The sequence below is a fragment of the Fistularia commersonii genome, chromosome 3, assembly GCF_037954325.1.
Source record: "Fistularia commersonii isolate RoL2024-O1a breed Wild chromosome 3, RoL_Fcom_v1.0, whole genome shotgun sequence".
Taxonomy (NCBI): domain Eukaryota; kingdom Metazoa; phylum Chordata; class Actinopteri; order Syngnathiformes; family Fistulariidae; genus Fistularia; species Fistularia commersonii.
Genome location: NC_141286.1, coordinates 21,516,407 through 21,773,078, shown reverse-complemented (window position 1 = coordinate 21,773,078; position 256,672 = coordinate 21,516,407). Strand labels below are relative to the sequence as shown.

Genomic DNA, 256,672 nt, shown 5'->3' with positions numbered 1-256,672 from the left:
TTTGCAACAAAACTAATTTGGCACGGGAACTGGTTCGGCGAGCATCGTCACGCGGCGCTACACGAGGAAGACAGCTTTGTTTACATTACGCCATATTGGATTGCGCTTCATTTGCTTTATTTCGCTTGTGTTGGTTTTTCTGGAAAGTTTTTTTCCTTTCTTTTTACTAAACAATGTTTTATGTCCTAGATTACAATTTTACCACCGTGTTAGCGTAGGTGAGAGTACTTATGAACTGTATGTGAGTTCCGACTTGTGACAATCACATTACGTCACTCCCCAGGGACAGAATTCCGCCGTAAGTCGAGGACCCCCTGTATGAGGTATGAATGAAAGTGAATGGTGGGATAGTGTGAACAGTTGCATGTCTCTAAATGAAGTGTGAAAGATCTGTCGTGTTGGACTTGGTGTTGATATTCCTCGATAGAAGCGTACTTAAGGCACCGATGAGACACTGCGGGGTTCAAGTGAGCGATGGCTTCCTTCGGGTTGTCAAGTGGGCGCCCTCCTTCATGGACGTTTTGCCGATTGGCCCACGACACCTCCAGAGGGTTCAGCAGTGAATCCCAGCGTACCAGATTCAACCCCCTTAGATGCCATCAGCTCACTTGAAGGCCCAAGTTGGATCCTTTCTCTTCATCCACAGCCACTGGCTCCCCTTCTCAACAGCCTTGGAGAGGTCCTTGACTGCCTGTCTGTGGGCGTTACCTCGTACTCCCATCTCCCCGAGATGCTGAAGATGCTATGAACCCTCTGCAGCCTACTTCCACTGGACGAACCTTCGCTTTCCCGCCCTGTTGCTGAGCCTCCGCGGCCAGTTCAGCATATCTCAGCTTCTTCCGCTCATAGGCCTCCTGCTCTGCACCCTCCCAGGGCACCGTGAGCTCTATGATGTAGACGAGCCTCAGTGAGGGTGACCGCAGAACGAGGTCTGGTCACAAGTTGGTGGATGCGATCTCAGCTGGGAAGCAGAGTTTTTTGTCCAGGTCCGCCAGCAGCTTCCAGTCCCGTGCACTGCTCAGTTGCCCAAGGTCAGTGCCCAGGTATCTGTACTCCTTCATCGTTCCTACTGGCTCCCCCTGTGGTGGTAATTGCCTTTGCTTGATAACCATGTCCTTCGTCTTGCTCACATTCTGCTTCAGGCAGGAGGCTTCACACCGAAGTGCAAAGTCCCGGAGGGCTGAGCCGTGGTGGAGTGAGGGACTGGACAATAGGCACAGGAGGAGAGTGTCATCAGCAAAGCTGTTGAATGGACCTGTCGTCACCTGTGTAGAAGACAAAGAGCAGGGGAGACAGGGTGCAGCCTTGATGTGAGCCGGTGGAGGTGAAGAGTGTGTCAGATAGGACATTGTTCACCAGTGCCCTCTGCAATCTGTTGGTGAGGAAGCTGATTATACACTGAATGAGCCTGTGGTTGAGGTCACACGGGTCAACAACTTCTCCGCCAATATGTATGGTTGCAGGGTGTTGAAGGCTGAAGAGAAGTCGGCAAAAAGGATCAAACGGTGTAGAGTTGAATGTCTCTTTCTGACATGAATGAGAGGGTCAATAGTTGTATGTCTGTATGACATGTGAATCAGAGGGTCTAGAGTTGTATGTCTGTCTAACGTGAATGAAAGGGTCAATAGTTGTATGTCTCTTTGCAACATGGCAGTCTGGCTGTCCGGACTTGTATGTCTCTGTCTTACATGAATGAGAGGGTCAATAGTTGTATGTCCCTATCTAACGTGAATCAGAGGATCCATACTTGTATGTCTCGATGACATTTGAATGAGAGGGATGATTAGTGAGAGTCTCTGTGAAGAGTGAATGACAAAGTAACTGGTTGTTTGTCTATATATCACCTGTGATTGAGAGAGTGAACGGTTGCATGTCTTTATATGGTGATAAACAGCAACTGGTCCAGGGTGAACCCCGCCTCTCGCCCAATGACAGCCCGGATAAACGACCCTAAGTGCGTGATAATCAGTGTAGATTTGATAGACTCCTCTCGATGGAAAAATGCAAAAGACCGGATGTGACGAAACAGGCAGTGAGACGAAACAGACTTGTTTAAAGGTGAAATTATTTTACCGCAGTTGCAATACACAAGTAAAGCAGCATTTACTGCGATTCTGTTTGTTTAAAAACGGTCCAGTTGCCAGGTGATGTTTTAGCGGGTCGTACAACTGCGGCCAACCTTTGCAACCTGTCCTTATCTTCGCCACTTGCAAACAAGGACGATTCTTATTCTGCAATGCTGATTTCGATAGAGGGACCATTCACGGGCCGTGACAGAAGTTCCAAGTAAAAACACTTCAGTGTCAAAGCCGGCCCTCAGTCTCAGGGGTGCTTTTTTTTCTTCAGTAGTCGATGGGTGGCAGGGTCACCATGTGCGCAAACTCTTCATAGTTGATGGTACCGTCGGGCTTGACCTTAGCCTCTCGGAACAGCTCATCCACTGGGCGGGAGGGAGAAAAAGAGAGGTGTTAATACACACCTCGGTCGTCCGACACCATCACACTTCTGGATTTTGTCCTGTTGAGAGTTTACGCGAACTTCGCATTGAGCATGTGCGAACATACACTGGAGGTCAAGTAACCTCCAATCAATATTACTGGCTATTTCTTCTCTAAAATAACATCTCAAGTAAACAAGAAAAGAGTTTTGCCATTCTAAGCACGACTTTGCGATATAGAAATTCCCTTGATGCCTGTCTGCTGTATAATATGTGTATGAGTATGATACAAACAACCATCACATCTAATAAACATTCATTTTTGAGCTTGTTTTGGGTGCGTTGAACCCCAATTGGCTCATATTTAAAATGTATACTATCATTAGAAATTTTGATTTGACTGCCAATCATAACTGGAGCCTCCAAATCTGAAAATAAATCCCCCCCCCACCCAAAAAAAAAAATTGGTCTGCCATTTTTGGCGTAACAGCTCCGGCGCCGACAGGCTGGACAAGTATATGTCTGTTTCCATAATAGTGGCTCCACTGTCTCTGCGGCATTTCTCCGCCGCCCCCACTGGCACGCCACTTTGCCTCAGCGAATAGAAAACGGCTGATACGGACCAGAGCAGAGACGGCGCGGTTCCTCATAGGTGAATTTAATCATTAGTTTATGTCCAGGAGGTGAGGGAATGTCCAACGGCCAGAAAAATGAAGGCAAAATGGAGAGAAACTGAAAAAAAAACGTAGTCAAAAAAGGCGAAAAACAGCCAAGCTGTCAAAGATGATGTTGACACCCTTGATAATTCCTTTGAGATGAAAAAGTAGGTCTTAATATGTATAAATCTCCAAATCTTCCACTCTCAATGCCTCTTTCTAACTTCCGTTTTCTTCTTCCCAGCATTGGTGTACCTAAATCACAATACTTTGGTACTGTTTGTACTCACTTCCATGACAGTTGCTCTTTCCCATTTGTTTCTAGAAAAAAAAAATGGATTTTACTTGCAACTGGAGAGTCTTCTTCTTTCCCTTCTCCATCTAACCATATTCTCTGTATCCTCCTCTCTCACACCAACTAACTTCATACCCTCTTTCACTAAATCCATAAATCTTATCTTTGGTCTTTCTCTGGACCTCCTGCCTGGCACCTCCAACCCCAGCATCCATCTACCAATATATTCAATAACCCTCCTCTTTACTTGACCCAACCATCTCAGTCTGGCCTCTCTGACCTTCTCTCCAAAACATCTGACATGTGCTGTCCCTCTGATGGACTCATTCCTGATCCTATCCATCCTCGTCACTCCCAAAGAGAACCTTAGCATCTCCATCTCTGCGACCTCCAGCTCACTGCAAACAAGAAGGGGTTCAGAGCTGATCCCTGATGAAGTCCCACCTCCACCTTGAACTTCTCTGTTACACATACAGCACACCTCACCACTGTCTTACAGCTAGCATACATGTCCTGCTCCAATCCATCATACCTCTTTGCCACTCCAGACTTCCTTATACAATACCAGAGTTCTTCTCTAAGAACCCTGTCGTATGCTTTTTCTAGGTCTACAAAAGTGCAATGCAGCTCCCTCTGACCTTCTCTATACTTCTCAATTAGCATTCTCAAAGCAAATACTGCATCTGTAGTCCTTTTTCTCTGCATGAAGCCATACTGCTGTTAACAAATGCTGACTTCTTTTCTCAGTCTAGTTTCCACCACTCTTTCCCTTGTATGTCTTCATCCTGTCTTTTTGTCATTGTCCCTGTTTCTTGGCCATACAGCATCGCTGGTCTCACCACTGTCTTGTACACCTTTCCTTCTATCTCATAGTACCGCTGACACTTTTCTCCACCCATTCCAACCTGCTTGAACCCGTCTCTTCACCTCTTTTCGACAGTCTCCATTTCTCTGGACTGTTGACCCTAAGTCGTTGAAATCCTCCAACTTCTGGATCTCCACTCCCTGTAGCCTCACCGTTCCACCCAGGCTCCTCTCATTCACACACATATATTCTGTCTTGCTACAACTAACTTTCATTCCTCTCCTTTCCAGAGCATACCTTCACCTCTCTAGATGTTCCTCAACCTGTTCCCTGCTCCCTCTCACAACAGATCACAATGTCATCTGCAAACATCATGGTCCATGGAGATTTCTGTCTAACCTCATCTGTCAGCCCGTCCATCACCTCTGCTTAGGTTCAATTTGCATGTTTGGTTTACAACGGATGCCCTTCCTGACGCAACCCTCTGGATTTAACCAGGCTTGGGACCGGCTCAGGGGAAGACACTGGCCCCGTGCCCCCCTGAGGCTGCATTTTTACTTCCAACTGGTGAGTAAGATTCTGATTTGATCAGCTGAGTTTGTGATTAACACAACATTATATGACATATGTAAGAGGCAGGACGCTACAGTTCAAACGCTACACGTAAAAGTATTTCAGAATGCTACATTAGCATTTGGCTCGCTAACTCCAATAACAAAACCATATGATGAAAACACCTTAAGCTTTTGCCGGGTATTTATACAGGAGGAATTCAACTGAGAAGCACCCCACTGCCACTTCGAAAAGATCAATATTCCCTCGACCCCTGGAGATACCAAACCAACAAGCCCAAACCGATCGATTGAGCGTTGGGGGGATTGCGGGGGGGGGGGGGGGGGGGGTCTCGATTGGCAAATGCTAAAAATAGCCAAGGGATATCAGAGAAGGAAAGTCGTCAGGAATCAAAAAGGGCTTTTAGTCATTTTGACAAGTTCTATGACTTCTGTTTTAAGGAGTCCAGCTGGTGTCAATGAGCGTTTTATTCCAGCACAGAGCCTGACAGTCTGCAGCCCCGGTCGTCAGGCTGACAGTTATTTGGGTCAGATAACGGCGAGCGGCGGACAGAGAGCGTGACTGTTGTGTTCAACACATGTCGCATTCCATGACGGCCATTCATAAAAAAAACGTTCCCTAAAATCATAAGAATGTGTCGATAGATGAGAGTCTTACGATTGACAGGCGAACCCAACCTCGAGCCGAATTAACGAATAAATTTGTTTGGTTTTTTTTTGCTACACCCTTCAGACCGCAGCTTCTGAAGTGATAAGTCATCTGTGTGTGCAATAGCTGTTGGATGTATACTCTCTCCTCCGCTTCTGCTACGTTGGCTGCAAAACTCTGTGCTCTTCACCAAATACCGTGAATATTCGGGCCAGCACAGTTTGGATTTCTGGCCGTGGGAGGACGGGGGCGTCCAGCTGCTCAATTCCCAAACTTCCGTATCTGTCAAGAATCTCAGTCAGCCGGGTTTTTAGTTTCGCCAAGAAAGGTTGAATCGAGGGCAACGCAATTTGTTTTTTTTGGATTGAAAGTGAAAACACCCTTGAGAGTGTTCGCAATTATCGGAGTGAAATGTCATTTTTCTTGACTTTTGTCGCAAATTAACCACATTTCCTAAAGCCCACAAAAACGGCATCCCCAAATAGGAGTGCTTAGAAGGTTATGAAGGTTACTGATTTGATTCAGTCAACGTTCAGCTGAGGTTCATTGGGGTTCCCCGGAGGAGACTAAGCGGAGAGGGGATCCGTCCAAGACCGAATCTGTCCGAATGATCAGCTGGATTTGAGATGGAAAAAGCGGTAGTTGGGGTGGGAGTGGTTTGGTGGAGCGTCCCAGGAGGAATCATCTGCATATACGCTCACATTGCATTTTTTTCGCCTCCGCTGGAGCTACAATCTGGTAGGAGGTGCTAACCTGCCAACATCTTCACTCGCGCCTTCTTCAGCTTGGCTCCAGTTTTCGTGTCCCGGCATCCCTTACCACCGACTTCACCGAGGTTCTGCTTATTCATCTGAAGTATCTCATGCTTGCTCAATCTGCAGATTCATCTTCTCGCTCGACTGTTACCTTCTTTGTTGGTGAGCTTCTCCCCCAACATGGTGAGCTTGGCCCGCAGCTCGGACGCCTGGATGTATCCTTTCTTCTGCTTGTCCGTCATCCTGAAGGCCTCCAGGATTTCGGCCTTCGGATCTTCTTGCTGCATCTGCCTGTGCAACATGGTCAGGAACGTAGAGAAGTCCAGCTCGCTGTTTTTCTCTGGACGGGGGGCGAAATTTCATCAGCTAAAAATGGGATCGACGATCACGTAGTTGTGTTTCAAGCCGCCGCAGTCATTCATAATCGATGCCGACGACTTCAAAAGCGAAAAAAGACCGAAACGTCCGTACCGGTTTTGTGAACCTGTAGGTGTCTGTCGATCTCGCCGTACGTTGGGCTTGTTCCCAAGCAACGCATCACCGTGATTAGGTCCCCCGCGTCAATCTTCCCCTTGCGTTTCTTGTCATACAAGGAGAAGCACTCCTTGAATTCTGCAGGGGACGTTGGAGAAACCTTTGTTTTTCGTACCTTGTAACATCAAACGTCAGCTTGCTAATAAACCGGCATTTACGGCCAGGAAGAATTAAGACCGTGATCCGGATTGTCTCCGAAACTTTTCCTGTATTATTATTCATAAGACACAATCCAATGCTGTGTGAAATATAACTATAACGTCGCTGAGTTTATTTATTCAGTGCTCTTCTAATGTCCGCCGATCACCGAGACAGGCAGTGTTTATCTTACCACTTATTTGAGCTGGTGTGAAGAATTTCGCCTGCGGGAGGACAATCACAGGACACATCGAAATATGTATTTTTATATTTTTGAATGGTGTCTGAAAATAACAATTATCTGTCATTTGTTTGTTGTTCTTACCATTTTGTGGTGCCTTAGATCCCTTCCAGGAAGAACTGACGTCGTCTCCGTCGCCCGAGTCCCCACCTGGGTTTAAAGTCCAAATGTTCCTTCGATGTAATTTGATAGGCGTTGCTATGGCAACGGAGATACCGGATACGCCGTGATACTCTGTCCTTCCCCTTTAACCCCGGCATTTCCCACAAAGTGAGGAAACCGGGACGGTCTCAGGTTAAACCCTTTTTATTAAGACTGGTGACACCATGGAACCAGTTACCAGTAACCAAATGACAGTAAAACACAACTTGATATTCAGTATTTCACAGAAAAAATAAAAAATAAAATGAAAAATAACATGGCTACTCCAAGCTGATATTTGACTCTGAACTTGACATAATTTCAGACTTTTTTTTTTTAATACTGCCGATGGAAGCTCTTCATGTAAATGATAAAAAATTGTGTCTGTAAATGTGAAAGAACCCGACTTATCGCGAGATGTCCAGTCGTCTGTGCGCTGGAATTTCAAACCACGCGGACGGTGACCAAAAAGTACCTGAAAAAGTCGGCATCCTGCCTATTTTTGTTTATTTTATTCTTGTCATTGCTTTGTCGCTCTGTGTTGTCGTTTAGTTTTGGTTGACTATTTTCTCTCCCTTACTGTCTTTTTTTTTTTATTTTCCTTTTTCCCATTCTGTTGTTCTCTCTGCTGTCTGTTTATTTGAGGATCTCTTTTTTTAATTTTTTTTTTTTTTACTAATTGTCCCTCTATTTATATTCATATTTTTTGACACTTATAACTGTTACGCTGCTGTGACCAGAGAATTTCCCCAATGGGGATCAATGAAGTTCAACTAACCTTAATATGACATTGGTGCAGGATGACAACAAATAAAATACTTTTCTTTTTGTTCGCAACAGGAGCTCTGCAGACGACAGTATTCGGATTCAGTTTGTGTAAGTTGCCGTCGCTGTTACCGAGGCGCTGGGAAACAACTCAGTGTTTCGCCTTGATGTGTAAGGTGTAGTAGGACCAAGGCTCGGGCACGTACAGAAACCCTGGGTATTTGTTGCGCAGCACCGGGTCGCTCCATAGAAAGACCACCCACAGAGCGACCAGCAGCGCCGCTACGCCGAAACTCCCCAGCAGGAAAAGCCCGTTGCTGTCTGGACCGAGGCCTTTGTGCCGTTGATGAATCACCATGGCGACCATAGCCAGCAAGGCGAGCAGAAAAATTTCAGTGATTTGTCCCTCGGTGACCAGGTACCTTGTAGGAATAAGTGAAACAGACATGTTAAGCTCTTTTAAAGAAAAGAAATACTTTTTCTTTGCAGAACTTTGCAGAACTCTGAGCGATTTCAGGCAAAACTGTTCTCAGTTCTACTACCTCAGTGGTGGAACAAACTTCCAGAAGCAACAAGACTAGCATCATCTATCTCAACCTTCAAGAAACAGGTAAAAACTGTTCTCTTTCAGGACTTTTCTACTGCGCTGATGCCCCAGATCAGGTTAGGCAGCAAGTTAGGCTATGCAGTGTGTGTGTGTGTACGTTTGTGTATGTCTTGTCAAAAAAAAAAAAAAAAACTCACTAACCCAAGCTTACTGTTCTGTATATTTCCTGTGCATTGTGTATTTGCAAGTGTATTTGCAGTCCCTATGTCCTTTGGATAAAAGCGTCTGCCAAATGTAATGTAATGTAATGTAACTTTTCTCAGAATTTAAGAGTTGCGTTGTATTTGATTCAAATGAATCAGTTTGCAAAGCCACCGATCAGACCAGTTCGGACGGTGACTCACCAGGCGACTCACCAGTAATAGAGTGAACTGGGTCCGAGCAACAACCACCCGGAGATGGGAATTTTCCTCCGGTCCGCGGCCTCGGTGAAGCATCCGGTAAAGTAGATGAGGAGGATGATGAAGAAAGGTATGTACCTGAACAGAGAGGGGAAAGAGCTCTTATTAATTCGGATGGTCCAAGCTGTTTGACATGGGTTGCTTTTCAGAGTGGGATGTTGCAAAATTTCACCGAAGGCCTCGGTGTGGGAATGGGTGTGTGTGTGCGCTGTTAGGCTCGCAAGTTCACCCTCGATATTGAATTAGGCGGCGTGAAAAAGAGCCGTCTCTATTGATATCCAGGCCACACACAAACAACCGCACACTCTTCCGGGGCTTATGCAATATTATTTTAAATCGGAAGACGTTTACCGGGGAATGCTTTGATTTTTTATTCACAAGGTTTAAAGAAAAAGCCCTGAATAATATAGCAAGATGTATTTACACACGTCCAGTGTCAGCCATTACTGGCTACAGTACAGGTTAATAACTTCATGCAGGTATAGAAGTTTATCTTCTATCTTTTTGTTTTTTGGCTTCAGTAAATGTGCAGAAAAAAAATCCATAAAAGCGTCGTCCAAGTCATCCAGGTTAATTGTTGTCAAATCATGTCGTGGCAACTGCACTTGAAGATTTTTCAATTCCCATCCAAGACGTTTCTTCGGTTTGAATATGGTGTTTAACGGTTTGGGTTGGTTGTTGGTCCAAGTTAAGAGGGTTTGTAATGTTGATAAGTGAGCTGTTTTACAGAAAGTACACTACATGGGGTTTTTATGCTAATGTGTCAGTCGTTTGGGTACGAAGATACTTCGTACAGCGGGACGAATTATAGGAAATCACATGAGTTACGATATGAACAGCTAATTGTGAAGCTAATATGAAGATTGCGCTCAACACTTCTATCACTGTTTACTGGTCAATTGCAAAGGAACCACGAGCCACAGACTACACAACAGTACAGGTAGGGTGAGTAGACGGCGTGTCATTCAAAAAAAAAAAAATAAAAATATAGCTGTGAGCTTGTCATCCATCTCCACTTTGACACTTGACTGACATACAGTACAGCTTTTCTGATCCAAATACCGTTCCACCGTGACTGGTGATCATTTGGAAGTCTGTTTGAGGCTGGGCTTTCCGGAATATGCAACAATGGACAACTCTTTTCGGGGAAAGATGTCATCAGGGTGTGGTAATGGGCTAAAAATGTACCGAAATGTATGTTCATGCTGCTGTGCAAAGTCAACAATATATTTAAACATAGAGTACAATTGCCGTTTACTACTTTTTTCCACACGCTTTGAACCTTATGACTTAAAAAATGATGCGGCTGATTTATGGATTTTTTTTGGGGGGGGTGGGGGGCTATCGAGCTTCATGACGCCAAATCATTCAGCCTCGTCACATCGGACCAATGACTTTAACGGTTTTAGTGCGCAGGTGGACGATGAAGATAGCGATCAGCAAGCCGGTGCGGCTTATATTCACGTGCCCGCAATAGTCCGGAAATTACGGAAGATAAAATAATGTTTGTTTAGCATTTTATTGGTGGTGGATCATTTTGACTTGGTCATTTTAAAAATAGCTCAGAAGCCAAAAAAGTGTGGGCGAACCCATTAGTTTGCTTGGAATCGGGTGTTATAGATCTTTTTTTTTCAGTTTGCAGGGTTCAGACGGGTCTGGCATGCGTGTGAGTGTGTGTGTGTGTGTGTGTGTGTGTGTGTGTGTGTGTGTGTGTGTGTGTGTGTGTGTGTGTATGGGTACAGACCTCCGCACGGCGGCGTACGCCATGCTGAGGTACACCGAAAACTCCTCACATTCTATCGGAACTGACGGAGCCTCTGGGAGGTGAAACATTTTCAAGAAAAGACCAAATCCAGTTGCCGTGACCAGATTTAAGGACAAAAATCCATAAAAGTCGATGAAGGTTATCGTGGAAACAACACAACATGGACCAGGGGGGTAACCGTCTGGAAAAAGTCAACACCACTAGATTTATCGAGTCCTAGGAATAACAACTGGGTTACTACAATCATCTTAAGTGTGCAAAACCTCCACTCTGCCTTGTGTTTGTGTATGTGTGTGTGTGCAGAAAATCAACCCCCGCCACCATTACATACCACATCAAATGCCCCAGGTGCTCGTCGTAAAAATAGAGCAGCTCGAAGGAATCGATCTGTGAGGGGAAGAGAGCGGGAAGTTGGAATCGTCGTTTTTGGACGTTAATCTCGTTATTATCAGGTCGGGCTCCACAGTGTGCAGAGCGGGGGTCGAGCGAGCGAGCGGCTCTTCCTGGATCCTTGAGCAACAGTGCCACCTGCTGCTTCTGCGACACCGACTCTAGGCGGCGGCGGCGGAGCCCGACCTTTCAAACCCCCCCAAATGGGGAACGGATGTCACCCAGTGATGGGATGTATCCCGTCCCCATTCAAAAGGGGGTTAGCTAAAAACAAGGACGGCTCCATTCTGATAAACAAGGACAGGTGAAAAAATTATTTTGATTTTCAATTTTATCTATAATGAAATGTAAATTGATTACTTATCTTACAAATTGTGAATACACGAGCATTAGTCTGGGATTCCCAATATTTGTTTTGTAATTGAAAGGAGCTTAAAAGGGCACATCCAGCAGGCGATAAAGGAGTACGACGGACTTCGGTGTTTTTGATTCTGCAAGGCGGCGTGTTTGGGTTTTGGGCCGCCGGGCGTGGAGGGAAAATCGGATCAATGGGGATTTGCGAAAGATCAACACAAGAGCAGTTAAAATTCTGACGGTAAAACTTTAAAAAAATGAAACGGCGAGAACACCGGGTTGACTCCTGTGTAGTTCACGGCTTTAGCGAGACGGATTGTTTTGGCTCCTTTGAAAAGAGGCAAATAACAGAATTCGGCAACGGCTAATATTTGCTTAATTGTAGCTTGTCTAATCATGACGGATTAAATTCTGGAGAGACAGAAACAGTTTGATGTGTTTATTTTCTCCCGCACTCGAGCTCCGAGACGTGCGGTGTTTGAGCTACGGCTCGAGTTTTCAAGCGAAAGTAGTGCGGAAAAAAAAATACATAAATAAAGGATTTCCCTCAGCCGGTGATATCACAGGATTTGATGAAAATGAGGGCAGGGCATGGAACGAAAACAAGACGCCATTGAAACGATGGATTTGGGAAAAGAACGCACTGAACGCCTGATTTGCGAGACGATACGAGATTCTCTCGGGGGTTCGAAGGAAGACGATGAAGGACAACTCCCAGCAGTCCGTCTTGACCTCTTTGTCAAGGCAGCCTGCACCTGTCAGCGAATTGTGCATACTAGAAAATCTGGTTTTGTCTTTTTGGTAAAGAAGGACTGACCGAGACCCGAAGGGATCAACCTTCTGGAGCTCCTTCTCCGTTGGGGGATGTTTCATTCACATGCATCCCTGAGATATCTGACAGAACAGCTGTTTTTAAACAAAAAAAATCCCAAGTCTGACAAAAGGGTGGAGCGGTAACTGAAGCAGCCAGAAACAAAAGAAATGAGGTTCCTACCAGAGAAGCGGGTTGAAGATCTTTGATGATTGGATTCTCTCGCACAGACAGGTGGAGCTGGTAACCGCTCAGGATGAGCCGGTGGTTGATGGAATCTCCCACCAGGTGGATGCTCGCGCCCATGACCAAAGTGATGATGCAGAGGTAGGCTGCCGAGCGGGGCGGCGCCCTGGGACTGCGCTCGATCAGCTGGAGGGAAGCGGTGACAAACACGAACAGACACGCATCCATATGGTCCTTTCAGGTTTCTATAGAATGCGGCGTCGACACGGGATGCGGGAATCCCATCCGGGGTCCCATGGATCTCTCAGCACAGCTGAACAAGCGCCATAGATAGAGTCCTCCTCGATCGCAGTTATCTCCCTCTGGGTATCACATCGGTTGAAATGGAATCTCAAAACTAGGCGTGATTTCTTTTTCTATTTCGAACACAACTTGTCTTGACAAGTGTACAAAGTTCCATCAGTTGGTTTTAATGTGTTTTTACGAGTATGGCATTAGCTTAGAGAGACTGAGTCATTTTCAATGAGCTCGATGATGTGGAATTAACAAATTAAATGGGCTTTAGCCACCCACCTCCCCCGAAGCGGTCTGGCTATAAAACTGTAAAAGCTTTACATTTTTACATTTTTCTATTTGGTACGTGGTTAGATACATCTTTATCAAGTTTTGTTTGTTTTTTTTGTTTTTTTTTGTTGTGCGATGGATAATGGAAAGGCTTGGCTCGGATCAGTGGATCTGAGGAGGTTCATCTTTCAAATGATGCCAGAACATCAGAAGGCCAGAGCATGGAGGACTGTAGAAAAAAATGTTAATTAAATGTGTCTGATCTTAATTCGTCTGTCCATTCTCAATTAGAATATGAATAAAAACTGCCAAGCTGCAGACCAAATATGTTTTGTCTGTTGATCAGGGTACATAAGTCCCCCCCCAATAGATATTAAATAAAAAGTGCCACATTTTGCCGGAGGGACTTCATCCTACATACGGGGATGAAAACGCTGCACCCGCTTACGATTTGATTGGATAGACTGGCTTTACTCTCAATGAAAAATTACACTTTTGCAAATAGGCTCGAGGATCCTATCGTCCGACCTAATTCTGCTACTATAACATCAGGTTACACGATTGGAACAGGAACAAGAAGCAGTAGATTGGAGAAATCTATCACTTGTTTTTTCATCAACTTATGAACAGCGCTGGCTGGAAATGAAGAGGAATTTGCATTTATTCGGCGAATTATTTCTAAATTCAGTTAAATGATTACGTGATTTTACGCATCAGCAATTCTTGTATCAGTCAACCAGAAACACTTTGCACCTTGGTTTGGAAAAAACGGTGCGTTATAAATTGCTCTGTACTTGCAGAGTTTGAATATAGTGGATATGTGTTTCCATGGCTTTGTCATTAATTTAAATGCTTCTGCAGTTCATTCAGAAAGCACTCAAAACACCCAATATCATGAATTCTCCCTTGAAAGCACATCTTCTGGGCTCCACCTTGCTCCCTGCACACAGTCTCTTGTTTACCTCCTTTCCAAAACCACGTGGTTGTCTGTGCAAAAATCACTCACTTGATTGGTCCCCCCAGCAGCCTCCCAGCCAATCAAAATCACCAATGTCCCGCCCCTCCTTCCCAAACAAAGTAATGATTTGTCAATTAGCTGTCAATCAATCAGATGCGCCGCTGTCAACCTTGATTAGTGAGCATTGTGAGATGGGCAGACCAGTGAAACACTAAAAACTTACTATTTTCACAAAAAGGGAAGAAACAGAATTTGGTTTTTCGCGAAAAGAATCGAGAAGTGTGTGTGTGTGTTTGGTAAAAGGTGTTAAGTGCCATTTCACCGAAGGCCACAGCGATTTTTCACTGGACTTTTCTGATCCAAAAAAAACGACAAGACGACGGCCCTGAAAATGACAAAATCACGAGAGCGGAATTAGAAACGGGGCCGTGACCGCTGTGGCAGAAACGTTATTCGTGGACCATAAAAGTTAAGCGACATTTATTTTATTTTTTTTGTTCCGGCAGACGTTCAACTTGACGGTAATACTGCGGCGAGGAGTGTCTGCGCATGCGTTAAAACAGCTGGACCTTGTTTGCGCATGCGTCAAAAACAGCTGGAGTCTGACATGAACAGGTGCAAATTGTTTTCAATCCAGTGTGTCGACTCCAACCAGCAAGCTGTTTTCAGCTTACTTTTACTCAAAAAAAGAATTTTTTGACCTTCCTCTCACTCGAAATTATAACCATGGCAGTTGACACTTCAAATGCTCTGAAGGGTTATTTTGTAGAAATATCACCCCTTTGGAAGAGCTGGTGTCGCACCTGAAGAAGCACAGCCGATGACAGGTTGTCACTGGGGAGAGCCGACCCTGACTTTCCGATATGGTTGAACTGTTTTTTACCACCAGGAAAATGTAGGGGAAAAATTGGAATGTCCTTGTAGTGTTCACAACAGTGCGACATGTCTTACCATTCCTGTGCAAGATGCTGTTGTATTAGCAACTGTGCTCCATGTGCTTTACCTGTCTTATCGTCCAGTCTGTCATCACCTATATTGATGATCTGTGTAAGTGAAGAACATACTAATATACATAAGAAGGAATTATTAACTAGCTGACAAATGTTTACATGTTCTTTCTCTCCTTGTCTCTCTGTAAAAGCTTGCGTTTGGCATAACATGGTGTTGAGTCAGTAAGAAGACTGCACCCTAAAAAGTTTCCAGCTCTGTTTCTGATTGCAGCTGACAGCCGATCATTGTTGGCTATCGCTGGTTGTTCATGTTAATTCGATTGCATCATTTCTGTCAAAAATTTTTGTAACCTCAGAAGATTAATTGTTGTCTTGCTTCCTCACGTTAGGGACTTTTGCCTCTACGCGCAGCGGTTGTGGGATTGCACTATGTCAGTTCCAGTTCGAGCCACGGGAGAGCGACACCGGATGCTCCAGCGGTTCCTGGAGGAATGCACTGCAGAGTATGGGGATCTCGTCCTACACGCTGAGGTCAGATGGTTGAGTCGGGGTAAGATGCTAAAGAGCTTCCTCTCTTTGCTGGGTAAAATCAAGGGGTTTTTTTTTTTTGGAAACAAGGGAGGATGCAAAGCGGCTACTTGAACTTGCTTTCCTGTCAACTGAGAAAATTAACCACCACAAGCGAAAGTTACGAAGCAAAAATAAAAAAGGGTGATATGAGCATTGCTAACAAGGTGTTCACTCCAGAACTGTTGTCTTACATTCTGCAGGTGAACCAAAGATTTCAGCAATTCCCCGCTGTCACAAAGATGTAGGAAAGTCACAAAGGTGCAGACAGTGCTTTTAATAATTCCTAGTGCATTGACCTCTGGTCATGTCTTGCAGACAGATCCAGTGACTTTGAGAAACATTTATGGCCAACCCTTTCATGGATGTTGAGAAAACTGAGACTTCAGACTGACTGCTGAATTTTTTGATGAAGCTATAAAGTCTTCAAAAGCAAAATCTCCAACAGTCAGCTCTGGAAATGTCTGCTTTGTTTGGGTCAACATAACCTCTGTTAGTTGGCCTTTTCTGATCAGAATCAAAGTTCAGTCAGACTAACAGATGAATTTAGTATATGAACTTTAACCTTCTACATGACCTAAGAGGATATACTATAACACACACCTCTTGTTTACTCCACACAGAGCCGGGTATCTCACTAACTTGGAAAGAAAATACTGAATATGTCACACACGCAACTGTCCAAGTGAATGATATGAAAAGTGATATGAAAAAAGGCCAAATGAATAATCTGTACTTCTCATTGAATTATTTTGTTTTGAAAGCATTCGGATTTAAATTTGAATTGTTTGAGATGCACAAGAATGTCTGCATACAGGGAGACAAAATACACATGCAATTGAAATCAATGTTTATGATGTTTTTAAAACAAAATGATGTGGATGCCGACATTTTTTTTTAAATGTTATGGCAAAACAAGCTCGATGAGTTTGTTTGCAATAAGGTAGCAGAATAAATCTCACAGAATATGAGAAGCTGTTGGCTATTTTCCTTTTCGTAAAAGTAGCTCTGAGGAGGGGGGTTAGGGACCCCTGTCCGAAAGTAGTGCGACAAATTGAACATCTCCGCTGCAGGCAGTGTACCGTTCTATTACAGTCATCTAAAATAAGATCACATCAGTTTGTTTGGTGCAAAGAAAGAAAACAACCTTCAAAAGCTGAAAGTTTGAGTCTTTCTGTCTGTGGTCTTCTGTCCATTTTCAAGCAGCAGGTGTAGTTGATAACATTTCTGACTCTAACAAGCCAAAGTCACTGACAGGATTTTATCAATGGAGCAATACACCCGTTTATCCAAACGTGTATAGATGTGCAAAAAAGTAAAAATAAATTTTAATTTCACCGTTGCTTGAAAATATGGGTTTGCTCATGTTCCAGTTTGCTAGTTAACACATTTTGCAGGTCGTCATGTCGACATGAGAGATTTTTTTTTTTTGTCAGTGCTGATGTCCTGGGGGGCTAATCTGAATTGCTATTATGTATTTCGATCAGTGTTTTTTTTTTTCGTTTTTTTTTTTTCTCAAGAATAATAAGACTGGTGAAAGCACTCACCTTGAGCATGAGGAATGGTGTGATCACGTTGTAGGCCATGTGGAAATAGTCTCCAGCACTGGGCTTGTTCAGGGGGAACCATTCCAATGGAAGGACTATCTGAACACATCAGGACAATGGATATATTTTTTTTAATCTTCTTTTCTGCCATTTTTGCAACTATTCAAACTTGAAATTGTGATTTATTTATTTATTTTTACATTTTATTTTATTTCATTTTTTATTTTCCTCCAATGTCTCCTTACCATGACAATGGGCCTGCCAAAATCTAGTATCCAGTTCTGTAGAGTGAGACAAAACCACAAATCCACGTGGAAATACTGCCTTTTCTTCTGTGGTGCAATTTCGTGGAACCCAGGAGTGCTGCTCGACACACATTTTGATGAAAGCACATCAGGCCAAAAAATTAAAATGCATAAAAATATGTACCAATTGACATATGGGTGTAGTTGTAGGGAGGTGTCATACAGTATACTTGATTTGTCATTAAATACTGCTACCTGTTCATTTGCGTTTGGATCCATGTGTGATTTTTGTGCTTTGTGTGTGTGTGAGAGTAAGGCTGATGAATATTAATAAAAAGGAAATTAATGAATATTAATTAGGCAAGGTTTTTTTTTTGTTTTTTCTGACTAAGCTTTGCTACTGTGGGAGGGCAGGGTGGAGTGTTTTGTTTGTTTGCTAATTTGCTGAACTATCCTAAATCAGCAAGTATTATTGGAGTATGGTGTGAAATGACCAACCTTTGTAAGACTTTGCCTGACAAAATAGATAAATACAAAAATTAGTAATTGATTACCTATATACCAGGGAGAAGTTACTGAAATGTTTTTAAAAAATGTATGAAATTAGTAATTCCTCTTCCCTCAGCCGCAGGGAATCTTCTATCTTTGTAGTTACTGCTAACAGCTAAGACGATTTATTTTTCATTATATTTCTTATTCTTCCCCCTTTCCACTATTATCACTGTTATGTTTTTACTTGAAACTCTGGCACAACAATTTCCTTCGGGATTAGTAAAGTTGCTCTCATCTCATAATGGCATGAAAATAAGCAAGATGTGACAAGGAACTCTGATTTTTTTTTTTAATTGCTTAATTGCTTTTTAATTTCTCAGAGGAAAATTTTCCTCTGAAAAACTTAATATTTATATAATATTTCAGAAAAAGGTTGATCCCAAATTTATGGTTGTGCAAGATAAGCTCAAAGATGACGAATAAATGTTTCTATTACAGGTTTATTGGGTTTTTGTTTTCTGCTTGAAACCCAATTCAAACTACTTTCTAAAGTTCCCCTGCAGCTGTGGATCTGCACAGGGAACAGAAAAATCTATTTTGACAAAGTCACGATTCTGCATTTGGAAAAAAAGAAAAAAAAAACCTTGAGGTGTTTCGAAATACCCAAACAATACCTGACAAAGAATCATTCATCTAATCACGACCACTTTTCAAACCCGGTTTCATTTCCAGCCCAGAACTGAAGCTTCCACCACCCAAGCACATCCATTCAGCAATAATAGAAAGTTCAGCTTCTATTTCCATATTTTCATTCAACCAAAGGGCTTTCAATATTCAATAACAGACAATAAACCCTGGGTAACAATAGTAACTTCTGAAGTTTTCAAAACCTCTGAAGTTTTTTAAGAAAAAACTTGAATTCAAGTTTAAATATAAAATTCAAGTCTTGGCGCCATATATTTATATATATTTCCAGAATTTCCGAGGAGGCAATATTTTCTTTTTCTCCCCATAGGACAGCTTCCCTTTTTTTAAATTCAAACACAACGTCGTCAGCCGAATTTGTCAACAAACCTCTCTTCTTCTGCCGGCGGGTCGCCGCCACGTCGTTTTCGAACCGCCTGCATTGTTTTCCGCGGTGTTTGCGACAATCGGTCCCACGGTCAACCGAGCGGAAATATTACCGAAATATAACTTTGACAAACACCGATCCGTCGCGACATTACATCGCGTGTATTCACTTCCGGGTTTTCATGTTGACCCCGCCCATCTGCTAAATCTACCAATCAAAATGCAGCAGATGATGACGAAAGCGTTTTTTTTTCTTTATTGATCAAGCGTGAATGGACAAGAAAGCAAAGTTGCTTCAAATCATAAAGAATCATACAGATGAATAATTGGAAAAACAAAATAAGCATTGAATTCTTCGATGGCTTTTTTTTTTATTTTGACACTCTTTTGCACTGCCAAAATCTGCTGCTAGAGCGTTTATATTTTTTAATTTTTTTGCTACTGTTAAACTAATATTTTTTAAGAACTAACTATCTACTGCGCTACTGAGCAAAGTGAAATTTCCCCATTTTAGGACAATTAAAAGCGCATTATAATCTCTCCTGTATTCATTTACACAGTCTGTTTCTTCTGATTTAAATTCACTATTTTGGCGGGTTGTTTCTCATATCCAGGTTTGAAAATATAAAATAAACCCTGTCCTAAAGTCCACTCATTGCACTTTGTACATACATTCTCATGGACCACAGCATTCTATAAAACTATCCGTCTCTCTGCAGAAAGAAAAATGCACATTGGAGATTTCCTAGACACAACCGGTAGTATTGTGTGTTTATCTTGTGTTCGGTGCAGTTAACTTAGTCATTAATGTCAGTATAAACTAAAAGGGGAATGAGCTAGTGCATAGTGAATCCATTGTTCTGAGATAAACCAGGCCTGCAAATATCATCTAATTATCCTGCAAATATCCTCTAGGAGTCCTCTAGTTATCAGTGGCCTCAACCTTTCGGTCTTACAATTTATTTTTTTTTATGTTTACAGAGTCTTCAAAAATCTCCCTCAATTCACATGAAAAGGCTGTTCACAAGCGTTTCGAAACATCCGGCATTTAATTAGACATTATTTATCGTGGTTGTACTTTCTGTACGCCGTTCGACTTTGCTCTGCAGCGTCTTCATCCTCCCGCCAACCTTGGGAAATTGATTATGTAGATGAGCTCTCTGACGCAGCTGCTTGTTTGCTGCCGCTCAGTGTTTTCATCAAAATGCATAGTGAAGAGGGTCAACCTGATAATAAAGTCACATTAATTTAGTTACTTTTTTTACTTTCAGTAATATGTTGGAGAACTTTCAAGGTCTCAAGAAAATATTGGCGTAATAATAAATAAATAAATAAATAAATAAATAAACGTGCCTCACCTTTTAATGGTTTTATTGTTTAAAATCAGGAGCGACTCATTCCATCTACCTATTAACGTGAAAGTGCCTTTCGGCCGTAAATCTCCATTATTCCTGGCAGGAGCGACGCCTTGGGGTCGCTTTTTACAAATCGAGTTTTTAATAAGCACGGTGATAAATTTACTTTCAGCACACCCGCCAAGCGCAGGAGTCAGACGCGGTTGTCATTCGGTTTGATTCGTCGCCCCCCCTCGCCTGCCGCCAACCCCATCGCCTGCTGATTGGACCTCTTGCAAGATCATAGAAAATTGGTTGAACACCTGCAAAGAAAAGGAACAATTGCATCCTTTGGCAAGAAAAAAGGAGATGTCTTGACTTCCTGACATCCCCCAGGCCCTTTAACATTCAGATGTAGACCACGTATCGGTGGAGGAGGACTACACATCCAATAATGATCTCTCTTGTCAATCACCCCTGGAGCGTAAGAGTATGCTGGACATTTTTCAAGAGAATACCAAAAAGGAAGAATCCCAGCAGGACTCAAGTGGTTAAAGTATTAAAGTATTAAATAAAGTCTTCTGTTTCTGTAGGGGAGGTGAAATCGGACGAAAATTTGATAACCGCCTCATGACTGGTAACGAAAACCCCTATAGGGGTGAATTAACTTTTTGAATTGTCCTCCAGAATTCGGGGTTTGTTTTGTTTTCTCTAAATACTCAAACGCAAGATAATGCCTTGAAACTTACGAAGCAGTTTCTCTTGCCCCCGGGCGCCGCTCTCCTGATTGCTTAAATACGACTTGCGCCGATTTTGCTTAGTTCGTCAAAAAGTTCATATCCTGTGGGGAAAGTTGGTTTTTTGTTTTTAAAGATATGAAATGTTAAAGCTCTTCTTTTGTTAAGTTTATCAACGTTATTCTGTTCTTACCGTCTCCCTTGGTCAATTCGCACAAACCTTCGAAAAGCAACTTTTTGGCTGATTTCGAGATTATTTTTTTAAAAGACTGGATTGTAGAAATCAATTCAAATTCATTGGCGGAGTACAGTTCCTCCCAGTTTTCAATCGATAAATCGACCGATTAGCACGATACCGGCCAATATTTTGATCAATCTCTGTTCGAAACATTTTTTTCCTCAACCTTATTGTGAATATTAGTCATGTAGATGTGATCCAGTTGCATTTTGACCATGATAATGACTTGATAGTCAAAGATGCCTGACTCGTGATACGGTTTTCGTCACACTCCTCCGGGTTTGTTGAAAGCAGGAACCTGAGCTCATGCGATACAACGACCTAATACATGACGTCGATTTTTGGATTTGTTTAAAAAAAAATGGATAGGATGACAGATGAGGGACCGTGATGTTTGCAGATGACACTGTGATCTGTAGTGAGAGCAGAGAAAGGGTGGGACGAAGAAGATGTTTTGCATTGGCAGAGATGCAAGAGGAATTTGCGCGACTGTCCTTAGAGAAACCCTGCAATTACAGTTTTAAATCATTAAAAAAAAAAGCATGTTGTAACAACTTGAAAATTACCAGCTGTTGAAGTGAACACGAATGCAGGATATCTCCATGGTGTCCTCTTACATCTCCAGGAGGAGAAAACACAGAACATGTGTTTTCATTCAACATTCCCATTGCTTGAGAAACAACAAATCAATGTCATTTTGAAAAAGTAACAGTTCCAATGTTACACAAGCGTGTTATTGCTTGATAGTTGTTTTCTATCACTTTCCTGATGTGACACCAAACTCGTTGCATGAGATCTTCACATCTATTTACATTCAAGTGGGTCTATAACCGGATCCGCGGCCAGGGGGGGTTTACATCGGTTCTGTCAGAGACGTTTCTTGTTTTTTTTTTTTTTGTCATTTCCTGAGCAGAAGAAACACACCTAATCAAATGTCATGTTTGGAAACATGGTCGTATCGTCAGAAGAGCCAGATAGAAGTTTGGTACGTGCGCACGGTGCATGGCGGCGGGTCAGACCAGGGTCAGCGAATGCAAATGTCCGGATACGCTTTCTTTCTCTGACAGATATTTAATAAGAAGTGTCTGGAGTCACTCAGTAAGTTGACGGCAGTGACTTGAGCTGAATGCTAGGAAAAGCAAACACAAAGATTCCTGGAATTCCCATTCAGGGATCGCAGGCATCCTTGACGGGGTGGGTTCCCTCACTCCAGGCGGCACATCATGCACCAAGCATACAAGTAAAAACCTGCATATGGATTTGATGTTATTCATATATTTTACTTGAATTGCAATGGTTGGAGGCTGCAGCCAACAAATACAAAAATAGTCGAGAACCAGAGAAACTGTGTTCACCTTAAGTATTTATTGATTTGTTTTCTTGTTTTGTCTTCTCCTTTCAGCTTTTCCCTTCAGGGGTCGCCACAGCGAATCAACCTTCTCCATCTAACCCTATTCTCTGTATCCTCCTCTCTCACAACAACTATCTTTATATCCTCTCTCACGACGTCCATAAATCTTCTCTTTGGTCTTCCCCGAGACCGCTTGCCTGGCAGCTCCAATTCCAGCATCTGTCTACCAATATATTCACTATCCCTCCTCTGTACATGACCGAACCATCTCAGTCTGGCTTCTCTGACCTTCTCTCCAAAACATCTAACATGTGCTGTTCCTCTGATAGACTCATTCCTGATCCTATCCATCCTGGTCACTCCCAAAGAGAACCTCAACATCTTCATCTCTGCAACCTCTAGTTCTGCCTCCTGTCTTTTCGTCATTGTTACAGTTTCTAGTCCATACAGCATCGCTGGTCTCACCACTGTCTTGTACACCTTTCCTTTCATTCCGGCTGAAAGTCCTCTATCTCATAGTACCCCTGACACTTTTCTTCACCCATTCCGACCTGCTTGAGCCTGTCTCGTCGCCTCTTTTCCACACTCTCCGTTGCTCTGGACTGTTGACCCCAAGTACCTGAAATCCCCCAGCTTCTTCATCTCCGCTCCCTGTCGCCTCGCCGTTCCGCCCGAGTTCCTCTCATGCACACACATATTTTCTGTCTTGCTGCGACTAACTTTCATTCCTCTTTTCCAGAGCATACCTTCATCTCTCTAGATTTCCTCAACCTGTCCTCTGCTCTCACTACAGATCGCAATGTCATCTGCAAACATCATGGTCCATGGAGATTCCTGTCTAACCTCATCTGTCAGCTTGTCCATCACCACTGCAAACAAGAAGGGGCTCAGAGCTGATCCCCGATGGAGTCCCACCTCCACCTTGAACTTCTTTGTTCCCCTGCATTACACAGCACCACTGTCTCACAGCTGGCATACATGTCCTGCACCAGTCTAACATACTTCTCTGTCACTCCAGATTTCCTCATACAATATCAGAGCTCCTCTCTTGCCACCCTGTCATATGCTTTTTCTTGGTCTACAAAAACACAATGCAGCTTGCTCTGACCTTCTCTGTACTTCTCTATTAGCATTCTCAACGCAAATACTGCATCAGTAGTACTCTTTCTAGGCATAAAGCCATACAGCTGTTCACAAATGCTGCCTTCTGATCTCAGTCTAGTTTCCACTACTCTTTCCCATAACTTCATTGTTATGGGAAATCAATTTTGTTCATAACTACAGTAGCCCAGTTTCATTTGGTTCCCTGTAGATCATCGGTACCAATGGTGGTCATTGTTAACCCGGGCCTCGACCGATCCTCTATGATCTAGTTATTAGGTTTGATTTGCATGTTTGGTTTTGGCAAAAGTTTTACGCCAGATGCTTGGGACCGGCTCAGGGAGACACCGGCCCGTATTTACTGATTTATTACAACCACTGTTTGCATGGAAATATGGTTTAATTCCACCTTGAATTGTGCTTGTTATTCTACAAGTGCGGTTAGCGACAATGTAACGAAGCACAGTAAGGTGTGGACATGTCGGCAGTTTGTGAAGAAGTCTGTTTTCCTCATCATCAGTACCATATGAGGCACACACACACAGACACACACACTTCTCAGGGAACACGTCCAAGGTCAGCCTCCCACCCTTTACAGGGGTGTGCTTTGACACTGTTGCTCCATAAGCCAGCAGGCACCCAACCTCATTATATTCATCATCCTCCTCCTCGTCGTCAACACCGCTGCTCAAGGATCCGGTCAGTCCAGCAGAAGAGCTCCGTTCGACATGCAGCCGTCCGGCTTCCTGCTGCTGGCCGCAGTCGCCGCCTCCGCCGTGAAAGGTAGGCTGTCACAGAGCGCAACCTTCTGGGTTGAATTGTCAGCAAGGCATCTCTCTCTCTCTTTTTTCGCGGTTTCAAAATATTATTTTTTTTTTACATTTTATTTTTTACTTTTTTAATTTGTTTGTTTAACAAGAGGTTTTACAGTCTTTACTTTCTCCCCCCTTGAACACATCACAAATACGTCGTAACACCCAGGGCGCGCCCCTGACTCCAGTGCCCGATTTAAATCAATAATGAATAAATAAAAATTTTAATTCGGAAGTCAATTTGTTGATGTTATTGATAAGAGTATTTTTTGCTATTTTTTGTACAAGTTTAAAACCAAACCTCTTCGATTTTCCTTTTCCCACTATTTTTCCACTTCCTTGCGGAGCCGCAGTTAATTGCAATTATTAAACAACTGTTATTGTTATTTTTTCATGTATTTTTAAAAGGCAAAGTAAGTCAAAACAATATAGAATAGCATTTTTTTTTGTTTAACCAGGAAATGAATATTATAGGGTAGGTGCAGTAAATCAGTTTAAGTGAAGATTTACAGATATTCACTTTTTCCATTTCCATTTTTTTCCCCCTTCAAAATAAAAGTTTAGAGATTGCACTTATGGTCCAAACCACTTTCATCAGTTCTATTTAGCTCATAAAACTGCCCTGTAGCTCAATTTTTATCATTGAAATTCAAGGTTGAGCACCTGCACATTAATATTACATCTCTCTGTACTTTATCATTTCATTATAATTACTTTTTTTTTTATTTACTATTAGGAGCAACCGTGTGACAGGCTCATATTTCTAAAAGGAAAACAAACGATCACCTGTTATGAAATATCACATGTGCGCCCGAATGATGCATTTAAAAGTGTCATAATACTGTGAGCGCATTAATTAACATTTTGGGTTCAAATATATCCTCACAACAACAGAGCTCTTATTCGTCCCCGTGCATTCCTTTATCAGTTGCACAATGATTTGAGCAACATATTGGCAGAAAATATCCCAGGCTTGGTTGGACAGAGAATCCGGGGACAATGGTATACATTGTGTCCTCTCACACAGAGCCGCGGGAAAATTGAATTATGGCTGAGTTTGGTCGAGAAAGTTCACAGGTCATTCATCCGTGGAAAAAAAAAAAAAAAAAAAAAAATCCCAAAGAGGGCGGTCAGACTTTGCGGTCATTATGGGAAATGCAAGTTCCTCGCATATTTTACATTAATACTTTTGGTTGGAAAAAAAAAATCTTATGAGTCAAAGAAAATTTATTCACACGTCATGGGCAATTAATTTTTATAACGGGCCATATGAGAAACCTGAACTGTGTTTGAAGGCTGATCCAATGATGACATAAACTTATTCAGTTCTATGTTAATCATTTCCCTTTGTAAAAGGCATTATTAAATTATGATTTTGGTTGTCAGATTAATAGAAAAAAAAAAGAAAAAAAAATGTACATCAGCTGCCCAGTAAGGGATTGAGGGATAGATAAATGGATAGAGGTTTGGAAAAAAAAAAAAACACCAAGAGTGCTCCAAAAATAGAGATAATAGAGAAAAATAGAGATAATTAATACTTTTGGTTGGAAAAAAAAAATTTAATGAGTCAAAGGAAATAGTAAATTAAATAGCAAATTCACTTAACATATCATTTAGAGCAGGGATGGGCAATTAATTCTTACAAGGGGCCATATGAGAAACCTGAACTGTGTTTGAAGGCTGATCCAATGATGACATAAACTTATTCAGTTCTATATTAATCATTTCCCTTTGTAAAAGGCATTAAATTATGATTTTAGTTGTCAGATTAATAGAAAAAAAAGAAAGAAAAAAAAAAACGTACATCAGCGGCCCAGTAAGGGATTGAGGGATAGATAAATGGATAGAGGTTTGGAAAAAAACAAACAAAAAAAAAAACACCAAGAGTGCTCCAAAAATAGAGATAATTTTTGACAGAAAATATCTTCTCACATGGCGTTTCGAGTAAATATAGGCTCTTCCTCAGATTCGTACCAGAAATATTTGAAATATTTCAAATATTATAGTTATTATGGTGCCATATTTAAAGGGAATGCTCATGTGACTGACCCCGCCTTTTTTGTGCCTCCTTTTAGATTTATCATGTTATTTTCACATTTTTACATTATCGTCAACTTGTTTCGAGGGAAGGCCCAAGAAAGTAATACTTTGCACATATGTACATGGAACTTAACATTCTCGATCGCAGGGTTTCAGGACACAATATACAGGACTGTCTCAGAAAATTAGAAAATTGTGATAAAGTTCTTTATCTTCTGTCATACAATTGTAAAACAAAAATTACGTTTTCATGATACTCTAATATTATGAGGTAGGATTTTTGAGTTTTCTTAAGATGTAAGCCATCATCAGCAATATTAAAATAATAAAAGATTTTTAGTTGATTTTTAATGAATCCAGAATGTACCACATTTTTGTTTTTGTAATTGCATTACAGAAGATAAAGAACTTTATCACAATATTCTAATTCTCTGAGACAGTATAATATCGACTATGTACAAGGAAGGAAGAACAAACACAATCTTGTCCAACCCAGATGGACAAGAAATGGACACTCCTACAAACAAAATCAAATTCCTCATTTTAACCTTGTGAGGTTGGTTTTGGCAGTATCAAGATCTAGAACAATTCCCTTGTCAACATGATGGAGTTTGGGTGCTGGCCCCTGCAGATTCCGTAAATATTTATCCAAATCATAGTTTCGATCAAATGGGAAAGTACTCTTTTAGAAGTAATAAACAGGAAAAACCAAAACAATCGTTACGTAAGTGTTTTCAGGAGGTTTAACAAACAATAAAAAAGGAGTTTTGCAGTATGTTAAAGATATGCAACTGATCAACTTAGCGCAAAAAGTGCTTTTGATTTTTTTCCTTTTTTTTCCAGTTCTTTTTACTTGTTCAATGAGAGAAATCCAGCCTGACTTGGGCTTGAACAAGTGCGACAAAATCTGGCTGAATGTCTAAAGCGGATTTAGGAAGGGCGGCTGAGAGGGATGAGAGGTTCATCTACGATGGTGGATCTGGATTTGTTAAACTTCATCGCTGAGACTGTTCACATTAGTAAACGTGATTTTAGTCTGCAGTTATCCCTCGTAACAAGATGAGTATCTGGGCAGTGTCGAACATCCCAGCCAGAGAAAATATTCAAAGTTGGGTCCAACAAACACTCCTTGATAAACTCCCCTTCTGAAAACCGATTATTTTTCCTGGCAATTTTTACGGGACATGGCCTAACTTGCCTTGAAAACTAAAAAAGATTGGCTAGCAAAGCATCTTGCATGCTCTTCATGAGACAACTTTTTTGTATCCGCCCCCATGTTTGGCCACGTGGCGACAATCCAATTTGGAATCTGTACTCACCTCTTCTGTGAATAAATATTTAGCGGTCCGTGTCTTGTTGAGGACTTGGCATTCGGCATCAACTATTCTTTTTTTGGGGTGAGCTGACATTTTAAGGGTTAACCAGCTAGCATCCCTCGCATCTCTGTTCACGCATCTCATCATCAGGGATGGATGTACCGTAATTTTTGACTTAAACAACAATGCGGCTAATATATGAACTCTTTTTTTGAGGCGGGGGGAGTTAATACATTTATCCTCATCACATCAGACCGATGAAATGACCGGGAAATTCTGAGTCCGTTCAACTCCGACACCGAAGAAGACGACTTTGACGGTTTTAGTGCGCTGGAAGGAAGCCCAAGATAGCGATCGGCTAGCTGTTGAGGCTTATATTGAGGTGCGCTTAATAGCCCGGAAATTACCGTATGTATGTGCGTGAAAAAAAAAAAAGTAGTTTTTTTAAATGAAAGCAACACACTTGTATAACATTAACGAAATCAATGTTTTTTTTTTCAATCACGTTCCAACTGACCTTACGCGAGTAATGCCCGGGTATGATGTAGAGACATACAACTTTCGCTCCTTCATTCACGTAGCCGGAAACCGTTGAAGCTGGAGGAAACATTGAGACTCCATGCAGAAAGGCTCGCTTGGACCTCCTTGCTGTGCCGCAGAAGCGCTCACAGGCGTCTCGGGTCTTTTTGCAGAGTCTCTTCAGAGCCCCGAGGAGGCCAGACTTTACTCCGACTTGCTGAAAGGGTACAACAAATTTGGAAGACCCGTCCACAATGACAACGATACCGTTACCGTAAAGTTGGGCTTCAGACTCTTCCAGATCATCGACGTGGTGAGAAAAACTTTTTACGCTCGGCGCATTGGTCGGCATACGATAGTTTGGATCGTCGGCGCTTTTAATAAGTTTCTCTCTGACAGGATGAGACCAAGCAGATGCTGACGACCAACGCTTGGCTGGAGATGGTAAGACTTACTTCCAAAAAAGCACACGTTTTTCCCTTACGCAAAGCTCAAAGCTCATCTGGCAGATATTTTTTTTGCAACCGGCCAAACAACTGGTTTTATAAAAGGAAGCTGTGCCTGAACGCCCAAGTGGATTGTCGTGGAATTTGCCCAAACATTGTTATTAATTCCCAACGACTTGGGATTTTTTTTTTTTTTTTTTCCCTTCACAGTCATTTTTATACTCATTCCTGGTTCCGCTGTCAACGCCTGGTTCCCTAAAGAGGTCCTGGAGTTGAATTGCGTTCACAGCCTGTCAGACGTCACGTCTGTGAAGGAAATAAATCAAACTTATTTCCATGTCTCACAGTACTGGAATGATTCTGCACTCAAGTGGGATAAATCCAGTTACGGCGGTGTGAGTAATCTGAGATTACCCGAAAGCTACCTTTGGAAGCCGGACATCATGATGTTGAACAGGTAGATATCAAGGCGCCGGTTTTCTCATTTAGCAAATACATAAGTACTCTGCGTTAGACATATCAATCCAGTGTTCCCATTTAAAATCCCCAATTGGAAGTAATGTTCTGTATCAGATACTTGAGATCGAAGATACTAAAACCACATCGTACCACGCCTTCTTTGAGAACATATTGACCTTCTCAATCACCTTCTGGTTCCATTCCATATCCCAACATGACAAGAACCGCTGGAGCGCACCACCTTGGTCCGCTCCAAAATAATCGGCCAACCCCTTCAGACTTCTTTCCTGCTTCCATGACAGCAACATTTTAAAAACAGCCAAAAAGATCTTCGCAGATCAGGCTCACGTCTTAAACCCAGTCTTCGAGTGACTCGAGTAGCTACAGTTATATATGTATATTCACCCATATATCTGATGCTGGTACTTCATGTGCGCCCAATTGCCCCTTGGGGACAAATAAAGTTTTTTCTGATTCCGATTCCACCCCCGCACACTGATGCGCTTCTGTTTCCGCAGCATTGGTGAAAAGCTGGAAACCGCCGTGCAAGACATCTACTTTGAATCCTCGGGGGAATGTGTCGTCATAACTCCAGGTGAGATCTGTAATCTAAACATCTCGGACAAACGAAAGCGGCCAGGGTCAGAGATAATCGGATCCTCATGTCGATCGGGTCGGGTGACGACGGTTTCACGGTTCACTCGGGCAATTTTGGCAACTGCGACAAAATCCGGTCCACATGACTGGATTTTTTTCTGAATCGATCGATTTCGTCGGCTTTAAAACCGCGCATCAACTCAGTTCCGGATGATCCTTCTTTGAAATCGACTTTCGCTGAATGAATGCCGATAAATACCCGATCCAATGAACTCGGAGCGGCTTCGTCTCGCATTCATTTCAGCGCGCATAGTCCACGATCCTCATCTGTTTTGTTTTTTTTTTCCCTTTGCCTGCTCTGAGAGTGTTTACCACTGATATATCGCTCCCGTCTTATTTACCAAACCGAAGTAGGGCGATGCTTGAGTTTCCTGCAAGATGGCCGCTTCTTATTTTCTTCACGTCGAGGCTAAAAACAAACTCGGTATCTGGTCTGACTAAGACCCTCCCTCCTCCGCCACCTAATGGACCGACGTTTCTCTTATTTTGATCCCCCACCCGCTTTTCTCCAAAAATACTCCCCGAAAGAGCTCGAATCACCGTATTTTTCACCAACTTCGCATAAAGCTGCCTCTCATCCCTCTCGGTCAATTTCAACTTTTTCGCAGACACTTTTACCAAAGCAAAAATAGCTAAATGAATAAATAAAAGAAGAGTGTACCCTCCGGGCACCATTAGACTTTCTGACTATTTAAAGATTCAGCCCCCGTTGCTCTGTTACCTGTTTGGTTGTTACGTGAACCGAGGGCTTTGGGTGTTTTATCATCGCCATTAGCTGTTCTGAAGAGCACCTGTGCGATGGACCTCCGCTGGTTCCCCTTTGACGAACAACGTTGCACGCTCAAGTTCATGTCGTGGACGTACAGCGGCGTGCTGTTGGAGCTGAAGCTGAAGGATCCTGAACTCGATGACACTTTCTTCAACCCCGAGTGGGATGTAGTCGGTAAGAGCATCCGATAAGCGGACGTCAGTGGTGTGCAGAGGTGGCTCACATATAAGGGATGACGTAATGGGAAATATTATAAGAAAGGAAAATACTTAAAATAAATGCTTTATTTCATTTTAATATAAATCAATCAAATTTGTAATGTTATTTTCTCCGAATGGCGCCTCCTGTCAGAAAACACCCGACCTACCTCACTTTTTACATCAGCTTTGAAAAAAGTCGTTTTCGATGCTTATTAAAAGCCGGGTCGGTCAGTCGCTCCCGGCATAAAAGACCTCAGATATGTTTTTATTAATTTAATTTTTGAAAAAAAAAAAAGGGCTTCACAGCTTCCGAAAGCGGGATCGTAAGCAGTTCTCTGTGTGAAATGAATATTTCATTAAATATCACCAAATAAAATATAGTTGCACCCTTTCCAGAGCTATTCGCTGAACTGAGAAGGTCAAAGAACCTGTCGAAATGCCCAAAAAGCCAAAGAAATTAAAATCTAATTTCCTTCTCTGAATGAATGCCCTCATCCGATGGTTATCCGGGACCAATGCACTGTCCCCATGATAATATTTACATTTTTATATCTACGGCATGCGAGACAAGATAACAGTGAATATAATTACAATGGCCCCCTTAAGATACGAATCATTTTATTTAAGAATATCTAAAGGTATGAAGCAATTTGAGCAATTTTTATCCTTGAAAACATTTCATGGTATAAATACGATTGAGAAAATCAAAATATGAAATTAGCGCAGTACACGCCAAGCGAGCTCACACAACTCATCTTCTGAATGTGCATTAATATTTTTGCCTATTTTTTTTTTTTTTTTGTATTATCATGGACACCAACAAAGCAAGTTTACAATAACCATGATTTTTCTTTTTAAGGTCCCTTGCATAACAAATATCCTTCTTTTTCAGAGTTTCTCTCAATTAATATCCTTATTTTGTGAGTTTTAGGGGCGTAAACAAATTAATTTGTTTTCCGTTATTTTAAGTGGGGATAATCCATTGGAGATGTGAAAAAAAATCAACATACAAACCCACTTCTGGAATGAATTAAATTCGTATCTTAAGGGACCACTGTATATATTGGTTTCACTTATTACATATTTGAATTTGTGTGAAAACTCCTATGTTGGATGGACATACATATGGTTCACCTTGGAAAAATAAAGCAAAAACATACCATTATTTCCGGATTATAAGCCGCTACTTTTTTCACATGCTTTGAACACTGCAGCATAATCAACGCTGCGACTAATTTATGGATTTTTGGGGGGCTAATGAAGCCTCGTCACACCGGACCAATGAAATTACCATAAAAGACAAAGATAGCGATGGATAGCTGGAGTAGGACAAAGCAGGGACTTTTCCTTGTCATTTATTATTAATAATATGATAAAATTATACATTTTCATCAGTTATGTTACAGGCACTGTTTGGATGCTACCGGTATGTATTTAATTAAAAGTAAAAAAAAAAAAGTTTCTGTATAACATCTCATGCTGTAACATAGACACTTGCAACTTATAGACAAGTGCGGCCCATATATGTACACATATACACTGCTCAAAAAAATAAAGGAAACACTTAAAAAACACATCCTAGATCTAAATGAATGAAATATTCTTATGAAATACTTTGCTCTTTACACAGTTGAATGTGCTGACAACAAAACCACACAAAAATGATCAATTGAAATCAATTGTATCAACCCATGGAGGTCCGGATTAGGAATCACACTCAAAATTAAAGTGTAAAAACAAACTCCAGGCTGATCCAACTTTGATGTAATGTCCTTAAAACAAGTCAAAATGAATCTGTGTTGCTTCCTGAGTGGACACTATGATTTCACAGAAGTGTGATTGACTTGGAGTTACATTGTGTTGTTCAAGTGTTCCCTTTATTTTTTTGAGCAGTATATACACATATTTTTTATTTTTAACCAGCGCGGCTTATATTCAGGTGCGCCCAATAGTCCGGTAAATTACGGTATGTAACATATAAACACAGTATATGATGTATGTGTGTGTGTGTAGTAATGTCCTTCTTTTGATGAATCGCTGGATAACAGTGCAAGGTCCATTCCTGACTGGTGTGTGTGTTTGTGTGTGTGTGTATTTTACTCACAGAGTTGCAGGGACATTGGGATGAGAAGGTCTACGATTGCTGTCCCGAGGCATACCACGATATCACCTTCACCATCGTGATGCGGAGACGAGCGCTCTTCTACAGCCTCAGTCTGCTCATCCCCTGTGTGGTCATCTCCGCGCTGGCGCTGTTCGTCTTCCTGTTGCCTGTCGAGTCGACGGAGAAAACCTCACTGGGTCGGGCTCATCACACACACACACACACACACACACACGCATTTGTGGTCCGATGTCTGGCTCTTCTTTAATATGGAAGTTGGATAAAAACATCAATATGTACATGAACTGCAGTGCGGTTGTATAAGTCAGAGGAAAATGAGGAAACATTAATACAGTAAAGCTATTTGCAAATTTATTCTGCATCCAGCGAAATGCTAAATATGATCTATCGCAGGGGTCAGGAACCCATATATGGAAGCCATATATGGCTCTTCTGGTGATGCCATATGAATCCCAGATAATTTTGAGTTATAAAAAAAAAAAATCAGTTTGGAACTGATTCTAAAATACTTGTGATATTTCTTCATAATAATTTTGATGGAGAAAGTTGATTCGCTGTGGCAAGCCCTGAGGGGAAAAGTCGAAAGAAGAAGAAGATTTCTTCATAATACCGTGTCATTTTAAAGTAAAAAGAAATTAGTTTTGAAGATAAATTTCACGGGTCACCCGTCGGTCTGGTTGGGAACCATTGGCTTCCGAGCACGTCTGGGTCATTGTAAAGGTGAAGAAATTAATTTTAATTTTACTACTTTATCCGCATCAAATCTCGTAACGGAAATGATGGCGAAAGAGAAAAAAAAGACGATGATTACCGCGCATTCCAGCCTGCGTGGACGGAGGAATTTGCATTTGGATCTGCGGTATGACTAATATGCTATGATAAAATTGAATAGATGAAACGGTCAAATATAAAGCAGCACTTCGAGCAAATCCATGCAGCACCAGAGGTCGCACTAAAAGGAAGACATATTTCATTTTTTGTGCGTTAAAAATACTATATGGCTCTCGATGAACCATATCAAGAAATATTTGGCTTTTATGGCTCTCCCAGTCAAAAAGGTTCCCGACCCCTGATCTATCGGTTAAAACATTTCATCCGCAAGGGAAATTATGCATATAACGTTGATGTTAAACTGATTTATCACGCTCGCCCAGTGTTTACTTTGATGATCCCCCGCCCTTGAGGCGATCGATAAATCGGCGTGCCGTCGGATAGTAATTAATATCCCGTGAGATCTCGATCGAGCTGAAGTTTTCACACGTAACCCGTCCGTCACGTCGACTGTCCGACCATCGCAACCCTGTCGTTTTTTTGTTGTGTTTTTTTTTCTCGCTGCGTTTTCGGTCACGCCCACAAGAAAACAATGGTTCACCGTTAATCCACTGCTTGGGGGGGATTTACGCTGGCACCTGGTAATCAACTCGCTTCAGATTCAAGTCTGACAGTGGATTAGGAAGCTTTTAATCCCATTGTCACGCTTGACTTCAGTGTTTGTGCCAGCGTCATTAAAGGTTTGTGTGTGTGTGTGTGTGTGTGTGTCAACACCCATCTTAATGAGGCCTTATTTACAGTTGAAACCAACCAAATGATGACGGTTTTAACTTTAGCTATAATTAGGCTGGACCTTCTTCTTTAACCCTGCTGTGCAAGGTGCATTTTGTTATTTAGTCTGTTTTTCATTTACCTTGAAGTCTTAAAATGTCCAAAAGGCGGATTTGCAAAGTGCAATCCCTGTTTAAACGCTGACCACGTGAACGTTTAGCATCCGCGATTAGCCGAGCTATTTCCGAAAGGTGAACATTTGACGCTTTGAGTTGTTGTAACTGTACTTCTTGGTCTCCTCTCAGGGGTCACGGTCCTGCTCTCCCTGCTGGTCTTCATGTGCCTTGTTACACAGATCATGCCCATCACGTCGGCGTCCGTGCCGTTATTCGGTAAGTCAAACGGCCAAAGTTGCGCCGTGCGTCACCAGAGCTGTGGCGGGTGATCAAGCAGCATTTCTGTTCATTCACTTATTTATCAAAGGGACGTATGAGAAACCTGAAAGGCATTGGATGGCCATGAGATATAATAATAATTATATCCCATTGTCAAAGGTAGTGAATTATATATTTTGATCAGCTGCTACTGGTTGAGATGAGATATACCTTCATGATCCCATGCTTGGGAAACTGTTTAGCAGCAGCAGCAAGACATATAAGGATAAAACAGTGACAAGCTAGCTAAAAATACAAGTAAAAAAATTAATAAATAAAGAAACTCTGAAGTGTAAAAGTATCAAGTATTGAAAAAGTCTCTCCATATTTAGCATATATATTTATTGAAATATTTATGTAATATAGTTTTCTACTTATACAGTTAATATTTATATAGATATACAAAACTATGTTGTGGATCAAGGGGGAAAATAACTCTTATGGATATAATTAAAAGTTAAAAACAGAAGCAACTTTTTGACCTTCACAAACCCTAAAAAGGTTCTTACCAGACATTTTCAGCACTTTACCCAGGCTGAGCCACCTTAGCTATCGTAGCTTACATCCTGAATTTAAGTCTCATTTATTAATCTCTTGCCCTGATAAATGTAACTACTTCCGCAACAATATCAACAATGTTTTAAACACCGACTTACACAACACCTCCTGATGTATAGTACAATGCAAAAATGTTCATTGTCGTCACTTTATCCTGCATTTTCTTCAAAAGTCTGGCATCTTCCCCCGTCCGATTTGGACAACCGCCTTTTGTCACAAAGCCAGTTCCCCCTGCTTAAGTTTAGTCTTGTCCAAACATGCATTTACCGTGATTTTAAGTTCTGCAATATGGCCACCCATAATGCTGAAAAATTTCACTAAAAAAACAAACAAAAAAAAAAACAAACAGTCAAAACGCAATGCAAATGCAGTTCCGTTGCATTAGCATAGTTAGCCTTTCCTCGCAGTCTCCGATTAATAAAAATGCATCACACTGTCTTTCATAGAAACAGAAATAACTGCAGCATGCACAATTCTACTGGATGGAGAATTTCCAAATTGCAGTAACAGAAACTTCATTACATCACTTACTAATGATGTAATGATGCCCGGAGCGGCTGTCACGGATAATGAGTTTAGAATTAGAGGCTCTGTCGATGTTTGGGGTTGAAGCGGGGGGGCCGTTCAAGTAGATTTGGAATTCAGGAGAGCAGCTAAAGGCCATTCATTGACGACCCGAGGCGTTCGCTCGCATACTTAGTGATCCGGTTGCGATCGGAAGATGCCAACGGACTTGAAGATGCACCGAAAAACACACACTGATATTTCAGGGGTCAAAACAAAGGATTTCTTAATCCCCAGATGGCAGCGGTAATAGCTCGGACGACAAACCCCCCATCTGTTTTTTTTCCAACATGATGAACCGACAACGCAGCGTTTTGCCCTCTTCGCCGTCTCCTTATCCCCCCGTGTCTTGCCGGTTTAAAATAAGATATAATTGGACCTGCAGTCACTCTTCCTCTCTGCATCCAATTAAAGCAGGGTGAAACATTTGGCTGAAAATGACTTGCAGAGTCCGTCTAATTCCATGTTTCATTTTCCCAGTTTATCTGCTTAAATAAATAAGTGGCTTAATGCAGTCTATCGCAGAAAAGTCAAAAACAGAATGGAAAAAAAAAAAACATGGGTGAGAAAAGACGACAAAAAAAACAAACAAGGTTATGAACAGAAACAGAGTGACAACATTATTGTCAATTTTAGAATCAGACTTTATTGAAGCTTTATTTTATTTATCAATATTTATATTTATTTCTTATTTATATATATATTTATACTTATTTATAAACCCAAAGTGAGCATGCGGCTCATTAACAAGTATTAGTGTTTATTCATTTTTTAGCTTATGGCGATCTTAACATTTAAATCAAATGTGTAAAAATATATTTGTCACTCTTAATAAACGATGACCGCAGAGAGAGAGGCATTTTTGGTTTGCTGCCGGTGGATAATTTTAGTTTGGCTTTTTTTTTTTTTCATAAATACAAGAAAGATTCAATTAGACATTGAGTATTTTGCTTAAAAGTAACCTTCAACCCAATTCAGAATGGTTTGTCGCATGCAGAAATGTCAGAAATTGTTCACTGATTTAAAAAAATGCAACACATATTTTGCTGACCCATAGCTGAAAGATAATAAAAAAAAAATTAAAAAAAAAAAGCGTTATATGTCGTCTTATTTTGGTTTAAATTTGAAAAAGGTTGTGTGGCTCCTGGTCCAAATGGAGGCTTCGATACCTTTTGCCTGTTTTCAGGGTAACTGTCTATGTAATATTAAACCTGTGCATTTGTTTCTCCCGCTTCCGTCCTCTCTCCCTCAGCCGTGTATCTGGGCATCATTATGGTTCTCGTTGGTTTCTCCGTAATCGCCACAGTCGTGGTTTCACGATTTTACCACCACAACCCCCGCGGAGGCCCAATGCCGAAATGGGTGAGTGTCTTATCCATTAATCCCTAACCGGATCAACATGGCTTCCGTGTTTTTTCGTCATCTTCACTTGCTGCGATCAAGATTAACCGTATTTTTATCCTGGACTTTAAACGCAGTCGGAACGTGTAATTTTACTGTGCATACGCGTATTATTTTAATTCGTGTGGTATTAAAGGACTTATTTATGATAGTTTTGTCACTGACTGCTCTGTTTATTCCTGAAGATCCGTGTCTTCCTCCTGGATTGGTGCAGCCGGCTCCTGCACATGAAACGCCCGGGAGAGGAGCGAGCGCACAACGGCGTGGAGCTCGGCGCCACCGACCCCAAAAGCGACTTCCCCCGCTCATCTGACCCCGCCGTCTCCGGCGACAAGGAGCTGCTCCCTTCCAAACATCAAGGGGAACCAGAGCTGGCTAACATCTTGGAGGAGGTGCGCTACATCGCCAAAACCTTTCACGACCAACACGAGATGGAGACCGTCCGCAACGAGTGGAGATTCGCCGCCGCTGTAATCGATCGGCTGTGTCTCGTCGCTTTCCTCGTTCTGAATTTCCTCTGCATTGTGTTGATGTTTGCGTCAGCATGAGGCTCTTGACTCATTTAAGAATTTGAGAAACGATTCAGTGAAAACAGTCAAAAGCTTTCACTTTTAATAATGAATAGCTACAGGAAATGTAACAACGGGGGATTTGGAAACTTCCATTTCTATTGAGAAATGCAAAAGCAATTTATTCATAAAGCATAAATGCAAGAAGCAAACTCATTTAAAAACCCTTTTTAACTTTTGTGTGATGCAAAATACACAGTGTAGCATTTGTATTCCCTTGTACTAATTTTGAATAATTCTGCCAAATGTCAAGTATAGATGGTTTACCTTTTATTGTATGGTATAAAATCACATATATTCATAACAACTAACATTTTATCAATTTTTTGTTGAAAAACGAGTGACTAATTTGTGTGATTCTACCTGCAAATCCATATTAACAAAGTTCTGCCAGGATTTTAGTTTTTCTAGTACACTTTAGAAATCTACACAGTCTTTTCAATGTAAGGTGTTTTTATCTTCTGCTCTGACTTTTTACTAATAAAGTTTTTTTTTATATTTGGATGTTACTGCACAAAAAATTGTTGATTTTCATGCTAATTATACCACTCCTTGCGTCAATCTAAATTTTCATATTTAGAATTCAAGTACCTGGTTTGTTTTGGGATATTTGAATCTCCGTCCGATTATATGTACTTATAAGTTGACATAAAGATAAGTTCTCCAGTCAATAAACTAGTGTGATAACTTCTTCTGTAAAACAGAACACAAATGGGTTTATAATAGATATATGAACCCTGTTTGGGAAGAGTAAATACAGAATTAATTCATGAAATAAAGGGCTTCGTAAAACTAGATTTCCAGGTAAATGGAAACGTATTCATAGTATCAGATAAAGCAACTATATCAACAAATTTTATGATAGTTTATAAAACAAAACACTTCAAGGTTATGGGCAACAACACCGATGGTAATTTAAGACTGAGATTATGAAGGATGATACGAAAAAAAAAAAAATGTTATACAAAAAATGTGAATTCAGGTTTTCTGGTTTCATTCATTTGGTAAATCGTTTCACGTCAATAAAATAAACATAACAGGAAATGTAAATACAGGACAAAGTCATGAATTCATGAAAAAAGGCATTGTAAACCAGATTTCTGAGAAAGGGAAACATTCATAGTACCAAATATAGCAACTATAGCAATAAAAATATGTATTCACTTTTTATCTTGTTTCATTCCTATGGTAAATAATTTAATATCAATAAAATAAACCTAACAGACAATGTAAAACAGAACAAATTCATGAATTCATGAAAAAAAAAAGCTTTGTAAGCTACATTTCCAGGTAACACAAGGAAACATTAATTAAATTCACCAAATATAGCACCAAAAAAATGTATTTGCTTTTTTTTTCTTGTTTAATTCGTGTGGTAAATAATCTAATATCAACAAAATAAACCTAATAGGAAATGTAAATACAGAACAAATTCATGAATTCGTGAAAAAAAAGCTTTGTAAACCACATTTCCAGGTAACACAGAGAAACATTTAAAATTAATTAAATTCACCAAATATAGCAACAAAAATATGTACTGGCTTATTGTCTTGGTTCATTCGTATGGTAAATTAAAAATGTAAATTAAATGTAAATTAAAAACTAATAATTAGATAAAGGAACCCGGAAACTGTTTTAGTTTGGGGGAACCAATGTTCCACCGCACCATTTTCATCAGGGTCACATTCACCACCGCCACTTGGCAGTGTGCAACCGTATTATTCCGCCGACTGGAAACACTATCGTGTACGACTTCTAAGAGTGGACACGGTGGCCGGTGTTTTCGGGGTTTATATTCCGGTTAAAGAGTCTCTGCGGGTGAAATGTCGGGCGACTTGTTGCAGTGGTGTTTGGAGCAGCTACAACTCCAGTTTCAGCTGGAGGCGTGCGAAGACATCGTCAAGTAAGGAGCGCTGAATCCCACAGACAGCTATCATGATAACATGCTAATTTGCTAATTCACGCCCCTTTAAAATATAAACCTCGACTCCGAAATACTGTATGAACACCGTTGTGTCACGTATTAAACACGTCCCCGTTTGTTTTATTTATACATTTAGATGTATAGTTGCGTCACAGTTGTCGCTAAATGCTGTCTTAAAAAAAAGTGCGACATAAAACGGCTCAGTTAAAAATGCTAAATATGATGTAGCCCAAGCTAACGTCAATCATTAACAGCCTTGATAGTCACGTGTGCGGAAGTCTGTGTCCCAATACCGTGTGATCCAGCAGAATTAAGGATTTTGCAGATATTATAATCCACAAAAAGGCTTTGACGCTCAGGAACGATGGTAGTTTTCTCAGAGGCACGAACATCGACGTGCCATTAAAGTGCAGTATTCAGAAAAAAAAAATCTTGACGTCATAATGGATATTTTAAGGGCAACTCTTGTCCTTGGCCACAAATACCTGAGTATGGCGTCACAGTCAAGGACAAAGTGGAAGTATTTTCATGTCAACTTGATGCTGAATGTATGATGAGGAGGAGGAAGTAGTGGGTGGCCTTTTCAATGTTTTTTAATGCGATAATAAAAACATCACACTTGAAAGGCAGTTCTTGTTTATGTATATTTGTATGTATCTGAATAGATGTGCGGATGCGTATAAACGTATGTGAGGTAAATCATGCGGTCAGTTGGCACGTTTTCATATCCTATTTTATAAAGCGCTGTTGAAGTCAACTGTCGCCATACTGCCACTCTGTCTAGATATATCCTGTCCATTGAAAAAGCAGAGGAGATTGAAGAGTATGTGGGAGACCTGCTTCAGGGCACGGATGGGAGGAAGAGACAATTCATCGACGAGCTGCTGAGCCGGTGGAGGAGAACGCAGTGGCAGGCTGCAGACGCTTCCGGCCTTTTCCTCCTCAGGGAATCAGTGTCACACACAGGTGGGTCAATAAGTGTGTGATGAGCCACTGGCTAGTAAGGTTCATTGCGCTGGAAGGTTGAAATCAACATAATGTTAATTATTTGCAGCGGCTCTATTTTTAGGGGCTGTCTTTTTCCCGTGATTTTAAAAGCAAGCGTTTGTGAATTTTGAGAGGTAAAACATGATGTGTAACCCAGTCCATACATTTGCCTAATTGGTAACAATTATGTGCAAATTATGATGAAGTCAAATCAGTTATTGCTGCCTAGAATTTGGTTGTCAGAAAACTGTGATCTGACCTTTTTCAGTATTTGGATGTACACATTTATACATTGTAATGTGTAAATATGAAGACTTGCACTCTAACTGTCAGTGGTCTTGTTCAAGCCTGTCTTATGAATTGATTTTTTTTTTTTTGTTCTCAGATATCAATAGAAAATGAGATGAGATATACCTCCCCTAGTATTTGCTAGAGGCAGCTTTCACCCTTTTACTGCTTTTCCCCAGACTCCGCTGACATAAACAAAGATTCCCAGAAGAAGTCCAAACGCAAGGGTCGTAACAAGCAGGACGTGATGACTGTGGGCCGAGTGGACCCCGAGCCGGAGGCTGTCAAAACCCCCATTGATCTGATGAGGGTGAGACGCATCCGTTCAACCATTTGATTTCATGACTCGCAGAATTCCATCTCAAATTGTCCTTTTCCCTTTGAGCCTTCTCCTCATGTCCTCGCTCCCACTCCGTCCATAGGCTCAAGAGTGCAGCGCCACGTCCTCGGTGAAGAGGAAAAGCAAATTCCACAACCTGTATGCCAAAGAGGGCCAGGACAGGCTGACTGTCCTGCTTCCCGGTCGCCATGGCTGTGAGTGCCTGGCTCAGAAGCACAAACTCATCAACAACTGCATCAGCTGTGGCCGTATCGTGTGCGAGCAAGAGGGCTCAGGACCCTGCCTCTTCTGCGGAAACCTGGTGCGTCGCTGCTCCGAATCGACGCCCTCCTCCTTTGTGAACTGGTCTCCTCCGCTGTCCTCACCTCCTCCGTATTCCTCCGGTCAATTCAGGTCTGCACCATGGAGGAGCAAGAGATCCTGCAGCGGGACTCCAACAAAAGCCAGAAACTCAGGAAGAAGCTTATGGGAGGTGAGTGTCAAAATAGAAGGAAAAGAAAAGACAATACGAAGGAAGAAGCATGGAAGAAGTCATCCAATCACGATGTGAATAATGACTTTTGATTTTCTGCAATAGACACCGGAGATAGAGACTATCTGCCCTGTCAAGAGGCCCGGATGAAGGTTGGGCTGGAGAAGGCAGTGCAGCACAAAGAAAAGCTCTTGGAATACGATAGAAATAGGTAAAAAAAAAAAAAAAAAAAAGAACACTTAATTTATTGCTTAAAGAAATGACATGAAGAACAACACTACTCACTAGAAGGCCAGGGTAATAAGTTTCTGCGAGTCAAATTAAGTTTCCTGTCACTTTTCGCATTTGTCAAAGTTTGGAAAAAGCTGGTCTCTGATTATCATAATCATGTTCCGCCGAGCCCCAATTTGCTGTCACTATGTTTTATTTCCAGTGTGAGGAGAACTCAGGTTCTGGACGACGAGTCCGATTACTTTGCCACCGAATCAAATCAGTGGTTGTCACCCGCCGAGCGAGATAAGATGAGGAAAAAGGAAGAGGAGCTGAGAGAGCTTCGCCACGCGTCTCGCAAAGGGAGGAAGATCACGCTTGATTTTGCAGGCAGACAAGTGATCGATGAGGGAAACAACCTGAAGGAGTATTACAACAAGTGAGTAAGACATGTGACTCTATTTGCCTGAAGGGATGAGATGTACGTATTAGTGACGCAGTGAAGGTTAAACCTTTAAAACTTTTAAGAACATCACAAACAAAATAAGATCTGTTTTGGTGAGCAAGTTTAAATAGTCCCAGCTGGGGAATTGGGTCCGACTCTTTGCGTGATTCACCCGGGGACCCAGAGGCTGTAGCCGATCCCAGCTGATAGTAGTCAAAAGGCAGGGTTTAACCTTGACCGGGTCACCTGTCAATCACAGGGCCACTTGCAGTGACATCCAATCAGTCACGGTATCGTTCACACACCTCCGGACATGTTAGTCTTCAGGAAACCCGCTGACTTGTTTCTGGACTGCGGGTGGAAGGACAGAGAACCCATGAAGGTGAACATGCAGAGCACGTGTGCGGCGTTCAGCCTCATTTTTGTTTTTGCTCTTCAAAAACACATAGATTGGACGAGACCCTGATGGCGATGAACAGCGACCCCAAGTCGCCGGAGTATTCTGAGCAGCAGAGAGGCAGGCAGAGCCTCCGAGAGATGGTCAACCCCAACATCATCCAGGACGCCCCACAAGTAGGCCGTCTTTGGATCCGTCACGGGCCACACTCAAATCCCGACATGGAGAAATACAGTACATCTCCTGTTGACTGTTTTTGTGCCTCCTCCCCGTCTTTTCAGTGGGTCGATGTGGGGGGTGGCGAAAACTCAAGGAGGAGGCCAGAGAAGGTGCCGAGCTCGGCCAAAGACCAGGCGGGAGGGGAGCGCTCCCGCCTGCGGCTCCAAGACAGGGAGCTGCAGGAGATGTCGGACGGGGGCTGGTGTCTGAGCATGCACCAACCCTGGGCTTCGCTCTTGGTCAAAGGCATCAAAAGGTGAGGACTTTCCAAGGATATTAGGGGGCGGGGGCACTCGTTCTTGTAGTTGATCTCATATCAGTGTATCGTCCCTTCAAATCACAGCACTGTAACATTTATTAGTCAATACCTACTCCTAAAATTGAAATTAAACGAAAGATTCTTTCAAATAAACAAACACACACATGCATTAAATGCAGTCAGTATGAAGAAGATGTTTTCACAGTATTTGTTTAATAAATCTAAAGTTAGAGGATACTACTACAGCTTTTGCTGCATGAATCGTACGGCTGATAATCTGCATGAACTCTGTTTTTTTATGCCAATAGATGATTATTTGTATATGTGTGTGTGTGTGTGTGTGTGTGTAGAGTAGAGGGACGGACTTGGTATACATCCCACCGAGGTCGACTTTGGATCGCTGCTGCGGCCAAGAAGCCCACCCCTCAAGAGACTGCTGAGGTGGAGGCCATGTACCACAACATATACAAAAGAGGTATGCGAACCGCACACACAGCAGCAACAACAACAAACTTGTAACAATGTTTGCAGCCACCAGTGGTTGAAATCCTCAGGCAAACGGCCTGTCATTTGTATATCCCTTTCACTAGATTACCCAGAAAAACATTGGTTGGATTTGGGCTTGGCCATGTTTTGTGTTTATGAACTATTGGAATATAAAAACAGTTATCCACATTTTTATTGTTTAGTTTTACTGCCACAGTCATGACACAGATTAGTCCCTTTAAAACCTTTTTTTATTTCTGACAATGCTGTTTGACCGATAGTGTCATTCCCCCTCTTCTGTTATGTTTAATTTTCACATTTCTTTCAAAATGATGGGAAAATGCCAGCCGAGAATTGGAGGTCACATTTAAAAACAACCCAAAAACACTCTATATACCGGGCTTTGGTATGTATAAAAGTTTAAAAAGTAAGATTTTAAACTTACTTTGGGGGTATTGCAATTGTTTTATGCGTGTTTTTTGCGATGCTGCTTGTTTGCACTTCTTTTATTATGAAGCTGCAGGATTAAGTGGCTGGATTATGTGTAACGAAAGGGTCTATATTATTAAAAATGGTTGGAATTACAGACCATCCCATTCCTCCACTTTGTGCGGCAGAGGAGTCAATATGGTGGTGCGATTTGAATCGTTGCAACAAAGCTCTGAAGCAAACCGTGCGTTTGCTGATGGCTGGTTCCCGTCGTTTCCCCTTGCAGATGTCCGGTTTCCCAAAGACTACCCTACCGGCTGCCTGCTGGGCTGCGTCAACGTGACCGACTGCCTCTCCCAGGAGCAGTTCAGGGAACAGGTCGGTGTCGGGTTCACTATCGTCACTTTCTCAGAATCGTTTTTGTCTTCAGTGCAAAGTTACAAAGCGTACAAATACGTTCCAGTTCTGCTCTGCAAAGTTTCTTAATTGTGACACTGATTAGCACGGGGCGCTGGTGGTCTGTCTTGTCGCTGCGTCACAACGTGTATCGACCTTTGAGTCCGATTCAGTGGGTTTGGATGATTCCTTTTGCATACGTGTCTCCCTGCTGTCCTCTGAGGCCTCGATCAAGGGGAAGTCGAGTTGACAGGTTATTGCAGTTCAGTGTCAGTTCAGTGAAGCAACACTAGAGGTAGTAAAACCTCACCGTGGAATTATTTTTCACCAGGGAACTCCACCGACCTCTTGCGAAAGCACACTGCCTGTGCTTTTTTATGAGCATCCCAAGGGACATTTTTTAAAGGACCGTACATGAAGGAACACAAACACACACAAATTAAGAAGGTAATGTCCTCAGCATCTCATTATTGATCAGACAACCCCAAGTAATTTCACTGTAAGCAGTCATAAATTAAGACAATGTTATAATCTGCAATGGGAGGGAGTGGTGACATCTTTTCCTTTTAGTTATCCTTAAATTAAAATCCTTACTTTCCCATGAACCCCATTTGTGGGTGTAGTCACACGTGCCCCCGTAATAGTGACACGATGCCGCTAATCGCCAGCAGAGTGCAGCCCGAAACCTCTTCACCGCCACCTTCCTGTCTCCGCTGCTTGCTGCCGATCCCCACCGGAGGCGGTGTGCGCCGCAGGAACGTCTCAAGCTCTCATGATAGGACTTGATAAGACAGAGACATGCACAGATTGCCTTGCGACCCGTGCGCCGCGTGTAAATGTAATCTCCTAGAAACGTCTGGTTTTGTCTCAAACCTGTAAAAGCTAGAAATAACGAAATTCCCCCCCTCCCCCGTGTGATTTCCCAGAGAGTGACGTTGCGCCAGGCTTTTGTTACATCTGAGTGAATTTAACTCGTAAATGCTCCAAACCACTCGAGTTAACACGTTGCAAATTGATGAGAGGCCCTTTGCTCAGAATCGGAATCGGTGACGTTATAAATCACGGCCGCCGCGCCGTTGATGGTGCGGTCACTGTTTCCCTTTCAGTGTTATAAACCCTCTCTTTCAGCTTTCGCGCCCTAATTAGTTTAATTAATTACGGTGTTACCGCGTATTAATGGAAAAGCCCCCCCGCTCCCCATAAGTCACCATCCCGTACTTACAAGGTCAGTTTCTCATTTGTTCCCAGCCGAGCTCCTGTACCCTAAATGACATTGCCATCTCTTCCTCAGCTTGGAAAGGTACTGCTTCCTCTGGGTAAATATTTATCATTCCCTTTTGGAGCCGGTGTACCGTTAAAGAGAAAAATGTGTGAAAAAGGAACATGCTGGACACTCGTGGTGTCACAACTCTTGCGTGCTCATATTTGATCCAATTTAAAAAAAAAAAAAAAAAAAAAAAGAAGACTTTCCATGCCGCTGTGTTTCCATTTAGCAACTCGTGGGTGTGGGTGTGTGTGTGGTTCCTTGTCCATGTATGCCGTGCATGTGTTTACATATCCGTCTCCTTACATAAGGACATTGTTCTTGAAAAGCTTTGTGTTGGTGAAAGGGCGGGGGGGGAAAAATACAATATCTTTGAAAATGCACGCCGCTGTGTGGATTGAATTCTGATTTCCAGGAGTGTACATTTTAAAGGCTCTCCCCCTTTTGTACTCTGTCCTCATTCTCTCCTCCACCACTCATTCCACCCAGGGTTGTAAAATCATGTTTGCAGGCAGTGTGACTGCCCTTTCATCCTGTGAAAGGGTTTGTGTGTGTGTGTGTATGTCCACTTGCACAGAGCAGCCATAAATAACACCTCCACCCCACACAAGGCCCCTCAGAAAAAAAAAAAAGGAAAAGGAGAGAGAGAGGCAGATGTAGGAAAATACAGAGAAGAGCAACAATACCAAAAGTCTAATGACGGTGCCGAACAGTTGGCCCGTCCTTCCATTTGCCATTTAGCAAAGCGCAGAGAATATTATCTGCCGAACGAGCGTACAGCACTCCGAGCTGGCTTTTTTCCAGGAAAGTGGACATGTGTGCATGTAACGATAATGCGTTGTAGTGCATAACTGAGCCTGCTCGGCCGGACGAGTAGGTGAAGTGTAGGATTTACTGGCCCGCGCTGGCAGCTGTGGGTGGTTAAAAGGGGAGGGTGGAGGTGGCGGTGGGGCGGGGGTGAAGGACAGGCAGCCATTATTCTTCAGGCCTTCTAAATCTGCCCCTAGTGATGTATGAAATATTTAGAGAAAGTGGAATGTTGGCAGATCAGAATGGCACGGGAGAACCGACCCCGAGACAGAAAACGCCGCGAATATTGTAAACACCGCGGCGACGCCGGGTCCGCCGTGATGGCGGGCGCTCAGCAAACGCGGTGCCTGATACCTCGCTGACAGAAAGGGCAAAAGGACCACCCCGGGCAGAGTGGGATCTCCATCTGCTTGACTTGGACCAATTCTTTCCCTCATTAGAAACTGACTGGTGTATTGATCCATCCTCCCCATAATCTCTCACTCCTCCCATCTCCCCCGGACCTCCTCACAACTGATAATTGGCCGGCCATTATGATCCGCGCTCTGCCTCTCCACCTCCATCCCTCACTGCTCACTCAGCAATGGGCGGATGCAGAGGGAGCGCTTGTTTTGAGGTTAAAAAGATAGGTATGTCGCAGATTGGAATCGGGAGTGTTTTCACTGGAGGAGTTACATAATTGAAAACAACGAGCGGTGATCTGTGGCCAATCTAAGCAGGTTTATGGATGGCGGGCTGATCCAGACGGTTTACTCCGCACGTCTGAGGCTGCTAATAAAATAAAGTCAAACACGCGGTGCTAAATCTGGAGCGCTTTTAGATACACATGTACATCCCTATCTGTATTCTTCACGCCACAAGAGCAAAGGCACATCACACGCAGCGCACAGCTTAAATCGCGCCTACTTACTCCTGCGGTGGAAAAATTGATTGGATCAATCCGCACTCTTAATAAGGATCTGATTTCTTACTCTCTTCCTGTGACCATATCACCAGCTGCAGAGCTACGTGTCTCGGCGAATACAAGCCAGAGGTCTAATCTTTCGGACAGGCATGCCGAGAGCAAAACCGGCAATTGTTCAATGCGGCATTGATTACGCTGAATGTCTAAAAGGGCAAGCGGGTAAAGTGGGCTTTGCGCATGTGATCTCTACTTACATTATATCATTATCAAATGGGTCCACAAACTCCCAGATGATGAAATATTTACATTTTGATGGAATCTGGAAGTTTCAGCGTTCACAAAGGCTTTTCAGCAGTAAAGCGGTCGGTGGAATTAAGGCTTTGCAGATAAGCATATTTTATTAACCTGGGCTCCATTGAGGGCTGACATGTAGCAGGCACACTTTTACAGAAGATATGCTCATATCTGAGACGTAGCCTGCAGTGGGTGGTTTTATCGCCGTCTTCCCCAACTGGCATTTCTTCCAAGTCAAGATTTCACGGTCCAACGGTCCAACTTAACTTCACAAAACGCTCCTTTAGTCCATCGAATGAAAGGAATAAGTAGTTGAATAAGAAACATGCAATTAGCTTCCAGGAAAAAAAAAAACTGCACACATATATATATATATATATATATAGATTAATTTAAAAAAAAAATTATAATATATATAATAAAGATACATATACATTTTAAACCATTTCTGTTTTTGATTCAGCTGCCTTTCTCAAATGGTTCTGTTAGTGAGACTTAAATGTCTGCTGAGAGAAGGTCTGTCGGGACTTACCAACCAATACTTGTGATACGGCAATTACGATTATTCAGGTTTATACATGTCCGCAAAAAAAAAATAAAGTAAAATAAACTCACTCACACAGCACAACAATATAAAAACTTAGTGGCCTGAAACTAATGAAACAATTTCTCCTGATAATGTCGTCTTGTTCAATCAGAGTTAAGACAACCTAAAACATTCTCATTAAAGAAAAGTAGAAGGAAAATACGCAACTTATGAGTCTAAGAAAACTGCGTTGGGGTTTTAGAATTAATCTGCACATGTGTGCACCCGCGGTAGGAGTTACATTCATGCAGAAAATTACTAAGTGGAAATACTAGAGCAACAATGTGGTCTTGTTACTCCAACTAAAGATCATGGCTTGTTTCATCCTTTTTAATAGTCTTTAAAGTGGGCATAGAATTGTATGCTGATGATACTGTACTGGGATATAATATACAAGCATTTGAAAAATTGAGTACACCATTAAATGTACAACTACTGCATTATAGCCATAGTCCTGCCAATAACCCTTTCACAATGGTTATAATGTTCACTTGCTTTTATAATGGTTTTTTTTTTTTTTTTTTTTTTCTTTTCAGCTTCTCCACAAGACATCTGGTTTACTCTGATTTTGATACTAGACCAAGCTAACTGCTGTGTAGCTAACTTTACCAGCATATATTTGTTATTTAAAAAAAAAAAAAGGGAAAAAAGGAAAAGACTAGGTAAACTAAGCACTGTGCTGCTTCAAAAGTACTGTAACTGTTATTTTTGTTCTTGTTGCGTAGTCGGAGGGAGTGACAGGAGTCAGACAATCCTAACATCTGAAGCGTGTAGGCTGTCATTAGTGCAGAAATGACAGGAAATGAAAAAAAATCTGGTAAAACACGTTGGTTAACATTATTTGACGCATAATAGAAAGCAGTCGCAGGTGTTGTAACCTTGGCTTGGGGTTCGTTTCCGTCTCAAACCCCGTCTGCAAAGCAGGGGGGGTGGGGGGAATGCAGACTGGTTCGAAATGGAACACGACGGCGTTGACTCCCCGGTGATACATTGTGACTCGACCGATACTTATTGAAGTTGTTCAGATAACTTCCGTAAGCCTCCGCGTGAGCATATATTTAATCTTGTTCTAGCACAGTATCCGGACTGCAGCTCAGTGGACCTTGTGTGCACACCAGCGCTGAACCCGTATGCTTACATACCACATCATAGCTGTAAGCCTAGCCACTTATCTGTTAAAAGAAGTGCTGGTTTGTGTGGAATCCCATTTGTGCAAGCTCTCCCTCTGACCTCCAGAGTGGAGCTCCTGTGCTTGTTAGGCCGGCTGGAAGCTCGGACTGATGCCTGTGTTTCCTTGTGTGGTAATGTGATATTTATATGCTGAAAGCCTTCCAGCCAGCATGACACACAAACGCTCGCACGCACACACACACACACACACACTCGCTCTCTTTCTCCCTCATAGGATACATTGGACACATTCCAAAGGAAGGAAAGTCAGGCAGTGCTATTTTGTCTCTTCACCCCCTCCTTTCTCTTTCTCTCTCTCTATGTGAATCCTGAGAAGTGACTGCCTCCTCCTCTTGCTGTTCCCCTCCCACCCCCACGCCATTATTCCATCTTCCATATTTCTCCTATTCTCCCACCTCCCCCACCCCCGCCATCAGTATGTTTTACAGGTCAGGACTGAGACGGCGTACGCAGTCATGGAGAATTCGGTTTATGTTCGGAGAGCAGATGTGCACGCGCAACGTGAAACTGTGAAACGCTCTCCCTCCCCACCCCCACCGCCGTCTATCTCCTCCTGCACAATATCAGTCACACGCTAGCACACTCGCTCACCCTCGCATTCCTCATTTTCCTTGCTGGGCAGTTTGCCATGGCAGGGAGGTTAGACATCATGTGATTCTGCAGTTGTGTGTAGAATGCATTCAACCCCGAGTCCCCAGGCACTGGATGACAACCAAGCAAGCCCCAGTCACAGGTTTTCAACAGCATGAAAAATACATAGAGCCATCTGCCAGATGAAAATGGTCTGCTACACAGCTCAGAATTTCACTGCAGTCCTCGGTCCACTTTATTGAATGTCATAGAATCTCTGCTGTTGGGTAAACCGACAGCAAAGCTCCCTTTATTATCTCCTCTCCCGCATTTTGTTCGGCTCGTTTAATTGAACTTGTTCCTTTCTCCATATGCTGGTCACTGGAGCAATAATGAAGGCAATAAGTACTTTCGGGGACGGGGAGGGGGGGCTACTTCCTTTGAAGGTCTGAAATACAGCAGTGTAGATAAAAGTCAGAATCAGAATGAGGTAACTGAATAAATAGCAGGCTGAAGGATGTGTTTGTCGGAATGCTAAGCAGATTTACATCATTATTCTCTCGGCGCATTTTTGCACATTTTAATTAGACCCCCCTTTCAACCCGTGTTTGTTCCCATTTCTAAGCAGCCAGAGTGTTGGGTTCTCCGCTCCTTCCAACATGGTAAACGATGTGTCAACACTGTTATTGTAAAGCTGTCTCAAATTGAACTGGAAACACGCAGGTGTCTCACAGTATTATAGCCGCGGCCAACTTATGGTGACGATAGACAAATAGAACTGGGGATTAAAAGCTATTTCTATCACGTTGTCACTGTCATTTTTTTCTTAATCCATTTTTAGTATACTTTTTCAGATATTGTTTAGTTGCAACTTGTTAAACAAGCGCTGTTTGTTTAGTTTTAGTTTTTCTATTATTGATTTTCCTGCACCGTCCAGCTTCTGCTGTGAGTGGTTGAAATTTCTCTACTGCGGGACAATTTAAGGAATATTCTATTCTATTCAACCCCTTTTTTCACATGTGCATTAACATTCAGTTATTCCTCATATCCCGCTTCTGCTGCGTCCAATATGGTCATCTAATCGGAACGGAGGAGAGGGAAACCCACAAACTCTAAATATCACTAAATATGCAAAACAGCGATGCAAGATAGTTTTAGAACAAGTCGGTTAAATCAAGTGAAAATGGACGAGTGCCCTACAAGTCCAAACATCAAAAGCGTATAATTATGTGGTCAAAGTGTATTTTCGTTGTTGTTCTTGAGTATGTTGGGTTCCGCCGACCTGTTTGGAGATCTGTCTTCTGGTCGTCGCTTTGCATTTCCCCGTACGATAGGCCGAACGGTGGTTAGGCAGTGTTTGCATAAGAGACCTCTGCAGAATTGAACGTGACGATCTACTCAATGCCTCGCCACGGGCGAACTCTCCCCTCACACAATGAGTTGTAATGAAGCATGGAATCAATATGTTTGACGGTAATCTCACATCTCCACATCTGCTGTTTGTTTTTCATGTCCCAATATGGCCTCCCCACAAAGCCGACGTGCTCTCGCCAGCGTTTTTCGCTTTGGAATGAGGAAATGATTGAAGGTTGTTGGGTGAAGTCAATAAGTGTTTACACAAAGCCAGTGGGTGGGCGCGTTGCCTTGCTATGATGTTACCGGCTATTTGAGCGAGGGGTCGTTTGATCGTCCCTTTAAATGCTTTTTTTTTTTTTTTTAAATCACAAAATGAGCGTTACTTCAGTTGTCGCATGAAGGCACGTGATTTTTTTTTTTTTTTTTCCGCCGTGTCACGAGCTAATTTCAACAAGAGATATTTTCCCCCGGCCAAGCCCGGATGCCGCAAGCGAGGATCTTGCACAAGGGACAGCCTTGGAGATAGAGAGTGCGAGGCTCCCCCGCCACTGCAGGGTCAGAGATTACAAACTCAATTGTACTCCGTTGGCTGGCGTGTCTGCTCAGCAACTTCCTGCGAGCGACATCAGCAGGAGAAAACAGGGAGGAAGAGGGGAAGAGGGAAGGGGAGGGCGCTCATGATTCAAGTAACATTAATCATCCTGGTTTTTTTTTTGTTTTTTTTTGTGCAGCAAACTACAAAAATGTTTTCACTCCCAATCACTTGTTAGTCCAGTAATAGCATGAATAATATATCCCAATTATTAAATAATTATAGGCCGGGCTCTCTACATTGGATGAATGTTACATTAAAAAAAAAAAAAAAAGCGTTTAAAATCATAATGTGATGGGAAATGCGTTTCAGACGGCCCAAAAGAGATAAATGATTGAAGTCTGGCTGCCAGACAAAAGCAATACAAGAAAGACGTGTTTGATAAATGAAATGAAGCGAGCATTGATGAGCCAGATGTGGCCGAGCCCGTGGATCGCTAACCGGAAAACAGGCCGCCACTCTGGAGTCCGAGGAGAACATAAAGGAAGTATATCGATACGGGTTGTTATCATTAAAGATGAATTAGATGGAAGTTCCTCCGAGGTTCTCGGAGACGGACGCTCCGCAGAGAGCGAGCTCTGTGCAAAAAAGCGTCGTTACGTTCCTCATCCCCTCTGTTTGGCTGAGGCTTCAGAGATGACCGGACAGTAACCCCCCCCCCAATGGTTTGCACTTGACTAAAATCGTATTAAGTACTTCTGGGACGTTCTCCAAGAAGACATTAACAGCGAGGGAGCGCAATCCACTGCGAATGCAGCTGGATTGTGAAACGATGAAGAAAATGACAGATTTCCAAACATTACTCAATAATTCTTCTCATCGATGGCAACACAAGGGTTCTCCGTGCTTGGTTGCCCCCTTGAAAACTCTTTTTTTTTTTTTTTTTTTTTTCCCCCCCCTTCTGGTTTGTTTGTTTCCTTTGTTCACCGATGAAGTGGCGCAGCTAATGGATAGACGTATGCTAAGGAGCAACTTCGAATTGTTTGGGGTTGTTTAAATAAAAGCGGGTGGTGGTCTTGAAAAGCACTTTCTTTCAGTGCTCATGTCGGTTATTTCCCCCAACAATGGCCCTGTCATTTTTTTTTTTTTTTTTTTTTTTCGCTGAACGTCTCGCCGAAAACGGCGCCTGTGCTTTTTCATCATAGTCCACTGGGCATATGTGCCGTCAAAAGCTTTTTCAATTCTGAAACGCGGAGTGTTTATCATTCCCTTTCCCCTTATATTCTGATTGCCAGCGGAGCAAAAGTAATAGTCAGCATAACCGCTTGAATAATGTTTGTACTACAAATCGTCTGTGCTCACTGTTTGAAGAAACATTTTTGCGCAGATAAATTGTGTGTTTTTCCTTGCCAGGGCAATACCAATCTTCCATTTAAATGAAGGCTTGAGCATTTTCTGTGGGCTATTTTGTCAGTTATTTCGAGTCCAGCTGTTATTGTAATAAAATGAGTCATCCTCCCGTCTTAGTACTCAAGGCTTTCATAGTACTCGCTGCAACTAGATATATGGACACCCCCCACCACACACACACACACACAGACAAAGTCGACACTGACAGATTGTCTCCCACTCTAGTTTTCAACATCGCAGTGCACTAAGATGTGTGCTCAGCCCCCCCCACCACCACCACCTCTTCACGCCGCACACCATGACAGCAATCCCTGACATGGAGAGAATTCGAAATGTTGAAGACGACACACACCGTCATCAGCCGCATATCAAGAGCTGATGATATTGTTTTGGGGAAAAAAAAAAAAAAAAGAAAAGAAACGCGATGTCGAAGAGCGGCTCACAGTAAAATCCTCTGTGTTTAATGTCAACAAAAACACAGAGCTGGTGCTTGATTTTGATATATATATATATATATATATATGTATATAAAAAAGCCAAGGAAAAACCGCCATCGACATCAAGAACCCGCTTTTTGATTCCCGGGAATCAGTAAAAACAGAGAGGCTGTCATGGTCATCAGACGTCTTCCTAAAAGGAAAAGTCAGAAAGCTCTCTTTATAAAAAAACAAAACAAAAAGCAAAGTTAAAAGAGCAAAAAAAAAAAAAAAAAAACTGTATATAAATTAGGGTTTGAGGAGGTGTCATTTAAAAAGCACCCTGACTATTAAATATATAAAAAAAAAAAAGGATGAGAGGAAGTACTTGGCCAAGGACACAAAAGCAGTACAGAAGGGTAAATAAAACTGTCTACAGCGTCGTGCTGGCGAGGTTCCTGCTCAGAGCCCAAAGCATAAAGACCACAACCACCTATTTACAGCGTGTTCTGGCAAGCCCTGCTGTTGTGCTGACAGACGGCAGGAGGGTCGTCGTGTTCTGAAGGTGAGGCCGCGTAAGCTTACCTGACTTAAATATAAACTCAACATAAGTGGGAGCACTGTTTTTTTTAGCATTAGCTTAGGGGGAAAACAACAACAACAACAACAACCAGCAACCCCCACCTTCTCTGAAGCCCACCTACAGTCACGCGTTCTCAGGTAGCGACCGAAAGAACGAGAGAAACGAATTTCAGGGCGAGAACGAGCGGCTGGTCGAAATCGCCGTTCGCCTCTTGCTGCGGTATGGAATTCATTAAGCGCTCCCCTCCCTCCCCCCATATCATCACAATTTTCCGAGCTACCACGGGGGCGACAAGCTCAAGTGAGCGAATGTTAACTTCATAAGTACAGTCACAACTATCTGGCAAAGCCCCGAGGGGACCCGCAATTACCTGGTAATGAGCCCTGGCGAGAAATCAGAGTAGAACAACAGCTGCCATGTGTAGCCGCCGCTCTCTGTCGCCTCCTCAGGCATAAGGCGGTATTGTGTGAATGCCTCCGCCCACCCTCTGCAACTTACACCAGCGGCAAAGCCAAACAGCGACACACTATTCCCACTTTTTGACCAGTTTCGTAAATATCCCTTACCCCACGCCTATTTTTTTAATTTTTTTGGCGGGGGATTTTTTTTTTTTCTTTTTTGGGGGGGATGACGTAAATCAGACAGCAGAAAAGCGCCCCGTGTCAAAAAAAAAAAAAAAAAAAAAATATATATATATATATGTCTAAGCTCACCTTAAAAAGGAAAAAGCTGCAACTGACGTGCACTCCCAAAAAGCAAATATACAACACCCTCTATTTAACAGTTCCTTGTGTTCTCCCTCTGAGGATATCAGCGGGATCATTTTATCTTTTGTAAGATGTAGTGCTAACCCTTGGGCTTAGGGGAACCTAAAACTCGCCTTTGATAAGAATCAAGGGACAGCCTTCCTTCTGTGCTCCTTTTTTTTTTTCCCCCCTCCCTGAGACCGTGCTCATTGCCAGTCTCAGGAGGGGAGGGAAGAGGCCGTTATTTCCCACAGAGGCTGAGTGAACACAGATGGGACACTTCTAGCCCTGTGTCAGAATATCAAAGCAAATATTCACCTAAAGAGAGCGGGACATGTTCATAAACTCCCCCGGTCCATCTCAATTTCCATGTTATGAAATCAAATGCCTACTGTGAGGCTGTTTGTTGCTTTACTTAACATAAGCGCCTTTTTTTTTTTTTTTTTCTGCGTTAAGGAGAGCCGGATTTGCAGCACTGTTAAAGGAGATTTTTTTTTTTTTTTTTTGTTGGAAAATAAGTTTTAATGCCTCAGATTCCCCTAGATTTTTCTTTTGAAGTCTAGGTTTTCGAAAGCAGACATGTTAATTGTCTCCAGGGGTTCTAGTTGTGTGTTCGAGTACGTGCGCGTCTGGCTATGTGTGCGTGTTGTGAAGGAAACTAATAAGGAGGAGGCTTCGCCGCTGTGGTTTTTTTTTTTTTTTTTTTTTTCTCAGTAAATGCACTGCAGTTGTCTGGTACTTCAGCTCAATTCTAGGAATTTTAATTTGAAATGCTTGCAACCGATAAGTTTTCAACCCCGTTTTCGGAACTCTTTGTATTTCCCTGCAATCTGCATCGAACAGATACCGTCTGTTATGGAGCAAATTGGACCCTCCCCTCCCACCCCCCCCCCATTTGGCCAACTGTGAATTTTCAACTCATGACAAACAGAAGCCGAAGCGCGAGCGCAACAGAGACTTTTCCTTGGAAAGTTCCTGCAGTGAGGTTGTTGAGACTAAAACGCTTAGACTGTTGTGAGGTAGCCTTGTTTTCCTCTCCTCCTCCCCCCGCCCCCCCCCCAACCCTGAGGGCCACTGCAGGTGGTGAAGTCATAAACACGGCTGGGAAAGTCGAACTGCTGCGTGAGGAAGTCTGTGTGAATCTGCTTGTATAAACACATGACTTCACTACACCTGTCAGCACTGGTGCTGGCTAAAAGGCTAATCTGTGTCTCGCTCTTAAGCAACTGTCTTTCTCACAAAGCTGAATACTTTAGCAAACAAGGATGCCAAGACTGGATTTTTAATACCTCTTGCTTTCTGAGCCTTGCAGGGACTTTTTTTTTTTTTTTTATAGTGGGATTGTGGGCTGGTGACAGCTTGAAGTAATTTACAGCAAGACAATGATAAAGCCACAATTGCTGACATGCAGAATGGGTTCAAGTCTGTAAACACAGTACAAATACAACAAGCCCTCCCCCCCTTCCCCCGTCCGCTTTTAAATCATGCCAACAATCCTCATTCGGCGCCTTCATTTACATAGTGAAAGTAGTGTAATTAAAAAAAACAAAAAAAACAAAGCAGATTTCTACTTCCCATTATTTCTAAAGTGAAAAAAAAAATCAGCCGGAAATATCCAACCGTCCCCTCACCTGAAAAGGTGTCGGGAATCCATATAGATCCGAAAGAAAATATAAAGTAAATTGCTGTGAAAGGAATTTAATGACTCTGATAAGCCACAGCTAATGAAAAGCGTCTAATCCCCCAAACGACAAGGATAGAGTTTCCTTTCATATCCCCTAATAATGTTTTTTTTTTTTTTTTTTTTTTCTTTCGGGAAGTGCTGACAATGTTTGGCGCGCAGCTCTTGTCCAAAAGATGCTTGCTAATTGCCATCTAATGACTTTTATGTCGCACCGGCTTTGTTTTAAAATTGAATCGAGAGGACTGCGAGGCAATCCCAAGACCCGTGTGATTAATTATTAATTTTCTGAAAGGAGGAAGTGGCCATGCGACGTCTGAGTTCGGCTTCTACTCCGATACCCGTGATTCCTCGGCGATGCGTTCATCGATCTTTCTTTTTTTTCCGGTTGATTAAAAAAGTTGGGGTAAGTCGCTAACTCGGCAAACTTTTGTTCAATGAAGGTTAAAATGGGATGTAGTCCGGGTGAACCGAGCCAGAACCGATGTTCTTCTCACACCCTGTTCATTTTCCAAGTAATTCACGTCGTCGGAATTTTCAGCGAATGACCAGCCTCTCTGCGATACTCCCACCGGTGTCTGTAAAACATTTCGAGGTCTTTAAAATCTCACACCTATCGCTCTTTGGTTGCAATAAAATCAGTTTTTATGATTGCCCTCTAGTTCTCACCTTGCTTCCAACACACCTTGAACACATCCCCAGGTGATATTAAGGAAGCAGCCCCCGGGACAATGTTAGTTTTACAAAAGCGTGCCGTGGGATTATATTTAGGAAAGAGGTAAACAAGAAGAGAAATAATTGGACTCTGTTATTTGCCCGGACTCCAGAGGCAGTAAACTTAGAATAGCCGAAAAAGCGCTTGGCTTCTTGCCATTCAAGGTCATTCCCAGGCTCTTGTAACTTTACCTGGCAAGTAGCAAAACACTGCTCCCGCTCAGGGCCGTGCACAGTATGTATTGTTTGTTTTGCTTGGGCATTACATAATGCATTGCTTTTTATTCATATATACATGTATTTATGTATATGTCTCCATTATTTAATATCTTTTTTTTTTTATTATTATTTTTCAGCCTGGTGCTTCTTGTATGCATCTCTTATTTAGTCTCCCGGCGCGAAACAAACCCTTTGTTGCGGACTTTATTGTGTTTTACAGTCGGCAGATAATCACGACACGCTAGCATTATCACATTGTCAACACAAAGCACTGCGCTCACTTGACATTATCAAGCAACCGAGTGCTTACTTGCTGTTGGGGGGGGGGGTCAATATTTCTGGTGGCGCCCGCGTGTCCTAACTTTAGCCGTATCCATGTAAAATGTGTCATTTGACCTTTCAGCCGCGCCAAAAGAGGAAGCGTTCTATGCAGCCGAGCACACGGACACGGGAGTCCGACATGGCAGTAATTGGAAAATTGTGGCCCTGGCGCTGAGCATCTAATAACCAGATATGTCTCTCATTGTATCGAGGTTATTAATAATGTAACAATTCAGGAGCCGGTGTTGGAGACTCTTAGATAATTTATGTTCCCTCTCCAACTTGACACCAGTTGATTCTGTAGGTGAAGGACTGTTGAATTTTTAATCAACACTATGCAACTCTGTGCACTTCAGCTCAGGGAAAAGGGGGAGGTGGGGGCTTGCAAATAGCTGCATGTTTGGATTGAGAAAGTTTGACCGATTTTGCACTCATGCCACATAGCGAGAGCACGATTCCAAGGCGGTGTCAAAGCCAGATGAATTAGCTTTCTTGTCCCCCTTTTTAAAAGGACCGCACGTGGAAAGGTTATTGCCAGTTGCAGAGAATAAAGAAGTACTTATAAGGCCACAGTGTTGAACATTATTCCAGTTGATCTATCTGTGGCCAGGACTGAATTATTGATTTCTCTGGTTCAGTTTAGGGTTGTTTTTTTTTTTTTTTTTTTTCTCCCCCCCGTTTTTTTTTTTTTCATGATTTCTCTTTTAACTCCACTCCGGGCACAGAAAAAAGGGATTTATGATAATTTCTTGGGTTAATATGCTGTCGTCGATTGACTTTTTTTTTTTTTATTCATTTTTTTCTTTTTATTACAAAAAACTTTTTCAGATCACCGTCCGACTCAAAGCGTCGTCCTTGTCAACGAACTTATGCATATTGTATTTATTTTATTTTCCACTGTAATACAGCTGTCAGCTACCTGCTGACACAGACACCCGGTAGGGGTCTTCGCACGCAACGCTATTTCGCCAAACTCCCAAAGGAGACCGAGTTTAGTTGCTTACGCTGATCTCAGAAAAATTAAGAGAAGGAACCAGTCCACGGATATTATAATTCATCTAATCCACTCCATCCAAAGATAAATCTGTCATCCTTGAAGCATTCGTTGATGAGTAACCCACTCCCATAGCTGTCTTAATTAAAGCCATCATGCATATTGATAATGTGCAGCACAACAGCGAGCGGAGTGAATAAAACCGATTACAGCTGCACATCGCAACGAAGAGGGTTATGGCAGCCAAACCGTATTTACCCGCTTGTTGTTGCCGATGTTCTGTTCTTAGCAGAAACGCTGTTCTCAATTGCCGATTCTTTCTGATACGCCGAGCTCCGCGGGGCTTTCATGATGTTAAGCTGCTTTTAATGAAACTCAACATTTCCAGCAGATGTTTGACAGTAAATGTGATGTGAAAAGATTATTCCCTCCGAACCGGTGCAAGGCTTTTTAAGGTGGAACAGATGAAGGGACGACTCCGTCGAACGCAATCTAGGTGGAAGTTAAGAAAGGAACAAAGACGCTTCTCCCTAAAAATATATTCAAATGTATTGCGTGAGAATGGTTGCGACCAAACTCGCGATTTGATTCTTAAGTTTGGTTTTTCCGCCTCGTGTTTGTCTGGCAAGCAAATCAAGACACTTAACGTCACTCGAAGTGTGTTCTTCTCAGACCAAGAATAAACTCGGCTCAGGCCGGCTGAGTAAGATAAGGGACTGCGGCGTCTGATGAATACACATTGGGCTCTTTGCACAAACCCGGCAGAAAAAAACGGCATCTTGGAATATAAACCAGAAGTCAAGGTCATTTCTTCACCTTTGGCAAAATATAATGAAAATATCAATTGTGCGTTGTTTACATTGCTGCCGGTGCCAGACCAATATGTCGGTACGTTGATATTAATGGTAATTATGGGGCTAAAGATTTCTCTTTGTGGTGGTGGTGGTGTTTTTTGTTTTGTTTTGTTTTTTTTTAATTATTTCATCACACATTTTTGTGCAGGAGAGCGCGCTCTGATTCGATTGTTTACACTCCGAGCACAGCCCGCAGCATGAGGAGGAGAGGGGCGGGCGAGACGTGCGCCGCTGTTGCTATAATACAACATTATCCTTTTTTTTTTTTTTCCCCGTGACACGTAATTTGTCAGTCGCGTTAGCTGGCGATGTTTGGAAAAAGGCAAGCAGAACCACATCAGAAGATATTTCCTCAGCTCAGCAGATGACCATATGGTGGTAGAGTGAGTCCATTGAGTGTTACCTACTTGGTGACTTCAGCTATTTGGCCTTTGGACAAAATTGATGTTACTCCGGGCACATTGTAAAAAAATTTTTTTTAACGATTATGAAGTTATTTGCTCATGAAAACTCCTTTTGTAGAACCACTGCAAAATCTATGTATAACTTTTTTTTTTTTTTTTAGTCCAGTTTGGAAAAAAAAAAGTGAAATCAGCTGCCATATCATTAAGCCCAACCTCTGAAATTAGTTATAAACAAACAAAACAAAGAACTCCAGGTCGGTCCCTTAACACCATATGTATTTACCCTTATTAAGATAATATCTGGTTTTATTGTAATTGGGAAGCTGCGGTCCGCAATCAATCCCAGAAAAGTGATTTCATGTTGAAACATTGTAAAAGATCAGACATGTGCACATCGTGCATGTGTTTGCCCTTCTGCCTGTGTGTGTGTGCGTGCTCCATTCTCATGTTGTGCAGCTATGGAAAAACAAATAATATACCAGTGCGTGCAAAAAAAGCTGAAAGGCAATTACAGTGAAGTTTCCTGAGGGCAGCTGCATTTGTCTGATGGTTAATGAATGCCAGGAACGGGCTTGTGTTGCTTAGTGAACGCGATAGATTAAAGAACGTTCGGTGAACGATCGCTGTTCCCAGCAACACCCTTTCACCTCCCACATGTAGCCCATAGCTCAGAGACAACCCATCTGTTTCTCCATTCCCAGGGTGAAACCAGCCTTGACAGAACTGGCTAAGCAGTGTTTCTGGATTGTCCTTTCCAGGAGACGCATTTGGCTTTTTGTAGCTCCATATCTATCAAAATCTCTTGCCTTTTTTTTTTTTTTTCTTCCCCTCCCTCTCCCCTCCACGCTCACCTCCCAGTCTTATCTGCCTCTCTCACCAAATAGCGTTCTTCATTTTTACACTCAACCCCCCCCCTCTTCTTCCCCTCTCTTTCTCTTCATCCTCTGCCCCCCCCCCCCCCCCTCTTATTCCACCCTCCTCATTTTTAAAAGCCACATGCTCCCAGCCCGTCTGGCTCAGTTGCTCCCTGCCAATGAAGGGCTTTTTATTGGGCTGAGATTGAGTGCAGCCAAGCAGGGCCTGGCTAGGACTGAGGCTGGGGCCAGCCCCACCACCCCATATACCCCTCCGCCCCCTCCTACCCCCCACCCCCCCACCCCCCTACCCCCTGCCTGCACAGCCCACTCCACATGCCTGGTTTGGTCTGGCCCTGTCGCCCAGAAGGAGATTACTTGTTTCTGCTGCTCTTAATTGCCGACAGCAGCTGAAAAGAGCCAGAGAGAGAGACATTATAGGGAGAGGGGAACAGTGTTGGCTTGTTGAGCTGTTGCTCGACAAGTCGGACCCAAAGTTTTTTTTTTTCGCGTCCCCGCACTCAAACCCCGGCTCCATCTCGGACCTTTTTTTTTTTTTTTTTTTTATTGAGATGCGCGTTTGTTTTCGCAAAACGCAGCTCGTAACTTATGGTATTTTGGAAGCGCGTCAGGGATAAATAGTGCACTATATAGGCGGCGCGGGGCGGCGAGGAAAGCTGACTCATGTGAAGCATAAACCTCGGTGTATGTCGCTCCATTCAAGGGGGGGGGGGGGGTGCTGAGAGCAATGGGGCCACTGTGGCTTCTCCCTGCCCTTTAAGCCAGTGCTATTCTTTATAGCCAAAGGCTTCCCTTCAGCAGCCAGTGCCCCACAATCCCCCCCTTCTCTTTTTCCAAAGAACTTGTGAATTATTACTGTTGGTTATTGTCGAGTCTCCTCCGACTGAATCCCGCTGAATTGAATAATGTGCGGTTTTATTGAATTTGTACCCCCAGCCCATATGAAATTTTCACCCTCTCCTGCGTAGGTCCCCCCCCCCCCCCCCCCGTCTTGTCGAAAGTTTATAGGCGTAGGTATTTACGCTGCTGTGTCACTTCTAGCCCCTCACCCGTCCCACGACGATGTGTCACAGGACGCCTCCTCTACTCATAAAACGATGCTTTGGATTGAATTATTAATGAGTGTACTGATAACCGGGTTATCAGTGTATCCTTGAAGTAGAGCAAACATGCTGCTACCACTTCCCTGCTTTTCAAGCAAGAGGATGAGACCGTGCCCTCCGCTCCCCAGACAAAGCTCGGACTAACGCGCCCCCGCCCCCTTTAAACGACTTTGGAGCTCCAACAATTCATTGATTTGGTCGGAAACAAAACATTTAAGGTTGTAGTGTCTGGGGGAAACGGCGAATCAGTGTTTTGCATCTTTTCCTGTCATTTTAATCGACCGAACAATGAAGCGATTGTCCAGAAAATAAGCATCGGGTTCATCCGAAACGGAAATAACCGTTCGCTCGCATTCCCCGGTTTACTTATTTAGCATCGACGCTGGGTTCTGAGGGGATCACGTTGTTATTTGATTCCACGGACTCTTGACATGTGAGCCGGGACGTTCTTGTGTTGTTGTTTTTTTTTTTTGTTGCTGTCTACTCAAGACTTCAGTTAGTATATCATTAGCAAAAGAAAAAAAAAAAAAGGTCTGTCTTGATGCACTTATTAATTTGCACTGTGGAAAACAAAATATAATCAACAACCAAAAACAAATACTATAACATGAGGACCATTTATGAGTAATTGTAATATTTCTTCATTTGCTCTCCTGGAAACTGCCCTAAAGCCTCCTTGACTGGATTTGCATCAGCCTAATTTTTTTTTCAATAATTTCAATTTTTTTTATTGTCTTGGCTCCAACCGCCACATTCGGCAAACGCTAAATGATAGCGCTCGCGAGGATGCGTTGTCTGCTCAAGCTCATGTCTCTTGTGCTAATTTGAGGCCCGTGCAGGGGCGAAACACAAATGGCCGCGCGCTTGAAAGATCGAGGTGTTTCCGTTTTCCTAAGAGAGAGGCGGGAAAAAAGAAGAAAACATCTGGAAGCCAGAGTCGATATTCAATCCCCTGTACATGTGCCAGTTGTAAGATATTTATGAGCTAGCACAAAAGTCCTTATCTAACAATTGACCGACCGGTAAGACCAAGTAAATTGTCGTGAAGCGAGAGACTAGTAATACCCAATTCACACTGAGGCATTTAAAGCACCTGTCACAAGGACTATACACCCTCAGATCTTTCCTATATCAAACACTCCGCTCCCACCACCCACAATACCCCGGGGCTGCGAGCCCGACCTCGGCGAGGAACTGGCACACTAATGACTTGCATCACCCTTTAACTGAATTCGCCGTGACAGTTATTGTCACCTGGAGTGTTTTCATGTAAATCCACTTAACAATTTCTTATTGCGGGCGACCGTGTTTTCCCAGCGAGCCGAAATTTAATTGCGTTTGTAAAGTCCTGCGCCGCCCGCGTCGGACCTTCTCTGATGAATATGGAGCACTTTGGCGCACCTCCTTGTCACTCAAACACAATATTTAGTGCCCTTTTGATTAACGTGGCATGGAAACAATTAGGTTGGGGGGGGGGGGGGGGTATTCAACAGCTTTAAATGCTAATTAGCTAATGGAGGATGAAAAAGCGGGCGACCGGCAGGGTTTCACATGAGCACACTCGAGCTCCGGCTGCAGTCGCGTCAGTTTCATCTGAATTCAGCAGGACCACCACCACCACCACCACCATTTTGTCTGGTCGCCTACCTTCCCACACCACAGCCATCTTGTGCAACAGGAGACGTCCCGATGACGTCCAACCTGTCTTTTAAAAGAGGCACCCTGTGTTACCACTCTTGCCTTTCAATCCCCTGTAATTTACAGTTATAATCACCTCTTTGTGCGCTTCTCTTATCCTCGCCGCATTTTCCCGCATTACTCCCTTCTCCCCCACCCCTTTCTGTAATTACAGTAATAACGTGCGTACACGTGATTCTCCGCGCTTGCGTGTCACCGGGGCCGAGGTCACGCGCTCAACCAAAACTGACCCATTTACATCCGGTCGCCGTCGCATTTAGTGTCTGGTTATTGCCTCTCGCAACAATGAGCGTGGGGGCTGCAGCCGCAAGCGCGGAGCGACACGATTTGTGCGAAACTATAAACGATATGTATTGACGACGGCACTTTAAGTAATCACTATGCAAAATGCAAAAAAAAAAAAGAAAACAACTGGCGTGCTTGAGAAAATGGATCCCTTTCATTGGATACAGACCACACTGGCTGCACTCCGGGGATATAAATGCTGAGGCGTCTTGCAGAAAAAAAAAAAAAAAGATTTGGCCTCTGCCTGCCTCTGAAAATACATGCATTAAGGAACATTACTACTCTTCTGTCCGCCACATGCAAACCATCTTAGGTTATAATTTAAACGTTGTGTAATTTCCAACTGATGTTGTACGAGTGTGTTCTATGTTGTGACTTATTAACCTTAAAATGTCACCGAACCAAACATTGAACGGAAACCATCACCGCACACCGTTTTTTTTTTTTTTTTTTTTTTTTTTTTTTTTTTTGCTGTTTGTTTTTTCGCCGCCCCGGCATCTCCCTGCTTTAAGAGAACCCTCTTAATTACAAAGCCTCCATCTCAGCCCTCCCTCACACCCTCACATCAGCGCGTTTGTATCAAACACTCGGGTCGTGGTTGACAACAGGATTATGACCGTCACTAATAACAACAATAACAAGCGTCACCGTCGTTCGGCCGACGCCTCAGCCTTCCTCCAATTCTAATTATTGTAAACCTCTGCCTGCCAGCTTTGCCATTACTTTAATTTCTGGCTGCTTACCTTGCAGAGCTATTTTCCGAGGCACCGTTCGGTCATAACACTTTGCGCCATCCATCTGTATATAGCCGTTAACGGCGCTTTCCTCCCCTGGCTAACTGATAAAATGAGCTACTTTCAAATGTAATAGGTAGTAATTACTACGGCGTGACACTAGTTCATCAGTTAATATAGGCCGACACGGTTGAATTAATAGAGATTGCTTTTTATTTTTTTTTGTTCAAATAAACCTAATAATGCACTCAAACGATAGTTACCACTGTGTCGTCCATCTCTGCGTTTTTTTTTCAGACGGAAAGGCACCCGGGTTTCTTGCATTCGTCACAGAATGCGATACCATAAGTTTATTACTTTCAGCTCGTTCTGTATTTAAACAGTTTTTTCGGAACAAAGCGCAGTCGGAGGGGGAAACCCCGCCGGGGCCCCGGTCACATCTGCCTCACTTCTCGCCGGGTTAAACATCGTGCTCTCTCTCCGTCACGGGATCGGTTGACAGTAAAGAGGGGGGAAAAAAAAAAAAAAAGAGACCATCCAATAACATCCTATTTTTAGATTATCAGTCTTCACCTCCAGTCCTTTTTTTTTTTTTTTTTTTGAAGTTAAAGATAATGCGATTGGAGGCTGAGGCCGGGGATTTTCTAACCCGGAGACAGAACACTTCACTGGGAGATTCAAATCTGATTTGGAATTTGCAATAGAGAGGAGGAATCAAAGCGCTTTTGAAAGCCCCTATCAATCTTTAACGACCGAGTGTTTACATATTTTATCACTAGTGTATTGCACTCAGGTCGACACGGGCTGCAATCTGAAATAAACATCTCTATCATCTCTTCCCACTTTGTCACAGACCATACAGACGGGTTCGCCGACTCTGTTGATTTCCCTTAAAAGCCCCAAATTTTTCACAACCTTCAGTGCTCCTTTGAGGGAGATAGAGAAGCTGTGAATAAGTGGGGTGGGGGCTGCAGCGGCGGGAGAGCGAGGAAAAAGCATGCTGTCATGAAAAGAGCCGCTTCCTGGCTGGCTAGATGCAATCATGGGCACTATCTGATAGCGCCGGAGGAAATTGGATGAGCTGAGAGCTGTTGGCTGCCAGTGATGGGAGAGATGACTCCTTTGTCACTGTGTCAGTCAATTCCCCACTCTCACCTGGGAGACCAATCAATAACAGGGGGAATGAGAGGTTTTCTCTTGTCTCCGGGCCTCTGTATGCTAGGGGCCACTGTCAGTTTTAAGCTCTAACGCACCCTGTCCTCACCCCGACCCCCTTGCAAGGAGCAGCGAATACACTTCCATCCTACGCGGGAACTGTTCGGACTTTGTCGGCCCTTATAGGAAAACACTCCGCGCCTTCGATAACGCGGCGTCCCGTTTGCGCGCGGTCAGAGGGCCGCGTCGTTAGCCGCCGAGTAATCGCCCACGACACCCGGGGAGACTCGTAATTACCGCTCCCCGCCAGGCGTCTGGTCGAACATCCGCTGCGGAGGAGCTTTTTCGATGATGTACAAATAGAGGTGCTCTCTGAGTGATTCATGGTGGCGATGGCATGCCGGCAGCCCGAGCTTTACTCTCTCACCAGGCTAGTTTTGCGGAGTGATACGCTTCTTCCTGACTGCCCCCTTTTCTTACTCTCTCTCTCTCTCTCTCTCTCTCTCTTTTCATTTCCCCGGCACAGTTCCCCGACGCCAGCGAGGAGTCGTCCTCCCCGTTCGTCTTCATCTGCACCAACCCCCAGGAGCTGCTGGTGAAATTCCCCATGAAAGGGAAACACAAGATCTGTAAGTCCCGCCTTTTGGTTACGTAAGAAGGGACGGAGGCGAGCGAATCGGCCAGATTTCGAAAGCGCCTTTTTTTTTTCTATATCCGCGTTCACACGGCATACAGTCTATATTATGTGCAAGAGTGAAAGCGTCGGCAAAATTTCATCGTAACCTTCATAAATATAAATATATAAAACAAACAACAAGATGCATCCACAAACACACTGAGCTCTCCCACATTCACATGCACAGTACAGGTCCTCTCCCAGAGACATCTGTAAAGATGGGATTTCGCTGTCAGGTTGCCTCGGGGACAAAACCGAGCCTGGATGCGCGGCGTTGTTGCCGTATTGTGTGATTTATAATAGGTCTCCTGCACATTTTCCTCCCCGCGCTGCCATTGGTGCCGCTGCGAAATGATGTACCTGCAAGCTCTTTTGTTAATATTTCAAAATCCCTCTAAAGACTTGAGAGGATTGTTTATGCAGCTGTGCCTCTTTCAGATCTTCCCAGATCGATGGAGAAGGCCTTTTGAGAAGCTCAAGGTAAAATATAGAAGGAACCGAAACCCCTTTATTTTTTTCACTCAAAGGGATTCGATGACCTTGTCCTTTTTTTTTTTTTTTTTTTTTCTCTTCACAAAATTGAAACGGAACAGTTGAGCTTAACTCGCACTTGGAAAGCGAAGCGAGCGATACAGAGGCTTTTCCAGACATCCGTGAATACTTAAGATCGGAGTTGGCAGCGTCGCCCGCATTTCGTCGCTATTTCCGGTTTCTCGGGATGTTCTAGCGCTCAGTCCAGTTGATTCAAATGAGCCCCAAATCCCAGATCATTACCCTGGTTAACCATGGTAAGTGGTTAACCGGTAATGGACTTCATTATTCAATATTATCTCAAGCCCCCTTTTTTTTTCCCCTTTTCTTTTTCCGTTTCAGTGGTAATAACGCAAACATATCCCAGAGGGGAGACATTAGGGATGTCACTGAACTGTGCAGTCTTGTTGCTTCCAGAATCAAATTGATGAGCGCAGCATGTTACGTGCAAGAGCACGGAGTATTCGCAGCACCTCAGCGGCTGACATGCTACTCCCATAATTCAACACGCGATTCCTCCTCATAAATAAATAAAATAAAAAAATTAAAAAAAAGAGAGGAACTGTCCAAAGTTGCAGTTCCACCCAAAAAAAAAAAAAAAAACATGTCTCCAATATTTTTCCTATTCAGTAATTACAGTTTTATCAGCCAAACCAGCACGAGCACCCTGAGAACAAAAATAAAGAGTTTTCAAATTGATCCACACAAAAAGCAAAAAAAAAAAAAAAACCCGCGGAGATTAGCAGGGGTAGCCTCTTTTTTTTTTTCCACCCTCTTTTCTAAAAGGCTAAAGAATCCATAAATGCCCTCACGTAACTGTAATAGTAATTAATTTCTCTTTAAACGCCGCAATGGTTTTTATCACATGAAACGGGAGGGTGGGGGAGGGAAAAGAAAGATGTCGCAAAGCCACGATTTACCACTGTCCTTGAACGCGCGCACGCCGCGAGGAGCTTCTGTTCTTTTCTCAAAGACCGTTTTTTGGAGTACAGCGACGGACTTAATTTAAAATTAAAAGGCACTCTTGACTGCTCATTGGTTACGACACTCACAACTTTACCTCCATTGTTTACTTTCAAACATCAAATGTAATCCGTCATCTGTCTGTGCAAAGAGGACATAAAGTTAGTCCGTGTGAGAGAAGAGGATACAGAGAATAAGGTCGATCCGTTGCGGCGACCCCTGATGGAAAAAGCCGAAAGGAAAAGGAGATCCGTCAATGCAAAGAAATTGAAAACAGTTACATCCAGTGCGGGATCGCTCATATTTCTTGTGCGGAAGAAATGAAACTATCGCAGCAGGACATCTAAGAGGCCGCAACTCATGAGGTAGAATTTCAGTCTTTTTTTTATTTTTTTTTATTTTGACTGTGTCTGTCGCACGATGAAAGAGAAATAAATTGAAAAAAAAGGAAGCTTTAAACTCTGCCGGTCTTAATTGCCGCATTGATCCCGGCGCAGTTCTGTCTGTAGCGAGAGATTGATGTCGGGCCGATGAACGGACAGCGTCTCCCAACAGTTCTGGCAGTGGAGGGGAAAAAAAAAAAAAAAAAAAGCTCCCCGATACAAGAGAGGGAGAGACTGGCGGCCGCTTCCGTCTGCCCTCTTCCTCATAATGTGAAATTTATCCAATAAATCTGCCGGATTTTCAAGCGTTTCGTTTACGACGTTACCGGAACCGAGGACGGCAGATTTACACCCGCCTGCCATTTTACAATGTATATCAAATTAGCACGGTGTAATTCATGCCCGGTACGAGCATTTGAACGTCGGAGTCAAAAACAGAGGTGTCGGCTCATTGTCAGGTTGTGACTTTTATCGCGTTTTGTCCGTCCCGTTAATATTACATGAATGAATGAACGCTGGAATCCATCCTCTGCAGTGTTTTGTTTTTGGGTAGTTTATTTTACTTGTCTGTGGAGGTTCTCAGTCATCCAGGTCTTGGGGAATTCAGTTCTTTAGATGAACTGAAGAAGCCTCTTGGACGGGGAATGAAATGTCTCCAAGTGAAGTAATTCAAGTCCAGTTGCCACGACAACATTTTTACAACATCCTTAACATTCCTTCAAATAATCTCCTAAATCATTTTTTCAAGTTTTTCAGAAAACACACCAAACAAAACTGAGCCATATGTTGAATAAGGAGTTGATTTAGGCAAAAAAAAAAATTCGAAGGTGATTATACGAAAACGAATTTCCTTGAGCGTCCAAGGCGCTTTGGCCAAAACTCATAATTCTTACATTAGAATCTTGTGAATCGAATTAAACAGAAGCGCGGCCAGACTCTCCCACTGAAGGATTTCATTCCTGATCCGGTAACGCAATTACACTTCTCGTTATTGGATAATGCATTACATGTCCGTCAAATCCTAAAAAAAAAAAAAAAAAAAAAAAATCCCACAGCGGCGCCGCCGTCATGTTTTGCGCCGTCGCCCGCAACACATCGTGTAATTCAACTGTTATTTAGGATGGGTTATCCTGACCCGCCGAGGCCGACGCAGTCCAACCCGTCTCATTCGTGCGACACCAGCTGGCTTTTCACCATCTCGTTTCTCTTGCTCTCTTGCCCCCTCTTCCACCTCAATTCCCAGTGCATCTCACGGGTCAAGGCGTCGCAGCTCATCTTACTCACGGGGGCTTAGAAGGAGTATTTTTTGCTCCCCCAGCAGCTTACATTGACAAGGGCCGCTTGTCACCCACATTGCCTGCCATCTAATGCCTTCTCAGAGGCAGAAAGAAATGGGATTCGACGCCCTCCGCTCTTCATTTCCCTTTTAGCACACTTGTTTTGTTATGTAATGTTAACAATTGTTTTTACATTCGGATATTAAACATTGATGTGGTAGGCAGCATCTTTGACAACACATAAAATTGCTTTTTGTGGCAGCTGAGATTGATGGTTTTTTTTTTTTATATTTTATTTATTTTGTCTACAGTCATTTTGTATGAAATGGAATTGGATGTCTGGATGAACATTAATGGGCAACTCACAAAAAAAACATACTATATTCGACCGACATGGCTTGTACTCGCCTCCTTTGAAAGGTTCACAATTGTTTTATTCTTAACTCTGTTTTTTTTTTTTGTTTGTTTTGTTTATATATTGCTTTTAGCTGTTACCTTGGCAACTCCCTCGACTCGTAAAGCCATTTCCTGCAGCTCCTTTACCTGGGCCTCTTATCATTAGTGCCGGGAAACGTTTTAATTTGTCAGAGTAAGCAAAACAAACAGATGAGATGGAATTTGTATGATGCGGCGGAATGATTGTTGTTTACCGAGGGATCGTCATTAATACCAAACGTATTTCGCTCTTGTCGGTGGAAATGAAATCACTCCGCTCCGGAAGCTTCGAGGTGGAGAAGAAAACAAGCGCGTCGAGATTAAGACCAACATTAGTGAATATCAGCGCCGTTCCGGCCGCCCGTCTCTCCGAGCGGCTTTCCAGTCGGCCTCGCAGATAATACACGAGGTTTATTCTAGATGCAAACTGAGGTTGATCAGTCATTACCCTGTGGAGGAGTCTGTGACATTTAAAATGGCATACAGCCAAGACTTGCCCCCCCCCCCCCCCCCCGACACACACACACACTAATAAGGGATATGCATTATGGTTTATGTTCACATCCTGTGAACATTTGTATCTGTGTGTGCGCTTCTGTGTAACCTGAAGGTCAGTGTGGGTGTTGAAAGCAATTTGGCTCCGGTGAACCCAGTTCTCCTTTCACTGTTCCTTCAAGCTATCCTTCACCTCCCTGATGTTTTCAATAGCGTGACATCTTCTTTCCACCGCTTTCTTGAAATGTGCGCTAATACAACCGCACGGAGGTTACGTCCCACCATATGTATTTAAATTTTAATATGCGGTTTAATCTTTTAAGCTCTTTTTTTTTTTTTTTTTTTTCTTTTCTTGACGATCGTCAGACTGACTTTGCCCCGTTGCCGTCCAATCTGCTCTCATCTTCCCGCCCTTCTCCAGTCATTGTGTTTGCGTGACCCGTTTAGACGGCGCCTAAGCTAATCATGACGCTGCAGGCTCAGGGCAGGATTTAAAACAAGTTACAACCTCAATCTGTCCATTACGCCTCGTATAACAGTTACGGCATCATTTAAAGCACTCATTAGTCCCTTAAAAGTGGGACAGGTCAAGCCTGAGTGTTTCTACATAGAATTACCTTTTTATAATGGTCATCATATAGACGGCCTCTATCAAATATTTCTCCCGTTTTTATTTTACATTTCATGAAATACACACCGAGTGCTAGCTCCTGTTTTTCTTTTTCTTTTTTTTAACAAATCTGCACGCTAACCTCAGAATGCAGGTTCAATATCGTTCTCTATTTGTCCCATGAACCGTCCGCTCGCAAAAAGGCCAGTCTCTCGATAACGTGACCGAAGAGAATCGTGAGAATCAAACGCTGCAGGATGATGTTTTAATGTCCGATTTGCTTGATTCATCCCCGGCACGTGTTTGGTTTGCAACTTCTCTTCGCTTTTTGGCCTCGCCGCGACCTGCTAAGGATAAAAACGCTGGGTCTTAGGACGTTAGAAAAGAAAAACAAAAAAAATTTCACACTGTCCTGGATCCTGCACAGTCCTGTCTGCAATAATCAGTTTAGCATGATTCCTCTTTCCTCAGGGACTTTCTACACTTTTGCTCCACGATCATGTTTATCCTAGCTAGCCAGACACAGCTGTCTCGGTCCTGTGCTGTAGAAGAGGGTATTTTTTTGTGCGATCAACCTTGTACTTCTCGTACAATCTGTCAATTCTTCAAAGTCATTTCTTGCCGGTAACATTTTTGGAGCTCCTCTCCACTGCAACTTTAATCGAAAAAACGCCACGCTGCGACCGCTCTGGCTGAATGAGACTCTCTTCTGCTGTACAGCAGAATAAAGCATTAGGTTTCCCCCCACTCACACACACACACACACACACACACACACACAGCTCACCTTCTTACCCCAGACTTTCTGCGGATCAACCTGCTTCGAGGACATCTCACTCTAAACAGGTGCCGAGCCTCCGGCGGGAACGCCGTAGCATTTCTCCCTGCCAGAAATCAACGCAGCCTATATTCTGAATTGAAACCGGGTGACTTTTTTTACAGAGCAGATTGGACCAGCATCGCGTCGTGTCGGTTTTTTTTTTTCTTTCCCCCCCAAACAAATCGCCCCGGCAGATTGTTTGATTGTTTGCGCCGTCGTCTGATCATAACAAGAGGATCATTGCTGAAGTTGAAAGATACATAGTGGAATTAACTGTAATAAGTCAGTGGGCTCCAGCACAACAAAGCATTTGGCTTCAATAACTTTAATTAATACAGTAAAGAGAAATTATCCTTATATAATCCCAACAACAACAAAAAAAATTCAAGGGGATCTGGAATCCATTTTGTAATACCTTTTTGTTCCTCGAGAGGCAATAAAGAGTCATAGAGTTAAAAAGACCCACGGCTTCACTTGGAGCTCATCGATTGCCCGTATAACGGATGTGATTTTGTCTTCCGCGTTTTTATTTTTCACGCGTATTTCAGAAGCATCACTATTAATCCTTGTGTTGTTTACTTTATGCGATGTTCCCGCCGCAGTTTTTGCCAGGAGACATTAAAACCACACAGCGAGAGAGTCGACCGATCTGGCGAAAAGTATAATACAATTGCGTCGTTTTGGTTGAGTCGTCATCCGCCGGAAGGGATATTTTCTCCCGCCTCTTTTCGAACTTTGACTAGTAACTGCGGGGACCAATCACGTGAAAGCCCGGAAGGGAATGCTCCCGCCACGAAGGAGCATATCGATGGGGGAAAAAAAAAACGCTACGCAGTCACTTGGCATCGTATCACCTCTCAAGCTGGGTTCGCAAAATGACCGGCATCCCATAAACGGAGCTTTGAATGACACCCCTAAACCGGCACGGCCCTGTGGCGATCGATGCCGCGCGGTGTCCTCATGCGGCCCTAAGCGTGTTTGTGCCTTCCTTTCAAAATTAAATGGTCAAAGCTCATGACCGTGGGTGAGCGCCTGAGCGTAAATCCACGACCAAATTGAATTTCACTCCACAGCTCACCCCTAAATTCCTCGTCGGACCGATGATTCAGATTTTCCGAGCCGCCCGTGATACGTCGGCCGACGACAGCGTATCGTTCACAAAAAAACCCGTTTTGCGGGCGACGCCCCTCGTCCGGAGCCAGGAGTTCCGCCCCCAAGTTTCTCTCTGGTAATATGTCACCCTTGTAGATTTTTAGTGAAAAATATGCAGCGTTAGCTTGTTCACCCCACGTTCAAATTGTACCTGTAAATCCTACCCCCTCCAAGCATGAGCGGTCTGTACCCATTGTAATGTTCCGCGAGAGAATCAAATGGATTTAAACCTTGTCCAGGGACTGCTCAACCAGCAAGAAAAGGAAGCGTATATCTCTCGTCCGCATACTTCTATATTCAGCTGACAAAAGCACTGAATTAGTGGAAGCAGTGCAACAGATCAGGGGTGATGCATTAAAAAGAGCTCCCCGTTCAATCTCGGAATGGATTTAAGCCGCGCGGTCGCGCCGAGGCCGGTGCGTAATTATTTACGCGATGAAACGTTTCCGTAATGCGAATAAATACGTTCACATGACATGAGCCGCAATTACCGACAACGCTTAATCAAAGACAGGGCGGAAAGAGCGAAAGTCGTTTTTCCACCCATTTGAGAAACAACGGGGGGAAAACATCTTCTAATCGCTTTTAAAGAAGAAAATCTCATTTCCAGCACTCCGGTTCACTTCTGAGCATCTAACCTTTGTGATGCATATGAATTCAACGAGTGCTTTTCAATGGCTTATCTTTCCCTCTGAAGATTAGTTACACTGATGACTCGCCGGCAGATACAAAAGACCTTCCTTTGGCCCGAGTTTGATCCAAGTACCGCGAAGGAAGTCATGAATATAATTGCTCGGATGAGAAATGTAACTCCGGCGGCCGGTCGTGATGAAATTCGCTCTCGCTAATGATGCATATTATTGACACGCATAATCTCAAAACTCCCGGTGTTACTTCGATGAAGCTCAAGGTCAACAGCCCGAGGCGCCCGCGGCATCAGCTTCCTGCTTAAGCGTAGCAGAACATGCACTTCTTTTGTGATCACTCGTGTGAATTCTGCTTATTTCCTATTTTGCTTTTGCAGTGTTTTATTTTCCACCAGCTCCTAAAGGGTAGAGTATTGATAAGAACCACCGCGCTGGACGCGAAGTTATAAAAAGGTATACACACGGACGTCACAGATCGCTATAGAAATGTAATTTATTCACAGCCAAGGTCTGCTCGGCAGACGGTTCGAGTCTCAATTACCGTGTTAAAAAGTTCATACAACAGAACGCACACAAAACACACTCGGGAGGATTTTTCCTGCGAAGCAATCTATATTTATTTGTTCTTGTTTAACGGGGGACTTGTCAAGGGACTGGTGAATTTATACGACGAATAAATGATTCATTTTATTTGTCTGCCATTCGCTCAAAACAATATCCCATGGACACATTGCTCTTCCTGCTCACTTTATCTGGTTTATGCAATATGTATTGCTTTTATCCCTCAGGTTCCGCCACATATGGGAAGAGCATAATATATTCCCAGTGAAAATATCACGTCTGAATTTTGCTCCACTAACCATCAGCTGCACTGTTACCTTGTGATTACCTCTTTGTTTTATGTGTGAAATCACAGCACCCTGGGACAGCAAAGAGAGAAACCCAATTACCTAACAAATGTCTACCTTCTCTCCCGAGGTGGTCTTGATTTTTTTTTTTTTTTCCTCCCCTCTTCTCCTCTATTTCTCCTCCATGCTCATCCTCTGTCATCTATTGCAGGGAGACAGAAAGAGGTTAGGGTGACGGAAGTCCTTTTTTTTTTTTTTTTTTTTTGTTATTTATTCATGGATTTTCCATTTAATATTCATGTCTTTTCAGGACTATCTGGGTGCAGAGGAGAATTTGCTGCCTTGAAGGCGGCCAGTGCCAAAAAAAAAAAAAAAAAAATCAGGTTTCAGCTCCAATGAGCCCCAGCAGATGAAGGGAAGAGAGAGACATAGATAGAGAGGGAATGTGAGAGCAGGGTTTCATGTGTTCTCTAGTAAATGAGAGGCAGGCCTTGAAGGTGACAGGCTGTGTTTATTACTGATCTGTCAGCCGGTTAATGGGAGAAGAGGCGAGGAAAGAGCTGAGCTGTTCAGCAGAGAGCAGAGCACACAGGCATGGGAGCCCCCAGCAATATACTTTGCCACACTGAATTTTTTTTTTTTTCTTTTTTTTTTCTCGTCCTCACAGAGTGACAACACTCCTATGTGCTTTCACCGGTTAATTTGTATATGCTGCGAGGGAGAGAGATTTCTCTTTCCCGTCAGTAACGTGTTCATTAGAAAGTAACATAAAAAGAAAAAGAAGAAGGAGAAGCATGACGAACACCTCAGATACCACCGGAAAATGTCACCCATGTTACTGTGGCAGGAAAACATAGCATAGTTATCTCATTAGCAAGAAGGAAGGGAGATGTTGCTGCTGTTTCTATCCAGCTTAAAGTCCACAGTCCAAAATAATATCACAGAATCAGTCGTTTTAAAGAAAGCCCATGCATTTCAGGATAGATTGCGTCGAATCTTTTCTGTGATGTACTTTTAATTGACTCGAAAAGGTTCGCTCTCATTATCACTGTTTTTCAGGCGCGGCTTGGCAAAAACAATAAAAACATTCGAGACGTCCAAACGGCTTTTCGGGTTCAAGCGTGTTTTCCAAAAGGTTTCCGCGGCCCCAGTTCACATCCGTTCCGCCTGAGAGATCAGTGGTATTTCCCAGCGCTTGAACTGAGACGTTTAAATGGCTGACCTCGGTGGCGAAACCTCGGTTTTCAGTTTCAGCAAAAGGGTGAAAACACTGCGCAAAGAAATTGCTCTTTGTCGCTCCGGCAATACATTTGTCTTTCCTTATCTCAGCCCCTGCATTGTTTCCTTTATCAGTCACCATTACAAAACCTGTATCAGCCCCCATTTGACATGCCGGTGCTCGCTTGTCACACTATCTGCTCAGAAAAATATGCCTGTTGCCGTACAGTAGGCATTCTAATTTTTGTTTAATCCTCCCTTCATCTTGCGTGTTATTGTCGCAGCCTATAAAATTTTTTTTTTTTTTCTTTTTTTTCAAATTATGCTTCAAGGGTGAAGTCGATCTCGTCGGCCCGTTTCACCGGGGCTATTAGCGCACAGCACGTAAACACAACCAGCATCAGATTTGTTGAATGACGCGTTTAAAACAGCAGATTAAAAGTGTCTGGTCTCAAGGAGGCTATTTGTTCGGCATGAAAATAAGTAGAGTGAGTCAGACCGGGAATCCCAGTTTGCGCAGTCTGTGCGTCTCGTAATAGGACTCTGTGATCATTTGTATGACGGAGGTATCTTTACGTGTCTGGTAGATGCTTTGTTTACACAGCATTGTGTATCTTTGATTGTACAGAGCAGTTCACCCGATGACGCCTGAGGGCTTCATACTACTGGGTAGGAATTCAATATTATGTTGGGAATTAAAACACGAGGAGCTGCTTTTTAACCTAATTATTCCCGTGTTTTTGTTTGATTGGCCCGTTTGTTTGTTTGTTTGTTTTTTTTCTTTAACGTTGAGAAATCAACTACGATCATTCGCTGTCGGCAAAACCCCTCCGAGACCCACGCACGTTGACTCATTCATCGTCATCTGATCCCGCGTTCAAATTCAATTTGCTGTTCCGCTACGATTTACACCGTTTCACTTCACGTAAATAGAGGAAATAAAGGAAATAAAACCCCCAAATATTTAATCATGGGATCCCAATTAGTGTTAATTTGTCTAATCCACAAAACGGACAGATGTTAGCCCAAATGTCTTGAAAGTCAGATCGAAATATCTGCCTTTTTAAAACCCCCGATCTGGCAGCAGTGGTGAGGATTTTCGGGGCGGTCCCTCTGATGGTGGGGGTGCTCCTCCTGGCCAGAGCGCCGGCAGATTAAACCTGCGAGGCAGCTGTATTTGCCAGATCAGGAGACCAAGAGATCTTGCCAGGTTTCCGGTTATCCATTTTCGTGTCCACGCCAATTTTTTTCACCGGGCGGGTCAACGCCCAAAAAGTAAGAAAGAAATCGGACACAACGGCGTCTTTGCTCGATGGAGAAGATATTTTCTCTCGTCCCTTGACCACCCTCCGCTTCCGATTGGCCCGAAAATCACCCCGAGGGTGGAGGTAAGCCCAAGAGGCGGTGATAGACAGGTGGTTCATCCAGTCACAACGGCGTTCCCGTGGGTTCCTCCCCGGACGCTTCGGATGGAAACATACCATCTGGCATGTCAGGTTACAAGCTACTCCGCTGCTGGTAACATTACAAGCGATCCCTCTGCAAGCGGAGGAGGACAGGCTGTTTGTAGAACAGGTTCCCTGGCCTCTCGCCTCAGTCAACCGATACGAACAGTTGATGACTCACACCGGCTGTAACATTTCGAGGGTTCTATAAAAAAAAAAAAAAACCTACATTTTATATTTGGCTTCCATAGATTTTTGTCATCGTTTTTCTCTCTCTCTCTCTCTCTTTGCAGGACCTTTACATTCAATTTGTTTTCCCTTTTTGTTCATCTACTCTTGCTCTCACTTTCTCTTTGTCTCTGTCCCGGTAATCAATCTGGGTCACCACTGAGAAGAGGGACACAGACAGATGCGGTTTGTAGTGTGATCGATGCGCTTGTTTAGTGACAGATCACTTGTGTGTGTGCGTGTGTGTGTGTGTGTGTGTGTGTTGGTGAGGCGAGCAGTGGTCCGATCCTTTGCATAAATGCAGTGTGCCTCGGCTTAAATTTTGTTAATTCATCAACTGGGGATAAGATGATCAATAGCAGGATTATTTTACGGTTAAAGGAGATGGAGGCGGCAAAATTGTTGGCGTTATCTAAATGATCAAGGATTTTAGACTGTGACAAATGCGTAATTTCTTTGTCTGGAACATTGGATCAAGTAAATACACGGGGTTTATGAGCAAGGCCTGCAGTTTTTGGCGAAAAACAATTTTGTGAGACTTGACTGGACTGATACGGGGGTCAGATGATGTTTTTGGCCAGTAACATCAATTGGGATAAAACACAGCGCAAGTTATTTATTTTACGATACGATCCATCTAGTTTTTCATGATTACTGATGAATGTAATTAACGTCAATATTCAGTAGTTTATCTGTAATTTGATCTGATTGCTGGTTGAGCCCTTACACATGGTGAGATTTTAGATGAAAGCAGGTTGTGACTTGGATGCGCAGCCATTTCAGTTTTGTTTATTGTTTATTTTCTTTAGCAACCAACATTCAACATTACCCACAGCTCTTCATTTACATCCAAATGTCTTGTGACTTTTTTTTTTTTCCTTTTTTCCATCTCCAGCCAAAATCTCTCATCTGTCCACCGCGATTATGACATTTAAATTGATGCATTTGCTGCGGGTTGCTACAGATTATTCAACAGCTGGATATTTAAAAAAAAATTAGCTCAAGCGTGACTTTTTAAATGTAGCCCAGATATCCGCTTATTTATCATTATCGGGATCTTTGCCTCTGTTTAATATCTGGAATGCACCGTCTCCGAGGCGCGCCGCTCGACGACAGTCGTTCCACGCCTTAATCTAGAAAAGCGCTACGAAATGAAGATATGTTTAGGGATATTTTGCGTGTGGCGATTGCGCCCTGTAGCGTGCAACATGCTGTATTCAAATCAGACGCGCCAACAACACCGAAGAATAGCAAAAGTTTGTCGATCCAGGGCAGACAGGAAACGACCCCATTGCTGTTTTTGGAAAAGAAATACCAAGGAAAGGGTACAAACACTGACACGCAGTTACCATGAAGCCATCAACATTCCATTCAAAACTTACGTCGACCAATGTTAAGATGTCATCTAACTGCACTCGGAGGAAGATCAATAACGATAATTTTCCCTCTGAGGAGGCTGTCAGCTTTCCTTCAGCTGTCAGTGCTTTTTTTTTGCCTCTTTTCAAAAGAGCGTTTGATTCTTGTCGTGTTTTTTGTTTTGTTTTTGTATTTTTTTTTCCGTCTCCCTCCTGAAAAGGAGCAGACAGATGTAATAGCCATTCGCCTCGGGGGGAGACGGCACAGATGTGTCAACAAGGCTCGACTTTTACAGTCCAAGTGAAGTCTGAGCAAACAGTAGCTGTAAATAGTGCTGTGCGGTGGAGCAGTGATCCAGGGATATGGTCGTGCAGCGTTGCCCCGGGACTCCAAACAGACCATGACTCCAGTTCTCATTACAAGAGTAGGTCAGACCACCCTAATATGGAAAATAAATAATGCAGGGGGAAAACCTGAGAGCTGCCACCTCGCTGACAACTTCCACACAACCTTGTCCTTCACGTATATGTAGTTAAACCTTTATGCACTGCTACTGTTCGCCACTTTAATACCCTCAGTCAACCGGAGGGGCCAGACCTATTGCTTTAATAGGATGATTTTTTTTTTTTTTTGTTTTAGATTCTTCAGCTGTTCGTTTTTTTCCCCCGCCCGTTTCTCTTTCACAGCTTCTCAAAGCTCCAGGTGACATCGATCGTTCCGTCATTCGCATCATTCGATATCGGCTGTTCGCAGAAGTTGTTTGAAGTACAATCGAAATTGTCAATTACTCGATAAACTATATTGTCGCCTGTTATTGTTTTGCGAGATAAGTCATTGTTTCTGCCACAAAGCCGTTTGAAAGATCTAACTTTTATAATCTGAACCCATTCCTTCTTTCTTTCCCCGATGGCTCATAAAAAGGGGGTGGGGGGGTGAGAAAACCCTTGAAAAATCCAATTCTTTATCTTAATTTGATCTCAATTTCTTAGCAGTGGCAATGGAAAGTCCAAGATGAAAGAGTGAAATTCTAATTAAGCTGTAAAGGCAGCAGCAAGTAGATTTGTTCCCCTCTGTGTACATTTTTCCCTAGTCAGCCCTCTCCCTCCTTGTATGTTTAGCTTGATCTTTTCAAATTTATTTCCTACTTTGTAACCAGAGGCAAGAGCCCTTGACTCGCTGCCCCCACAGCCGCAGCCAAGGCAGCCATTTAAGTTGTGATTAAAAATTAATGGTTGAGTGAGAGGCAGCGGAGAGAGAACAAGGGAGGGCAGAGGAGGAAATGGACAACGCTTGAGCGAGAAGATAGTCTTCGGAGTGGGGGGGGGGCTGGGGGAGTGGGGGGGTAAGGGTGGGAGTGGAGAGCAAACAGCAGCTGCTCCCTGATAGAAAGTTGGAAAGTCTGTCCACAATTCTGCTGTGTTTAACTGCACACCCCACCATGAATATTGCATTACTGCACTGCAGGGCTCCTTGTGTAACCCCTGCTGAGTGTTGAACAGAGTAACAGCCACCGCCGAAGCATCCGATACTCCTTTCACACCGGACAAGACCCCATTAACATCTCTCTTATGTCTTTGGTGAGGGGGGAGACAGTGCAAATGTCATTTATTCCAGGGGTCAAATGAACACCGGGATATGTATCAGCCTCTGTGCTCCGGCACCGCCGCCTGATGCTATCACACACATCATATTCCCCACAAACACAAGCCATCAGCTGCCCGGCATGGTGCTGTTAGACAAGAGACACAAGCACTGTTTTTTTTTTTTTGTGGGGTTATTTTGGGCTATTTTTCACAAAGAACACAGCGTGAGCATGTTCGTGATGCACGTCAACAATGAATGTTTTTTTTTTTTTTTTTTTTAATACACCTGGAAGGAGGGAGCACGCTGACGCAAATTTCCGTCGAGGTGAAACCATGGAAGTGCCCATCGATCACGTCGCGCGCACAGGGCCCAAAAGACTTTTCCATACATCTACATTTTAAAAAGAAGCAGCTGGAAAAGGGCGGATGCGTTTTTCCGACGGGGGAAAAAAAAACAAAAAACAACAAAACGACTCGTTTAACTCTCCTGTGTTTTTTTTTTTTATAAAGCGGTTGGCCTGATAACAGTTTGGATGTCAAGAAGATGAAACTGTTTTATTGCAATTTAAGTGGCTAAGAGCAAAATTGGATGCCGGCGTTGGGGAGTCTCCCGTTTCCCGGCCCGAGGTTCTGCGGGTCACACAACACGGAAACCCCGTCCCTGGGAGGCGACCGTTTCCGTACGTGTTTGTGTTTGTTTCATGCACCGCTGCGCAGTTTTAGTCGAAGCGAATGGAGGCTTCACCTGTGACACAGTGTGCGAGTGTGCGGGCTCTTACTGCTAGCCCGCTGCTAGCCACGCAAACTGGCCTCCGCGAGCCGCAGTCAGCTCTCGTTTGCTACCAATGACAGAATAGTCCGAAAAAGCAAACAGCATACAACTCGGGTATGCACCTTCAAAAAGTTGAATCCGCGTTCCGGAAACATACTCCAAAGACTCGCTCAGAAAGGTATCATTATACAGTTATAGTAAACCTTTTCACTTCAGCCTCTCCACAAATGGAGGTCGCCGCCATCATAATTGAAGTATTTGACAAAAAAAAAAAAAAAATCAACCGCCCATTTCACCGCATCTAAGCCCGGAGATGGTACCAGAGCATGCGATTCCCTTGAATTTACTAAAATGCACAATGGCTGACCTTTTGCCTGCTCACTGTATCCTGAGCCTCTTTTCAACGTTTATCATGCGCGCCATCATCTTCTTTTATTACATATTAAGATCAAGTACATTGTGCGTGGCAATAAAACGATAAAATAGTCGCTGCCGTGCCGAACCTCGTAGCTGTTTACAAGCATAGCATATCTGATTGGGGTAGGATTCTTCAAATAGATTTTCCCAGCTTTTATATTAAATTAGTTCCAGTCTCTATGAAAGAAGAGCAAACAGGGATTTTCATAAAAGATCTCCCCCGGACATCTTTGACATAAACAGTCTAGCTATGGAGTAGTATTTTTGTTTTTGTTGTTTTATCTGTGCAAATATATGAATGTGTAAACATCATTTGATATCATAAAATTGTATTCGCTCTTTGTCAGCTCCCCAGCACGTTTGTTAAAAGTGATTTTATTTTAATTTTAACTTTACTTAAAAGTCAAGTCGAAGGAGTTGCGATGTGATAAATTACACTCTAACGAAGTCAGAGTTCAGATTCAGCAGGTGAATAAAAGGGGAACACTTTTACTATCAAATAAGCTTTTACGTTGAAGGTTAAACGTCTCAGGGATTTGAAGTGCGCAAAACGCATTTTGACCATGCCGATCGGAAATGGGTTGTATTTTAATTTATTTTTTTCCGGGTCTCTGTTTCTCCTGACCGCTGAAGGTCAATGGAAAATGTTTGAACCTCGTCCAGCCAATCTGGTGCATCTGCAAGATTCTCCTGCCATTTCTTTAATAGCTTAACAGAAATACCAGCGGGCCACACAAAGTCCCGACCTTGACTTCACCAGATGATGAGCAGCGGCACTTACATCACTTTTCTTCTTTCTGCTCTCTTTCACTGAACTGTTTCATGACTGTTTTTCAAAGTATATTACTCTGTAAAACAGGCACTTATTTCAATACCACCATCGTGGCTGAACAATTGTAGAGTTTAGCCACGTCGCCATCTGGCCATAAAATCTGTGCGAGACCATAGATGGCAACAAATATAATGGTAGAAGTCACGAATAGGAGAGGGCGAGTGCAGCGCAAACTTAGTTTTAAGACACAACTTCATCATGTTCGACGTGGAGGTTTCACAATAAAGTCAGGAAACATTTCAGCCAAATTAGACTTTGATCGAAAATGTCTCCTAAAAAAAGCCCTTTCTTCCAATAAACTAATAATTAGCCAGATGTGCAAGAAAAGTACGAGGAGCTTGTTACCGCCCCCCTCCCCCATCTTCTTTCCATCCTGGTGCTAGAAGCGTTAACATGTAAACAAGTATGGCTGCCATTGGAAATGTTATGTCGCGCTAATTCACTGCTGAAGTCTATAAGAATTAGGACATTGCTAGCATTACATTTTTTTTACATTACATTGCATTTGGCAGACGCTTTTATCCAAAGCGACTTACAATGGAGGACATAGGGACTGCAAATACACTTGCAAATACACGATGCACAGGAAATATACAGAACAGTAAGCTCGGGTTAGTGAGGCTTTTTTTTTAGCAAACAGCACTTTTCTGTGCAAATGGGTAGCACCTCTAAAACAGCGAAAATTTCTCGAGATATGTACAGTATATTTCACGCAGAAATATAAAAAGACCACAGATACAATCATCACGATGAAGAAGTTGCATAAAAGGCCCTCAGTGTTTAAGTGACGGTCATAGATTCACAGTCAATCCTAAATATTCTGTCTCAGTCAAACCAGACCTGTGCAAGGTCTGGTTTTGAAGTAAACACCTTACCTAAGCTACTTAACTCTGTTCAAGTTCCAGGTATAAGGACCAGTGAAGCGGTTGTTTGTTGAAAATTAGCTCAATTGGCCATTGAGCTCAACACAATAGAACAAGGTGATGTCAAAAATAAGGGTGTCGTGAGTCTTCTGAAATGCTAATGTGTGCTTTTGTCACGTCCCCCTCTTTGCCGGGCTAAGCCTACGAGTGGGGGCCAGGTCTCTAACTTACCTCATGCAGAGACCGGTATCTAATGCCTCATCTCATCATAGAGACCCAAGGAAATGAGCAAAAAAGGGTTTAAACCATAAACGGCAGCCGCCAAGGCATCATCACCCACCTGCTTTTCGATGCACACTGGTCTTCATCCATGTGTCTTACATAATTTGTTAATTCTGTCCTACTTCCTCTGCTCCTGCCATCACTGTTCTTGCTTTAGGTGCTATTTGCAATGCTAATGAGGCAAGGCAGCAAGTAATGGTTCAGAGGGTAAAATAAGCTGCCTAGAAATATGGCAGTACGGTTAAAAAATGACTTCCACGGCAATTCCGGTGATGGAATCATTGCACATTCATGCCATATTCTTAATTTAACTGTTTCTCAACTCTCCTAATCAAAGCTTGAATATTTCAGAGGGTTTGTTTTGGCAGCAGCTACCTTGCAAAAACCAGCCCTCTCTTTTTTTTTTTTTTTTTTTTGTGCCTATGGCCGTATGGTCCGTCCTTCCCGGCCTGGTTTGACTGCATGATAATGAGAAACGTGTTTTGACACAGGACTGCAGTGATTGAGCGGCGCTATTCTCTCTGATGGAATCAATTTTAAGTAGGGCCAGGGTAATAACACTCAAGGCAGTGTCACACTTTTGCCAGATTCTCTCGCCTGTTATCCCTGTTGGTCGGGATTTCCCTGCTGTAGACACCATGACTAATTCAACAGAAAATCAATCATCATCTAATAATTTTTTCATGAACAACTATCTTTTTGTCTATCTGTAAATGTTAAGGACCTTATGCCTCCTCATGTAAAAATTATTAGCGAGATAAATGGGCAGTGGGACAAATTGCAGTCATTACATGCCTCTTCATACCATTAGCAAGTTTATGATTCTCTGTCGTCCAGGTTATGGCGCTCGCAGTGATAACGTTCATCAATAAGTTTGGGGAGTCTTGTATTCTCCTCCCGACGCGCACAGAGGGAGATGCGAGGCGTGACTTTGAACCTATAAACCTGCCGTCACCTTGGCTTTTTCCATTACCGCACAGACCTGATTATTACTTTACTAGGCCAACATGCAAGGAGCCATTACTCGATTCCAAGCCGTGTCACCGGCAGGCGGTTTTCGGCAGATAGCGCCCCACGCACTGTATATCTCTTGTCTGTCCGTGTAATTTAAATTATAGTCACGCCAATAGCAAAGGCAAGTAAATGGATTATTGAGCAAATGTAAGTGGCTCACTCTCCGGCGCTGGCTGCGCGTTCTCTCCGGGCTGATAGGAAAACTTTTACAATATCGCTCAATTGCACGATCCTGCTCTTAGATGATTACAAGGGCTGTTGTGTTTTTTTTTTCATTTTGTTTTTATTGTTTTACAAATATAATGTTTGTAGTCGGAGGAAGTTCAAACTTCTGCTGTTTAAGAAATTGCTTGCTTCAATATAGGCTTAATTACACTCTGTGGATCGTCGAGCGTGTTGTCGTCTAATTTTATTTTTAATTTGGGTCTCGTGGCTCATCTTAGTATTTGGAACCTGGTACTTTCTGGAAAGTATAAGTGTTGAGGGTGAGCGCTTCACCATCATTTGTTTTGGGGGGGAGGGGGATAACTAATCTAGGTTAGAGATGATAATTTTAAACTTTTAATTTCCTGGAAGGCTGCGTACCAAGAATAAAAAGCTTCTTGTGTGGGACAGTGTGTGTGTCAGCATTATCCACGAGATATCAGCGTGTTAAGAGTCATGAGCATCGTGCCGCTATTACACGCCGTGGCGCCCGACACGCGTCACATGGGCGACCGGAATGGCGCAGAGAGAGAGACGGGCGTGGAGCCTCCGGCGGAGCCCGGCTCTTTGTAAACAAAACACAAAGCGTCACGACGGTCGGGGTCATTTTCATAGCGGTTGCGCAGATTCTCCGGCTATTAGCATGTTGTCATGTCAACAATGATTAATGCTTTTTTTGAAGTCGACGTGGACATCCAGTCAAAGGCTGGAGAAGGTCAGACGTAGATAAATTGTCTTTTGTGTTTATTGTTTTGAACCGTTTAAAGAGGATGATGTTAATGGCTTTTTTTTTTTTCGGAGTAAATGGGAATTAAGGTTGATTTGCCTGGAAGGAAGCGAGTGAGGCTGCAAAAGAGTTCTCTAACTGTCCCGCTCTGAAGATAAAGCGATCAATATGAGCCACTTAACATGTGTTTTTCTGCTCTTTTAAAAGCATCAATTATCACTTTACTGACGCAGCATCTCGCTCGCGGACGCTGCCTGTCATTTAATCATTTTTAAATGCATTCAAAACGATGCGAGCTCTCCCTTTTTGCATGTCGGACTCGTTCATAAATCTTATCTCGGCCACCGGACTCGCTCAAGTTCACGAAAAGCGTCTTCGAGAAAACGCGTGAGTCCAGTCTCCACGGTAAGAGTTATTACCCACGAGGACCGTGACCTGGGTGGCTGAGAGGTCAGAGGTATTTGCTTTTCTGGAATTTCTTTTTTTTTTTTTAAATATACAGCTATTGCTTTCATGGGCTGATGGAGGGAAAAAGTCCCCTTTGACAGCAAATGTTCTGGTCATCTGACCAAGCACTCCCATTCCACTTAATTCATTTTCCTTTTTTTTTTTTCCCCCTCCCTTTTTGTGGCAGGATAAAGTGACATAATAGAATAAAGTGGTGGGCCTGAATGGTTTGTTTGAGTTGGACAAACTGGAACATTTGAGGGGAGGGGGCTCCGCTGTTGACTTTAGAAATAGCCACTGAGTGTTGAGTGGATTCTTTGCCAATGTGCTGAAATTGTGCAATGCGTGGGGATTTAGCTAACCCTCTGTTTGAAACACAAACTGGAAAAAAAAAAAAACTATTTGCCCAACTGTCGTACCATTATAATTGGGTTTTATGAAGATTTCTCCCGGCTTTATCGAAAACAATTTTAATCCCTTGTTTTTGGAAAAAAAAAAAAAAAAAGCGCTGAGAAGTAGTCTCGGTTTATCCTTCGGAGGACACGACGCGGACTCCCATGGTTTGTTTTTACCTGACGAATCCTTATTTCTCCGTGACAAACGCCTTCGTAATTTGTTTTGGCCGCTCCGGTGGCGGAGCTGCATGGAGCCTTTCTCGGAAATCCCGAACTTCCAGACGATAGTGTCCTCCTTAGTTAAGACGATGGCGGTCGAGCTCAATCTCTGCGTTCCCTTTGCCCTCCGGGGGCACCGCCGCTCGCCCGTGACGGTCCGACTGTCATCCAACTGACCAATCGCGTATGACAGCTTTTATGGCCTTTCTAATTTTATCGATTTGGAATTTGAAGTCCGCATAAATAAATTAACCTCTAGAATAGAAGACGTGCTAGCCGCAGCGCTTCCAGCCGCCACAGTTGGACTAAAGTCACGGCGTCTTCAGCCAGACTGCGTGATAGGAGTACAGAGGGCCACGCCGTCTGAGCCTCATGCACCGAGTAAACACACCGCGGTCCTGGCAGGCATGAAATATTGATTAGTCGAGTGTGGCTCGCCGAGTGTGTGGCTGCGAATACATTTCTCGTCCAAGGCGTAATTTTTCCTGGCTGATTCTCAAAAATATTACAGATGATTAAAAAGCTTCGAATATTGTCGAAGGCAGTAAATTGCAAAGGGAATAAAGGGGGTCTCTCTCTCGAGAAAATCCATCTAATGACTTGTCTTTTTCTACTCCTCTGGAGCTTTTCAGTCCACGGACTTTTTGTTATTGTGTAGCCGTTGGTTAACGCGGCGACTCTGTTAATTCACCGATTATACAGCTGTCCTCCATCATAAACACAAATACCGTCGCCCATCGTTTCGTTTGTAATTTCTCATTTTTGGAGGGCAGAACAGAGAAGACCACGGCTCCCGTTAATCTCATTAGTTACTAATGACACATAGGGTGCTTCATATTTGCGCCTGTAATATTTTTTTTTTAAAAGAAGCCGGTGCCATCGAAATAATTGCTCAGAAGTTGTGGATGAGTGGAACCCAAAGCAGACCAAAGGACATCTGTAAACAGGCATTTTATTGATGAACAGTCTCAAAATCTTGGCCGTTGGGGCTCCAAGTTGATGCAAAATAAATCCAGGGATCCAGCTGTGACCGCTCTGCCAGAAGATCCCCCCCCCCACACACACACACACACACTCCCGAATTCACTCTAAGAAAGCTGATTCATGTGCCAAACGCGGCGTGTTTAATTTCAGTGTATCGTTTTAAATCGTGGTGAAAACAGACGGAATTTATTTAATTTTCAGGGGTTCCGACTTGACGTTTTGTTTTGTTGCCAGCGGCGCGACAGATGCGCAGCGTTTCAAGCACGACATAAAGCACATTAAAGAGGTGGCACTGAGGTCGAACGCTCTTTGGTTCTGTATGTGTCAAACCATAACAAGTCCTAAACAGCTGATCAGACACGGAAAATCTGTCTGACCCTCAGGTCAGGTTCATTAAGCAGGCTTACACAGTTAGCCAGCTGTCAAACATATTTTCTTTTCTAATGCGTGGCAACAAGAGCAGAAAATAGGGAATTGGAATTGACAATTCAAACATAATGAACACAGTCTGGAGCTTCATTTTTTTTTTATATATATTTTTTAATACTCCATTCATCCGACTCTTACTCGTAGGCTCTGGCCACTTAGAACAAGTTTTTTTTTTTTTTTCTTTTCTCCCCCAGTGCAAATTTGAATGTGAAATGAGTGTGTTTGAGCAGCATGCCACTTGAAAAGGCTTTTCACATGAGATTGCCTGTTCCCCTTGGGGATACTAACCGAGCCTCTGCAAACAGACACAGATGAGGAAAAAAGGAAAATATAGAATACCATTAATTCTCTCATGTGCAGTGAAATGCAGGGGATACAAATAGACACATACGGCAGATTAGAAAAAGACAAATTGAAAAGCGCTGCATTACAGGGTATTTAAAATTAGCCACTAGCATCTTTAATAATTTGCAATTGGTATTGGATGTATTTGCATTGTACTTCACAGGACGGGCGATTTATAACGCCTCACACAAACAGACTAATAAAAGGGAACTGGGAACCATCAGAAAGACAAATGCTAAATACATAGTTGGAATTTGGACCAAGTATTTCCAAATATTTCCAAAGCACAAAGGCAAACAAAGATATTGGAGCTGGGAGCACATTCATTTAGCGTGATCACGAAAACAATTTACCAAATGATGTTTGACGGCCAAGTTACAGTATGTTTTTCCTATATTGTGATTATTTGGAATGCTTTTGGCCATACGCACAACTATATTCATATTAAAGTTTAGAGTCGTTTTCTTTAAAAAGAATGACCGAGAGAAAATGCTGTTTCATCAACCCGTCCCCGGGTCCAGAAATGGGTCCGAACGCCAGGGTCTGTCATGGGTCGTGCCGCTGCATTTGGCAAACATGACTTGGACCTCTGCAACAATGCACCATTAATGTCCAGCACATAAAAAAAAAAAAAAAATCGGAGAAAGAATCTCATTTAGGGGTGAGCCGACATATGTCAACCGGACGGCGCAAAAAAAAAAAAAAAACGCACGTTATTCAGTCTCGTATCATAACAAAGACGAGGAAGATCCCCGGTAGGGGCTTAGCGGGAAGCGTGAGGATGAAAATAAAGTCTTAAAACGCCACATTTTGAATTTTGTGGAAACACTCCTCCCGCAATACTTGTATTTTCTTTTGCGATTTCAGTTTGCAAGCGACAACGAGGAGACACACCGAGTCCCAAACACTTGAGCTCACTCCGCAGCCCTTCACTGTATTAGCTCATAAGTCCTTATCTTGGTCTCTCTCTCTCTCCCTACCTCGCTCTGCCTCACATAAACCTCTTCACACATCACCTGAGCTTTTCGGTAAAGGACACATATTCCGTGCAGGCACACACACATACATACACACACACAAAAAAAAAAAAAAAAACACATCAACTCCAGCTGAGCCCCCAGCATTACAGTGGTGTTATGACTGGATGTTCGTCCCTCAGCTGTGTGGAAATAGCCGCGGTTACCGATAGCTGTGGGTGAATAAAGACTCGGCACCTTGAGATTTTCATCCGAAAGAAAAGCCCCGTCCGTGTGCCGCTTGTTAAAACTACCTTTAAATCATTTCCCTCTCTGTCAGTGGCTGTAATTGAGAAAGCCCATACCAGTGTATTCACATTGGGTTACTGTAGGTTTGTACACACAGCTCTCTTGACAACTGTCTTGAATTTTGCCCTCAGCATCTAGCTGTCATTTCGTGATCTGAAATAAACCCTAATTATAGCCATTCATCTTAATTAAGGTCTGGAATTTAAACTTATGTTCTCTACTGCTGGCATTCTTTGACTAAGAGCCAGAAATGAGGGGGGGAATTCTGCCAATGTAGAGCGGCATAAAAGAGCCATTATCAAAGAATATATAAAAAGCATGTCTCTCAAATCCTTTTTCCTCCCCTACTACTTTCAAAACAGCGGCGCTGCCTCGGAAGGAAAAAAAAAAAAAAAAAAGTCTCAAACCAGCTCCGGCGGAAACACTTTGTATCCCCTCATGTCTGTAAAAATCTGCAGCCGTTCGTGTGACAGCCTAATTATTTCAAAACAATTGCGAAACAATATCGTGTCACCGCGGCGGAGTTGCACGGGTCTGCAGAGAAATGACAAAAAAAAAAAAGGAGCAAGAGAAAAGGGAAAAAAAAAAAAAAAAACGCGCGTTTCGAAATGAGTCAAATCCTGTTAGTCCGGCTTCACATCAACACATTCCTCCGTCTGTTCTCCATCTCCTCCTACACCCCCTACTCCCTCAAACATGCCTTCCCTTCGCTCGCTAATTACTAAGTGTGCAGCCTTATTCCTCCAGCAGCTTGTTAAGTTCTCCAGGAGCATAGTTGACCCACTTTACATGCAGATCTGTAGGCTAAACCCTTGCTGATGGCTCCTTTCTCTCTCTCGCTCCCTCTCTTCAGGGAGCCCCATCTCCCTATAATCAGGGTCATAAACCTGCATTAGGGTTACAAAGAGAGGAAGCGCAGACTGCTACCTGTAACCGGGTGACCCTGCCCAGTTTGGACAAAGGGATATTGTTCTGCCCCCAAATCATTATTTTTCTTTTTTTTTTTTTTTTTAAACACACAAAAGGTGACTCCTAATGTAACGTCAGCTTCCTCGGCAAAGATACAAAACTCGCGCAATTTTCATACATTATTCAGGCGGTGCGCAAACACTACACGGCACACATCCTCGAGTGAGCGGAGCCGCGGGCACTTAAATAACACAATCCTTTGCATTTTTTTTTTCCACTCTGCTAAATCTGGTTACAGACCAGCTGGTAATGTGTTTTGTGCATGTGTGTGTGTGTGTGCGCGCATTAAATGTGCAGACGGCTAGCACCTTGTTTCAGGTTTATGCTGTTCTCGAGTAGTTTGACTACAAAGTCCTCACATGATGGAACAGCCATCAAGCGAATGTAAAGATTGACGCACAGTGTAGGGACACGGCGTGAATTCCTGTATCATTTTAACTAAAACATGACGATAAAGATGTTTGCATTTGATAAAGCCAGCATGGAATAGGGTGAAAAGTCGCGTACCGAGTGCCTCCAACCAAAGTTTGGATTTTACGGTGAACAGTGAACTTTCAGGTCCTATAAGGCACAAACCAAATATCATGCCCGGAATCAGGTGTACATTATTTTGTATTTCTCCGGACATTTCAGCTAACTAAATCGCAACTGCAGCTTTTTTTTTTTTTTTTTTTTGTAATTACAGCCACAGCAAGATACACTTCACACTTTATTTGGCAAACCACATGCATCCCTTCTGAGGAGGGACCGGTCTCTTGTATCCCCCTCCCTCGTCACAAAAACTACATCAATATTTACACACGGGAACAAACAGAGACAACAATGCATCCTATTAGCACGGCGAAGTAAATACAAGTGCCCCTGTCGAGTTCAGTTGAGAAACAGACAAGATTAGAATATCCGGCACCAATTATAAAACCTCCCTGTATTTAAGCAGTCGCTGCTTCAAGCCTTGACTCTATCTCCTCCTCTGAAGGTTATGCCGCGGCCGGCGTGGCCATAATTCACCCGACTCTAACCGCCATTAACACAGCTCCCTGTAAAAGCATGGAGCCATTCTGAAAATTTCCATCATTAGCCATACCTTCTCGGAGTCCCCCTCCCCCTACTCTTCAGAAAGAAAGGGGGGGGGGATCAATAGCCTCTGCTGCTATACAGCTAAGCCCACGTCTTTGCTGAAGGAGACAAACAGTGGGTGAGATAAATTGATCAAGTATCAAGTTATTTTTAGAGATGACGATTTACTGGGTGAAAACGGGCGCGTCGGGTTTGAAAATCCGCGCACACGCAGCGCCGATTTCGTCACCATCTGCCCGTGACGGTCAGATAAAAAAATAAATAAAAAAAAACATGATTGCGCAACCCGGTCCCTGCCACAGCTTTTGAAATAATGATGAAGGGGCTCCGGCGCGCCCCGGTGTCTTTTGCAGAAAGCATTTGTCACATGGCAACAGTGCTCAGCGGTAATTAGCGTGTGACACAGAACACTGCTAAGCTAACAAACGATGCATATAGGAGAGCTAATTGCATGTTGTAACATATTTGCCATAATGATCAACCCCATCCAGCTCCACAGCCACCCTTGCTCTATTGAAGTGATACCCTCTTTGAGATTACCATAGCGCACGTGACGCCGAGCGGTCGCTTTCCTCACCCCACACACACAAACACACACACACACACACCCCTCCCGACCCCCCCGGCTTCCTATGTTTATTTGCTCTGCATGTGCTTCAAGTGTTCCTGCGACCCCGGCCGACGGAATAACAACGGTGGAGGAAATGGTTATTCGTGTTGTGTTTGTGTCCAAACACAACCTCCGTTTTTCCCTGAATGCTTGTCAGCCATTGTGACCGTAATATTGATTAATCATACATATGCACGTAGGGCTTTATTTGTCGAGCCCCACATCCGTCGGGGGGAGGCGGGCTGTTTGTGACTTATTTATTTATTTAGGATGAATTAATCTATGTACGGCGTGTCTGCCTCGCGCGCACGCGAGAACAGCACGGCTCAATTTCCATTTTTATGAACAATCCAGTTACCTCTGTCAGGGAGACTGATGGAGAGAGGTCTACTGGATCAATGTCATCATGCCTCTGGCATGCCAAGGATCCTTTCCAGTATGTTAGTGCTTCCCCGACTTGCACTCATCCCTTCCCCAACGCTCACAGTAACAAGCGCGAGAGCATGTACTTTGTCATACATATGCTATTTCTCACCAATTTATTGTCCTCCCTCACCATTTCTCACCTATCAGGAGAAAAGATACTGGCTGACATTTGACAGGTCCATCAGCATTTTTCCTTCTCTCATTTTAACAGACAGCCAGCCTGTAGAGACCCAAACATAACCTTGAGCTAACTTAACCTTGGGCAAAATGAGCTACTTAACCAGACCCACGGGGATTCCACTGATATTTGCCGGTCCCAGTATTAGCCATGGGCACTTAAGCAGGGATCTGAAAACGAGAAGAGGCGCGAGAGCATTTTGTAGTGAAAACACGGTAAACACGGTTGGTCACTTTTGATACCCCAGCTGTTATTACTTTTGTCATAATTGCCAGCCGCCCCCGCACACACAAACACACACACACACACACAGAATCGCATTCACACAGAAACACACCATTTGGCTCAGGCTTTTATCCAAAGTAGAAAGAATTATGAGCAGTGGGAGTGGAAGCACTAACCCTGGCAGTGATCGTACTCTTCTCTCCCAATTGAACTGTGCAGAATAACATGCAGCACGCAGACAGATAAATTCCTGCGCAGCAGAAGATTAATCAGAACTGATGGCAGTAATAGACAATGACGGGCAAATAAGATGTTTCCCCCCCCCCCCCCCTTTTTTTTTTTTTTTTTTTTTTTTGTTGATTGCAGAACGAGAAGGAAGCGCGCCAAATGACTTTGTTGGGATTTTATGACAAACAGGAGGACGGTTCTGGCAAACATCTGTGGTTTGGACTGTCGAGGAAAAAAAAAGAAAAAAAAAGAAATTATCATTACATCTTATTCAATCATGAAGGTGCAGAAGTTCGGTGAATATCTCCTAAAAAATTCCCCCTTACCCCGCCTCCCAGATCCCCCCGCAGATCCCCCAGAGGCTGAAGTTAGGCTCAAAAAAAATAAATAAATCTGGGGTTAGAGTTAAGAATATGCCAAATCCCGCTGGTCGGGTTTAGAGACAGATCAAGTGAGGGTTGAGGTTAGGTGAACGAGCCCAGAATGAAATGCTGATCCGCTCTCGCAGCCATCAGCTAGCACGGCACACCATATAATCACAGGCTCCAAACCCAATCTTTTGTGGGTTATTTTTTTTTTCTTCCCTATGAATATTCATGCGCTGATGTTTGCACTTAATTCAAACAAACCGCTTTTTGGTATTGACGCCGCTACATCTGACTTTTTCATGCCTTTTTCAAAATGTGAGGCACACAGCAAAAACAAAACACATATATGTATCTGTGTCTCCGTGTTTGTGTGTGTGTGTGTGTGTGTGAGCATACTGTATATGAAATATATTTTGAGATTCTCTCCTGCTTCACTGGCTCTTTCCCCCCTGAGATGAGTCTTTTACTTGAGTGCTACTGTACACCACTGTCCAGGAACAAAGCAATGCACAAAGCCTCCCACCCTGACCTTAAGTGTAGTGTGTGTGGTGTGCGTACATCTCAACATGCCCCCCCCCCCCCCCCCCCGGTATGTGTGTGTGTGTGTTTGCGGTTTAGTGAGTGTGTTCCTTGTGTATTGATGTGTGTGTGAGTGAGGATAGAGTGCCTGCAGGGGTGTCAGTGGAGGTTTAAGATATTCAGCTTGCTGTCAGTACCGACACATTTCTCCCTCTGCACCGCTGCACAGATATGCAAATCCAGCCTCCTCAGAATGCAGAGCACCAGATCAGCTTCAATTTATTCCATTCTGCTCTCTCCCTTCTTCTTCACTCGCCCTCCCGCTCTCTCCTCTCTCTGCTCTCCGTTGCTTCCCCCCCCATTCCCCCCTCCCCTCTCCTGCTTGTCTCCATTCTGTCTTGGTTTTTATGTTCGGTCTTAGCGGCTCTGCTCAGGGCACATGCCCCCGGTGAAGAATAGGAGGAGAAGCGGGGGGCACTTTTCACCGAGCGGCTCCCGAGTCGAGGTGCAGTGCAAAGGAGCGGCTCGCGCTTTCAATCTTGCACAAGGTACAAGAGGTACAAGATTGCCCATCTGTGTGCATTTGAGCGCACGTACTCCCGACGTGTGTGTGTGTGTGTGTGTGTGTGCGCGCGCGCGCTCATCCTCTGATGTTGCGGAGTGTCGTTTGTATTGTGCACACGCAACAATGGGCCTCTCCCTTTTCTCTTGTGTTAATTACCAGAGATAGAACAGTAACAACCCACATTGCTTGTGGTGAAACACAATTAGTTGGTTGCCAAGCCGCTCTCAAAAAGGCTATCTCACCAACACACAGTGTCATCAGTAATCTAGTCTCAGCATAATCTAAATGCCAATGTCTATCCTCTGTGATCCATCCCCAGCCCACATTACATTTACATTCTAATTAGATGTGGGCAAGGCCGCTTTATAATGACCCATTTTAATAACACGGCTGTATTCACCTTTTCTGAGTCCCGTCGCGGCTGTAAAAGAAAAAAAAAGAAAAAAAAAAGTGTGGGGGGGAGGGAGAAAAAAAAAACGGGCTACACTTTATATTTTGTCCCTTTGACATTGTGGCTACTGAGGATTTAAGTAGCTTTTTAAAGCCCTCTGCACCCGAGTGTGTGTAGCCCGACAAGAGGATTTCTTGTCTCTGGAGGATGAATTATAAATGGAATTGTAAGAAATAGAGACGCGGTGTGAAAGGAGGAAGAGCACAGAGACACTAAACGTATCACACTTACTCTGACCACATTCAGGCATAAAGGACAATTAAGTGTAGCTTAGTGGGATTATTTTTCCACATTTGTTTGACTAAAGACTTTTTCAAGATTAAAGATTGCTTTGTCGCCGCTCCTCATTGAGTCCGTGGGATCCCGGCCCCGCCGCCTCACCCGCAGCACTAAAATGAACGATGTGCATTTCAATAAACGTCAGTATATAGTGTAATCCAACAGTAATGTAAATAATTTTTCTCTCCATTAAGTGCCGTGTGTCCCGACGCAGTCACAATAAATTTGCGAACGTGAATGTCCTGCGCGCGCTTTGTTATTAGCGCTCGACAGAAAACACACCGTTCGTGGCCGCCACTCGCAAGCCTGGCGGTTTGATGGGAAAATTGTCCCGCTGCCTGCTTGATCGGCACCTCCAGGGCAGCCGCGCTGCTGCTCCACCCGCCCGTGGTTTTCATAATTAGGCAAATGTATCAATCTATTTGCTATAATTGTGACCCCGAATAGTAACGGGAACATCTTTTGGAGAAAAACGCGTATCCAACGATGGATTTTTGCTATTAGCGACTGCAAAATGCTTCTCATCTGAAAGTATTTTACGAGCGTGCCCTTTCCGCCTGTAATTAATAAAATGATCAATCTGCAGGCTCAGCTCGTAACTTTTAGAGAAAAAGGGAAAGAAAAAAAAAACAAAACAAAAAAGATATGTTTCTATTTACGAGCCCGTTCATCCCTCAGTCCCACGCAGTAGAAGTTTCCTTGTTTTTCGCAGGTCAAATTTCCTCTCTGTCAGATTCCATTATGTGTTTGCCGGAGGGTTAATCTGCGGGTTGTCATCTACGATGAAAACATGCAGCTGGCCTGTTTTGGATGTTTTTTTGTGGTAAAATCACCTTGTTGGAAAAGTAGAGTCCGATGACGACCCCTCCGCGGTCACGAACACCCTCACGCCTCGCCATCGGTCTCGATGAGTCGTGATCGAAACCTTTATTTATGTAGAAAATGCCTAGTTATCGGATCGTCTGTGTTATGGTTTTTGGTCGCAAAACATGCGCGCAGCAGATTTCTTTTTTGTTTGCCTTCGCTTCTCGTGCAGTATTTTATACAGATGGACAGCCGCCAGTGATTGACATCTTTTTAATCCTCTTTGAATTTTGCCTCCGCGCCACAATATTAACCCTCGACAACACGATGTCTCCTGTCCGCTTGTCAGAATATTTTACGCTCACGGTTTAACACAGCCGTATTTTTAGCGGGATGTCACGGGAAATGTTGTGTTGTTTATACCACATCCCACCCCCTTCGTGTAAAAAGTTACGACGCACCAAGGAGGTCTCAATCGTAATCCACGGATCGGTAATGTTCTCACTTAAATACGATTAAGTCTAAAACAGAGCGTCGCATATTTGCACCACTCGAGCCTCATCACTCGCGACTCATTGTTTAGCGGCGTCCTCTCGTGCGATCGACTTTATATACTTGCGACAACTCGCAGACTGATCGTCTTCAGAATTCAGACCGACGTGCCTTCGGGGAAAAAAAAAAAACAGTGTACGTTTTAAGTACGTGAGAAAAGTCGAGCTCGGGCTTTTCAGTTTGTGTTTGAGTTCCGCTCGCTTTCAGAGGCAGCGTCAATATTAGCTCTTCTAACTGTAACTGCGTGTTTCATTTTTCTCCCTGCATAACACGACTGTCATCGTGTCTCTGCCGCTCGCTCTGCATTAAGCCAGACGTTTAACATTGATAATATCGATTTTCATCGCGCCGAAATGATATCAGCCAGTGTCGGGCCCACGTCGGTATCCGCGAACAGACCGTTTATTTTGAGTTGTTTTTCGAAAACAAGCGGCGATGGCAGCGCCCCTGCTATCAGCGCTGCAGGTTAAAAACAAAAACAAAAATTGTTAGTCAGCATTACAGAAAGTGCAGGTACATGAGTTCCGTGGAGGAATCTTAATTACATAGGAAGCGTCGACTTCCACCGCACAGTTAAAGTAAGAGCTGATACAGCTCACCGGTTACGTTTTATTTTCAGATGTAAAGCTCATGTTGTCTCCAGATGGCATCTCGGCGTTTCCCATGGCGCGCCGGGACAAGAGAGGAGCAACAAAAGACTTCTTTAATCGAAGCCACGTACGGCCTCGGGCTAACTCCAACCAAACTGCGACGGCAAGTGATGAGAGCTCAATGAAATTTCCCTTTCATTTTCCCAAAACATTTTTTTTGGATGAAACATCTGAGGATTTGTTGACAATTTGAACAAATTTTTTTGATCCTTCCTTTCCTCTTTTTTTTCGCGGCCCCCCTCCCCCCTCCCTCCGAATATCGCCCTCGGAGTAAAAACACCGCTCTCCATTAAGCGGCAGCTCCCAGCGCGAGCCCCGGAAGAAGGGTGATTGATAAGCCGCCGCTTCGTTTTCGGAGAATCACTCGGGGGTGAACGGAGAATCTGTTCTCGGGGAACATGCAACCTCCAGTTACTTGGGAGACGCCGGCGCTCAGTCGTTGCAGATGAATAAGCCCTCGCCAGTGTTTTCCTTTAAACTGGTGATAACTAACAGCGCACTTCAAAAAGAACGGTCAGGCATCAGCCGAGTGATGACAGAGTAGCACATGTAACACATGGCTTCCAGAAGGAACATCCATCTGCTTGTTCTTTTGTATTTAACAGGAACTGGCTTGAGCATAAAAATCAAGGCAGCGCTGTATTTAATCATTTATCTATAAATATTTGATGTTTCCAGTTGCCTGACCACCCCAACCCCCCCTCGACCAAAACGGTGCCCGGATGGAAGGGGCGGCAGTTGCTCGCCGTGTCCTCAAAAAAAGGTTTTCTCGCGAGCCGGTGTGTGTGTGTGTGTGTGAGAGTCACGTCTCTAAAAGAAGTGAACTACCCACCGCTACCCAGGCTGAGGGATGGAGCTTTTTTTTTTTTTTCTTTTTTTTTTTTTCCCTTTTCTTCTGCACGCCATAAGTTTTCACGCCGCAACAGGCTTTCAGACATCTATTCAACCTATTTATACTCCTTGGATATTACCTCAGCGGTTGGCTCGGAGCACAGGCAGGGAAAAATAAAACTTAAATCAATACTACTTGTAAAAGTCATTCAGCGGAGTTCGAGCAGATTTGGAAACCTTTATTCCAGAGGACTTGCCGAGTGGATGCCACGACCGCGCTTTCTTTTTTTTTTTTCGCAGAATGAGTGGAAGCGGCTGCACCTCCCGCCGCCGGTGCCTCAGACGTCCGACGTAAAACACAACATAGTCAGTTAGACGTGCTCTTTAAATGGTTTTTCTAAATAATTTTCCTGTAATTAAGTTGTCCGGGAAAAAGAAAACCTAACGTCGGTGAAATGAAGACTAAATTGTCCGTAGGTGTGATTGAGAGATGGTTGGATGCCTCCATGTCAGATAAGATATTCCTTGATTTGTCCCGCAGTGGGGAAATTTGGCGTTAACAGCAGCAAGGGCAGTAAAGATAGAACGAACAAGTAAGAGCTTAAGCATGTGTTCTTGTGTGCAACATTTTTTTTTTTTTTTTTTTTCCATTCAGCGGCTGCACATTTACGACCGTGATTGTAGAGACCGAGTAGACGGGAAAACAATTACCGTCCGTGAATGTAGAAAAAAACGAACCCCCGTCCGTAAATGTACATTTTTACACCCGTGAATGTGCAGGATATTTACTGTAGTGACGACGGAAATAGAATATTAAACGCCAGAATATAGAAAACACGGACTTTTTATTTACACACGGGCGAGCGGTGATTGCGCAAAACTTATAGCTCAATTGCCATATGTGGGCCTGTGATTGACAGATGACCTGCAGAGATTACTCTGTGCACAGGATGTGCGGCGCAGATGATGAATGAAGTATGTGTTCGATTGCTGTGGCTTTTTGCTGATTGGTTGTGTTCCTTCCTCCCCCTCACTCGTTTCATTTCTCTTTGCTTTCTTAGAAAGTGGCGTCTGCAACCCCCTCCCCGCCTCCCCCGCCCCGGCTGTCTTATCTCCCATTCCCCGCTAGTCGCTTTGTTTACTTTCGCCATTACCAGTCCTGTAAGATTACATGGGCTGAAGATATTAGGGGAGGTATTAAAGACGGGATAAATCCACTTTCGGCCGACTTGTTTACGTCGGCTGCAGATGTAGCCATCGGAAAGAGCAATTACGTCTCGCATCTGCTCGCCAAACGTTTCGACTCGCGTTACGAGCGCAGCATCGGCAGATTGGAGGTCTGTCCCAATTGATATCGGCTGATGTATTTATTTTAGAGCAAAGATTAGCTTGCTTTGAGCGTCTAATCAATATGTATATCCTTTGTGGCAACGTCGCCTTACGTAGCCGTCGCTCATATAAGAACGTCGCCTTCCAGATGCCATCTTTGTTTTTTTTTTAATCTACTTGCTAAAATAATTACTACATTGCCCCGTAGCTCCTTCTTACTTCGTCATTGTGTCTTTTTGGCTCGGCACGCACACGTTGCAGAGTAAGACCCGCGCCAGTTGTACGTCCTCGCGGATCTAAAAATGGAAACGTCCAAGTCACCGTTTGCCTTGAAGCGAAACCTCACCAGAATCGGAGAAGTTTCCACCTCATCCATAAACATTCAGTCCACTCAGGTTCTTCCCGCCGCCTGTCAGTTTCCAGGGGGGGTTTTCACTGCCTCCCCTCAAAGAGTCTATCCGGCCGTCCAAAATCAAGGAAATGTTCAGCGCCTCGATCGGCTGATGTTCATCACCCGGTTTTGTATCCTTGTCGGACTGACTAGCTGACAGGCCGCGATTACTTCCCGAAGCAGTTTGCCAGGTGAGCGTACGAAGGGGAAAACAGGACAGGCTCCAGACGTTTGGCTCTTCTTTGGCTCTTTTTTTTTATTTTTTTTTTATGTCTTCTTCCTTGTTTTCCTCCAAATTCCTCGCTTTGCTATTTTCTGCCACAATTTAGGGGCCGCGCCATTTGTTTTGGCCGGGAATCAGATGAGCTTCCAGAGAAAAGACAAGAGGAGTGAGCCTGAAATTGATTGCCATCAAATTCCAAACCAGGACAGATATCTGGCTATCTACGTTTAATTCCCGTTCTCTCTCGCTCTCTCTTTCTATAGATAGATAGATAGATATGACACAGCCAGGCCGCACTTTCCACTGCTAAATCTACTATTTATGTAACTCAGCAGAAGATACACTGACATTTATGCTACCCGTGATATCATTTTGGCGGTTTAATTCCCGCCTCTTGTTGTTGTCTGCTCGTCAGAGTGAGATCATACATCTACATCACTGATAGAACAAACAATTCTATTTCATGTTCATGAAAAGATCTTAAACTTAACTTCCAAAGCATTGCTTTTTAACAAATGATTTGTTTTCGGGTGACATTAACCTCCTCCGACCCGAGTTCTTGTTTGTTGTTCTCTACAAAATACGGTGAAGGGAACCTAAATGCGGTCTTCGGAGGTGAATTTGTGGAAAGTTTTCCAGCAGTTTTGCTTTGTTTACCCGCCACAGAGTTCGCCGAAAATCAGTTTCACACCATTGGCCACTCATGAAGTCAACTGGCCGCGAGGTAGCGTAAAACTCACAAAAGCCGAGCTTTTAAATCTCAACTCGCGCCGACGATTAAATCCGGTCCCGAACGCGCGTTTGCCTTTTCTGGCGTAAAAAAAAAATGAATTTTTAACGGAAGTTTCAAATGTAATTATTAAATCCTCCCGATTAGCAGTTTTTACACAGGAGGAAAATAATAAACGTGGCGGTTTTATTGGCAAGCGGCGGAAGGGCGGGGGTCGTGTCCGACCGGCTATCTCTGCCCCACACTCGCCCGCCGACCGGCACCACCTTCGCCGTGCCTCGCCACGTCAGACGCCGGCCCTCCGGCCGAGTTGTGACGAACTGTCATGTGCGTGACTAAACCGTCTCAACGGCGCACTTGGTTGTCGGAGAAATCACTCAGCCATCACGGCCCCCTCCGTGTCTGTAAAAACAGCTTCGGGCGGGGAGGTTTCGGACGGGGCCGGAGATGGAGAGAGGTCGCTTTCTCTTCGGGGCGGGGGGATGGGCGGGGGGTTAAGGGGGCACGGTCAGCGCCTCTCCCCAAACGCCATGCAAACAGCATGCCGACACAAGTCTCAAACAGCACCTTCTCTATCCACTTGTAAATTCACTAGCTCGGCAGCACGGGAAGGGAATGTAAATTAGGTGTGACTAACAGCAAGATGGGAATCCAGGCAACCCTCCACCCAACCCCCACCCCCCCCCACTCACTGTTCTCCTCCGGCTACCGGGGCTTTTTATACACATCCAGAATCCTGCATCGCTCAAGGCTGTCAGCTTGCTTTCACGTGCAGAATGGCTGCGGTTGAAGGTGTAGTTAAGCCGAGGGCGAGTGAGGGGAAAAAATGGTGGCAGAAGGCCGGGCGTGTTGGGTTCATTACGACATCCGAGACCCTTTTTCACTTTCGCTCAGATGCCTCCGCGCGGGTTCTTTAAATACACTGCTCAAAAAAATAAAGGCAACACTTAAAAAACACATCCTAGATCTAAATGAATGAAATATTCTTATGAAATACTTTGCTCTTTACACAGTTGAATGTGCTGACAACAAAATCACACAAAAATGATCAATGGAAATCAATTGTATCAACCCATGGAGGTCTGGATTGGGAATCACACTCAAAATTAAAGTGTAAAAACAAACTCCAGGCTGATCCAACTTTGATGTAATGTCCTTAAAACAAGTCAAAATGAATGTGTGTTGCTTCCTGAGTGGACACTATGATTTCACAGAAGTGCGATTGACTTGGAGTTACATTGTGTTGTTCAAGTGTTCCCTTTATTTTTTTGAGCAGTATATTTACGGACTTAAAATTCTTTAGAAAGTGGCCGGTGACCTTTTTTTTTTTTTTTCGTCTTCCTCCTTATGTTTTTAAATCCCGCGAAAAGACCGAGACCAACGAGTTGACCCGGGTCACGAGCGCGGCCTCGCAAACTATTCGAAAAACACATGATTTGCGTCAAGTGGGCCGACCGACGCGTCCCTCGCGAGTGTCCGCGGCCGCCGCGGTTTACGATGAGGAAATTCCCACCGCATCCTCTTATTGGCTTAGAATACTCATTGTCTAAAAATACCGGTTTGATCTCCAGCTGAACCGCTAAATTCACACTTTGCATACTTATCCACTAGCTTTTTCTATTTCATTATTTCTTTAACGGATATTAAAGTTCCCTCCCCACGGGGTAAAATCGTGTTTCTGTAAATCGCTTATCCCAGACCTGCTCGACATGGAAAGGCTCAAGCTACATCTGTGTTGTGATTTGGCGCCGTATCAATAACACTCGACTTGACTAATAGGCCTGCGTAGATAGAGTGCGATTGCTTTGTCGCTTCTGTTGATTCAGACTGTTTCTCCATGGTTTGTTCCATCTCCACCAAGAGTCGCAGTCTGAAGTCTTGCCCGTAATGCGCAGACATCAGTCACCCGGCAGAACGCCAGCGTGTTTTTCCCTTCCAAACGTGACGGCGCTAACGTCCTCGTCAAGAGCGTCTCGGGGGGGCGGCGACCGAGCTCGGATTACCTCAGAGTAACGCGCGGCATTGGAGCCGGAGGAATCAGAAAAATGTCAGAAATGCCCACGATGTTGACAATGGAACCTTAAACCCCTCGACCTGAGCTTAAACCGATGTTTGATGTGCGCGGGAACAAATAGGCTTTGGCCTTCGTGCCGCCGGCAGGTCGGGGAAGGAGGAGGAAGGCAGGCGCGGGCAAACACACCCCCAGCTTTTAGACCGGGATGGTTGAGGGTTGGAAAAAAAGGTACGTAAACATGTTGGCATTGGCTAACATGTTATGGCTAATACATGTTAGCTAACAAGTGTTATGGCTAACATTGGCTAACAAGTGTTATGTCTTTTTTTAGTTTGGGATTCCCGGCAACATTTTACATATAATATTATCATAGTTTACGTATCAATACATACACATATATGGTCTCAAATTATATTTCTGCTTTAAACTATTAGCTTTTTGCCCCATACATCAAGTGGACATTTTTTTTAATAATTTTTTAATATTATTTTTAAATACTCAATCCTACTATTTAGTTTCAGCCCCCCTTATTTATTTTTCTTTCCTTCAGGCGGTGTGCTCGCGTTCGACCACGGATTTCGATATCGGCCGGGCCCGGCGGGAATCGATCCAAGAGTTACTGATGAAGGTGTTCTATTCAATCACAGAGCGGGCGGTGCTCCAATTTAAAGTCTCCGTTTTCCGCGGCGGCGACGGCGTACGCAAAGTAATTTCCCCTCGTCAAAGTGTGTCATAAGACGGCGTATCAGCATGTGGTTTAAGTGTATATGCATAGCTTGTCCTGGGTTTATTATCCTGGTGCATTGGGACCGGATTGTAATGAAAGGATAGAAATCAAAATTCCGCCGCTCCGCTCCTCACGGTGCGTAGGCAGCAGTGTGCTCGCAGGAAACAGTAACTGCGACCGGCCAATTATTCTTGTGATTATTAACATCGATGCTCCCGCGCGTTATTGATGTCACGGCCGACCTCTATTTCAGACCAATAAATACTTCTCGTCCCGCGGCCCCTCGGATTTTTCCCCGGGATTATGTAAGTGCTTTCCATCGGCAATGAGCTTTATTCCCTCCATTAAGTGTAATGGGGATAGCGCGCGCGCGCGGTCATATTTGCGGCCGCGCGGAGGAGAGTATCCGAGTACGAGCGTCCGCACGGCGGCTGGCGTGCTTTACGGTGCCGATGATGGAGAGCCGGCCCTTCTGCAGACAACCTGTGCTTATTTTATGGTCCCCTCCCCGGCTGTAGCATGTGGGTAATAAACCTTTCTCCAGCAATCTCCAAACAGTGCAGCAATCAATGGGAAATTATCTCAGCCAATCGATGGGCCAGCCTTTATATTTCTCCCTCTCTCTCTAGCTCTCCTGCTGTCTTCCCTATCTGTAATCCTTTCTCCCGCCCTCCCTCCCTCTCCTCCTCTCATCCCTTCTGTCTCATTTTTGCTGTCTCTCTGTTTTTTCCACCCACTCCTTCACTCCCTCCCCTCTTTCCCCCTTTCTTTTTTTTCTCTTGCATTCCCTCCAGCTCTCTTGGCTCCGCAGCACCTACTCTGAATAGCGACAGCTCAGCAGCTCCGGAGCCATTAACAAAAGTCGCCTTTGCACGTGGAATATGTAACGCTGCCGGACCGACTTTTCTTTTTTTTTTTTCTCCCCGGGGAACATATACGAGCGCGTCTCGTCCGCGAGAAATACTACAACGGGGCCCTCTTCCCCGCGCAACGCGCCGCTATTGCTTTTGGCGGCGGCCATTTCCATACGTCCTTCTCACGTTTCCCGCCGAAAGGTGCGTTTTAATGCGTTCAGCAAATTGCTCAAAAGGACGCCTCACGCCGGGGCCCCGGCACGCGAAAAAAGGGAAAAAGAGCTTCGGAGCCCAGAGCGAGGGCTGCGGGTTTTCTGCGGTGACACGGCCGTCAATTATTCAAGCCCGGACCCTCGCGAGCGCAGGGGAAATGTTCTATGACTAGTCATAGTTAGAGGGAAAAAGGAAAACGCAAATTAATTGCCGCTCGACACCACACCGGCGCCATAATTCACAGCCACCACATTATCTCCGAGCACCGCGGAAGAAGCCGTCATTCCGCACGCCACAGAAAACTTGTCAGCGTGTTGTGACGGGTTTTAAGCACTCCGAGTAGACGGGTCGCGTCGGCGGGAAAGCGTCGACGTCGCTCACCCGACGGTCGCGTCCAAATCCACGCAACTGCGGCCGCTGTTTTCCTATTTTTCTTCCAAGGACATATGGAATGATCTAAAACCTTCGTTTGGAAACAATGTCGCAAATGTGTTACTATCGATACACGAATTCCTCGCTTTATGGCATCCTCCACCTACGGCTTACATCGCCATCCCCTATAAATGTAAGTCCTGTTCCAGCATTCCAACTGATTTTGCGCTGGAGCTAGTCAGCGAGCGGAGCGGGTGAAGACAGTATGTCGTCGTGCCGGGCTATACAAGGAAGACGGCTTTTTTCAGCATTTGTACTGAGTTTTTCGTTTTTTTGGGGGGGGCTTTCATTATGGTTTCATTATGGCTCCAAAGCATGAGTCAGACCCTTGGAAGAAAAGGAAAGCCGTCTCCATGGAAGTGAAATTAGACGTAAGAAAACACTTGAAAAAGGGCGAATCATCAAGGAACATTGGTCAGTCGTTTGGCCGAAGTCGCACAACCGTCTCGACGATCATCAGCGGTCCACTAGCGTAGACTTGAGCACGTGAAAGAACTAGCAATCGGTGAGTGACATAGCACTGTATGGGAGTTGTGCCGAAAAATCACGTTATGTCACTCTAGGAACAGGATTTCGACATAAGCAGAGGACCTCCTGTGTATATTTTCTAAATTAATATAGACATGTTGACGACTTGAGTTCTCAAGGCTTCAGCGATCCCTCAATGTCTATTTTTGCCTATTTTGTAGGAACATTTTGCAGCTCCAAAAACCGTGTTTTCATGCATTTGGGCAGAGTTGGAACGAAGACCTCAGTTCCTAGAACTGTTGTAGCTTCTTTTTAAGCTTCCATTGGATCTCATGTGACAGTCATGCTTTGTGCTGTTTTTTTTAGGGCACGACATTTGCAGTCGCTGGTTTCATCTCATTTCTTACAACAACATTGGACAGAACCAGTGAGAAATGGGCCGACGGAGAGGTCCAAGCTCTTCCTCTGGCCCGCCACACCAGAGGGGTTTCGCAATTAGAACGCAATTTCGTAAAATCATGCTTTTCAGTCGGATAAAGTCGGGAGGAGATTTTTATATCCAAAAAGGGGAAAAAAAAAACTTCTCCTGCCGTTATTGGCAGAGGCACGCAATCATTTAGCAGTAAAACCACTTCGTGTTTTATTGCGGTGGAAAATAAAATATCCAAGTGATTAACGACAACACCAAAACAGAAAAACACAGTCGTCGCAACAAAAAAAAAAACAAAAAAAAACCTCCCGCCTTTACACGTGTCGTCGCGCCGGGACAAGGGTCGCCGCCCCCCCGCCCCCCCCGCCCCGGGCTTCCGTCGCCCTCCTTCACCGCTGATTCACGACTCGTCACACACAAAATGTCACCGCGCCGAAGACGATTTCCCCAGAATAATGAGTCCAACCCCCCCCACCCCCTCCTCCCGTGCACATATCACTCGAAACAGAAAGCGAGAAGGAGCTGAGCAAGTTGGGGTGGCAGGGGAGGGAGAAGGGAGGGGGGACAGCAGAAGCAGCAGCAGCAGCAGACTTCCCAGAAAAGAAAAGCTTTGCTTATGCTGACACATTTCCCTGACTTATTCTCTCAAGAGTTCATTTGCCATCTCTTTATTTTTATGATGTAGTTAGCGGGCTCTTATCATCTAATATTAACCCCAAGCCTCTTTGCACACACACACACACACACGCACGAAAACGGGGGATGAGTGGTACTGGCTTTCAGACATCAGCTGTGACGCCTTTCCGTCATAGTCTGGCGGTGAACCGACGGCGCCGTTCACCCGGAACACCTCAGACGTTGTTTACGCCCCCCACCCCCCCCAACCCCAGCCCCCGAAAATCCGCCTCTGTCCTCGGCTTCACCCGGCCAGTCTCCGAGGAGCCGCCGTCACCCCGTCTGTTTGTATGAAACGCCTCCAGTCGGGCTGGAAAAACAGACACTTAAAGGTGAGCGGGGTTCTGCTCACGGAGACACCGAAGTAAACGACGGTAGCCAAACTTCGTTTCTCCTTTTTTTTTTTTCTGAAACCCTTCATTGGGGTCTTGAGTATGTTGTTTTTTTTTTTTTTTTTTTGAGATACAAACACACTCGCTAAGGAACGGCGCTCCTGCATTCATTGAAAGATGAGTCCAGGTCCAGCCAGACTTATTCTTACATCTGTCTTTGCGCGTCGGACGGATCCTGCAGGAACGGGACTTGTACGCTATCTGGTCACCCCATCGCTCTACGGTGCGTAAGGACCTAGCGGACGGTGAGTCCCCAAACCGGAGCTCACACACCTGGAGCTCGAGCCGCTCCGGGTCGAGCAGACCGACTCTGACAGGCCTGGAAACGGCGGGCAAACGGCGTTTCTCCCAAAACACCTTGTTTACGCTTCCCATGCCTGCCGAGTCCGTCTGTGAAAAGCTCCGACGTGAAGCGAGAGCGAAAGTGACAACCACAACGCCTGACTGTTACACTTCGATGTGTGTTTGTGTGTGTGTGTGTGTGTGTGTGTCTTCCCCCTTTCCCCCGAAGGAGGATACAGTCAGCACGTTTTATGGTGAACCCCCCCACAGGGGTGGAGCCGCACCTGGAAAAACAGCACGCCATTGTTTGCGCAAATGAGCTCTAATGGAGGGACTTTTTTTTCCCGGATGCGACGGGTCGCAGGGAACGCAGAGGAGCTCGGCTGCCGGGAGTCTCTTTCCCACCTCCGTTTGCGCTCAAGCGTCCGAGGCCTGGTCAAAATCCTCTTCGCGGATCCGAAGATTCCCCCTTGTGTCGGGGAGAGATTTCCCTTGCAAGAACAACAGCCGAGTTTTCGCAGGTGCCGCCAACGAGCTCATCACCCAAAAAGTCAGAATGGACTAACTTCTCATTCTCAACAAAATGACAGTATAAGGTGCGCAGAAAAAGCGCATCATTTCGATACGCTCACACGGTCGTCTCTGCCTGATGAAGGAACGCACACACTGACCTCTCGGGGCACTTCCATCGGTTTCTCCTTTCCCGCCGCCTCGATCTGGCCTCGAGAATCGAGAATCGGCGCCACCGTTTGCCCCCCACGCTCACGCTTGAATATTTCCGCCGCCCCGTCTCGGCACGCCGTCGTCACCTCGGGCTGGCTCTGAATGTACATCTATATAAACCAGCTTAAAGGACACCTTATTTAGTCGTCAACAAAGGCTGTCGTCTAATCTCTCTCAGCCGCCGAATAAAGAGTCTCAGTGGCCTTTTAGCTCTCCCTCGCTTGGACCGTCTCCCTTTCTCTCCCCCGTCTCCTCGAGGCCGCCTCTAATCAGCGGGCCTTGAGCTCTCCGAAAGGTCACTCCGTCCCTTTGATGGTGTTTTGATTCATCCCTTCCTCTCCTCTCCCCTCCCGCTCTTCCCTTTCACCCCCCCCCCCTTTTTTTTTTTTCCTCTCGCAGGGAAGCTGGAGAGCCACTACCACCAGGGCGCCAAGAAGGGGCTGATCCCATCGGCCGCCGAGTGACGTCGAACGAGGGGGGGGAAGACGAGGCTCCACGAAGACCATCGGGGAGGTCTCCCGCGGACTCTTTCTCATTCCCACACACGGCCGATTCAAGCCTAGCCGGTTTTCGCTCCTGTTAGCTGTTCCGCAAATAGAAACCGGGGCTCGGACGTTTACATTTCCACTCTCGGTTTCAAAACAAATAACGTCTCGTCATCCTTGCCCGGCGCTCAAACGACAGCCATCTCGAATAAACTAACGTCACAAAGAAGAAGAGGTGATAACAAGTGACGGCGAGAGGAACCCCGACCCCTCCTCCCGCACTATTCTATGCAGATGTTGCCATTAACCCCCTTGCACCTAAGGCCACGTTTAGGCTAACAATAGTACCGGGGTTCTACTCATTTATTACAATGGGACGATTACCCCGGCACAGCGGGGGGGTGACGACGCACCAGAAAAGACCCTTTCAATGGAAACCGTCAAAGCGGGTTCCCACCGATCGACCGGTCTTTCATCGGGCGAAATTCGGATTGTTGACGATTCAGCTCCTCGCCTGAAATATAATGTTCCCTGGAAGAAGAATAAAGCGGCTCCTGATAAGCTTTTTAACCTCTGCCTCTTGAACGCTATTTTATCTCCTCTCTCCATAACGTGCGACGTGAAAATGAACTCCGGCGGAATTCAAGGCGGACGGACGGGCGACGCACACATATGCGTTCGTTTTATACTCCAAAGTCCGTCGAATTGTTATTATTATAGATCATACCTCAAAAAAGGCACACCCTCCCTTCCCCTGCGGTATCGGTTTCCTCCAGTATTCAGCGGATGAAGTCAGTTAGCGTCGGTGCTGGAGGCGTAGCGCCGCAGCTCAGCAGCTAAAGTGGTTAAGTAACTCTGCCCCCCCCCCCCTTTTTTTTTTTTTTTTTCTCAGAGATGAAAATGAACACAATAAATAGCAGTTTAGGAACGGGGATAATGGGTCGCTACTAGATAAAGTTGGTATCCCTCCCTCTGTATGCTTGTTTATCCCTCTGGCTCAGGAGCCGGCTCTTCAGCGAGTCCTCCCCGATGAGACGGAGTGAATCTGGTGGAAGAGAGCTGACAGATTGCATCACTGCTAGGGAAAAAAAAAAGATAAAAATATATTTATATATATATATATATATACACACTCTGAATCCAATTTTTTCCATTTTCCTCTCAAGGAAGTGAAATATTGTAATATTATGCGCGATAAAGCTGAAGCCAGTTCGGGACACTGACATTAAAAGAGGTGTGTTGCCTCAGGTAAGATTTAGCATGATGGCCTCATTTCTCATTGTGGAATTTGATGCTGATTTAATTAAAAGTGGTGTTCTCCGTGTTGCAGGGCCATTCAGACCAGCTGGATAATGTTGGAAGATCTGCGTTTTGGTTTTTAAGGCGCCGATCTCTGTGAGGCAAGATGAGGGCTTCAGGTTGATTCTCGCGACGACCGACAGCGATTTTACGTTCCGTTGTTTGCGAATAACTGGTTTTAATGCGTTTTAAAGACTCCGTGTGACACCGTCAACCAATCGGAATCCAGGTCGGATGTCTCTTAATTATATTTCGCTGTGCAAACTTTTTTAAACAAACTTTCCCCAGATGCATATTTTTCTTTCCCCCCTGAGAAAATTATTACTATTTTTTTTTTCTAAGGTTAAATTTGGAAGCTAACATTCTGACAACCATTTGCGAAGGATTACAAGGACAGATCCGGAATCAGAGGCCTTTCGGTTTAGATAGAATGTGTCTGTGTGCGAAACGCGGTGCACTCCGCTCTGCTTTTTTACTTTTACATCGCTGGTATTAGTATTTGAAGCGAAGCCGCAGTCGCAGACCAAAGTTTCCCAGAGATAACGAGCTCCCGATAGCTGCAGCTCGACCGAGCCGCGCTCTCGTAGGCTACTAGCTAATGGCTGCGGTTGCGCTAGAAGTATAGCCGGCCTTTTGTTGCTGCAAAGTCAACACGCAAAACTGTGTATGTGACAGCAGCAGCTAATGGAAAAAGACGGGGTTTGGGGGGGGGGGGGGGTCATAATCTCAAAAAAAACCAAACGCCCTACTAGTCGCTCGAATGAAGATAAACATGATCCACCTCCGAGACACGAAAAAGCCAAACGGGGATGACGGGACACAAACGCGATAACGCATCGCTTCATTGAACTTGACGGAAAACAACCGATGTCGCGAGAAAGAAAGAAACATAATCATTGCACGCAGGCAAAATAAGCCCCTCACCCACGCACACGTGTGCACCTCTGTTGTGTACATATGAATTTATGCACATATGCTAGTCCCGGTGATGAATCTTTCAAGGAGGCTTTTTATATGCAGCGGAGCAGAGAGTGTTATGCGATGAGCACAGACTCATTTGTACTCCCGCTGCACTGTGTTTGCTCCCACGGAAAGCGCCGCCGTCTTTACTAAAAAGACAACGTCGTGGGCAAATTCATCCGTTATCCATCCAAGTCGCCGACGAGCCGCTATTTCCTTTTCCCGAAAAGATGTTTTTAATAGTCGCTTTTATTACCCCCCCCCCCCCCCAGATATCACTGAATGATAAGAATCCCTCCCGGATTGATTGTAAAGAATCAAGATCCGGGTCGAAACCTTCCCCGTTTTTTGTTTTGAAGAAGGCGGGTTCATCGGCGCGGCGTCTTCGGCTCCTCTCAACACGCACGGCCTCGTCGTTGACGACGTGCACAGACCGGCGCGCCTAAAAGAATTTATGTACCCTCTTTGGAGAGGGGGAAAAAAAAAAAAAAAATGCCGGGTTTATGAGGACTTTGTTAGGTTTTTTTTTTTTTTTTTTCTCCCTCTCTCTGCTTTCAACACTGAAGTGACAGCTTCTTATTGATATTCTGCCAGAGCTGTGTAATTTGTGTTTCAACATTTTTACCTGTTCTTGCATTGCTGTGTTTATTTCCCTCCCGTTTGCATTCAGTGTTTTTTTTTCTTTTTCTTTGCCTCGGGGGGGGGGAGGGGAGGGGGGTTTGAAAAGCATCGCATGAATCACCGGCATACAAACTCCCATCCCCGGTTATGTTTTTTTTTTTTTTTTTTTTTTTTTGTCCCTGCCTCGCATTGTAACTCACTGTTGATTATCTCAGATTTACTCTTGTTTGAGCAGTAGATTAGCTACAACCGTGTTCCGCGCCATTCAGCATGAGATCACACACCAGCAGCCGCCCTCTCCCTCATCTGAAAGTAAGAGGTCTCTTTTGTAAAGTTTCTCCGTAGAAGGTGGAGCTTTTTTTTCTTTCTGTCTTTCTTTCTCTCTTTCTTTCTTTCTCCCTCCCTCAAAAGAGGCTGCTTAAGAATTTCCTAAATTCAGCCCCCCGGTGAATAAACAATGACAGCTACTTGCCCCGTGGGTGGGCTTTTCTTCTGTCTCGCAGATCAGGGGGCAATTCTCTGGATGAGAAAAGACACCCAAGTTCACATAAACAAGGGCTCGGCGCTGTCATGGCGATCAATTAAACGCACGCAGTTTCACTAAGCCTCTTCAGATAAACACCCAGATCATGTGCTGTTGGTTTTTCGGAAGATTTACTTCACCGAGACAGATTATGTTGAAATCCACGTTAATATTTAATGAGGGGTTTGCCACTCTGGGTCATGTTTACATTCTCGGTGAGTCAGATGATAATAATTATTTGAATAATAATAACTCTAAATTGTTTAGCGATTATCAGAAGTGTCTGAAAGTTCATCGGGCTTGAAATGCGATGTTAAATTATCTTGTAAGTTGTGAAAAATTAAAAATGTGGAGAAAAAAAAAAAAAAGGCATTGAGAAATGATGAGGAAAAAGAAACTAAAGAGGTGTCAGGTGCTTCCCTCAGCCGGGGACCCACTAATGGGTTTTATTCAAATTGTCAATCATGCTTTAGAAAAGTTAAAAGTAAGCATCAATATAAGAAAAACAAAAAAAAAAAATTGAAAATTGCTCACTTTCAGAAGAACACTCTGGACCCAAAATAAATCAGGAAATGAAAAGTGACATTTCGAGAGAGTCTTCTCGTCACAATCTAATATCCAGTAGCGATTTTGACGGTGACAGTAAAGCGGTAATTAATGCACTCTTGACACAAGCGGAGGCCGAGCCGACCAGGAAATGAAAGGCGGCGTCCACTCGTCGCTCGTCCGGATGAATCGACTCCAAGTATTAGAAGCGCATAAATATTCTGCCTTGTTACAGATCCTCCAAAATGTGGGATTACGGTGGTACGCTTGTGCGGAAGCACAGTTATGTTTTAACTTGTTTTTTTTTTTTCTTTTCAGGATAGGTGATTCTCTGCGGTCACCAAGTTTGGCCCGTTGCCGGAAACATTAATTTGCACTTTATGAAAGATAAATCCTGATCTTTTCCAAAAGCTAACAGGCAGTTTTGTTTGCTGAAAAACCCGGCCCCTGGTTCAGAGCTCCAGTTTCAGGAACTGGAACTGTTGTCTCTTGGTCCGCGGAAACACGCTTACAGGGTCGATCCAAGCTATTGTTATTCCAGATGTGCCGACGAAGGTAACCAACTTTGAACATTGAGCATCCAGATGTTGGAGGTGTAATCTGAGAATCTAATTCTCGAACCGGGACGTCGATCGCAAATATGAAAACCCTGCTTTAAAGCGGCCGCGCCTCATTGGTCGATCCGGACAAACGTAATGTTCACATCAAAGAAAACCGCTCTCCAATCGCACCGATAAAACCATCTGTATCTGCGCCCGAGAGATGGATACAGCTCGGCGATCAATCTCGTTCCTGGAGCAGAAACACCAGATAAAACACCCATCGGCCTCCTTTGATCAGCTTCACCGTAGATTTAAATCCCACGGCGGAGCACGTTGGTTCGTAGCATCGGCTCAAATAGATGTCAAGTCGAACGTCCCGACTGAAAATAAATCAAACGCAATTGACTCGGGTCCAACAAAATGCCCGGGCTCTTCGCCGTCAAGCCAAGTTTCCAGTTGTTGAAGCAGCGGGATCATTGTGTGCTTGCTGAGAGACTGATTGGACTGAGGGTTGAGGGTCCCATCCCCCTATTCCCGCCGGCTGAGAGGAGGAATTAGGATCTGGAACACTTCGGGAGGAGGAACTCGAGGAACAAAACCCCCTCCGTCTCAAACGTGCAAAAATGCGAGCCTGGAATGATTATTGTTCCTTTTTTTTTTCGGTTCCCGTGACAAATAGAAGGATTCTGCGCGTTCGCTGAAAAATTCCTCCGTCGCCGGCGGAGGACAGAGACCGAACGTTGGACGTTTCCCGATCGCGCTCGTGTTTCCCGACTGCTGGATGTCAAACAGGCATTTTGACAGAGCAGCCGCCGCCTGCTTTTGTCCACAGGTCTAAGTGGGCCCCTTCTGAGGAGAGAGGACACACACACACACACACACACACACACACACACACACACACATACACAGGGACTTCAGAATGCTTTTGTCCCTCAAGGCAAGTCATCAAAGCCCACTGAGAGCTGTGGAAGTGCATGTCGGTTTGTTTTCCCCCTTCCTGAAGTGCTACCAAACTTGTTTTGAACCCCTGCGGCCGGGGGGGGGGGGGCAGCAGAAAATGGCAATATCTGATCTTTAAGAGCCTCCTTCCCCGAACGACTGCGATCGGAAAATCCGCCTTTGTGTTCTCGGTTCAATTAAAAATAGATTTTCCATTACAACTTGCTTACATTCACAAAAGCATTGTTAAAGATCCGCCGCGGAGGGATCGATTTGCCACGCGACCTTTTGACCTTGCTGAATGGGGTGTGACCTACGACAGCACGAGTGTAGTAAGGGGTCGGGGGACGGGCGGGGTATTAAAAATGATTGCCGGTCAGCGGACAATTTCAACACGTCCGTCAATTGCGTCCGTTATTAATTTCCGTGTAAAACCAATAAGGACGTTCGGGGAGAAAATGAGATGGAAACACGCAATAAATACAGAGAAACGACTCGGAAGTCACATTACGGTTAAAATATGTGTCCGCGACGAGACCTCCGCAAGGGCGTCCGCGCAGCATCGGAGAGCGTTTTAAACGCACACGACGCCACGCAGGAGACCGTTCAGATGACGGTTTGCCTTCAAGGCCTCCCGTCAGGAGGGGTGAATGTCTCCGCGTAGAGATTTGTCAAGCCTTAGTCTTTTAAAAATGTAAAATACTCCCTTCCAGGCGGGTGTTTTCTTAGGAGCAGGCACTGTAACAGATTCATAACGTGATTACCGTGGATTACTAATAGCTTATAGCCACGTGACAGACAATAAATACAAACCCGCTCTCGCCAAAGGCTTTGGAAATGTGGCCCGACACTCGTTAAAATCAAGTCGAACGAAGGATATTTGACACGACTGGTCCGATTTAGTGAAGCAACAAAAGTGAGAAAGGCCAAGGAAGAGATGTCACGAGCGTAAATAATATCTCCACCAAACATCTCATCGCTTTGGTATGTTTTCAGTTTTATTAATTGGGTCCGAATGTAAGCTAGTCCAACATGAGGTTGTTCGGAAACATAATAATACATCTATTACTCTGGTAACTGAGCTTAGTCATTTTAGATGGATTGTGTTGTAAAAAATATGTTAAACAGTCTGGGAGTAGTTCCAATCTTTTCTCTATTTAATCTCAATGCACAGATCAATTTTATGATTTTTTTCTCTGCGTAATACCCTCGGATCCAAAGCGGCGCGTCGGACGTTAGCGAGCGACGGTGTTCCTGGTGGGACTTTGACTTCCCCGCGCACGCCATTCTCACACATTTAATTGCTCTACATGAAAAGTATCTGATTTTCTGTCGGGGCTCTCAGGAGGGCGGGAGGTATTGTTCTGGAAGTCTCGAGTCCCAAGTCGTGCCGGGCGATTCTCAAATAAATCACGCGTTTGTAAACAAGGATGTTTTTGAGACCCAAATGAATCTTCTTTTACAGATGGCAACAATGTGTAATGAACTGACAATGCTTCATAGCTTTTTGTTTCCTTTTTTTTTTTTTTCCCTCCCCACACAGATTTGATGTCATGCGATTTGCTTAAATCATTTCTGGCAAGTATTTCAAGGCCCCTGGCCGCGGCGAGGTCGAGCCATCCAAAACTCTCGTTGTGTCATCCGGTTTGCGACTCCTGTCCACGTGTTTTGCGAAGCGAAAATCTGTTTTGTGAAACCCGAGATATGGCGTTTGTACAAAGCAATTAACGTCACCCGGGAAGCGTTCGCGGATTTCGGTGCCAAATTTGGTACCAATCAGTCCAATGGTCGTCAGTCACAAGCGGGGAAGTGCAAATCTGCCAGTGATGTTACAGATGTCATTAAACTTTAATCCTGTGTTCCAGTGTTTCTATTTTGCCACCCTAAGAAATGTGCTTTAGGAGGGGAAAAAAAAGGAAAAATGTGCAAAGAGCAAGTCAATAAAGGCGAGGAGGAGCGGCGTTTTTTCTTCTTTTTTTTTATTTTTTATACAAGGATCGGAAACAGGACTCAAAACTGTGCGGTTATGTGGAAAGATGTCTGCCTCTATTCGCGAAAAAACAGGGGCCGCGATGTTTCACGCCGATCTTTAATTTAAACGTGTGCTTCAGGAACAAGCCTCCCCTCTCCGAGTCTCAGAGCTTTACAGTGTCTTTTAGAGAGTAATGGAAAGATGATCACACATAAATCAAGCCAGCCCTTCTGAGATTCCACATGGCTGGCTGATTAGGTATTTTTCACTGATGGAAAACACATGCCATCTCCGCGGCTTGTTCATTTCACTCTGTAGTCGGTGTGACGTTCAGCTTAGAGTGCCTGGCTTGGAGCCTCGGCCTCGAGGGGCAGTCATCATCAGAAATGTGTCCTCTCCAGTCCTCACTGGCCACTGAGTGTTATTTAGCTCTCCAATGGAAGCTGGCTGTTCCCTCGGGAAGGCACGAGTGTGGCTGCCAGCAGGAATGCATTTGAGGCAATAGAGGAAGATGGAGGATGGTGAGTAGCTGCTGCTGCTTTCCCCTCTGTGTGAAAATGAGTCCATTAATTCAGCCCCTCCCCTGCCTCTCCCCCAGCCCTCCCCGTGCCTGTTGTCTCTGTTTGTTAGCGAGATGATTCCCTCTGTCATGTCAAAGGCAACATTATCATATTCTTGTTGCCTGGGAAACCGGTGCCGAGAGAGACGACGACTTTAAGCCTTCGTAGCGTTTGAAGCCGGTAAACATGAAAGGTTATCGATGGCGCCGCGAGAATTGGCGTCCTGACATATCTGAAAGAGTCTTTATTGCAGGGTTGTTGTTTTTTTTTTCTCCCCCCACCCCCTCACGATCCGTTTCACCGTTACCGAAGCAACTCGTCTTTTTGTTAATAGATTGACCCGATCCGTCGGGGGCCTGCGATGGGAACGTGGCACGGGTAGCCGCAAGGGTAACACAGGATCGTGTCCTTTGCCATAGATCCTGAAGATCAGGTTTTCAACTTTTTTATTTATTTTTTTCCAAGCTCCGTTTGTAACCAGATGAGGAAGTACCGGTGTATTAGCACAGCAGAGAATATTTCCAACGGCAGCGAAAAGTATCATCTGCAAAGATCACTTCACTTTCCTTCCGACTCAGTATTCACCGACAAGATTATTTTGCTGTCAATCCATATTTTCAGAAATGTATATTTCTAATGTATAACTAAGGACTCTATTAATGTTTAATGTATGAATTATTTTTCTCCTTATTGATCCATTACTTGAACACCTCTTTGGCTGAGGTATCATTAGGTCATTGGGTGTATCTGTTTTTTTTTTTAAGGAACATGAGACACACACTCTCTCACAGCCAGCTGAAGTTGATCAAGCCTCAGCTTGTGCCCGAGCAGCATTCTTCCACGGATACTCTTTTGATTCGCTGCCACCTGGATGCCTTCTCGGGAACCTCGATGTTTTTTCGCTGTGTTTTTTTTTTTTCTCCAAATATGGCCCTCCTCTCCGTTGCTCCCGTGATGCCAAGCATGGTGTAAGCCCTGCACAGGGACTGCCAGGCAGAGTCTCCATGCCCTACTTCCATAAGCGAGTGCCATGTCGTGCAGCGCCTCGCCTGCGGTAGACGCCGACCGGGCTCTCGCGCTCGGCCCTCTCACGCTCCGAGGCCTCCTCCCATCACAGGGTCAACACCGCCGTGACAATGTTTTTACTGTGTCTGAGGACGGTTTTAGGAACGTAAGGGAAATACTGAGAGATACTAAGGTTTTTGCCTTCGGTGCAGCTCTCGGCTTTTTCTCCAGCCCGGGTGAAGCTAATGGTTTGTTTTTCCAGGTCTTGACCTCCAGCAGTTAACGACGGCAGATGTTCTCTGCGTTTGTCCTGAGCAGCGGGTCGTTCACCGGGCGAAGTCCGCGGCCTGCGCGACCCCCCCCTCGCCCCTCGCGGTGTCGGGCCAGTCTGAGGAGTCCAAGGGTCACGCGACAAGACTCTCCGCCGTTCGCTTCCGTCCAGTCCGTGCACTCCGGCTCATCAGCCGCGCTCATCTCTTTCTGGGTCACTTGCTGCCGCTCCTTTTCCTGAGATATGTCATAAAGGGATGTTGCTCTGATTGCTTGCACTTCCATTGTCCATTGTTTCCATTAGGGCTGCCATGACTCTGCCTGCGTAACTGCAGCCTTGACTCACCAGTGTGCGCCCGTCCAGGCTACTACCAGGATCATTTGATTCTTGCTGCCGCAGCAGCGGCGGCGGCTCACATTAATGCAAGACCTTGAACTCCTCAGTCGATGGATTTCAAGGGGATGTGTTTACATCGTGGGCTGTACCACTAAAGATTTCCAGTGGACCTGCCATCTCCTCAGGCAGTGGCCCACAGTCTTTTTTTTTTTTAAAGCCTGAGATGGTGGAGATAAGGCGCCGGTAAAGAAGCACTGGTTACGAGCTCCTAAGAGAGATCCAGTGCAAGAATCATCGTGTCTTCCTGATCTTCCCAAGGCTTCTCGCAGGCTTCTCTCGAGGGTTTGACTGATGTGAGATAGAGGAACATGCCGAATCCACAAGTATGCTTTGCCTCAGAAGCAAAGATCACACTTTCTTTGGCTCTAAGAACATTCCTTCTCTTTACTTTTGGAGGGAGGCTGCAGAAAGTCTGACACTAACCATCATATCTTACCACACGGGCCCAAAACATTAATTATGTATTGACACTAACAAAGCTGTTAGTCACAGTTAATGAATCCTAAGGGGGAAAGTGATAAAATTACTTTTAAAATTCTCCTTTTTACTGAAGCTACTATGAGGTCTCAATGTGTGGTTCCCCTTTTTCAGATATCATATGATTACACTGGTTAAAATCTAAAGAACATTCAATATAGCTATTTTCTACAGATGTACGGCCATAATTCACCACCAATTATGTGAAGATCATTTCATCATTTTCTGATGTGATGCACCGAGACAATCGGGGGGAACAGCCACTGCAATTACTGAGCGTGGAAGGATAAAACACACACACACACACACACACACACATAACCAATTCCAGCCTGCGTGAGCATGTGAAAGCTCGGAAATTCAAAAAACAGTTGTCTCTAGAAAATTGTGTTGCTCTATATCCCTCATGACGATTACTTTAATTATTACTATTATTATCATCATTACTATTAATGATGTTGTCTTTGCTCTGTATCACTGAAGCCAAACGCGAGGCCACAATGACGGTAATCATCAATGATGAAAAATAATAATAATTTCATTTATTCATTCAGATCCCGCACGAAGGGATATCTGTCCATCTATCGAGTTGTCTACATGTTTATTTCAGCTATATTTGTTTGTTTATGTCTATCTGTATGTTAATTTGTTTGTTTACGTCTATCTATCCATATGTTAATTTGTTTGTTTGATTTGTTTTGGTTTGTTAATTTCTGTCTGTCCCAAATGTTTTTTCTGCGCCCCCGGCCCCACCGCCCACCCTGCCCGCCCAAGCAGCTCCGCTCCCTGGAAACAAAAACCCTCGGAGTCCCGCTCCGCTCCGCTCCGGCTCCGGGTCTTGGGGCGCGGTGAGGTGGGACAGTCCGGTCCGGGCGGAGCGACCCCCGCGCCGGGTTTCCGAGCGGCTCTCGCTGCCGCCGCCGCTGGTTGGTTACATTGTATCAGTTCCCACACGAAGAACCACTACGGCGTTCATCCACAAAACGGGCGAATACGGAGGAATTAACCCAAGCGGAGGGCTGTTTCGCGGTGGGATTAATTGGCCGACGGTCCGGAGGAGGAGGTGGAGGTGGTGGAGGCAGGAGGAGAGGAGAAGTCGACCGGGTTACACGCTTTCGCGGCGGCGCGAATAAAATGCCCCCCCGGACAGGGTTGTTTTCGGCGTGGACGGTAACGTTACCTCGAAGTGTGACGGCAGAAGTCCAGTGAGTCGCCGGCCTCCCCGTCGCTCCCGTGCCGGATGTCTGTGGGGGAATCGCGCTGTCGCTCGTCTCCGCCGCTTCGGGTCCTCCAGAGCCATCGCGGCGATTCAAAGCCAGTACTCTGATTTTTGTTGATTTTTTTTAATTTGATTTTAACCGGAGTGACCACCGCCACCATGGACAAACCGAGGTTTGGAATACGAGTGTCTAGCTAAGTCGGTAAGTTTTTTTTTTTTTTTTTTTTTTTTTAAATTATTATTTAATTTTTTCTTTACTGTTGTTAGCGCTACGATAGCCGTTTTAGCCGTGCGAGCCAAGCTGGCTAGCTTTACATGGTAGCCAGCGCAGCATGCAGCAGCGGCTAAGCTAGCCCGTTTGCTCACTACACTCACAGCTCATTGTTTCACTGCCATTTAGCCTACGAGTCAGATTAACGTTAGCTCATTACCCTCGCCGGGTTAGCGTCTTGATATTCGGCGAACACGGCGCCATCCTCGCTCCCGGGTGAAGTTGAAGCGGCGTAGACGCGGTTGCGTTTATAAACAAATAAAAAATAAAAAACTTGAGTAAGTTTGCCGGTTCCCCGCTGAAAGAAAACAAACCCGTCAAAAGAGGAGAGTTGGCTAATAATAGTTCGTAATCAAAGTTAGCTAGCCGTCGAGTGCAGGGTGATTAGCGTGCAACGTTTCCCGGTGTGTTGGAGTGAAAACCTACTGTACCGTGTTTCCCAAACTGGGTACCGGGGACCCCAGGGGGTCCCTGTGGGGAGAAACACAGAAGAAAGTGTTACTTTCTCTCTTTTAATAGTGTCACTTGATGAATTCAATAACTTGGGTGGGGGTGGTGTTGGGAGGGGGGGTCACACTTAATTGAACCCTTGTTCCTCACCAAACTGCTGGTGGAGTTTAAAGAAGTGTGAACATGTGACACTTGTAGCAAGTCTCAACTAGCATTCACCAAAACTACTTCATACCGTTTCAAAGAAATGTCAACTATCCAAAGGCATGTTTGTCTTTTGGGTTGTTTGCATTTTTGACTTTTTATCAGATGGCAGATTGTGTTTTTTTTTTGTTTTTTTTTAAATGGCTTTTATCGTGTGTCAGGCAGTCCACCTCTACCCCGCTTTCTTTGGACTGACTCACTGGGTTGGACAGTTTTAAGAAGACCACTTTGGGCCAACCCTTGCATTTATACAGGCTTAAAAACGCCGTCTTTCTGTTGTGAATTTGCTAATATGTCATTTTTTTCAAATGCACGTGTTATATCAGAAGTTACTGGATGGTGTAATATGTCTTTGACTTTAACCCCGACTTGACAGAAACGTTATGTCACTGTTACTAGCTATCCCACCACCGGATGTCTCTAACAAACCCAGCGGTGTGTGTGTTGTTTTTTCTTTTAACACAGTTAATTTGGCATCTGCAGTGGCAAAATGACAAAAGTGTGACCAAACAATGGCAGACATGACTGAGCATTCACACCATTAGGATTGTCTTTTTTTTTGTTGCAGAGGTATTACCCTGCTTTTCCATCACTTAATCAAATATTATTGTTTGTGTGTATATCATTTGACTCAATATATCAAAATGCAGCATTCAAAAATGAATGTGTTCTTAATCATAGTGGAGGGAAAAAGCTGGCTTTTTTTTTTTTTTTTTTAAATGGCTGGTTTATGTGTTTAGTTTTTTCTGTATATTTTGAAAAAGCCAAAGGAAAACATGTGAGTTATGTAGTACTGTGATAGGGGGTAGAGAAAAAATCAGAGTATTTATACTGTGGTGTTATATGATGAAACCATAGATCTTCTGTCTTAGAAAAACGGGAAAAACTAAACCAAAATTTATATTTTAATTGTTCAGTTGTATTTTAATTACATTGATATTGCCAGCAAAGTCCTTTTTTTTTCCAGCCATATTTACTCTATGTACCGTATAACATGGTACTCTCCATGAGTAAATATTGGACAATCAACAGTAAAAGATTGGAAACCGATATGGCTGATAGCAATTAAAAAAGAAATGGTAGTGTTTTAAAGGTCATATTTGGTAGTGCTTCATTTTTAAAAACCAAGCGATAGGTAGATGTTAGATAAAACACACTGTCTGCAATATATCATATTCACTAAAAAAAACTACAGGTACTTCTGTGTCATTATGTTGATTAGTTCCTGAATCTGTCGTTGTAATGCCCTAGCAGTGTATCAATGTATCTATTGTACTGTAATAAATTGTGGTAACATTTTATTGTGGCCCAGCCTTCACCCAGTCATATTTTAATACATATTAACTGAACCAAAGAACACATGGAGTCACCAATAGCAGAACTCCTTTTTTTAGACAAGCTCCTGCCATTGCCTCAGCACCAGGTGCAAAGCGGAGTTGCCTTTTCAATACATTAACCATACAATAACATTATTGACCCTGTCAAGGCCCATTGTCACCTAAAGGAAGTACTTAGTCTGTTTCATATGGGGGAATGGAACCAGGGTAAAGTCTGAGGACGAACACGACACAAACTTAACTTGCGTTAAAAAAAATAAAGAACAAGGTTCCTCATATCCAGGTTCTATGTGTTGCTAAGAGCTGCTTATTGAACCAAAACTTATACTTGCAAACATGATCTCATGTTGTTTTAAGGCAGAGACAAGATGATATTCAGATCAAATCCTAGCCTATTTTGGAATTTATCAATGATTGATTTATCAAATAAATGTGACCCATCCATAGTTCTTAACATGGTCATGAGTGATTTATCTTTTGTTCCTCTAGTTTGTATGACGTTGTAATAATTTTATTGGTCTTTTTGTGATACTTGTTTTCTTCTGAGTTCACACAAGTAATGTGATGGAAATGTCACTCGTGTGCTGGAAATCCCCCAGACAATGACCTGCTGTTTTCACTCGTGTACACGATTGGACATTACACAGACTTTGCACTCTGCAATTGTAGGGTTTTGTGTAATGTTTAGGGCCAATTGATTTCGATATTTGCGTTCTCACGCACCGTCTCCCTAAATAATGTCCATATAAATTCGGGGTCCCGCTTTACGTGTGGAAAGTTAATGTTCTTACATTGCAGGCAGCATGTTATAGGTTTTTATTTAATCACAGAGTTAACTAAAAGCAGACCTGTGGGTTTGTCGTATTTAACACTGTTACAAAGGTCAGTAGGCAACAGTAATTGGTTTACTTTGTGAGGAGCACATCGCATATGCCTTGGTTCTGCCGTCCTAGCGAAGCCGAGTGGTAGGCAATGGCTTCGGTTGTAAAATAAAATGAAGCCTTCTGGAACGCAGAAAAATATTGTTTGGGATGTTCAAGGTCAATACTTAAGTCAGCAGCTACTTGAGTGCAGGCAGCCATGAGAAGATGATCCTCTGTTATTTGTCAACTGCACCTGACTGACATGGTGAATTAAATCACACCAGTCACTTAGACAGCAAGAATGTTTGGTCGTACGAATGTACCATTTTAGTATTTATTTAATAGGATGTCAAGCGGTTTTGTTGTCAAAATGATTCTGGTCAAGTGCGTTCACAAAGCAATTGTGATCCTGATGATAATTATTAAGCTGTTTAAGAGCGATCTCGTTCCATTTGCCATTTCACGCTGAGAAAGTGATTGTCCTTTTTTGAGGTTGACATAGCATGGGTGTTGGCAGACTTTTGGTACCATGCCATGGGCTCATTTTATTCAGCTTGACAGAGCTGTCAATCACAAGGTTGAAGTTAAATCTTAAGGTTATGCCATAACCTCCAGGCCGTAACAAGAAGTAACGTTATTTTACAGATGACCCTGTTTTTCGAATCGTCCGAGGTGAGCATGAGGAAATTCTCATATGCTTGTTCACAGCTTTGATTTGTGCGATAGCTGAACTGCTGAGACATGACCTTTCCAGCAGAGTGAGCGTGTAAACAGCTCATAGTGAAGTGAACAACTGTGTGATGACATAAGCTTTTATACAAACTGCGCGTGTGTTTCTGTAAGTCGATGCAGATAATTTACTCGGTATCTCAGCGGATGACGTGACAAAAATGTTAAGCCTCGGTGTCCTGTCAGATACCCCACGCAATTGACAAAATCAAGATTGTGGTACGCTATGTTTCGTGATCACTTTGACCGTGCATTCACCTCTTAAATATATGTCCCACACCATGTGGAAGGAGAGTATTAAACAGTGTTTGTGCAGAAGTGCAGGGCATCAGATTAGTCGAGGACACGGGGATTATGTTGGCTTTGTTTGGCTCCTGTCATCTCATGGCTGAACACTAACTGATGACAAACTAAGAAAGGATTTAGCCAATTTCCTTAAAGGTAGCTGGTAATTTGAAGCACTGCGCTTCAAATCGAGTCACCGTACATTCACTCAAAGTTCAATTTGTTTGCAGACATACAAATCAACACTCGTAGATCTGTGCTTTTATTGTAAAAATAAGAGACCGGGTAATAAAGGTCGGAAATGGATTTTTACCTCTGGTTACTCTGAATCTCTATTAAACGCTCACAAAAGAAATAGCTTCTGACAGATAGACATGAAAAGAAGCATCTGCGCTGTTTAAATCATAATGCAATGTTTTCCAAAGGCTGTTTCTTTGTGTTTGAGCTAAACTACAGAGGTTGGGGGCTTGCTTTTGTGCTGACGGGAAGCTCTCGCATTTAAGAGTCTGTTGAAAAGCAGTGTGTTGAATATCTGCCTTTTTTCATATAGCTGTCATTTTGACAAGCGCTGATCTGGATTCTTTTTATTATTAGGTAACTGTCAATAAGGTGTTTGATCCTCCAGTTTTCTTATCTACTTTGAACAGCTGTATGTGGAGCAGTTACTCCGGAGTAACCTTTCGTAATATTTCACATGAGCGTTTATGTTTGGGAATAATATTTACCAAATTCACGGTAGAGCATAAAAAAACCACGTAAAATCCCAGATAGTATCACCGCTGCAGTGTGTTTCAAAATTCCGGTTGATAACCGCAAAGAAAAAAGTCATTCTGAGACCGAGTCTTCGGCGACGTTAAGTGGACGTATTTTTACTTGCACTAGAATCCTGAGTGTAAGCTGATTAAATTTGGTGACCCCGTATGCAAAACATCCTGGAAAAAGTAGCACTTGAAGGAGGGCAGCATGTCCAGTACAAATTAGTAAGCTTTAAGCTTTGTGCCTGATGTAGGGACTCTGGGAATAATGGAATATGTTCTTGTTTGTTTAACTTTCAAATAACATGCCAGATATGGAAAGTGAATCTGCCTGCCAGGGTTGCCTCCTCTTCCAAAAACACTTGGAAAAAATCAAGTTATTGCCATTCTGTTGTTGGGCTAGGCAATTGATTGCAAATTTATACACAACAACATTTAACATAAATAAGGAATTTAACTTGAAGGTCGATGACTTAGCCGTGTGTTTCTGTGGGCGCTGCCATAGCAATACAGGATTGCACTGAAAATTGGCCAAGTTCAAAGATGGATAAGCATTGTGCCATATGAAATGTAAATATCTGCCCTGAAATTTCGATAATGAGGTTATTACTTTGTGTTTAATCAACTTGAGTACTCTTCAACCTCCCGTCTCAACATAATGTGGCCTTTTCATGGACCATTCAGACAGGGGGCAAAAGAATTTGTATCTGCACGGTCTCATTGGCCTCCTTATTGGAATATACGTATTTTGAGCACATCCCCGGCATCTTTTTTTTTTTTTTTTTCTTTTGAGGGGGAAAAATCGACTTCCAAACTGAGTACTGTTGCTGAGTAAGTAAGTCCTTTATGACCCTCTTTATGTCTTTATGACCTGTAGTACCACATCCCTTTACTCACTTCTCAGACTGACTGTTTCTTTATAATTAAAACCATCTGTAGATCATTGGCATCAGACCAGTTGAGTCTTTCGCTGCAGTTTGATGTTGGTCGGATATCAAAGATCAAGTGTAGGTGGTGCTATAATTTCTTTCGCCAGTCGCAGACAACACCTGCACAACCTGCCAGACCGGCGCTATGGTTGATGTTGAAACTTTGGATATTCAGTAATGGACGGGTGGACTGGTTGTGAGGCAGCACATCTGTGGGTTTTGACAACTCCGCGCACTCCTGGAATTTCAACCCTTTTTGTCGGCCCATGTGCAGCTACAACCACCACTGTGGTCTCCAGATGAAATGGAGCCAGGCTTTGACTGGTTTCTCTTTCTTTTCCGCTTTTCATGTGGCCGGCCCTCCATGTGTTCAATGGAAAATAAGCAGGCACTGATTCAAATAATTGATAAGGACGGAGACATGAAAGTCTGATTTCTTGAATCATTAGGACATGATTATTTCCAAGTCTTTACTCTTCAGTTCTCACGGGGCAAGAATCCAAAAATCCTGTTTTAACAGGTTTGCATAAGAGGCAGGTTGCACCTCTCCAAAAACTGAAATATCACGAAAATGCAAATGAAGGCCACATGTTTACCACACAAAGCAGCTCTGCTCACCTTAGCCCAACTGTCAGTTTCATAGTAAATATTAGAAAGGAGAGATCTTTGTGTACTTGCGCGTTCAAAGTGAACGACAGGACTTTCTTTCATAAAACAAGTTGTATTTCTGTCACTAATGCTCATTCTCCATCTGCTTTACAATGCTATTTCAGTGCCAGTTGTAATGATTCCATATCCCCTTTTTATTCCTGTGGTACCTTTTGTTGCCTAACCAAACATGGGCCTCGATTCCCACGGCACTGTATTATTTTCTTAAAAGGTTGACTACGCGTTTTATATTTGAATTGTTACATCGTATCTTGCAGCTATATTGTAGTTTTTATCGCACTGATTGAATTGGTCACCAGCGCTTTGCCAAATACAGCAGAAAAGGACCACAGTTTGAATGCTTGTTGCACAGTTGCTATTTTTCCAGGGGCCGGTGATCCATCTTTTCCTGGGATCCGAGCCCAGGTTACACTCCACTCTCACACACACACACACACACACCAGCTATAAAGATATTGTCAGCTTTTGTGGTGCAGCAGTGTTGACTGCTGCAGAGCTGTTGTCTCATTTTCCTTTCATTCGAGGTGCCCTCTTTGTAGTTCTTCGATAGAAAAGACAGAGGTGATGACAATTATTAACCTTTTCGACCGAGTCAGAATATCTAGATGTTAAGAAAGAAGCTAAGTGAAATCGTACACGAATCTTTGACATGACGATGCTCTCGGTGCATTCATGCAGTCTTAAACAGCAAGACATTTGAAGCGCTCCCGCTATCTCTTGTCTGGCAACGACCGGCATTGTAACCGCCAGTTTTGAGATAAGCTTAATGAGGGGGTAACTGTACGTAGAACATTGCATTTCTTTGAGAGGCCTGGACAGTTTAGCAGAGAAATAGCAAAACATGAAATTGCCGAATGCAGAACTTCCACCTTTCAGTTTGGTATTGTGCTTATTTTTTACCCAATCTGTTGTTGGCCTTAATCCAGATAACAAAACCATTCAATACGAATTCAATTTTTAATGATAAACTACCTTTGATAAATGTGAGCTACCTATCGAAACCGATTAAAAACTCATTGTTTTTTATTTGTTTGTCTCCCCGAGTGAAAGTAATTACAGATTGTAACATCTTATTTTAAACGTTGTTTTTGTTCTTGAAACCAAATCCTTTGTGGGTATTGTAATAGAAGAAAGTCCGACCCTTTTAATACGGCACTTATCAAAAGGGCTCTGACTGCATTTGAAGGGTGCTTTAGATGATTATGACTATAAACAATAGATGAACAAATATTGCATTTCATCACCGCGCCAAACCACTCGCGTTTCGCTGCCAGTGTCAAAAAATATTGTATTGAGTGCAACTAAACACACCACAGATGTGAATTTGATACCAAATTAAAGGATAGTTTTTGAGCTGCACTGTCTCCCCTAATTCAGTCTCCAGCTGAGGAGAAGCAGTAAGTGAAATATGTCTGCAGCCAGGTAGCCTGGATCAGCGCCCAGATGCTCCGAGGAGCTCCATGAATATGATGTTCTCAAACAAGACTTATCTATTGCAAAGCAGTTGGGCGTTTTTTTGTTTTAAAGTACTGTGTTTGGGAAAACGGTTATGCGGTGCTTAGCAGCGTCATAGACACATTAGGTTTCTGGATAAGTGTCCGCTGTAAATTACCCCGAACTGTAATTTGATGGTTTCTGACCATCGTCGTCTGTTTTCTGTACATCTATCTCTTCAAATATGTTGTCATTTTATATGCAGTAATTTCAGTATGCGAATTTATAGTCTCGGCTGTAAACGTGTGCTCAACCGTAGGCCAAATGTAACTCGTAAAAAATATCCATTTGGTCGAACGGCACTCCGGATCCGAAAGGAAACATTTGTGCTATCATAGCAAAATGGGTTGAACAATGGAAAAATCCCGAGTGCTCCAAATGATTCCATGTTTACTGGCTTCGTGAGGTGGATGATGTGTCGGATTTTTGGTCAGCGTCGCTGTCGTGCGTTATTTACACTTAACGTAGTGTGCCACAATCCATTAACAGCGCGCCCTCTTACTGGGCCATGTTGCTAACAGCGGTCACTCCAAGCCTTCCACGTGGAAATTTGCTCCAGCGTTGATCAGATGCCATGTTTTCTACATAATGACTCCACGCGCTGAACCATGGCCTCTGTAGTATGACAGTTTAATACGCCAGTCCAAAATAAATCTTGAAATATTTTTCTCCTCAGCCGTTCAGCAGTTACATAGCTCATCAATAACGCAGTTTATGTACATGAGACTAGAGCCATCCCAGCTGCTGGAAGCGAGGCTTGAAGTGTATCAATGTGTTTTCTAAAAATACAGCTTTGAGCTGAGGTGAATGTCTGTCAAGGATGTGATATGTGGGAAATTCCTCAGAGTACATCAATACTTCAGCCTGGTGGCATTTAGTGGGCGGGTTTGAGATGCTTTTCCCATTGCTCTTATCCCTCTGCACTATCCTCTGTCAGCCGTAGAATCAAACAGAAACCGTTTCCTCTTCGATGGCACATTCTTGTGATCTCAATGTGTAAATGCGAGTGTACGCCGCAGTCAGATGTGAAAACAGATGATCGGCTTCAGCACACATGCCAATTATCTTTGAAATTATGGTAATTTCTTATCATTTTACTCATACTTATAATATCTTGTTCATCTTCTTTCCACAGCACATGGTAGAGTACAATTTCACATCCTTTCAAACATCAAAGTGGCTTCAGTTCATTGCCTACTGAAGTGTTGCACAGCCTCATTGTGATCACGTCCAGTTTCTACTGCGTACGGATAATGAATTAAGTGGGATTACAAGCTTTAGTCATTTGATTCTTCTTGACATAAACATAGCATAAGGCTTCTATACGAGGCAATATTTGCTTTAAGCTGTTGGACTGTGTGTCGTGTCAAAGGAATCCGCACTGAATCTTCAGTGGAATAGTCGAGAGAGACAGCATGTGTGTAGGAGTCGCTGCAGTGAATAGTCAGTGTGAGCTTTAGGAAATAAGCACACTGACAGTGCTGAAACCCAACATTGTGTGCTCAGCCCAGATCTGTAAAGCGCTGTGTCCTGTGCCTTCTCGACACATTTAAGAGTCAAGGGCAGCTGGTGTCACACTGTATAATGTGAACGATCCAACTACTGGATTAGTTATAATCCAAATCATACATATTTGATATTAAAGTGCTGCAATTTTTTTTTATATTATAATCAGTATATTGACGTTTTTTTGTATGTCCTCTGAGGTCAGTATTCCCTGCCTGTACAATAGAACATTGGCTGACTCATTTAAAAGTTCTTCCTAGAACTCGAATTTCGATCAGAGAGAATTACATGACAGAATTAAAACGAGGACCGTTCATGGAGGACGCTAATAATACGAAAACAAAAGCAAGACCTTTACCAATTGCTGGTCAACCGATTGGCGTGGTGTCCGTTGTTCACAGTCGCTGTTAAAAATGAAATCAACTGTTTATGGTGCAGAAGTCACAGCTTGGTTTTGGGTCACCAAATTTTGATATTTAATCATATTTGTTTCTGTCTGGTCCACTTGTCAGTATCAGTTGTTCCACCGATCTGTTTGAAATGTAAAGATAAGAATCCGCCAGTATCCTGTAATACGGCACATGGCAGCTGTAGACCACCTACGAAATTACAAAAAAAAAATGTCCCCGATTCTTCAATATTATAAATTCTCTGTACTCCTCAAGAGCTATGATTTAATAAAAGTGCCCCTGCCATTTTGACATATTAATACTGAAAATAACGCTAACATTTATGATCTCTCAAATTATTTCAGCTCTGACTCTGGTTGCTGGTGCTCTTAATCAAATCATTGCAAGTGACAAACTACAGATCTGATCAAGCTGCAGACTGTAAGTTAATTATCAGTCTCTGTTCATTTTCCCACTGTCTGGCTAGGTAATGAGGCTGGATTCACATATCGGGGCTCAAATTGTTTTTTCATAATCCTGGCACAAGAGTATGTATTTTCCACAATGAATCAAAGCAAATAACAGATAAACATTAGGTAGATTTAAAGATGAGGTAACTGGTGTCAAGGCGGAAGAAGTGTCCTGAGAAAACATAATCACATTAAAGCGATATTTACATTTCTATCATCATATTGGGGAAAAAAAAAACATTAACATCCCTGACGGACGTATGTTTGCTTATTGGTTGCTTATAGCCTCTCGGCTATTTCCGTGATGTATAATGGACAATGGACTAAACATAAGTGGAATGGTCTATCGTTTACGGTCCGCTTTAGTTTATGAGAAATCTATGCCTCCGCCTGGGAACTGCGGTATCTTTATAAAAGGCAGCATCACATAATCTGCGCGGGGACTCCGAGAAGTACGGATGGATATTTTGTTTCTCCTGTCATTTTTATAAGAACAGAAAAGGTTTGCGGGGGGAAAAACCCCCTCTTAGCAAAGCTCAGGGAAACTAATCTATCTTGTGATCTTGCGAAACAACTTTCCTTTATCAGCACAATCAGCACTCACCGTTCATAACAAAGGAATATAAGTGTCCCAGTTACTTTGTTTTTATCATTAAGACACAACATTGGCTGTAAATGCGCAACACCATCTATTTAGGGAGCTGTTCTTTGAAAATCAGTGGATCATATCCAATCACTATCAATTGGTTCCCGTGCCAGCATCAACAGTGAGAAAACACGGCGCCAAGCCGAGGTGCCCAAGTGGACTGCGATCACAGACAAACCGGTGACATGTTTCCATGACAACGGCGCCTTAACAAATTATATGATCGACTCAACACAACTCCTTTTTCCCAATTTAAAGACGGCATCCGGCTGTTACAAATCAGTCTGAAAACCCCGGAGAGAGGGCGTATGGGAGAGTATAGCAAGCGCGAATCGACTTATCCTGCGATATTAGTCTTGCTAATTTTTATTCACCTGACTGACCTTCATCTCAGGACATGGATTTCCATCTACCCGTTTATTTATTGGATGGCCGAGAGCTCTGGTGATAGGAAATCTGTTGGCAAATCAAATGTTAACCTCATCTCGGTAGCAAGATTACTTTATGAGGTGGAACACAGGAAAAGCTCATACAAAATTCCAGTCAAACTTTATTGCTGGACAGCACAAGTAAATCTGGCTTCCATAACAAGACTGTTGGTCTGCAATTCCCGTGGAGCTGAATCTCTAGTACATTTTGTACAGGGTGTCAAAATTAAGGCTGAAGAATCGTGCCGGTGCTACAAATTATAATAAGGTAGGGAAAAACCAACACATTACACAAGGCTAGATTTAAGGATACCCGGTGTAACTAAATGCTTGTAATTTGTCATCGTTGAAGTTGGATGTGTACGCTATTCCTACCCTTCTTCCTACACAAGCAAATCTGTTTTCGCCACAAGCCGATTTCTACCGTTGTTGCATTTTTTTGGCGATAGGCTCCGGTGTAGAGATTAGAACTTGAAAATTCAAATAAGCCAAAGTACGACGAGTTCTGCCGTAATTAATAGAGGCTGTCAAAAGCATGCTGCATTCTGATAAACCAAGAACTGGATCCAAATTGCTTCTAAGTCCTGGCACCCATCAATCTTAAAATGTTTCACTTTGTCCTCTAAAATAGAAATGGATGACTCCTGCATTGATTTTGGAAAGCTACCAGGCCAGAGTGACAATGCCATTTGGAGCCTTGCTTGTTGCTTGTGCTTCTGTTAAGCAGCTGCTGGGAGAGAGTCAGGCAGTTATTTGAGGTTAATGGTTGTCAGTGCCCTCGCTCTAGTTAGACATTCACATGGCAACACATCAACTGTCTATGGTGCAAACAGTGGAGCAGTATATTAGTCACTCAGCAGTGGTCTAGTGTATCCTTGTTAAAAGTCTCATTTCTCCAGAGGAGGTCGTACACCAGTATACGGGCACATGACATTTTTGCTGCATTACAGGCTTTCGCGTATCACTCGCTCCGGTATTAAAGGGCAGTGTTGTCTTTTGGCTTTGCAATAAATTCAGTTAAACAGTTTGAAGGGCGAGATTAAAGTTGTAAAAATTTAGCTATGATCCCATTAGCTTGATTGAATGCAGTTTGTGCAAATGGATATTTCAGGTTTCAAGGATTTATTGGAATGTTGCCTGGCAGACTGTCCATGCAGGAATGCATAAATAATAGACAAAGACGGCACTAAAAAAAATAGTATCTCTATTTTATTCACTCTTACACTGACCGCTAGGCTCTCACCCGCCCAGTATTGTCTCACAGGAAGCCGCCTGTTCTTGAGCCTCAGGGCACGTCCTTTCACAACCACTCGCATTCATTTGTCAGTACAAAAATGCTACTGTGTCCATCTTTTTTGCGCTAACTACAGCATTGATTGATTGGTTAATTGGGGAGAGACACGTCTTACTCCAAGCAAATATGGTTCTCCCAACAAATTACATGTTTAAATTCGCTATACAATAGGTCAATAACAGGATTTTTTTTCCCCCCAGTTCTGCTGTATGAGTGTAAAATTACATGTGTGTTTTCAGGGGAAAAAGAAAGGAAAAAATAGGTCATGCTTCATGAAAGGACCACTATTGCATCTTGTAACGCGTCTTAATAAGGATCTGCTTTTGTTTTTTTGAATTTGGAAGATTTTGTGTTAAGGATTAATGGCTCTGGTGTTATTCTTGAACTCCACCACAGAAGCTTTAGATTAATTTGTGCTCAAAAAAAAAAAAAAAAAAAAAAAAAAAAAAGTCATATTTTTTCCATACATTCCTTTTTTTGCAGTCCATCACTTGATCTATTTGTAAAAAGAGCAAAGTTTAGGCTTTGGAGATCCTGATCCCGGGCAGCCGTCAGTGCACCAAATTTCTCCTGTTCGTTTGCAGCTTTATTTTGAGATCCCGGGATACGTTCGCCACGTTGCCGCACTGTGTTGCTACCGACTGAAGACAAAATTCACCGCGGATGGCAGTTGGTTTGAAGTCAAATGCGGAACCAATCTAATCGTTAAAGATGGTTAACTGTGACTTATCTTCAAGCAGTGCCTTTCTAAAAAAAAAAAAAAAACAACAAAAATACACATCATTGGCTGAGTTTTGTTCTGTCTCCACATCGGTTAATAACGTCAATTTGAAGCCTTACCCCATTTGGCTGGCTGGAGGCAGCCAGGCATCATGGTCGAGCTTATTACCCTCAGCTGAAGAAGAACTGCCTGTCATGTTTATAGACCAAGCGACCCTCCCTCAGTCAGTCAGTGTTATAAAATCAGATCACGGTGGTAAACATACACACAGACTAGATAGTTTATATTGAGCAGGTTAACGACCCGAGCTTTAAACTCAAGATTGGAAATATCGGTTAAAGATGCTGTGCTCAGCTGTAGCCATGTACTGTAGCAAACAGAAAGTAGTGTTATTATTTTAAATGCCAGGACGATACAAACATTACTTGCTCTTAATATCATAAAAATTCAACGCATATATTTTCAACTCTCGTATGCTGTACCATTCATCTTTAAGTAAGAATGATTTGTTTATAGATTTTTGTAGATACCAACTGGAGACATGTCCCAATTTCACCGGGAGCGATTGGTGTTTTGTCGTGCCTAAAACATCGGAAATTGTTATTCCAGAAATTGTGGTTGAGATACTCTTTCTGTCCATGCATAGATTGTGTGACACATTTACAAACATCTTTCCTGTTGTAAATGTTTCAACATTGTAAACCCTCAGTTAAACAAATCTTGACACATGCATAAATAGTAATCCTCAATCTATTATAGTTTCACAATTTGACCATAGCTTTGACCCTAAATTTCGAGTTAATCTATTTACATGTCATGTTATGAAACATGAAATCTCACCATTGACGTTCATCGTCTGCTCAAAGTGAAGGTTAGTCTCAGACCAGTGGAAGGCAGATGTGAAAAGTGTGGATCTAAGCGATGTTTTTACTTTTTAGCTGCAAATGTGACTCCCCAGCACACCAAACCTCTTTAACCATAGAAAACATTGCATGTCATCTTGATGGATATGATATATTTTCAACTGCTAATTTCTCCACCACAAGATTAGACAGAATAGACTACTGCTGATATTACTATACTTACAGCATATCTTTTACAAAATGATAATAGAGAAAATGTTAAGTATTTTGAGAATGGCATGCTTTTTGTAATTCAGAAATCACAGTAGGGTGGAATGGTTGAGCATGTTAATGGAGTTGCTCTTGTTTCTGCCAGGTTCCCCGTTGAGCAGAAGAAAAATCAATCTGGCACCTTGTCAATGTTTTAAGATTAGGTTTTAAGATTCCTGAGCCTGTGTCCAGTGCACAGTGTTCTTTTTGTACTCTGCTGTTGCCCTCACGAGTCATAGTTTGATTTTATTTTTAGTCATTTATTTATTTTTGTTTGCTCCGATGGTTAAGTAACAGTGATAAAATCATTATGGCTGTGGCTTGTCCAATTTGTGTTTAAACACAGTACAAGGAAATATTAAGACAATGGAGAACTCTGCTGAGGTTTTCTTGTAGCTCCACAGTGCAATTTCTAAACACTTCATATGCTGATAGATACAGCAACGTCTTTTTAAGGGGATCCTCACTTATCACTTCTGTTGCGGGTTAGGGAAATAGATTTGGAGCTCTGTTTGGTACAATGAATTACCCTGACTATCTTAACTCCATCACTATGTGTTATGCAGTCGTTCTGTCTTCCAACCCAGATGAGAGGTTTTTCTCTCCTGAAGCTTGGCTTCGAGGGCGGGCAGCTCTCTCTGAGAGAATAATTTTAGTTAACTAAAAAAAAACAGACGTTGCAAATGTTGGTTACTCTGCTGTTGTCCTTGTTGTCTTTTGCTTGTGATGATGAAAGCAGTGGGATCACTCTGTGAGAGTCCAACATATACCGGCAGATGTCGTTTAAAGGGCTTTAAAAACACTATTGTTCTATTTAAGCTACATGTTGTTATCTTCTTAAGAGTGGCACTTTGTGTCTACAGACTAAAGTGAATTATTTTTGGTAGTCTCTTCATAATGGTTTCTTCTACTTTAGTTATCTAACTGTATTAAAACTAAATTGCTCAACTTAAATTTGTTATAACAAATTATTTGTCTTCCAGTACTACAGAGCTATCGGTCTCTGGCTTGCTATATCAAGATCTCTTCCTAAAAGTATCATATCGCCAACAGCAATGTCGACTGAAAATATGATAAAGTCCAAACAGTCAAAATTGGATTTTCTACATGCGGTGCTGCCTGGGCGAGATATGCGTCTCTGCATGAGGCCTGAAATGCGTTTTCAGAAGTGTATGTGAACTTGATTAAGTACAGCTTTTAGCTTGCGTTTTGTATCCCTCCAATTTATTTTCCAGATATGTTTTTTCTTTCTTTATTTATTTATGTGTCTTAATATTCATTTTCTGTAAGCGGTCATTGCTTTCAGCCCCATCAGCGCCCTTTAGACTTTCTTCTGATGTTTGCCTTTTTCGGTTCTGTCTCGGCGCCGTAATATTTACCAGATTGCTCTGTGCTTTTTCAACACGAGGTTTTCAACATACATCGACTCCGCAATTAAGTCGAGTAATCTATAAAAACAACACTTAATTATCTATTTTTATGCTATCGGAAAAAAGGGGTTGTTTTTCACCCTTTAATTAAATTACAAGGTGTCAATCAACAAAACGTGAACATATAAAGAGAACACAAAGCCAATTGCTTTTACGTAATCCGTAAGATCTAACAAACACGTCGCGTGTCCTGTCTGGCCCTGATTAGAGGAACCAATATGGACCTCCTGTAGTTGGACATTAAACCAAAATCAAGTTGGATAGATGCATATCTGAGGACGTCTCAGGCAGAGATTAGCCACACAGTTGGTGTTTATGTTGTCCATTTCCTGCACGGGCTAGGCACATGACCAGAAGCACCTATGACGGCCACTGTCTGAAGAACAGAATTTTCTTCTTGTCAATGCTGTTTGAGAAAATATGACAGTACCTCATTGACATCGAAAAATAAAGCAATAACTACATCATCTTCAATATGTTCAGAAAAAGTATGAAAGGATTGATTCTTTTGATAACCTGATTTATAGCGATGTTATTATCATGCCTTTGGTGAGGGTGAGGCTTTGGCGATTGGAATTACGCTTTGATTTCTAATCCTGCGTCATGCGTTAAATCGGATCTCACCTGAAATCTGGTCTATTCTAAATTGGCCTCTTGAGCTCTATATATTTAAAACAGATTTAACATTTTTCCATTTCATTTGTTAGGATCTACTGGGGAAAAAAAAACTGCTAAATCTCCCGATCAAGCAACTTGTTTCATCCCTCACAGAGTCAAAAATATGTTCTGGGAGTTTTTATTCATACCAGCATAATGTGACTTACTAGTCTCATGTTTCACAATCCACTGACTCATGCAGCGTAGTCATTTGCTGTGTACACAACAATACACGCATTCCTGATTCCCCGAGAAAAGGTGTGTCATGTCAACCTGGCTTTACTAACATTAGCAGTTAGCTGTCTGAGAATTCTGAGGATTATTATTGCAACAGCAAAGAAGGAACATACAGTGTCCTTGTAAAAGTCAAAAACTCCACATGATGTCTGGATAAAAATGGCTATACAGAAGTGTTTTGTTTGTTTTTTTTCCGTTGACCAGCCCATATTAAGGGCTTGTAAAAGTGTTAGTTGAGCAGAGATGGTTGTGATTGAAAGCCTATGTAGGTATTTTCAGCATTAGGGATAACAGCTTGTCATTAATGGATGACATTGTCGGCAGCACATAGAATCACAGATTGAAATTCACACGTTGTTTTAATGTCAGGCTTCTCACTTGCCATGACAGGCTCTCATGCTCGTGTCTCAACTGACCACTTGCGATTTGATCTGACTCCCCAGCTCTCTTTGCAAATAAACGTCTTCATTATTTTGATCATTTTATAATGGGATTCCGCCAGAAAATAAATGAAGAAAACCAAACAATACACTCTGGGCAGTTTTCCAATATCAAACCAAATATGAAGATGTTTGACATACTTGCCGAGAATAATCCCTCTGCAAATTTCCTCTCTTAGTGTAGAAGTCAGCGCACACTTTCCTTTGTCTCTTTACAGCAATCTCTTCATAGGATAAAGTTTTTATTGCTGGAGGATGTTATGTATCGCAACAAAACCATACTTTTGTGAAGTTCAGTCTGAGATTAGCTAAGGCAGCGTCTTACAAGGGTATTTTGAGATTTTTTTTAGACATACCACAGTCAGGAAAATATGAGTGCCTGTGCGCACAGGAGACAATAGCTGATTAAATTTACTGGCTACATGCAATGGGGCCATTTTTATTCCCAGACGACACGTCATTGGGGTCTCGTTGACTGGATACATGCTTTCCAGGGGCATTTTGTATTTCTGTCTCGCCTTATATAACAGAGGACGGTCGGGATGCAAGACAATACAAGGTCTGAATGCGACATCGGATTGTATGGTGTACAAACACGGCTGTGCCAAAATAGTGTCACTTCCTGTTTCGGATAGAATGAAACAGTTTGCACTTCAGCAGACTTGTGTTGAATGTGTGCCTTGTAGTTAATAATCCCCCCTTTACTTTGCGCAACAGTTTTAAGTGCATCCTTGGGTTTCCACCCCGTAGACACTCGAACTCGGCCGAAAGGCTCCGTTAGCATTTCCAGTCAAGCCAGGACTGTTGCCTGTGACTCATCGTTCACATTGTCAAAAGGGGAAACCATGCCAGAGAGAACAGTAGTGTGTGTCACAAAGAGATGTAGCAGCCCAATTCCAAAGCCTTTATTTCAGAAAGCCTGTCACCACTTAATATTAGTGACACGGGTCGTTTAGGGTGTCTGCGGGAATCCTATAAAGACGCTTGAAGGAAAAGAATACTCCCATTAGTACAGTTCTGCTTATACATCATAATTTTATATTACCATTGTGTGGCCAGTTTCTATTTAATATGGACTTAACATGATGAGATTATTCACAAAAGAAAATTGATTTTGTTTGCCATACAAGCATTTTTTTTTATTCTTATTTTGGCACCACAGTAGCAGTCAAACCAAGATGATGCAGACCGATGCTAGAGACCTACATGGTAAATAACATCTGATTTCGTCCATGGCAAACGGAGGGGATTTTTTTTTTTTTTTCTGCCTGTTTTTTCTGCACCTTCAAGGCAGATTCACCCTTATGCGGCCTGAGTGATAGATAACCCACTGAAACTGGATCCATGAAAAAAGGACAAGTACTCTGGGAGTTGAACAGCCTGCATGCCTTTCGCTCAACAGAGCGCTCACTGGGACGTTTCCTCAGTGGGGCTTTGTAAAAAGGGCTTGTCTTGCAGTTCTAGCTAAGGGCGGTACAGTAGGTCAACTGCTGATAGAGTTACAACCTCTCTTTTGTAGAGGTGTTGGACAAATTAGACTTCACAACTGTTTACAAAGTCAAACAGGGACAGCTGCATCTCTCCTCCTCAAAAACCTGCCGTTGACTTCGTTCCATTGGGAAGCCATCTGTAGAGCACAGTCAAGCGTGGTGATTGTTCAACAGTTCCAATTCTGTGCATTGAGTCATTTAAATGTCCTTTTTAGTGTTTTTCATAACAAAATTGAATTAATTTAAAACTGGTTCGCTTTTATTTTAACCACCTGAATTATTAGCTTCTTTTTATCCGATTCAAAATAAGGTATACTTGCAGCCCGTTCCAGCGGCGTCTCGACGCAAAATCTCAACTTTTTACTGCATTAGAATGAAGCCATATGTTTATTTAATTTGCAGACTTACACAGCTACTTATGTTTTCCATTTGCCACAGCCCATGAGTCATTTACTGCAGAGCTGAGGTAGCTACATGCAGGAGATACAATTTCAGTGGAGGTGGATGAGGGGCGGGGGATGGTCAGGAGTATGTTGTTTGTTTACTAGGAAGTTCATGTTTTGTGAGCGGTTATGTGACATGATTAAATACGCTCCAAAGAAGAAAATGTGCAAGACGCCTCAGGAATATGTTCAAGCTAACAATGAACCAGGAAAAAAAAATACAGCTTCTTGAACTGATTTTCTGTTTTGAGATGATGTACAATTTCCAATGAAACCGTTAGTTTCTAGAATAAACAGACATGTGACAATTATAAATTGAGGATTTAAACACAGTAACACAGCTGGCGCACCATTACAGTTGTAGTTTAATAGCCACATTGACAATGGAAAAATTGTCATAGATATACATTTGTGTATAACTTAATGACATAAGCAGCACTTCTCCATGAGGTCATTTATATAGATATCAAAAAATAGAATATGTTTCTAATGTGGAGCTTGTTCTTGTTCTCATTAAACAGGAAAAAACACATTGGAAGAGCCTTTCACTCATGGAATTGAGACGGGTGAATTTTTTTAAGGCTATTTGTGTTCTACTTGATTCAACACAGAAAACGAAAGATCTTGAATATTCATTTCAAGTATTTACTCTGACTGTATGAATGTCTGCAATACATCTAGCGTGTATCGCTGTTAAATGGAATTCAGCAAATTTGTAGCAGGAACTAATTAGTTTTTTGGCTTCCACTGCAGTGAAAGCTTTGTAAATTTTCTACTCTTCTGTTTGCTTGCATGGGAATGGCAAACAGGGGCAATGGAAGACAATTACTGTGTTTGAGATTTTCCACAATGCTTGTGAGAGAACTTAAAGAAAAAATGACCAGCCTCATCGTCACTTGGCTACCATTGAAATTGACCATTGATGACTGGTTCCATTTTTTTTTTTTTTTAATCCAATTATAACACTATACCGCTCAACTGGGCTACTCTGCGTCATCCACCACCGGAATTTGGTACCTTTCCCAACGCAAGAGTGTCGGTTGCCAATGCTGACTGAGGTTTGTCCAACAGTGCTAGATTTGGCTGCAGCTTTTTGAATGGCTGGAAGTGGAACTATTGATTTCGGTACCTGCCACTAGTGTAGACCATGCAGTTATTTTCTTTGACCCAGAAGTGGTTTACATTGTTTCATGCGCCAGTGTTTATTGGTTCTAGTATTGTTTATAACTTTGAAAATTTGGGACTCTTCTAACATTAGTCTTTAAATTATGGTGTGGCGTGTTCTTTTCTTCGTGGCTGCAAAGGTCGTTTATGGGTTCATGTATCAATTTTTGAGGAGTAGTCTTATGTCTATGTAGTCTCTGCAAGGACATTATGGTATTTGTTTTTTTTTTTTTTTTTCTTAACACAGTATTGTCACTGCTGCTTTTTTTGGCAGCTAATTGTCTCCTTCTGAAACCAGTCTCGTCCCACTCACCAACAGAAAGAAGGGCATGCTTATTCAAGTCACCCCTGCTTTTACAAGCTGACTGCATGAGAAGAAACAGGCTATCTATGTGAACTGTGGTCATGCATCCACTGTATCAATAAGTCAGATCATATCACACGCACAAAACTCATAAATGACGTAGTTTGCAATTTTTAACTCAACTAATTATACACATGACGTGCAAGGCTGTCATAGCAGTAAAGTTCTGCAGAACAACACAACAATAGCAACCAAGGACTCAGGTGTCATTTAACTGCCACGGCAGAGTCCTTCAGTAATCAAATACACTGATGACACGACTCCTTTTAATCTGTAAATATTGGAGATGGGCAACATTAACAGACTTTATTATAATATTTGCAAGTATTGTGTAAAAAGTAAAAACACCTTCAACAGAGAATGGGAGTCCACAATCCCTTCCCCACCCTCAACAAATATTTATTTAGCGTTTGTGCCAAAATGTGTGATTGAAGTAGATGTGGATATTTTGATAGTAAGAAAATGCTGCATGTCGCTTATCCATAATTAAGTTTTCGGTATTATAAATGAGTTAATCATTTTAAAACGGATTTATTGTATGAGGAGAATATAGTTTGAAAAAGCGCCTCAATGTTTCAAGTCGGTGAGATAGTTATGAAAAAGACAAAAATAAGGATGCCAAAATAATTTTTATGTGATTCGTTTTGAGGAGAAACGTTGCATTATCTATCCGAATGGATGTAATTACAAACGAAAAATAAACTCTCTGACCCCAAATATTGATTCAGGAGCTACATTGTCGAAAATGGTAGCTATTATTTAGAAAACTGATATTAAGTTGGCTGCTGTACAAAGCAACCATGTGAATTGCTATTAATAATTTTGCTGTGGGGGATCTTTTTAGGGCCCCACTGCGTACTGTTTGATTTTATTTTGTCAGTTGAGTGTCTCTAGCACAAGGAGTGGAATTAGAATTGATTGAGGCAATATTGATCTCATCACCAGTGAGCACCACTCCAGTCTTTTGTGCTCTCGCCTCCTTACCATTCAAAATCTTTATCAGGAGAGATTAGAACTACAGTTCTGAGTGTTAATTATTTACCGCCATGTAGTAAATCACAATGGTTATATTTTCAGAAAATCAAGCCCCCCGGTTTACGGTCTTTAAACTCAGAACTGTGTTTGTCACCATGAGCACCGGTTTCTCACTTCCTGGAGGTTAGAGGTATCAGAGCTAAACAGCAAGCAGCAAGCTTTAGGACGTAAACACATTACGATTGTCTTTCTCCTTTATTTTTCCCAGACAGACAATAGAATATCAAAAATGCCATCTAGCAGATTAGCTGGTGCCTGTTATTTTTGAGTGAATTGAAATGTTTACTTGAATTGGATGTCATTGATGTATCCGTTTAAGATGCAATAAACCAAATGTTGCATTCATAATACGATATACTTGAAGTTTATACCCGAGCTACGCTGCCCAAGAGATTTGCTTGAGAAGCTCTCTTATTTCCCATCCACCAGAAAATTACAGAATATGTTTCCAGTTTCAAATGTCCTCGGCTACAGTATGCAGAAAGGAAATTGGTGAAGCCCAAGTCGGTAGCTGTGCTATAGTGGTTGTGACATTAATTGCAATATACCCTAATCTGGTACATCTCATTTTTATGGGAAACCGACTGTACTTTCATCTCTGTATCTTTCAAATAATCATTCACATAAAGCGATACCTAATAAATGATTGAACAAAAGAGTTTCCAACACGGATACCTGGATATCTTTTGACTCGCGTGCAGTTTTAAAATATTGTTAAGTGACTATTCCAGAATTCACACCCTACGTTTCGTTTAGAGATTTTTTTTTTTCCTGGTGTTGCATGTTTAACCTGCAGAGCCTCTTTAATTAGCAAGGGTGATGAGTGATTTATGGCCCGTTTATTTCAACCACCTCTCTCTTCCAGCAGATGTAGAACCTTGTATCTGTAACGTCCATATGCCTGCTCCCCTAAGGTTTGCTATGTATTCAAAATGTCCACTAACATGACTTGAATTGTGATATAGAGGATTCCATTATTGCAACTTAGCCTAAAATAAAACTCAAGCTCGTCAAAGAATTGCAGTTTATCTATTTATGTATTGCTAGACCTTAACAAGGGGTTAATCTAATGTGACTATGGAATATTGTTAGATAACCCAATGTAAATATGGAATATTACCCTCCCCTCCTCCCCGTTTTCTTTCCAGTGTTCCCTAAAACCGTGATTTTATTTCTCAATCCAGGTGGGCCTGTAAGATGTTAAATCAGCTCTAGTTCATATCTGCACCGGAATGTTGTATCTATTTTCTGAAAGATATGAAACATGCTGACCTTTAGGCTATATTGTGCAAGCAAATACAGCAAAGTGGTGTTCTCCTGAGACATACGTGGCTTCATTCATTTTTAAGCTCCTCTGGTAATGCAAGATTACAATTGTGCTCTTGAGTTGAAAAGGCACAGCTCCATAAACCATGTGGGGGTGTGTGAGGCCAGCGGCTCCTTATTTATCAGCAGTGACACTATCAGCCGTGCCTTGTGAAAAGAGAGCCAGTCATTCAGAACAGTGGGGCCACCTTGGCTGTCAAAGCAGGATTTAGGCTACATTTCCCAGGGTTGCCATGACGACTGTGGGAAGTGATTATGAAGAGAGGGTTTCAGTGAACTGCTGCCATACCAGTGGGTATTATCATAGTGGTTTGCGCAGCGATCGTCTTAGTGTTACTGGCCCATTACCAAACGGTATTTTGTATTGTTTTTCTACCCAATTAATTGCTCTCTTCTGTGTCAATTTGTTTTTATTTTATGCCTGGATTATTAGATTGTTATAACCCCTGTCTTATTTTTTTTTTTTTTTCTTCCTACAGAAAAATGTGGTTAAATGGGACCGGAAGGTGTAGACCGTGAGGATTCTTTAACCCTTGCCCCCGAGTCCCAACCGTCTGAGAGGGTGTCGGACCTCACTGAGGCAATCCTGGGCCGTTGGCACTAAAATGTCCCTAAGTGGTGGCACTGCAGGCGGGAAAGGTGTGGACTCTAATGCGGTGGACACTTACGACAGCGGGGATGAGTGGGATATCGGTGTTGGAAATCTGATTATTGACCTTGACGCTGATTTAGAGAAGGACAAACTTGAGATGTCTGGCACCAAGGACGGCATGGCGGCGCCACCCAGTGCAGTTGCAACATTGCCTGACAACATAAGGTTCGTTAGTCCAGTGTCTGGCTCTCAAGGCAAGGAAAGCAAATCCAAATACAAGCGCAGTAAGAACTCTAAAGACAATAGTAATAAAGCTTCAGCTGGAGATGGGGGTAAAAAAGAAACGACAGGACGGACTCAAGGGGAGCCAACAGGCACAACGGCGAGTGCAGGTGTTGCCGGCACCAATTCCACCTCTGGGAAGAACATAGAGAAAGGGGGCAAAGCCTCCAGAGGTGTTCTAAGTGGTAAAAAAGACAAAGAAGGGGCTAGTGGGAAAAGTAAGAAGGACAAAACCGATGGCTCCCCAGTCGTGGCCATCGCTGCCGTGGAGAAGGACGTGGTGTCTCAAGCCCAAGTTGCTTTAGGGAATAGCCGTAACACGTCTTTTGAGAACTCGCAATCGACAGACTTGGCAGAAGCCAATAAAATGGGGAATATTGCTCTTGAACCTGTCGGGATAGTTCCAGCACTGACGACAAAAACTGAACCCGAGGAAGTCGAAAACGGTAATAATGAATGCAAGACATTGAAGAAAGTGAAAAATGAAAAGGTAAGATTTTCTTTTTTCTTTTTTTTTTTTTGACCTCAGTGTTTTGTCTATATTTGGCGCTGCTGTCACATCACTCCATTCACGTCTCCAGGTTGCGCTTGTTGGGTAAATGTTGAGCAAATGAATCTTACCGTCGTCACCATGTATGACACTGGAAACGTGTTTTAAAGGTCGAGCGGATCATATTTGATAGCTTCAGATGCTCTCTGTCGTAGACAGTGCCTCAAAAGCCATGCTATGAAGGAACTAATGTATAGGGCTTGTGCTAAAAATAAAGATGAAACCGCAAAATGCCAGTGTATGTATGTTATAAACAGATTTATTCCTGTCCTGAGAAGTCCTTGCTATTCCCAGTGTTGATTTGACTATGACCTCAAATTTGTGTTTTGACATCTTTTGCTCTGGGCTCTTGTCAAACTGAAAGACAGGTTTGGCAGCGCTTGGCTCCTGCAGGAAATTTTCAAAAAATAGGGATCATTTTTACAGTAGACGGTAACTCTTAGCTTCGGCATGGTCAGGAAAACACCAAACAGCTGATTATTGAACTCGTACACTTCCATCTGTATCGTTCTGACTTAATCTTCTTTTTACAGCTCCTCAGTCACTATTGCTGCCATGCTTGTCCCTGTTTCCATGCATGCATCATGTTACTGCTGTGTAATTGTTGTCATCCATTTAATTTGCTGGTGTGCTTAACGCAGTAAGCGCACAGAAAGTGCCGATCCCCAGATTGCCGGTTTCGGTCGATGGCGAAACAGAAAACACTGGTTTCAGTTAGATTGTGGTCAGGAGTGAAATGTTGATGTTTTCAACTGCCAGTACTGATAATAAAGTTCAGCGGTTTCATACGGCTGCTCTGAAGATCAAAAGAACTGAAGTTCCTAAGTAACTGTGATATTTCGCTTAGTAGTATTTACTGCAGTCAGAAAAGGGGGGAAAAAAAAATCCTTACCTCATTTTCATCAGATAGCCATATTTTCCTTGAGGTTACATAAATCATACCGAATATAGATATATTTGCAGGTATTGCTTTGAAGTAAAAAAAGAAAAGAAAAAAAAAAAAAAGATCCAGTCATGTAACAACACTTCACATTATGTGGCTTAAAGCAGTCTGGGCAGTTCACTCCTTTCTCTGAGGCTCTCTGACATGTGATGCATAAAAAGACCCACTGCTGTTTTCTTTTTTATTGCCGCATGGTGAATTAGGGCACCCTTGATGAATATGATGCCGAGACCGGCCACAGGAAATGGCCCACACAGTGGTGATTCTTGACATTAAGGGGCTTGACTCGGTCCATATGTGTCTTTTGTATATCACAAATGTATGGCCAGCTAAAAAAAAAGTTCAGTTAATTGCACTGGCCTTATACATATATATATATATATATATATATATATATATATATATATTTTTTTTTTTTTTTTTTTTTTTTTTAAACAGTCAGCCATTAAAACTACCTCTATGTGGGAAAAAAAATCTAATAGAAATTGTCAGCCACATGCAGCAAATTACTCCTCCAAAGTTGACTAAACGTCAAATCATGTTCCCCTTTTATGCCGCACATAATTTCCACTCTGACATTGTCATGCAGGAACAATATAAAGATCTGTGTTGCTATTCACCCGTACTTATCTTGTTCACTAATAGAGTTGATCTATCACTGTGCCTATTGTATGCCTCCTAGCAGCCTTTTCAAGCTCTCGGAGTATAAAAGACAGCAGAGCAGGGAGGTGCTGGGGACTGTTTTTGTCTGTCATCGTGTTCCATTCTTAATCCCACAAGCCCCAGCAATGCCTGGTGGAGCAGTGTGTGTGGGGGAGGGAGCTGGTGCAAGCACGCCTTCCTCATTTTTCCTGCTGCTCTGAAAGTGGCATGGGGGATGGGCTGCGAGGAAGCCTGTTTGATTCTTTAAATCCAGGACACCCAGCCTTGAACACAAGCTTTCTAACTGAACTGCAAGAGGAAATTGCATGAAAGCCACTACAAAGATAATGTCTTTCAAAAGTGATTGTGTAGCATTACTGGTAGGAGGTATATAGCTTGAAATGCTTTGCTCGTGAAATATATCCTCGAAAAATGTGCAGTAAAACTATTACAGCACACTACGGATAGGTTTTGCTGAAAATGTCGGAGAGTGCATACGTTGTATACATTATCGCATGTATATAAAGGCATTCACAGGTTAAAAACTATCATCCCTGTGCACATTGTGTCCATGTAACATTCCCAACGGCCAGGAACATGACACCAGATTAGGGCAAAATAAGGTCAAGCATTGTGAAGGTGGAGCTGGCAGTATGTGTTTTTACATGCACATGCAATTTCAAGGCTGTTGACTGACAAACACGCAAAAGAATTCGGATAAAGTGAGGTTCAGACTTACAACCACTTAATTCCTAAACAAGCCAGAGCGCTCAAATTTTCATTCCGCTAACCTCTTAGCAAAAGCAGGATGATGCCATTAAAAACATTTATAATGTAAAATATGTGATTGTGTGATACTCTTAACCTTTAGGAAGTGCTTTAACTGGTAAAATTGTGTAATCAGAATCAAATTCAGTTCGCTGTTTATGACATAATCACTTACTCAGTTAATATGATAATCAGTGATAAATCATCTGTGAAGCGAAGCTGTTAAATTTGATCTTTAGAATTAAATCCCTTTGACCCAGCTTTTTAAGTATTAGGAAGCAACCAGCACCTCTTGCGCTGATATGAAGGACAAGCTAGATTCCTGCGACGTACCTGCGAGGAGCAGTGGAAAATTTTCGGATGTCGAAACACCAATTGTGTTCTTTGTTACGAACGCAAGAAGCGCCGCTCTTTTTCGCATTCCTCAAAAACTAGATGTGCCGTGACAAATTGGCTCCCTAATGGTGTTTCTTAAATCAATAAGGGAAAAAAAAAACTGCTGAAGAGGACGTGAGCGCTGTTTGCGTACATACTGTTAAAGAGGTCAATGACCCAATTATGATGAAGCTTTTCCTGGGTACATCAAACTAAGCAATATTTACATAACGCCACTCTGGTCTTTGAGTTGATATAGCATTTCAGCATTTTGGAATAGAGCTGTGACTTAGAGACACGGCGCCGTTGGCATGCGGAGTGTGACTGTTCAGTTATGCCTGCAGTCCCTATATAGCCTCATGTACACTGAGATTTTAGGCCATTCCGGATGACGGATCACTCAAAGAGGCAATATGTATTGTTGTGACCGAAACTGGTCCTACGTCGCACAGTTGAAGAGGTTCAGAATATCGCCGTTGTTTATGGTCGCGCAGCGAAATCAAGTTGCAGCGGGTCTCTCCTGGCGAAATTGCGGACATTCATCTCACCATGGACTCTTCTCATATTATCTCCAGTTAACGCAGAGAATATCAAGGCCAGTAATAGACCGGTTTTTCAGACTCGTAGCTCACAGTGGGGGATTTTCTTTGTCCGTCGTAGGGGGGCGGAGTGCTAAGAAGGCAGGACACGACCCGAACGCCGCGCTGCAGAGATCAGCGCGTTCACGCAAAGTGGACCCAAAGATCCGTCTTCTTGTCATTTTTTCCTCTCCGATATATTCGGTATCTTTGCCGCGCCGCGTTGGCGTTTCTTTTATGAATGAAGTTTCTTCTGCCCTGGATTGCTTGTATTGCGTTCCAGTTGCATGATAAACAGTAAGACATTCTTGCTGTGATTCCCCCGGAGAAAGATTTACTGTGGCTCAACAGACAGTCACACGGCTCGAGGAAGAAAGTTGATTAAAGAAGGTTTCATGCCCGATGTAACTTGCCCTGACGTTTGCCTTCACACTTACAATTCACACGGACAAAGCCTTGATCATTTCTGGTTTGCAGTGCATGTGTAAAAAGGGCCTCAGCCAACCAGCCCGCTGAAAAGCCGGAAGAAATTATCCATACCCGTTGTGAGCTAAAAAGGACTTTTATTAATGCGCCTATCCTAGAATTACCTGCGACTTCCTGCTCGATGGGTTCTTTTTGTTTTCCCGGCGATGCCGATGGACGACATGCTTTTTAATGTTTATTGACTTGCCTTGTTGCCGTTAATCGGTACCTTATTACTGTTCAGTTTAATAAGTAGTTCGGTAAACTATAAAGATTTCTTTAATGTAACAGTCTATAGTGGACAATAGGTCGGCCGCAACGCTCTAACTCCATCCGATACTAGCTTCCAGGCAGAAAATTCTCTTCTACATTTTCTCAATTTGTAAATCGCAGGTTTCACCAGCAGCTCGCTATTTCATATGTGAAATAAACATAAGCCAGCGGCGCCAGTACAAAAATGAGATGAGAATGGTTTAAAAAAAAAAAAAAAAAACTGAGGATAAATACAATCAAACGAGAACCTTTTTTCAATGATCGGTGCTCTCAGTTGAAGCGGCACAAATAATTGTTGTCCTTAATTCCTGAATCCATTCCACCGTGAGCGTGTTTTGACATGACAAATAAATGTTTGATGTGATGAAGGGTAAGTGCAGGCATTTCTTGTCAAACGGTATAAATCCGAAATTAGAATTATAAACCGGCAAAGAGCGTAGCCGGAGCACATCTCATCGGTCATGTTTTATGTTTCGTCAAGGATGTGACAGAAAGGACAATCACACTACAAATATAGACGTCCTTATTTCATAAAGCTCTAAATCCCAAATTCTATCATGACTCTGGCATAATCATGACCGTAATCACTGTGTGTCTCACTAGCAATCTTGTTCTCCATGGTTGAGGTGTAATATTGTGGCTACATTGTCTGTGTCCCAAGTTAAATCCCCCCAAAGCATTAGCTCTCAGATGCTGAATAAATCATCTTTACTTCCCTCGCACAAGTGGTAACCACTTCTGAGTGTGTCTCACTCTCCCACCTCTCATTATACACATCTAGAGGAGTAAGGCATTCGTCAGCCGCCTCAATGTGCCACTGGCCTTGATAAATGGAGCGACTCTCATGGAAAATTACATTGGCAATGTTACTTTGAAAAAGGTGGAGAGGAAGGAACGGCTGCACTTTAATGAAAGAGCTCAGCCACCACTCTGCATTGCTGCCGATGCGAAGTTCACCGAGTGGAGGGATTTCTTGCCTGAGTTTCTCTCTCTTTGTCTCTACTCAACTGACTGTTACTATTGTGTTGCAGCTCAGTCCTTTTAAGTAGTGCCAGGGCTTTTAAAGGCTCTGGAATGGAAGAGAGACCGACTTATTCTAAGAATGGGAGCACATTTCATCAAGAAGCTCACTTCAAATGAGGGAGTTACCCAAGGTTTGATAAAAACCCATTAAGACGAAATAAGCCCAAAAAAAAAAAAAAAAAAAAAGAAGCGGGACTACAATAATACGCTCAAATCCTAAAAACCTTAATTGCACCGTTTAAACTATGAAAGAAGCCATCGAGTCTGCACAAACGTGTATCCTGAGTGTTTAGACCTTCACCTTCAAGTTCGCTCGGTTTTCGGGTTCAAATGCATCGCGCGGCTCCACTGAATAGTCGTAAATGCGGTAAAAGCATTAAAAGGTTTTATATCAGCGTATCATCTTACGGCCTATCCCAATATGGCAAGATCATACCGAGACTAAAGAAACTGATGACGGTTATGTGTTGTGAAAACAATGTTGAGGTCTTATTTTTAAGCCACGTGGCCTACTTCCAAATCCAATTGTTTCAATGCTCCTGAGAATGAGAACAGACTCAAAATCCCGACAGATCTTTAAGAGCCAAGGGGTTTCTAGCTCCAGCTTGTTTGTTTCTCTTTTAGTCTAAATCATGATTAATGGTTGTAATAAAACTTGTCAGTCGTATTCAGATTTTTTTCCCCGGTTAGTATCGTCAGTACTTGTGTGTACTCTAAGCTTGACAATTTACAAACATTCCTCTGTAATTTCCACGCCATATTTTCTCCAGGTGATTGCCATTGGCACGTAGATGATTCACTCCAGGACAACATCTTGCAGCAAGAAAAAAAAAAAAAAAAGGGAGAGAGAAAGAAAAACCGAACAGTCGTTACCCCTTGCTCAGCTATATATTGTTGTTACAAGCTTAATTGACGTTTTTCCAATTCTGCAATTGTTGAATTTGGCAGGTCACTTGGAAAAAAAAAAAAAAAAAAAATCCGGCATCTGAAACGAGACACATGTTGAATTTTATTGAAATTATAATCTTATGTTTGGACCTCTACTCATACTAATCACTTAATTCAGAAGGGATATTAAGATTAAGATACGTGGCTCTACAGCAGCTTCCGATTTCATGAAGGTTATTGCGTTTGTATAATGCTGATTTTATTTTGGGTTATTTTAGAGTAGTGATTGTGAGCTGCACTGTGTGGTACAAAGAAGCGTGCTTCATATTCTGTCCATCCAACTTGTGTGAAGAAGAGTCCAATGTTTGTATGTCAAACAATGCAGATGGTCTTATTGAGGCTTGGGGTTATATTGTTAAGATCAATAGTGTATGGTCTCACACACACACACACACACATACCAGGGGTCGAATGTGTCCACTGACATTTTTCCATAGTAAGTGTTGTGACTGTTTGCCACGATGTGATACTGTGCCTTATCAGAAATGTAACACAAATGGATTCACGATGTCCCTTTTTTTTTTAAAAAAAAAAACACAACTTCTTTGCGGTTAATCTCAAAAAAAAATCTCAGGGCTTTACAATATCAGATTAGGTCACATCTGGTGTTTGATAAAAACAAACAACAAAAAAAAAAAAAAAAGATCTAGAATGAACCCTCTTGCTCCACTAGGTTTTGCTTGTTATTTTAAAACCTTAATTGTACCTTTTGAAAAGATAAATTGTTCCCACAGTGCAAACACGAATGTAAAAAAAAAAAAAAAAAAAAGTAGTGAAGTATCCATGTGAATACTTTCCACACAGGCACAAAACATTAGACCACTTTTCCAAAACAAAAGAACAAAACAGCGACAAAAAAACAATCACAGATCTGTCAAACAAAGGCCATGTCATGCATTGTCTCTCCCTCATTCTCTCCTCAGCCTTCCATGAGGTGTGTTGCTGTGTCTGGATCAGCTTGCTATGCGGGAGGCATGTGGGGGGAAGGGAGCAAAGGCTTGTACAACTAATTCAGCTCATGAAAGACTTATGCAGCAAGAGCAGCTGTCTGCCATTGTTAGCCTGCAAATTTCCAGCGCGCCTCATTTCTCCTTTCAAAGCGCGGGTAGCAACAGAGCCGGGGAGGAGAGAACAGAGAGGAAACAAACCAAAATAAGATGAACAAAATAAACCGGGGTAGAAGAGAGTGTAGAATCAAGATCCCCATTGTGTTAACTCTGTAGTCTGTCTGCTGCCTTTTCTGTTTTAAATCCGGTTTTCACATCTCGGCTTATCATCAAGGTAGCCGCGCAGTTTACTCCGGTAAGCAGCATCTTACGCGATGCGCCGTCTTCACTCGCTGCCGCATAAATATTTTAAACACTGTTTTAGCTGGCGATAACAAGAGTCAAGAGTAAGCCTGACGTGCATGCAGTTTACTCACCCCACTTTCTGAGCCGAGGGTCACACACTATTGTGCCCGAATCCCCCCTCCTACCCCCGTTCGTTTTTTTTTTTTTTTCCCCTATTATGCAGTGGAATGTTCACAGAACATAGAAAAGGAGAGCAGTGCTGCGGTATTATCAGGGTGTGGAACAAGAGTACAGTAATGATAGGATTGGACCTCTAAAATGCCGATCCTGAGGATCGGCTCCCGTTTTTTTTTTTTTTTCTAACAGACAGATAAAAGAGCTCTGGGTGCTGAAAGGCGGGGAAGGGGGGGTAGAGACAGAGAGGGCAAGTAAGGGGTAAGAGGTGTGTATGTGCGAGTGTGTATTTGTGGGGGGAAAGAGCTGCCTGAGATTAGAAGGGGAGGTGTGTGTGGGGGGTTGAACAGTGTTATGAATGGATAGACTCTTTAACCCCCAACACACTGAATAGTTTGTCACAGGCTGCTGCGGTTGTATGTGGTATGAGAGGAGCTGGCTGAGAGCTCTTGGATTCCTGAATCCTTGAGGCATGTGGTCTGATTAGCAGAACAAAACCCACACAGTGGGGAGGAGCAGACGTGGCTTTCTCCCCTCAACTGGAATTTTCTACCAGCGAGGCAAGAGGTGGCTCAAAGTTTGCAGCGACTTGCCACGGGTTGCGAAACGGTCGGCCGGGATCTGAGAACATGTCCGCACTGTTCCGAAGGCAGAAATCAGGCCGAGGTTATTGTTATTATTTTTTTTTATTCCTTTATTTTTTTATTTTTTTTTCGAGTTCTTTTCATTAATGAGTCGGTGAAGCCGAACAACCTCTGCTTTTTTGTGACAGTAGCCTGTGAAGGCTGCTCAGTGAAAGCACATTCCCAGTGAGAACAATTATTCATTGATTTGATAATAGCAAACACATTTGTTTATTTTCAACCAGAGTGCCAAGTTCAGTGAAACCAGCATGTTTCCAGTCAGAATAGTTCATGGCTTTCAAATCATGGATTAGTCCTGTAAAGTATGAAAGTCATTCAATTGGTCTTTGAAAAATATTTTCACCGTTTGTCCCCCCGCCCCCCTTTTCTTTTGTTGTAGAAACAATTTAACTAGGCCATTTCTAATCGATTGCAGTAATAATTCTGTGCCCAGTGCAAGGTAATGGTAAACCTTTTTGTAAACCTGTAGTCAACAACAGAAGAATATCTAACTCCAAAAGTAGTTTCTGGTTTTCAGTCAGGCTCAATCACAGAACAGTTCACTTTTCCTTTCATAATACCTGCTTTACAAGCTAATTGTCTGGAAAGAATGTTACTATATAAATAACCTGAATTGGTGCAGAGATAATGTGCTGCGGGACCAGGAGGCAAGGCTAAACGCTAACTGCTACAATAATGAGGCATCTGTTTGTGTGATGATCGTCTTCCATTGGTCTGTGAAATTGTCTATATCAGTCCTGTAAGAACCTATCAGCATAGAGCGAGGGACCGGAGTCAACGTGAAAATTACGAACCGAACAACGTCTTTGATAGCACCACGCACCGGGACACTGACGCCAACTGAGACGCCTTCCCCTTCCAATTGCTCCAATTTTTCCTGTCAATGCTTTTATCCCTTTTTTTTTTTTTTTTTTTAACGTTGGATTTCATAGTATGTGGTTATACATTTCTTCGATTTTAATTTCCACCAGTGGCCCTGGAATAAATCAAAACAGGTTGCTGACATTTTTTCCAATTTAAATGTGTGTACCATTCTAAAGTATCATCTTCTTAAAGAGTTAATAGATGCCCATTCGCAGTACCACTTTCTGTATCATTGACTCTCATACACACCACTACAGTGGGTGATATGTTTTTTTTTTTTTACATGGTGCCCATTCCTGAGTCAAATGAAATTATTTAGGCAGAATTAATTCAACCAGCGATTAAACCTTAAAAATGTGTTTGCCTTTTTTTTCCTTTTTAATTTTTGGATTGAAGTGATGATTAGAGCGCTAAACATGTTCATGATTATTTGCTTTTGCAGCCCAATTCCATTTTTTTTTTTCTTTTCGTAGACGTGATACACCAGGCGCAAGGTCAACGCCGCGCTCATTGTTAAATTACTCTTCAGCGGCGGCTCGTGTGCAATCAACGTTCTCACTTCAGATGCATGAAACAGTATTGAGTAAATGTTGACAGTATGATCAACTTTCATAGCAAGGTTTACAGCTGCAGAGCTTAAGCTGTGAAAATCACTTCTCTACAGATGGCAAAGTGTACAAGCTGCCCACTCCAGCCGGCTGTGGAAAGGAAGCAGCGTGTAGGTGGAACGTGATGCTTTTCATTAATGAAAGATGTTAACAGCCAAGTGAAATCAGGTCTGTGGCAGTGAAATCAAGAAATAGCTTTGAGTTGCATCTGAATCTTGAACGATTTTACAGGAAAATAAGCCAAATACACAGAGGACATGTTTTCATCAACCTAGATTTTATGTCTATTTTGTCAACCGACTTCTTTCACAAGTAGGGATTTGCCAGAAGCCACAGAGTAACTGCGAGCAAACCAGCGGTGCTTGATTTTTAGAATATTAATTTTTTCCTCATATCTATTTTTTTTTTAACACACCGCAGATACATACAAAGCTACATATACTGAATTGCTGGTCTCCGTCTGATTCGAGATGGGTCCGTCCAGTCCGAGCGATAACAGATCGAACATGTAGATGGATGTCCCCGTCCTGAGTTGACCGGCACAGGCCGATGATGGCAAAGATGGCAGCCGACAGTCTTCTCCATCCGTGTTGTCATTGGATGTTTTAAATCTGGACACAGCCAGCGTCACAGGAGATGCTTGTCGGTCTTGAGTGAAGTCGATTCTGTCACAACGCTGGAACCATAAAACTGTGATTTGCCAGCCCAACTGTCTCTTTTTCACAGATGACGCTGTGATAAGGACAATAACATCTCAGCAGCTTTTATGTTATTCGGGTGTTTGTGCACAAACTCCACGACTTGTTTTTATTTTTAGCATCGCTTTTAAACCTGAGGCTGCCTAGTATAGTAATGCTTACGGCCGGGGGATTTCCCTCTTGGTTCGCGTGTGTTCTGTCTATCTTGTTTTAGCCTTATGAAAAGGTTTTTCCCTTTTTTTTTTTTTCTAATCTATGTTCCATCAAAGATCAGCCCTTAAATTTGCTGACCAGTGACCACCATAAAAACACACACGAAAAAAAAAACACGCTTAAACATGAAGCGTTGATAGTAAAAACTGAAGTCCATGAGCATAATTGCCGGTTGAAGGTTTTTAGTGTAACAAAGAGGAAGTTAACAGCAAAGCAGTGTTTGAGCAAGAGTGATTATGCAGAGGATTATGTTTCTTACCCTCCACCCTAATACTTTTCTAAGGGGATTGTTTGCTGCCAGTTTGTTGGAACAGGTTCGATAAATCACTCTCTCTGTTGTGAAATTCCCCCGGCTCTTTGCTCCTTTGCTTGTTTTCAGCTCACTACTTTATGCTGTCCATCCTTTCATACCGAATGAAAGGAAGGGGGGAAAAAAATGAAGCTCTTATGTTCCACAAGGATTCACAGAATGCGTTTTTGCATGGTCTTATTGCCAAAGTGCCATTAGAATGGACCAGCTCAGAATTCTCAATGTTGAAACGTTGTGGGAACCAGATAATGGATTTAAAGCTCAGCTTGTGAATTTCCAAGAGAGGTCCTTCACTTAGTTAATGTAGTTGCTTTAAGAATCGCCACAACACCGCAAACTACATTCTGATTTTTACCCCCTCATAACGGTCTTTGCAACATCCTGGACAAAATGTCAACGTTTTTGAGCCAAAGCCCACCGCTGAAATAAATGCAGTCCCGAAGAGTCAATATACTTAGTCTTAGAAGTATTTTTGTTTATTTGCTGACCACAAGGCAAACTACAAAGAGCAAAGTCAGAGTCTTTTGATTTTGTGAACCAGCTCCCACTGACTGGTCTAAAAATATCACTCGACTGGTTGAGTTGCCTTCAGGGAAAACAAGTTTGCACACATCTGTGTGTGTGGTGTACTTGCGTGAATATGTGTGGGGTATGTTTGAATGTTTTGGGTACTCGCAGCAATGCAATTTCACTTAAGTGTTTGTTTAAGTAGAGACTTATCGAGTGGCGCTTCCACCAAATGGCGTTTCCTGATTTTTGAATTTAGTTTATGATCTCAAGTCAAATGAGCTTTCGACACGGAGGTCGAGCATTCTCTCGCAAATACGTATCGTTTCTCTTTTAGCGGCAATAAAATGAAAAGGATGTTTTGTCTAATCGCAAATATCTAATTCAAAACACCTGTTTTTCTACCAGAATAAACAATGTTTACTCGTTTTAAATGCCACCACTTGTAATCCACAACTGGCCTTGGATGCCATTTTACACTCAGTTAAACTCTCAGTGAGAGAGAGAGAGAGAGAGAGAGAGAGACAACAGAACAAATAGACATAATGGCTAATCCATTTTCTTATCCGTCAGACGGTGCTGTTTGGGGTGTTATGATGTTTTCTGGTCGAGGAGGTTTTCAGGGCTTATCTATTCCTCGTTACATTTTACTGGATGTCAAAAGGCTGCCTGTCAGAAATAAAGCAGCGGTCCACATTTCAGAATGAGAAATTGGAGAAGCGAGTTAAATCATGTGCCTGCACTGCTCTGTCTGTTGCCCGAGAGCCAAACTTTGAGGTCAGCCTGGAGAGCAAAGCTTTTATACAAGCTTTTCTCTAATCCAGCAGTATCCTATCTCAACCATTTGAAACATAATTTAATGACATCAGCTCGAGGATCAAACCTACCTTGTCTGTATCAAAAAAGAATTCTGCAACATCGAGCTTTTTGGCTGTCTTCGGTGAGAAGAATGCATTTAAGGTTCGGTGCATTTCCCCCCCCCCCCCCGCGCATGAGAGTGTGCATACACGTTACTTAGCTCGGAAGAACTGATCTGAGATGAAAGGATTTTCTTTCCTATTCTAATCCACACAGACAGTTAGGTCCTTGTGATTATTCCCGCCCCCTTCTTTCCACTCATCTCTTTGAATGCAGTGCCTTTCTAATTCACCCTAAAAAGGGTTTTGAAAAGTGGATTATACCAGTGATAGAAATTAAAGGGAGAACACGTCCGTCCTCTGGGATCAATGTCAAACATTCATGAGTGGATGGATTTTTTTTTTTTCTTTCTTTCGCTTCATGTGGGATATACGCTGTCTCTTGACCAATTGTACTTGCTGTCTTTTTTTTTGAACAATCAGTATTGAAAAAGCTGACGTTTCAGCTTATACAGAAACATTATTAACAACCTCACATGATTTTTCTTTTTTCAACGGCTTTGGGACCGAAGCACCAAGGCATTTATTTTTAATTTGTGGTTCTGCGAAGCTACAGAGCAGAGGCTCTGACTGTTAGAAAAGTATGACACAAGTCTTCATGAGGGACGTACTGGTGGGAACAGTATTTAAGGAGGTGATATGTCTTGTGGCTGACTGACCTAGGACTCTGTCCAACATCTTAACGCCTCATCAGCACCAAATCCCACTCCAAGTCACCACTCCAATCTAATTCTCTTTAAGAAGGAAGGAAAAAAAAAAACGTATAAAGAATACACACATTAATTTTGGAGAACTATTGGATTGCGTTTTTCCCAAACCTAACTGCATTTTTGCTTTGCTGCCAAGCCCTTTTCAGAGTCACTGACATGGAACACTTGGCCCGCTGCATAAATTTAACATGTCATGTAAACAGTGACCGACTCCTAGATTTGGAAGTCGGAAGCTCTTTGACCAGGGCCAGACTTGGCCCAGGATGGGGTGAAGGCATTAAAATAACAATGAAGATTTATAATGAAGTCATTGTTAGCAGCACACCCATATAAACCAGCACCAGACCGAAGATAACTCAGCCACACATAAAACCCATGTTGAGGTGAGGAAATACTGAATGTGCGACAACAGTCATAATAAACTGAGCTCAACTGAATAGAGTAGACTTTCCACTGTGAAGTCTGTGCAAAATTCCACAGCCATTTGTGGAATAAATGTTAGCGTACACTCCGGTGGACAGCTTACACCTGACTCCATCCTCTCGCTAAAACAGGCATGCAACCCAGACATCTTTTCATCTTTGTGTCTTCAAAATCGCTAACGTGATTTACTGTGATAAAACCATTAAATACCATGTGCGGCGAATGTAGGCCCTCCGCTTACGCCTTCCTCTTTAAAGACTTGTAGGGTGCCGATGACATTTATGGTCTCCGGCATCTGAAATTTTGATTTTCTCATGCTGTTTTCTTCCGTTAAACAGAAGCGCTACATGCATCAAAGTCACCCCGGCCACAGCAGCGTCCTTGTATGAATGCTGATATTCTCAGAGGAGATTTCATCAGTGTCCTGTCGCACAGTCACAGTAATACGGCACAGAAACACTTTACCGTGAAAGACTTCTTTCTCCCGTCTCTCATTCAGGCTTGTTTGGTGGGCATTCCTGCCGGTCACCGCGTTTTGTTTTAATTCTGAGTAATAGTTTTCAATTAACCCTGTGCTAGCACCTGTGTTTTTGGTGTAATGCTAAAACAGTCGGTTTATTTTAGACCTGCATATTTCACGGTGGTGATTTTGCATAGTTTGGATATTATTTGGGTAATCGTGTAGCTCTGTTTTGGTGATATAGTGACCCTAATCATATACAGAAATGACCCTTTTAGGTGGACGTTAATCCAAGTGGACATTATTGTCAGCATTCTCATCCCAGCAGATCTTGTTATTCTCTGAATCAGCACTCCCGTTCATACGGAGTGGCATTTTTCCACAACACACCCAAAATGAAAGTCTTTGGACCCGTAAGAAACCTAAACCCTCTGCTAGGACTCATGCAAACACTGAGGGAAAGTACAAACTCCATAGAGAGTGTCGGCAAGGAGCCAGGGTACATTAAACTACTAGTGTTAAGCTGTAGTCCGCCAGCGGTCTTGTCATTCCTTTAAAACCCACTAAACCTTATGGGGTTTGAAAGGTGTAAGGCTCCTCTAAAAACAATTCCGGTCCCGTCAAAATCAAGGTTTGTCTCGAGCACAGTGTCCCAGTGTATGGTAACAGACCGTCCAGGTCATCTGTCCATCAAATATGTGCGTATAAGTGTTGGTGGTTTACGAAGTAACAGAAACAGAATAACTCATTGTTATATTGTAACATCGAGGGTTGTTTTGTGGCTGATCTGCAAAGTGTCGGGATCCCATAACATGCAGGAGTTGTTGGATGAATTGCATGGAAAAGCATCCACACGACCAATGAGCAAGTGGAAAATTCCGTTGTTGTTTTGTCACCGAGTGATAACGCCACATCGTTAAAAAAAAGAAAAGAAAAAAAAACTAGTTCTGCTTTGCTTCTACACAGCCGATCTGTCCGTTAGATTTATCATACTCGAATATTGTATCAAAAATTTAATAGCTATAATAATTTCATGGACTTTGAAAGCCAAAAATATCCCTGCATCTGTGTCATCTGTCCATGTCAACAAGAATCATAAACTGCAGTGTGTGCAAGCTTCCAGTATGTGCTGACATCCCTCTTTTTTTTTTTTTTTTTTTCTTCTCTAAACATCTGTGTATGCAGACTGAATGTTGTATTAGTAGGCCTTCGGGCATCAACATTCTTTCACTATATCTGGATCCTTATATTTTCTGTTATAACTGAAATGAAATCATGTAGACAGGCTGTAGTAGGTATGTGGATCGGGGAGCAGAAAGGCCGAAGGCTCGATGTTTATCATCCCTCAAATTGCATGTGCAGTGCATTCAACCGGAATTTGTGGTCCGTGTAGCTCCGCTCCTCGGCTTCCACCAACCGAATGAACAATTATATCAGTATGCGCCATTGTTCTCGGCGATAATAGTAACGAGTGTCTGTTCCCACCGCAGTATGCTTTTCAAAAAAGAAAAAAAAAGGGTCCAACCTGCGAGGTGTTCAAGTAGGTACTGTAGCAGTTGATGAGGCCATGCGAGTGGATCAATAAAGGTGAAGTTAGTATGGAAATGAGCTCCTGTTTGTAGAGGAGGCTGGGGAGTTGTTTAGTCCTTGGCAATGAGCTGAGCTCGCACATTCAATTACATTTTGTCAGTGGGGCATCTCTGTCCATCTGGAAAACTAAATTATATTTAATTATATCCATTAAGGCTATGTATGTCTTGAAGAGAGAGATTTAACTTCTTAAACCCATGTCATAATTAATATTGCGCTTTCTGTTTGTTTGTGTCGTCGCTAAACAAATGACTGCAGTTTATCAATGCAGCTGCCGTCAAACGGTTCGTCGTCGTCTCCGTCGCCAGCGATAAACATTCAAGAATTTGTGAAAGAGGGGTCGTATTTAAACTGCGAATGAAAACCGGTTTTATACATGCCACTATCGAAACAAATAAATGAAATGAAGATCTTTGCTCGTAACAGCGGTAATACACGTGTGGTTCCAAAACAGGTATTGCGCTAAGTTTCTCTGTTCATATGTGGAGACTACAGGCTTCACAAACACACCGAAGGTAATTAAGCCATTTTACATAATTCCTTCACAGGCCCATATGGTCGGGCAGACCATAAAGTCTGCTTTGTACACAAAATTGCGACAGCCTAAATAGGCCTCTAATTGTCCAAAGCCTCCGCAGTGCCACCGGCTCCACGGGACACCCATGTCTTGGACTTTGGACGGTTTGACCGTCGGTCACGTGGCAGATACAGACGAAGGTATCATCTGCGGTCGTGGACGGCAGCTGCTGACAGGGAGGACGACAATAACCGCACTGACTGTTTATTTTTTATCAGGGCATTAGCAGATTAGGCACTCAAACTAACAAGGTCATCAAACTCAGAGCACCAGACCTTTGCTAAGCGACTGGCAAGGGGGGAGATTTGAGTGTTATAGTGGGTTTCACTTAACTCCCGCTCCCTTGACAACAGAGCAGCCTGACTTATTAGTGCTTTGAATGATCTGAAGGGCACCGAGGTACAATTTGGTCGGAGATTCTCAAGCAGCGGCTGCAGCGCACCGGCTTACTATATTGCACTGACACACATTGCCTCATGTCCTCTGATTAAGCGAAGCATCTCAGGGACATTTGAGCAATCGGGCTACCTTTGTTGCAATGCCAATTATCATCACTGTGTACATTTTCCAAATGCTTTCGGACTGATTTGATACTCGGCAGATTTATTTCTAGGCCTCCCTGTTACGGCGTGCTTTTCGGGCCAGAAAATATGGTCACATAACCCCTTGCTCAAACTAGTTCCAGGCTATAATAAGCAAAATAAGTAATAGGATAGCTGTGCAGATCAGGAGAAAAAAAAAACCTGTGCTGTAACTCAACCTGCTGTGATCTACTAGTGACCTGCTGTTTCAATTATTTTTCCCTTGTACCCGTAAGAGTGTTGAAATGTCATGTGACACGAGCTAGCATGTGTTCATTGCACCAATGTGTATTAAGGTGTAAAGGTCTACAGGGCTTTTTGAGGCTCTCGAAACGACTGGCAGGCAGTAACAGCACACATCACCGTACATTAAGATAGACACGGTTCAACGGGAGTTATGTGAGATAGCCAGCAGTTCGAGGTCAGCCAGAGTAGAGAGCTCCGGTTAAAGCAGCGGCGAGAAGCAAAGCGCCGGGAGTTGAACTCAAACAGAACACGGCACAGCCCGGTTCTCCACACACCACTGCCACCACGGCCTGACCATTTATTAATTACTTTTCTGTCTGAGCGTCCATTACCTTCAAGCTGACAACAGTAGAGAGGGGTCATGTGTGCGAATTAAGAGAGGTTATCTACTGACTGACGAGTGGGTACGCCGAGCCCGTTATCAATGTATAATTACATTGTTGACAGTTCTGTAGTTAATATATCACACGATTTAGACGATACATTGGCTCCGACACCTACACACTGGAAATGAAAGGGCCTTTGCTCAAAAAAAAATTATCATTATCATTGTTTATCATTCCAAGTAGTGCAACACAAAAGACAGTAATTGGATTCTGTTGAGGTTTTTATGTGTTTGTGAAATAGAACATCTATTAATAGTTTGGGGCGAGGGGCTTTGGGGAATCTCACAGCCTGAATAACAACTTGTTTTGCTTGTTGATTATTTGGGACTCGTAAAATGTGCTTTGTTTCTTCGCCGGTGCGGTTTGTGGACGGTGTGTCAGACAACATTTATCTTTGTTGTACTTAATGTAAGCTGGCTTCGGCTGATGAATTCGGGAAGCCAGGGACCTTCATCTGGACTCCTGGTCAGTTTTGTCCTCCCGAGGGTAAACCGGAAACATTTGCGCCCCCGAGGTAGACCCGATTTTAGCCCGATCTCATCAAACCATCCAAATCTTCCACTTCCGAGGAGTCCAAGAGTCAGTCGTCGTTTTTTCGGTTGGACTCTAGGCAGCGAGCCGTTGATAACAACCTCTCAGTTTGTTGTCAAGTTTCTCTTTGTTGAGAGATAAGATTTATGACTATGAAGAGGGCTGAGGAGAAAGAAATCCTTGTCAGCTCAGAGTAGCTTATCTGGATTTCTGCTCCCTGCACAGCTTCTCTGCCTGTCGGACGAAAGCGAGTGACCTTGACAAGAATGTCGCTTATTGTTGAAATAGATACTGTTGTTGTCAGCTGACCTATGGCCGTAGTGGGAGAAGAGGAATTGACAAAACGGGAGAGGGGACAGAATGGGCACTCGAACCACTTAACACCGCAGGAAGAATTACCCTCCAGATTAGATGAATTTCGTTTGACCGACGCATGTCCAAAAGTGACTTCCGCAATGTCACTCACTGATTTAGCCGGGTGATCATTAAAGCATTTCCCCCTTTGAACATTTCAAAATTGGCCCAGAACAATGACCTCGCCTTAAATCCTTCAACCTTTTAGAAGTGCTTTGTCAAGTGCTTTGGTATTTTGACTTTTCCAAGAACGCCAAGATTAATGATTGAACATTTTAACGCGGTATATGGACACAATTACATGTTTTCTCAACGCATCTTTTGAGCTCCTGGGAATATTCTGAAACAGGCGGAGATTTTGATATTTTGTTTTATTTAAAGATAAAACTGATGACACTTTTCTTTGCCCATTCTGACTTCCACAGGCTTATCTGCTGATTCTGATTTTGGCATGTTTATATTTTGGCTCACTCGAAGAGGTAAATCCTAAACAAGCATAAACACGCGTTGTAATTTTTCATCAATGACAGAGGTTCCAGGCCATCTAAATTTCATTAAAACAAAAACTCATAAAGAAAAGCCCGAGGTTACCAAATACATCAAGCTGAAAAGGAATGTGAATGTCTTTATCCTACATGCTGAACCCTCCCAAAAGAAAACAGGTGCAACAGATTATTAAACATTATTGTTTACTGTAATAACAAATGGTCAGGCAATACTTTTAAAATGTGCAGCAGCATTTAAAAGTTTAGTTTGATATCAACAAAGGCGGCACCAGACCTCCCAGCATGTTTGGGTGATGTCGTTTTCTTGTTGTCATGGTTTTACCTCCGTGTCCCTATGTGTTCTGACAGAGCTATAAAATCTTTTTTTTTTTTTTTTTCTCCGACCGCAAAGAATTTCCACAGGATTTTTCTCCTTTAGCCGATCTGTTGGTGCTTGTGTTGTGGTGTTCATCAGTAAACTGGTTGAACTGGTATGTAGGGATTAGTGTCTCGGTAGGTTTTAATCTGTGTAACATTGTACTGACACATGAGATGAGTATTACTGAAGCTGCCTCACACAGTGGCCAGGCTGATCAAAGTAACAAAGGGACTATAAGGGACATAGTACCCTCTCCATATACCTATATATATATATATATATACTGCTTTAGCTTCCCCAGCACAGTACTAAAGCTGCTCACCACCAACAATTATTAGCCTAAATCTACCTCTTACATGGGAATACCGTGGAATACAAGTAATTACGATGTTACGGTAAGGAACATAATTACAAAAGCAGCCTTGAGTGGTATGCTTGGTGCTCTTCAGTAGCTGCCAGAGCTCACCTTATTAGGAGCTCCGTGGGAGTTTGTGGAGGAAGCAAGAGGATCTGAAGATTTCTGCTTGCCACAATAAGATTTGACAGTGAGGACCGAGCACCTCCACGGATGCACCTTTAAATCATGTTATAATGACATATTAAAGTTAACATACCCTTCGGACTCGTGCGGTCAATAGATCCAGAGCATCAACAATTTTGATAGAGTAGGGTGCACTGTGGTAAATACTTAATTTAAAATGAAGTGGATATGCCAACAACTTTAACATCTCTCCATTTTTCAATGTATGCATAGCATTTAAATATGCAGCACCGCAAAAAAAAAAAAAAAAAAAAAAGGATATAAACTGAAAAATACGTACTTCTCATGTACATATGGTAGAAACGCCTAGCGTATTTAGAACTAGCTATCGTACACATTCTGCCTGGAGACGTCCTGGTCTCTTTGGGTAGTGTAATGTTCACATTAATATTAATGTTCATCAATTAATCTTAATATTGTGTCACTGTTCTCTTTGAGTTTCACTTTTTTTGCTCAGAGCTTCAGAAACACCCGGAATCCTTCAGATTTCGTCTGTAAGCACACAGCCACGAATTGTGAGTGTCCACCATAGCCAGTATGGGCAAATTGGATCCTTAAGTGTGTAGCCAGCCTTAGTTTATCGATCGACGAGAGTATTCCGAATAGTTTGCGCTCCTTGGAAAAGCTGTGATCAGTCTCCCCGCCCCCAAATTCCCCAAAGTCACGTCATTGCTGGTTTTAATTTTAATTTGCATCCTTCCAAACTTGTTTTAATGCTTTAATAGCATTTGGTTACTTTGCATGCTTAGCTCAGCTGATAATTTTTAATTCGGTGGGAATGAAGCCAGAGATGAGATTAGCCCAAATATAATTGCAAGCATTATTAAATAAAATTAGATGCCGTACATGTGAAGTCAATGGCCATTAGTCCATCGATTTGTTTTTATTTATTTTATTGCTGACAGTTGATTTATTAAACCTTTCAAAGTTTCCAAAGTGTTAAGGTGAAACAAGCAGTATTAATGTCACAGACGTAGTTTGCCGGCGGTAAAAGTTTGGGAAATTCCATGTTGCTGTAATATTTTAGTCGTAATGGTTTCCTCCTTAAAGGCATTGCGTGAAAGTGGACATTAAATGAACCCTGTGCAAACCAGCTTTGCCTCACTAACAGTTATTTTGCCCGTCATCGCTACAAGTTGTCAAATTTCACTGGAGTTTCATGGTCTGCTGTGTGTGTGTATACACAAGTCGAGTCATTTTTTATTTGTATAGCCATAAATCATCGACAGCTTACCTCTCAGAGACATTCCAAAGTGTGCAGCGAAAGTAGCTCGCTTCCTTTCAGTGGAGCGCACGGAGAACGGAGTTGGTCCAGAAGCCCTTTTATATGTTTTATCAGCGTTGGAATTCTCAGGTTGCCTGCTTCTTTGTGTAGAACATTTAGTACTAATGATGTCCAACATTCCTCACTAATGTACTTGAAAAGCCAACCCCCACCCCCTTGCTGTCTTTTCGCAAACAGCGCCAGGTGTAGGCTCAAGGCAACAGGCTGAACCACGGAGGGGGAAAGAATTGATTTGAAGGGGTCGTTCTTAACCAATGTTACAGAAAAGCGCGCTAAACAAGGCCGCCAGTTTGGCTGTCAGATCTATGAAGAGCTACGAATGATTTCAGCTCGAGCCTCGACGTGAGCTTCGCCCGAAGGAGTCGATCCACAGACTTTCGCCGGCACTTCCGCACGAAGATGCGCAAAACGGAGCGACCGAGGGGAGTAAAAGAAACACCGACCTATTTTCAGGACGCATCGATACGTCGACTTTGTTATCGAGTGGCTCGTTAACGGCGAACGAGCTGCGTAAAACGTATCAAAAGCGCGTTTCGCTTCAACGGAATCCGAAGCGAACGAATCTGGATGCCGCACCGGGAAAAAGAATCGTCGGGTCCGAAAAAGCCGTAAACCAACGCTTGAGATTCACCAGATGGTTTTCTATCGCGGCGCGATGATCGCAGTATAACAGACGAGTTGTTTCTCCGTGCTACTTAGCTTTAGTGAGCAAATTAGGCCACTGCTTCACAAGTGAGCAAATTGGTAAGCTCCACTTATCTTGATTCAGTCCTCTACCCCGCAGTCCCCCGTGCCTTCTGTCTTTCTGTATCACTCTTACTTCCCGGCACGATGCTGGTAGGTGTAGGAGCCCTCTCTTGACTAGTGTATGTTGTCCTTTCATCAGTGAGTGCAGATGTCTCGACAGGTAAATCCTTTCATGCTCTCTGAAGAGAAATCTCTTTGACAAAGCTTTGTTCGGCTTTTTTTTTTTTTCCTCCACTATAATCAAAGACCTTGGTAGTGTAGTAGCTGTATTCTGTGTCAGCACACAGCTTCAATGTTCCACACTAAAAAGAAATTTAGTGTTAATTTAATCACTGCAGAAATGTATAGCAAGCGTAAAAGGGATTACTTGTGAGAGGTAAGCTGTTATTCAAAGCTGTTCCTCAGATCTGCGAGATAAAAGCTGTATTTTATGACTGCATACGAAGCTGTTGGAATTATACATCTATATTTAATGTTTAATAAAAAAAAAAAAAAAAGCCTTTCACTGTTTTGTGTAAATATTTCAGCCTCAAACACGGGTAAAATTGGTCTTTCCTGGAGATGGTTTTCAGACATTCCGAGTAGAGGGAATTTGACTTTGCATCATTCATTTTCTGAATTCCATGGCATATCTCGGCCCATTAGCTTAAAGCTGTGTTATCCAACCCTCTGCCCCCAATCATTTAGATTTCTACCATTTTTTTTTTTTTTTTTTTTTCGGAATACGAGACCAGTCATGACCGGTTATCTCAGGCAGGGCGGTTATGAGACGTCGATTGGCCAGTGGCTGCCGAGGCAACAGGAGTGCTTGTTGCCACTGAGGCGTTCTCAAGATGGCCGCAGCCAGCGGGATGAAACGACCTAGACTGTATATTTACTTTGGGGGGGGAAAAAAATGAACAAAAAACACAACTGAAAGCTTTCATTGAACAGAGATGTGTTTGCTGTACTTCCAACAGGATTTGCACGCATGTGGCATATAGTCTGTGACTCCCAGGCTCGAGAGAGGAGAGGATTAGAGTGGCTCCCAATCTGCACCTACAATAGCTCTATATGTGTTCCCCTTTTCTTACGTTCTGTCTCCGCGTTGCATTGAAAGGCTGCCGCCGCTGCTATATTTTGTCGCTTCTCATCCTACAGCCATGTGTACTGGCAAATTTATAAAAAATACCATCGGCTGACGTCAAAAGCAGCAAATCAAATAATTCAATTGTCTGTTTCTACAGCTACTTATGGCGTATATTTATTCAGAAGTTAAGCAATTATATGTCTACGGGTCCTTAATTCTGTTTTATAGATATTCGGCCTTCAAAGCTTTCGTCATATCAGCACATTTCACAGAGCCATTACATCTATTTAAAGAAAAAAGGCCACAGGCTGGAGGAATCATTAACAGTAATCTCTTGCGATAGCCGGTCGCTTGCTAGTTATACACTTATATGGTAACTTTAAACCTACATAGCACCTAGTCTTCGAGTAATTATCTTTATGATTTGTTATTTTTATTGTTGCTTTAATATGCAGGAGTTATCATGGCTGGAATTGGTTATGGCAGAAAATCCACATCATCAGCCTCAGTAGTCACAGTTCAGGAAGTGACCGATTTCCTACATGCTTTTCAAGCGAGTACAAAAAAAAAAACAAATGCCTCACAAGCGGTAAAGAGGGGGAAAAAAAAAAGAAAAGCGAAACCTATCAGTCGTCACCAAGGAGGTAAAGAGCGCTGCTGTCTGTCAGTGGGATCCGGTGAGTCGACAAGAAACCCAGAGGAACCGCCATAATGGTTTTGTCGCGGCGTACGGGACCGTGTTACGAACGGCAAAGATGGATCAAACGGTGGCGGACAAAACCTGCAACTGAGTAAAACACCGTACAACAGATGTGGAGCTTGCGAGTAGCAAAACTAATATGATGGCCCATTTAGGAAGAAATCACCGGCACAAAGAGGAAAGACTCAGGTACGGAAGAGCATCTGCTTCATCTAAATGCTCCCTGCAGCATTCAAATAGCATTGCCGTGCACACTCAGTGAGGGCAAACTCCATTTAAAAAGCATTTCTAAAGAGCCGCAGCTCTATAATAGGACAGGATTTCAGCATATGTTTAAAGAACTTGAGCCGGGTTTTTATATCCCCCCCTTGCATTTACTTAAGCTGCACGGTAATTCTGGCACTCTGTTTAACACGACAAGAATTTATTAATGCGAGATGTGAAGGTCTCGGTCTTTTACTTATTTTGCACCGTGCATTAAATGGCCCAGTGTGTAGCAAGGTAATTCTAATACACCGAAGATCATCAGTTTTACATTACTGTAATTAAGACAAACATTTTTTTTTTTTTCTGAGACGCCATCATTTCAATATTTATTTAGTCCAAGAGCACCAAAAGTGCACTTCGAATCACGATACGACTCCAAGTCTGTGAGGCGTCCCACCCCAAGCTCGTACTTTCCCAGCTTTATGTTTCACAAGAGACCTACAAGCCCATAGTTCCGTCTAATATTTTAAGTGGTTGAAATGCGCTGCCTTCGGGCTCACAAGACGGCCGCGTGGCGTTCTTCTCGATAATTCCGCCGCGAAGACAAGCCGCATCGTCACCTGCTGGCTCTCGTGTCAAACTATTATTAGCATCTGAGCGAGGTACGCCGCGTACTCAAGTTTTGTTACCTGCAAACGTCGCTCCCGGTGCTGCATTCAGCCGTTTCTGCACCGTGAGCCGTTCCCTCTTCATCTTCTCCTTTGCTACTCATCCATCTGACCTCTGACTGGCCTTCAACCGGGCTACTTGTTTGTTTGTAATGTCATTGGAAGGTGACAGGTAAGATATCTGTCACTGTCAGTCACATCTTCAGCTCTCCTAAGAACAGCGGGTCAAGGCAGGTGTGCCAGAGCGCTGCGGTCGATTAGTTTGTTTTCTGGTTTATTGTGAGAGGTTCTCTCCTGCTGACGTCGGTCAAGTTGGCTGTTCACATGAGGACAAAGGGACCCTCAAACCGCCGAGGAATGCTTCAGTGAATCCACATTGGCTGTCCGGAGTAATGACAGGCCTGTTTTCACACTTTTCCACTGACCTGCAACACTGTCGCTTTCAGTATGTCAGGCCTCTTCACTGAAAATAATGAATTCTCAAGTGCACCCTTCCGTCTCGTGACGTGCCTCTCAATTGTGAAGGAAACTCCGCGAAATGTTAATTGGAAAAAAAAAACACTCACTGATTAGGAAAATGTGCTTTGGATATTTTATACCCCGACCGACCAAAGGAACAAGGAAAATAGTCAGAAAACGCTCCGTTGTTTTCCGATTTGATCCAGGCCCTCGGGTATAAACGACTTGAAAAGCATTTATTTCGTGGCGAGGTCGAGTAAAACTGTTCAATTTGGCTTTTTTTTTTTTTTTTTTTCCTGGCTAACTGACTTAACTATCTGACAATGTCAAGCTCACCTTGGTAATCTCAATTTCCCAACGCCTTACTTAGACAGATCAAGTCTGACAACACATAGTTTCACTTATCTGTCATCAAGGCAGCTTAATCTACATTCTAACTCAGTTATTCATATTAATATGAACGTCAACCCGGGCTGATGTTATAATGACACTTGTAATTTGAGATTTCAAACGAGGGGAAAGTAAGAGAAGTAGCAATGTTGCTCCTCCTGTCAAACTATGTGGTGCATCCAGTTCGGATGCTGCTGCTCCTTAAGTTTTCAATTAAACGCGCCAAATCTACTCGTGGCAGAAGTGAGTCAGGAGCACGGAGTATCACACCTACTTTATACAATGCACAAGATGAATGGAGCGAGTGACTTTTCTGCTGGTAAACTGGCAGCCGGCATAGTTTATTCAGACAGTGAGGCGTAATAGCTGCTCGGTATTCCTGCCTTGAACCGTCTGAGTAAGAGAGGCTTTTGTTTGTTTCAGCGTAAACAAACTAAGAAATACGACAGTGAACATTTTTATGGCAGAATTACAGATCCGCTGTGAGAGTCTAATCATCATTCAGGGTAAAATTGTAGCTTTCTCATAATGGTTGCAAAGAGAATGTAGGTCAGAGCTTGTGAACTTCATAACAGCTTTGTTTTCACTCTGTATTATTTCTATGTCAGGCTATTTTAAAAGCCAATTACAAGGTAAGTCCTCGCAAAGAATGGTCAGATTTATTTATTTTGTACTGTCACATTTAAAAGTGCCCCAAGCATTTTATTATATTTTGCAAATGTAATACTGTTGAGAGCTGCTAGTTACGTTCAACTCAGAATTCACAAAATTGAGTAAAAATTGTGTGTGTGTGTGTGTTTGTGTGTGTGTGTGTGTGTGCGTGTGTGTGTGTATTTATATAATATGGCTTTAGATTTTTTTTTCCCCCTGTCATTATAAAGTATCTCTGGCGTTTAAAGTAAAATCATTTCCTGCCAACGATGCAATTTTCAGCAACCCATGTTTGGTCATTTGTCATTGGAGTGGCATTTCTGAATCTTAGGATTCTGTCAAGCAAAAAGGACCAAACCTCTGAGATACACACACACACACACACACACACACACACACACACACACACACACACACACACACACACATATATATATATACCTAGTGAATTTTAAGTGAAACCCTTGGGAGCTCAGGCTGCTGCAAGGGGAGAGACTTCCCTTTGGCCTGGTGGCAAAACTGAGCCGCAGCCATGTCCTGTTGACTGTAGGCACACCGCTTAAAATACTGGGTAAAATACTAAATTCAAAATACTGGCTTAAACTACTACATTTGGAATCCAAGTTACAAGCGGATGTTTGCCTTGCAATTTTTTTTTTTTTTTGCGTGTTTTTGTAACCTTCGTCGTCCTTTTGATGTTTATCAGTGAACCTGAATGTTTTGTCACCGATAAACCTGAACTTTTGTCAACGGGTGGCTTGGAAGCTTGTTTTTGAGATGATTGTTCGAAAACATTAGTCATTATTTCGCCCTACTCTCCTGTAATATTTCGCGGTGAAGCCTAGATGCCTGTGTGCTGAGATGCAGGGCTCGATATTATCAACACAATCTCCACCTGCTTGGCTCATAGCCGCAGCTGCTCTTTTTCTCCGTCTATTTTCCGCAGTGGTTTGTGTAACTAACTGCCAACTTAGTCAATCAGATAAGTCAAGAGCGTACACATTTGCACAATGCCATTTTTGGATAAACCTGCCATTGAATGTTATTCAACCAGTCACTCTTCAGGAAGTACTGTGCGTTTCCTCTTTTAGTTTCTGCTTATTCTGTGCATCGAAGAGGATGACAGCAGTAAAGGAACCGGGCTTTTGCTCATTTGCTCACTCATTTGCTCTGAAATCCAGTCATTTGTTGTTGTTGTTGTTTTTTTTTCCTCTGTCCCTCAGCTGATGTTAACATTTTAATAATGAAACTAGACTAGGCCTGTGTATTTTTTTTTTTTTTTTTTTTCCAATTTCAGCCTAATGCCAATAACAGTATTATCTCAATGCTCTCTCTATAACACAACTCCCTTCAGGACACTTCCCAATAATTTGATGGTATGTTGCCCTGCATTTGATTGGATTTTCAAAGCTGCAGTTTATAAATTCATTAAGTGCATTCAACAACATTTTACAGATTACACCCCCCCCCCCCCCACGACTGGCTAATAAAATGCCTTGGATCCCAAACCCCCTCCCCCGATCCATATGTTTTTACTTGGTGTCTGTGTGTGACGCTTTAAGAACCTTCCAACCAGATCCAGCAAGAAGTATAATCTCCTCTGGCCTTTCAACCTCAGTTACTCACCAAAGACGCTCACAGCCGTTGCCCCTGGAGCCAAAAGAATCAGATAATCAGAGCAGGAACGGCCGAGGAATTGCATCTCAGCACGGACTTTCTTGTTGCCTCTTTGTTAAAAACGCTGAAATTTGCCCACGTTTTAGTCGACTGCTCAATAGCTAAAAAGTCGACAAGGGTATATTTACCCTGATTGGCCCTTTCAGTAAAAGGAAAAGAACTCTGGCTTTTGCTTTTTCCCCAATTAAATTAAATTGATAAAAATTATACTTATCGTTGCTCTGTTCACAATGGCATTCTTATTCATTATGGAAATGTCACATGACACATGGTAAATGGCTCCTCTCTGGATAATTCATCAAGCATCGGAGGCATGCTAACAAGCATGTTGAGTTAATAACATGCCTGAGCGCTTGTTCCACCAAGAATGCTTGATATTGTTGTCCATTATTTAAATGTTACATACTTTAATATTAATCGTCCCCATGTTTAATTAGCTTAAGTCTTTGCACTCTGCAACTGTACTCCTAAATTTAATATGCTTAATTTTTACTCGACCCCGTATACCGTCGTGCATTTATACTTAAATCACAAAACCGATAGAATGGAATTTTAAGCACGAGGGAAAAATTATTTCATCTTTTTCATCCAATTAGGCTAATCAGGGCTTCAGTTGAGAGATACAGAATAAACTGACAGTTTATCACTGTATTTTTTTTTGAACTTCAGGAGAACTGAAGGCAGGCTTCAGGTTTTTTTTGTATCGTTCTCAAAAGAATTTCAGTCACTTTAGGTTTCTGATAAGACGTCGGTATCCGCTAAGTATTTGCAACCCTGTGAAAACAAGTGTTTTTTTTTTTTCCAAGCCACATCTAAGAGAGAAGTGTGACTGTGTACGCAAGAGGCAGTAAGCAGGTGAGAGAGATAATCCGCTGATGACACTTTTTTTTTTTTTTTTTTTCGCTCTCACAAAGAACAGCGAAAGCGCAGCAAAGAAAATGCTGCGGTTTGGCAGTAAAGTGTGTGACTACAGTTACAGACACGAGTCTCCGTGACCTGTGACAGCAGTCCCGTGTGAATGTACAAACCCCGACAAGAATAGTCCTTCATTATTTACCGCCCAATGTGGGGTTTGTGTCAGAAAGGGATATTAGACGCCCGGAGCTAAGCCCGAATCTTGGCTGCCTACCCTGATGTATTTGGTTAACAATATCTGTATGTCGAGGCTGCACCTCTTAAATGTGAAGGAATTGCAGTTTTTGAAACCTGAATGAAGTCATTATACATTTTTACTGGCGTGAAGCAAATTAATCATCGCTCTGTATTTGCCGTGCCTGCAGGCTTTTTTTTTTTTTTCACACAGACGTCATTGCGGAACGGAGCAAAGAAGTCCAATGATAAAATAATAAAAGTCATCACTTAGCTATTTGTTTGTGATATGATTTTCAATGTCATTTTCGCAGGCTGTACTGCTAGCTGTTCAAGCAAGTCCAACCACGACCTCTTTGCTGAATTGTGTCCGGAAAGTAACGCTCAAAACATAATTTGGTCAACTGTATTATACCCCCGCGCACCCATATTTAGTACAGCCAAGACAGGTGTCTCGGTATGACACTGCTATGTAATCCTTTCGTAATCCCTGGGCGAACTCAGTGCTCAGTTTCTTAATCCCAATTCTAATAAACAAGTTAAAGCTGAAGTTAATGTGTCCAGTAAAAAGTGCATCTGTCTGCCCCGGGCAAGTTATTGTGTGATCGCTGGCCGAGTTTCCCCCCCTGTAAGCACTATGAGGTCCACTCAGCACTAGTCCAAGATTCACAGGATTGTTTCGAGTCACTTAAGCATTATTTTTGTCGGTGTGGTTTTCACAAGGAGTTGGCACGGTGTTTCAGTTTGAAATAAAACTTAAAAAAAAAAAAAAAAAAGAAAGGGAAAAAAGTTTGCGTGACACTCGAGCATTGTGGTTTTGGAGAACATTTCAAAGAGGACCAAAATCTTGGAATTTGGCTTTGGCTGAGGGTTAAGCACAGCCTTGTGTAATCTGACAAGTTGTATAGTTCAGTTGCATGTGGTTTTCTGAAACCCTGCACAAGACGTCAGGCATTTTACTGTGTGGGTTTACATTCTGCAGCCCCACAATGAAAGTCATTTTGTTCACTCACCCATTGACAAAGCTTGGAAATAGTGCACTATTGTTGGGGCCCGTTGTACACTGTTCCCGTTTCCGTTGCCATTCTAATTATTTTGTCCTGTTACATAGCCAGTGGTTCCTCCGTTGCGCACGGCTATTTACCCGACGTTTCTCCTCTATTTTTGTCAATGACAATAAAATATGTCTCCTTTTTAGCACATGACTGCTAACATGATGTCAGCGGTTTAAAATCGAAAAAATGTTATAACAGCCGATTTTCTTTTCATTCGAAGGACGATAATCTGTTGGACATCCAAAGTCAAGCTGCGGAAGCATTTTGTGTTTCTAAAGTGAAACTTCATTTGTTTGGATGAACAAAAAGCAACTGTCAGAAGGGGTTGGATTTGATGTTAAACAGTCTCAAATGTTACTGCTGAATAAGCCCACTTGTGACACCTCAGTGCTTTCTGCGGTTGGTTCACAGCAAGACTGTGTGTTGATTTTATCAACTGGAATTAAAAGAAACACTCACTGCATATTAGGTGTCCTACAAAAACCAGAGCGGCCTACATGCTAAAACATCCAACCGTTGAAACAATGCCACATCGTCACTCTGCCCATCTTCAAAATTGGGCTACGTTATGAAATTTAGACACAAATACTCCTCGGATACCAGGAAAATACAGTACCCGGAATATGTCGAATCTTACGCAGAAGCCTCAGTAGAATAAAGTATAATTGTCTGCGTTAGCCTCTCGTAAGCCAAAATAAATCCAACAAATGGAAACTGCGTTGATTTAGGTCTAATCTGCTGAAATGCTTGCTTTTTTTTTCGCCGTGTTTGCGCACTTGCCGTCCACGAAACCAAAACCTATTTACGTTCACTCAAGGCTGTTTTTCCTCGGAATACAATACACAATGAAAGTGAAGTTGCTGATTAGACTACATTAAGATCCCACATATATCCCTGCGCGTGGGTGAATCTGAAAACAATTATATCTTTGCATTGTGTTCAAGAGAAACACAGCAAAGAAGGCTCTCATTTGCTGTCACGTATTTCTTGCAGCTGCCTTCCTTAAGACTCCGGCCATTTATTTCAGAAGGCAGTGTAGTTTTCACACAGGCTTGGAAGTAATGATCTGTACCACTGCCTGTGTCACACAGGCTCATCTTGACTGTCTCTCTGCGGACTGTTTGACTTTGCAGTTCACGTAGCATCATGACAAAGTGCTGGCAGGTCAATAGTGTGGTCTGCTATTTTTACCATTTGAAACATGTCTAGCCGTTATGTGTTGACTTGATGAATATGTTGTCGTACTCCGGTCGCAGCAACAGCCGATCGTAACGCCGAGAAAACATCAAGAGATTTGGAAGGAACACGGACAACATGCTGATGTTTTAAATTCATCCCATCTCTTAGCAGCTCCGAATATGCCTCTCCAAAATGTTTCGGCAAGGCGGGGGTGAACCGCGTTCAAGGTTAAGTTCAGTAGAACCGGGAAGGAGCCGCTCGGCCCCCACATCCTTACCGAAAATCAACAGACACCGGCAGGATTGTAAATAAGACCGAAGCGCAAACATGAATTTGTTGTCTGGGAACAATAAATGAGTCAACAACATACTCTGTTGACGTACACCGAACACAACAGAATCCTATGGTTCTTGAGCGTGCTTCTTTTTCCCTATTCTTTAGTCATTATATCCAAAGTTCAGTTCGGATTTTAAGTAGATGAGCTCAAGGGGGATACACTACACGAAGCCGTGTGTACTTTTCACCCCGTGCAGTCATTCCGGATGAGGATTCATTGTTTGGTCCTCGTGCACAGCTCTCCATAAGGCCCTGGGACTGTGTGTGGTGACAGCTTGCGGGATTACCTGTCCTGTCTCATCGACTCAAGCAACCTGCGGCGTGGCAACATCATGCATCCGAATCTGATACACAATGATTAGGATGTTGTTAGGCCTCACTCTCTCCGTCGCTCTCATTCCAGACAAATTAATTTAGCCTTCCTTCGAGCCGGGGGAAAATGGGCTATCCGCTCTCATTCCAGCCAACAAATATGACACTTTAATGATGCCAGCGTTTTTCCTGAAATGGTTCTGTTTAATCTGGGACCGAAGTTTGGTTTTCAAAGCTGTCTCTTAACCGCAAATTCAGAGTCCATATTGAGTCATAGTTCTGAAACAGCTAACACAGACTGCTGGCCTGCTTTCCGTTGATGACTCTTGGAAATTCCAATCACCCACAATAATACGATCTCAAATACGCAGATGAAGTGGAAATCCTCTATTCGCCAGCTATCCTCTCTTTCGTGAAGACATCTATTTTTCGAAATAATGGCAAAAACAGCCCGTCTTGAATGGACAGATATGCGTCGTAGTCACGATGTGCCTTTTTGCTTGCACTCTATATGCTTTCACGCCGTACTGTTGCCCTTCGCTTGCGTTTCATGCAGGACGTACTGCAGCGTGTTATTGTCCGTCGAAATGCCGGAGGGCCCGGTGGTTGCCCAGAAGGATGAGCAGTCGAAAAGTATTTGGAGAGAAGTGTCATTCAGCGCTCCGCTGTAAAAGCTCGCCCTGACGTCGCGAACACGCCGACGTTAGGACATTGTCTCATTGGTCGTTACCGCAAAGTCGGGGCGACGCGCCAGATAAAGTACTTCTTTGAAAATAAAACCAACGTACCCACGATTAACACATTTCCAGAGAGTGGAGATGAAGTGTAGCGGTAGTGAGTGAAGTGCGTCGATGAGTGAAGAATCTGTTAGTGTTGGGGGTAAGGAAAAAAAAAAAAAAGCAAAAGGATAACCAGAAGTCAGAATAGATTTTGTAAACCAAAGTACAAGGTCAGGTTTCTGGCACCACCACTTTACCTTAAACAAAATGGAGAACAGATAATAATGGTATACTGCTGCTCCGTTTGGTCACAGAAAGCAATCACTGCATTAGAAGTACAACGCCTCTCCAGGGAGCTTGGAATATCTTCAGTAAAATGTTGTGCTACTTCTTAGATTATGTCGTAAGTTGTATTACACACGGTCAATTTAAGTCTTTGACCTGAAGGTCCTGTTAAATTTTTATTAGGATTCACCATGACGGTCTGTAAAAATATTACTGCCACTCCATTCGGTCGTGAAAAAAAAAACAAAAAAAAAACGCCAGCCTCGACCAAAGCGGTCCGAGAAACAGGCAGTATCGCCCTCCCGAACGCCGTGCAACCGGCGTCTCTAGAAATTGAGCCGTATCTCTGTTATCTCCCATGATAAGTAGCTGATTTAGTTCTCCACACCATTCTGCACAGCATCCTGCAGTTCAGTGCTAATGATTTGGAGCACTTTAATGTTGACGGCTTTGAAAAAAGAGCACTAAGCCCGGTGTCACTGTGGACCTTAAATCACCATCACCATCAGTCTTCCTCTCTCTCTCTTTCTCTCTCGCTCCCTCTCTGCCGCCTACACACTTTTATATTTCCAGTGCTTTCTCACACCTTCCATCAGTTGCTCCCCGATGACTCCCTCCTCCCCTCCTGTCCTTTTCATTTTCGTTTTCCATATAGGCACGCTGTCACAGTGTGTCAGAACAGGTGGAATCAATTACTGACTCTCAGCAGCCAGCTTTCCTAGCGCAACTCGCTCTTAAGTAATGCTCGGCGCACTCCGGAGAATTTACCAATTTCAAATGTTTAAAAAAAAAAAATTATTAATGAAAAAAACCTGCGCAGGTCACAGATCTCACAGAAACTTGCGCGATCGTGACTTCACAGGAAAAACAAAGAGCGGAGGATCAAGTCTGTATCTTGTAGTTTAAAAAAAAAAAAGGGAAAGGTTGAAAGTGTTATTGGAGAAAATCGGGAAGGCTCGGCGTAGCGACCGTCGCCGCTGCGGCCGCGTTTACTCAAGAATCCATTTGGTGATGATTCCTCGTTGATTTTAGGTCGCCGATACGAAGCATTTTACAATTTAAAACCGGAGAGGACGATAATATCGCGTCAGGATCATTTCGATCCAACGCAATTCGTCAGCGGTCGTCTCGGACCCGTTATCCGTTGGGGCCACCGTTAGAGAACCGGCTGTCGGACGGTTACGAGATGATTTGGTTGCACGAATCGCGCTCGGCTGCGTTCGAGGGAGGAACGCTGAGAGAGCGGGAGAGATCGTCAGACCGAATCCTGCATAACTAAATCCTGCCTTTCCACAGAGGCGGTAAGAGTGGTTCCCGTGTTCCTCTCTGCCTTCCCATCCCGCTAATCATGTCTAAGGTTGAGGAAAGACAGGGCAGCGCGTTACAACACTAATGTCTGCCTCACCCTCTCACTGATGATCGCCTCGAGGGCAACAGACATACCACGATGTCTTCCATGCGCTCAGCTTTGTGTTCACTTGTGCTCACTGTGGCATTCACTCGCTGTATCATAACATCAGCTCTGTATGTGTTTACACTGTGGCTCAGAAGTGTCTCATGTGTTTCTCTCTCTCTTTCTCTCTCTCGACCCCCATTTCTTTCTCGCAGATGGAATCTCCAGTCTCCACACCAGCCGCTCCCCCCCTCCACCTCCTGGCCACTGTAGGCAACAGTGAGATCGCCTCGCCATGTGAGCAGATAATGGTGCGCACACGCTCCGTGGCGGTGAACACATCCGATGTGGCCCTGGCTACCGAACCTGAGTGCTTGGGGCCCTGCGAGCCCGGTACCAGTGTCAACCTCGAAGGCATCGTCTGGCAGGAAACCGAAGACGGTAAGTGCTGCGGTTTAATCGTCTCTTTAGGAAGTCTTCTGCCCGTAGAGAGAAAGCGGTCTCGGGTTATGGTATCAGTAAGCCGCAACAGCGCGAGATGTATTTACGCTGTTAATTCATTTGCATGAGAGAGTCAATCTTTGTCACTTAGATTGAAGTGTTTGAAAAAGGCGCCGCCATTACCATTAAAATGCCTTTGGCTGCTCTCTGACTGCCCCAGGAACTCTGGATGAGAGATTAACGTGTGCTCGTGACACCACCCGTGGCATGTAAAAAAAAAAAAAAAAAAACGTTAAAAAAAAGATAGTCGGCAACCGTTTCCCAGAGTGGCCTTGATTTTGTTTTTGGTGCGGCGGTATGGAGGCAGGAGTTAGTTGCACAGAGATATCAACAAAATGTTTAATAAAGAAAATCACTTTGTAGCGAGCCTTCCACTTGAAAATAAAGTTGGCTCCCTCCCTCCGGTGCAGTCCCAGTGAAATCCTAGACACCCTTTTCCCCTCTTTGATCAAAAACACTTTCAGCTCAGTTAATTTTAAGACGTCTAAGTAACCGGTGTCCTTTTCTGCCACGCACGTGAAATAACGCGGACGCCCCTCCTCAAAGCAGCTCACAGCTCTGTCGATGTGCGAGTACAAATGGCGGACACGTCCACAATGTTGTTCGTAGGTCCGCTTTCGCGCTCTGCGCCGAAAAATGTCCTCGCCTCATCAACAATTCTGAAACACAGTCCCATCTATTGAGTGACCCCACCCTCCCCCCTTTTTTTGATTTTTGTTCCAGCCCTGGGCTCTGTCTGATTCACCCTTGTTCTTTTCTGTTACCAAGCCTCCAGCCAGTCACCCCTTGACTCTTGTTTCCAAGCAAGCTGAGAGAGAGTGAGTGCAAGGCAGGGGGCTGGGGCAAGAGGGAAGATAGACAAGGCTACTTCTGTTAGTGACACAAACATGGCTCCAAGCCAACACCAGCACTATGTTTGTGCACCCTCATTCTCTGGCTCCCACAGAGTGATTGACCCTCCCCCACTCTCCCACCACCACCACCGCCACCCTCCCCTTGCCTTTCCCATCCAAGTCTGTCCTTTGCCTGCACTCACTCACTCGAAGCTGCTATTTTGCTTGAAAGACGTAGTGGTTTGGCCCGGTGGTGCTGTGTTTTCCTGTGATTCCACACAATCTGGCCCAGCAGGGAGGAGGCTGTTGAGATCTTTGAGTGTTTTTTAAAAGTGTTATGATGGGGAAGTACAGTAGAGGTGTGTGTGTGTGTGTGTTGAAAGGAGAAGAAATAGGGCACTCTGCAGGTGTAACTCACAAGTTGTCATGGCCATCAGAGCTGCAGAGACTAATAGGATTTCCACAATCCAACCTGCCCCGTCTCTCTTTGAAGCCTGTTTAGTTTAATATCAAAAGCCCAAATGATGAAGACAACAAAAAAAAAATGAACACCGTGTTAAAAAGAGCAAAGATATATTGGATACAAGCAAATGTGCAGTAGCCCCAAATTTGTAGGTTGTTTATGCGTGTTGAGATGTTCTGTTGCCTTTGGGATTCTATGCTGTTTGAAGACCAACACAGCTCATTTATTTTGTAAAAAAGGAATAGATCTTGTTATGTATTTATAGCAGCCTTGAAACCTTGTGTAGTGTATCTCTTCTACTGCTAGATTACATATATATATATATATATATATATAGTAATGTTGCTCCTTGTAGATATGAAAAAGGTATTGCAATACCCTGATGGAAAAAAGAAATGTATTAGATCTGGTACTCTTAGGATCATAGGGTCTTATTTGAGCTGAATTGAGCTGTGCACTGAAGCATTCTTGCTTCCAGTCCTCCCACTGCATCTTTCATGACAAGAGGGGGGGAAAAAAAAAAAGAAAGAGTTGGCTGAAAATACAAGTGTTCTTGCTGACTGTCCGTGGATTGTTGTTAAGCTGATGCACAAAGTGAAATATAGCAGCCGACAGTCCGAGCAAGCACACTGACACTACAAAGTCCATCTGTAAATCATGTTTTAAACCTATTAGTGAAGTGCCTGTTGCGATGGGTATGGAATGAATATTGCTTGCAGCTAATACAGATCTAGTCGTTGCTCAAACAGCAAATGGCAACCAAACATTTTTTCCACTTCTGGCTTCGAAGAAGCCTCGTCCGTGGTGGCGTTGTCAAGTTTGCCGTATTACTGCCGCCCAGTGCATATGGCAGTACAATTTGAAACTGACATAACGATTTGTTTTGCAATTAAAGGGCAAAGATTCCCCAGTGATTTGAGATCCATTGTACTTAGTATGAGAGATGTGTGCCGCCATTCATTCGACCTGCAACGGAAGCAAAGGAAGGATAAACCCGCTCAGCATTGTGCCCAGTCACGCACCTCGATTTCAACCGCGTGTACTGTATTTCATTGTTTGCGTGTCAAATCTTCATGTTTGAGCAAATGTTTAATGGGATTGAAATCGACAGCCGCGTACCTGCAGTGTTCCTGTTCGTTTGAAAACTGGCAGCATGGAGATCTAGACAAAACAGAAATGGCTGCTGCTGACAATTGTGGTATCTGCTAGTGTAACATTAATTAATATTCTAGTAGTCGAATACTCTTTACTCAGTCAGAATCACTGACATTCCAGAAGAATAACACTAACCTAATCTGCTGGATGAATGAATGCAGGCTTTTTGATGGTATATCACGGTGCACCACCACATCTGTAATACCTTACAGGCTTCCTTCTGGTCACGGTTTACCATTGGGTATGATGATACTTGGGGGGTTTTGGGCTGCCATTGACCTCTGTGTCTTGCTGTGCAACACACTTCTCCCATTTAGGAGGAGCCTCCGGTTGAGTTGCCGGATTTAGTTGTCAGAAAGCAGTTAGTTGCAACAGACAATCGAAACCTCACAAGAAGGCAGTGGTACATTTCGGTACATTTGATCCCCACTGATGACCGTTGCATTTTCCCCAACAAGTTCATTGTTATTGTTTGCGTATTTGCAAGATTGTCCAGTGTCCAGAGGAGCTGATGAGCCAGATGACGGGCAGGGGGATGACTAATTTTAGGGTGCGGCGCTGCAAGTTTTCATTTTTGAACACTTGAGTCATTTGAATCGTACATTTGAAGGGTTAAACGTATCCAACATTGAACGCAGCTCCCTCCGTTTTCATTTCTGGACCGCATATCCTCAGTTCTATAAAGACCAAGTATATAACATAATAATTAACGCCAAGCCTTCTCTTAATACGCGCATCTCAGACTCCGATCGCCCCACACCACTTAACTCAGAGACACATACCGTACATACTGTCCATTTGCACCCAGTGGAGACCATTCCATAGACGGTTGTACTGTATATATTTTCAGGGGATGAAACCGAAGTCCTTCTCATGTCCTCTTATCACCTCCCAAAAAAGGATAGCCATGACGGAAGGCTACTTTTTACTCTACATCGTGATAGTTTTTGACAATAACCATGACAAACGCTTAATCTGAATGAACACTTTATGTACTTATGGTGCCAAAAAAAATGTTGAAGTAGTGCAATTCCTTTCGGTTGATGCTTGGAATCGCAGCGCATCTGTCTTGCGTCAAAGAATATGATTATTGATCGAGGCTTGTGGAGCGTTCTCGTGGAAACAACGTGAACCGCTCAGACTTCATGGATATTCCAAAGTACAGGGACATGCTGACATACCTGGTGGTCCCAAAAACATCCAGCAGGTGTTCACCTGGCAACAAAAGTGTTGAGTGAGGGGGCCAAAAGAGACCAGGCCTGTTTTTAGTTCCCACAGACTGCGAGCACAAACGACCATGTAGGTATTAAGACAGTTTAGGCAGGTATCATATTTAAGTCTTAATTACGGTAGAGGAGCAGAACTTGTAAAGACTTGTTGAAATGTCTTGCGCTATCACTTTGCATTTCGACCGTCGAAGAGGTCATTTCTTATTAGCCTTCACTGTATTGCATTTTGCACACCGCATTAAACAACACGGAGATTCCCTCTGTCATTAAACTAGCCACTAACAACCCACAGGCAAGTTTTTAAATGGAGAGACACAGATGCCGCTTCCATCAAGACGCGGTAGCACTCCGCTGTTTTCCCTCGGAGACCTATGGAAGCAGACTTTGCTCACTGTGGGGCAACTGAACAGAATAGAACCAAATGAGGAAACCAAGCAAACCCAGGCAGAGAACCAGAGAGGCAACAAAGGCCCCAAAGACGGAGTAGAGACGTCCTGATTAGCAACGAAGCACAACAGTTCCCCACTTCTTTGCATGACAAGTCTCACACGGAGTTGTTTAGGCATGCACTGTGTGTGCACACATGCGAGTGCGCATGTGTGCCTTTCATTTAGCATGCCAACCAACAGCTGCTTCATCACCTCTGCCTCTCAGCCTTGTGGGAGTAAATGAACAACAGGCTCTTAGTAATTGTCCGCGCTTCACCCGAGTCACCCAGTGCCAGAGAAAGAAATGGATGAGGAGGAAGCGAGTGACTTCAACTACAAAGAAAATGTGACCGCAGAAGCCGGACCTTTGGACACGGCTGACAAGAATCTCTTGGCCGATGAGTCTAAAGAAATCATTCACTCTGTGTAATTTGGAATCAGACATAGCAGCCCTTTCAGCTGGAAGTGGATAATAAGCCGGTTACAAATAGCAGCCGTTTGTTAGAGGGGGGGAAAAAAAAAAAATGCTTATCCAACCTAAAAATGCAACAGTGATTAATGAATCCAGGGCTGTATATTTGGGGGGGGAAAAAGGTCATTACAGGTGTGGAGGAGTTAGTATTTGTTGTATTGTCAGTCAAGCGCGCAAACATGGGGACGGAGGGTATTTCGAGGCTCAGAACTGACACAAATCCTATCCGCAAAGGCGAGGCGGTGGCGGCTCCCGGGGTCGTGTCGGCATAGCAATGGGCCAACCCCTCCTGGGCTTAGCATGCTGATACCTCCAAATGTCATCTCTAAAACGTTGGAGAAGTTTATTGCTCTTGAAACACAGCCCAGAATGTTTTGGCTTCTGCTCCGGGGTAGAGGGAACACAGAGGGGGCCCCTTCGGCCAAACACTGCCGCTCAATGCCAGTGTATCCCCACCCCCAAAGACACACACACACACACACACACACACACACACACGGAACAGCACTCTTAACCTGCACGACGCAGCAGGCTATTCCCCAAGCAGGCCCCACATCTCCATAAGCTCCCTAATAGATAAATAATACAGGCTGTTTGTGATGAATGTTTGTCCCATGGATTATTTATGCGTCACACATTACATTACATCATTGCAACGTCGTGTGCACTGACTGAAGTGTTGAAGCCGAGCGCCGTATGGCATCCGAATAGCGAAGGGGTCAACGCACAACGGATATTCCTATGTAAACATTTCTGTGATGTCTTTTTTTTTTTTTTTCCCCCCTTTTGCTCTATTTCCCCCCTATTCTGTCAGAGAATTGAGAGGAGGAATATTGTACGAAAAGGGCACATAGCAGTGAAGTTGACTTGCCAGCTATACTTCCTTGCTCTTTTGAAGACCAGCTGTCACTGGCCTCATTGAATTTTTTTTTTTTTTCCCCACAAAGGCACAAGCGGTGACTGCTTGCTGTGCACTCACCGTATTAACTGTCCTTGAAATTGGAGTTAGCATTGTCGGGAGACCCGTGGATCTCGGCGGAATAATCAAGAGGACGAATTATGGAGAAATAAACCGGGAGAGACCGTTCTTAGGAAGATGGCATGTTGAAAAGGAATCGAAGTAAAATGCCGCGCCTCTTCTCTTTTTCTAGCCTGCAGTCTGTGGATTTTCATTTGGCAGTTTTTAGCTGCAGCCTTTACTTTCCACCTCACCAAGCCAATCTTTACCCTCATCAGTGTGTACTATGCAAGAGTGGACATGGCCGCTTTCCAAGGGGGGGGGGGGGCGGACACACCACGTTGAAAGGAATTCTCCAAGGCTCCTAAACATGTTTTGGAAATGACATGGTAAAGAAACCCAAGATATAGATGACTCACCGATCTTTTGAGGGCGGACGTTTTGTCAAGCCGGTCATATTTAGTACTCGGATGGTTTTGCAAGATGGCGCCCGAGCGAAGTCAATCCCCAAAGAGTGAGACTCTTTCTGCTCTTAATTGGCTGGGAACATTTTTTTTTTTTTTTTTTTTCCAAGCATGTCACAAGGCTTGAAACATAAATCATATGCCTGCAGGAATTGTAGTCTTTGCCAGTGGTTGTCATAAGATATCATGTTTGCTATATACATGTCAACGAGAGCTTGAGTAATGTGCTTTTGGCAGACCTGTCTCTTAATCTCGGCACCACCTCCTTTCAGGAAAAACACCAGAGGGTTTGCTTTAACAGAGAGATTGTAGATTAACCCCGATGACATTTAAGAAGACTGCCGCTCACCCCGCCACAAATTCTTTACGGTAATAAACGCAAGCCGAGAGAGATGTCACATATTTACATTTCAGTTGTTCCATCCGTGGCCGTTGTGTTTTTGATGCACCGTTCCTGTCAGAATAAACATGCTCTGATGTTTTTTTTTTTTGAGAAACTACTGCGTGAGGCCGATAATGCCGTGACGGTGTGGGAAGCATACTAATGCACTCTTCTTTTGCCTCTCAGTGGTATGAGAGAATTGACCTTCTCACAGGCTGTTATTCTTGTCAGCGAGAGAGACTTCACACTTTTACCTCTCATGAGCCAGATTGCGGCATGAAAAACGACAAGGCAAAGCGAGTCCCGTCCGTCGCTGTGAAATCCAAAATAACATCCACTGTATCGCCGTTCGTGCACTGCTCCTTCCTGCATATTTTTGAATCCTAGGATCTGTTCCTCAATCCATATTGCTTTTTTTTTTTTTTTGCCGTCAACGAAACGAGACGTAAATTTGCAGCAGCCGCGAGTCCGATTTTACACGACTCCGTTTCAATTGTTTCTCCCATTTGCCACAGATCACAAATGTATCACCGCGTCAACAAGAGGGTAGAATATTGGATTGCATCCCCTCAAATCCATTTAAGGCCTCATTTATATTTAGAAATCCACAAGTCCTACGATAATGTCGTTGAGCCATATAATCCAGATATTGCCCGTCATCACGACTTGCATGTAATTTGAAATGTGACAATCACGTGTTTTAATCACTTTGAAGGAAGAAAAGGACGGCGTTTCACGCAGCTCTTCAGTTTGTGTTGCACTAAGAGCGCTCCTCTGTCAACCAAGATTTTATTTAACTCTAAATATGCGTCAGGAAGCAATACCCTTATATAACGTCTTTGCTCAAGGATATTGAAATGTAATCTATTGACTTATAATAACTAACTCGTCACTTTAGCCCTTGTGGGCATCTTCAATGAGTAGTTACATGTCAAAGTGCCACATTCCACAGTATTACCGCTATCCTTTGTGTTAAGCGATTCATGCCATTTTTTCCCACATTTTGATCCACCCGGCTTTTTATATTTGTTCTGTCGTTCAACTGTATTCCGACACTTACGTAAGAAGACACGCTCAGCTTCATTTTATGTCCAATGAGTATAGAAGCGCTCTTAAAATGGACTGCCGGAAACAGGCTCAGGCACTTGAATGCTCAAATGCTTCATTTATCAGTGTAACAGTCATTGCTGATGGCAGCACCCGGTTATCTCTTATCTTCTTTATAATGAATGCAGACTCTCTCTTTTTTTTTTTTCTTCACATTGTTCTCACTCTCTCCTTTCCATGCCTCCTTCATTAGTTGTGCTTATTGCAGCGAGTGTGTTTGTGAAAGCTAAGAGCTGTTTATAGCAGGATACAAAACCGTCAATATTGACATGATTATCTTTGTGGTATTTGTTATAGTCGTGTCTGCTTAATGTAATCATTTGAAGTGTTTTGTTAACCGAAGTCCTTTTTGTTCGGGAGTCGCTCATATTCACCACACATTGCAGGGCAGGCGGGAGGCTTTGCTTTGACATTTGCGAGAACAGACATATAATGTCAAACCCTATCATTACGCAAAAGTGATCTCCTATTCTCGGAGATAACAAAGGCCTTTTGACAAGGTCAGTCAGTAAAAATGCCATTAACCCCACCGAGCTCCTGTTGAGTCGGAGCAAAGGCGAGGTTAGCCGGCGAACTTGCGGCCGACGCAGACTTTACCGAGGGAAGGACGGCGGGGACCCGGTATTTGGCCCCGACGCAACCCAATGAAATGCATTAAGGAGGGCGAAGGGGAGGTGGGGACGGGAGTGAGCAGTCACCCATACATTGTGCACCGTGCGCTATAGACTTAATTTCTCCCTTTTGTTCAAGTAACCCAATACAAGTACAGTTTGGTGCCTAAGGAGACCTGACATTTGTCGTTGGATGGCACCGAAAGACAACGCGCGGTGAAATTACGGGCCAGTTCCTCTCATTAACGTGGGCTTCACTCAGCTGTCCTGAGTGACCCTAATAAGCCTGTCACAAAGGCGGGCGCGGGGGGGGGGGGAGGGGTGGCCCACATCATTCAGGCCTCTTTCCTTCAACCCATAGCAACCTTCCCCTCGAGAGCAAATCCCAAAAGAGCCGCCGCTCCGGCGATCAACTTTTATTTTCCGATCTTTGAACTTCAGTGTGTTTGGTCTCGAGGAACCACTCCAGAGGGAGTGAAGAGGGAACCTGGCTCAAACCGGCCCTGTTGCGTTGTGTGTGTGTGTGTGTGTGCTGTGCATATTTGTGCGAGTGTATTAACAAAGAATCTGGCCCCGGAATATCATTTCAGTTTCTTTATGCCACAGGGACGTTTGTTTAGGGTGATTCGTCAACGGATTTTCAGTGTTTAGAAAGACTCGACACACACGTTTGCCCCGACGGGATCAGGAGCGTTCCTAAAATGTAACAGAAATACGGCAATAACACTGGATATTCTGCTATTTCCGCCCACTCAGACGTATACTTGGAATGACATCATTTGTTGACCTCCAAGCTGTCAAAACTCCATCAAGCAGTCACCGTATTTCACCTCACGGTACCTGCGACTGAGGAGTACATTGTGATCAGACTGAATACTCTCCTCATTCAACATCTGATGTCTGTAATAAGAGCTTTGTGAAATTTTTGAAATGGGAATTACTTTTCTTGTTAACTGTGGTTAGTGGATTTGGAAGTCTACCAGCTGCTTCCCAGTTTCAACAGTGGGAGTTTCAGCATTATTTCGGTGAATACCCTGTGGTGTTTCTTTGGCTGATTAGCCACGCTACAAGATTGAAAATACATGTGTATAGAAATGATAATCGAGTTTAAACGGGAGTCCGGTAAAAAGGGTGAAAATGCACAGGCAGCGAGCAAACGTATCAGGCTAGATTTGTTTGCATTCGAACAGATTGTAATGCCAGTAAATCTGTCGGACCCCATGTCTTCATTCCATTGTGTGGCACCGCGAGACGCTTGGCCGTCTATGAAAAAGGAGAAAAATGTAAATGATAAACAAGATCTTGCATCCGATCGCCGTTAACCGTCGTCCTCATGTGGCAATGTTAATGTTTCCTTTCATCATGCACGGCTGTGCACCCGCCGTATGACTGCGAGCATTGAACCAGAAAGGTTGGTGACAAATAACACACCATTATACCCCGAGGACAGATACACAGTAAATTAGCAACCATAAGATGGCGGTGGGGAGGGCGAGCGGGGCTCAGTCTTGCTTTTACAGAGGAGCTCTCTCACACACGTTGCAGAAAAAAACAGACATCACAACAGGGCTTTTTACCCATCGGTCACGAGCTCCTATCATGTCAGAGCGGCCGCCGTAACCCTGCGCGTCAAAGTCAAACAACTGCACGCTGTAATCCGTCCGTATGTGAGATATAAGAAGCCCCCCCCCCCGTTACAATCGTACATTAGCTCCCAACCGTAGGTCGCGTTAGCAATCGCATTAATCGGCATTGCACTTATAAGCACGGCTTGTAAGGTTTTCACGATTCCGTTCTCAAAATAACACCGCGTCATCCACCAAAAGTCAGTTTCTTTCCAGGTATGTGTGCGATCTGTCTGTAAATGTAGCGTTCGATCCTCAAGCGCCAGGAATATGATGCTTGTTTTGGGAAGAGTCACTTCTCTTTAAATGTTATATTTTCATTCCTGGGGATTCAGACGCGCAGCGCTTCTTTTTTCTTTTCTTCTCGGGAGATAATTGCCTCTAAGCAGAGCAAACAATTAGTGAAAAGAAGTAGACCGCATTTCAAACAGGAGGTAAAAATATTTTCAAATATGGTCCCTCTTATTCTAGCTTTGAATAATTCAGGCAGTGTTTACTTCAAACGCCGTGGCCTAGAAATGGAATAGAATATCCCAATTATGATGCTACTTGATAAGTGCCTTTAATGAAAATCACTTTCACTTATGAAAGAGTGAGTTTTATTAGATCTAATGATGGCATCCATCCACAGACGAGGACTTAAATTAGATCATCGGCTCTTTTTTTTTTTCTTCTTTTTTTTCCCCCCCCCAACAAGACTTCCTGCTTAAAAACACTGAAATATTTAAAGGAGACTTTGATAGTCCTTTGTAGCACTACAAGGTATGAGTGGTTTATGGAAATTAACTCTTTAGTCTCTGACCATAGCCACCTGTGTCTTTTATTTGAGTACAAATTAAAAGTGGAACTGTAGAGCAATATTAAGTAACGGACACTTGAGTTTTACAGTCCCAAGTGCAAGTCAATAAGCCCGGCGCGTTCTGTGTGATCTTTGGGTTATGTTGTTTTTTTTTTTTTTTATATTTCTCAGGGAGGGTGGCACCGATTCCACTTTTCCGCGCTGCGCCGACTGTGGAGTTTTATCGAAGGACCCATCTTTCCAGCAGTGAAATACTTATCTAAACTGCAGCCTTTTCTAAACATCTTGAATAAACTTCCTGCAATTTTTGAGTCAGTAATCATTTTTAGCACCATTCCCATCTGAGCTAACATGTAGCCCAATTTTCTTCAGCGTCCTTGGGAAGCCCCGCTTAATGTCCCAGCAACTGTGTTATTAGTATTCGGAGAAAGTATGGCAGGGTTCTGTGGTGACCCAGAAGCCAAGGACCCCTCTGACAGGATTACGGAGTTGCACGGGCGCAGCGGTAGCGGGTGGCCGGAGGGAAGGAACTCCAAAGGTGGCGCTACAGGAGAGAAAGTCTACCAAAAGGCATTTAAAGAACGATGCGGAAAAAAAAAAAAAAGCGCCGAAGTGTTTGTTGAAGGCTATGTGACCCGTCATGTTGAGTGTTAAAAGGGTTTGTGTAGCATTTTTGGCGCCGGTGTTTATGGCACGTCATCGGCGGCTCGCGCTTCGACACGCATTCCCAGTGATAGGCCAGTCCATGTGTAACAGCTTTATCGATTGATTGATTACAAAGGTTTTAATTAGTTTCTGCCAGTGTGGACACACAAAAAAAAAAAGCGTCGAGTTAATGCGCAGTTAATTACAACGCCTCTGTGTCTGGCACGTTTATGAAGCTCCACAAAGTTTTAGCGCACCGCTGTGTTTATTTTCTTTCGTCGATGTCCGCGATCTAAGTGACGGAGGTATGCAGTCGTCGGCGCAGCTGTTTTTGGCCGCCGCATTATTTTTGGTGGCCGGCTTCTCGAACACCCAGTGCAAAGTGCACGATGTTTTCGCTCCGTAAAACTCACGAGAGCCAACGTGCTTGTGAACCCGGTCACGGAGATTCCCGAAGTTGTTGCTTTTTGGTCAAGCAGGTGCGACATTTCGTGAATTAACTTATTGGCGAGGGTCAAAGAGTATTAATCCCCCTGTCTTACTCTCAGCAAGGACTATACTCCCCCCCCACCCCACCCCCCAAAAAAAAAAATCTCGAAGTATTCCTTTCAAGCCCTTTTAATTAGCGTAGGAACCCTAAAATCCAATTCATGCTCTCTCGCTTTCTCATCCAGCGCCTCAGCCAGGGGAAAGTCGTGAGTACATTCCAGCCGTCATGAAAGGCCAGTCAGTTTGCCCTTTCTTGTTTTAAATCCTGCCACAACCAGCTGCCAGAGCCATTACATGCTGGAGTGTTTGGAGAGCCTACGTGGCGGGCTGTTGAAGGTGTTTTAAAAAAAGGTCTGGGTTCTTTTAATGTGACAGAAGTCTGAACTTGAGGAGCTCTCCACTAACCTGCACACTCACAAATGACATTTGCAGTTGGATCCGGCGCCGGCGTTTTCAGGTCATAGCGTGAAGGAAGAGACTTGCAGCCAAGTGTCACCAGGTTCCTGTAAACATACTTGTCTCTTTTTGCCCACAGCAGGAAGAGAAACATAAAGTCCACACTGTGACTATGAAATGTGTGGGAGGCCAAAAAAAAAAAAAAAGATCGTAAGCCAGGAATTGTTGTACCATAGAAAAAAAAAAAAAGGAAATGAAGGTGAGGGTGAAGGAGAGAGGGGAAAAAGAGGTGAGCAAGAGAGGTTTCCTAAGCTAATAAAATGCTTGGAGGGATGGAAGTTGCCAGCCAGCATTCCTGTGCCATTAGATAAGTTAGCTCACCGCAGCGTCCAGTTTCTCTGCAGTGCTGAAGTGGCATGCTGAGGTCACCATCACACAGTGAAGAGGGATGGAGGGGGTGATAAATTCCTTTGGACTGTAGTTGCTCCTAATCCTCCAAAGCTGTTTGGCCCATGATTTACTTTTACATGATTCTGCAGCCTGACATCCTACTGTTGCTAGGCTGTTCATTTTAACTGACCTTCAATGGGATTTTTTTTTTTTTTCTTTCCTCCTGCCTTTTTTTTTTTTGTTACTTCAAGCTATCGAAGTGGCATCCGCCTCGGTGTTCAGTTCAGCGCGCACAGAACCCTATACTGGACTGTGACATTTCCATGACTCGCTGCGACATTGTTGCCAGACGAGCAGTGTTTAGTTACTCCAAGTGAAAACACAGGAGAAAGTTGCGGGCCCGAACCCGGGACTATGTTTAGATTTTAAATGCAAGGTCAGGTGTCGCGTTCGGAATAGGCCAGATTGTGCAGCGCAGACAGAGCGCTGCTGAATTCACGCCAACTCAGATGTGTCTTAGTCAGGCAGATTAAAACAGGAGCTGGTCCTGTGCTGTCATTTGTCAGCTTAACCTCTAAAAATAAATTGGTTAATCGTTTCTCGCTTTACTTTTTAAGAATGCGGTATAAATAGTAAATAGTCGAGCGCATGCTCCCCTTTGTGTCGGCAATATCTGGGCTGCACGGTAAAGGAGCTGCTTCTACAAAACAACGAATTACTATTAAAAGTTAGATCATCCTTCGCAGTATAACCTATGTTTTTTGAATCCGTATATGTTTGGAAAATCTATAACACCGCACCCAGCAACTCACATCGCTTAGAATATCAAAGAATGCGTGACCAAAAAATGGGTCATTTGCTGTTAGCTTTTGTCGGTAGGGAATCACAAATCTAATCATTTTCAACTTTTCTCACAGGTATGCTAGTGGTCAATGTCACGTGGAGAAACAAGACATACGTGGGAACCCTTTTGGACTGTACGCGGCACGACTGGGCCCCACCTCGGTAAGTTATTATCCTGTTATGATCCATTTCTCGGCGTTTGTTACATCAGCGGACACGTGTTCAACAAGAGGCCGCCTTGTTTGAATGTTTCTTTCTGTAGTACAATAAAGCTCCGCTTCGTGACAGGACGGGCATGTAAGAAAGCAAAGGCCAGATACAGCGTTGAAATAAAAGCCGTATCACGTCACAGAAAAGCAAACAAAATTCGGTGAACGACTGGCATTTAACAGCTGGATGATAAATAAAATAAAATTGGTTCATACATGTTCCTGTTGTTTCTGAAGATTGTGTATTTCACAACTCCTCACACACTCCACACACCGGAGGAATTTATCCAAGAAGGGGAAAAAAACATGATATCTTGGTTGTTTGAAGCAGACACTGGATGATGAGTTTGCTTCTTGATAAGGATGTTAAGTCCCTTGTATGTTACAGGAGATACTCAGACGCTCAGACACTGAACAATTTAGAGATGACAAATTTTTATTTTGCCGAATAAATACAAACGTCCAATCTTTTTTGTTTGTTTCGTTTTTGTTTTGGGTCTTTTTTTTTTTTCTTTTTTTTTTTTTAATCCATTTTTTGTTGTCCTATCCTTTTTCTGGAATTTTGTGACTTTTTTTTTTTTTTTCTATCTCCCATTGTTTGCCAAATGCACAAAGACAGAAGAGGGCGGGGGTGGGCGGGGGGGGGGTTGCCGGTGGTTACGGAGCCAAATCAGCATCCGTGTAAAAGGGAGAGCTGGCAAAACATCACAAGAGATGTCAATACTTTGCAGATTATGCCTCTGATTGCATTATTCTGGCATGAAAAATTACTCACAAGTAGCTTTGTCTGGTTTAGTGTAAACAGAGCTTGCAAAGTGGCCGAGCCTCTCAGCGACATTTTAAGGGAATCCAAGCAAAAGGGTCTTTTATCTCAAGCCTGTGGACAGAGGATTCATCGGCCAAAGGCTGGTCTGCCTGGAGGCAGCGGTCTAAATGGGAAGATTTACCAAGACGCCAGTCTGCGAAGAACAGTTATCGGCCAAATGTTTGTTTCCCCCCCCGACACAAAGCCGCAGTGTCACATGTGTTGCGATTTTATATAATTCTATTAGTTCGGCGATTAAGTAAAACAAACGTCTTTGAAGAGAGAACATTACTTCGGTTCTATCTGCTCTTTACTCGCCTTTTGTAAGATTCAGAACCGATTTTAATGACCTCCTCCCGATATTCAAGAGCATTAACGGCAGAGGAAGAAGCCACCGGACTATATCCAGTTCATTAAGGTCCATCATGGACACGGAAGATCGTCTGCTCTTGGTTTATGGGAGGTCCACGACAAAAAGAAAGAAATGAAATTAGCAGCATCCGTTGGCCATATACCCTCTTCCTATAAATATCAAGAAAGTAAAGCCAGCTAGCTATTTTTAACAGATAGCTGGGATATCTATCTTTACACTTCAGCTGTTTGCAGGCTGCTCGCACTCAGCCAGAACAAGTCTTGGACCTTTCACTACTCGTGATACTTCGGTTTTCATTAAATTTGCTGTTCGCTGTGCCATGTTGACGGGATCGAGCGACGGCGAAAAACAATAAGATATGTATTTTCTGCAGTTAAAGCGTTCCCCCGTGCCTGTCGGGGGCTACAGCTGAAATGTAACCCCGCGGTTCCAATCCCGCTAAGCATCCCGCCGTGTATCGGCAATGTAATCAAAATGTGACATGACGCATTATGGGCCAGTGAACAAACCGTTCCATCGCTACGACTTACCAGCACGTTTTGATTACGCGGCCGATCCATCGCCGTGACATATTAAGTCATTAAGAAAAGGTTTGATAAAAAATATAGCCAAACATTAAATGAAACGCTTTCATTAGGCTCAGTGATCCGTATAGACCGATATAGCTGCCGCGGGCGGTCGTCGGCCGCAAAAGTCCCGATCGGAATATAAATCCGCTCTGCGTTCGGAATGCGTTTCCAAAGTACGGTGGTAATAAAGCGCTTATATCGCCACGCCAGCGCGTACAGTCGTGTCAATGTCAACCAATGTCACAATAAGACTGGGTTTGGCTCGCATAATGAGCGGGTTGTTAGGCAGTGTGTGCACAAAGCAAAGTAGAAGAACTACATTAGGTACAAGCCATTAATAATTCAGAAGGCAGTGAAAGGGCTGAATATAAAGTTGGGTTTGTAATGAGTCTAAATTCTAACCGCTGTCAAACTACGGATGTATTAACATCCCCTGCTGGGGCTGAAAATGTTTGGAGAGACTAGCGGAGGAAGCTGTGAGCCATACAAGCCCCGTATTTCTCTTCTCCGCAGATTGCTTTCACCGCTGTGCAGCAGAATAATTACATTACTAATATAGAGAGATGAAACCAAACAGTATTTTAAGTATTTGAACGGCTCTCTGTTTTGATTACGTAGCAGATGGAATGTTCACCGGTGTCTTTTAAAAAATTATGTCCCGCACGCCGTTCGCTCAGAAAGTCGTTCCATTTTAAACGCGTAGTTAGCGGCACTTAAAATATGCGATGTGTACATTCTGCGGGGGCGGGAACAGAGCTGCGGTTTCCACATAGCCATAAAATTGGAATTTACACAGACCTCTTGTACGCACAAGTTTGAAAAAGATGTTTTTACGTCTCCTCGCTCTGATCAAATTCATCTCATCGTTACACAAAAGACCGATTGGTATTGTTTGAGAAAATAACCTCGCCAGGGGTAATTTAACGGTTTCCAATAAAACAAAAGTCAAAGGGTAGACTTTTAATGGACATAGTCCCGATTCGGTCTTTTCGCCATCGTAACAGATTGTTATTGTGACAGGGCAGAATACTTAGTGATTGATTGATCAGTCTTCTTGATCCCTGTATTAACCCTCTTCTATTTAATTGCCTCTGATGATTTGATTGTGATTCGGATGATCAGTGTGGGTGTCGTTACTTTGTAAAATTACGGCTTAACACATGAAGTAATTAAAAAGAGGTTACCAAAAAAAAAAAAAATTAAAAAGTAGAAGAGTAACGCATGGCAGTTCAGATGCAATATGTAACAATATTTCTGCTCCGCTGATTATTTCTGCATTGATGAGAAACAATGGTTCATTTTACTCCAGTATTTTTGTGGCCCCACGGATGCGTATGTGGTGTTTTGGTCGTTGGCCCGTCCCGGATACAATTTCCCGTCTAATCGTCGCGTTCCTGCCCTCTTCCACGACAAAGACGAAATCCCGTCCCTTATTTGTAGCTACTTAATGTTGTCGGGATTGCGTTCGGTTTCTCCCTGGAATGCCGAGTGTTTCGGTTCCTTCGAAAAAAAAATCGGGCCGGCCGAAATTGCATTTCATCGGGTTTAATAAGCACGTTTTGACACGACGATATTTCTTTTTAATCGCAGGTTTTGCGAGTCGCCCACCAGCGATCTGGAGATGAGGAACGGCCGCGGTCGAGGGAAGCGAATGAGGCCGAACAGCAACACTCCCATCAACGAGAACAGCAACTCGTCGGATAACAAAGGCACCACCAACAACAAGACGCGCGCCGCCTCCAACAGCAAGGGCCGCAGGGGCAGCCAGACGCCGTCGGAGCGCCGCACTCCGCCCAACAGCAACACGGAGGACATCAAGGCCAGCCCGTCCTCGGCCGGCAAACGAAAGACCAAACCGGCCTCGGACATGGAGCCCAATTCCAGCTCTGAGGACACCAAAGGCAACAAGCGCATGAGGACGAACTCCAACAGCGGAGGAGTCGGCCCGGCGGGCCTCCTTATTCCTTCCATCAAGACCGAACCGCTTCCGCCCCCCCTGGATCGTAGCTGCCCCTCGCCCGTCCTCATCGACTGCCCGCATCCCAACTGCAACAAGAAGTACAAGCACATCAACGGTCTCAAGTATCACCAAGCCCGTGCCCACAATGACGACGACGTCAAGTTAGAGTTAGACGTGGACAGCGAGTATGGCGAGGACTCCACCATTCACCCGGATCCGGGGAATTGCAACGGCGCGTCGATCTCGCAGAAGGGATGCTTGTCCCCCGCACGCTCGGTCACGCCCAAAGGCAGGAATTTTGACGCGCAGAGCCCTTCCCCGTCACCGGGCAAGTTCGGCGGCAAGCAGGGCAAAAAGAAAATGGCGGAGACGGATCCGGAAACGGGAAGCGCGCCGATGGACGGGTGCGAAGACGGGCCGTGCCTCACCGACGAGGCCAGCAATGACGGCGTCGATGAAAAGAGAGGCTCGGATAAGTCCAAAAAGGCTAGCGCCGGCACGAAGGCCGATAAAATGGCGCAGAAAAACATGAAGTCGCCGCGGCCCGTGGGCCCCGGCTCAACAACGTCCCAGCAGATGTATTCTTTTCCCCCGGGAAACCCAAATTCTTCCCCGGGCCTGACCCCGATGATGCAAGGAATCCCCAAAAGTCCCCAAATGAAAGCCGCGCAGCCTAAACCCCCGGCCATCGGGGAGCCGCCCTCGAGCACCTCCAAGGACAAGAAGAAGAAAGACAAGAAGAAAAAAGACGGCATGAAGGAGGCCGACAGCCCCAAGCCTCCGGGAAAGGGAGGGAAACTAGAGGAAGGAAAGCTACCCTACCCCGAACCGTCCGAGCAAGGGAACAAGGGGGAAGGGCTTCTGAACGGCTCTTCAGACCCTCATCAGAGCCGCTTGGCCAGCATCAAGGCTGAGGCCGACAAGATTTACAGTTTTTCGGACAACGCTCCCAGCCCGTCCATCGGCGTCGCCAGCAGGCTCGACGGCAGCGGAATGCCGCAACCTCTCACGCCGCTGCACATGGTCAACCAGAACGGTGCCGACAACTCCTCCGTCAAAACCCACAGCCCGGCGTATTCGGATATCTCCGACGCCGGCGAGGACGGCGAAGGGAAAGTCGAGGGCGTGAAAGTCAGGACAGAGGACCAAACCACCAGAGAAAGTGTCAAAAAGGCGCTCTTTCCAAACCAGACCCCGAGCAAAGATTCCCCGTACTACGCCGGCTACGAGACCTATTACTCCCCCAATTATGTCAACCCCAGCCCCGGTGGGCCCAATCCAGGCGCGCCGGTGGTCGAGGGTCAGGCTAAGATCAAAAGGGATGACGACCCGGACCAAGTTGAAGAGAAAGTCAAGGTCGAAGTTCACGAGGAACGAAAACCGGATAGCGTTACTCCTGGTCAGCAGCAGCAGCAGCAGCAGCAGCAGCAGCAGCAGCAGCAACAGCAACAGCAGCAGCAGCAGCAGCAACAACAGCAACAACAACAGCAGCAGCAGCAGCAGCAGCAACCCTCGGTCATCCAACAGCGATCCAACATGTACATGCAGCCTCTTTACTACAACCAGTACGCGTACGTCCCGCCGTACGCGTACCATCACGATCAGGCCTACCATAACCACTTAATGAACACTAACCCGGCCTACCGGCAGCAGTACGAGGAGCGACAGCGGCAGATGGCGGAACAGCATCGCGCCGCCGAGAAAAAGTCTGATGTCGCCATCAAAGAGGCCTCCATGAAGGAAGACTGGAAACAAAAGAGCCCGATGCCACCGAGCCTCTCGAAAGCGCCGAGCCAGTCTGACCTCGGGAAGACGCCGCAGCCCCCGACCAAGTCCAGAGAGTCCCCCTCCGAGCTGTCTTCCAAGTCCATGGGAGGCATGAAGGTGGAGGATCCCAAGTCCCACCAGGCCGAGGGGCTGAAGATCAAGCTGACGGAGGGGAGCCACCACGGCAAGGACGACTCGAAGCAAGCGGTCGAGCCAAGAGGTCAGCCCGGCATGGAGCAGGCCATGTGGTACCGACAGGTAAATTCGCCGCCGGAGCGCTACCGCGGACAGCGATTCAATGAACGATTTAACGCGTAGATTACGGGGATTATTTCGAGTGTGTGCTGAGTTCTTTTTCGCCCACCACCAGCAGTACCCAGAGGGCCAGAAGGTCCAAGTCGAAGACGAACACCAGCAGCAGCAGCAGCGATGGAAAGAAGAAAGGGACCGAGAGCGGGAGCGGGATCGTAAGCTAAAGGACGACAGGCCCCGACCCAAGGACAGTCAAAGTGGGCCCAAAGAGGACGGCAAAGAAAGTACTGATCCTAGAATAAACTCTGAGGACCACCGGGCCATGAGCAAAGACTCTCGTTCCAATCCCCTCTTGCAGTTTTCATCACCACTACCGCAGCACCAAGGCTACATGTCCTACATGAACAGTTACCCCTATGGACAAGGCTATGACCCCAACCATCCAGGATACAGGGGTATTCCTTCAGTTATGATGCAGAACTACCCAGGTATGTCTTTGCGATATAGATCTCTGAGGAATTAGAATACGATCAGACGAATGGCCCTCCCTGTTTTTTATTCGGAAACTCGACTCGCAACAGTTTCAAGCGGTAGCTAACTCTTAACAGCCCTCCGTTCCCCGAACCCGTTCGGCCGGTGACGTCAGCTCAAGCGTTGTTCCGAAGCACTGCGCCGTCGACGCTCCCGTGACAACTTAATGAGAACAGTCACTCCGCCGGCGACCGGAGTTTACGTTTTTAAGATGCCGCGCGTGAAATTTGACAGAGAGGCGACCGTCGGGCCAGAGCAAACAAGTTAATGTCCTGTCTGTCTGGAGTGTCTTCAACTCCCAGTGGGTTCGATGCAATTTGTAGCAATTTTGTGGTTGTTTTGTAGGAAATAGCAGTAATGATTAAAATTGCAAATCACTTAGCGGCACTTGTCTGGGCTTGACATGGAATCGGGGTAATTTCTGCAGGAGAAGTCTTGATGGGAAGTGGCCTTTTAGGCTTTAACATCTGAAAGGAAGTTACACTGATGAAGTCACTTAGGGATGTTTTGTTTTGTTTGTTTTTTTTTTAGACCAAAATAGTGTGGATAATTACATATACATCCCAGAGATACTGAAAGCAGGAGCAAATGATTACGATCTAGCTAATAGAAGAGGGGGTGGGCATGTAGTCATTTTTCTCGTCACTTTTCTTGGTTTTTTTTTTTTTCCCCCCCCCAAGTGACAAAAGCGCTTCTTAAAGGTGTCGATATTCTGGCGTTGCTTATCTCGACGCAATTAAAAGGCGTAGATGTTATTTTCCGTCCGGGGAAACTAAACCGACCGACCGCCAGCCGGACCTCCAACCGGCCGTCGCATTCGCCGCAGTGTCGACCTGCTTTTAAACCGTTTACGTTCTTCGTCACCCCAGGTTCTTACCTTTCCGGAGCGTATCCCTTTTCGACGTACGGAAATAAAATGGCGGGAGGTGAGGAGGGCAGCGACAAATCTCGCGCCAGCCCCACCGTCACCAAAATGGCAACGGACTCCAAAGCCCTGGATATCCTGCATCAGCACGCCAGCCAATACAAAAGCAAATCTCCCACGGTGGGCGACAAGCCTCCCCACGAGAGGGAGCAGGACAGGGGCGCCGGCGGAGACAGGGACCGGGAAAGGGAGCGCGAAAGGGAAAGAGAAAGAGACGTGGACCGGCCGCGTTCCTCGCCCTCTCAACGCATCATGCCCTCTCACCACCACATGGGATACCCCCTGCTCTCAGGCCAATATGACCTGTCCTACGCCACAGGTCAGTTCCGGAGTCGCCGCACCAACCGAAAGCCGCCCGCACGTATTTGACCGGGACGCCGCGCGCGCAGAGCAGCCGTCGTTCGGCGACGGGCGCAAAACTCCCAAATTTTGCCGTAATCCGAACCAATAGGTATCTTAAGATGTAGAACCCAGGCGGGAAATATCACTGATAGCCGCACATTTTTTAACCGCCGTAGGTCTTTCCTCATCTGCTATTGTTGCCGGTCAACAAGCAGCAACCCACTCCCTCTACCCACCGGCACGGAGGTGAGAACGGTAAGAACCCATTAGCTGGGAAAAATAACCCACCCCTGGAAAAACAATCTATAAAATTATGTGAACATGCGCATATATATATATATACTGCTCAAAAAAATAAAGGGAACTCTTGAACAACACAATGTAACCCCAAGTCAATCGCACTTCTGTGAAATCATAGTGTCCACTCAGGAAGCAACACACATTCATTTTGACTTGTTTTAAGGACATTACATCAAAGTTGGATCAGCCCGGAGTTTGTTTTTACACTTTAATTTTGAGTGTGATTCCTAACCCAGACCTCCATGGGTTGATACAATTGATTTCCATTGATCATTTTTGTGTGATTTTGTTGTCAGCACATTCAACTGTGTAAAGAGCAAAGTATTTCATAAGAATATTTCATTCATTTAGATCTAGGAAGTGTTCCCTTTATTTTTTTTGAGCAGTGTATATATATATATATATATATATATATATATATGTGTGTGTGTGAGACAAATAGGTGAAACTGACAGCTGGGTTTTTCTAACCAGACAAACGCAGGTTGTGAACGCGCCGCTTGTACACGAACGGCGCGCCGCGAACCCCCAGCCAAAAATATCAAGGCAGATTAGCGCCGAGTCGTGACACAGATGTACAGCGCCGTGTAAAATATAGCATCGCTCCTTCATCCGCGCCTCGTATTTGATTCAAAGTGAAAAGAACACACCGCTCCACTCTTTCCTTTAAAACATTTATATTTCAGACTCAAGAGGCAGCAACCTGTATTAAAAAAAAAAAAAAAAAAAAAAAAAAATCCCTGTCCAAACAAAGCCCCCCGCTTCTGCGCTGCAGTCGAGTACAATATGCAGTGCAGCATTTAGCCCCTCAGCTCATCCATTCTAAGTAGGTCCTCTGAGGACAAGAGGATCACAGTGTGGATAATAGAAACACGGAAGCGGGCGTCTGACACGCAAAGCCGCCGCGGCCTGCACTGACATCTGGTGGACGCGGCCCGAAAACGCCCGCTTTCTCGTAGCTCGGCGACGGAAGGATAATAAAGAGGTGTTTCTCTTCTGTCTCCCACAGGGAAACCTGACCGTCACACCTCAACCCTGCAAAGATTCATGTGACTGGCTCACATGAGAAAAGGATCTCCCAGGTGTTACCTTTTAGACATCAGTTGAATGGTGTTTCTATCTATCTTTTTAGTTCCTCTGCCCCGAGGCACGGCAGAATGTCTTCTTTTTTTTTTTTTCTTCTTCTTTTTTTTTTTTTTTTTTTTTGTTTCTTTCCCTCCCTTCCCTCGTAGGTGACCCTTAAAGATCTCAAACCTTGGACTGTAACAGGACCGATTTAAAAACCCAGGTTCAAAGCCATCGCTCTGCCCCGACGCGCAGGGGGAAAACAACAACCCGCTGATTATCTAGTCTTTGCACTGTCAACAAACACAATGCAAAAAGAGACTATTGGACTGCCTGAGAAGGTTTTTTTTTTTTTTTTTTTTTGTCGTCTTTTTTTTTTTTTTCTTTCTTCGACTGCATTGTTTTTTGTCGCAAACAGAAAGAAATTGGCAGGGGGGGGGTTCGTGGGAGTCGGGTTGCGGACGGGGAAAAGGGGAGTCGAACTAAATTAAAGACTGACAAAAAGTAAATGATGTTGAGATGATTTCATCTGTATGTCTTTGGCTTATTGTATGCCATGAAGCAACAATATATCCTTAACTTGACAAATGTTTGGCTATATTTTCTTGGGGGAGAGGGGATATGGCTGCAGCTGCTTTCTTCACAGACTCGAGAGCCTGAGACTGAAGTTTTTTGTTTTTTTTTTCATTTTCCCTCGTCGTCGTTACTTCCCGTCATCTTTGAACCCCGCCGGGTTTGTTGTTCCCGGGGATGATGTCACCATGTTTTGCGAAGGAACCGCATACACCTCAATGGAAAAATAAACATTGATCACCTTTTCGCTTTTGTCAATATCACTTTTTAGTCCAGAACTCTCCTCCCTTCGGCGTCCGGCGCCGGTCTCGGTTTTTTCCGCTTCGCCCCCGCGATCGTCTTCTTCTTCTTCTTCTTCTTCTTCTTCTTCGCTCGCGTTCGTCCGTGAAGCCGCGTCAGCAAGCGACGAATCGGCAGGGCCTTCCGTCCCAGCCGCGCTTCTTCGACTTTGTCGGCGCGAAAACCGTTAAGATTCCGCTCTGTCCGACCCATCAGGTTTGTTTTCTGTACACAATGTGAAAATGATCTGTGTTTATCTGCTGTAATATAGACGTTTATCCTACATTCACGTGCTTAAATGTTTATATTCATCCCGGCAACCGACTGTCGAAAAATGTCTCTGTAAAGTAGTTTTGCAGTTCATCAAGCCCCACCACCACCATCACCACCCCTTCCTCCCCAGCTTCTACTTCTTTTTTTTCTGTTTTCTTTGTCAAATTCACTGGAACTGGAACTTTTTCAACACGTCGCAATGGTCTCCGCTCAGCCACACACACACACACACACACACACATGCAGACTGCAGACCCCTGAAGCACCGTCAACAAGTCTCCCAGCCGTTCGTTTGTAGTCGATTTTGTCCGTCAGGCTGCGCTTTAACGTTGTCGCTCGACCCCTCGCTTGCTGATGCGGCTTCACCGTGACGCCCGTTCGATTCTCACGGTTGTTTTCCCTTGATCTGTATTTTTATTTTTATTTTTTTTTGGTTTTTGTTTTGGATCGGTCCAGAACAGAGCTACCAAGTCTAGGAAACCGCAGACATCTTTCTATTGTTCGATCGCTGCCTGTGCCATCAAATCACAAAATCGCCGCCCTGGTATATTAGAAAATTCAGCAAAAAAAAAAAAAGGAGGGGAAACCAAAAAAAAAAAAAAAAGATGAGAAGAGTTCTTTCTCACACAGCGCAAACATGAACCACTCGGAATGAACTCACCGCGGGGAGCGGGTTGAGCCGCTGAAAAGCCTGAAGCAGAAGCTAAACGTTTTAAACAGCGGGGAAAAGGGGGACCGTCATTACAAACACCGCTCAAGTGCAAGGAAGCTGAACAATTTGTTGTTGTTTTTTTTTTTTTTTTATAAATCGGATTTTTTTATCACCCGTGTGCCGCGAGGTAAATTCAACCCGGTGCGCCAACCTTGTTCCAAAAATTGTAAAAGGTGGAGTGTTCCAACAGAGGTCACACTTTACTTTAAATTATTCAGCTCTCCTAGATCTCAGAGGTTAGAAATCACGTTTTATTTACTGCTTGTTTCGGGGTGAACAATCGCCCACCGTAATCTACTCAAATAGATATATTTTTGTTTTTTTAGCGCATGGGTATCCACAATCTCCTAAAGCATTAAAAGTACAGGGACATATTTATAGACAGAATAGTCATTAAATCACAATTATTATTATTTTTTTTTTTTTTTTTTTAGCAGTCACTTGTCCCCATTGTTGTCACTTCCCCTCCTTTATGTAATAATCTTTGCACCCCAAAACACCCAGGACACCCCACATCTGATTTGACTGCGCAGCCCTCCAATTTTTCTGGATTTTTTTGGGACATTCCATTTAAAAAAAAAAAAAAATTGCAAGTTTCTCACCTCCCCCCAATTTTTTTTTGCAAGACGGTATGTCTTTTGACTTTTTCGCACTTTTTTTTTTTTTTTTTTTTTTTAATAAGAATGGCTAACATGAATAAGCTGAATGTGGTGGTGTTTGATTTGTAATTAATCTGTAAGGGTAATCTAGGCAGCTGTGATGTTGTCATTTAAAGTCCGTGGGGTTTAGTACCAACAGGCTGCATTCATATAGTTTTATCAAACAATGGTTGTGACAAGTGCATTTGTTCTCTCGGAGAGTAGTAATGTTATCTCAGTAGTAAAGCAAAGCCCAGTGAAAAATCATATATTCTAAAGTGTATGAAAAAGCCAGAAAAAGTAATGTTTGCTATCAACATATTGGAAAGTGCTTGGCTCTTGTATTTTGCAGGACTGTATTTGTTTCATGGTGAAGTATATTTATTGGCCAGCAGTCGTCTCGGTTGGTGCCTAGTTGAAAAATTCTTCTGTGAAAACAGAGACACTCGCTCGTTCTTTTCCTTTCCCGACCCGCCCACCGTCACACAAAGACCCCCCAAAGTACCTGCGCCGGTGCTTGCAAGGATGTTTACAATATCTTCATTTTCTTTCTACGTGAGAAATTCAGAACTTTTTTTTTTTTCTTTCTTCTTTCTCACCCCCTCCTCTCCTCCTTTTTTCCCCTCCCCCCCCCTCAAGAGTTTGTGTAAAGTGTACATTACCATGGTTCTTTTTTATACAATACTCTGTAACTTGCCTTTGTAAATTTGGGCTGGAAAAAAAAAATAAATCTTTTTATGAGACAATCTCTCTTGGTTAATGCTCCGTGGTTTTGTAGTTGTGGAGAAAATACAAAAGATCACTCGTAGCTAAATTCTACAAATAAGATGAATGTCTTATTTTTATTGTTTTTTTGTCTTTTTTTTATTTAACCCTTACCGATGCTCCCAGAGTCGATCCTATGTCGCCCGTTCTAGATGTGTGAAACTCCTTCCTGGAGATCAGTTACCGTGCATACATTTGCAGCCCTGATGTGTCGTCTCTGTAATAGAGGCTTAAAGTTCTTAGTTTCGCCGCACCTCCAAGGCTTTTGTCAGGCACCGACCCAATATTGAAGCCTCCCTTCAGTCCAAACTCGCGGTGTTTTGGGGCGAAAAGCGCCTAGTTTTGACGTCCGGCGACCTAACAGCAAATGTTCCCTGAGCTTTTTCGATCTTTCATTTTTAAAGGAAGAGCAGGAGAGCGTGATGATGACATTGCAAATTCCTCAAGGCCAGACACGGTGAGGGATTCTAACTGTCAGGGAAACTTGAAGTTTCAGCGTTACAAATGGGGATACTTATTCGGTACTCTTGCTCAAACAAAAGGCGGGAGGGTTTAAATCTGGTCGAGCGGCCTTGGAGGAGAAGAGAGTGAAACGCGAAACACTAAAGTTCGTTTTTTTTTTAAGTTGTACTTGCCGAGGACACACACACTCTAGAATGCGCCGGTGTTTTTATAATGTTCCATGTGCATCAGCAGGCGGTGCTGTTGCTCAGCGAAAAACGCAACTCCACCTTCAGGACAACAAGCTCAGACCAGTTGATTGACCGGAAGTCGATGGGACAGTTCACCGTTTGACGGTGATACCAAAAACGCTCTCTTCAGGACACCGTCCCTTTTCTTTTGTACCGATTCGATTTCAAAAAGCAACACGGTCCGATCGGTTTGAAACCCGCCGTTTTCGGACAATCTGTAGAGCGTTTGAGCGACGGGCGATGGCTCCCTCCGCTCGGGACGCCGAAGGGACACTTCTGTAATCTGCTGCCGCCGCGGCTTTCACGTCCATCAAGCCACAGGGATATTTTTAACCGTCCTTAATGCCGCTGGACTAAAAGTCCGCCGCGTGCATTAGCATAATGCAACATCAATGACAGGGAGTGATTACGCCCGGGATGATTTTGTTGAGTGTAAATGCGGAATCTGATTATCCTCTGTGCTCTCGGCTCAGCAGAGGGAGGGCTGCCGGAGATGGAAGGAGGGGTTAAGATAGTTATGTGCTGAGCCAATGGCTTTTCCACAAAGCGGCTGCCTGCCATCGGGACCGGACCGGACGGGACGGGACGGGCAAGGACGGCTCCTCTGCACGCCGCTCGCCGTAGGACACTTGAGGGTGACTTCCAGGAGGTGTTCATGGGATGCACTATCTACGCAGCCAGCCCTAAGGCCCTGCCTGCTGACGAGGCCCCCGGCCAGGACAGATACTACCCGCTCCCCCACTACCGCCACCCCCATGGTAACTGCAGTCAGAGGATAGCGGCCAGGTCAGTCAACAACGTCTGCCGGTCACGTGGCGCGCCGCAGGTGAACGTCACTACCTGCGGCGACGGCTCCACCCGAGCCAATCGCAGAGCGGCTCGTAGGAACAGTGAGGAGAAAAGTTCAGGAGTCTTTCCATCCGAGCAAAATCTATTTTTCCTCGCGCGCGCGTGTGTGTTAGTTATACAAACTAAGCATGCAGACCGTGATGCATTATGACTGAATCGCTTTGCTTGATAAAGTTATCCCGCACTTTATTATACTTGCGAGAGATAGTCCACTTTACTTTGTTTATTGACTGCATGATCAATATTCCTCTGATGTTGCTTTATTTTGAAATCCCTGTCTAATCTTTGTAAGCCAACGGGGCATCCGGACTATTTTAAGAATTCATCCTATTAATCCATCAAATCGGTCTTTAGGTGTATTTTTGTTAGTTTATAAAGATAAAAATGAAAGCGGCACCCCGTATTTATCCCTCCGATGTTGGTCCAAACGTCGTATCATTGGTTACACCCGCTGACCTTTGACCTCGGTAAGTGATATAACATAGTGTCGTGCAGAAACCTTCGATTTCCAGCCCCAATACTGCGGCTGAGTTGAGCCTCCTGCAACCTTCTAACTAATGTTAGTTTGCATCACGCCGCCTTGAGAAGGAGCTTAGCGATTCATAACGGACAAATGCCGCTAATTGGCGGAGACCCTCACATGGCTCACCTCAGTTTTCATGTTTACAACCGGGATTAAGGCTCTTAAGAGTTTAAGTCATTAATTTGCACAAACCGAAACTATTCCTGACACACGGAGGATCATTAAGAGTCCGTCTTCATTATTCCTCTGATGTCACTTCACTCTTGAATATTTCACCGGGAGTTATTTTCCATTGTTTGGGCAAAACGGTCTCATATAATTTAAAAGCCTTACGGCTCACTCTGCAGTGAACAAATATGCAAATTAATTCTCTTCCTTTTTGAACGTTTCTTTCTGAGAGATAATTGGCAACATATCTGTGGGATGGATCATGAAGTACCGAATTATTGTTCCTTGCTGTCCTGAATTTCCTTTAATTCTGCCTCGTTTCCTCTGCCTTGATTTTTTACTGTTTTTTTTTTTTTGTTCGTTTTATACTTTCAGTCAATTAAGGCTTTTTCTAAAAAAAAAATGGATTGAGGTAATGTAATAGAAAAAGAAAAGAAAAATCCCAAGTTTATTTTCATTTTACCACCCACGTTCAAATCAATTTTGTGCTTTTTGTTTTTTTTCTCGCTTGCTTTATTTACACAAAAATGTCAGATAGTATTGAATGATTTATTGCTTCCGATTGTATTTTTAAAAATCAGTCATTAGTGTCCTCCGGCAACTTTGCCACAGTCTTTTGTTATGTAAAGAATAATTGAACCTTGGCGACCCGGGGTTTCTTCCCAATGGGTGCAAATATAAAAAATCACCCGAAAGTACAAATGGAAAAACAAACAAACCAAAATGAAATAATAATAATAATGATAAAAATGGATAACAAGACAACAACAATCATAATTTATCATTAGTATTATCAATCATCATTATTAATTTTATTATTATTATTCTAATAATACTAACAGTCTTACTCCTACTGATCATTATAAAAATGAAATAATAATAATGATAAAAATTGATAACACGACAATAACAATCATCATCATTATTATTTTTATTATTGTTCTAATACTATTAACAGTCTTTCTTCTACTGATCATTAAACACTTTTAACTTTAAGTGCCTCACTCAATACCTAGACACTGTACAAACATATATGTAAGATACACATTTAAAAGAAACAATACAAATAAAAACAAGAGACAAAGTGGCAAAAGTCAAATAAATAAATGAATAAATAAATACATTTATACTAATACCACTGATATACTAATATTACCAACAACAATTTTAATAATAAAAACAACAACGATAATAACAATAACTATGATTTAATTAGTTTGTTTGTTTGTTTGAAGCATTGCCGTAAAACGACCCGCTCGGTCGTAAAGTGCGGCGGTCTTGGGTGATTGTGGGCGGCGGCCGCGGAGGTTTAATCCCCGGCGGTGCCGCTCTGCTCCGGGGGCGCGGCTCAGCCCACCTCCGCTCTCACGGGAGGCACCACCGCACCGTTAGCATTAGCTTCCCTCCCGTTAGCATTAGCATTAGCGCGGCGTCTGGATTATTCGTTTTTTTTTTTATAATTACGATTATTTCGTCGACATGGAACTAATCGTGAGCTTTGGGACAAATGCGTGAGGAGTTCCGTGGAGTCGGAGAGCCGCGACACGCCGGGAAAAGTTTCCGTGGCCGTGGAGCTACAGGTAGGTGACAGCGGGCGCCGCTGGTTGTGAAGGCGAAGCAGAAAAACACATCCGGTGTGATTTTCAAAATAAAAGCACGACCGATATTTGACTTTTTTCGTTGCTGTTATCAAATACTTAATATTTTCGTATTTTGTATTTTCGTCGTGGTTGCGAGTGCGTGTTGGATCCGTTTGTGGCGTGAAAATTAAAAGAAAAAAAAGCTAGAAAAGTTAACTAAGTTAACTAAGTTAACTCTTACCGTATTAATATATGCACATGATATTGTGCAAATGACAACATCATGTTTTTTTTTTGTTTTGTTTTGTTTTATTTTTCAATATTTACTCGCAAACACATGAAATGAGTACTATTTCTACCGTAAAACTAACGTTTGGTTAACGTTTAAAACACGTTGCTTCCGATTATGATCCATCTTCCGGTGTCTAGCTTGACTTTCTGTGGCTGAAATGATTGATTAGTGAAGAAAAGCAAGTGTTCAACTCTGGATTGTGGATAAACTTATTTAAGTTTTAGATATTTATTTATTTTTATCCTAAAGAGAGAAAAAAACTCGGAGATTCAGTCCTGCAACACATCGGTCAGTGAGATTCCACTTGTAAATGATGTTATTACCCTGCAACAGAAGGTTAAATACACATCCAAGGTTTTGTCACAAGTCATTCGCATCATAATGGATTTAGGTGTAAATATTGAGTTACTTCCCCACCAGAGCTCACATAAATCCTGTTAGGATGAATCAGAACCCAGCCGCGGTCATTGTGCTCCATCGCGTCGGCCTGGAAACACACGTGCGTCTCAGCGCCTTCAAAGGCTGTTTTGAGGGCCTCGCACAATGGGGAGGTTATTTCAGGAGGTCTCAAGCGGTGCAGATATCTCACCGAGTCCAAAGGCCGAGGCCCGGGCGAAATACAACAATAAGTCAGACAGAATCCCCATGTAAAGAAAAAAAAAAAGGGTAGAAAAAGAAGGGATGGTCAGGGGTGATGTTACAAAGGTAAGGAAATGGTGTGTGTGTGTGTGTGTGTGTGTGTGTGTTGCGCAAGTGGTTAAAACCCTTAAGGTGAGTCATGTTTTTCCTCTTGCAGAAAGTTTTCATTCTTTAACTTCAAGAATGCAATGTTTACTTTTCAAAGTACATCCACCAGAGAAGGCCAAGCAGTGTGTGTATGTGTGTGTGTGTGTGTGTGTGTGTGTGTGTGTGTGTGTGTGTGGTCTGCAGAACAATGTCAGTCCTTTCTCACAATAAGGGAGCTCTTTAGGGAGGATAAACTTCTCACGTTATTGCCACGGGGACACACACACGCTTCTTTTTCCCAATCGATGTGTAATAGATGAGTAATTACATAGCATAAGGTTTTTGTTTGTTTTTTTTTTCAGCGGAAACGCTGAGATTTTGACGCGACTCGGGAAGAAACGATGTAAAACAAGCAGGAAGCGACGGCTGTAGCCCCGGAAATAACTGACCGGAGGCGCAAAGAATGAAGTGATTCTTTCAAGCCGCGGTGGCCAGTAAGTAACTTTAACAAGATTAGGGTTATTGGATTGGAGGGTGGAGGAGGCGTCTTGTGACGGCAGAGGGCGTCTCCAGAGAGAAGACATGGAGGAGGACGGCTGGATTAGCTCAAGGATGTGCAAAGAGGGGAGGTTTGCGGTTCGGCGTAACTCTTAATGGATCCTCCCTTTGTGGACGGATTTTATTTTTTGCGACCGGAGTGACGGCCGCCGGCGCAAGAAGTCCGGGATTTGTTTCGAGAGAAAAGGAAAAAAGGTCAAGCGGTCCGAGTGGCTCGGTTCTGCAGGACCAGGACCGTCCGGCCCATGACGTGTCTCACGTACGGTTTTCTTCCGCCGACCGCCAACCAACCGCCAACCAACCGCCGGCTGATCGGGTCGTCGACATGAGAACGTGAGAGATGAGAAACCCGGTCCTTTTCTTCATTCCTACTGACTCTAGAAACCCGGTTTTCGCCGTGACGACCACCGTTGTCGCGGAGATACGCGGTCCAATCAGATGCTACCCTGTCGGATTTCATTTATAGCTCAACGCAGTTCTCTGAAGACTCCTTCCATGTAGAGCAGGTCTCAACCACCACCAGAAACCACGTTTTCCTTCATTAGCAAGCAAATTAGCCAGGAAACCCTGCCCTTTACCGGACACACACCTCGAACGGATCCCAGTGTGTGTGCGTGTGTGTGTTAATGGGTCAATCTGGGATTTACTAGGACTCCCGACCAAAGCAGACTCTCGCTTCCTCATTTGCTCTCCCGCTCCTAAATATTCAAAATAGGCCGCGACGCCGTCATCCGTCATTTTCGGCCAAATTGGGAGGTCAGTGTTGGCCAGGAGTTGCGAATATTAACCGAATTGAATGATCATTTTCGGGGTTACGTATAGCGACATGCAACCATTCACCATCTCATTCATATCAGCGTAGCATGCAAGTGCGAACTGCGAACCGCCGCAATCGTTGTTTTGGGGAGAATCATTTTTTTAAGTGCAAATGTTAAATTAAAGTCTTATATATTGCGGGCTTGCTTTCGCAATGTTCTTGGTTGCAGACAGTAACATGATCTATATCTACATATAGACATAGATAAGTACATTATAGATAATACATAGATAAATGTATATATGTGTGTATATATATGTGTGTGTATGTGTATATATGTATGTGTGTGTGTATCTAATGCATATATATATGTATGTATTTATGTATGTATATACACATATATATATGTGTCTACATACCATAATTTCTATAATCCGCTACTTTTTTCACACGCTTTGAGCACTTCGCCTTAAACAATGATGCGGCTAATTTGTGGATTTTTCGGGGCTTCATGACGAGCTTCACGCCGTCAAAACATTCAGCCTCGTCACATTATTATTCATCTTTTTCATCGGCCGTGTTACAGGCACTTTTTGGGGAAAAAAAAGCATTTCCGGTACGTAATTGTGGATGTTACCGATAGAAAAATATAAAAAATATCTGTCATGCTACAATGTGGACACCTGCGGCTTATAGACAAATGCGGCCTTTATATTTATTTAGTTGTTTTTAGCCGCTGCGGCTTATAGTCAGGTGCGCTAAATAGTCCGGAAATGACGTTATATGTATTTTTTTAATGTATATATGTACTGGATATAAAGAGGGGGAGATCCAGACACAAAGTGCAGGACCACGGCTCGAGTCCAGACTGGTCAGGCAGCGTCAGCAGTCAGGATCAGTCGCTGTTGCATCACCGCCGTGTTGATTCTGGAGACAGAGGTCACCAGTTCGCCCCGTTAACCGGTTAGGAGACAGAAGCCGCAGACAAACAACGACTGCCTTTCTTTTTGTTTTTTTTTTGTGTTTTTTTTTCCTTTTTTTTTCTCAAAGTTTCCTCGACGGTCGCCGGGTCCGCCGCTCACCCGGGTGTTTTCTGTGTCCAGGGCCAGGAGCATGACGGAGCAGCCGGAGCCCAGCGAGGAGACGGGCCCGCTCGCCACGCAGAACTCGGATCCGTCCAAGGACGACGACGCACACGGACACTTCAGGCAATTCTCTCTCTCTAACACACACACACACACACACTTTCCCGAACGTGGTTGCTGGGTTCAGCCGATTGGAGATGAAATAGCTGTTTTTATTCCCGCTGACGGCGGATTAATGCAATTAATTTATTTGTGTATAAATTATATCAAATATATAATTTCTAATAATTATTAATAATAATATGAATAATTTAGAATTAATTAAAATTATTACTAATATTATAATACATTTTAAAATATATAAAGTTTTATTTAACACTTTTCGGAAAGTCAGATTTTATTTTTAAGTTGATTTAAGACCCCGCTCTTTAAGGCGGTTTAAAGGAGCCCGGCGTTCCCTCTAGAGCAAAAGCTAAAACCCAGTCCAATGTGGGCGTCCGTTTCGACCGGTTGGGTTGGAAAAACGTGGAAAATACACGCTTGTAGTCCTTCATAGCTTCGCGGCACAGATGCGTGTTCAATACAGTCCCACGTTTTCCCGCGAGACACGTTTCACAACACATTATTTCTTTTATTTACCCAGTAGAACCTCTGTTTATGAATTTTATTTGTTCTTTAGCTCCGTTCGCAAACCAAATCAATTTTAGATTGTTCCCCAAAACACATACTTAACACTATTCAAACTATTTTTATGTTTTTGTTTTTTTTTTGTGGCAAAAATACAGAAAGGAATTAAAGCCCGCCTTAATTATTGCTATGTTTCTTGTGTTCTTCTTCTTCTTGCCAACACTCGGCGTTTCCGTCACCATATCAGCAAAAGTAAATCCTTCTCGCATGTGCGACCCTTGCTAAGGCTAGCTCCGGCAAGTTGTAACTCATTCATCCGAACTAACAATAACGTTTCTACTTCCTCTAAGACTTGAGACGTTTGCTTTGTTAACGAAATCACCCCTTTAGCCGCATCAGACGTCTTTTGCGCATCTTTGTCCTTAGCCGTTGGCGAGATCTGTAACATGAACACCGCTCTCACGTTTAGCTATTATTTCTTTCTTCAGAACAACTGTCATTTTCCACTTCTTTTGAGCACAACTGTCACTTGCAGTTTAGATATTTTTGGGAGCCATTATGGGCTAGGGTTAGGGTTATGCTACGCTACAGTGCTACAAGGTGGAAAACTTGTGAATTTATTTGTTTGGGTGTTTGCGCACAGAGGCTTGTGTGCAGGTCGATTCAAAGTTTGATCAAAAAGGCTGTTGGTGCTTGCTGCTTTGCACCGATGTCAGGTTTAAATGGGACTATCGGGTCAATTCCTTCATTTTCGTGTCAACAAAATGACTTTGTGGAGGGCATTTCTATGCAGACGACGCGATAATATATAATAACTTTCAATACAGTTGAAAAACAAAGCAAGTAAGTTTTACCATTAAATATGTTTTTCTCAGCAGTGCGTGTCACTTCCAAGTGTCTGCCGCCAAATGAGCATGTTTGTTATATAAGGGGGATTGGAGGCAGGGCGGCGTAATCCCGGGGAATCTGTTCTGGATTTAGCTCCGGAGCCCTGGGTTTCGTATTAGCGGACGGAAGTGGACGCACGGTGAGCGCGCCGCGGGTTTCGTTTTCCGTCACGGCGCCTCACGCGCTGTCTCAGCTGCAGGTAAACGTTGATTTAAAGAACCTTTACGTATTTTGGGGGCAGAGAAACCCAGCTAATATAATGCTAGCATCAGGATTAACACGAGCGGGGTATTTATATTCACACACACACAAAACAACATTAGCATTCAGGGTAACAAGCTAATGGGCAGCTGGTGAAAGCAAGCCAAACATTCCTCTTTGTTTTGTGTCCAACAAACATTTCGGCACACAGTTTCTCCAACTAATTGCACAAATTCATAACAAGATATTCCAAACGAAAATCCGTGTTTGGTAAATGGTGGTTAATTGTGGATTCTGTGACTAATAAAGCTTGAAAGCACTGTATTACCATCTAATACAGTTATTACCTGAACACAATGTAGTCAGAGGACTATATTTGCAAAAATATTGCAAATATATAAAAATAGATACAAAAATAAATCTAAATACCACATTATTGAACTGAGCGACCACGGGTTTGTTTTGTATGATTCGCCCTTTATTTTCTCGCATCTTCTTTTCACCGTAGTTATTTTATAACCAGTCCCGTCGTTTGAATTTACGCAGCGCTCGAAACGAAAAATATTCGTGCCGCGAGACGATAATCTAATTTCATCCGTAACAGAGCCGCGTTGCCGAGCTACTTTCACGATAGCTGCACGGAACATCGATGCGCCGAGATGTCACGGACTGATCACATGACATCCGATAAACCTGCGCACGATGAGAATCGGCCAATCCCAAACGGACTCTCCTGGAGAGGCGGGGCTTATCCCGAGCCAATCACCCGCCAATCACACGATCACATATGGGATTTTGGTTGAACCTACTGACCGTTATTGGTCCGTGACAACAGATGTTCGCAAAAACTCAAACAAACTTTAACTGGAGCTCAAAGGTTCTGGAAGACTGGCGTTATTTTTCTATTTCCGTGATCTGGATGTAGCGTTGCCGCTCTTCTTGTCCCGGTTGTCCCCTCCTCCGGCTCCATCGCCGGGCCGCTGCCGGTGGGAGGAGTTCTGTTTTCTAATTTCGGATTCAATTTAGGCGTCTCCGAGCCGGTAATGAGTTCGAGTGTTCGGCCCCGTCGCGGCCTCGCAGAGAGCACCGAATATGGCGAAACCTTAAAGCTACAGGATGTTTTTAACAGCTAAAGTAATACATCATTATTATACTTTTCTTCCCCGATGTTTTGCTGAAGCAAGTGAATTCACATCGCTTTCTAGTTTTGTCTCCCACAGCAAATTCACTCAGTTGAGAAAATGTCACGAGCGTCCCGATAAGTCATTCATTCGTGATTTATAGCAAAAAAAAACCATCCGTCCTCTCATTCACACATCATATGGAGTCATACGACCTCTCACTCTCTTGTTCACGGGTCTTACAGAGACATGCAATTAAGCCAGAAATAATTCATACTGCAGGGGTATTCATCATTTCACAACCATTCAGTCTGTCATTCACACATAATGTACTGGCATACAAGTATTCACTCTTTAATTCACACGTCAGATAGAGATAGACTGAACAAAGATTGATAAAATCAAACTCACATCCAAGACCGCTCCGAAGCAAAGACAGTTCATATTAGCGTGACGTTTTGAGCCACGCTAAAAATGTTTGCGTGATGCCGTTTTTAAAGGGTACAATCGTCTGATGGGCCTGCTGCCCGTCATAAATTAAACACAGGAACTTTAAGTAGGTATTTATGTTCCTACCTCGGGACCAGCGGCTACTAAAAGGCTCCCCTTACTAAATATATATTTTTTATCTTCTTCTTCTTGTTCAACGGTAGGGCAGAAAACTAATTATATCACAACAATATCACTCTCAACTTAGGTTTTACATATTTTATTGCCTGTTTATATATTGTGTAGTTATTTTATTGCCTATTTGTATATTTTATATATATTGTCTATTTGTACAGATTTATATTTGTATTGTCTTCCCAGGACTACAGATGGAAATTAGCTATGAGCTACAATCTGGTACGAACATCTCTGTGCTTCATGTCCTAATAAACTTTTTAAACTAAAAAAACGGCAGCGTAACAATAAATATGAATATAAATAGAGAGACAATTTGAAAATAGCTAAAGAAATCCACAAATAAATAGACAGCAGAAAGACAAACAACATCAAGGATAAGAACCGACAACAGAATGGGGGGGGAAAAAAAGACAGTAAGGGTGAAATAAGACAAGCAAAATGACGGCATAAACAGCGACGAAAATAGCAATGATGAAAATAAACAAAAATAAACCGGATGCGACCAAGAAGGATAAGATAAACGACAGGGTTTACGTGCGAATAGGTGAGGTAGTGAGTTTGTGGTAGCAAAGCAACCATGAACTCTCACTCAGACCGTTGGACAATTTCGAATCTCCAATTTTTTAGGATTGTGGAAGGAAGCCGGAGAACTTTGTAGAAACCCCATGCAGACATGGGGAGAACATTGAGACTCCATGCAGGAAGGTCCCCTGTCAGACCAGAACCAGGGACCTCCCTGTTTAGAGGCGGAAACTCTAACATTTCAATAGTATACTCTATTTTCACGACCATAAGGCGCACCTGATTATAGGGCGCGGGTTTTATATACAATCCATGCCCACACTTCCCCCTTTTACGTTCTCATGGTGTCCTCTACTACGTCCGCCTTACAACAACACACACACAAGCATACAAGTTCGCGTATTTAAAAATGTAGCGGGAGCTAAACAGAGTTTGGTATTTTTTTTACCGGTAATCGTCATCAATCGAACCCATGGAAGTCCTCATCCTCTGTTTCAGATTTGAACAGCTGTGCTAAATCTCCATCCGACATGCCAGGCTCACTTTCTTCGCTGTCAGAGTCACTTTCAGTGCCGCGCGGCTTTTGCAAAAGCTCGAACAACAGTGCCAGCGGACACGTTAGCCCGAGCATCTTCCGCTCTTAGTGACACTTTGGTCTCCAAGAAGACTTTTCGTACCCCGTTGTGCGTCTCGCTACCGTGCCGGTTTCCCTTCTTCTGCACAGTGTGACTCACCGGGATGTCCAAAGTGAGCGGCACCTCGTTCATGTTAGCGATGTGGCTGGGCTGGATGTGTTTGTCGGCAATGTTTTCACGGTTGTTAAAACAACCGTGTTCTGCATAACGCACATACATGTTCTTTTATGTACGATCAACGCCCAGACTTCCCCCTATAACGTTCTCATGATGTTCTTTACTACACACGCAGAAACTGCATTATAGGGCGCGCCGCACATTTTGAAGAAAATCTAAGACTTTTATGTGCGCCTTATAGTCGTGAAAATACGGTGTTTTTTATGCTTTTTCGGTTCCTCCACGCCGAAACAGCATCATCGATGAAAACCCGGACGGTGTCCAGGAGTGAGACAGATGGAGGCGCGGGGGCGGGGCGGCGTATTTTTAATAATCGCACCTCTCCCTCCACCTGGAAGCGCCGAGCCGCCGCGGTGGCTATTTATAGGCAGCAGCCGGCAGGCGGTGAGGGCGGCGCACGTGCGCTGTTGCTCGGAGGGCGGACGTAAGTCAAAGGCCCGGGTTTAACGGTGAAACGGTGAAGTCACGGCAGGGGAAACGTGAGGATTCTGCTCCATCTGTCAGAGGCTGACCGCTCCCATATCACTGACATAGACAGACGTTTGCTGTTTAATCCAATGCGACGCTAAATTATTTGTTGATTCATCCAAACTGCTTCGACTAAGCCGGACCCTTTTATCCACGAATGGCGGATATTATCTTGTGCACTGCAAACGATCAGAAGTGACTTCACTGTCCACATCCAGATCACTTCTTATCCTCTGCAGATTCACTTCTATCACCTAGATCAGGGGTATCAAACTCATTTGGGTTCACATAAGGCCTGATTTGATGTCAAGGGGGCCGGACCAGTAAAATCATTATCTAGAAGTAACACTAAGTCCAAATTTTCTGTTGTTTTAGTGTAAAGGAGGCAAACAGGTGAATAATAATGAAAATCTTTATATGTCATGAACTGTTCCTCTAAAAAATACATGACGAACTAATATTAAAAATTAATATGAAAAAAGAATTGATGAAATTACAAATGTACACCCTAAAAATAGTGTTGAGTTAAAAGAGAAAATCTTGTCACAGTGGGAAAATTTGCCACTAGAATTTATTAGAAAATTGATTAATAGCATGTATAAGAGGAGGTATATTGTTTACAAGGCTATTCTGGTTATTAAATCAATCTTTTTAAATTTGCATGTAGCATGTATCTTCCTTCAGCTGCAGGGAATCTTCAAATCTTTGCACTTAAGATGTTAAAACACTTTATAGCCTTGACTTTGACACTTTATAGTTTTATTTGTATTTCTTATTCTTCCCCCCCTTTTTTTTTACTACTTATACAATTTCCTACTATTATTTATTGTTATGTTTTACTTGAAACTCTGGCACAACAATTTCCTTCGGGATAAATAAAGTTGTTATTATTCTTATTATCCTTATAAGAGGAGGTATAATGTTTACAAGGCTTTTCTGGTTATTAAATCAATCTTTTTAATTTTGCCTTTTTTTTTTTTGCTATCGTTTTTGGGGTTCTTATAGAAATAAGAAAAGAAAAGTTCATTTTAACAATGTCACTAGATGATTTTTTTAAGATTTTTTTTTTTTTTTTTTTTTTTCAAATTTTGAAGCAAAAAATACATTGCAAAGTTACATTTTATTTTTTTCCTTGCCTGTTTTTTTATTGAAACCGACTGTATAAAACCTCCCCGATGCATGTGATGCACAAAATATTGTTCAGAGGGCCCCAATCGGCCCGCGGGCCGCCAGTTTGAGACCCCTGACTTAGAAAGAGAAGAACCAGGTTGACGTTTTCAATTGAATCTGCGCGATATGACCTCAAAACAAATTAACTATAGTATTATAGGTACGGATATGCAGATAGATAGATAGTTGGGAATGTCACGGAATATGAGCGGATACTTCGGAGGCCAGATTAGTCGCATGAAATTGAATTAGATGACTCGCTGCCATGTTGGGGACGCCGTGGAAGCGGCGTATATCCGTGTCCAAGCAGGCATTCAGAACACCGCGGTGCAGCACAAATATCACGTTTTCATGTATATATATATGATATCCGTGTATCATTTTTAGCCTCCAGCAGATACAAGGCAGCTGACAGTGCTGTCACAGCTGCACTGCCCTGCTGTAAACAACATCCTGCCTCTCACACACACACACACACACACACATACACATGCATGCACGCACTCAGCTTGCAGTCGCAGCATCCATCCACCCGTTGCTCTTTGACACGCTCACCCCGCGCTCAGGTCTTTTCCAGCCACGGAAGGCAGGAGGACAACGACGAAGGCGCGGATGAGATACAACGTAGAGCTGATACTTTGTGTCCGCCGCCAGAGAAGAAGAGCAGAAGAAGAAAAAAAAAAAGAAAACGTCAGTCAGGGAAGGTTGTTCAAGGACAGAGGTCAGGCCGACTCCCTCCCCAGAGGAGCGAGTCATCAGAGCGGGGACGCTGACAGGCCCCGGTGGGGGGTGTGGAGCGTCCGGGCACCTCGCTGCACCCGCTGAAGGAGAATACAAATGTCATTGTGCTGTTTTCTCCTGCTGAATCATCCCGTCGCCACGTTGTCGGGGCATCAATCGGACCTTTTCACGTCCTTAAAGCCGCATTCACGTGGATTAAAACGCTTCTGTTCGACGCTCTGATCAGGAAAAAATTCCAACTAGCTTTAGCTTAGCACTGTTAACATTTATATGTTATTTCAGCTGGAAGGGTGTTTTGATTTCACAGGCCGCGTGGAATTATTTGCTAATTATGCTTCAGAGTGCTAGTGGGGTTTTTAACAAAGAGGTTTAGCAATTAGTTTCGGGAGGTTGTAAAGGAGCGGCGATTCCCACGGGGATAGGATGAGGGCAGGAAGTGGAGGATGACGAACGGTTCGTGGTTGGCGTGAAAGCGTCGGTAGAAAAATGGGGAGTAGCTGTCGACTGCGGCTGATGTCGCACGATCTGATCTCCCATGCTAACCTTTGCAGACGGTCTGCAGGGAAACCTAACCTTCCCTCTTACAAGGAGGTCAAAAAGCTGCCCAGATTTGCAGAGATGTGTGTGTGTGTGTGTGTGTGTGGTTAATGCAGTGTAAATGCAGCGGTTGTTACTCAAAAAAACAAAATTATTATTTTTTTGTGGAAGGCGGGGGGAGGGGGGAATCCCATTTATTGTGATAGATGCTATGAGCTAAAATGTGGCAAATTTGTATAATAATAATAAGGATAATAATAATAATGCTAATAGTGCTAATAATGCTAATAGTGCTAATAATAATAATAATAATAATAATGTGTTTAATAGTAAATGTATTCTTTGATTGTTTAATATGATAATCACTCGAGATGAATAGAAGTAAATGTAATAATAAGGATAATAATAATAATAATGATAATAATGATAATAATAATAATAATGATAATAATAATGGTGATAACAACAACAACAATAATGATAAATAATCATAATCATAATAATAATCATAATAATAATCATAATTATAACAATAATACTAATGTGTTTAATATTAAATATATTCTTTTATTGTATAATCTGATAATCACGCGAGATGAATAGAAGTAAATGTATTTTGTTCGAAAGCAACTTCTTCTTGGCTTCTTAGCAGCTATATTTTGATATTTTCAAAGTGTGTGTTTTGCTGTTTCCTTGTTACCAGAGGATGTATTTTTAGTCGGATGTGTTTGGAAGGGGCTCTATCTGCACACACACACACACACACACACACACACACACACACACACACACACACCTCTGCTGATGGCTCCCTCTCTTACACGCCATGAAAAATGGCTTTCAAACAGCGAGGTAATCCATCACGCTAAAAACATGAAGCTGCAATTTGGCCCCTCTATTTTATCAGTATCTCCTTGAGCGGGAGTGTTTTCCTATCAGCGCTGAGTTACTCTGCGCTCTGCTAGCTGTCAATCACCCGCCACTCCCCCGTTGAGATACGAGAAGAAAGGGACGCCTGTCAGGAATGAATCCCTCAAAAGCATCTAGCATTTCAGACTTTTACTCCGACACCCGGGGGCCTCCTTCTTCAGAGCGCCTCCACCGGAGGAGCGGTTCATTTCGATCACACCTCCCCCTTGACGGCCTGATTATACTCTTTCTTTATCTGCCTGCTGGTTCTGACTAATTTATCCATAGATAGCGATGAAGCATCTGCTGCGCTGCCTGACTCTCCCTCCCGGGGGTTGTGTTGATATGTACATTTATGTATGTGTGAACTCGCGATTCCGGCTATAAAAAAAAAAAAAAAACTCCTGGCACGACGGCTACTTGTGTTTATCCCTTAATAGTGCGATGCTGTTGGTCCCCCTCCGGCAGCCAACGTCTCGACGACTAACACTACGGAAGCTCCGGTCCAGCGATGACTTGCCCGTCACTTAAATTGTATTTTTCCATCCGAGTTAATGTAGCCGTTTAATTTAGATTTAGCAGAATCAAACACATAGTATCACATAGTAAACATTGCATGGTGATAATAAACTCGAAACACATTTAACACAATTAACTTCTCCATTTATGAAATGTCTTTTACAGTGTCGCAAACAAAAACCAGGGACACTAATTCCCGTTTTGTTTTTCGTAATTATTTCGCGCAGCCGATCGATCTCTATTTCGCCATCGCGTTGTTGAGGCGCGAACAAATTTCACCCGGAAAAAACCTGGAAGAGCCACCGTTCGATCCTCCCTCCTCTCGTGTTTCTCTCGCTCCACACAGGAAAACTCTCCTCCGCTTCTATTTTGATCAACGATGTAATACAGCCTTCATGAAGGCCGCGTTGTCGTCTGCCGTGTTGACTAACGGCGAGTCCTCTCTTCGTCTCTTGCAGGTTTCAGCTGATCGAAGACCTGTCCTACGAGGACGTGAAGAAATGTTACCGCGGCTCGGTGAGTCACTCTTTGTTTGTGACCGGATAGCGGTTAGCGGTTAGCAGTTAGCACCCCCTCCCGCAACCCTAGAGATCGATGTATAGGCTAGCTGACCCGCAGATGTAGCGCCGCTGGTGTTTACCTTTGCTGATATGGAAAGTTTACAGATTAGTACTTGATAGGTGATCAGTGTGTGATGTTCCACCCAGTGGAACACCGGTGTTGACAGGAGGTTGATTTATTGTCAATGAGAAGTTGAGAAGTCAATGTCAGGGACAGCTGATGCCGACGGATACTTTGCATAATAACCGAGAAAGAACACAGGCTTATTCTTCGTGAAATCGAGAAAATCCTTTCCCGACGGAAAATCACCTGTTGTACGATCGTCCGATCGCCTTCGGGTTCGGATTTGATTTTATGGCGGATTCACAAATATCCACGGGTAATAAGCAACCGTAATCGATTTGCTTTGCCAAAAAACAAACAAAAAAACAATTCACCCTCTCATTCATACGGCTCATAGAGACATACCTCCGTTCACTCTCTTATTCACACGTCATATATAAACAAACAATCCTTCATTCACATGAGATATGTACGTAAAAATACATGTAAAAAATTAATCAAATAAACTCGGAAGTGTAAAAATATAAAGTAGCATATAAATATGCTTAAGGATATGCTAAATATGCTAAATAGAGGCATACAACCTCACTCATTCCCTCTGTCTCCCATTAACGTTCTGCATGTTATTGAACCGTGGGAGGAAACCCGTGCTGAAGGTCGGTATCGAACCGGAGATCTTTTTGCTCTGTGGCCGAAGCGTTTGCACCTGCATGGCATTTCCATATTTTGCCAAAAAATGACACGGAACGGGCGTGAGCGTTTTCAGGGCTTTTATTTTTGCACTTGAGCGTCAGGCGTCGAACCGCGGGACTCCCATCGCCTCGCTCCTTACGGGGCAAGAAAAGTGAGAAAAACTGTCGCATCAGTTCTCAAATGATCAGGATCAAACACACACACACACACATACACACACTCATATTACTGTGACCTACTGCAAGCCCACATTCCTGAGGACAGGAGCCGCTCTTGTCGGAGCTATAAATAGGAAGACAGAAACAGCAACGGCAAATTGAGCAAATCCAAGTGAAAAGGGAGAGACAGGCAAGACGGAGAGTGGCTTCAGTCCAGAGATATCTGAAGCCGGACTCGACAAAACCTGAATCTCGGGGTTCAGAGATGTTTCCGCATGAGCCTTCTTTCTTAAGAGTCACTGTTTTGAAGAGCTGACGGACTCGGGGAAAGGGAAACGCAGAGGGAGAAGGAAAAAAAAAAAAAAGCCAGAGTAGTGAAGTGTGTGTGTGTTGTTTTATCAGCTCTGAATAATGAAGGGCAGGGTGGGTGGGTGTGTGTGTGTGTGTGTGTGTGTGCAGAGGAGGGAGAGGGAGGGTGTCAGCCTGGTACTGCAAAGTGTAGAGTCACTGGAGGTGTGTGTGAGACAGAGAACCATTTAGTAGCTCGGGGATGTAAACTGAAGGCTGCTGTAACTGTGAAGTAGCTCCTGTGTGTTTGCGTAGCCAGGTGCGCGCTCGCGCGTGCACGTAGACTAGCACTGGTTTCTTTTTTTTTCCTCTTTTTTTTTTTTTTCCTCTATACTGACTAGCGACAGGGGGACAGTGTGTGTCTTGCAGCGCCTTGCTTCAGGCCCTGGATGTGCGCGAGTGTGTGTGTGTGTACGGTGCCAACGTGCTGAGCCTGGTGCAGAACGCGCGTCCTCTGAGGGAGAGGGTGGTGTCGGCGGAGAGCGGCGCCGGAGCGGCCGGCGGTGCGGCGGCCGTGCGTGCAGGCCGGTCGGCCAAGGAGCTGCTCATGACTCTGCCCTGTCCCTCTGCACAGACTGTCAGCAAGTACAACTCGCAGTACCACAAACTCTTCCAGTGCGTGCCCAAGGATGAGATTCTCATGAAAGGTACGATCGCCCTCCCGACCTCGCCTTCTCTCCCTCCGCAGCCGCGCCGTCATCCGTGCGCCGATCGCGGGAAAGTAACTAAGTACATCCCTCCCGTACGGTACCGTCGAGGTCCTACGCCGCTTTCCACTTTGCCCGTTTACTTGCGTTTCAGCTTCGACGAACGGCCTTTTAATATTCTGTGATATGGCCTGTTCGTGTTGCTCTTTTGTTATTTTTAAATATCAGACAAATATGTATAAATCCCTTTATGTGTGCCCTTTTGAAATAGTTCAAATGTAAATTCATTTTATTTTATTTATTTATTTATTTTTTTGTTTTGCCACTCTATCACTTTTTGTTTCTTTTAAATCTGTATTATGAGTAAATGTATAAGTATGTATGACGCCCATGAGTGTCTAGTAAGGTGCCCTAAATAAAATGTATCATTATTATTGTTATTTTTTAGATTAATATTATTATTATTTTAATTGTTATTTTTATTATTTTTATATTTTAGTGAAAAATATTGGGCCCATCTCAAATGACGGTCTCAAATCTCACATTTCACTTCATCATTGACGTCACTTACTCGCAAATACTTGCAAATGACTTGCTTTCATTGAATTCATTCACACAATTCAGCTGCCTTTCTTTCTTATTTTTTTTCTTTTCTTTTAGTGGATTTATCATTAGTCATAGTAAAATGTTACTCGCTATCTGTCCTTGAAATTAGAATCAGAATCACTTGATTCAAATTTGTCTTGGCACGACAGCGCTCTGTAAAAGCATTTTTAAAAATTAGAAAAATACGGTAGAAGAAAAGAAAAAATTTTCATAGCAGACGCATTAGTAATATATTTAAACAATAAAATGATTAATATCCCATTTTTTCCGGGGAAAAGTAGAATATTGTGATAAAGTTCTTTATCTTCTGTAATGCACTTAAAAAAAACAAAATTTACTTTTGCATCATATTCTAATATTTTGAGAGAGGATTTCTGAGTTTTCTCAAGATATAAGCCATAATCAGCAATATTAAAATAATTAAAGGCTAGCAATATTTCAGTTGATTTGTAATGAATCCAGATTGTATGACATTTTTGTTTTTTGTAATTGCATTACAGAAGATAAAGAACTTTATCACGATATTCTAATTTTCTGAGACAGTCCTGTCCATCGATACTTTTTCAGTACGCTATATTTTCAAATAGTTTTTTTCAGGAAAGTTGGAGAAGCTTTACCTGCAGGAGTCAAGACAGGATATTTCATCAGAAAGAAGGAAATGTGATTTGATGGATATTTGTATTTTATAGTCATGTCACAGAGACCGACAGATGAGGGGTGACAGGAATCTGGAGTAGTTTGCGGATGACGTCGTGATCTGCGGCGAGAGGAATGGAGGTTAGCCAAAGCCAGGCAGAATACAAGAAGTATGTGGGGTCAACAGACCAGAGCTTGAAGAAAAAGGAAAGGAAAGTCTTAGAAAACGCTTGTGAGATGAGTCATCTGGTTCGGAGACACTGTGGAGAAGCAAGGAGGCAGCAGAGACGAAGATGTGGAGGTTCTTTTTGGGGATTGAGGAGGACGGATGGGATCAGAAATGAGTCCCATCAGAGGGGCAGCGCTTTATCTGGAGATAAAGCCAGATAAAGATATCTGGAGGAAGGGTAGTGAAGATCTAGAAGGATGCGGAGGTTGGAGAGTGGGAAGGGAAGGGGGAGAGGACGGAAAGTGATGGAGGACATGAAGTTAGTCGATGTCGATGGTTAGATGGAAACAGATGACTGTCTCGTGGAGCACTTATATTTGTTTTAAAGAGCTCCGTTCGGCCGTTTCGGGCCGACGGCGTCTGCGTTTGAGGCCATAAACGACAGAATCACAGTTGACTTTCCTTCCTTTTTTTTTTTTTTTTAACCCAATTTAAAAGAGGCAGCCTTGGCTCAGCCCCCATCTTTGTGCCTTCACGCTTCAGATCTGCCATCTGCTTAAGCTCAGGGAGAAATTTCACCCAGGCCAGGTTTCGCAGAGCGCGTTCTCGTTTTGTTTGCACAGTTCGGCCCGGTTGACCGTAAAACTTTGTCGCCGCCCGTTGAAACAAAACCCAAGATGTGAAACTGAGCGGCTAAGTGGTGATAAAGAAACATAAAGGTAATCTGAATGAGGAAGCGGGAGGTCTTTTTTTTTTTTTTATTCTGTTTCAACTCTTTAAAAACAAGACCGTCGCCGTCTCTTCTGTTCTCAGTCTACTCCTGCGCTCTTCTCAGAGACATCCTTCTACAAGGCAGGCTCTACATTTCCAGAAACTGGCTATGTTTCTATGCCAACCTCTTCGGGAAGGACATCAAGGTATGACCGATGGGGGGGGGAGAAAAAACAAAACAAAAAAAAAAATCAACTCCGTCTCCGGGTTCTCGAGTGATTTGACAGAAACTCCGTGAGCCTCGCCGGTTGACCTTCAGCGTCACGGTCTTAAACCCCCCCCCCCTCCCCCGGTTAGAACTTGCTTTTGTGGGCGTGGACTAAAACACCCGGAGCAGGTAGACTCGCTGAACCTTCGATCGGGACCGGAGATGTGACTTTTTTTTTTTTTTTTTCTCTCTCTCTTTGATGCTGTGCGCTATTCCGTCCACTCATTTCCTTGAAACCTTACCTCTCCAGACGTCCTCAGTGACAATAAGCTACTTATATCGACTGCATTCCTCACATACTGACCGGAATAAGAAATGTCTCTCGGGCACAAACGTTCTTAGCATTTCGGTGCAGGTCTTCCCATTGAAATAAATGGACAAATAAGTCCTTTAGGTTTATTTTTCTCGATCTCACATGTCTTCCCCAAAACGATTCAGTGCTAATAAAGTGCAACCGTATGTCTATGTTTGCCTGGATGCTCCTCAGGTGGCAATCCCCGTCGTCTCCGTGAGGCTGGTGAAAAAGCACAAAACGGCAGGCCTGGTGCCCAATGGCTTGGCCATCACCACAGACACTGGCCAGAAGGTAAACAACTCCCATCGCAGTCAGAGGGAATTAAAAATACCGGTCGGTGCTGATGAGTGCAGCGGGGCCGAGGTGTGATGGAAAAAACAACACCGGGCTATAGATAGAAGCAGCTTGCCAGCTCCGTGACGTGATTTTTTTTTTTTTTTTTCTTTCCACCATTAATGCAGCTTAAGGCTTCTTAACTTCCTGGCAGCCTTAGCCTGTCAGCAAGGGCTATTCTTTTTAAAGCGCAAAATACTTGCAGCACCCAAATTAACCAGAAATCCTGACATGTAACGTGTTATTGTTCACACCTCGTGACATGTAGAGCCCTCTTGGCACAACTTTATTTCGGTTGTTAAAACCTTTTCAGGGACCAGGCCGTTCCGGACAGCACGGAAACCGGGGACAATGGACCTCAGTTCCGAGAACGCTTTTAGCTCCGACTCCGAGGCAGGGTCTTTTTATGGTTCCGCGGGAACTTGTGACGTAGGTGCTCGGCGATTGGTGCCGTCATAAGCCACCCCCTTCGCCAGATACTTCTTTAGGACCGCGGAGCGCCATCTGGTCAGCTGTTTTCCTTGTGACAAAATAGACAGAAGCAGCGCAAAATGGGCCAACGAAGAGGTCCGAACTCTTCTGGCTTGGTACCGCACAGAGGGGTCCCTACCGTGGTCCCTTGCAGCCTGTGCAAAAATGCAAAACTAAAAATGTGTCCTGGAGAGGGGGTAGTTCCTGGATCCAAATTCTGGTTGGATGGTTCCTAGAATTTTATTAGTCTGAAAGCTGCTAAAGTTGCAGGATCACTAAAGACGGCACGAATTACAGATGTCTGGATCCGATCGACCTGCTGCTGAAGAGTCGCTGTCAATGCTAGTCATTTGTGCTAATCTAATGCAATTATATTTTTGTATCAATTCGATGAAAATGAGGATTTCGGGGAAGGGGGTGGGGGGAGTGAAGCGAAGCTGCATCACCGCGGCGACATCCGAGATGTGTGACCCGTGGCTCGCACCAAACAAGGACAAATATCTCTACTCTTATACCTCACCATTACGCAATTTCTATTACATAACGATATTTCTATACACGTCACTGTACAGTAGAGCAGCGCGGCTACACTGCAGAGACTTCGAAATTAAAACGAAAAAAAGATGAAAGTCTGTTCCCTTCGTCACGTGGAGGCTCTAGTTGACGCAGCGCTCACAAAAAAATTCTAAATTTGGCGTTTTTTTATGTTCTTCACAAATAGACTCAGTAATATGTATCCAGGTCAGGGGGGTATTTTCCATAATCCTGTATCTGACCTGTTACTCCAAAGTGTTCCTGAAAGCACAAAATGGAACAAAAAATGTGATTAGAAATATCCTCTTTGATGCCCCCGATTAAAACGCTTTAATCCCGGGGGGGTGTAATTCCCGCTCACTTCCGTGCAGCGCCATTCGGGGTTATTTCTGTGATGTTTTTGCTAAAGCAAGCGGAGACGTAATGTGTTTTTTTTTTTTCTTAATCAAACTTTATTCCCACGCTACTGAAAAATCTGCTGCGCGAGGTTCAACGGAAATGTCCGAATGGGTTAGAATCAATGTCTCTATTGGAGGAAGTTGGGCCGCGGTGGATCCCTGTTGGCTACCAGGCGATGAGGAAAGAGAAAGGGGGGCCTCGATCCAGCTTGTTTATTGGGGAAAGAGGAAGTGCAGAACTTGAAGAGAGACATTGTCGGGTACCACTTTTGGGTATCCTCAGTGTAGGCGCCAAAGGGCGATGCCGGCTGATAAACGTCTTCTATTCGCCATGGACAGTACCTCTGGACTCGCAGAGCAAAATGCTAGTTCATCTCTATAAAAAAAAAAGGGTTGGGAGGAAGGGTGGACAAAGTGTTCCAATTGCAGGATTATATCACTGCTCTCCCTCTGGGGGAAAGCTAATACCCAAAAAAAAAAAGGAGCTCTTCATCCCTGCCGGTGTCCAGCGGGCATACGTGTGCTCAACTGTCTACATGTGCTTTGAAGAACCGCCTCCGAAGGGGTATCCTGTAGGGGGCGCCGCGGGAATACGGGTAAAGCGGAGTGGTTACAATCCGTCCATTGTCTGTATGACTGCAGAGGGCTGTGTCCTTATCCCTGGCAAAACGTCAAAAGCGTTGACAAGACGGGTCCCTGTCAGGGATTCTATTTCTGGTCTTCGTGGACAGGAGCTCTTAGTTTTGGGGTTGGGGGTGCTAACGCCACGATGTGATCCTGCCCTGTCATACCATGACCTCCAGCAGGACCCCTGCTTGTGCACTGCCAAGTCAGAAACCATGAGTTCTCTGTCGCACAACGGTGAATTGTTCCCTCTTGGGTTGGAAAGGAGTCATGTAGTACCAAGGGAACCGTGTTCAGGAGCGAGGGGAAGGTGGAGCAACCGTCAAGACAGGGGGATCAGTGTGGCATCAGGATATGGGGGTCTGCTATGATGATGTAGCACCTGAGCAAACCACCGCGGCACCTCCCGCATTTAAATAGCCATGATGATTGACGTTTCGGCCACAGCCTTTGTGAATCTACCCTCAGTGATAGGGTGAGGAGCTCAGACATTTGAAAGGGAGCTTAAAGCAGAGGCGCTGCTCCTTATGTTAAGTCAGCCCAGGTGGTCCAATCATCTGATAAGGACGCCTCCGGGGCCCCCTTAGTTGGAGGTGTTTCATGTACATCCAGCTGGCAGGAGGCCCCCAGCGGTTGATGCGGAACACGCCGGAAGCATTTTATATCTCAAATGTATATGTAGCACCTTGGGTTCCACACAGGAAGAACCAGAGTGCCCTGTCACCCGACCGCAGACAAGCAATATGGATGGATGGATGGATGAATGGATGTGTGAACGTATGAACGAATACTCACCAATGCCTTTTTTGTTTTTCTTTCCTTATCAGTATGTATTTGTATCTCTGCTGTCAAGAGATAGCGTGTATGACGTCCTTCGCAGGATCTGCACACACCTACAGGTCAGAGGACACGGACATACTGTGTGCACCAGCCGTCCAGTCTTCCCATAAATGTCCCTTAAGTCTGTCTTTGCCATTTGCAGGTCAATGGGAAGAGTCTGAGCCTGAAGCAGTTCATGGAGGAGCCGACCCTGTCGCTGGTCAGTGGCAACATTCCATACCTTTGAGTGGCAAAAAGCATACAAGTCTAGGGAAAGTCCTTAAAAATCTGCAGATTCGAAGTACACAAAAACTATTCTGAGAGCTTCCTCTCTGTGCTTATTGTTGGTCTAGAGGCTTCTTAGAACTCTCACTTTCAATTCCCCCCTGACCTGCCAGCTGATTCACCTCCTCACAAAGGCCGGATCAATACATCATTCTGTTGCAGCCGGAGCCTCGCGGTGAATTACCCTTAGAGTCGGCCGAGATGTTATCAAAAGGGCTCTGTTGAAGTCAACTTCTTCGTGGCTGAAAAACAAGCCGGCGAGAGGCGTGTTTTTCTTTTTTTTTTTTCGTCCTTTCGGTCAGAGCCACTAATGGATGAGTGCATTGCAAAAGTAATTTAAAGTCCACAGCGGATTGAATTCGCACAAATGACTTTTACATTCTGAGTAGTGCAGGTGTGGTCACGGCAGATGGTTTCACAGCAAGCGCTAGTTGCGGGTTGCGCGCGTGCTAGCGTGCATGTGTGTGTGAATGCACATGCACAATTGGCTGCTCTTACACAGAACATCTTTTGTATTAAGAAATAATTAACTCCTGTGAACATGATCGTCCTTGATCATGCTCCAGTCTTCCCCAACAGTACCGGGAGAAAAATGGGGGATTGTTCTCGCTGACATGTTCTGGGGACAATTTTAGAGTTTTACAGAACTCGCAACTTAGAATCTAATCAGAGGTATTATCTTTATTATTAGATATTCATATATATGCATCCATTATGTCCTTTACTTAACTGTTTACAATGCCAATGCAAAGTATTGGGTGTTTAACCCTTTTATCGCTTTTAAAATTGAAATCATGGTCAATGTCAATGGCTTTTTTTGACAAGAATTTGCAAAATATAGCCTCTTCAATATCAAATTAGAACAGATTTTTACAAAATAATGTCCATTAATGACAATTGTATGAGGAATAGTAAACTATTGCATGTCAGTTTTACAGCATGTCAAGTCAGTATTTAGTGTTTTTGCAAGTTCTTGGCAAAAAAAGCTAAATAATGAGCCCAGATTTTTGCAAAAGGGGAACCAGGCATTCACGCCACTTCGTGTATCATCCGCTGCGATGGTCCCTTTCTAGTCGCCTCTCCTTCTGCGCCGCAGGATGAATTCCCCGCCCCGGACGAGTTCCCGGTGGTCGACGAATTCCCCTCCGTGCTGAAGTGGAGGAGGAAACCCTCGGCCGTCTCCGTGTCCTCCTCGCTTCCCGACCTCCTGGGGAACTCGACCGGCGGCCTCAGCGCCGCCGACGCCCCCTTCAACCCGGAGCAGCCGCTGGAAGGTGACGACGGGTTTCGGTTTCCCGTGACTCTCCGACGGTGTCGTGATGTAACAGTGCGGAAATAGGCTAATGACTGAATATATTCATACGGCAGGGTTTTAAATGAATTTTTCAGTTGAATTTTGGGTTCCCCGTAGGAGGACAGGGAAGAACGCCTTTCGAAAGCAGTGCCTCTCTTACGCAACGGCACTTTAAGCTCCACAGGGAGACGGAGATGAAATCATGCGGGGGCTTGAATTAAAACGCTTTAGGGGAATGCAGATTAAACGGAGACTCAGACAAACATTGTCTGATGACGAGGTCGTCCAAGGGCGGCTTAAAAGCGAGGTGCTGGCAGTTTTTTTTTTTTTCCGCTTACTCTTAGCCGGACGTTATGTCAGCGCGGCTCTTTGTCACATTAGAATCACAGCTCACCTTGGAGGACATGGAATAAAAGGCAACGTACAAAAAAAAACGAACGCTGCCCGATGCAAGGGGCGGCAGTGAGGGTACGCCCGGGTGGCACGGCGCCCGCCTCGGTCCATGGTCGGATTCCGATGACATACAGGAGGTTAATCGAAAACTAAATTACCCCCGACATGTGAATGAGAGGGTGAATGGTTGTATGTCTCTTTTTGGCACGTGAATGAAGGAGCGACTGGTCGTTTGTCTCTATATCATCGGTCTCCTAACCGCCGGTCCCTGGATCGTTTGGTCCGCCAAGAAAATCATTCTTTGTGCAAATGATAAGTTTTTCATTGGACCTTATCTTGAAAAATGACTGTTTCCGCCTATTATTGTAATTGCCTAATATAAAGTGTAATCGTTGTATTCAGATTTAATATTGCGAACTGACAAAAGTTTTTATTATTTGAATCCCAGCGCCTCTAACTGGTGCGGAAGCAATTTTCATGCATAAAACTGGTCCCTGGTACAAAAAAGGTGGGGGACGGCTGGTCGGTATGCTATGAATGAGCGAGTGAATGACGTGAACGAAGGAGTGAATGGTTATTGGTTATCATTGGTTATCAGTGGTTATTATTAACCCTCATATTATGTTAAGGTTCAATTTGACCCATTTCACCCATTGACCCAATGGGTCAAATTGACCCTTAACATAATATGAGGGTTAATCCGATCTATCGGACGGATTAAGGAACGAGTGAATTCTCGTCGAAATCTTCAACAAGAAGGTTTCGACAAGAATTCGCCATGAATGTTGATGTTTCCATATGAACAAGTGAGTGAATGGTTGAATGTTTCTATTTGATGAACAAATGAGGGAGTGAACGGTTGATCGAAGGGACGAGTGGTCGCATGTGAACGTTTATATGTCGATCTACGTCGTCCTGTTGACTGGCGACCAATTCCGCCTCGAATAAACTCCAGCAGTTCAGAAGGAGTGGTATAGATGATGAAAAAAAGTGAATAACAGCTCTTTTTAAGCCGTCTTTTTTCCCGTTGACACAAAATTGCAGTCTCTCCTCGCTGATTTTCACCCGACGTGCACCGACAGGGGACGGGACATCTTTATTTGCATCTCGCCGCACAGGAGCGCAGGAATGTAACCGTGGACTCGTTGCCCACCGATAACAGATAACATCGCTATTTGCTTTTCAGATCAAGAGTGGCTTTGGTTTTTTTTGGCTTCTCAACTCGTCGAAATTAGAATTAGAGGAGCCGTCGGCTTCTAAATAAATCATCCGTGTGAAGCTCCGACACCCTTTCAAACACTTGCTGGGTTAATGTATCGTGCCCGAAGCAATCACACGTTTTAATGATAGAATATCACCATGACAACACTTTCAGCAGCCGCCGGAGCGTCTGACAGTTAACAACGACGGTTGATGTAGTGTAATTGCTCTCTGGTATTCAGCGAGCGTAAATGATGACAATTAGTATCTTTCAGAAGGCATAATTGACAGGATCCATGTTTGATTGCAGCTCCGCGCTGAGTTTTATTACATCAGTTGCCATGACACTATGGTATGCGTATTTCTGTCCGAGCGTATTTATTTTCGGACGAGCAGGTGGGCCCACGCTTATAAATCGGCAACATTTGTCACCGCCGATTCACCGGCTAGCGGTTTTTATTTTATTGATATGTGTGTATTTACGCGTGCGTGTTACAGAGCGAGCTCTGCAGACAGACAGAGGCCTTTTATCGGAGCCAGTGACGGAACTGGGCCAGATGGAGTACCAGCTGCTCAAGTTCTTCACCCTGCTGTGAGTAAACAGAGGGACACGAACGACAACACCTTCAACCCTCCCGTCCCCGTCGCCGACTCACAACAAACCGCCCGCCGCTGATTCAACACGAAGATATATAAACAGTGGCTTCGGTCCGAACATCTGGGAAGCTTAAGCAAATTGTGCTTCGTGTCTATCGGTCCTTTTTTCCGCTCGCGAAGGTCGCCGCCGTGACCCCCGGCGCAGCACAGCCGGAGGGCAGGTGCTCAGATAAAGCCCTATCTGTCCCAGAAGGTCTGTCGTAATGTGGACTGCGACCTCCGCGAATGGGGAAAAAAAAAAAAAAAAAAGAAAGACAAACGGCCCCGCGTCAGATTATAATCCATTAAAGATGACTTACTCACTCGCCGAAAGCCCGTAAACGCCGTAAAAGCGCCGTCGCCGGACGCGGACGGAACCAGGACGTATGGGAAGTGTTTACTTTTAAAGCGGCGGTTCATCCTGTAACGGATGTAATGGAACCGGATGGCAAAGGGAAAACAAAAAATAAATAAACGATGATTACACATGAAAATGTCCATTTCCAGGACATATTGCTTAGATTGTGGGTATTATCAGGAGCGTCTTCATGTAGAGATCCAGAGTAGATTAGATGTTTATTGTCAACCAAATCCGAAGTGCTCACCACTCGAATGAATGAATAGGAAAAAACAAAGTGGAGGGATTAAAGATTTTTACTTTTATTTTACTTTGTTTTTTTTTTTTTTGCGGCATTGAGGATAGTCATTGCAGTTCAATTAAAGCTTTGTGGACTGCATATTATTTTATTCTGATAAATGAATAAATTAATAAAATACAAGAACGAGATGGCAGACATCTTAACCTTAGTTTTGTTTTGTTTTTTTTATTTCAATTTATACATTTACATAAAACAATATTTCATATAGATTGTAAAGTAGATGCTGTGCAAATGGCTTTACCGGCAATATTTTGAATTTTGCAACCCCTGTCCCTTGGTTTAGGGTTTCACTATTGAAAAAAAAAAAAAAAATTCACAAGTTGAGTTATCCTTCCAAAATTCAACAACAGGCTGCAAATTGAAAAGGAAAAAATATGTTTTCCTGCCGCGTGCACCACCGCAAAGTCAGATGTTGTAAATCGGCGGTTTAGAGGTCTGCTGTTGCCTCCCAGTGTTCACAGCAAGGCATTACAACACACACATCCTTCAGCTCGTTGACGGCTTGTCGCTCTTGAGGGTCTAAAAACAATTACTATCTCTTTCTTCCTTTCTCTCCGCTCAGTATTATTCTCCTCATCCTGTCGTCCTGCTACCTGGCCTTCCGCGTTTGCAGTCTGGAGCAGCAGCTTTCCTTCCTAAGCAACCCAAACCTGCCGCTGAGAGAGAGGTACCATCATTTCTGCTGTGCGTTTTGTTGTTTTTACCAGGTTTGCTAACCGTGGTTTACTTACCAAGGTAACCTCCGGTTTCCACGACGACCCCCCGGTTCGACTGCTGTGTTACCCACCCAGAACTCACCCCAGACCTCCAGACACATCCACAGCAGCGTTACATTTTTAAGGTGCGACGTCGACCGACTCTAACGGACTCCCCGGCGTGGGATAGCGATCACTTTGAGAACTATGCAAACGGACCATTTTGAACCCGTCCCTCTCCGAAACCTCTCATCATCACACACGAGACGTGAAGATCGGGTTAAAGCGAAGCGAGGCGTCCCGGTCGGGGGGGAAACCACGAGAGACACCCGAGTTACTTGAAAAGACGGAAAGTAATGACATTTCAGTCCAGTGCGTCGGATCGCTCGGACCGACCAAAACCAAATGAGCTCTCGCCACCCACCTCGGTAGACCAAGACTAGCTTGCAACTGTGCACTTTTAAAAAAAAAAAAAAAAAATGTCCTTACTGTTTCCAAGGCCGTGAAGGTTAAATATTTAGATTTTTTTTTTTTTTTGCTGGATAAGAGGTACTCTGCTGTCATCGCTCAAGGTGTTAACGTAGTGTCATTCAGCCGCGATATACCAGAAGGATAACACCTCTCATGTATGTGTGTGTGTGTGTGTGTGTGTGTGTGTTTACTGTAACATGAAGCTTATACCATGTGTTAATTTCTATTTCTTATTTACAAAGTCTAAATGAGCCCAGGATGCTTCTCTTTTATACATTTCAAATGAAAATGCTGTAAGAAAAAAAAAACAAAACCGTCTTTGTTGAGAAAAAAAAAAAATGTTGATTTTGCCACCTACTTTTGACGTGAAAAGTAGTCCCAGACTAGTTTGTGAATTATAGAGCAATTAAATTGTGAAGAAGATATTGCCAGAAAAGAAATCATCGGTGTCTTTGTGTCATTCTGTTTTGGCGTCCAGAGTGTTTTGTTGAATTCTTCAAGATATTTACACACCAATCACGCAGCCACATGCACAGACATCCGACCGTTCACTCTCTCATTCACACCGATGGACAATTTCAAATCTTCTGATTATGCGGCCGCAATCCAGACATTTTTGCAGCGAGAGCTCGATTCTCTTTTTCCTCGCGGAACGTCGGGTTTCTGTAGCTCGTCATGAAATTTTCCATAGCGAGTCCACAGCTGTGGAAACCCTTTCCCAAATTATACAAAGGAGTGGAAAACCAGCCAAATATAACAGAAGTCGAAGAAAATTACAGTAATTTTGTCATTTCTTTAACATCTTGGTCTAATGCCAGAATAAAACCAACGGGGCTCTTCAAAGGCTGCAGCACCTGGATACCATGACAACGGTTTGATTGACAAGCGGGGCGTTCTCGTTCCCAAAGAGGAAAGGGGCGGCGGGAGAGGACGACACCTGGTTCGGAGGGTCGCCATCACGCCGTGACTCCGTCCCAAGAATCTACCAAGAATTTCTCACTCGGACGCCGATCCTGCAAGAACCTGCTGCCGGTCAGCTCGGACGGGGATAAAATTAAATCCAAGCCGGGTGCCATTTTAGATATTCAAACACGGATTTGAAAGAAAAACACTTAACGATGACATTATTTCCACCATGAATTGTAAATATATCCAAGACTTATGAACGGTGCCATTAACCGATATTTGAACGAGTGTTGAATGTTTTATGAGAAGGATTGTAAAACTTGCAGACTTACACGACTTCATTCCAATTGAAAGTTTATGGGGAAAAAAAAAACCTCAGTTGGATATAATTCATTAAAAACTCATTGAGAGAGGGAAAAAATAGGGCTGGGGGGGTTAATATCGTCAACTTTTGCAGATCTACTTCAAAACAGAATTTATATTTCAACATTTTTAGTGTACATCTGTTGCAGTGTTGCAAGGAAGAACTACCTGCACTTTTGATCTTTGAGTTAGCATCTTATAAAAGCGGAGATTTATCACAATTATTAGCTTGTGAGAAACAAGAGACCTTGGAGAGCAAAGTGGGTGAGTGTGTGTTAGAAGAGAAATGAGGTTAAAGCAGATGGCCAGATAAGCTGCAGCCTCGTCCATACCTCCCGGGAGCCATATTGTCTGTCCTGGAATGCTCTCCTGATGACCTCTGACCCCCCTGTTGAAGAGCAGATTGCAGACTGTAACCCCATGGTAATGGTTTGTATTACACACAGTAAAACCATCACACAGACTGCATTACTGGGTGTTTTCCAAGAAGGCATTACCTCAGTAGTGTATTAAATGTGTCCATGTGTGCTCAGAGCAGAGTAATGTGTAGTTTGTACTTTTTTTTTTTTTTTGTATTTGTGAAGTAAGAGATGCCTTACTTCGGTTAAACACATCGTGCATGGATTTTATCCTGTTCAAGGGGATTTGGGAAAGGAGTATCTAGGAGGAATGTGGCCAGCTGGGAAATCCATTCAGAAACTTTTCCAGTTATGCATCAAAGTTGCTGCTTGGATTGCGAGATACATTTGTGGTTTTTTTTTCATTCTTTTTTTTTTCTTTTGTTATTTTTTTATCTGTTTTTTTTTTTTTTTTTTTTATATTACCGGGCGGTGCTGGTGGTTCACATTTTTTATTTTCATTTTTTTTTTTTTTAAATAACGGCGACATTTCCTCAAGTGCACCACATGTCTACTTCCGGGTTTCTGTGTGAACGTAGTAGTCCGTAGAGAGCGCCATGCATGGAAGGTAAACACCAACTTTTCTTTAACTTATCTAAGTGTTACGCTGGAAATAGAGCCCAAATGGACATTTAGCCGTATTTTCGAGAGGTTCGGGTTGTTTTCAATCCGGGAGGGAATTTGACGCGAAGGTTTTTCTATCCCTGTTGTCTTTGTTAGCGTGTCGAGCTAATGTTAGCATGCTAGCGACCTAGCTAGCAGAATTACACTGGGAGTAAAGTAGGAAAGGTAATATTTGTTGTGGGTGTGTTTGGATGTAAATTTCTTCCAGATTCAGTGAAACTTTGCAAATGTACATTTTTTGCACACTCACTAGTATTGTCTTTGGATTATTATTGTTGGAAATATTTGGTTTTATTTTTGCTTCCTGTTAGTAGCCATAGTCCAATGTGGGGCAGTATTTATCTATTTTTTTGCTTTTTTTCAAAATGTATTATCAATGTTTGTCACATTTGTGCGTCACTGTTTCTTGTCTTATTTTAGCCCAGACAGTTTTTGTTCTGGGTCACAAATTGTGAACCTCATGTTTGTCTCAGAGATTCATGTAATCTGATAAGCAATGGCCTGTTCAACATGTAGTTAAAAATACATTTTGAAAAGCTACAGGAACTAAAGACGTTATTGTGTTTTGTGTGGTATTTAATTTCACAGGATACACGGATATAAATGAAAACCACCATGTGCTATTTCAGGGATGGAGTACTAAACAAAAAGAGAAAAAAAAGATCATAGTTTGGTGCAAACTTGTGTTTTGGGATCATGGCTTGGTTACAAATGAGAGAAATACACACAATTCATTCATAGCCTCTTCTGTCAAATATGAAATACCCCAGAGCAGACAACGGCTGTTTTATTTTTGACAAGAACCCCCTGCAACAGATGTCAATCTGTTGTATAATTTTAACAGTATAAAAATAAAAGAATCATTAGTGTCTGTAAAAAATCAACTAATCAATGACACATTTGCAAAATGAAGATTTCTTAAATGGTACTATTATCATCTAATTTGGTGGCTTTTAGCCTAACAAAAAAAAAAAGGCAAGACAGTTAGTCAAGTTTGGTTGTTTTTTCATCACTCTCGCAGAAAATGTAGTTTTGGATTTTTTCTTCTATTTTGTTTCCCAGGGGAATTTCCTTTTGGGCATCAGCGTTCAGTGTTTTCACAAATTTCTGTTTAACTGAGAATGAAAGAGGACTTCGGTGTGACCGACTGCTAAAACTTTCATGATTGCGTCCATTCATCATCTTCAAAATCTAACGTAGCGTTGATGTGATGAAATATTCCACACTGAGGTAATGCGATTATTTCATGTTTTTGCACAATATTAGTGTGGGCGAGCATTCCTGCCTCACAGCAGGAAAGTTCTTGGTGTGATTTCAGTGGGTCTCGAGCTGCGCTGTGTTTGTATGTTCTCCTTGTGCCTGCGTGAGTTCTCCGGGCTTTCCAGCAACTCCCCCCCCCCCCCCACACACACACACTCCAAAAACACACAGTAAGTTAATTGAAGCATCCAAATTGTCCATAGGTGTGAAAGTGTCCTGCATGCGGCGCTGTGATTGACAGGTGACTGGTCCCAGTTCAACCCCCCGGGTGTCAGCTGGGATTAGCTTCGGTGTTCCATGATCCAGCTCCCAGGATAAACAGTACAAGCGGTTCATGAAATGAAGGATGAATGACAGTGCGCTCGCATAAAAAGAAAGTGGCTGATAGACCAGTGTTGTGCGGTCTAAGAAATCTAAGGCGTAATGTGTGCGCACTAAGAAAGCAGTGTTTGAGCACCTGAAACCCGTTGATTTATTTTGCACGGCCACGATAAACAGATAACAAATGAAGGCTTGATGCCAAAAAGGATCCAGGTTTTGCAGACTTCTATAGGAAGGTGCCAAATTTCTGAAAGCTATTATAAAAAGACACATTTACGTCTGTCGCTTTAAAACAAATCTCAAAACACATTTGCCGTCTCACATTTAATGGCGACGTAAAAGCTGGAGCAGGTAATCAGTTATAACCATTTATATTGATTTGCCTCGTGGATCTGTTCAAAATCAACGGTGATTTCTCAGGCTTTGACAACTCCGTGAAAACCTCTCGGGGTCACGCAAAAAAACATGTTTACATTTGATGGATGGCGATAGTGATTCCTGTCCACTGCCAGGAGAGTTCAAAGACCCACAACCACATGTTGAACTGTGTTTTGATTAACAGCGGTCGTCCGTGACCACAGACACACCCCGGAGTTCGCCAGGCGAGCTGGAAAGCCCGCTATATTTATACTTCCATTTGCTCGCCATTGACTGAGAGCAACATGTTCACACCCAGTCCCCGGAGAGCCGTTGAAAGTCATTCTGGGAAAGCACTCGGGAGTCCAAACAATAAATTACAACGTTTTCGGCGTTACACGATGAGAAATGTAGGATCGGACGCGGCGCGGTGTCGTATATGGTTTCCCCGTAGTTCTTACGTATTTCCCGGACAAAATGTCTCGGCGGTTCGGGGGTCACGACCCCGACCGTGTTCTTAGAATTAACTTTAGTCAGTTTTTTTTTTTTTTTCCCCTGCACCCGTCATTGTTCTTTTCTTCTCTTTTTGAACCACTTAAGGTTTCAATCCATTGTTGGCTTGCTAAATCTGAACAGGTTTTTTTGTTGTGTTTTTTTTTTTTTTTTTCCCCCCATGTTTTGGTTAATTTTGCAACGGGCTTTGTGCCTGAAGCAGGTGCTGGAAATCACATAAACCGTGCAGGAACCCACTAAAAGGGGCCAAAAAATGAGGAAGAGGTTTAGATGATGACACATTGGCTACTCTTTGCACAAGTGTTAGAGGAGACCAAGGTGCGTGTGCGCGCCGAGCTATTAAACACCCCAGTTCCTTACGATGACCTACATTCCTCCCTTTCAGCACCTGATCTGGACAAGTGAGCCGCTCCAGCCCGGCCGTTGCTTTTGCACCGCGGCGGCGTTGAGGAACGCGCAAGGTCAAAAACCGGCCTTGTTCTCAGAGGAATCGGGAGTTTTTTGTTTTTTTTCCACCCCTTCTCTGACATGGGGGTGTGACTTGAATTGAGAGCGCGGCGTGTTCGCTCAGCTCGCAACCTCCGTCTGAACACAATGCGAATTTTCCTCAGCCGACCGGCAGGCACGCCGTCCTCGGCTGAGCTCGGGCCGTTTCCGAGGCGTTCCAGCGGGTCGCAGCTGTTTCGGAGATAGAGAATTACATAACCCTCAAAGCGAGGGGGGGGGGGCTTGGAAACAGATGTTGTATTAAGGGTTGGGAGACAGTCCTGGGCTTTTTGTAGTTTTAAAGTGGGGGTCATGGGGTGGGTCACAGATGATAAATATGGAGATATTGCCTAGTTTAGCAATGCATTTTACATTACTTTTGCTCAGAAATTAGCACTTTGTTTTTCCCTCATTTTGTGTTTTGGGGTAAATATCATGAATTAGCAATAAATACCCAAAGTACTTGTGAGAAAGCGCAATTTATTTTCAGAGATATTAAATAAAATTCAATCCACTATAAGCCTGGCCTCGAGGGATCACAAAAATGTAAGGAATCACTTGAAATGAGGTACAGCTGTTGAAAGTTTTACCTAAAAATACAAAATTATGACACGCCAAAATAACACTGACATTTCAATTTAAATGCGATTCACCGCAGAAGACTTTAAATTTAAAAGTATGTTGCGACTCAAAGTGGATACACCTATTATCTCGCATTTAAAAACATTTCTGTGCTTCAACCACTTTGGTTGTCAGTCTGCTACCTTTTTATTTTGAAGGGTTTTCAAAACTGCGGATGAATGGGCTTATATATCCCACTGCTGCCTTTTTTTAATAGGCTTCATGACATAATCAAATCTTTTTTTTCTATTTTTTATCATTTATTTTCCCTAAACCTGCTCACTAATTGCTATAAATATTTCATATCTGAGTTTTAGAGAGAGAGTAGCTCTGCTTATCAAGTCATGCCCACAGATGGTCCCAAGAGCTCATATATTTCCACGATAACAAGTCCATTTAGGGTTGATAACGGTTATCTCAGGAAGGGGAAGAGTGGGTCGTGCCTGCAGATAATGCACGCTAATTCACACTCCCGTACGCTCGCGTGTTCGGGCGCGGACCCACATCGACGCCCTCCGCAAAATCGAGGAAACTTTCAACCTCCGCAATTGAAGAAAACAGCTTTGTCTCAGAGTAAACGTTAGCTTTTAGCTTCTCTTTTTTTAAGTGTAGACACTTTCTATGCTGGGTTTTGTAACGGGTTTCAGTTTTGTAAATCCTCTCATCCTACCCTCCCACCTTTCCTGATAATTCGAGCACAAATATAAAAAATCTCCCTCCAGTATTGTCATTTTTTGTGTACCGTAATGCATGGGGGGAAAAAAAAACATATGTCTGTGAGACTTCCTGCAACATAAAGTGAAAGTTGTTAGGCTGGAAACGGTTAATCACGCTATTATTTGTGGAAGGCGTCAGCATCCTGAGATATTACTGGTGGGGAAACTGATTATTTCAAGTTGACTATAGAAACTTGTCTCTCTGTGGAAAACCTGTAATAAAGCTTCCCCTGCAAACAGTAGATTGTATAGAAACCTGTATTTTTTGAGGAGTGGGGTTTTAAATCACGGCCCAGTCTGTTCACGTTGTTTCCGAATGAATATGCACGGCTTTATGTGCCTCGTCACAGCTTGCTTGGCAGAGGTTGGAGGGACGACACTGACTCCCAAATCATTCAGTGTGAATATCCCGCTTGTACATATAGGACATTTTAACCGAGCAACTTTTAGACTCTCGTTTCTACCTTAGCATGTCAAATGCCCGTAATTTTGATAGATCATAATCATAACCAATTTCCCCTCTTTTAACCACAAGCTTTATACGCGTGTTCCTCTCAGCCAGATAACAGTGCATGACATAGAGTATTGACAGGCTTCATGGTGTTGATAATGTCAGTGTTTAACTTCTGCTTTTGACTTTTTAAACCTAATTTCAATGTTATACATTGCATTGTTTTTGGATTGACTTTTACTGGAGTCTCAAAGTAATCAATGATCAAGTCTAGGATATGCATCTTAAAATAATGTGGGATTATTTGGTTTCTGCGCTGAAACTGGTGTGTGAGGAGATTGACAAAAAGGTCAGAGCTTCATCCACATTCAAAAAAGACCTTTGCAGTGGTGCTCAGATAAAAACAATTCAGTGTTTCAATAGCGAAAATGCCATTCTGTTTTTGCATTTTTCATGTTCATGGTCTTTTTTTTTTTTTTTTTTTAAATGACCTACAAATGTGTTGCAAAGTCGTTGCTTTTCCAGATATTATTATTGCATTTTGATATGTAGGGAAAAAAGGCCAGGACAATTACCGTGATTGTAGCGCATGTAGACGAAGACCACAATGGAGATGAATCCCAAATGTGTCCGATAATGAAAAATGTGTGTATTACTTTATGGCCCGGCTTGTAAAACAGTTGATAAATAACATTGTATTTTCTATTAAAAAGAAAAGCCGTGGTAAAAGCAAGTCTTGGAGAACACTTTAAAAACAACACAGCAAACTTTGGATTTGGCCAATGAAAGTGCATCAAGGGTAAAATTTATTAATACATGACACTGACGATCGTTTCTGAGAGTGTAACCTCCACACTACGACCCCATCCATCCCTCCCTCTGACAGCGATCCCAGTACGTGTCCCCATGTAACAGTTCGCCTCCGGTGAAGGCCAGGTCGGAAGCCGGACGCTTATTTGGCGACGAGAGGAAAAGAACAGAAGACGGGGAGCCGAAGTCTAAAGGTGCACATTCTTCTTGTCAGTTCCAGTTCATCAAAAAATGACCCTGAGCAATAATCTGTGTAAAGTACAATACATTCGCTCCGAAATTAGACTCCACTCCGAACTGTCCATCCGTAACATTAATCTACTAGAGTAAACTCCTTTTTTTTTTAGGCATGCTGGTGTTCTTGTTTACATACTGTATGTTGCTGTGCTTCTGCAAGCGATAAATATGACACTTCTGCTTGAGTGAAAAGATGCAGATCTCATTTTTTTTTCCCCTCCTCCTATCTTACGATGGATTATGGTAAAGATAAATATATATATTTCGTTGTCTGTACTTGAGTGCATTCCTGGGGGCTTGCTGTAGGTAAGTGGGCTTCTGCAGGGCAGTTGCCGCGCTAGGGGAAGGACAGCGCACAACAGAGGTCACTCTGAGCGAGACCCTGGATCAGTCTGCACCACTCGGCCCTTTTCTGCGTGATATAGGCCGGGGTTATGACTTGCACGGGGAGGCGCGGCGAGCCCTCCAGCTGGGCCTTGTCGCACAAGGCCTCCGCGATACAGATCACGTACATGCCGCAGTCATAGCTGTTCTGTTGAGACGGGCAGGGCTCCTCCGCGAACAGCGCTTTCCTCCCCGCGCCCAGGAAGGGCTCCAGCTTGCTGGCGATGCGCCGCGCATGCAGCGAGTTGCTGCCGTTCTGAGAGTCGTAGTGGGCGAAGTGGTTGGAGTTGTGATGGTAGACCAGGAGGCTCCAGTGGGACCCTCCCGCCGACTGGTTGGAGTTGTCGTTGACAGCGAGGAAGACCCAGCGGCGGGAGGCCAGATCCAGCGGCTCGAGAAACATGGCCAGCTCATCGGGACAGGAAGCGCACTTGATAAACTGCGTGACCTCGGGGCTGATGAAGACGACCGTCTCGCCAAGGCTTTGGAAGCGCTCGGCGGCGAAGTACTCAAAGGAGAATCCGATGACCTGATCATTAAGCCAGTACGGTCCTTCCAGCAGGGAGACGTCGGAGCGCCGCAGCAGGCTGTCCTGATAGCTCAGAACGACAGGGTCCATCATGAGCGTCTCAACGTCCGTCTGGGAAATGCAGAGAAACATTTCAGCACGATGATCAAACGACAGCAACACGGTCAAAAAGGCACATCTATCAAGAAATGTACTTGGGTTTTGGCAAATCATGACACTCGGCTGTAAACGTGATCTGTGTACTTCCGGCGTGATGTCTTTCTTGTCAATATTTAACTCAATACCATGGATAATGTTGGGTTTGTTTGTTGTTTTATACTGCAAACAATGAGGTGAATTTGATTAGGAAAGTAATGTTTAAGTGTCAAAATCAAAAGAACTTCAAATACCATGTTTCAGTGATGCACTCTATACAATATGTGCATGTCGCTCTGCAGCTGAAAGTTTATAAACATGCTAACGTTTAGCAAAAGCACGACTCTTGTCCGATCTCTGAGCCTCGGAGGTCGGACGAATCCGAAGCCGGTGTCTGACCCATTCACAAGGATGGCCGTCCCATCCGCAAAGGGGTCCCGGGGCTTCGTGACGACCAACCTCGGGTTTGCAGTAAAATCAGGTTCCGACATCACTTAACCGGCTTGGCAGCGGTTCCAACCGACGGTCCGGTGTCCGGTTAAGTCACCGCGGGACACCGGACCTCTGCAGTGCGTGAAAGCGGGCCGTTGTTCTCCAGCCGGGAGGAGAACAGCTGAGGCGACCGGGGTTAGCATGAGCTAGTTAGATTAGCTAGCTAGCTAGCTAGCGGCCGCTCGTCTGTCCGCCGGGGAAAAAATAAAAACCCCTCCGGCGGATAACGGCTCCACTCCATCGTACAGGCCCGACCCGCGGAACCGACCGGTTCCACCCGGAGAGCCCTTACCTGCACGGGAGCAAATCAACCGAACCGGCCCACGAAACAGCCGTAGCCCCGTCCCCTCATTGCAATGGCTGCCGTAAAGCGGGCTGGGTAGATCATAACAAATTTACGACAGCGGGAGCCGCTTTACGGCACCCTAGCGGCTCGCGCTGCGGACTCTTCAAAGTTTTCCGAAAAATCGATACCGCGTGCGCAAGCGCTTCGCGGAACCCTTTGATCATCGCCACGGGTTTTTTTTTTTTTTTTAATAAATCTCGCAGAATCGCGTGCGCGCGAGCACTTGTCGCGCGATTTCCTGCCGGCTTCCTGTCCTGCCTCTCCGCCCTCCTCCTCCTCCTCCTCCGTGAACGCGCTCGGCGCCGTGGCCGCGCTGATTAGCAAAGCGGAGAGGAGTTTCCAAAGGGCTCCGTCGGCGAGCCGAAGGGGCCGCCGCTCACTCACCGAGCCTCCGCCGTCGGCAGCACCGCCCCGGACGGGGAACCAGCGGCGTCCCCCTCCCCTTCTCCCCCGGCCAAGGACTCGGAACTGAGACGAGGAGGAGGCGTCCGGACCGCGGAGGAACGGAAAAAAACCCGTCTAAATCCGCGGAAATGCAGGGAATTAAATAGAGACTCTGACACTTTTTTTTTTTCTAAAAGAGCGGCTCCGGCGAGGAGCTCCGGGCTCCCCCGAACCGAACCCGGCTTTTTTTTTTTAATTTTTTTGGTCCCACTATCGGCGTTCAAGTCTGCTCGGAGGTCGGCGTTGGTGGCAGGGGGTAAGTCAAGTAATGTCAAGCCGAGTCAGTGATGTTCGCCCCCCTCCACCCTCCTGGAGGTGCTGAGCTTCTTCCCCCTCCTCCTCCTCCAAAAAAAAAAAAAAAAAATCCCCTTCTCGTCCGCTTCTTCTCATGTGAAGTATGAGTGTGTGTGTGTGTTTGCAAAACTTCATTTCTACCTTTAAAACACACCGATGGAAATGTCTGGTTAATGCAGTCTGCAGGGGTGATTCCCTTCCCTTCCCCTCCTTTTCGAGCCTGCATATCAGATCTTCTCTTTTCACCCACGTCCCGTGTTCCGAGGGTAAGTGTGGGTGGTTGTGGCTGCAGTGGGGTGGGGTAAATGTTTCCATGTATTATTTAGCAGAGGTCAGACAGTGCAGATCTTCAGTGCAGCTGGAATCTGCAAGGGGAAGGAGAAGAAGAAGAAGAAGGTCTGGCGAGGTGAAGAAGCTGCTGAATCACTGGCTGTGCAGCTATTTCTCGCTGCATGCAAAAACACGGATTTAGTTTGTTTCATTTCTGGGATCCAGATTGTGCTTTTAATTTCCTGCAAGGGAATTCTACTGTTTGTTTAGTGGTGTCACCGTGGCCGGATTATTATGTGTACCGCTTCCTGTCCGGGGGTGGAGATTGATAAAAATGAGTCCGCATGGCACATATGCTGTCATATCTCTCGTTCCATGAATGCAAAAAAAAAAAAAAAAAAGAAGCCCGGTTTCCACCCCGGGATCCTGCAGAACTTTTTCGGGCACGGAGAAGAAAGGTTAAGGCCGTCCGGCCCATCGGAAGGGGCCGGTTAACAAGGAGTCGGTGCGTTTCTCCAGCCGATAAGACGTCGGCGCGCGTCGTTTCTTTGCCCACCGTTGGAGGGTATTCGGAGAAGGGGCTTTAGGAGGGGGTTTCGCGGCGGGGAGCCCCCGGGCTCTGCACAGGTGATGAGAGTAAAGTGGGCCTGTCCCGCAGGAATGCGAGGTCTGAGAAGACACAGCTGCCGGAGCAGGAGAAGCAGCCCAGACTCCCGGCAACTGGTCCCATTCGACATCTGACACCGCGCAGCTTCCCCCCCCCCCCCATACCCCTGCTATTTCTAAAGGCTGGCCTAAGTTTGTATCACATCAGGTTGTTCTTCTTATTTTCTTTTTCTCGAGTCTATCAAGTCACGAGGTACTCGTCGAACCGCTTGAGATTTTCGGTTTTTAAAGACGTCGCAGAATGAAGAATTCTTGTCGAAATCATCTTCTCGCCATGAGCATTTTGACAAGAACTGACTATGAACCGGGTGACTGAGAATCTCCACAGAATGGAGAATTTCACTTTTCGAAACCTTTTATTCCAACCGAACACTCGCGCAAAATCGAGAAGCGGCGGCGATCGGTCGATGGGCAGACGGGGGAAGAGGAAAAATTTCCCAGCGACTGTTAAACCAGCGGTAGAACTTTTGGCCTTTAACTTTTCTCCTCGAGAACCGAGAAAAATCGCTTCCATCAGGATAAAGCCAGTGAGGAAAGATCTAAAGGATCTGACCTGGCGGCACCCCAGGATGTTTTAGAAAAACCAAACCGATCGGCGACGTGGCTTTTGGCATCGGTTCTGTCCGTCTGAGCTCATCCCGCGTTGTGATGGACAGTCGTTTGGCGCTCGGTCGATCGGGACGATGTCCCAAACGATGAAGTTTAAGCACCGGCCAATTAGAGAGCAGATTTGGAAAACAAACACAGCTCTCAGGTGCTCTGCGGTATTCCCTCCCTTCCCCTTCCGCGGTGTCATCGCGCAGACTCCGCAACTGTATCGCGCAGGAGTCTCCTTTTAGCCCCTCGGAACTCCGGGGCGGCGACCCAACCGCCCCTCGAGGTGTTACCGGCGCGGGGTCACGTGCCGCGCGTAATCGGGACGCCCTGGAAAGCATCGCGGCCGCATGATCGGATTGTGCGGCGTAAGATATTGGCACGCACTTGAAGTCATTAAAGAGGAACCTGCCTGTGTTGCGCCGAACAAAGCTCCCCTTTCTTTTCGGCCGGGGTCATTATACGAGGGAGGCTCTGGCCTCAAAGGCTCAGCTCCCCTGTGTTTTTGCATTTCCCCTCATTAACTTGGGGGCGCAAGTGGTGGCGGGAGAGAGACTGAGTGAAGGAAATGTGTTGTGTTGATCTTTGCAGCCTTTCTTTATGGCCATGAAAGTTGCCCGAACGGACAATGATTGACAGCTCCGCCCTCCGGAGGGTTGTTATTGTTGTTATGAAGCCCGGTTGTGACTGTGAATGTGTGTGTGTGTGTGTGTGTGTGTGTGCTTGAGAGTCTTAGCAGGCATGACAGCAGTCTGTTCTTTGAACCTCCGGTTTCCGTTTCTTAATGAACAGATGTCCAAGGTTCTTATTATTCATTTTGACGCGGACGGTCACCGTGTCAAAGACGAACTGCATGATTATGATTTGCCAAAGAAGAATTTCATTGTGTAAGGAAACACATTTCCAGACTGTGCTTATGACATTGAATCTTTTGAATCTTGATACCGCTGCGCAAAAGCGGTATCAAATGTCTTTTTTGTTTTCCTTATATTCCTGTATGACAAAACAGCCGTAAAGCGATGGCGGCGCGTGGGTTCGCACAGCAGGTGCCCCCCAGATGCCAGTGGCCGATATGAAAGAGGAACGCTGGAAGCTAACGTTGTAGATTTGCTAAATTTGTGTGTGTGTTGCGACACAGCTGTGACAATAGCCACTGGCCCCCTGCAGCCTTATGGTACAGACGGGACAGGGCCCACGGCTAATCCTCAGGCATGTGGTCTTGTGTAATGGTACACAAAGCTGTCCATCTGCAGGGCCGCGCCGCCGCTCAGCCGCCACGCCGCGACTCCTGCGCGCCGTCGAAAAGCGACCCCGACCTCGGCGCGACATCAACCACGCCGGTGTCTTCACAGGCCAGGAAGTGAGAGTTTTGGTCCGTGTACTACAACTCTTATCTGTGTGAGGAATTCGGGACGTTTACAGTAGTCTGCGCTCCGTCAGTACGAGGCAAGCAGGGGCGGGCGGAGGGGTGGTGGTGGTGGTGGTGGTGGTGGAGATAGTCGTGGGTAGCTGAGAACAAACAGGCTATGATAAGGTTGATTTCAAATGCAGCCTCAGAAAACCCCCCTAATAACTGTAACACTCCTCCCGCCGCTCCGTCTGCGTCTGACTTATCGCCCCTTAAAGGACGATATAGGCTACCTGAAGATCACATTCATCTCCGGCTAGTAAGTTTGGCCGGAGTTTCTGTGATCTTCATCGAAAAGGATGAGCGCGGGGGCAACCGATAAAGATACAGAAAGCCCGGCTTTGGTTATCCGTCCATCTAGAACCCTGCGAGCGCTCAGGGATCTAGAAGCCTTTTTCTACGAGCTTCCTGCATGCTGACGGCGCCTTCTTGCGAAGTACAACCTGCAGTGTTTGACACATGGGAGTTTTACCTTTTTTTCAGCAAAAATCAAGATCGGCAGACCGAGAGCTACCATCACGTTCTTATATATGCGATAGATCCCATCAATTAATCCAGGATTTAGATATAAATACTTGATACAGCGTTTTGCCACGATAATATTCCAAACCCTCGTCATCACCGGAGCCTAATTATGATCCGTTATGTAACTCTGACCTCTCCGTTCTGAGATGCACCAACTTCGGGGGGGGGGAAGAAATAGGACAGTGTAAAAATAACTTTCCAGGACAATGCCAGTTTTTTCAGGACATTTGGCTCTTTTGAATTTCCCTGAAAAACGGGTAAAGTAGTGACAATTTTTTCCAGGATGTGTGGAATAATTCGATTTCAGTTCAGTAATCGGAGGCAGTTCCAGCGACTCCGGCTCTCCACACGTCACTGCAGATTGTTCCCCCAACTCTTCCTAGGCTCAGCGAGCCGCCGTGTCCAGACTCCTGGTCTTGTCACCCCGGCGACATCCTGCATGTGTTCAGAGGTCGGGACCGAAGGGGAGACGACCGTTGAGTTTTTTTTTTTTTCTTTTTTCATTGTTCCCGCCCCACTCAGACTGAAAGGAACCACTTCACCGTGAGTCTGTCTGACCTGAAATATTTCTTGCTCTTCACATCACGACCGAGGGGCACTAGAGAGCAGGTGAGCTACGAAAAGTCGACTCGGTGACAAAAGGTTTTTTTTTTTCTTTTTTTTTTTTTTCTCCTCGACCTCCAGTATGGGTTTAATAAGGCTTAGGGCGTCTGGCCCCTTCACAGAGAGCCTTGGGATTCTTAGAAAGTGCACTTTGCTGGAGGTGCTCAGACTCTCTGGAGCATGTTTTAGTTTGACTTCTCAACCAAAGCAGATTTAAGGTCACAGAAGACCTTCTCTGCAGAACACGTGGATCCGTGAATGTTTTCCGGGCCAGATGCTTTCTCCTGTCTCGTCGAGCGTCTCTCGGCCTTTATCTCTACGACGGCACGTTCACATGAAACCCGGCGAAACAAGACCATGCACGTTGTCAGGCGGCGCACCAGGAAATGAAGTCCAAAAAACCGAGCAGAGGGAAACAAAAAGCATCCCGTTCCTCGCAGAGCGTCCCCCCCCCCCCCCTCCACTCGGCCCACGGACACATTTTTTCCATTTAACCTCGAACCTCGCGTTCGTTTCTTCAGAAACGCAGCGCACGTTCTTTGCCCCGCGCGCCCCTGCCGCGCAACACAGCACAACGTTTCTATACATCCGCTCCAGATATTTTTCGCCGACATCTTTTGTCATGTCACCGAAGCCTGCAACCAAATCTGCACTATCATCAGACCGCTAGCTCTCGCTGTCTCGCTGTCGACTGTGGTTCAGACTGCAGGACCGGGCTCGGATTTCAAAAAGCCTGCGGTCTGGTGAAGGCAGAAACACTGCCATCACCCCTCTCCTACCCTCCCTCCCCTCCCCATCCTTTTTAGAAGAGACGACGAGCGTCTGTGTAATGCTGCCCTGTAATTACAGCCCATGTTTTTTTCCTAATACGCTAAACAGATGTTCGCGAGATTGCGTTCGACGTTTCGGACCCTTCGCCGGATGCCACGACCCCGTCATTAGCATCGGCCGGTCCGGAGATGCGCCGGGCAAACAGGACCTCTCCGCTCTCCCCTGGAACCGGCGTTTCTGTGCCGCTTTCCGAACCGTCACCCAGGAAGCTGTAACATCACCCGATCGTCCGCTCCCTCTAAAAAAGCAGCCTTTGAAATAAAAATGACAATAATAGAGCGGGTCGGTCAGCTGACTGCGGAAGGCGCAGTCATGTGCGGTGAGTTTGTTTGTCAGTTCGAGCTGACGGCATACAACACGCGCCCGGCGCCGAGCGCTCCCGTCAGTGTAGCTTTGCGTCGCCAGAAGCCTTAACGTTGTACTATAACATTTCCCCTTTGATCGCCGGGCTGCGCTCATGCGTGCCTTGAATCGCAGCGATGTCTTTGAAAGGACTCTCAGTGTAGGTGTTAAACGCCAAAGGAAGAAAAATCCTCCCCCCGGCGCCGTTACGCAATACCTCACAAAGGAACCCTTTGGTGGCTTATTTAATCAAATTCATCGTAATTAATTGACCATGAGTTTTAAGAGGATTTTTTTTTTTTTTTTTTTTTTTTTTTTTTTAAGAATATGGCCTCCATGCTTGACTAGGTCACGTGTGCCAGCGTAGGAAGCGCGGCGTCGGCGTCACTTTGTGCTCGCGGGCATCCCTGCGAGGCGGTTACGGTCATTACCGCTCATCTCCACTCAGCCGTGAAAGACAAGATGAGTCCCTCGGCATGCGCTGCACATTGGCCCCGCCGTCCCGTGCACGCAGCGCGCACGATAAATCTCCCCCCCCCCCCCCCCCCGGCCTGAAGTTCTCGCACACCCGGCCTCCCCCTCTGGTTGCTTTTATTGTTTTTTGTTTAAGATGTAGATTGTGTCCGGGGGGGAGGGGGAAGGGGAGTTTGCCGATGTCCTCCCGCCCCTCCAGGGCAAAAGGCGCTTCTGGCTGGGTGCGTTTGAAGCAGCAGACTTTTATTCTGAAGGGGAAATGAAGTGTGCTTAATCCCAGACAATGATACTTCCCTCCCCTCCACCCAACCCCTTGAAAAATACCTTCAAGGAAGTCACTCAGCTTTGGTCCTACATGCGGCCGGCAGTGATGGGTGTCCCATTCCAGGGACAAAGTAGCGAAACTTGTATGACTTAGTAATTGTGTGTGTGTGTGTTGTTAGCTGAAATGTCTACGCCCCTGGAACTTCTTGACTGGCCTGATATCCGGCCGTGACTTTGGCCCTAGTTTGTTAAACCAGGCACAAAGTACTTGAGAACTTCATTTAATTAAAAACTAGAAGGTACCGATATGGAAAGTATTCCACAGATAAAGATGTAGAGGCTTACATTTCAAAATGACTCTTGAGCTCTTTGCTGGATGGGGGTCTAGAACCGAGGTTCACCCCAAGGTCAAGTGGCAGAAGGAATTGTTTTGGTCCTCCAAGTTTGGGTTTGAAGCACCAGATTAACATGGATAAATTTCAGAATCACCTGACAAAAATAGGACATTTGTCTTTCGTCAGGTAAGCCGGGGTGATATTCGACAGCTGTCAATCTGCAAAACTGATGGGTGCTGTAGATGCAATGCTGGATTTATTGTTATGAGTGTGTCACTGTGCCTCTGGAGGTCCCTTTAAAGGTCCTTTTTGATGTGGACCTTCTGAGAGGGCCATCTTTGAAGAGAGTTCTCCATCGAGTACTTGAGAACTTTAGCAAATCAAAAACTAGAAGTTACAGAAATAGAAAGTAAAGCACATATATAGATGTAGAGAACTGCATTCCGCAAAGACCCTTGAGTGCTTTGCCGGAGGGGAGTCTATAACTGAGGTTCACCCCATTGGGCAGGTCAAGAGGTCAGTAGGCAAAACAAGCAGTATTTAGGCCTCCAGGTTGGGGGTTGAAGCATGAGGTTAACTTCACTCCTCTCGAGGTGAAACTACAGAAACACCTGACAGAAACAGGACACTCGTCTTCCATCGAGTAAGCCTGGGTGACATTCAATAGCTGTCAATCTCGAATATTAGTTAGAGGTGCTGGATGCGTCAGGAGTATGTCGTGGAGCTTCAGGACGTCCTTTGGGCCGAGAGGGACATTTTTTTCGAGAGTTCTCCATCTGCACATCGGCCTCACCTCCACTGCTGCGAGTCTTTCCTGGAGGAAACACTGAGTCACTCTGTTGTCGTCAATCCAGCTCTTTTGTTGGGAATATTTGACTCCCCCCGGCTTATTAAGTCCAGCGATGGCACTCCGCTTTCGTAACCGCGTCACGGTTGAACACATGTCGGGGTCTGTCTGTGTGTGTGTGTGTGTGTGTGTGTGTGTGTGTGTGTGTGTGTGTGTGTGTGTGTGTGCGTGCGTTCTTCACAAACATGTGTCACGCAGTTGTTTCGCTCGGCATCTGCGCGTTAGCTCCCTTTTTAGCAGCCAGCGAATGGGCGTCTGGGAAATTTGTACCATCGTTCGAATTCACCGGGGTTTCTCACCCTTGTTTCTTTTTTTTTTTTTTTTTTTTTTTTCCTTTTTTTTGCCCTGTTTCTTGTAATGAAAACACCGACGCGAGGAATCGACCAGACCAAGTCAATTAGCTGTCCTTGTTGTTGTCGTTTCGAAAACAAACCACCCCGGGAGGGCTTTTCCCACGGGAACATAAATTGTTTTTTTTTTTGTTGATGCGCCTTCGATTTGTCAGCTCGGCTTTAAACGTTGGGCGGTGCACTTTTCCAACCTACTGGCCAAATGCGCGCGGAGTCATATTGATATTTTCCAGAAGTAGCGCGGAGTCTGAACGGAAAACATTTTCCGCTCTCCGAAACATGCAAGGAGGTTAGTGCGAGACCACGGAGCCTCGTTTTTTTGGGGGCGTCACATCCTCTTCCGTCCCTGCTCCTCTGCGAGGCTGATGTTTCTTGTAAAATGAAAAAACAAAAAAAACCTCCGAGCTGTGCTTTGAAAGGGTTTCCCTGAATGCACGCTCTGTTTACTTCCAATTATTTCGATCGTTTTGATTAGCTCCAGTGGCCGTGGCTGGTGTTTCCTGGTTTTAGAGCTCCAGCGCTGTTAATAGTTATCGCTTGAACCAATTCTGAATTGTCCTGTTTCTTTCTGACGTAACCTGGACGCGCCCATTCCTCCTTAGATAAAGCAGACTACTAAATTAGGTTAATATTTATATCACGCTAGCAGAGCGCTAGCAAGTGGCTAACCGAGATAGCGGAGCACAGGGGGGGCAAAAGAGACTTCTTTTTTGTTTTTTTGTTCGCCGCAGATGGCTAAGGGTCGCAGGGTGAGGCTCTCTGAAGCCTCTGAGGTCAGCCTCTCGTTTTTAAATCCGACTTTCAGTTTATACTCCCCTTGAAAAAAGGGGAGTATAAACCGCACGGCAGGAAGTCTCTCCCTATCCACCGGTTTTTGTCATTGTTCCACAGCAGAGCGAAGCCGTCTCGTGTTGGCCCTTCCCCTCGCCAGCGTTTGGGATACATGAACAGCCATTCCTTCCAAAAAGCCGCCATGGCAGTGGCTGAGTTTGCCATTTTGTCTTCTTTCGCTTGTTTACGTGGTTCTCGTGAGACGCAAATGCTTTGGCAACATCGTGAACAACACCGCGCGGAGCCTCCCTGAGCTCCACTTCCTGTGTCAGGCATCATCCGCGGGAAGTGGGGGTCTCCGTGGCAACAACAGGTGTGACGCTGCTCTCTAACCAATTATTTTCAAGCGGCAGGTCGGCGTGCCTGAAGAACATCCGCGCCACCTACTTTTCCCTGGCGCGTCGTTGGCCGGCAGTAAAATGTAAGAGCTCATAAAAGGGAACGTCTGGATCGCGGGCCGCTCATAAAGCCTTCTTTAAAAACAAGCACGGGAGAACCTTAAACTCAAGTTGGGACCGTCCAGGTGAAGCTGGGGGTCATTTTAAAATAAATCCATTGCTCGTCGCCTTGTCGGGGCCTGCAACCAACGTGGGGGTGGAACACACACACACACACATGGCAAATGGCAAAAAAAAAAAAAAAAAAAAAAGAGAGAGGAAGCTGGAGAGATCTTTATCAGAGCCGACAGTTGCATGCAGGTCTTTTGAATCATTGTTGTCCTTGGAAAGTTATTTTCCTCCCTCCGCCTCCTCTTGCTCTTTCTCTCTCCCCCTCTCCACATGTCGTCTCTGACAATAACAGAACTGTTCCCGGCACATGGAAGAGCTGGATTCCCAATATAGCTGCTCTTCTTCTTCGTCAAGCCTCCCCACCCCGCCGCCCTTCCACGTTCTTGGGAGGTCGGTGTCGTGTTTGCGTCACCTGTCTGGGTTCGTCCAGAGGCATCGGGGGGCTGATGTTCGGCTGAGAGCGCTCGTCGTCGTCGTCCCCCCTTTCAGTCGTCTCTAACGGCCACGTGGCCCGTGATACCTCAACCCACTCGTGTTCAGCGCCAAACAAACAAGAACGCGCACGCAGCCAGAACCTCTCTCACTGTTTCCCTTCTTTTTCTTATGACCTTAATGACTTCCTGGTTCATTTTGGTGAATGACACATTGTTTCTCGAAGGAGTTTAGGACATTGTTGCATGATTTCCTGAAGCTATCGACGTCATTGTTTTGCCCCGAAATAAACTCTCGACTCACCCACCGTGGTGTGGTTAGTGTCATCATATAAGCGTCTTTTGACATTTGGACTCCTTTTCACTAACCAAGACAAGTTTGCATCTATTGAATTGCTCATTAGGATGAAATTAGAAGTGAAAATTTAGTGAAACAGAGAGAAAACCGTAGCAAAAACAAAATTAACACAAACCCAAAGTAATGAATAATATATTGGTAGAAATCTGATATAAACACAAAGTGCACCATTTTATAAGGAAGTAAACAATGTATCGCCAGCTAATTGTAGAGACGTGCTAATAGCGGCTACTAATTGCCGCTGCTGGATGTTTAAAGAATCTGCAGATTATTTAATTTGCATCCAAAGTGACGGCTTCTGTTTGAAAAATTCATAATCAGGAGGTTTGTGGGGATCTGATGTTCTCTAGTGTGTTCTTCGCTAGCGGCACTAGCACTCGCTAGCACTAGCCATCACGCGTTACATCGGCCTTGCATGGTATCTTAAGCTGACGGGACAAAACAGACTACAAAACTGCATGTCAGCTTCCATTGTTTTTTCCAAACAGGAAGTAGTATTTCCAAGAAAAGACTCCCGTTTTCATTCCCTCAGGAGAATAATAATAATAATAATATTGATGATGATAATAATAATAATAATGACGATAATGACTGTGCCATACTGTGATATTATCGGACAATTACAGTGCTGTTAAAGTCTCGTATTGCCGTAAGCGGGCTGGAAAACACCGGCCTCCCC

General features: G+C 43.8%; 7 protein-coding genes and 2 long non-coding RNA genes across 19 annotated transcripts; 6 read left to right on the top strand and 3 right to left on the bottom strand.

The window, feature by feature from the left end:
• Window positions 1–1,710: 1,710 nt before the first annotated feature.
• Window positions 1,711–7,231, bottom strand: calml4a (calmodulin-like 4a). The gene is made up of 5 exons (XM_086144149.1): window positions 7,167–7,231; window positions 7,035–7,065; window positions 6,641–6,781; window positions 6,321–6,509; window positions 1,711–2,440 (listed from the first exon to the last, which is right to left on the bottom strand). The coding sequence occupies exons 1-5, from the start codon at window positions 7,167–7,169 to the stop codon at window positions 2,343–2,345; spliced, it is 462 nt and encodes a 153-aa protein (XP_086000275.1). The 5' UTR covers window positions 7,170–7,231; the 3' UTR covers window positions 1,711–2,342.
• Window positions 7,232–7,372: 141 nt separating this feature from the next.
• Window positions 7,373–19,074, bottom strand: LOC147235840 (ceroid-lipofuscinosis neuronal protein 6-like). Its single transcript, XM_086144148.1, has 7 exons — window positions 18,900–19,074; window positions 17,334–17,451; window positions 17,089–17,187; window positions 12,500–12,688; window positions 11,093–11,148; window positions 8,952–9,074; window positions 7,373–8,410 (listed from the first exon to the last, which is right to left on the bottom strand). The coding sequence occupies exons 1-7, from the start codon at window positions 18,950–18,952 to the stop codon at window positions 8,140–8,142; spliced, it is 909 nt and encodes a 302-aa protein (XP_086000274.1). The 5' UTR covers window positions 18,953–19,074; the 3' UTR covers window positions 7,373–8,139.
• LOC147235841 (uncharacterized) lies at window positions 13,634–17,595 on the top strand. Of its 2 annotated transcripts, none has more exons than XR_015105941.1 (2): window positions 13,634–14,639; window positions 15,364–17,595. It is a non-coding gene; the product is annotated as an uncharacterized LOC147235841 (long non-coding RNA). The 2 variants fall into 2 exon arrangements; XR_015105940.1 differs by having other exon boundaries at window positions 13,634–15,071.
• Window positions 19,075–24,296: 5,222 nt separating the features above from the next.
• Window positions 24,297–38,740, top strand: LOC147235839 (neuronal acetylcholine receptor subunit alpha-7-like). Its single transcript, XM_086144126.1, has 10 exons — window positions 24,297–24,440; window positions 28,518–28,657; window positions 28,744–28,788; window positions 29,138–29,247; window positions 29,768–29,844; window positions 30,682–30,849; window positions 32,982–33,176; window positions 34,848–34,934; window positions 37,351–37,460; window positions 37,685–38,740. Exons 1-10 carry the CDS (start codon window positions 24,386–24,388, stop codon window positions 38,045–38,047), a joined length of 1,350 nt encoding a protein of 449 aa, XP_086000252.1. The 5' UTR covers window positions 24,297–24,385; the 3' UTR covers window positions 38,048–38,740.
• Window positions 38,741–39,795: 1,055 nt separating this feature from the next.
• Window positions 39,796–110,151, top strand: trip4 (thyroid hormone receptor interactor 4). Its single transcript, XM_086144146.1, has 13 exons — window positions 39,796–39,971; window positions 40,777–40,958; window positions 41,447–41,577; window positions 41,690–41,908; window positions 42,001–42,079; window positions 42,185–42,290; window positions 42,513–42,728; window positions 43,184–43,307; window positions 43,413–43,606; window positions 43,960–44,084; window positions 44,811–44,902; window positions 67,146–67,248; window positions 109,496–110,151. The coding sequence occupies exons 1-13, from the start codon at window positions 39,892–39,894 to the stop codon at window positions 109,558–109,560; spliced, it is 1,716 nt and encodes a 571-aa protein (XP_086000272.1). The 5' UTR covers window positions 39,796–39,891; the 3' UTR covers window positions 109,561–110,151.
• Window positions 110,152–110,446: 295 nt separating this feature from the next.
• LOC147235837 (uncharacterized) lies at window positions 110,447–112,928 on the top strand. Its single transcript, XR_015105939.1, has 2 exons — window positions 110,447–110,829; window positions 110,912–112,928. It is a non-coding gene; the product is annotated as an uncharacterized LOC147235837 (long non-coding RNA).
• Window positions 112,929–120,528: 7,600 nt separating this feature from the next.
• Window positions 120,529–205,310, top strand: znf609b (zinc finger protein 609b). 3 transcript variants are annotated; one of them, XM_086144144.1, is made up of 8 exons: window positions 120,529–121,116; window positions 144,532–145,416; window positions 179,418–179,643; window positions 193,067–193,154; window positions 196,539–198,933; window positions 199,049–199,415; window positions 200,328–200,702; window positions 202,034–205,310. In XM_086144144.1, exons 2-8 carry the CDS (start codon window positions 144,658–144,660, stop codon window positions 202,075–202,077), a joined length of 4,254 nt encoding a protein of 1,417 aa, XP_086000270.1. In that variant the 5' UTR covers window positions 120,529–121,116; window positions 144,532–144,657; the 3' UTR covers window positions 202,078–205,310. The 3 variants fall into 3 exon arrangements, with proteins under 3 accessions (XP_086000270.1, XP_086000269.1, XP_086000271.1); XM_086144143.1 differs by having other exon boundaries at window positions 199,046–199,415; XM_086144145.1 differs by lacking the exon at window positions 200,328–200,702 and having other exon boundaries at window positions 199,046–199,415.
• Window positions 205,311–206,516: 1,206 nt separating this feature from the next.
• gramd2aa (GRAM domain containing 2Aa) lies at window positions 206,517–236,108 on the top strand. 7 transcript variants are annotated; one of them, XM_086144140.1, is made up of 13 exons: window positions 206,716–206,807; window positions 210,522–210,653; window positions 212,578–212,682; window positions 222,160–222,217; window positions 223,880–224,171; window positions 226,396–226,499; window positions 227,049–227,147; window positions 230,044–230,115; window positions 230,199–230,255; window positions 231,417–231,594; window positions 233,706–233,799; window positions 235,065–235,169; window positions 235,238–236,108. In XM_086144140.1, the coding sequence occupies exons 3-13, from the start codon at window positions 212,588–212,590 to the stop codon at window positions 235,239–235,241; spliced, it is 1,158 nt and encodes a 385-aa protein (XP_086000266.1). In that variant the 5' UTR covers window positions 206,716–206,807; window positions 210,522–210,653; window positions 212,578–212,587; the 3' UTR covers window positions 235,242–236,108. The 7 variants fall into 7 exon arrangements, with proteins under 7 accessions (XP_086000261.1, XP_086000268.1, XP_086000266.1 ...); XM_086144139.1 differs by lacking the exon at window positions 206,716–206,807 and adding an exon at window positions 208,934–209,141; XM_086144135.1 differs by lacking the exon at window positions 210,522–210,653 and having other exon boundaries at window positions 206,517–206,807.
• Window positions 236,109–243,469: 7,361 nt separating this feature from the next.
• On the bottom strand, window positions 243,470–246,070 carry senp8 (SUMO peptidase family member, NEDD8 specific). 2 transcript variants are annotated; one of them, XM_086144134.1, is made up of 2 exons: window positions 246,002–246,070; window positions 243,470–244,755 (listed from the first exon to the last, which is right to left on the bottom strand). In XM_086144134.1, the coding sequence occupies exon 2, from the start codon at window positions 244,735–244,737 to the stop codon at window positions 244,069–244,071; it is 669 nt and encodes a 222-aa protein (XP_086000260.1). In that variant the 5' UTR covers window positions 244,738–244,755; window positions 246,002–246,070; the 3' UTR covers window positions 243,470–244,068. The 2 variants fall into 2 exon arrangements, with proteins under 2 accessions (XP_086000260.1, XP_086000259.1); XM_086144133.1 differs by lacking the exon at window positions 246,002–246,070 and adding an exon at window positions 245,564–245,796.
• Window positions 246,071–256,672: the final 10,602 nt, after the last annotated feature.

Bases quoted from the DNA above. Each gene is read 5' to 3' on its own strand.
- senp8 (XM_086144134.1), bottom strand. From the start codon at position 244,737: ATGATGGACCCTGTCGTTCTGAGCTATCAGGACAGCCTGCTGCGGCGC.
- gramd2aa (XM_086144135.1), top strand. From the start codon at position 206,677: ATGGGATGCACTATCTACGCAGCCAGCCCTAAGGCCCTGCCTGCTGAC. The intron at 224,172-226,395 runs GTACGATCGCCC...TTCTGTTCTCAG, and splicing joins GGATGAGATTCTCATGAAAG to TCTACTCCTGCGCTCTTCTC. The intron at 227,148-230,043 runs GTAAACAACTCC...TTTCCTTATCAG, and splicing joins CCACAGACACTGGCCAGAAG to TATGTATTTGTATCTCTGCT.
- LOC147235839 (XM_086144126.1), top strand. From the start codon at position 24,386: ATGCAGCCGTCCGGCTTCCTGCTGCTGGCCGCAGTCGCCGCCTCCGCC. The intron at 29,845-30,681 runs GTGAGATCTGTA...CATCGCCATTAG, and splicing joins ATGTGTCGTCATAACTCCAG to CTGTTCTGAAGAGCACCTGT. The intron at 34,935-37,350 runs GTAAGTCAAACG...TCTCTCCCTCAG, and splicing joins GGCGTCCGTGCCGTTATTCG to CCGTGTATCTGGGCATCATT.
- trip4 (XM_086144146.1), top strand. From the start codon at position 39,892: ATGTCGGGCGACTTGTTGCAGTGGTGTTTGGAGCAGCTACAACTCCAG. The intron at 42,729-43,183 runs GTGAGTAAGACA...AAAAACACATAG, and splicing joins CTGAAGGAGTATTACAACAA to ATTGGACGAGACCCTGATGG. The intron at 43,308-43,412 runs GTAGGCCGTCTT...CCGTCTTTTCAG, and splicing joins TCATCCAGGACGCCCCACAA to TGGGTCGATGTGGGGGGTGG.
- znf609b (XM_086144143.1), top strand. From the start codon at position 144,658: ATGTCCCTAAGTGGTGGCACTGCAGGCGGGAAAGGTGTGGACTCTAAT. The intron at 179,644-193,066 runs GTAAGTGCTGCG...CTTTTCTCACAG, and splicing joins CTGGCAGGAAACCGAAGACG to GTATGCTAGTGGTCAATGTC. The intron at 199,416-200,327 runs GTATGTCTTTGC...TCGTCACCCCAG, and splicing joins TATGATGCAGAACTACCCAG to GTTCTTACCTTTCCGGAGCG.
- calml4a (XM_086144149.1), bottom strand. The intron at 6,510-6,640 runs GTACGGACGTTT...CCCCCCGTCCAG, and splicing joins CCTACAGGTTCACAAAACCG to AGAAAAACAGCGAGCTGGAC. The intron at 2,441-6,320 runs GTAACAGTCGAG...CCTCCCGCCCAG, and splicing joins GAAGCTCACCAACAAAGAAG to TGGATGAGCTGTTCCGAGAG.
- LOC147235840 (XM_086144148.1), bottom strand. From the start codon at position 18,952: ATGCAGGCGGTTCGAAAACGACGTGGCGGCGACCCGCCGGCAGAAGAA. The intron at 17,188-17,333 runs GTAAGGAGACAT...TGATGTGTTCAG, and splicing joins TTGGCAGGCCCATTGTCATG to ATAGTCCTTCCATTGGAATG. The intron at 9,075-11,092 runs GTATGTAATGGT...CTCTCTGTTCAG, and splicing joins CACCTGGGGCATTTGATGTG to GTACATACCTTTCTTCATCA.